A 288,358-nucleotide genomic window follows, 5' to 3' on the forward strand; every position below is an offset into this window, starting at 1 on the left:
CTAGAGGAACATTATATATTTTGTGTCGGACTTATGCAACCCCACTATTTATTCACATGTATGGCCAGACTGAGTTGGACCAGTGTGCAGTAAGGAAACCTCCCCATTCCCTTCAAGGACATTGGAGACAATGCCTGCCTCCGTCCCATGCCTATTTTTTTTTTTATTCCCTAGCAGGACTGCCCCAGTAAAGATACTTTAATTTACATGACTGCTAAAGTGTTGCTTACTTAGGAAAAGAGGACATACAATACGACAATTGTGTACCACTGTACCTGGATTGGAACAAGTAACTATTGCACCAATGAGTGATATATATTATTGAGTGAGTGTGAGTGATGATTGATGATTCATCTGGTGGCAGAGAGTAAATGAGGGTGTATTTACGTGCAATGAGGTTTGTATTGAGGTTTCAGCTTGGTCTGTAAAGTCTCTAACTGAACTACAGTTGTGACTTTGATGCAGGAATTGGCCAAATGGCAGGTTGTCTCTGAGGGGCTTTGGGTGGTGAATGTCATATCTTAACAAGCTGTTACAGTCAGTTGTGTTTTAGTATGCAGATGCGCGCAGCTTGCCATCTTTGAGAGTTATCACCAGGTCTAGAAAAGGTAGGCATATCACTGAGAAATGATTGGGGAACCTCGGATACGAGTTCAAAGTGTTGACTCATTCGTAGAACCTTTCACAGGTGTCTACTGTACCTTGCCACAGAATCAGTATATCGTCAAAGAAATGGCACCAGATCAAGATGTTAGTGGAAAAGGGGTTCATCTCCCCCAGATGTGTTGTTGTTCAAAGTCTGCCATTTAAACACAGGCCTGACTCGGGGTGAAAGTGCTGCCCATTGAGGTGCCCTGCGTCTGGTGGTATAACTGATCCTGGAACTGAGAGGAATTCTCTTTTAGTGCGATGGTGGCACACTCAATGATGAAGCTCACTGGTGTGGGCGACGACCACTCTTCTAATAGGAGGGTTTTCTCTATCACTGCCAGTGTGGCATCCTAGGGTATGTTGGTGGTGTATAGTTCCTCGACATCTAACGAGACTAGTAAATCAATCTGGCTGTTATTGTTAATGGCACCCAGTAAGTTGAGGACATCAGTGGTGTCTTTAACAAACGTAGGAGTCTTGGTTACCAGTGGCTGGATGGAGAAAGTGGTCACAAGATTATGACAGGGCCTATCCCTGACACCATAGGTCTACCTGGGGGTCTGTATACCCTTGTGGATTTTGGGGAGGGTATAGAAATAGGGAGTCCTTGCTGATCAAGAACTCTGACCCACGCTGTCATGATTCTCCTAGTCCCCAAGGGAGTTCTCAACACGTGTGGGTCTTCCAGAGCTACCAGATCATGTCAGGTCATAATAATCCCACCTGCTAATCCATTCACCCAGCACCTCTGTGTATGATGTGTTTTCATTGTTACATGTTGTTACACGTTGTTCCATGACAAGTGTTTACATGATGATCCAAATTTAGTAGCCTGACAAATGGTTGTGGCGCATGTGACTTCACACTATCCACCTGACGAGAGACACGGGGACCTCTTGTCAAGCATCTGATTACATGTGTATTACTGCACACTGGATCTCTTTTGTAGGGGTTAGGCAACAGTTTTCTGCAGGTCTCAGTGCTGAAGAAAGTTTTAAGGGCCTTTGGAGCCATGCAACAGTAGCCATGTTCACTGTGGAGAAATCCCATCAGTTGCAAACATCTTAGAAGACTTTAACAATAAGGTGCTTGAATAGATGTGACCCACAGGTCTTAGAATTGAATTTGTTGCCATGGTCAATGGCAGTAATATAACCAAGGACATGGCAGATAGTGGATATTTCAGGGTCAGAATCTGTACTCATTTCAGTCATTCTTTTAAAGCCCAGAAGCATTTGAGGATCATTCAGCATGATAATAGAGTACCAGTTAAAGCCCTCAAACAGGAGATGCCAACACGTGGGAACTCAAACGACTTCATGTTGCAACATTTGTATGAGCAGCACAAACCGATCAATGACTGCGCCCTTCAAAGAGGTGGGGATGCAACTGGGAAAAGCATGACCATACAGTTGGCCAAATGGGGGCTAATCAAATGCCTGACACAAATGCTACTTCCTTTTAGGTTTTCACACAGTCAATCAGCAAGGAGGGCAGTACGATGGGGAAAGCTATTCCGTTGTTGCATCTCATACAGGACTTGTTAAATAAGATGTCGCAGAGGTTCACTGGTGTGAACCAAGAAGCGTATCAGTTGGTTGAGAACTTAATCCCTCACTTGACGGTTATTCCAAGAGAGATTGTGTCTTCCAAAGAGTACATCTGTGCCACAATACGTGACCCATGTTACAAAAAACTATTTGCCACTTCCATTCCTTTTTTTAGATGGGGATGTGTTACTCTAAATGACGTGGACTGTTCTGCAATTGAGAGCTCTGTAAGAAGAACAGCTGGTCATTAGGGTCCTGGGCAGAAGTTCTGGTTTGCAGACTTCAAACTATGAATCCAGAAAGGGCAGTGCTGTTGTTGCACAGCAGCCAATACCAGCAACAACAACACAGCCAACAGCAACACCAGTAACAGAAGATTTGGACTCAACCTCTGCAATTGCTTGGTTTCAAGTAACAGAGCTTAAGTTAGTCGAGTGTAGAGGTGAAGGCAATAGAGGTTAAGCAAGTGGCAGCACCAATTACCATTCAGAGGATGGTCCAAGACTATCTGGATGATCCATAAGAAGTCTGAGGATTAAAACACATTGGTCTATTGGGAAGGGAATATACACCAATGGCCAGAGCTCAGCAGGCTGGCCATAAAGTATCTGGTTTGTCTGGTAGCCAGTGTACCTGTTGAGCGTGTGTTCAGTGCAGCTGGCACAGTTGGCACAGTCAGAAGGACTAGTAGCTCTCCTCAAAATGTGGAGCGAGTAACCATGATTAGAGCGATTAACCATGATTAAAATGAACCAACATTTCAGACCACCCATATACACTGCTGGAGTAAACAGGAGCCCTGCCAGGTGTGTAAAGAGGGAAGGGGATTTGGACGAGAAAGAGAGAAAAGAAAAAGACACAGCTAATCTTCTACTGTCACTGGCCAGCCGGGATCGAAACTCTGAGACTGTGAGAGTAGTGCCTTTTGTACCTTATGAATAAACAGGATTGATAATAATTAAACAGTAGTGATAGTGTAAGTAAAAATTATATGTGTATATCTATTTCTGCTCCACACCTTCAATTACCTCTATTAATATAGGTGTGAGAAACTTGTTACAGGTTCTCTCATCTCGTGGATCTGGGGACCTATTTTGCTTTAGATATAACAAATGAATTGTCTAAAAGACACAAAAAATATATTGTATTATACTAACACATACCAGTGATTCAGTATGTAGTGATATGCCTTCGTTCTGACACTCTCTCACCTGACTATTAGTAAAAACATCGTGATATCAAATGATCACAGTGATAATTGTCTCTGGCGCATGAGGAGACTTGTTAATTATGGTGCTCCAAAGTTCCAACATAATTAACCCAAAAGCGAATGTTAAAAAAGGTTAAAATATCAATGTTGTCCACAAAAAACTACTGTAGCCATAACATAATGTCAACGTTGTCCACAAAAACTACTGTATCCATAACACTGAGTGAAGAGTCTTTGTTTTTTAAAATAAATAAACAAAAAGGAAAACAGCTTCCTCCAATGGCAGCTCAAATAATAAAAACTCACTGAGCAGGCCTCTGGATAAAAATAGAAATGTTCACTTAGCTTTGAAAGTTCTGAATTGTGTCTCCGTGTAACCAGCTGGTAGGAGTCCTTGAGGGCTTCCTCCAATGACACACAAACTGGCAGCTCAAATAATAAAAACACACTAAGCAGGCCTTGGATTAAATAGAAAAGTTCACTTAGCTTTTAAAGTTCTGAATTCTGTCTCCGTGTAACCAGCTGGCAGGAATCCTTGAATATTCCAGGAACAGGAAACTCAATCTCTGGTAGCAGAAGGAAATAATTCACACCTAACTCCAGACACGGTGAAAACAAAAGCCAAGCACCGAGTGGTGAAGGAAATGTCTATTTATAGCTTCTTGACAGGGCGTTGCCGGGCATGTTTCACAACGTGCTTGACAACATTAATATTCCAAGTGTCAAGCACCTGTCATGCTCCATAGTCTTGCGTGCTTCCCAACTCCTAGAAGCATTTCCTATTTGCCTGATGTTCATGCTGCCAATGGAACAAAACAAGCATTGGCAGCATCACTAGAATAATGATAGCAACACTTAAGAAATGAAACCTAGGACCACAAGAACACACTATATAATAACAAAGGGCATTGTCCAGACAGGAATTCACTCATGATTGACTGCACATATACCACTAAATGCAATACGATTTGTATGAAGACCACTAGGATGTTGACAAATGAAGCAGGCATTGAAACCACCTGTGCCGTATGCATTCCTGACAACCAACTTATAGGTGAACCCCGCTGAGTTTAAGGGCGAAGTCTACTTCCTTGACTGAGTAGGCCACCATAGAACTTTCAGAACATCGTCAAACTGCTCTGCCAAAAACATAAAAAAGAAAATAGATCTACCTAGAGGAACATTATATATTTTGTGTCGGACTTATGCAACCCCACTATTCATTCACATGTATGGCCAGACTGAGTTGGACCAGTGTGCAGTAGGGAAACCTCCCCATTCCCTTCAAGGACATTGGAGACAATGCCTGCCTCCGTCCCATGCCTATTTTTTTTTTATTCCCTAGCAGGACTGCCCCAGTAAAGATACTTTAATTTACATGACTGCCAAAGTGTTGCTTACTTAGGAAAAGAGGACATACAATACGACAATTGTGTACCACTGTACCTGGATTGGAACAAGTAACTATTGCACCAATGAGTGATATATATTATTGAGTGGGTGTGAGTGATGATTGATGATTCATCTGGTGGCAGAGAGTAAATGAGGGTGTATTTACGTGCAATGAGGTTTGTATTGAGGTTTCAGCTTGGTCTGTAAAGTCTCTAACTGAACTACAGTTGTGACTTAGATGCAGGAATTGGCCAAATGGCAGGTTGTCTCTGAGGGGCTTTGGGTGGTGAATGTCATATCTTAACAAGCTGTTACAGTCAGTTGTGTTTTAGTATGCAGATGCGCGCAGCTTGCCATCTTTGAGAGTTATCACCAGGTCAAGAAAAGGTAGGCATATCACTGAGAAATGATTGGGGAACCTCGGATACGAGTTCAAAGTGTTGACTCATTCGTAGAACCTTTCACAGGTGTCTACTGTACCTTGCCACTGAATCAGTATATCGTCAAAGAAATGGCACCAGATCAAGATGTTAGTGGAAAAGGGGTTCATCTCCCCCAGATGTGTTGTTGCTCAAAGTCTGCCATTTAAACACAGGCCTGACTCTGGGTGAAAGTGCTGCTCATTGAGGTGCCCTGCGTCTGGTGGTATAACTGATCCTGGAACTGAGAGGAATTCTCTTTTAGTGCGATGGTGGCACACTCAATGATGAAGCTCACTGGTGTGGGCGACGACCACTCTTCTAATAGGAGGGTTTTCTCTATCACTGCCAGTGTGGCATCCTAGGGTATGTTGGTGGTGTATAGTTCCTCGACATCTAACGAGACTAGTAAATCAATCTGGCTGTTATTGTTAATGGCACACAGTAAGTTGAGGACATCAGTGGTGTCTTTAACAAATGTAGGAGTCTTGGTTACCAGTGGCTGGATGGAGAAAGTGGTCACAAGATTATGACAGGGGCTATCCCTGACACCATAGGTCTACCTGGGGGTCTGTATACCCTTGTGGATTTTGGGGAGGGTATAGAAAAAGGGAGTCCTTGCTGATCAAGAACTCTGACCCACGCTGTCATGATTCTCCTAGTCCCCAAGTGAGTTCGCAACACTTGTGGGTCTTCCAGAGCTACCAGATCATGTCAGGTCATAATAATCCCACCTGCTAATCCATTCACCCGGCACCTCTGTGTATGATGTGTTTTCATTGTTACATGTTGTTACACGTTGTTCCATGACAAGTGTTTACATGATGATCCAAATTTAGTAGCCTGACAAATGGTTGTGGCGCATGTGACTTAGGTACTCAGGCGGCCATGGCTGTTTCATTTTGTATGGACATCACTGTTTTGTTTCGTTACTTTCCTTAGGGTATGGCCATTGACAGAGGGTGACAGGAAGATACATTTAGTGGGTCTTGGGTTTTCAGATGGAAGTGCTTATTGCTTAGTTAGCTGTGGTGGGAGCTGTCCACCTGCCTTCACCGTATCCTTTGGTTTAAGCAATTTGGGTATTAAGAGTGGTTTGAAAGTGGTGCAGAACTTGAGGGGTAGGCTACCATAGTCTGATGCCTTACCCTAGTGTGGTATTCCACTGTTGCATAATGTGTTTTCTTTTCTTGCTTACTTTTAAATGCCGTGTTCTATGCCATGCTATCCAATGCTATGCTGTGGCGTGCACTCACACTCTGCTGGATATCTGTTGAGCGTGGTTCTATGTTATGTGCTCTTGCGAGGACTCCTGAGCTGTTTGTTCGGGCAGTTACAGCAGGACCACTGGACTGGAAAGACGCAGGAGGTTGGGCTCCAATGTTTGCACTTGAAATAAGAAAATATCTATACCAACCTACCTAGTTGCTTGGATTCTTTGATGTGTGTTCACCACCACATTTTGGCGACAAGATCGGATTTGTAATTCTTTAAAGCCTCTGGATCCCATCTGTTCATCGTGGATGTTCACTGCGGCCCTTGAGGAGTGGAAGGCAGCCGTCCCAGCTCATGTTTCTCCATGTTTCGGCGAATTTGCTGGTTCAGCGTGTGTTTGGCTTAAGCCAGAAAGGGCTGGAGGTACCCCACCAATCACAGACAAGCATTTGCTTATAGCCTTTAACATGTCCTATATAGCATTCAGGAAAACTCGGTTATCATTGCCAAGACTGCAGCGGTATACGTCAGACGGCGCCCAGGCAAACTTCAATAGTGTGAGCTTAGAGATGCGTGGTATGTGTCATAGGTATCCGGCGCTACAGAGAAAGTGCACAAAAAATCATCCGTTCTCTGATAGGACGGTGCTGAAAGGCGTAGAGACACCACACACTCTACAAATGTAAGCCGGAGCTTAACAAAACTTCTTGCTGAAGCCTCAGCACACGTGACAAATATAAGTGTTTAAGTAAATATACACATGAAATATGAGTACATAAAGCATATCTTCTTTTTTTGAAAAACAAAGTACAATCTCTTTCTTGTCTTCTTTAATGAGACCATTCCAGGTGAAGTGTCGAGATTACAGCCAACACGTGTTTCGTCGCATCGGGAATGTGAACCCGCGACTTCCTCAAGGCTGTACAAATAAACAGAAAAAATGCCAACTCATACCGTGAACGTACATACAGTAAATGCAATCCACAGTAGTCAACATACAGTTTGGTATCGTGATTCCAAACATAGTGAGTAGTTGCGTGCTGGAAAATCGTTTTTCCAAAAGATAGGAACCCATAAGGGGAATGATGAGCAAAAAGTCTTGGAAGCAACCAAATATATGGAGAGAGAAAAGGCCCGATCGTGAGACTACGTGGTTACTAAGTGAACTACTATTTGTGCTCATTATCAGTAACCATATCGCCGTCGTGGGATGAAAGTGCCATGTCATCGTTAGGAATAACGAGACTAAATGAATAACACCCAAAATACCGAGGTGGGTTGATTACCTTTCTTGGTATTCGTGAAATCTCTGTTTGGACACGGGGATTAAAAGATAATAAAAGACATCAGATAAAGATCAAACCGTCGTATCTTTGTGCAAGTTCACGTGCTAAATCTAGGTTGAACCTACTTTAATTGTGGTTGTAATTCCGGCCCACAAGGGGTTCTGTTTTCAGTGCGTGGAAACGAGGAATAACACGGCAACAACAAGGAGGTGTTCGTGTACAAACGCTTCTCTATGGAAAAATATAATAGAATAGAGTATCACGGTCCAGGTTTGTTATAGCCTGTCTGTGGCGATCCAAAGATACCACATTTACAATAATACAACTCCAAGTCTCTGTTAGACATCTCGTGTCGACTATTCCTAATTTCTTTTAGTACATTTATTATAAGATAAGCCAGGCTAAAGTATAAGCCATGGTCTATATATTGCTGGCACCATATTGCCCCTGGTATGTTCAGGTACCGTTATAAACATTATTTATATACCTTATATGTTCTCGATTATGACTAAAACAAACATTACAATGTCCCAAATGCGGCAGTCTCCGCGTCTCAGTAAGCGTAATTGTCCTACCTGTCGTTGTCTCACATATCGTGCCCTCGTTTCTACACGAATCTCTTTAGTGCGAGACGTAGGTCCGCCGAGTGTGGCACCCGTCCTCCGTGTATTGATGTCATGTGACAGGAAGCTAAACCAGGGATATATCCGGGTTTACGTGTTCAGCACGTTCGTCAGAACGACTGACAAGGTAAAAAGACTACAGGTAAATGAATCGTCTTGCATCCCATGGTTACTATTAATTCTAGCGTTAAATATTTAATCCAGTCCCATCAGTAATTGAAATATGGACTGCTGAGGGAATTCTATTTGTTTAAATAAAATTCCGATCCAAAGTGTCTCAGAGATCATGCTCCTTCAATCAGAGCTTCGATACGTCCGTAAATAATACGTTGCCTTTAACAATTAACGGGAATTCAAATCGTATATCTTCAGGTCAAGATGAGCGTGATTTGTGCACGAATGGGCCGATTTTGTGCCTGTTTGTGAGTTACCTTTAGTTAAGTGCCCTCCGATCTCTCCATAAATACGGTTTACAAATGGTTCAGTAAAGAGCAATCCAGGCTCTAAATAGTTCCAACAGATTCCAAATTTACATATATATGCAGTGTACGCTGTAGGTATTAACAGATACCTGCGTTAGGAAATACACACATACAGTGAACATAAACATTAGGAGTCCTAGTTAAGTAATGATTGGTATAACCTGTGCGTGAATAGGTCAATATCAACTTATTCCATTAGTATAAACAGCACATCACTCAGTTCTACGTAATATACATATATACATGGCTGTTCAACATTAGGGTAAAGAAAAGCGGTAACCTTATGTGCCACATTCATTTTGCTCTTTCAAAACTCTAGTATATGCAATAACATCGGTAGTATACTCATATATCTTATTTAAGCTATTTTGTCTAAGGCGGTAACTTTCTGTGCCACATTTATTTTTATTTTTCTCCCTCAAACTGTGGTGTACATAGAACACTGGTAGTACGTTCATGTATCATGTTTAAGCTATTCTGTTTGAGTTTTCAGTTAAGTCTATCTGCCCAGGAAGTAATGGAGCTCATGGTCAATGTTCATCCCATGCTCAGTACTTCTCAATTTCAGAATCCAGAGTGCCTCTTTGCGTCTCAGTGTTAGTTCCCGATTGCCACCACGGGGGTGTCTCGGTATATGGTCAATGCCATAGTACTCAAAGCGTTTCATTGTCGTTTGCTTAGGGCAGATAGACATATGGGCAGCTATGGGGTATCTCATGTCCCCATTCTTAACTGCTCTCATGTGTTCTCCAATTCTTTCGCGTAGTGGTCTGATGGTACTACCAATGTATTTTCGTTCACATTTACATACAATAACATACACAGTGAATTTGGTGAGGCAAGTGATGTTGGTCATGATTTTATAAGTTCTGCCACCAGGGCCTCTAAATTCAGTGATTCTATTGTGTGCCCATTTACAAGCCACGCATTTGCCACAACCGGAAAAACCACGTGAGTATGTGGTCAGCCAGTTGTCTGGGTTCCTAGGTGTGGGGTAGCTCGGGCTCAAGATGTTCCTAAGTGAGAACCCCCTTTTAAAAGTTATGTCTGGTTTGTTGCTGATATAGTCATTAAGTACTCTGTCCGCCTTAAGTAAGTGCCAATGTTTTGACAGGCTTCGTCTCAGAATCCCAGACCAGTCGTTGTAGTTGGTAATTAGTCTTATCTTGTCATCTTTTTTGTTAGGTACTGTTTTGTCTTTCAGAGTGTCTACCCTAGCGATTGAGTCAATTCTCCGTTCGGCCCTTCTTAGAACCTCCTGAGTGTACCCCCGATTTTTAAATCTCTTAAGGGTACTCCTTTTGTGTGTTTCAAAATCTATGTCGGTGCTGCAGTTGCGTCTTACCCTGACGAGTTCTCCATATGGTATTGATCTAATCTGGTGTGGTGGATGTGAACTGGATGCATGGAGTACCGAATTGCATGATGTTGCTTTCCTAAATAATCTGCTCTGCAGGCATCCGCCCTCCACATAAAATTCTACATCTAGGAATGAAATTCTGTTCATGCTCTGTTCAGAGGTGAAGTGAATATTTTGGTCGTTGGCATTAAGATGTTCTATGAATTCGGTGAGCCGTGTCTGAGACCCCGTCCAAATCATGAAACAATCGTCAATATACCTTCCCCAGTATAATATTGAGTCATTCCAGTTAGTGCCCCGTGGGCCCCAGATCATCATCGCTTCGAACCATCCCATGAAGAGATTGGCATACGAAGGTGAAAATCTGGAGCCCATAGCAACACCCTGCTTCTGTCTGTACCAGTCACCCTGAAATAGGAAAACGTTGTTGTCTAACAGTAATGTCACCATTTCCATAAGCATTTCAGTGTGTTCCCAAGTGGTAGCTGATCTGTTGTATAGCATTCTTCTCACCGCCATCATCCCTGCCTCTCTCCTAATGCTGGTGTATAGCGCAGTGACATCTAAAGTTACCATGATCATCCCATCTTCCCAGGTGAAATCAGCTAAAGTACTTAGAATATGTTTTGTATCCCTAATGTAAGAGGGGAGGTTGACCACCATGGGTTTCAGAAATGTGTCGACATATTCCGAGATTCTTTCTGTCGGGCCTCCAATGCCCGATATAATCGGTCTGCCAGGGGGAAAAGAACAAGTCTTATGGACTTTGGGTAAAGTGTATAGGCACGGGAACCTTGGTCTATCCACTTTCAAGAATATCAGTTCATCATCATCAATTAGACCTAGCCCATGCCAGCGTCTAAGTTGCGTGTTTATGTAGTCTGTAAGACTCATCTTGACCTGAAGATATACGATTTGAATTCCCGTTAATTGTTAAAGGCAACGTATTATTTACGGACGTATCGAAGCTCTGATTGAAGGAGCATGATCTCTGAGACACTTTGGATCGGAATTTTATTTAAACAAATAGAATTCCCTCAGCAGTCCATATTTCAATTACTGATGGGACTGGATTAAATATTTAACGCTAGAATTAATAGTAACCATGGGATGCAAGACGATTCATTTACCTGTAGTCTTTTTACCTTGTCAGTCGTTCTGACGAACGTGCTGAACACGTAAACCCGGATATATCCCTGGTTTAGCTTCCTGTCACATGACATCAATACACGGAGGACGGGTGCCACACTCGGCGGACCTACGTCTCGCACTAAAGAGATTCGTGTAGAAACGAGGGCACGATATGTGAGACAACGACAGGTAGGACAATTACGCTTACTGAGACGCGGAGACTGCCGCATTTGGGACATTGTAATGTTTGTTTTAGTCATAATCGAGAACATATAAGGTATATAAATAATGTTTATAACGGTACCTGAACATACCAGGGGCAATATGGTGCCAGCAATATATAGACCATGGCTTATACTTTAGCCTGGCTTATCTTATAATAAATGTACTAAAAGAAATTAGGAATAGTCGACACGAGATGTCTAACAGAGACTTGGAGTTGTATTATTGTAAATGTGGTATCTTTGGATCGCCACAGACAGGCTATAACAAACCTGGACCGTGATACTCTCTTCTATTATATTTTTCCATAGAGAAGCGTTTGTACACGAACACCTCCTTGTTGTTGCCGTGTTATTCCTCGTTTCCACGCACTGAAAACAGAACCCCTTGTGGGCCGGAATTACAACCACAATTAAAGTAGGTTCAACCTAGATTTAGCACGTGAACTTGCACAAAGATACGACGGTTTGATCTTTATCTGATGTCTTTTATTATCTTTTAATCCCCGTGTCCAAACAGAGATTTCACGAATACCAAGAAAGGTAATCAACCCACCTCGGTATTTTGGGTGTTATTCATTTAGTCTCGTTATTCCTAACGATGACATGGCACTTTCATCCCACGACGGCGATATGGTTACTGATAATGAGCACAAATAGTAGTTCACTTAGTAACCACGTAGTCTCACGATCGGGCCTTTTCTCTCTCCATATATTTGGTTGCTTCCAAGACTTTTTGCTCATCATTCCCCTTATGGGTTCCTATCTTTTGGAAAAACGATTTTCCAGCACGCAACTACTCACTATGTTTGGAATCACGATACCAAACTGTATGTTGACTACTGTGGATTGCATTTACTGTATGTACGTTCACGGTATGAGTTGGCATTTTTTCTGTTTATTTGTACAGCCTTGAGGAAGTCGCGGGTTCACATTCCCGATGCGACGAAACACGTGTTGGCTGTAATCTCGACACTTCACCTGGAATGGTCTCATTAAAGAAGACAAGAAAGAGATTGTACTTTGTTTTTCAAAAAAAGAAGATATGCTTTATGTACTCATATTTCATGTGTATATTTACTTAAACACTTATATTTGTCACGTGTGCTGAGGCTTCAGCAAGAAACTTCAATAGTGTTACCAAGAAGACTAGCAGCATTCCTTACAAAGCACATGTCCTGCGTGCCGCAATATATATATATATATATATTTTTTTTTTTTAAAGATTTTTGTCTGCATTTCTTCAACTGATTCTACCTTGCACATTTTACATCGCATCACGAGTGTGAAAACATTGCACTGTTTATCTGATGTTTTAAGATATGAATATTTCTTTAACGCTGTACTTGCTTTTTTTTATCACATATTTTATTAATTTTACATAATAAAGATGAAACCAGAAGTTATTGTGTTGTACGCATACATGTCATCATATAAACGTTCACAAGAATAACGGTGCAGTCTGATAGCAAAGCAGTGCTCATATGCAGAACTGATCAGCATTTAACATCAAAACAAGTGTAGAGAACTCCATTTCTAGAGTGCTTTGCAGATGGCAGTCTATATGACCCAACCTTTGTGGGCTGCTTGATATTATACAAGTAAGTAATATAACAATCCCTGGTGATTACGTTTCATTTTCCCAAAAAAAACTGAACTAACTACCTCTATGCCCACCACACCCCCCTGCAGCCTCAGCCAAAGTACCACAGTACACCCTCAGTGTGTCCATTGTAATATCGTATGTCCATAGAAATCCAAACCTCTCCATAGTAACAGTAAATTACTTTGCATAATAAAGACATATTACAGCCCATCCTGTTGCCAGGGGTTCATTGAAAGACTTGAGGGGGTAAATATGTAGTCCGTTAGTACCTTTGCATATCAACAGCAACACATTCCAGTCCATAGAAATTGGCTTTTTACGCAATCCCCTGTGTTGTTCTCTCTGCAGCTCAGCACCCTCCACCCTGCCCCATCTAACCATTTCATTGTGCCATTCCTGTAACTATGGTGTTTTTAGTGGTCTTCCACCGCATGGTAATGTTGCGCTTAGCTAGTAAAAGGGCAAGATTAGCAAATTTGTTAATTGGGTTTCCCTTCCTCCCTTTGGCACCCAACCCTAATAGACAGTACTCCATCAAGTCATTGTTCCGTATTGGGGCAATATCCTTCACTATCATACTTACGGACGCCCAATAGTGTAGTAGTCTCGGGCAGCTCCATAGCATATGGATCAGACCCGCATCCGGTGAATGACAGCGGGGGCAACTATCCACTACGTCTGGAAACATGGAACTCAGTCTGCGTGGAGTCAAATAAGCCCTGTGGTAGAGCATAAGCTGTATAAATTTGAATTTAGGATTTCTAGATACCTTTTTCGGGTATCCCAACATGGCGCCCCACTCTTAATCAGTAAGCGCACGCCCCACATCCCGATCCCATTTGCTGCGGAGATGTTGAAGCGGCACCGCTGCTATCGTACGAATCCCTCTATAAAACCACTTCGTCAGGTGACTACCATTCCCCATTAAATATTGCATAGTGATCAGGGTGTGTGTTTCTGGTTCTAGTCCCCCCGGGGCCCAAGTGGTGCGTATGTATCGAGAAATACTAGCATGTAAAAGGAACAATGTAGGCGGCACTCTCTGTTCTCGAACAAAGACGTCATGGGATATTAGGGTACCATCTAAAAAGAACATACCAATCGTTTTCACTCCCGCATCTCCCCAAGCCAACAATCGTCTACTAGTAACAGTACCCGACTGGGACGGAATTCCCAAAAGGGGAATTGTAGGGGCATATGGGGCCATGTTTACTTCTCCAGTACAACAATGCAATTTGCAATACGTGGGGCGCTGTCGGAGGGATCTTGCAATTGGGCAATAAGAGTGTATGTAAGTCTCCTCTTTCCCATGCCTGGCTAGTCATATTTGTCTCCTGAAGATTACGGCCTGCCACCCAGTATGCCAGCCACTGCAATTAGCTTGCATAACAATACGCCTTCAGATCCCCATTCCCCCTTGTTGTGTGCCCAATTGCATTTTCGTAATTGCAATACGCCTACGGCCAGTTCCACAGATCAGTTCAATTAATAAGAAGGTCAACAATTTAAATAGCTGTGCTGGGACCATTATGGGCAAGTTAGCAAAATAATATAACATCCTAGGGAGCATTACCATTTTGGCAATAGCCACCCTGCCAGCCACCGATATGGGCAGGGAAGTCCAGAATCTTATTTGGGGTTTGAGCGCGGTTATAGCATGGTTTAAGTTACCATCGAGCAGGTCTATTGTGTCCCTATATATTTGGATTCCTAGATACCTGAAAGTATCAGGTGCTATCTGAAATTTCCACTTTCCAAAGCATAGGGAACCGCTACGTGTGTTATCCATTAAAAAATAGTCATAGGATTTGTTTTCATTGATCGAGAGGCCTGATAATCTCTGGAACGTGTCAAAGGTAGAGGGGATAAGTTCCGAATCCTCATCCAAGTTTTTGAAATATATTAGGTCATCCGCACATGCAGAGACGATATGTGTACCGTGCCCCATTACAATTCACTTGTGACCCATCGCATTCCAGAGTTTATGTAAGAGGGGCTCCAAAGCTAAAATAAATAATAATGGCGAAAGCGGACAGCCCTGTCTGGTACCCCGAGCAACACTATACTGCTGTGAGATGTGCTATCCCGTACGTGCTCGTGCTGTGGGGTTCAAATACAGCAGTCGCACCCACTGTGTATATTTTGCTGCTATACCAAACCTGGAAAGGGTATTAAACATATAATGCCAGTGCAGGGAGTCAAAAGCTTGTCGTAAATCAAGCAAAATGCATCCCCTTGCCTTGTCTGTTGTCGGTGTACCTGTCATGATTTGGTGCAGCCTCCTAATATTAAGCGCCCTGCTTATGCCCGGCACAAATCCGCATTGATCAGTATGTATCAACTGTGGTATATACTGGCAAAGTCTGGTCGCCAACAATTTACTCAATATTTTGTAGTCCGTGGTCAGAAGCGAAAGTGGCCTATATCCCGCCATGTCCACACCTTCACGGCCTGGCTTTAAGAGCGAGACCACAGTCGCCTGCATTGCTGTAAGGGGGAGCGCAGCAGCATCCAACGATGTCTAATATAGCCGTTGTAAATGAGGTACCAGCAGATCAGAGTAGGTTGCATAAAATTCAACAGGCAGACCATCACTCTCTGGTGCTTTATTGCGAGGCAGATCTTTGATCGCCCGTCGTATTTCCACGCAAGTCATCGGCAGTTCTAATTCCTCTTTGTGATTTCTCAATAATTGTGGGAGTTGCAGATCGTCAAAGAAGGGCTCAAAATCTACATCGTTAAACTCTGCCGGTTTCTCATACAATTTCTCATAGTAGCTTTTGAAAGCAGTATTTATTTCTAATTGGGTACCGACTGTGTCCCCCTCCATATCCCAAATTTCTAGATTAGGGGAAACTGCTGGGGCGTCTTTAATAATTTTAGCAAGAAGGGGGCCAGCTCTATCCGCCGTGGCATGTTGTTTCTGAGTGTAAAGACGATAGTCTAGTATACGTAGGTCTTCTAAAAGTTCTGCGTATTTCATATGTGCTTCTTGTAATTGTGCCCGTTGTGTATCGTCATGTGCAGTTCCCTGTTCTAATCTACCCAAGCGGTTTTCGACCTCTGTAAGTTGTTCAATGAGCGTGAGCCGCGCTCCCGTTTTCGTACTAATTGCTACCCCCTTATTACAGTCTTAAAGGCATCCCATTCAATCTGACGCATGCTCGCTGTATCCGCATTATATTAAAATAATTGTCTATGGCTGTGGATAGTGTGCTACTAAAGACAGAGTCTTCTAACAATAGGGGTTGCAGCCTCCAAGTCCGAATTGGAGTAGGGATCCTGCCCCATCGTAAGGTAAATTCTACGGGATTGTGGGGCATGGCTTGCCGAGCTGCAAAAATGGGCGCTAGCTAGGCGAGCTCTGCCGGCCGAGACATCATCCTTGCATAATCCGGATAGCTGGTGGGCACATTCCGTGCTATAATACCCCTCGTTTGCAGCCCACGGTGCACGGAACACGCTGAGCCGACGATAGCTGTGGGATTTGCCCCTGACACGGCCGTGCGAGTCCTGGCCGACGTGAGCGGATTGCTGGTCTCCGGTGGAACGAGTGGGTATCGGATGGTGTAGAAATCTAGACCGCGGCGTCACGGATGCGGTAGGCCGTGGCCTCTATGCAAAGTGGCGGAGGCTTGGATGTCCCTGGGAGAGACTGATTGCCCGATAGATGCATAGCGGACCATACGTTGGATGGCAGTTAGCTCATTACCGGCCCCGGATGGTAGGGAGGCGGCACAGATGAGGCAAGACCGCGCTACCGGTGCGGCCTGCATGGTGATTTGGCACTGCGAAGCCCTGCGCCCTTACAAAAAGGAGAAGTACTGTAAATGCGCTGCAGTGCTGTAAAGTGGGACATGGCTGCACTACTCGACATGGGGCCCGTGACTTCAACCTCATAGAGGTTGGCGGAGGAAGACGATGCTGCACTACAGTTGAGGTCGCTAAGCCGCTCCGCCTCCCCTAGATACCATGGGGAGAGGTGGGAGACCACTCCTGTGAATATAAATGACCGGTGTCTCACAACCTACAGGGGACTGACGACCTGGGAGTGGTGTCCCCTCCACGCTTTCTGAACTGGCTGCTGCACGGTCGCCCCCCCACCACTAAAGACCCATTGACAACAATGTGAGGGGAGTGACACAAGGGGCTTTGGCTGCGGATTGTATGGTGGCTTTGGAGGACTCTACTACCTGCTCAAACCACGACAGAATCATACAACGCACGTATTGCGGCTGAGACTGCAGATGATTGAGCCATGGGCAAACCAGAAGCAAAGCAACCAGAGTTACACTTTGAGCAGAGGAGGAATACAAGGCTCGCAGAACAGGACTCAGAGGCAGGAGCAGAGATGCCGCAGGACCAACAAACGGAGGACGGAGTGGAAGATCTACGTGCCTTAATGCTAGAGATGAGGTCCAGTCTTCGAAATATAGACACCAAGCTGGATGCGCTGACATCCCAACTGGATGCTGTTAAGACGCAGGTGGGAGCACTCGAGACTAGGCTGGATGTGCTGTAGAACAGGGCCACTGACTATCATGACTTTCAAGTGGAGACGAAAGAGCAACTACTCCAGATGGACAAAGTGCTTGGTATAATCCGTGCTAAAAATGAAGATTTGGAGGCCAGGTCTCCCCGAAACAACCTCTGTATTACTGGCATACCGGAGACAACGGCAATCACGAAGATGGAGACATACGTAGCAGACCTATTACACAAGCTATTTGACACACACCTCTCTTCAGTCTTTACCATGGAGAGGGCACATCGTCCTCTAGGTCCTAGACCGCCAGTTGGCGCTACCCCCAGACCCATCTTGGCCAAGATCCTAAATTACCAAGATCGTGACACTGTCCTACGCCTAGCCCGGGGTACAGGGGCGATCACCTATGGGGGCAACACAATCTCCTTCTACCCAGACAGGAATTTCTCCAAGCTAAGCGTCATCTGATGCAGGCCCAGATTCCATTGCACTTCTTTATCCTGCAAAACTTAAAGTAACCGACGATGGGTCGGCCCATTTTTTCATGGATGCAAAATCTGCCCTCAAATTTGCAAAGCATATTGGGGGAAAGGCACCGAAACAACGTTCCATGGGATCGGCTACCGAAAAGAACAGTTTAAGCGACAATGATTGATATTGGGCTTGTTCTTGGAGGCCCATTGGTATACATTACGACGACTACTGTCGACCTGGTTTGGTTTCTAATTGTTGAAGATGGGTAGTAGGATTTGCCTGTATATGTCTTGACACTGGTTTTCGATATATAAAACAGTAGTGCTTGATTGTTGGTCTTGTGGGTTTCACGTTTACTTTAGCAGATTACTGGGATATCTGAGGCTTATTACATTGGTATAGGTTAGGAATTGGTGGGGGTAACACACACCTATTACACTTATTCTAGTGGATTTGGGTATTTGGGGTTTTTAATATTACGAAGAGATAGGTATGGCTCACCGAAATGTTCTTGGCCATCCTGAGTAATCAGGAGAGTATGCCAGTGATACTACGCCCCTACGGGAGAGCGCCCACCAGTAGGTGTAGCTATTATGTTACTTGGGATGGGTATTCTGCAACCTGATTGGGGGGTTGGAGTGGGTGGGGGCGGGGGGTTGAGGATGTTTTAATGTTTGCCAGATCGATGCTATTAAATTGTTGTGCTGCCTGTCATGTGGAACTGTATGTGCCATTATGATCCGCTCCTGATGATTCATTGTATTATACCGATGTAGCTTCCCGATGACCTTTGTAAACTTTCTTACTTTCTTACCTGGAACATTCGATGTTTAAATGATGGTAGGAAAGACGGGTTAGTGCATTCCTATTTACTGAGACATAAGATTGATATTTGCCTGCTGCAGGAGACACATCTAAGTATTCCCACCTCACCTAGATTGCACCATAACAGATGGGGTTCGATTTACTTGTCTATTTACTCTAACTACGCTAGAGGAGTCGCTGTATTGATAAGACGTGGCTTGGACTGGGCGAACAACACCTAGACCCAGAAGGTAGATATGTAATACTACAGGGTACCCTAGCTAGAAATCCAATGGTGATAGTAGCGGTATATGGCCCCAATGCTGACACACCTGAATTTTTTCAAACTGTATGGGCTAAAGTGAAAGCGACGAATTGCGACACTATTATATGGGGAGGGGACTTTAATGCCATTCTCGATGATGTACTGGATAGGAAAGGGGTATCTCGCACACTACATCCTTTAGCCATACTATCTGATGGAGACTTGGTAGACATCTGGAGAAATGTGCATCTGGCGGTTAGGGCGAGAACATGCATTTCAGAATACCATAAGGCGTGGTCAATGCTAGGTTATTGGTTGTTTTCCCGAAATGTAGCTACATGGACAAGGGAGGCCTAACATCTCCCCCGCTCCCTCTCGGATCATGCCCCCTATTTATTGCGCTTGGAAATACCACACTCCATACCAAGGATGTATACCTGGAGATTGCCAAAAGACAACCTCTTAGACAAAGCTTTTAAAGAAGAAATTAGAGGACTACTTTTCCCTTAACACAGGCTCTGTGGACTCAGTGGCTACGCTGTGGGAGGCCTTTAAAACTGTAGTGAGAGGGAACTGTATAGCAAGACAGTCCGGGGTACTGAAGGCTATTCGGGGGACTCTGGATTCACTTGAAAAACAGATTACAGACTTGGAACAACAATTTTATGTTTCCGGCGAGCACAGTACACTGGCCTTGCTGAAAGAAAAAATACTTGAATTCGAAGAAGAGGCGCACAGAGAAGTTAAATTTCTAGGTAAATACGCCCAGGCTAGGCCGTATGGTGAGGGAGATAGACCCGGGAGAACACTGGTGGCAATGTTACGACCCCCACGGTCCTCTACATTTGTCACCGAGTTGAAGACTGCAGACCAATATATAGTTAGAGGTCAGAAGGCCATACTTGATAGTTCTCTAGTTTTTACTCTAAGCTTTATTCTACTACACAGCGCTCCGGCCCTCAAGGCCTGCTACCCTTCCTGGACTCTCTCGGGTTGCTTTGGTTGAGTGATGGATACAGGGAGTATTTGGATTTCCCCCTTACAACAGACGATGTGGCACAGGTCATAAAAAGCTTACAGTTAAACAAACCCCCCGGTTCGGACGGTGTAACCACCGCTTTTTATAAAACCTATGTTGAGGAACTAGCGCCCCGCCTTTTCGAGCTTTTTGGGGAGGCCTGCGAAATGGGTGTCCTGCCTCCGTCAATGAGAGAGGCAATTATAATTACCCTCTTAAAACCAGGGAAGCCTGGAGACGAACTGGACTCCTGTAGGCCACTTTCGCTCATAAATGTAGACGTTAAAATATTGGCAAAACTAATCGCTAATAGGCTGCAGCCCTTGCTTCCATTGGTGGCCCTTCCGGATCAATCGGGGTTCATCCCCGGGAGATCAACATCCCAAAATCTAAGGACCTTATTCTCAGTGTTACATTATTTACACCCAGAGTTACAGGCCGCTGCTGTATTTTTAGATGCCACAAGGGCATTCGATACTTTGGAATGGCCATACCTATTTGCAATACTTAGTCGTATGGGTTTTAGTCCATTGTTTATAAATTTAATACGCCTGTTATACACGCAACCGTTGGCACGTATGAGAGTGAATGGTCTCCTCTCGGCAGCCTTTAACATTTCAAGAGGCACCAGACAAGGATGCCCACTATCCCCCTTACTCTTCGCAATCGCGATGGAACCACTAGCGGCGCGGATCCGACAACATCATACTGCCAAGGGGATTGGATTTAGTGCCCGTAGTCTTCTAATTAATTTCACTCTATGCAAATGACGTTACCCTGTATGTGTCTGACCCAGAAACAAATTTAGATCCGTTACTGAGGGAGTTCATTGAATTTGGTGGCCTCTCCGGCATATCAATCAATTGGGCTAAATCTGTGATTTTTCCTTTGACTGATACTACTGTTCGAGCTCCATCTGAGTTCCCCCTCGCGTGGACGACGGAGACCGTGAAGTATTTGGGTATATGGGTTAGCAGGGATATTCAGGTCTTGTGGAACATGAATTATGGATGTGCCATAAACTGGCTGGAGGAGAAGGTCGCTGCTTGGGCTGGACTCCCGCTATCATTGGCCGGGAGGATAGCATTGGTTAAGATGGTGGTACTTCCCAAATTCCTTTATTTATTTGTTAATATTCCGCTCCCCCTCACGCAGACCTTTTTTTAAACCCTATGGTCCCTGTAAATTTCCCTGATATGGGCGGGCAGACAAGCTAGAGTTTCCTGGGAACTTTGAACACTTCCTTTGTGACAAGGTGGACTTGGAGCTCCAGACATGCAACTATATGCGTGGAGCGCACAAGCGCAGTTCTTGCACTACTGGGCACACCCCACATGTGGCAGTGTAGGCTGCTGTGGCAGCCCCCTCCCCCTGCGGGTGGCCCTGTATAAGGAGTATAAGCGCCCTAAAGATGATATTGATACAGTAGAGACTATGCGCTGGGCCTGGAACGAGTTGCGGAGAAGAGCGGGCGCTTCCATACTATATGCCCCTGCAATGCCCATAGCAAATAACCCGATGCTGTTCCCCATGGGAGATGGTATTGGAAAAGACTTGGCACAAAATATGAAACTACTCACTTTCGCTGACCTCTACCCAGAAGGCTCCTTTAGACCACCTCCGTTGGCCACAGAAGAGAGACAGGTATCGTTCTCCGAATTGTTTGCATATCATAAACTCAAGGCTACGTGTTGGTCTCTTCATGACACTTTTCCGGACACCCCGCCCATCCTTAGCGCCTAAGAAAACGTTCTTAAGTCAGCCTCCTCTCGCCGTCTAATTACCAGAATATACAATCATATGCAGAATTCGGCCCCTTTGACGACAACACGAGCACTACGGCATGGAATGAGGACCTACAGACTCCACTCACAGACGATCAGTGGCTCTACTGTTGCAGCAAACTCACAGCACTTTCCCCAAATTACAAGCTTCGTCTAGTTCATTTTAAATTCTTACACAGGTTTTATAGAACACCTGTTAGTCTACATCATATAGGTCTCAAGGAGGATGACAGTTGCTGGAAATGTGGGAGAGCGCCTGCAGGTTTTCCACATGTGGCATGGGATTGCCCGAGGTTAGAAAAATATTGGTCCGATGTGGTTCATATCATTCACCAAATAATTGGGCTGGCTGGGGGCCCTAATCCTATACAGGGGTTGCTGGGGTATGTTAAGGACACTCCTGCTAAATTTGGGAAATTACACGCATTGCTGTTCCTTTTTGATAAACGACGAGTCGCCATACATTGGGGTAGTAGGAGGGCTCCCTCCAAAATTGATTGGATCAAAGACATAACGTTTGGGCACTCACAATTAACCACTTTCTGAGAACTGATGCCCTCCTCCTCCAGACCCAAAAACATGGGAGCCATTTGTAGTGTGGGCTCGTGAACATCAAGACACGACTGCCCCAGGGCCCCAAGAGTAGATTTGAGGGAGATCTGTGAGGGCTGGGAAATGCAGTCTGGGTATATAGCAGATATGATCATATGCCTGATTATGTTAAACCCCTTGCATATTTTATGGTTTTAAATGTGACATGCCCTGCTATGATTTACTGTGTTGAAGACATTGTTACATGCTTTATAATGGCATCACCTACCGAGCTATTGGGACTATATATTGGAGCGATTATGTATACGGTTATAATAGGTAAACGCATGACTTGGTTACGGTACGGTAACCTTGTATTGTATATGCAACTGACTGGCTGTTGTTTGAAATTGGTTGTATTGTTAGTTTTCTGCAAATGCCAATAAACAAAAAAAAAAAAAGTTCTACGGGATTGTGATCCGATAATGTTTTGCCCAAGTGTGTTGAATCGATTACTAAGCCAAGTAAAGTCAAAGGAGCAAATTATTCTGTCAATACGGGTATGTAACCTATGAGTAGAATGAGTATTCCCTGCTATTGGGATGTGCCATACGCCATGCATTCCCCATCCCCCATCCATCTGTCCACCCTTTGAGTTCTTCCGCCAATCTTGTACTTCCCGTGTTGTGTAAAGGGGGGTGCGACCTGTCTAAATCAACTACAAGCACTGCATTGAAATCGCCACCCAACACCCAGGGATACTCTTCCCATCCCGTTAAAACTGTGCTAACGGCACCCAGAAATTTGTCCTGATCGGTGTTTGGAGCATATATGCTTCCCACCACAATGTGTTCCCCATCTAGTAACCCATGTATTAAGACATACCTGCCATTTAAATCAACCTTTTGCTCCAATAACTTAAAAGGGGTGCTACTTCTATCCCAGATCTTGGCCCCACGTGCAAAGGCCAAGTAGGATGTGAATATTGTCCCCTCCATTTCTTTTGTAGTTTAATTGCTTCAGCATGACTTAAGTGGGTTTCCTGAAGGAATGCAATATTAATTTTCCTTCTGTTAAGCTGCGCCAGTAATCTATGCCTTTTATGAATTGAACCCAGCCCTCTGATATTCCATGAGCTGTATATATACCTGTTAGGGGACGCCATCAGATCTCAAATGGAGTGGTCGACCCTGAGCATATAGGATTCTCGGACTATCTGGTAACATGTAATCTGTAGCCGAGCCTGCAGAACTATCAGAACTCCCCAATACTAGGTTCCCCCGGAAAACAGCAGAGGACCAAACCATAAAAGCAAGTTCAACAGGAACTCGAAACAGAATACCATAGTGCAGTTGCCAAAAGGGGGTGGGCTGCAACTACCCCAGTTGTAACACATATTACCCTGTGTGTAGTAACCTTGTTTACATTGTTCCAACACAAGCCCCATCCTCATATAATGGTAACTGGACCTTCCATCCCCATGTTGTACAGTTAAGCACCCTGAGTAACATCACCAATTTCTGGATGGTCCATCACACCACTCTAATAATCATTCACAGTCTGAGCAGTAACTGATGGAAACAATGTCAAGCTGGTATCCGATTCAGAACGAACTGTGGCAACATCCGAGGACTGTGTAGACACCACTCTGTTCTGGGCATCGTGCTCCGCCAGGGCCGCCGCTGTCAGAAGGGCATCTCTTTGGCTATTCGAGATCTGCTCCAAGGATGGACTAGTAGCACCTGCTTTGAGCCGATGCTCATCCAGGCGGGCTGTATCTTCACGTTGCGACAAGGGCCGTGTTGGCTGACCCAATGGGAGCGAGTTCTGGGACACTGTAGGCGTAAAGGTAATTTCCAACCAGTCTGCCACCTCCTCGGGATTATCAAAAAACATAGATTTTTGGCCAAAAATGACTTTCAACCGGGCCGGAAAAAGCAGAGCATATCTCAGGTTGCATGCTCTCAATTTCTTTTTAACATCCTGAAAAGTGGCCCTCGCTTTCTGCACCGCCAGTGTGAAATCTAGATATAGGGAAATTGTTTTGTTTTCAAAGCGGATGGGAGCGTACTCTCTTGCAGCATGCAGGATCGTGTCCCGGTCCTTATAATTCAGGATGCAAAAACAACAATTGATGGACAGAATGCAGAACAATGTCATACATTCACCCCAGTACAGAGATCTGGGCCTAAATCCATCGTTTTTTTGCTCACCATGCCATTCCAGTTTGAACCCAGCCATATGCAAATCAGTCTTGACCCTGTGCCCCATGGGAACAGTCCAGCCCGAACTGCCAAGCCAGGTCCTCCCTGGACTGGAAACAAGCATCCTAGGACCGGTTTCGGGCTTTCAGCCCTCGTCAGCCAGGATAGCTTGATTCCAGTGGCATGGAGAGCAAGGGACTCACGTCTGAGCATACCCTTCCCACTCGGGGTGACAAATGCAAAAACAACAATTGATGGACAGAATGCAGAACAATGTCATACATTCACCCCAGTACAGAGATCTGTGGGACCCGTGCTCACTACGCCACTGGAGTCAAGCTATCCTGGCTGATGACGGCTGATAGCCAGAAACCGGTCCTAGGATGCTTGATTCCGGTCCAGGGAAGACATGGCTTGGTAGTTCGGGCTGGACTGTTCCCATGAGGCACAGGGTCAAGACTGATTTGCATATGGCCATGTCTGAACTGGGGTGGTGTAGTGGGCAAAAGAACGATGGATTTAACCCAGATCTCTTGACTGGGGGAGAATGTATGCATTGTCAGCATTCCGTCCATCATTTGTTTGTTGTAACGCTTTTCGCCCTAAGTGGGATGGGTATTCCCAGACGTGGGACCCGTGCTCACTACGCCACTGGAGTCAAGCTATCCTGGCTGATGACGGCTGATAGCCAGAAACCGGTCCTAGGATGCTTGATTCCGGTCCAGGGAAGACATGGCTTGGTAGTTCGGGCTGGACTGTTCCCATGAGGCACAGGGTCAAGACGGATTTGCATATGGCCATGTCTGAACTGGGGTGGTGTAGTGGGCAAAAGAACGATGGATTTAACCCAGATCTCTTGACTGGGGGAGAATGTATGCATTGTCAGCATTCCGTCCATCATTTGTTTGTTGTAACGCTTTTCGCCCTAAGTGGGATGGGTATTCCCAGACGTGGGACCCGTGCTCACTACGCCACTGGAGTCAAGCTATCCTGGCTGATGACGGCTGATAGCCAGAAACCGGTCCTAGGATGCTTGATTCCGGTCCAGGGAAGACATGGCTTGGTAGTTCGGGCTGGACTGTTCCCATGAGGCACAGGGTCAAGACTGATTTGCATATGGCCATGTCTGAACTGGGGTGGTGTAGTGGGCAAAAGAACGATGGATTTAACCCAGATCTCTTGACTGGGGGAGAATGTATGCATTGTCAGCATTCCGTCCATCATTTGTTTGTTGTAACGCTTTTCGCCCTAAGTGGGATGGGTATTCCCAGACGTGGGACCCGTGCTCACTACGCCACTGGAGTCAAGCTATCCTGGCTGATGACGGCTGATAGCCAGAAACCGGTCCTAGGATGCTTGATTCCGGTCCAGGGAAGACATGGCTTGGTAGTTCGGGCTGGACTGTTCCCATGAGGCACAGGGTCAAGACTGATTTGCATATGGCCATGTCTGAACTGGGGTGGTGTAGTGGGCAAAAGAACGATGGATTTAACCCAGATCTCTTGACTGGGGGAGAATGTATGCATTGTCAGCATTCCGTCCATCATTTGTTTGTTGTAACGCTTATAATTCAGGATGCACGCTATCAATGGTCTGGGTGGCGCCCCTGGATGGGGAGGTCTGGGCGGCAACCTGTTTGCCCGTTCCACGCTGTAAAGATCTGTAAGGCCCTTTCTCGCCACATGTTCACGCAGCCATCGTTCCACAAACTGGGTGGGGTCAGACCCCTCGCTTCTCTCCGGTAATCCGAGTATGCGAACATTATTTTCGGCGGGATCGCCCTTCTGCATCATCCACTCGATCCTACAAGCCTCGAAGCTGACGTTGCAGTTGTTCCATTTGGGAGGTGTGTATAGTTTGTTGCGGGATCAGATCATCATCTAAGGCAAGTTTATTCGACTTCACTTTGTCTGCCAGTTTTTTGTGATCCGGCTAGTAGATAGCGACCCTATTTGCGCCTCAATCGCCACTCGTGAGTCTCCTGATTTCTTTTAATATTAAGTCCAATTTGTCAGCGTGTTGTTCAGTCCCAGTTGGCGGCACCACATTAATGTCAGAACTCTACGACAGTACACTGCCCGTCGCTGAATGCGTGTCATTAACGGCAGCTAGATCAGGTTGCTTAGTCTTGACAAGACCCATGATGTACAGGAGCAGCGGTCACACACACGAACCTGCTCCGATTTCACGAGTGGGGAAGCTCACCGCACGCCCCTCACTTTAAGATATTACTGGGATATATTTCCAGTGGTCTAGTCTCTTCCTCACATGTATTGGCGCAGGCAGAGAGGACGTTATCACCGACGTGTCCTAGTCCAGGCCACCAGGGGGGCCTCAGGCGTCCGACGTCTACGTGCTCGGGGATCGTACCATGTAGACTGCACTATGAGGATAACGTTGCTGCGCATGGGTGGTGACGTGATTTGCACCCACTGTATCTTATTGCATCTAGTGCGCCTCTACCACCATTCGGTTCCTCAGACCACAGTATCCACCACTGGCGGGTTCCTCACTGTGCCTGGCAATGAATCCAAGTATGGGCTTGTGTCACAGTTATGGCACAGTACTATATGGTCCCGAAGTTGTCACCATAAGGGGCCCTTGGCGTAGTCCCTCCTTCGATCCATCGCAGCGAGACCTGGTAGTGCCAGTCGTGCCTCCTTATATCCCTCCTCTGTTATAATGCGCACATTCTGCAGCCACTCTTCATGCCAGTGCGACAGCGTCTCCTCCTCCTTGTCACAGCCACAAGCAGTGGAAATGTCAGGCACTACCTGCCGAAAGTGTCGACCTTTGTCCCAGGCATAAAGGTTAGTCGGACAGCTCCGTGTATTTCCCCACACTTGTCCCCTCGTTTAGATCTCTAGTCTATGGCGCAGCAGAAATGAGCCCTGTTAAGTGCATTCCCAGCTCGTCGGTATTGAACAATACTCCAACCGCAGTCCTCACCGTGTGCCTTTTGTGATTACTTGCGATGAGGGAGGGGGTCCATGCACCACATTGATGGCCTCACCGATTCCAGTAATGATCCGCTGCAATCAAGCGCTGCCCTCTGCCATCTTGTTTCTACCTCGCCAGGCAGACATGCATCGCTAAGCGGGAAACGGCCACAACAACTTGGCCGTTTCCACGCATGACCATAACCACGCATGCGTGGTTACAACGAAAAGCCTTTACCACGCATACCTTTACTACGAGATTCGTAGTAAAGGCATGTGTGCTAAAGTTAAAAGAAAACAAAAGGTGGGGCTTGGGGGGCCTCCCCCCCCAAAAAAAGCTGTTTACGTCATTTGAAGAAAGAGATGTGGAGGCATTCGGCGTCGTTAGGGGAAACGGAAGGACACTTCCGCTTCCTCTTAACGTCCTGCAACGCCACGAAGGAAGATAGAGGAGAGGTAAGGGGGAATGAGGGGGTGGTGTCGCACAGGGGTAAATTTAAAGGGTACGTTTTTAGTGTGATATCCTTTAACATGAAAATGCAATTAACATGCATAATTTAACAAAGAAAATCGTTGTAAAAGTATGCGTGTAAAAGGCATTTTCGTGGTAAAGGATATGCGCGGTGATAGCATTCGTGTTGTAATGCATGCGTGGTAAAGGCATGCGTTACAACGGAATGCGTTGTAAAGTCATACAACCCGCTAAGCTGGGTATTCACTGCATTCACGCCGAGACTCTCACTCTTGGTACGGGTGTTTGGTTGTTTTAAAGAATCAGCTGATTAATGTAGGCACAAGTCGAGTGTGTCCTCTCACCGTCGCATCACACCGTGCCCTCCGGTCGCATTCAGCATTCCTCTCATTTCCTCTCCGTCGGCCTCAGGAGCGGCTGCTTTCAGTGGCTCTGAACAGGAGCTGGACACTCCTTTTCAGGATTGCCGGTGCCACAGATGTTCCGCTGCCCACGGCGCTGTGTTCGAACCCAGTCGGTCCAGTTACTGACAGGATTCTTGACGCAGTATTGGGGCTTGGCACGGAGCGGTTTCAGCACACATCTGCCATGCACGGCAGTCAGCCACGCCCCCTAACGCTGTACTTGCTTGACTGAGGATCAGCTGCATGTCGTCGGCGTAGGAGATTATGTTGTGGTCGTGCTGTTGGGCCTTAATTTCTTATTTTTATTTTTATTTATTAATATTTGTTACTGTGTATGCTGCCATGTGTGGTGGGGTAAATATACAACAACTTTCACATTGATTCGACTTTCCTGGCAAGCCCAAAATAGAATGGGAGCATTTGGTGCGTGCATTTAAAAATTATTTGGTGGCTATTGACGGTAGTGGGTGGAGTCCTGCAAGGAGACTAGCCATCCTTTTCAATTGTCTAGGTACTGAAGGGCAGAAGACATTCAACAATTTACCAGAAATTCAACCTCCTGGAGAGGCTTCTGGGGATACATCAAACTGGGATGTTTATGTAGAGGCGGAAAAAAGACTAGCACGGCACAATACAATCTGCGGAGGAAAATATAGATCAGTTTGTGGTTGCTTTCAGAATCCTACCAAGTTCATGCAGCTTCAAAAGTGCTAAGGTTCACTATCTGCTGGCTCAAATTGTTACAATACCTGCTTTGCTGCCCCAATCATACATTGGAGGAAACTGTGAAAATTGCTAAAGGCATAGAGCGTTCTACCTTGTCAGTTAAAATGTTAGCTGCTGCAGCTGGTATTGGGTCACGTGCATCTGAGTGTGCCAATGTGAGTGCTGTGAAGAAAGTGCAAGATCATTTCAGGAGTGGTAAAACTGCTAAATCTAATACTTGTTATAGGTGTGGTTCTTATACACACATGGGTAACAGCTCATTTCGTCCTGCTCTAAGGAAAAATTTACTAAGTGCAGGAACATTGGGCACTTTATGAAAGTGTGTAAAAGCAATCAAGACTGTCAAAATTAGTTGTGTGCCTGATACTGATCCATCTTTTTCTCCCACTGAGGAAAATGTTGAAACTGTAACTATATTGACCCTGGATGTTGATCAAGCAGGTATGCGGGAGAAAGCTGCAGATAATGATGTAGGGCAAATTGCTAAGAAAAACAGTCGCTTTTGTAATGTGGACATCAAAATTACGGCTGATTCTGGATTATCTTTAACCATGCCATCAAATTATCTTTCAAGTTGCACTGGACACTAACATTCTTAAGACTTCTGATGTAAAGTCCATAGCATATGGTGAATCAGAGATTGAAACCATGGGATACTTTGAGGAGCTTTTGCATTATTCAGGGAGAGACATTTTTACAAAAATGTATGGGGTCATCAATGGAAGAGACATCATAGGTTGGATGGATCAGGGCAGTTTAGGTATAATATTAAGACCTGGGGGCATATCAACAACAACCGGCTATAATTATCGCTGAGCGCACTTAGCGCTCGGATAATTATCGCCGGCTAGCGCCGATTTTTATCGCTGAGATAGCGTGCTATTAGCAACGCTTATCTCATCAGCAATAAAAATCCTAGCGCTAACTGGCTAACGTGAGATTATCGCTGGAAACCCAGCCATAATCTCACGTTAGCTAGCTGATAGGGACTCACAAACTTAGCCATGATATCCACCTTCCATAGGATATCATGGCTAAATCAGTCCTGAAGCAGGCGTAAGGAAAGTAGCGATAACAGGGGTTATCGCTACTTTTCCTGACGCTATGCTTCATAGCGTTAGGCTTGCTGATAGGAGAAATGTCGCTTAGCGACATTTCTCCTGTCATGCCAGGTCAGGAACGCCCACTTTGCATCTCATTAGAGATGCAAAGTTGGCGTTAGGAATCCTGACGCTAAAGCAAGGTTTCACGCGTTAGCGTGACCTTGCTGATTAGGCGATAAAATTATCGCCGCTTTTCGGCCGAAAACGGCCGCAAAAGTGGCGATAATTTTTTATCGCCTGCTTGTTGATATGCCCCCTGGTACCTTGGTTCCTGCGATGCTACTTGATTGTGGAACCGGCAGTGTTGATCACATAATGGTTAAGTATCCCATGGTGCGTGCCAGTGAAATTGGCACTGTCTCTGGATTCGAACACAAAATAATTTTTAAGCATAAAGTTAGGGATATTCCGTGAGGGAGGAGTTTAAAAAACATCTGGATCAACTCTGTTTAGAAAAAGTTATAGAACCTGTTAATGCTGTCGAATGGGTCAGTGCAGTATTTATTGCAAAAAAAAAAAAAGAATGGCCAAATCCGTCTGTGCGGACTTTTGTGCCTGCAGTAACAATAATGTGGTCAATTGCCATCCCTTGCCTATAATTAACAAACGTTTGTCCACCCTGGAAGGAGCTACTATCTTTAGCAATATTGACCTAAAAACGGCCTGTGACCAAATGCCGCTAAAGATAGAGTCGCAGGTACTTTACTCTTTTATTACAACCTTTTGGAGCTTATAAATATTTACGCTTTGTATTCCGTCAAGCATCAGCAACAAGCGTATTTCAAAAGCTAATGTTTACCCTAGTTGAGGATATACCTGGTGTGATAGCATTCTGTTGTACTTTCTCTCCCATTTCATTTAGCATTGCAGCTTAATACTGTATTAGCCTGTCATACGTTCCATTCCAGGCTCTGTCATGTAGAACGTTCATGGTTGCCTGGATGCTCTGTTACTGGGTTCTCTGTAATTGGAAATGATCTGGAGAGCGGTTGGAGCTGGTCGTGTACCACGACTCTCCTGTCTGCTGTGTAGCTGCTTTCTAATAAACTTCAGCTGAACCCTCCCAGCGTCTACGGAGTTTGTCTCTACAATTTTGTGGCGACGATTCTTGCTACACAGCCACACGCTGGACCCTGCATGCACCTTTTCACTCGTTCGTGGGAGAGAACGGAAGGCTGAAGGCACTTAATCTTGCGGTAAGACTGTTCTATGTTCACTGTCTATCGGACTTTTCAGACTTCCACCGCAATACCGTATTATTTGCCACTAGCCTTCCATCTTCTACAAACTCTCAGCACATCTTTTAAGAAGGCACTATTGCTGTATAGTTACTCTCATGGACTTACCTTCCTTGCGTCTATTTCCTCAAGTGCGGTTTCATCTACAATTTCAAGGGTGTGTTGTTGCGGACTCACAGTCTTGCGCAGGCTTAGACGTTGGGCCTTTTCTCTCCGGCCTTCTCTAGTCATTCTCTTACTTGATCTGCCTCATGCTTGCCTCATCACGCATCACACCACGTTGTTGACGCACGTCACAGTGCTCATCATCTTAGCAACCAAACCAAGTGTTGCTTAGCGACGTGTCGAAACAAAGCATCGCTGCCTCGTCTCTGCCCATCGCTATGGTTGACTCGTTTTGGATTCATTACATCACAAGGTTTTTTCATCATCTCTACGTATACAAAAGCAGATTACATGACGGTGATCTGCACACCAGTGTTTCTTCAATAATAAACATCTTGAATAAACATCTGCAAATCCTGTGGATATTTTCTACAATTTATCACTACATTTCAAACATTATGATTATTTCCACGAATACAAAGGCGGATTGTTTGACGGTGAGCCGCACACCAGTTCTTTTTCATTAATACATATCTCCTATTTCTGTGGTTATTTTTACAATGTATTCTTTCTTTTGTGATGGATTCCTTCATGGTGATTCGCACACCTGGTTTTATATTTCCGTCTTACAAGTTTATCGCTACAGCAACACGGTAACAGGCACACCTGTTATTTGTGAGCACATCTGCTGTGATTTGTACACCAGTCCCAAAAAATTATTTATTGAGAATTTCATATTTCTGTTTTTCAGTGGATGTTTGCTTGCTCTGTAATCTCCTCATTTTTTTTTGTATTTCCCTTTGGCTTCTTTGCTTTGTTTTTTTTTCTCCGTTCTTTTTTTTGTTTCCAAGTCACTTTTTGACGTTTTCTCTTTCGTTCTGTTGGTTCTGTATCCAGTCTTTCTATCTTTACTCTGTATAGTCATGCAATCTGTAACTCCTCCACCCGCTTTTCCTGAATCTCCAGGCGAGCCTCCTGTTCGATGGGAAATTTGGTTCAATGCCTTTCAAACATACCTGGGAGCTATTGGTGCTTCTAGGTTCAGTAACAAACGAAATAAATATCTCCATTTCCATTCTTTGGGATTTGAAGGTAGATCAATTTTCAGCACCTCCCTGAAATTGTTCATCTTCCCGAGGATGATATTGATGACTACCAGGACACCATAACAAAACTTAAAACAAGGTTTGATAAACAACCCAGTTTGATGGTCCTACGACACAAATTTTTCAAGAGGCAACAAAATTAAAGCGAGGCTGTTGACTCCTATATATGTACCTTACGCAAATTGGCATCTGTATGTCAATTCGAGACATTCACGGACCAATTGGTCAGGGATCAAGTCACGTGCCACTGTAAAGACAAACAAATCCGTCAGAAGCTTCTATCTTTAGCCAATCCTACTCTTGAGGAAACAATTAAAATAGCTAAAAGCATTGAGACTTCTCAAGTGTCCTTGAAGGAACTAGAGGATAAACATGTTGATCCAGTCAATGTTGTCACTAGTAGCTCTAAGAGCAAACAAAGCGGCTCTCGGCAATCTTCAACTAGAAGTTTGACTCACAGAAACTCTGTCCTAGGGAGAAGTGTATCAGACTTCCACAGTATGAAACAAATGTGTTATTGGTGTGGAAATACTCCTCACCAAAAAGGAGCGAAGTGTCCTGGTGCCAATGTAGTTTGTAGCTATTGTAAGAAAACAGGGCATTTTGCGAAGGTTTGCTTTAAAAAAAAAATAATCAACAATCAGAAAAGGTCTGTTGCATGTGTATTGGAATCAGATCAAGAATCTGATTCTGAAATTATTTCAGTAGTTACTGAATCAAATGATCATGTCTCAAATGTTAGTGATCCAGCTGAATGTATTGACCCTATTGTCGAGATTTGTATAAGAGGGAAACCACTAAACCTGTTGGTTGATTCAGGTGCCAGAATCACTATGTTAACGCAAAATTTGTTCTTTGAGACGTGGGAAGACAGATTGCTTCAACCGCTCTCTCGTCACATATGAAGGTCAGAAAATCGATCTTCTGGGGTACTTTGAGGATGAGTTAATTTTCAAAGATAGAAAAATTAGTGGGAAGATTTACGTTGCTGTCAAAAGATTGAACATCATGGGTTGGTGCCATCAAGGATTATTTGGAATGAATCTCAAGTCCTAGTAGTCTCAGAAGATCAAGATTTGGGAAAGAGGAAAGAACGCTTTCCATCAGTTTTTGTGGGGGACTTGGAACTATACGTGGTTTCAGACATAGAACTGTTGTTAAAGACGGAGCCCTTCCAATTAAACATAAGTTAAGGGGTATACCTTTCAGTGTGTGAGACAATCTTGAGACCGAACTCAAGTCCCTGTGAGATCAAGGAATTATCGAGCCAACAGAGTCCTCCCTTTGGCTTTCGCCCTTGGTTGTTGCACGCAAGAAATGTGCTAAGTTGCGCGTTTGTTTGGTGTCAGGCCTCACAAGAGGTTTCCTCCTCATAATGCAATTCTGGCTACCATCTCCCCTCCACAAAATTATCAAGAGTCAGTTAATCCTTTCAGCTGGGGTGCATGTTGGCATCGTTGGAAATCCAAGATGGCTGCCGACATGCACATACTGCTACAACACTCCGCTGTCAGCAGTCTAGTCTTTTAGGCCTCAGGACATTAGGTGAAGTGTGCTCCAACATTCTACTGAGCACTTCACTGAAGAAGCTAGGAGAAGAGCATCTGAATTCCCTGCGTCGTGTTAGTCAGCTTGGGTAGCTTGCGGAAAATACAGGGTTAGCTTCGCCGGTACACTAAAATCCCCTTCAGATTCAGGTTAGTGTATTTGAGGACAATTAAAGTTTAAATCTCAGTATGGTTAAATTTGGTTGTCAAGGTTACAAAAATAAAAGCCTCCTTTATGGTTATTTTTAAGGCAGCAGGAAAAAATTGTAATAAAAATAACCTGACAGGAAACAGTGAGCTGAAACGGAGAGTTATTTCTTCAGCTGTCACTGTCATCGTTTTCAGTTCAGTAAGACGCGGGCGCGTTAACTCAAGCGCCACGTCTGTCAAGAACTATTTGAATAATTCCCCGAAGCCAATAAATATTAAAGTTCTGAGGATAACGCGGGCATAACTCTTTCCGTGCCGCGTGTTACAAATGAGCAGTGATTCTCTCGCAAAAGCTCATTAGCGCTTTACCGCGGTTGTGACCTTTGCTCACATCGCGCCTGGTAAAAGCTTTCCGCTTGACTTCAGTTAAAAGGAATTAGACGCGAGCGAGGTTTCCCACATTACTTAGTATCTCAGAAGTAAAAGGTTTAATTAGGCGCAACTAAACCTTTTATGAACTAATGCAAGGCATAAAAGATTCCCGATAAAACCTAAACCCAAACTAATATTTGGAGAAATATTTCCGCTTAAAAAAAGTGTGGTTAAAAATATTAGAAGCAGAAAATTCCCTTTCAACATAAAAGAATCTCCTTTATACTCCACACTCCTCCAGTGATATAAGGAGACCGAGCTATATCAAGGCAGATCCAGAACCCCCAGTATAATTTCTCACTCTCTACTCTTCTCAGTAAGTTACAGGAAGCAAGGGAGGGTAGGTACACCTTTTTAAATAATTAATGCACACAAACACTTACCTGATTTTCTTTTGTGCAAAGGGTTCAGAAAAAATCCAGTACAGAACAAACCTAAAACAAAAGAAGAGAGTAGAGTGAAGACTTCTCATTCATACGTTGCTGGTAATATGAGAAGCAAGAAGAGCAGCAAGCTTCCAAAGATCCAAAGACATTCTGGTAAGATAAGAAATTAATGTTTTAAAAAGAGAAGGAAGAACAGTAAGTTATGAGTTACAGTGAGTTCTAATAGTAATGTAATTGTTGGCAGACCTGTAAGAAGAAGGAGGAGAAGTAACGAAACAGACAGGCAGATTTTGGAGCAGTCTCTTCTCTGTCCCAGCCCCTTTCCCCCCCTTAGAACTTACCTGTGATGGAACATAGAGACCTAACAGGAAGTGTTCTGAGAAGGGCATTGGGACCTGTCGTCATACTGCTCCTGTGCAGTAAAAGTTACAAGTGTTTGATCCTGACAGAGTGAAGTGCCCACGTTGGTACAAGCACCTGAGCAGAATGGCGGAAGGTTTTGATTTAAAAAATGTAGGCGAGATTTTGAGTAACATACAGAGGAAAATAAGATTCTAAGGCAAGAAATAATTATCCTTAAAACTGGAACATCAAATTTGGGGTCCAGTCAAACAACAGTGTCCTTCGAAACTCAGAGCCAAAACCCCAGTTCCTCATCCTTTGCCCCAACACAAGTAATCCATTCACTATCCCCAGTAATCCCCTTAGCCCCTCCTGAGTGATTCAATGGAGACCCACAGAAGGCAAAAATCTTTTTAACACAATGCTCTCTACACTTTATGTGCCGGCCAACGATCTTCCCTGATGCGCAATCCCGGGTGGCATTCATCCTGTCATACCTTAGTGGTGATACCGCCTCTTGGTCCATGCCGTTAGTAACCAAGGATGATCCAATCTTATACAGTCTAAATGACTTCAAGAAGGAATTCCTCCGAATTTTTGACAGAACAGCATCTCAAGCCTCCGACAACGAATTGTTGGAATTAAAACAAGGTAACAGAGAACTTTTGGCTTATCTAGCCCAATTTAACAAGCTGGTGGTCGAGACCAATTGGCCCGAAGACAAAAGAGCTGCAGTATTTTACAGAGGGTTGCGAGAGGAACTAAAGGACGCGTTCTCTCAGATCCCTAATCGTCCCAACGACATCTCTGCTTTAGTGGATTTAACCTTAGAGATAGATTATCGACAAATCGAGCAGAAAGGAGAACGGAGGAAGGAGTTCAGACCAAGTCTTCCTCGTTTTGACCGTGTCAAGACAGAATCCACAAGATCAGTAGAGAATTCTTCAGGAATTGAACCCATGCAAATTGGAGTGGTTAGAGGTCCACTTTCTAAAGAGGAAAAAGAGAAGAGAAGACTGAACAAACTGTGCCTATACTGTGGAGGAAGCTGACACTTTGTAAAAAACTGTTTAAAGAGACCAAAGTTACCTGTTAAGGAGAAGGAAAACTAGAGGCACCACAGGTTAGTGGAGTTGGACCTGTGGATGCGAATGGAAAAATGACTCCAACAAATCACCACTTGGCAAACACGCTACAAGTCTCCTCTCCTCATTTAGTTATGACAGTGACCTCAAGGTTCAGAGGTATAATTTTGACAGGAATAACCGTCATGGTGGATTCAGGGGCAACCGGTAATTTCTGTGATCACAAATTAGCTAACCTGGTCGGTCTACAAGCCATCAAGAAGGAGAAAAGTGAGAAGGTCAGAGCAGTGAATGGTACAGATTTAACAGATGGTACAGAGAGGCCAACAACTAGTCATACAGAATTGATACACATGACCACTGTAGAAGGACACCAAGAAACCTTGCAATTTAATTTAATAGATGCCCCTCAATTCCAACTGATTTTGGGGTTACCATGGCTCACGAAACACAATCCTTTAATCGATTGGGGAGCTCGGACTATTCAATTGAATTCAGAGTATTGCACAAAAAATTGTTTCAATGGTTCCACACATTCATCAGTAACCAGTGCAGCCACCTCACTGTGTGATAGTGGAGTTTCGGTATGCGTTATTCAAACTACCATGATACCAGAGGAATATCATGACTTTGCAGATGTTTTTGACAAAGTCAAGGCAGAAACTTTACCCCCTCACAGGCCCTACGACTGCAAAATCGATTTAGAACCAGGAGCTAATTTACATTGCAGCAGAGTTTACGCCTTGACCGAGAAGGAAAATGTCCATCTGAAGGAATACCTTGCAAAACATTTGGAGAATGGATTTATCCGACCGTCACAGTCCCCTGTCTCTTCCCCACTTTTTTTCGTACCGAAAAAAGACGGAGATCTCAGGACTTGTATTGACTTTAGAGCAATTAACAGGATAACTGTTAAGAATCGTTATCCTTTGCCTCTCATTTCGGTATTAATTGATCAAGTGAAGGAAGCCAAGATATACACTCGTCTAGATCTACGAGGAGCATACCACTTGATTAGACTTCGGGAAGGCGACGAGTGGAAGAGTGCGTTCTGGACTAAATTTGGCCTGTATGAGTATCTTGTGATGCCTTACGGTCTCTGTAACGCACCGACGGCCTTCCAGTACTTTATCAATGATGTCTTAAGTGAATTCATTGACCGATGTGCTATAGTCTACATCGATGACATCCTGATCTATTCCAACACGGTAGAAGAACATCAAGACCAGGTCAGAGCCGTTTTACAATGGTTACGGGAGAACTCCTTATATGTAAAATTGGAGAAATGCCTCTTCAACACAGATACAGTGGAATTCCTAGGTTTCGTGTTATCACCTGCTGGAGTTCGAATGGATGAGCAAAAAGTAAAGGCAATAACGGACTGGAAATCCCCTACCAGTATTAAAGAAGTTCAAAGTTTTATTGGCTTCTCTAATTTTTACAGACGCTTCATTCATGGATTCTCCCACAAGATACTTCCACTGACGCGTCTTCTGAAGAAAGGAGTTCCATTCCACTGGTCTGAAGAAGCAGAAGCGGCTTTTCAATTAATGAAAGACAGTTTCACCTCGGCACCAGTGTTGCTGCATGCAGATCCCTCAGAACCTTTCTATCTTGAGACAGACGCATCTGACCTAGCCATAGGAGGAATACTCTCTCAGCGGCACAAGGACACGGGACAACTACACCCGGTGGCATATCTGTCCCGCAAACGTAATCCTGCGGAATGCAACTATACCGTTACAAAAAAGGAACTCCTTGCGATCAAAGAGGCATTCAAAGATTGGAGGCATTACTTAATGGGGGCAAAGCACACTGTGACGGTGTTTACGGACCACCGCAACTTAAAATTTCTGAGATCTGCTCGAACTCTCACACCACGTCAACTCCGTTGGTCTCTCTACTTCGCGGATTTTGATTTTGTCATCACCTTTCGTCCCGGATCTAAGAATGGAAGGCTGACGTCCTCTCTCGACTCGACACAGAAAATCAAACTTCGGTCGTGGAAAACCACCAAATCATCCCGGATGGAAAATTCATTTGCATTATTTCTTTAGAACCCTTTGAACAACACGTTCGACAATTGTTGACCGACCTTGAAATGGAGAACTGGGCCGCAGAAGATCCACGTCTTATTCACAGTGGCCTCCCTTATCTAGGCACCACCTTGTATATACCCACTAAAGAACTTCAAATTAAGGCTTTGCAGGAGTGTCACGATTACCCGCTGGCTGGACACAAGGGTATCTTAAAAACCGAAGAATTACTCAAACGACGTTTCTGGTGGCCACACATGTGTCGTGATATCCGCCAATATGTTTTAAGTTGTGAAAATTGTGCACGGGTAAAATCGGACAGGCAGTCTCCCAAAGGTCTCTTACAGCCCTTGCCAACTCCCCCATATCCTTGGCACACGGTCTTTCTAGATTTGATTTTGATCTACCTTCATCCCATGGGTATGATACCAATCTTGTGGTTGTCGACACTTTTAGTAAAATAGCACATTACATACCCTTCAAAGGCACACCTACTGCTAAACAATTGTCCCAACTTTTCAATCAGCAGGTTATCCGTCTTCATGGGATCCCTAGGGTCCTCATTTCAGACAGGGACTCCCAGTTCTTATCACGATTTTGGAAAGCTTACATCACGGGGCCTTAATATTGACCATCGGTATTCCACCAGTTTTCACCCAGAAACCGATGGTCAAACTGAACGCATTAACCAAGACTTAGAACAACACCTCAGACTTTATCTGCTAGACGAGGAGGGTGACTGGCCTGACCATTTATGGACTGCGGAGTATGCTCACAATAATGCTATAAATGTATCCACTGGTCACTCCCCTTTCTTTATAAATTCAGGCAGACATCCCAATTCTCATGCCGGTTTTCGCAGCAACCACAGCACCGAGACCGCCCTCATGACCGCCACTGACGACATCCGGACCCTGATGGACAAAGGAGAAACAGCCGCCCTCATCCTCCTGGACCTATCAGCAGCCTTTGACACGGTCTGCCACCGCTCCCTATCAGCACGCCTCCATGACGCCGGTATCCAAGAGAAGGCCCTGGCCTGGACCACATCCTTCCTCTCCGGCAGAATCCAGAGCGTCCGCCTCCCACCCTTCCGCTCCAAAACCACCGAGATCATCTACGGCGTCCCATAGGGATCCTCCCTCAGCCCGACGCTGTTCAATATCTACATGGCCCCCCTCGCCCACGTCGCACGACAACACAACCTCAACATCATCTCCTACGCCAACGACACCCAGCTGATCATATCCCTCACCGAAGATCCCCACACCACCAAAGCTAACCTCCACAGAGGAATGAAGGCCATAGCCGACTGGATGAAGGACAGCAGACTGAAGCTGAACTCAGACAAGACAGAGGTCCTCATTCACGGACCCACCCCATCAGCCTGGGACGACTCTTGGTGGCCCACGTCACTAGCCACAGCCCCGGAACCCACGGACCACGCACGCAACCTGGGGATCATCCTCGACTCCACTCTCTCCATGACCAGGCAAGTCAACGCCGTCTCCGCGTCCTGCTTCAACACCCTCCGTATGCTCCGCAGGATCTACATATGGATCCCCCTCGACACGAGAAAAACCGTTACCCAGGCCCTCATCACCAACAGACTACGGGAACGCCCTCTACTCAGGAACTACAAACAAGCTCCTGAGACGACTCCAACGCATCCAGAACGCCTCGGCCCGACTCATCCTCGACGTCCCCCACCGCAGCCACATCGCACTCCACCTGAGAGGCCTGCACTGGCTCCCCGTCAACAAAAGGATCACCTTCAAGCTCCTGATCCATTCACACAAAGCACTGCACAACACCGGACCCACGTACCTCAACAACCGACTCAGCTTCCACACCCCCACCCGAAGCCTCCGCTCAGCCAACCTCGCCCTCGCCACAGTCCCTCGCATCCGAAAAACCACAGCCGGCGGCAGATCCTTCTCCTACCTCGCCGCCAAGACCTGGAACACTCTCCCCACCATCCTACGACAGACCCAGGACCTGCTGGCCTTCAGAAGACTCCTCAAGACCTGGCTCTTCGACCAGTAGCACCCCCCCTCCCCAGCGCCTTGAGACCCTCTTGGGTATGTAGCGCGCTTTACAAATGCAGTGATTGATTGATTGATTGATGCTAATTTTGATGAAGTTAATGTTCCTGCTGTTCAAGATATCGCCCAACAATTAACTAAGATCCATCACTCAGTAACCCAGAATTTGTCGATCGTAAAGGATCGTTACAAACACTTCACTGATCGAAAACGTAAAAAGGAACCTGAGCTTCATGTAGGAGATTTAGTCTGGTTGAGTACAAAAAATCTTATACTTAAAAGGTCCCCGTAAATTTCAGCCTCGTTATTTGGGTCCTTATCCAATTGAGAAAGTCTTAAATCCAGTCACTTATCAACTTTCCCTTCCTAATACTACCAAGATTCATCCAGTTTTTCATGCTTCTCTCATCAAACCAATTCAACCGGGGTTACGCAGGACCTCCCCTCCTGACCCTCTGATTGTTAATGGTGAGACAGAGTATGAAGTGAAATTAATTTTAGATTCTAAACTCATACGTAATGAACTTTTCTACCTCATTGATTGGCAGGGTTATGGACCTGATGAACGTTCTTGGGAAAAGAGTACTAATGTCCATGCCCCCGATTAATTAAAGCTTTTCATGCAAAATTCCCTACTAAACCACGTTTGGAGGAAAACCCTTTGGGAGGGGGTACTGTCAGGACTCACAAGAGGTTTCCTCCTCGTAACGCAATTCTGGCTACCATCTCCCCTCCACAAAATTATCAAGAGTCAGCACTCCGCTGTCAGCAGTCTAGTCTTTTAGGCCTCAGGACATCAGGTGAAGTGTGCTCCAACATTCTACTGCGCAATCGTGTTAGTCAGCTAGGGCAGCTTGTGGAAAATACGGGGTTAGCTTCGCCGGTACACTAAAATCCCCTTCAGATTCAGGTTAGTGTATTTGAGGACAATTAAAGTTTAAATCTCAGTGTGGTTAAATTTGGTTGTCAAGGTTACAATAATAAAAGCCTCCTTTACCGTTATTTTTAAGGCAGCAGGAAAAAACTGTAATAAAAATAACCTGACAGGAAACAGTGAGCTGAAATGGAGAGTTATTTCTTCAGCTGTCACTGTCATCGTTTTCAGTTCAGTCAGACGCGTTCTTTAGCCCACTCTGCCATCCCAGTTCAGACATGGCCATATGCAAATCAGTCTGACCCTGTGCCTCATGGGAACAGTCCAGCCCGAACTGCCAAGCCATACCTTCCCTGGACCGGAAACAAGCTTCCTAGGACCGGTTTCTGGCATTTCAGCCGTCTTCAGCCAGGCTTGCTTGAATCCAGTGGCAGAGTGGGCTAAAGAACGGTGATGGATTAAACCCAGATCAGTTGACTGGGGGTGAGTGCTTGCAATGTTCAACACTCCGTCCATCATTTCCTTTGGTTTTGCTTTGTTCGCCATAAGTTGGCAGGGTATGCTCAGACGTGAGTCCCTTGCATGGTTGCCTGGATGCTCTGTTACTGGGTTCTCTGTAGTTTGAAATGATCTGGAGAGCGGTTGGAGCTGGTCGTGTACCACCGACTCTCCTGTCTGCTGTGTAGCTGCTTTCTAATAAACTTCACCTGAACCCTCCCAGCCTCTACGGAGTTTGTCACTACACGTTCCAAGACAATAGCCTTATGTTTGCTAAAAATGTGCTAGAACACAAATGTATTTTGAACAAGGTACTGGAGATTTTATGTAAATGCACTATGACTGTGTCTAAAGACAAGTGTTAATGTTTAACTCACAATGCGGAGTACTTAGGACATTGTATTACTTCTCAGGGTATCAAGCCTAAAGAGGATCTTATTAAGGCTCTGAGGGATGTACCCGCTCTCTGTAACAAGGAGGAGTATAAATCATTTATTGGATTAAGCGATTACTATTCTAGGTTTGTTAAGAGATGCGCTACCTTTAAGCAGCCATTAAAGAAAATGTTAAGAAAAAAATTAATGTTTTGCTGGGGCTTGGAAGAACAAAGTTTTTCTAGATATCAAAGCCATTCTTTCCAATGTTACTGCATTGAAATCTTACATTAGTGGTCTTAAGTGCATTATAATGGTGGATGCAAGTGCCGTTGGCTTTGGTACTGTTTTGTGCCAACGAGCAGATAAAAGAAAGTACAGTACTATCAAGCGGTAAGCTCTAGCATGCACATGGGCTACTGAGAAATTGAAAACTTCGGTATGGGGCACACCGTTTATTTTGTGCACTGACCACAAACCTTTAATGAACTTATTGGGAGATAAAGGCACTGTGTCAGCTTCTTCTAGACTTATCAGAATTCTTTCAAAATTGCAGTAATATAATTTTGTAGTTAGGCATGTTCCCGGAAGTACTAAAACTAGGGCTGATTACTTTTGTAGGCCTCCATGTGAGGAACTAGAAAGCAAACGTGAGGAAGCTTTTTTTGAGGATGAATGCGTGGTGGCCAATGTAAATGTGGTCAACAAATTTCACGGCACAATGTCTGAAGTTGAATGGAACAAAGTGTGTCAAGAGGACAAAATCTTAAACCACGTCAAACAGTTGGTACAGCATGGGTGGCCTCAATACAAATATTTCAAAGGTGAATTGTATTGTATTTGTCTTGTGGCGCCTTGATGCCTCTGGGCATAGTTTGAGCTCAACAAGATTAATATTCATTCATTCAATTGGCTGATCAGATCACTATTGCATCAGATATTCATTTGAGAGCAGGGACATCTGTTGTTCCCGGGGTGCTAAGGAGAAAAGTTTTGGATTTGGCCCATAGGTTGCATCTAGGGTCCAATGCTACCAAGAAATCCCTCAGGCATCATTTTTGGTGGCCGTATATGGATCAGGAGGTTGATGATTTTGTTACTGCTTGTCAAGAGTGCATCTTATACAACAAGCATTGGAAATTGCAAGACACCCCTTTAATTTCTACACCTTTACCTCAAGGGCCGTGGTGCAAAATAGCATTAGATTTTGCCGGGCCCAGTTCTGTTTTACCTGAAAAGCCTAAGTATTTAATACTTGTCACAGACTATCTTTCCGAATGGATCTGTTAAGACTTTGTACCGAAACATCTATGCAAATGGTTATTAACTTTCTTAATAACATTTTTACACTGAAAGGGTATCCAGAATAATTGATCACTGGTAATGGTGTGCATCTAGTGTCAGAGTGTATGGAGTTATTTTTGAAGGACAAAGGTATTAAACACTATAATGTTGCATTATATATGCCCTAAGCCAATGGTGCTGTGGAAAGGTTAATCACCTTCTTAAGGAGAATATTCAAATTGCTTTGACTTGTGGAGAACATGTGACGAAATATCTTCAACGCAAAGTGTGGGCTTACCACAATATCCCCCACGGTGTCGCTGTTGTGTCACCTTTTACCTTGTTAAGAGGTAGACAATCTCGCACTGGATTGGGACCTAATTAGTTGAAACAGAAATCATCAAGTGCGTTGGAAGAAGAAGCGGATTTCAAAAGTATTGAGTCCAAAGTCGTTCAGCTTCAGAATAACAGGAAGACTTACCATAATACAGGAAAAAAAGTGAATGCGTGTGTAATTTGTGTGGGAGACTGATTCATGTTGAAGGATATAAAACCTAAAAATTCCATGGTGCATTTTCACTTGAATGGTCCATTTAAAGTGCCCAAAGTGGCACGCTCCTCCGTTATGCTTGAGGATGGCCGCTGGTGGGCGATTAGAAGTTTAGTTCCCTTTTGAACAGTCATTTCCATCTCTAAATGTTGCCCGTGATGGGAAGTTGCTTCACTCAGCTGTGATTGTCTGTAGTTCTTTTTATTTTCCTACAAGTCCCACAGGCCTAGAGCCACACCTTGGGTCACAATTCTGAGACTACGATCACGGCCCTGCAACATGTGGAAATCGGGATAAAGACAAAGTCAATGAGGCACTATTGAGGTATTTTTGTTCAGTCTGGGCCTCAAATCGTACCTCTGGGAACCAGGTACAGTTTGTTCTTGGAAAAGGAGATGTGGTTTAGTAGTGTCCAATTTCAATGCCGGTGGTAAAGCTGTTTGGAGGACCTCGCCGTCGTCTTTCTCTGATCTGGCAAAGTCTAGGTGTGCATCGCTAAACAGTCCAAATCTTGGTATTCTTTCGCTTTCAGAATCGCTAATTGGGTTATGAACCCACTGACCATAAGGCAAAGGTAGGGGCACTTTCTTGCAATGTACCCCATGTACCCAGTTCTTTTTGCCGACCACCTTCACTGCAGTACGCGTCGTTAGAAGTACTTGACAAGGTTCTCTCCAGCGAGGTTCCAAGTTCTTCGACCTCTGGAAGTTTTTAATGCAGCCCCAATCTCCGGGCCGTATGGTATGACCAGGATCCGTTGAAGCCTGAGGCAAAGTATCTTGTACCTGTTGGTGAAGGACACGTAATTTAGTGGTGAGATCATGCAAATAGTCAATTAACAATGGATGCTCTATCTCGGACTATTTCTTTGGCCTTGGGACTCCCCAAACATTTGCAGGGCATCCAAACACAACCTCATAAGGACTAAGCCCCATACGGGAATGGGTGGTTGTTCTGGTGGATAAGAGAGCCAAGGGCAACGCATCAGGCCAAGCAAGACCCGTGCTGGCTTGTATTTTCGCGAGTTTAAGCTTAAGAGTGCCATTATAGCATTCCACCAAACCTGCTGACTGAGGATGGTTTGCTGCGTGGAACTTTTGTTTAATGCCAAGGCCTGTACATACTTTCTGCATGATCTGACCCACAAATTCACTTCCGTTGTCACTCCAAATAATTCTGGGTAACCCAAATCTCGGCAGAAACTCCTTCAAAAGGACTTTTGCCGTGGATAGAGCAGTATTATCTTTCAGGGGATAGGCCTCTATCCATCGGGAGAAGGCACATACCACAACAAGAACATACTTCAGATTGTTACATCGTTCCATGTGAATGTAATCTATTTGCAAAACCTCAAAAGGGTACGTTGGGGGAGCAAAGTGGCTTGCCGGTGTTGGTGTTCCCTTCCCCATGTTATGCATCAAGCATATAATACAATGCTTAACCAGATTGTCTGCACATTTAGGGATCCCCACATTCTGCCATACCGGAGCCAGAAGTTTGCATATACCTTTAGCGCTAATGTGGGCTGGACCATGTGCCATGGTAACTACTGGGAGTACATAAGCATCTGGTAACAACCAGCGTTGATGTTCCGACAAGTCTGTCTAGCACCCTGTCACATCCAACCTTCCTATACTCTCTTTCCACGTACTCAATTCTTTCTCTGTGGCCTCTGCCTGGATCATTTTCACACTGTCCACAGTATTCTCACACATCCCTCCTTGTGCAACCCATCTAGCAAAGCCCGCAACATACATGCGGCTTGTAGTGTCTCTAGCTGTCTCTTTCGCTATCTGGTCTGCGAAAGCATTTCCTTGACCTACATCATCAGTGATCTTCTTATGTGCACTACACTTCACAATTGCTATCTGAGTGGGCAAGGTAAGTGATTCAAGAAGGTCATTTACCAATTGGCCATGCTGTATCTTAGTGCCATGGGATGTGAGAAACCCTCTTTCCTTCCACAGGCGGCCAAAACTATGGGCCACTCCAAACGCATACTGACTATTAGTATACACATTCACCCTTTTTCCTTCAGCCAACACACAAGCTCTAGTCAGTGCTATCAATTCAGCTGCCTGGGCTGAATTATGTATAATACGCGCTGTTTCCACAACAGTGTACAATGTAGTGACTGCATAGGCTGAGGTCGTTTCACCATTGGGAAGCTTAAAACAAGAACCGTCCACCCATAGGATCCCATCCGGGTCCGGGAGTGGAGTATCCTTTAAATCAACTCTGCCTCTTGTCTCTTCCTCTGTGCGGAGGAAGCAATCATGCTGCTCCTGAGTACCATTTTCTACTGGAATTGGCAGCAATGTTGCCGGGTTCAGGGCATTACATCGCTTAATGTGTATGTGGCTAGCCAAGAGCGTCAATTCGTACCCCGAAAGGCGGGCACTCGTGAGGTGTTGAGTCTTTGTTCTATTTAGGAGGGTGTCTACTGCATGCGGCACCATGACAATGAGGGTATTATCTAATACCAATCCAGCAGACTGGCGAATGGAAACTGCCGCTGCTGCTGTAGCCCTCAAACAGCTAGGTAATGCCTTGGCCACTGGATTTAACGTGGCCGAAAAATAGGCACAGGGACGTTGCTTGTCCCCAAATCGTTGCGTTAAAACTGATAATGCGCAACCTTCTTTCTCATGAACATAGAGTGTGAAAGGCCTACTGTAATCAGGAGTTCCTAACACAGGAGCAGAGCACAAGGCAGTACGTAAATCAGGGAAACTTTTCTGACATTCCGCAGTCCATTAGAGAGGGTGCGGTGTATCTTTAAGAGTAAGTGCCAACAAGGTTTTCGCCAGAAGGGAAAAATTGGGGATCCATTGTCTACAATAAGAGGTAATACCTAAAAAGGCACGCACCTCTTTTTGCGTACATGGAATAGGCATTTGGGCAATTGCTTGGATACGTTCTGGGGTCAATCGCCGTCCCTCCTTTGACAAGAGATGACCTAGGTAGGTAACCTCTTGGCAGCAATATTGCAATTTTGATGGTGAAACCTTGTGGTGGTGGTTAGATAAGTGGCGTAACAGTGAAATGGTAGCCTTTTTACAAGTGTCCTCAGAATCTGCTGCAACCAACAGGTCATCCACATATTGAATGAGAGTGGCCCCTGGTGGTAAAGACATAGTATCGAGCTGTGATTTTAATGCTTGACTATAAATGGAGGGGCTTTCGCAATAACCTTGAGGAGCCCGCTTGAACCGGAAGCTTTGGCCTGCTAAGGAGAAGCCAAAAATTTCCCTACTTTCCTCAGCAATGGGAATGCTGAAGAAAGCATTTTTGAGGTCAATGACAGAAAACCAGGAAGCTGAGGCAGGTATCATTGTCAACAGGGCATTAATATCCGGGACAACAGGGAATTGAGGTACTACAATCTTGTTGACCTCTCTGAGATCAATCACAAAACGATAGACAGGTGGCTGAGAAGGGTTGGTTCATTTAAAAACAGGCAGAACAGGGCTATTGCATACATTTCCCCTAGTCTCTTCAACCACACCATTTTGTACCAAATCCTGAACTATAGTCAAAAGAGCTTTTTCGCCGTCACTGGAAATTTTATACTGTGGAATGCGAGGAAATTTAACATTAGGCTTGAGGGTTACAATGTAGGGCGGGATCCGCAGGAGGCCCACATCATTGGGGCCAGTGGCCCTGAGGGTGGCGGGAAGAGATTGTAATTCAGGGGGAAGCTGGTCTTTAGACAAGTACATCGGTGACGTCAATTTCTTACCTAATGTAAGACGTACACCAGAAGGGGAACAGTGTAATGTCGCATACAATCTCTTCAATAAATCCAAGCCCAACAAATTTTCACCACAACCAGTTGTTAAAAGGAGCGGAGCCTCCAATTTGTAAGGACCTATTGAAATGGGCAAAGGGCGTGAAACTGGGTTTTGAACTGGGGCTCCAGAAAAACCTACAGAAACATTCGTACAGCCAGACAAAGGTGCCCCAGGGAGTTTAGAGTGAATCATAGAGCTCTTCGTCGCACCAGTGTCTAATAGTAATGGCTCTGTAACACCTAGTGCTACCACATCAACATAAGGCCCGCTTTGGTCCACTGGAACTGATGCTACTCCCTTACTTTGTCCATGGCTGTCCTAGCTAGATTGGGAATTCTGGCTCTCATCCTCGGTATAATAATCATCATTGTAATAGTTGGTAGACTGAACATTTTGCTGATCAAAATAATTTGTGGAGTTTCCAGGGGGCATGGAACGTTGGTTATTAGGCGGCGTACCCCGTCCTCTACCTCTGGGTGCTGACTGATAACCACCCCGGCCTCGTGACCCGGCAATGCCGCTCGTACGCTGTAACAAAACCGGGCAATTATACTTTAAATGGCCTTCTTCTTTACAGTAGACCCATTGATTCTGGCCCAGTGGGGGTCGGGGAACAAAAGGCCCAGGCCTCTGCAACTGTCTCTGAAATTGTGGAGGCGGCTGATATTCACGTTGGGCAGGGCGAGGAGGATAAGCTTGTTGCAAAAGAACTTTTGTTTTCAGCTCTTTAGTCTTTTTATCAAGTTTCTCTCTTTCCTCTTTATCCCTATTTTCATAATACTGAGCAGTAGCCAATATCTGGGCCGAAGAGACCGCCCACGCACTTTCGGAATTCTTCAATTTATTAGATATTTCCGGAACCAAATTTGACACAAATTTGTCTACAAACAGTCGTTGGCCACCTTCCGTGCTCATATCCTGACCACTATGATCGATAAACGTCTCCTCAAAACGAGTGAAGAAATCAGAGACGTTTTCATCCGCTTTCTGCTTACAAGCTGCTAACTTATCCCAATTAACTCGCAGAGGGGGCATCATAGTTTTCAGTAAGGCAATGATCCTAGCTGGGAGTTCTGTAATTAAAGCCTCAGGTTTGGCACCACCCACTTGGAGTCTGTCCGCGGCAAGTATGGCAGCCCAATCACCCCCCAATTCCCCAGGATGGTCCTCATTTCGAATCCTAGCCCATAATGGTTGTGGGACCACATTACCCATTAGCATGTCTATATCGGCTAAATTCATAATACATGCATCAACAGTTTGGGACAACTCTTTGTAGTACCCAGCAGGATTTTTACGGGGGTCCGGTAAGGACTGTTTAAGGGCCAATACCTCAGATCGTTTCCAAGGAACGTGTACCCACACACGTTGAAAGTGAGCAGGTATAAGAGGATTACCACCCTGAGCTGCAACTTCCTCTCTCCACACTGGGGGAACCTCTCTCATAGGATAGTGTTTTAATTTTCGTCTAACAGAGGAATCGCGTTTTGGCAAAGACCGGCAAGCAAACATCATTCTAAATGTGCCAAGCGTCCTTACCGCATCCTCAACCTCTGCGCCCACAATCAGCCCTTTATCAAACTCGGCCTGAACATCTAGCAGGCCCTGAGGGGCTGGTCCCAATCCCATATCCTCCCACTCTTGACCTAAAATGTTACACATAGTATCAAAAACATATCTCTGCGTTGGTGCCTCCCACTGTTGAAAGGTGACCATAATGTCTTGCACACTATACTGGGGGCCATTTGTGATTCACCTTTGGGCAAGGAGATCTAGCACTTCCCGTTCATCTGGACCTGGGAGCTGACTACGAGTTTGTCTACGAGGAGGAACAGGGGTCATTTGAAGTGTCCCAAAGAGAGGGGACAAAAGGCCAGAAACGGTATCAACCATTCGCCTCCGAGCGGAGGGAGAATTTGTCATTAGGACAAGAGACAGAATATTAGGCGGGGCAGAAGAGGGAGTAATAGGTACAAAGGGAGACGAAGGTAGGGGAGAGCTCGGTAATACCGGAAGAGGCTGTGATGGGGGTGCAGGAACCGATTGAGGAGCGACAGGTGGAACAACAGGTGGAACAGGTGGGGCAGGGGCTAATAATAAAGGTGCATTCGCTCCCGGGGCAGGCGGTAGTGCAAAAGGTACATTAGCCCCTTGCGCATAGGGCGGAGGTAATCTCAACAGATGGGACATTAAAGGATCCTTCTCAGGGTCCACATTGTTCTCTGTAGGGGAAGTTGGCAACACTGGATAACATTTATCTACCGCCATACGATGTTCCCTATCTGAAACCTCAATCGCATGATCGGTCTCATTATTTTTAAACTGTTGGGCAGCTTGTAAAATAGACATATCCCTCCTATCTCTTTTAGCTTGTTTTATTTCTTTCTGTTTGGCCTCCTTACGCCATAAGCGAAAAGAGTCAAACATAGCCGGCCGGGCTTTTCGTTTAAACAAAGTGTCCTCCAAATTATCTAAGATATTGAGCTCAAAACTGCTATTCTGCGGCCACCGTAAAAGACCATCTTTCCTAGTATAGCGAACCCACGCCTCATTAAAGGCTATGGGGCCAATACCATGTTTAGAATATACTTCATAAGTGGGAGTCCCGGCCGTAGGAATTGGACAAGAGTCCTCCAGTCGGGAATCCCTATAGCAACAACAACAAAACCCTCTTCCAAACTTACTGAAACCAGGCATCGCTATCACACTAGTTTCTTTACAAACTTCAAGGGGTTAATTAGTGATTTTTTAGTACAAAAACTGCACTCACCCCTCGGTTTCGGCTTTTGCAAAAGTCGAACAAAGACAAAACAAAGACAAAGGAGTGGCCACTATACTTAACTTAACCAGATGTTTTCTTACGCCAACAGAGGGCCGTCTAATGTCTCGCAATACCAATCACCAAGGGAGCCAAAGCGTGGCGGCAGTCAGGGCAGCAGGCCTTCGCAGCCGTTGGAAGGGAGAAGCCACACTGTAAAAACCTTCGGTCCACTTACGACATGCAGGGGTCGATCACTTGGTGCGCGTCCTCCGGAATTTCCTTGCGGGACTCCTCGTGATCCTCGGGCTGGACCCACAAGCTCTGAAGCTGCCTCACAGAGAGCACCATTTGAAGAACCAGGCTGAATTAGGCCTGGCGGCGCAGGGTACGCCTGAAATCTTCTGAGTTCGCCTTCTAAATGTACAGAGACACGGAACACTCTGTTGGCATAGGAACTTCAATTTATTAGCTGCAGCTAGGTACAGTTGTCCTAGAAGTACATCAGTGGTAGGTTCTCAGGAGACTGCCACTTCAATCCGTGGCTCACAGTCTTTTATAGCGCTTGAATCCCCTAAAGCAACAACCCCCTCAATGTGCAATAAAAACAAACAAATCATCCACAAGAAAACACTCTTTGTACAAGATACAGGATAATGGGTAATAGAAATTCCTGCCCTAGGGTCATGTTCTCTACCTGACCCTATAGGCCAGGTGGCATGAGCATTCCTAAGTTAAATTAATTTACAACAGGACGTGTTTGCGTGTTGCAGGTGGTGATTCGTAAAACAATTGGAGAGGCAGAGAAGGATCACCAAGGGTCAATAGATGGTTATCACGGGAATTAGTTGCTTTGAGCCGGGTCTCAGAATGTACTTTGCTCAGAGAGACAGGAAAAGGTCGTTTAACATGTTACAGTACAGAGTATGAAAGAAACGCTACGAAGGTCGTCGGTGCCTGAGTGAGGGCAACATCACAATGGTGTCAATACGCAAGATGGAGCCGTAATCAAATTTTCTCACACCTTCACTCACCAAGTTCGTGAAGAGACTCAAGACCTGGCTTTTCGATGAAGCACCGTAACATCCTGGAGCTGCGCACCTCCCCCCCATCGCCTTGAGACCCTCTCGGGTGAGTAGTTGCGCTTTACAAACCCGATTGATAAATTGATTGATTGACTTTTAAATGCCATGTTCTATGCATGCTATTCAATGCTATGCTGTCGCCTGCACTCAAGCTCTGCTTGACATCTGTTAAGCGTGGTTCTATGTTCTGTGCTCTTGTGAGGACTCCTGAGCTGTTTGTTCGGGCAGTTACAGCAGGACCACAGGACTGGAAGAAGGCAGGAGGATGGGCTCCAATGTCCACAGCTGCTAGGATTCTTTGATGTGCTTTCACCACCACACCCAGGTAAGATGGGAACAAACAGCCTGGAGTATTTTCTGCCTGGAAATGGGGGCTGTGAGGCCGTCCGTAATATACAGCGGCACTTGGGGAAAGATTAAATCTTCTAAAAAATGTTTTATGCTTGTCGATTCAGGTTATCAACACTTGAATATAAAGTTCCATCGAGGTCTCTGGATATCTTATGAAGTGCTTCTTGTGTCAGTACTTCTCTTACCATTTGATCTCTGATAGCGAATACAAGATAATGTTTAACCTGTTTTGTCACTCTCTGAATGAGTTCTGTCTGCATTTGCAGCATACTTAAGGCATTTGAGACACTCTAATTATTCAGCATGTTTTCCCTTTGTTCATGCAGAAGTTCTGATCTGGAGTCGTTCTAGTTCTAACAGTGAGTCCTCTGTCTATTTCAGATCAGAAATCAATGCTCTCCGGAGGCCTGTGGCAGCACTGATACAGGCACATTTTGTGGAGTCTGAAATACGCGCGGTTCTTTTTAACTCAAGTGTGAGGCACAAACTGAGTGAAGGACATTCATGTCTGTGACCTTTAAATAACCCTCGTCCTTGACACAACATCCAGAGCCTGGAGGCGGCGGTTCTGCCATTGGCCAGCAGAGGGCGCTCCACGCCTGCTGATGAAACCCACTGAACTGCACATTGTATGAAAGGGATAAGGGTTTCCTGTTCCGGCTCAGAGTGGCAGAGACAGCACTAGTAGAGGCGGCTGACATTTCTCCCTCAGTGCCCAGCCTGCAGCAGAGGAGGAAGGACCCCCATTCTATCTGTGCTGTTATCTTCATCTTCAGACCACCCCCACCGCCTCAGATCCCAAATCTGCACCTGCCCCACCCCAGCCATAGGAGGAGGAGAGAGCCTGGAAATGTCTGCACAGATTTCTGCTCAGGTAGGAGATTGTCAGCACCTTGTGCTGTGTTTGTAGAAATAGACCGAATAACCCTGGAGGAAATCTCTGCCAGGAGTCAGGCTCTTCTATCCAGGGACCTGTGGGGAATCTGTTCACTGCACTGCATCTTACTTCACTGTGAGTAATCTGCACTGCATCTTACTGCAATATGAGGATTCAGTGCCACTGCACTGCATCTTACTGCACAATGAGGAATCCATGTACTGCATCTTACTGCACTACGATGAGAATGTGCATACTGTGTCGTACTGCACTTTGGGAAATCTGTGCATGCTGCACTGCATCTTACAGTATTGTGAGGAATCTGTGCACTGCACTATCCCTTATAGCACTATGAGAAATCTGTATGTACTGCCCTTCATCTTATTACAGTGAGAAATCTCTACGCACTGCATTGCATATTACTGCACTTTCAGAAATCTGTGCACCCTGCACTGATTTTACTCCACCATAAGAAATCTGTGACTACCACACTGCATTTTACTGCACTATGAGGAACTTGTGCACAGTACACTGCATCTTACCGCACTGTGTAAAATCTGTGCACACTGCGGTGCATCTTACTGCACAGTGAGAAATCTTTGCACACTGTACTACATCTTACTGCACTATGATAAATGTGTGCAAACTGCACCTTACTGCACTGTGAGAAATCTGTACTCTGTGCTGCTGTTACTACTACCGCAAGATCAGATTACGTTATTTCTTCAGAAATAGCTCCACACCATCTCCTATGTCACAGACAGGCCTATGAGTACCCTCAACTTTTGTCCCTCCATCACATTCCATGACTAACCAGATTCTGGCATATGAACACACTGTGCAAAAAGATGTATCCAAGGCACTCGAGGTTCACAAGCACACCAACATTAATGTAACTAGGCGTGAAAGTGAAGCCCTCATGACACTAAGGAACAACAAAGACATTGAAATCAAGTCCGCAGACAAGGGTGGTGCTATTGTGGTACAGGATACCAACAAGTACCAACTGGAGATCTGCAACCAACTGGGGGATGGAGTAAGCTATCACAAATTAAGAACGGAGCCCACCAAAGATCTGGCACTGGAGATCCTGACTCTAACGAAAGAAGGCAAAGAACAAGGATTCTTGAGTGAACATGAATTCCAGTATCTGAATCAGAAAGATCCTCGGCTACCTACCATATATACGTTGCCCAAGATTCATAAAAACATGCTTAACCCACCAGGTAGGCCCATCGTATCTGGGTGTGGCTCGATTTTGGAGCCACTCTGCAGGTATATTGATTTCTTCCTGAAACCAATTGCAGAAGCCACGGAGACATACCTAAGAGATACACTCCAGACCATCAATCCTGTGGATCAACTTACCTTTGACCCTGGCAAACAACTACTGGTGACATGTGATATTATATCACTTTACACCAGTATTCCCCAAATGGCAGCCCTTGAGGTTATCCGGCACGCTCTAGACCTACGTCCAGCACCCATGGCGGTACCAACCAATTTCATCATTGACCTACTCTCAATTGCCTCTTCTTTCAAGGTAGTTTCTACCTACAGATCAAAGGAGTCGCGATGGGGGCAGCTTTCGCGCCAGACCTTTCCATCATTTTCATGGATGATTTTGAACGTCGATATGTTCTGAATGCGACTAATCCCTACCACAACCAGGTCACGATGTGGAGAAGATACATCGACAACGTGTTGATGCTGTGGTCAGGCACCAAAGGGCAACTGGGCTCCTTCCATGACTGGCTCAACCAGCAAAGTCAGGATATCCAATTTACGATGCAGTCTGACAACAACCGGATTGATTTCCTCGACATTACTATCTTCAATGAAGAGAATAGACTATCCACTACCCTATACCGGAAACCAGCAGAGCGGAATTCACTCCTACGATATAATAGAAAGACAACTTTCCCAAACATTGTTGGCTGTGGCAGGCATTTTTCCTCCGGCGGTCCGGGCAGGGGGAGGGGGTGATGTTAATTCCGACTTGTGCCACCTTCACGCAGCGGACGCTACAGGCCGCTGCTATCTATAAACCCAACAAGCATGAAGATATGATCAATACAACTGTACATTAGAAAAATTGTCAATGTTATTGAAAGCTTTTGATATAATCACTATAGGATGGACCCCTCCCTTCCAAGGCCGTAGCTCATTTAAACCTACACAGCATTAAATAAGCCCACACAAGTTTGGCAGAAGGCCTTGACGTGCGTGCTTCTCGAGATGTTTTCTCAATCTGCTACTGTCAGCTTTGTGGCTCTTTCCATACCCCGAGAGCAGAGCCATTGAGTCTTACCGAGCTACGAGCCCATGGCCTTCAAGGCTGAAATGCAGTAGTCGCAAGCCTCATTCTCCCTTGAAATCCCAAGACGTGCTCCTTGATGAAAGCTGTGCGTTGAGGTTATATACGATTCGCCCATTATCTTAGAAAGAGGTAGAACTCATGCTTTAGGATGTGAAATGCACGAATTGGCATTAAAAATCAGGTGCACAAAAGCAAAACCTGTATTTTTAATGAACGAACGAATATGTGAATAAATGCATATTTGAATAAAACGGGGAGCACAAAAAGGGGAAAAACGCAAGGCCAATGCGAGTGTTCTGAAAATGCATTCCAGGTTTGAATGTCTGCTATTCGGCTGCTCACTGCAGGTTTGTTGCTTGGAATCTGACGAATCACCTTCTCAGATCCAGGGTCCTCGCACCGGCCATGGATGCATTGTTCAATGTAGGTGATCAGCAAATTCTCTACCCCACTGACTGTTTAAATAAACTCAGTACTATCCTCTTAGAAATTGGGTTGTTGATTGACTGGGGAGTAAACCTTAATCAAAAAGCAACCACAATACTGGTCAGGATAAGTGTCCAGCAAACCCTAAATTAACTTTTGCTCACCCTCTGGTATCTTGGCGCAGAGCAGTCAGGCTCAACTTAGAGGCAATGTGTAAAGTATTTGTTTAACACTTCAAAACAATAAAACAGTTAAAACACCTCACAAAAAGATTCCACACCTGTTTAGAAAAACAGATCTGAATTTTGAATTTGATTAATAAAACAAGACCAAAACGCCAAAAATCCAATTTGTAGACCTTGAGTTAGGAAGACAAAAATAAAAAGACTGTAAAATAACGTGAAGAAGCACAAAGTGCCGGACTGGAACAACATCAAATGTTCAGGCCGACTGTGATGGAGCGGGAGCCAACTACAGGGACCCAGTAGTCCATCGGAACTAAAGTACCTTAAAATCCTGGTTGCGAAGCATTTTGTGGGTCTGAAACACACGTGTTGCGCAGCAGAAGCAATGCTTTGGTTCGAAGATTCGCATTGAGATTGCGGTGCAAGCTCCTGTTGTGTTGTCGTCGAGAATAACATCAACTGGGCTTGCGATGCAAAGGCCAGTTCCGGGGAAGCATTGTGCAGCTGAGGCGATGCATTGCTGAGGCTGTGATGCGGAGCTGTAGCGTCATTGTCGAGGGATGCAAGGAGATGGCGCCAGGAAAAGTGTTGCACATTGGTGGTTCCGAAAGTGATGTGCTGGTCCCAAGATGCAGCAAAGCCAGTCTACTGCATTGGTTCCAACCCATGAGGTATTGGTGATGCGCTGGTTCTGTTCCATTCAACAGCGGTGATGCGTTGGTACTTCTCCCTCAGCAGAGAATGCGTCAGTTCTGCTGGTACAAACATCTTAGGTCTACTTTGAAGGGTCCAAGACTGGGGTGGCACCACTTGGCAGAGCAGACTCGCAGATGGCAGAGGTGCAGGAGCAGGGTGGTTGGAAGACTTTCGTGTCCCTGAGACTTTAGATCAGGAGGCCAGCCAGCTACCCCTTGGAGTCACTCTGGGTTCAAGTGATACAGGTCCAGTCCTTCTCACCCAGACAGGAAACAGCAGGCAGCGGGGCAGCACGGCAGGGCAGGAGTCCAGCAAAGCTCTGTGGACTCGGGTCATGGTCACCTGCAATGGACCGATCTGCTTTCCTCCCAAGGTTTTGCTTTTCTTGTAGCACACTGTGGTGCATCTAGTTAGAGGGTGTTTTATTTTTTACCTAACACTGAATGTGTTATCCGAAGTGGCACTATTTATTCAAACAAGCAATTAACAAGTGTCATAGACACATCATTCATCAAGAATAAAAACACGCAATCTACCAATTATTAAATCACGGCAATTCAAAGAGATAGTCAGAGAAATTGAATACCAAAATACAATGAGACAGGAGAACGTTATCAAATGCTAAATCAATCAGTCAATCAAACATACTTTATTTTAATTTATTTCAATGGATAAAAAAGTGCAAATGCACAGCAAGTTAAAAACACTACATCAGTAAGACAAATCTCTAGAACATACATCATATAAAATCGACTCATAGTATCATAATTTCACCAGATAAAACAATCCATTAAAAACAGCTCTAAGGATAGGCGACATTGGCTGGCCACTGCCCACATATAGGAGGCAAGGGAATAACAAACACAGGGATCTGGCAGCTGTTGTATAAAGTGCAGTGCATGCTTACATTGGTTGAAGTTACATTTCCATTGCATTGGAACTAACAAAGCTTTCCTTTTGGGGGCCATAGAAGGTGCAAAAAAAGAAAGAATGTGTAACATTGTTTGGGGAGCTCTCCCATTACATGGACAAGGGTGTAAATCCTTCACTGAATGAGTGTTAGATGGGTAACCAAATATTCATCCTAAATCTAATCAAGATGTATCTATGCTGCGGGTTCCGTACAAATGAGAGTGGTAGGAGTATACTAGTTCTGTAGCCGAGGACTGGAGACTATATGCAATTATTGTGGTTTTATGTTTTTTCCACTCCCACCTGTCATTTTCAGCTTTTTCCAAGAAAACCTTCTTTAGTTTCGCCTTTGGAAACTAGGTGCACTGCAGCGGTGAATCATATAAGGATTGGAGACTTATCACAGACAGAGCGTTTTTAGCATTATTTAACCACGGGATCCTATTGGTATGATCCAATTTTAGGCAATCCATTAGGATCGCCTGGTTTAGTTGTAGACATTGACTTGTCCAGATGGAGAGCCATAACAACAGAGGGGCTAGTCTGATGATATCCTCAAGGTAGGGTAAGTCCAGTTCTACATGTGATGAATAATTTGCACAGGAGCGAGAGCAGATTCTTACAAAAGACATCCTCCACAAGTGAGAGCGGAGCCGGGTCTGCCGTTCGCCAGATTGCTGCCCCATATGTGGCACTTGCCAACATTTTTCATGAATATATGTGCATTGTTTCTGGTAGAGGCTTGGAACCCAGTTTTGTAGAGAGAGTAGCGAGAGCCCTGATCCCATTTTCCAGGAGGGCATTTTTACTTAGCACCATCTTTTTCTAGGATAATTTATTATCCAATATTACTCCCAGATAGGAAAAAGAATCAACCATCTCCAATTTCCGCTCCTCTACATGAAAGTTAAAATGTTTCATAGGGCGTACACCTGCGATTAAAACAAAGGATTTAAAAACATTTACACTCAAATCTAAGCTAGCCATGTAACTAGAATACTCTTGTATGAGTTTCTGCAGCGCCATCGGGGTTCTGGCCAAGAGCACTGTGTCATACGCATAGAGGAGTATTGGTTAAAGGGGGTGACTCCACATAAGGGATATCCTTTGTAGTACGACCCAGGGTTGCCTCTAGCCAATTAGTGTATAAAGAGAACAGGAGTGGGGCAAGTACACAGCCCTGCCTCACCCCTCTCTCAATATTAAACGCTCTTGTTCGTTCTCCATTACTGCAGTACCAAACAGAAGCTGTTGCTCCCGTCTACAGCTGTCTAATGAATGCAATAATAGGGGGATCCACTCCCATTTCTTCCATTATTACCTACAGTGTGCTATGAGATAGGAAATCAAAGGCGGATGTTAAATCCATAAAGGGCCATGTATAACTGGCTGGGGTATATTTGGGAATAATCATGCTCAGGTTTAGGCATTGATCAACAGTGCCCTTTCCTTTTCTAAAACAATACAGGGGCGCTGATAATATATTTTTCTCTTAAACCCAATCCTTTATCCTATTTAAAATCACTCTCCCTTTTCGTTTTGCAGTGCTATCGGTTAAAGCGACTCATCTATAGTTTTTAGGTTCTGCTCTATTCCCTTTTATCAATAAAACGGAACAATAACCGATTGCTTCCAAGAGCTGGGGGGTCCTATCTTAAATGCATCATTAAAAACAGTGGTCAAAACCGGGGCCCAAGGTGCTTTAATTTCCAGAAATATATCAGCTGGGACATCATTCGGCCCCGGCGCCTTCATAGAGGTGTTCTGTGCCAGTGCTAGATCGATTTCTTGAACATTAAATATTAAATCAGATGCTTGATAAGCATCTGCACTTAGTCCAACATTTGCATTTACAGTGGGGTTTTTGAATATATTTGGAAGTGAGATACCCAGCCTTCTTCTTCGATATGTGTGTCTAAGGTTAGACCCCCCTCCTCTTTTAAATGGGGTGCCTTCAGCAGTCTCCAAACTCACAGGGGTCTTTTTTAAGGAGTGCCAATCTCAAAGTTTTTCCATGCATTGGAGTTTTGCTCTCTTAGTCTCGCCCCTCTACCTTTCTTATAAGTTGCTACTGGTTGTGCCTGAGCCCATATTACTAGGTTGTTTAATGTGGATAGCTTCTGGTGAATTCCGGCTACTAAAGATGCTACGACATCAAGAAGATCTATTTGTACCTCCATTTTATTCGATTGGTACTTTAGTGCCTCTGAGTCTCAATTTCTAGAGGCTAGTGTTCCTGGGACTTGTCTGCTTTCCATGGGGCGCTTTTTTATTATTCTCACAAAAGGGGCTTAGTTGTTCTCCCTCTTTAACTATGCATGTTGCGACCTGCTGTTTTGATCATTATTTTGGTAGGGTGTTCTTCAACACTGCAGACTGTCTGATTTCAAAATATAATCGTGCATATTATCTTGGTTTCCATTACCCTGCTTAGGACTCTCCAGTCTCCTTTTTTGTTTCATATTGTTCAAAATTATATTAGTATTTATTTGAAGAGATTGTGATAAGTTATTGGTTCCAATAGTTTTATGCGGATCAACTCCTATAATGGGGCTACATCGATATACCTGGTTTGTTTGCGTTAAGGGCATAGGTTCCACTCCAGTGTTTACAATTTTCATTTTTACTGATACTTCAATAGGAAGTGGTGCACCCGATGACAATAACTGTTGAGCAACTCCTGACAATAATTTAGATGAACTTAAGTCTACAGGTTGCAAATGTAAGGTTAAGGGGACAGTTAACATTTCCAAATCAGTTATTTGCCCCCATTGATTGGCCGATTATTCCTTTATTTTAGGTATTTGATCCCCTTCATATTGGTCAGGCGCACCTAATCCTTTATTTGTTCTTGTTATTCTTGCCTCACTCAGTGGTTTAATTGGAGTTTGTAGTTTACATGAATCTGGTTGTATGGTTAACATGGCGCCCATTGGGTCCTTCATGAATTCAAACTAATTTGGAGTATTCTTTGGTTTCCCAAATATATGTATCATTGGGGATATTAACAACTGATTGTTCCCTTCTAGTTTTACTTCCATTTTATTTAGAGATGTTGAGGGTTGGAGTTGTTTTTTGTCCCCTCTTAATGGGGGGGGAAAGGTGGCATCTCCTTGCCTGATCGCATAGTTCCCCCAACCTCTTACAGGGTACAAAACTCCTTTCAAATACCATAGGTCTGGGCACATTTTTGAAGGGGGCCTGCACCTCAAAGGGTTCAATGGGCTCTTAATTTCCCTCCCGTAATCCAGATCAATCCACAAGAGCCACTCAGGAAGTCTGCACCAAATCCACGCTGATGCATTATGCTGACCAGACAAGACGGGCTCACCAGATGAGATCACAGGCTGCACCCGAACCTAGTCGGGCCACCTACACGGTCCACACGCGTCCTCGCTCAGAAGCCACCAACTATCGGCAGCCGCTCTCTTCCTTGCTTCCTGTGATCCCCACAAATCAGATCCAAGTGCCAGATCCAGGCTCTAGACCAAAATCCAACCAAGCACAGGTGAGGGTAGTCAAAGAAATGGCAAGCTGCGAGCGTCAGCGGAAGATGGAAGGAGATTTACTCAAGAAAATGAAACAACTAAAACGAATTCCTCACTGCCTCACCGCCATTCGCTCACTCGTGTTGCTCACTCGAGTTGCTCCTGCAAGCAAGTCTGCCTCTTTCTCCTCTTCACGCGGCTCCAGAGGCCGAAGCCAGCAGGCTCTAGCTAGCACGGGTGCAACGCGAAACCGGCATCATCAATCAATGAACGGCAGCGGCGGCTGTGGAGAGCAGCAATGACGGGAATGGCTATTCTGAGAACTCAGAGAAATATCTCCTGCGGAGCTTCAACACGCCGCCGAACTACACTCTACGCTGCTTGCCGCTGCCTGCTGCTCCTCCTGCCGCTCTCTTCACTGCTTTTGCCTCTCTAGGTCGCAGCCATGCTCCCGTTGCTCTTTGCCGAGTCAAAGAACCCCTGACTCGTCGAATGGAACTAGAACTAAGTGCAAGCAGTACAAGCTTTCCTCCCTCGTCCAATGTTATATAATCAAATATTGAAAAGGGTTCACAATTTTCAGTTTTGCTTCTTCTTTCGAACATACTTTATTAATATTTACTAATTAATTTTAATATTATTTAATTTTGTAAAAACTATTGGAGACCCCCTGAGTAGCCCTCACAGACTCACTGGGGTCCTCTGACCTCAGGTTAAGAACCACTGCATCAGAGAACTAATTAGGGAGGGACAATACATATAAAAGAGAGTCAAACCACTATCCACAAAATTAAAGATAGTCGACTAAGTGTATTTAATGAAGTTAGGACTTACCATCATTGACACTGAGAACACCGGGATTTTCTTGCAAGACTGGAGACTACCATTGTGCTATTTTAAAGCAGCTTCTTTACAGAAAAATAATGAACAATTGGTTTGCAAAGGAAAGTTTTGAAAGTGGAAGCTGAAACCAATTAGCAGCTCTCGGAATGTTCTGTTGCAAACATTTAGGAAGCCACGGAATCCCTAGAGGAATGACCTAATGAAACAGGTTCTATCAATTCCAGATTGTTTCATGTGTCGTGTAGTACCTAGGAATCCCCAGGACCTGCACATTATGGATGACCTAAACTGAGGGCTTGGTGTCCCAACTGCTTTCGAACACCCCCACAGTATTTGTCAGCCATTAGACGAGCTAGCTCTTCAGTGTCACTACCATCCCCCTGTATTCCACAGTAGTGCATAGTAGTCTTTGACAACCACTGAACAGGACAACCCTGATTACTCAGGGATCGTGGTAAGCTGTACAATACGTTTTGCCCACACTCGTGCTTGCTTTCTCTCAGAAACTACACAGGATGGCGATTACAACTTTTCGATAAGAATCTATTGCTCCAGTGTCAGCTTTGTGTAAAACATATGTGCTGCAACAATCAGGGGACAGAAGCATACGTAAGAGATTGCTAGTACCAATGTAGTAAATCGTAGATACATTTCTACCATAGTGCTAATGAGCTGAACATAAGCAGTTCAGATAAACATAGTAGCACTTGCATATTCCTAAAAAGTGCGCCTCAAGTAGTTTGCCTAAGTGTGCCTAGCCTAGCCTGGATGTGTAGGTGTATATGCGTATCTCTAAATGTATCTGTAGGCAAGAAACCTCTAGGGATGAATCCGCCCCCTCAGCTGATGGTTGAGAATGAAGGAACCCATCTCTGCCTCGAGGATGACAGCCTGATGAGGGGCTGTCAGACCGATGAGGGTCGAAGATTCAGCATGCAGGATCCCATGTCAGCTTGAAAGGAATTCTCCTCTGATATGTAGGGGGAGTGAGGGTCTTTTATACTAAAGTGGTCACTCCAGGGTTTTTCTACAATCAATGTGTTTCTAAAACAATCATGGGAGTTTTGAAAACAATCATAAATGTTTTGGAAACAATCACCAATGCTTTTCTAAAAAAGTGCAAACATGCACAGCTGGCTGTTGACCAAGGATGAAAAAAAACGTGGTGACCCTTACACAGAATAAATCTGCCTTGCCTGGGGACATGTTTATGTACGTCAGGTACAAGTATTCTGATAGAAGACTAAGATCCTGGTGTTGAAGAGACAAGAACATGCTATTAGGTAAAAGATCACCTGTTTAAAATCGGTATAGTCGTGTGGATGGGATAATGTATGTAACATGGGGTATACACAAGTGGACTACCCTAAAAGACATGACACATGGAACAAGTAACCCATCTGGAAAGAGTAGCAGAGGATACAGGACAATTAAGTTTCCTAAAGTAAATAAGGATTTGAGGATCAAGCGTTCGGAGACCGATGTTCAAGCTTCCTATTCTGTAAGACATCTAGCTACACAGAGATTTGGCCGCTCAGGAAAGGGAGGATAATCCACTGGTGTTGAAAATGTTTTGTAGAGTTGGAAATTGAGAACAGAATTTCAGGAGAACACTGCCTACCCGAAACAGCCATAGGATTGCTGTCTGAAAAGCAAAAGTATGGTCAATTTTGCTGATAGACCAATCAGAGAGAGATCGGGATTCTCAGGCAGTTAACACAATAAAGACTACGTTACCATATCATAACATTTGATATTTCGGCAAAGGAGGTCTACTTATTCTTATTCCCTTTTTAATAGTCAAATTACTGGATGCTCCCCCACAGGTTTCCCATCAACGAAGTGTGGTGAATACAATGGTCAATCTACGTGTGTTCGCCATTCTGTAAGACTTACATGAAGACACTAGGTAGCTTAATATATTTGCTACAATAGTGACAGCAGCCAGCAGAAAATAGATAGGATCCCAGGTGGCTCTGCAGTCGGCAGTAAACAGATAGGATCTCAGGTAGAAGGTGGACACTATGAAACTATAGTCAGCAGCAAACAGATAGGATCCCAGGTAGAAGGTGGACATTGTGATGCCGCAGTTGGCGGAAACAGGGTTCCAGGTAGAAAGTGGACACTATGACACAGCAGTTAGCAGCAAACAGATAGGATCCCAGGTAGAAGGTGGACACTATGACGCCGCTGTCAGCAGCAAACAGATAGAATCCCAGGTAGAAGGTGTACACTATGACGCCGCTGTGAGCAGCAAACAGATAGGATCCCAGGTAGAAGGTGGACACTATGACGCCGCTGTCAGCAGCAAACAGATAGAATTCCAGGTAGAAGGTGTACACTATGACGCTGCTGTGAGCAGCAAACAGATAGTAACCCAGGTAGAAGGTGGACACTATGATGCCGCAGTCGGCAGCAAACAGATAGGATCCCACTTATTTTTTTGTTTTTGTTTATATAGTGCCAGAATCGGCTCCCGGAGGAGTATCTCTGCGCTTCAGACGGGCATCATAGATAAGTGCGAATGCAACTGCGATCAGAAACAGAAGAGGGTGGTATTAAGCAGCTTCCTAAAGTGGAGAAGGTTAGAGCACTGCCTCAGGTGCAAGGGAAGCTCATTCCAATAACAAGGGCCAAGGTAGGAAAGGGCTTTCCTAACTCGAGCGTCCTCCAAAAGATGTTTGAAGCTTGAGCGGAGAGACCTAGAGGGCCGGTAGTGTATGAATTTCTACGAAAGATAAATGGGACCAAGATTGCGCCTTATGAATGGTACAACAAATTAAAAAAAAATTAATTTTACCCGTTGGCGTATGGGAAGCCAATGAAGTTGTAGAAGAGGGCGGGACGCCATCCTAGGAGGCACGTTAAGAACTAGTCGCGCCGCCGTGTTCTGGACCACCTGTAGTCTGCTGATCGAGGTCTCATTAGCAGAGATCAGCAGACCGTTATAGTAGCCCAGACGGCATAATATAAGTGCCTGAATCAGAGTCTTCCGAGTGGAATCCGGAAGGAGAGGAAAGACTCGACAAAATAGGCCCAGAGTATGGAAACAAGTGCCCGCTGTCTGAGCGACATGCTCCTTCAAGGTAAGGGCTTGATTCAGACGGATGCCTAGGTTCTTAACAGAGACTTTAGGAGCAGGAGGGGTGCCAAGGTCAGTCGGCCACCGCTCGGGAGACCAAAGTAAGGGGGCCTCTCCAAAGAGTAAAATCTCTGTTTTCCCGACATTACACTGGAGTAGATTACTCTTCATCCAGTGTGAAATGGCTCTCATTCTCGGGAAGGTCAGCTGTACAGAAGCGGGACATTTGTCAAAAGGGAAAAGCAGCTGTGTATCGTCGGCGTATGATATTGGGGTAAACCCATATGTCCTCAGGACATTGGCCAAGGAAGCAACATAGATATTGAACAGAGTGGGGCTCAGGCATGAGCCCTGAGGTACTCCATTGGACAGTTCCATGGGTGCCAAACAATATGGGCCCAAGTTGACAGTCTGAGTTCGGCCAGATAAAAAACTTGACATCCACTGAAAAGCAGAGTTTCTTAGTCTGATCTCCTTCAGTCTCCTGAGTAATATCTGATGTGAGACCGTGTCGAACGCGGCAGATAGGCCCAACAGCACCAGAATCGTGGAGTGACCCTAGTCTAGGGTCATCCTGATGTTGTCCGTGACCGCTAGCAGAGCTGATTCGGTGCTGTGTTTGGTCCTAAAGCCTGACTGGGAGAGACCTAAACAACCAGTGAGTTCGACATGGTTTGAGGGATGTTTGTTGACATGTCTCTCCAGTAGTTTGCTCAGGAAAGGAAGAAGCGAGATGGGACGGAGGTTGGACAGATCAGTCAAAGGGGCCGTGACGTTCTTACGGATAGGCATAACCTGCGCAGCTTTCCATTCTGACGGGACATGACCCTCTCTTAATGAGCGGTTAAGGAGATATTCAATTGAAGGGGATAGTTGAGGAGCCAGGGTGGTGGCGACTCTGGCTGGAATCATATCACAGACGGACCCAGATTTTACTCTCAAAGTTACTACATCTGCTGAGGTCAGTCAGACCCTCCAGGATTTCGCGATTTAGCGATTTGCAAAAAAATCGCGAAATCGACACTTTTGTAAAAATGCCGCGATTTTTACAAAAGTGCCCGCGAAATCCTGGCATCCAGACCTGCCCTTCTATTGGCCCAGTGGCTCTTGCCATGGGGCCAATAGAAGGGGGGTCCTCACAGCAGGCAGGCGAGGTGATGTTTATCTACACCCCTCACCTGCCTGCTGTGCTGTTCTTTGACTTTGCTGCTGGCTGACCACCTGGTCTCGAGCGGCTGGAGCACTGGAGCATCATCGTTGGACCTGGACCTGGTGTGGATCGTCGTCTCCTCTCGGTGCAGGTAAGCTGCTGCTGTGGCTGAATTGTTGGGGGCCCGCCGCGTGCCCAGTGTGCGGCGGTCCCTCAGGTGGCATTTCTGCCGGGGCCCGCTGCACACAGGGCACGCGGCGGGTCCCGGCTGCCATTTGTTTGTGAAAATTTGTGTTATTGGGGGCCCGCCGCACACAGGGCACGCGGCGGGCCCTCAAGGGGGCATGTAAAAAAAAAACAAAGTTTGTTGGGGGCCCGCCGCACACAGGGCACGCGGCGGGGCCTCAAGGGGGCATTTTTTGAAAAATAAGTTTGTTGGCGGCCTGCCGCGTGCCCAGTGTGCGGCGGGCCCTCGGGTGGCATTTCAGCCAGGGCCCGCCGCACACAGGGCACGCGGCGGGCCCCGGCTGCCATGTTTAAAAAAAAAGTTAGCTGGGGGCCCGCCGCACACAGGGCATGCGGCGGGCCCCCCCGGGGGCATTTTTGGTCAAATAAACGTTTGTTGGGGGCCCGCCGCGTGCCCAGTGTGCTGCGGGCCCTCAGGTGGCATTTCTGCCGGGGCCCACTGAACACAGGGCACGCTGGGGGCAATTTTGTTATAAAAAAACTTTGTTGAGGCCAGCTGGTCATGCGCACAAGGGGGTTCTGTGGTTTTTAGAGCAGCGTAGTGGGGGAGGTGCCATGGGAAGGGCTAGCAAAGCCAGCTGGAACTCCTTTTTCTTATTTTTTCTTCTTTTGTAGAGTCCCGGAGGGAAGAAGCTGCTGGTTCAAGAGCCGGTGCAGAGAATAGGTAAGTTTTGTCCCCGCCGCGTGTGAGGTGTGCGGCAGGTCCAGGTGCCATTCTTTTGAGGCCGGCTGGTCATGCGGGCCCAGGGGCACAAGGGGGTGCTGTGGTTCTTAGAGCAGCAAAGTATGTATGTGTTTGTTTGTAAAGCGCACTGCTGCCGAGGCGTCGTGGCGCTGTAGACCGCTGGGGAACCCGTCCTGGCTATCCCTGTGAGATGGTCCCTCCTGGGTATCTCCAAGGTGAAACCAGGCATCCCCGGCGAATGTGGGGGCCGTTGTGGAGATGAGGCAAGCTAATGCCCAGAGTTGCCGAGTGTGATCCCTGGTTAGAGTAGGCACCGAGGCGAGAATTATCGAGTCCGCTGGCCCTGGTCCACGACCCTGCCACGTCGGGAATTGAACCCTGGTCCTGGGCCGTCCTATGCTTCCGGGTCTGCTGCCTCTAACCAGTAAGCCACACTACTCTAGTGGGGGAGGTGCCATGGGAAGGGCTAGCAAAGCCAGCTGTAACTCCTTTTTCTTCTTTTTTCTTCTTTTGTAGAGTTCCAAAGCGAAGAAGCTGCTGTTTCAAGAGCCGGTGCAGTGAATAGGTAAGTTTTGTCCCCGCCGCGTGCGAGGTGTGCAGCAGATCCAGATGCCATTCTTTTGAGGCCGGCTGGTCATGCGGGCCCAGGGGCACAAGGGGGTGCTGTTGTTTTTAGAGCAGCGTAGTGGGGGAGGTGCCATGGGAAGGGCTAGCAAAGCCAGCTGTAACTCCTTTTTCTTCTTTTGTAGAGTCCCGGAGGGAAGAAGCTGCTGGTTCAAGAGCCATTGGGCAGTCTGGCAACTAATGTATGCTTTCTGCTGCACAGAACTGGTAAGTTTTGGTTTCTGTATACTTCCGGGGAGATGAATACCACATATGCTAAATATTTGTGAAGTCCTACTTGCGATGGGTGGGAGCGCTGTGCATGGTTTGGTGATGGGATACTGCGGGATCATGTGTGTTTCATAATTGTAATTTTGTTTTTTGTATTTCTTGAGGCTGGTTTGGGGCTGTCTTGGGGTTTTCCCCTAGACTCCCGTTAAGCACTGTTGGTCCCCGCCTCGAGTGTAAACGCCGGGCATATGTGCTCCTACAACTTGTACACATTTGTTTCGCGCTGTTAGGTTTCACTTTCTTTGCAGGTGGCTCATCCTTCCCCTTCTTCCCGTTTTTGCCCAAATGTGATTTTTTCTTTGTAGGCACTTTGGGACACGGTTGTTTTTTGGGGGGGAAACACTTTTGCCTTATGTTTTTTATGTTTACCTCGCACCCCCACTGCCCTCCATAGACTAAAAGTTGCCTAGCGGAACCACACAAATGTGCCATTTGCCTTCGAAGGACCTCTGCCTACCTGTATGTTAACGCGCCATGTATGCAACTTTGCTTCAGAGTTACATGCATTTCTAACCACGTTTAATCTACGTTTGCTTAACTTTCCATCCAACAACTGCAATGTCCTTTTCCCCTTTGGAACACATCTAGTAACACCAAATATATTTGTAGGTGAGTAACGCAAGTGTGCCACAAGCCAGAGATCTTTTGGATTCCAAGCGGCCAGCAAGCCACCAAAACAAAAGCACGATGGAGAAGTTTATGCAGCCTTTGAAGACAGTGAAGCACCGATCACATCTACCTACCCATATAACTGCAGCAGATCGGGCCAAAGAGTACATCGCCGTGATGCATGCTGATGGTGGTGTGCTGTTTTGCAGTGTGTGCAATGTGGCGGTGGACCACATCCGGAAACACACAGTTGATATGCATGTGAGGTCCCAAAAACACTTGAAGCGCTGTTCAGATGATCCAGAACCTCACGCTTCGCCAAAACGTGCCCGTCAGATGACTGTCAACTCACTTTTCACAAAGAGTACAGCTGCCGGTGCATCAAACCAGGAAATTATAAGTGAGTGGGTCAATGTCTGCACAGCGCTGAACATTCCGCTGAGCAAAACCGACCACCCTGTGTTGCGCAAGTTTCTCCATGAGCGAGTACGAAATGGTGGAGCAATACCTAGAAGTCATCAGCTTCAAGAACGTTATCTCCCAGAGAGATATATAGTAGCAAAGAACGAGCTGAAAGAACACTTGCAAGATCAGAAGATCAGTGTTATATTTGATGAAACACCTGATGTTGAAGGGCGTTGTGTATTGAATGTGTTATTTGCAGTGGTCTCTGCGCAGGGTGGCCATAAGATCCACACCCACCTAGCAGACACAGTGTTCCTCTCACAGTGCAACCATGGGACTGTAGCGCAAGCAGTTGTGAAGGTGCTCACAGAGTACATATTGCAAAATAAGGGGGGCACCCGATATTCCAAACGCATCTGGGTGAAAAAACTAACAACAGACAAAATGATGCGACGGAACAGATCAAACAGATGTTTCTTTCATAACATGAAGGATACCGTAAATTACTCCTTCACAAAAAATTACTTATATGTTGAAATAAATCATCCATTAATTATACCATTGTTCGGACACAGTTTCGCTCGATAAATCTCTTTTTATCCATATATCAAGATGATTTCAAATATTCATCTCATACAAAATTGAATAAGCAGCAGTCCATTATTCAAAAGAACAAAAAAACATACAACACAAAGGACATTTAGTCACTTCCTTATTCCCCTACAACAAATATATATATAATGGATGCAACCATTATTATCATAGGCATTCCATATCATTAAAGTCGCCCCATGGGACAGTACTAGGGAGAGGGAAACGGTATTTGCCCCCAATCTAATTTATTGGTACTGTCTCTCTCTTGGTTTGAAAAAAGGGGTTTTAAATTCTTCCGGGGCTCTTAATACAAAACAATAGTCGACGCGTTTCAGCCCAGACGCGTTTCAGCCCAACTCGCTTGGGGGCCTCATCAGGACTAGGGTCTATAAGGATATATCTCCTGGCGCAATATCAGAATCCGCAGCAATTCCTAAATTTTCTTTGAAGAGCAGCCAATAAACTACGGCGAGAACACAAATCAATTATACAAGCAGCCACAGTCAGTACACTGTGTGCGGGGCCAATGTCTCCTTTCGTCGTATGAAAATCTATTACTGTCTTGCATCCTATGTGGAAACTCGTAGTCCCTGGAAAAGGCGTGCTTACTCTCTCTCGAATGCAGCTCTCCGTGCGGGAACCGTCGACTATTGTTTTGTATTAAGAGCCCCGGAAGAATTTAAAACCCCTTTTTTCAAACCAAGAGAGAGACAGTACCAATAAATTAGATTGGGGGCAAATACCGTTTCCCTCTCCCTAGTACTGTCCCATGGGGCGACTTTAATGATATGGAATGCCTATGATAATAATGGTTGCATCCATTATATATATATTTGTTGTAGGGGAATAAGGAAGTGACTAAATGTCCTTTGTGTTGTATGTTTTTTTGTTCTTTTGAATAATGGACTGCTGCTTATTCAATTTTGTATGAGATGAATATTTGAAATCGTCTTGATATGTGGATAAAAAGAGATTTATCGAGCGAAACTGTGTCCGAACAATGGTATAATTAATGGATGATTTATTTCAACATATAAGTAATTTTTTGTGAAGGAGTAATTTACGGTATCCTTCATGTTATGAAAGAAACATCTGTTTGATCTGTTCCGTCGCATCATTTTGTCTGTTGTTGGTGCTCACAGAGTACAGCATAGCCTTTCAGTACGTTATTTCCTTTAACACTGACAATGCGGCATACATGCTCAAGGCATACAACACTGTTTTGAGAAATCTGTACACAAACTCCATACATATCACCTGCTTGGCACACATAATGAACCTTATTGGAGAGTCATTTAGGAAGCCTTTTGTGGAGCTAAATGCTTTCCTCCTGTACTTCTTGCGCATCTTTTACATGGCCGGGAGCAGAAAGAGAAGGTACCTGCACCATCTTGCTGAGAACCATGGGATGGAACCACGGATGGCACCTGACCCTTGCAGTACCCGGTGGAATTCTTGGTTTGCTGCTGTCCAGTACCATTGCAAGCATTTTGAGACCTATGCTGGGTTTGTTGAGTCTGAGATGCAACTCAGCAAGTCTCCCCCAGATTCCCTTGAAAATCTGCAAAGGATTTTGAACAGCGACCAAAGAAACTGCATTAAAGTGCAATTGGACATTGTGGCCGAAAAATGCCAAAACATTTTGCATCTGATGGACTTATTCCAGAGTCAGACACCAGTGACAATGAAGGTGTATGATTATTTGGAGGACCTTCACATAGACCTAACAAACAATTCAGTCCTCACTCTGGAGTCACTACAACCATTTCTACAGACCACTGCAGGGGCTAAATTAAATCTGACACAGAAAAAAAAGATAACAGCCCAGCTCAATCAAGCTTTTGAAAATTCTCTGGAAAAGGCAGGCAAATACATGGGGGAGGTCTAACCGGGCATTGGGTTCTTGAAGCAAGTGCGCCTTTTCAATCCTGCACGACTCTGCATCCTGCCCAAGGACAAGAGTGCATATTCTGCCATCCCTGGTTTCAGCGAAATTCCCGATCAGGAGCTTTGCCTCTACTTTGAACATGTAGGCCCAGAAGCAGTACAGGCATCTGTTTCTGCGGTGATTGACACTGACCTCTTTTGGAGTGGGATGGCTGACCGCATTTCAGTCCTTTCACAGCTTGCAGCTGTGTACAAGGACTGTGTGACCAGTTCTGCAGATGCTGAAAGGAGCAACAGCATCTACAAAATTATTTTGTCAGCCAGACAACGGTCCCTCTCAGAGCAATCCATCCGGGCATTATTGTTCTTGCATTATAATCAGCAGCACAATATTGGGCTACATTTGGACTGCTCAGAAGAACTACAAGATTAACACGACAAGCATACAGGTTCCGTGGGCATTTATTCATTAACAGGTTTATGTCCTATATGTAGTCTTGAAGACAAACAAAGGTGCCAATTCCGATCCGGTAAAAACCGGGTACGAACCGTCGGACGGAGCCTTTTCTCCGTCCGACTCGTACCCGGTGCGAAATCCATCCGAAAATGCAAGTACGATTCATACGGAAACACCATTTCCGTACGATTCGAACAAAACACCGACCGAACAGAAACTAAACACAATTCCGATCCTGAAAGGAGCCGACGTGACGTCGGTACGCATCCAGCCTACGTTTCACGAACCAGGAAGTACGATTCGAACCGACGTCATCCCGCACGGAAAATATTTACCGGCTGCCAAAAACTGCCGGGAAATCAGGACGACACACGCAAGGAGCAGCTGGACGCGACGAACAGACATGGACCCGAACCTACGTGCCATCCCTGCCCTCCTAGCAGTCCACCTGGCGTACAGGAACCGACGCAGACGCCGCAGAAGGTCAGCACAACAACCAGGGGCAAAGGGGGGGGCAGGGGCAGGACACACAACACCAACACATGGTACCAAATCACACATGGCCTGGACATACCTGACCATCAGGGCCTGGTCACTTCCAGGGGGTGGGGGCAAGGCCAGCAACGCAAGCGTCCGCCACAACGGAAGTGGATGGTCACGCGAACCGGTACGTACCCTACCCAGGCCGCAAGAGCGTGGGTACGGAACGTACCACGCGTCCCCCTACGTCACTCCAACAATAGCGGTACGGCCCGTACCCACGTCAGAAAGGCCTTGGTACAGCTCGTACCAGCATTGCTGGGGTCATGTAGGGGTACGCGTGGTACGACCCGTAGCCACGCCCCCAAGGCCTGTGTACGGTGCGGACCCCACGGCCCGCAACAATGGTGGGACGCACCGTACCCACACACCAAAGGCATGGGTACGGCCCGTACCCAGGCACGCAGAGCGTGGGCAGGGGTATGTACGGACCGTACCCCCACCCGTGGAAGTACGGCCCGTACCCCCACCCGTGCATGTACGCCCCGAACCCCCACTCGTGTATGTACGCCCCGAACCCCCACCCGTGTATGTACGCCCCGAACCGCCACCCGTGTATGTACGCACCCAAGCGCCACCCGTGTATGTACGCCCCGAACCCCCACCCCACCCTGGTATGTACGCCCCGAACCCCCACCCGTGTATGTACGCACCCAAGCGCCACCCGTGCATGTACGCCCCGAACCCCCACCCCACCCTGGTATGTACGCCCCGAACCCCCAGCCGTGTATGTACGCACCAAACCCCCACCCGTGTATGTACGCACCAAACCACCACACCAGCCGTGTATGTACGCACCAAACCCCCACCCCAGCCGTGTATGTACGCACCGAACCACCACCCGTGTATGTACGCACCGAACCCCCCCCCAGCCGTGTATGTACGCACCGAACCACCAGCCGTGTATGTACGCACCAAACCCCCACCCGTGTATGTACGCACCTAACACCCACCCCAGCCGTGTATGTACGCACCGAACCACCACCCGTGTATGTACGGACCGAACCCCCACCCCAGCAGAGTATGTACGCCCCGAACCCCCACCCGTGTATGTACGGACCGAACCCCCACCCCAGCCGTGTATGTACGCACCAAACCCCCACCCGTGTATGTACGCACCAAACCACCACTCGTGTATGTACGCCCCGAACCCCCACCCGTGTATGTACGCCCCGAACCGCCACCCGTGTATGTACGCACCCAAGCGCCACCCGTGTATGTACGCCCCGAACCCCCACCCCACCCTGGTATGTACGCCCCGAACCCCCACCCGTGTATGTACGCACCCAAGCGCCACCCGTGCATGTACGCCCCGAACCCCCACCCCACCCTGGTATGTACGCCCCGAACCCCCAGCCGTGTATGTACGCACCAAACCCCCACCCGTGTATGTACGCACCAAACCACCACACCAGCCGTGTATGTACGCACCAAACCCCCACCCCAGCCGTGTATGTACGCACCGAACCACCACCCGTGTATGTACGCACCGAACCCCCCCCCAGCCGTGTATGTACGCACCGAACCACCAGCCGTGTATGTACGCACCAAACCCCCACCCGTGTATGTACGCACCTAACACCCACCCCAGCCGTGTATGTACGCACCGAACCACCACCCGTGTATGTACGGACCGAACCCCCACCCCAGCAGAGTATGTACGCCCCGAACCCCCACCCGTGTATGTACGGACCGAACCCCCACCCCAGCCGTGTATGTACGCACCAAACCCCCACCCGTGTATGTACGCACCAAACCACCACCCCAGCCGTGTATGTACGCACCAAACCACCACCCGTGTATGTACGCACCAAACGCCCACCCGTGTATGTACGCACCAAACCACCACACCAGCCGTGTATGTACGCACCAAACCCCCACCCCAGCCGTGTATGTACGCACCGAACCACCACCCGTGTATGTACGCACCGAACCCCCACCCCAGCAGAGTATGTACGCCCCGAACCCCCACCCGTGTATGTACGGACCGAACCCCCACCCGTGTATGTACGCACCAAACCACCACACCAGCCGTGTATGTACGCACCAAACCCCCACCCCAGCCGTGTATGTACGCACCAAACCCCCACCCGTGTATGTACGCACCAAACCACCACACCAGCCGTGTATGTACGCACCAAACCCCCACCCCAGCCGTGTATGTACGCACCGAACCACCACCCGTGTATGTACGCACCGAACCCCCCCCCAGCCGTGTATGTACGCACCGAACCACCAGCCGTGTATGTACGCACCAAACCCCCACCCGTGTATGTACGCACCTAACACCCACCCCAGCCGTGTATGTACGCACCGAACCACCACCCGTGTATGTACGGACCGAACCCCCACCCCAGCAGAGTATGTACGCCCCGAACCCCCACCCGTGTATGTACGGACCGAACCCCCACCCCAGCCGTGTATGTACGCACCAAACCCCCACCCGTGTATGTACGCACCAAACCACCACCCCAGCCGTGTATGTACGCACCAAACCGCCACCCGTGTATGTACGCACCCAAGCGCCACCCGTGTATGTACGCCCCGAACCCCCACCCCACCCTGGTATGTACGCCCCGAACCCCCACCCGTGTATGTACGCCCCGAACCGCCACCCGTGTATGTACGCACCCAAGCGCCACCCGTGTATGTACGCCCCGAACCCCCACCCCACCCTGGTATGTACGCCCCGAACCCCCACCCGTGTATGTACGCACCCAAGCGCCACCCGTGCATGTACGCCCCGAACCCCCACCCCACCCTGGTATGTACGCCCCGAACCCCCAGCCGTGTATGTACGCACCAAACCCCCACCCGTGTATGTACGCACCAAACCACCACACCAGCCGTGTATGTACGCACCAAACCCCCACCCCAGCCGTGTATGTACGCACCGAACCACCACCCGTGTATGTACGCACCGAACCACCACCCGTGTATGTACGCCCCCGAACCCCCACCCCAGCAGAGTATGTACGCCCCGAACCCCCACCCGTGTATGTACGGACCGAACCCCCACCCCAGCCGTGTATGTACGCACCAAACCACCACCCGTGTATGTACGCCCCCTAACCCCCCCCAGCCGTGTATGTACGCACCGAACCACCAGCCGTGTATGTACGCACCAAACCCCCACCCGTGTATGTACGGACCGAAACCCCACCCCAGCCGTGTATGTACGCACCAAACCACCACCCGTGTATGTACGCACCAAACCACCACCCCAGCCGTGTATGTACGCACCAAACCACCACCCGTGTATGTACGCACCAAACGCCCACCCGTGTATGTACGCACCAAACCACCACACCAGCCGTGTATGTACGCACCAAACCCCCACCCCAGCCGTGTATGTACGCACCGAACCACCACCCGTGTATGTACGCACCGAACCCCCCCCCAGCCGTGTATGTACGCACCGAACCACCACCCGTGTATGTACGGACCGAACCCCCACCCCAGCAGAGTATGTATGCCCCGAACCCCCACCCGTGTATGTACGGACCGAACCCCCACCCCAGCCGTGTATGTACGCACCAAACCACCACCCGTGTATGTACGCACCAAACCACCACCCCAGCCGTGTATGTACGCACCAAACCACCACCCGTGTATGTACGCACCAAACGCCCACCCGTGTATGTACGCACCAAACCACCACACCAGCCGTGTATGTACGCACCAAACCCCCACCCCAGCCGTGTATGTACGCACCGAACCACCACCCGTGTATGTACGCACCGAACCCCCACCCCAGCAGAGTATGTACGCCCCGAACCCCCACCCGTGTATGTACGGACCGAACCCCCACCCGTGTATGTACGCACCAAACCCCCACCCGTGCATGTACGCACCGAACCTGCTATAAGAATGGGGTGTGCAAAACACCCCCAGCAGTGCCCAGACACAGGAGGGGTGGGTGCAGGGTCCTCCCAGCAGTGCCCAGACACAGGAGGGGTGGGTGCAGGGTCCTCCCAGCAGTGCCCAGACACAGGAGGGGTGTGTACCTATCACTCCCAGCAGTGCCCAGACACAGGAGGGGTGGGTGCAGGGTCCTCCCAGCAGTGCCCAGACACAGGAGGGGTGGGTGCAGGGTCCTCCCAGCAGTGCCCAGACACAGGAGGGGTGTGTGCCTATCACTCCCAGCAGTGCCCAGACACAGGAGGGGTGTGTACCTATCACTCCCAGCAGTGCCCAGACATCGGACAATATACCCCATCAACAAGTTCAGTGACCTACAAGGGTGATACCCCAGATGCAGGCGGAGCCATCGCTGAGCCAGCATGGCTATATTGAAAGGCAACCCTCACACATCCAGGAAATGTAGACACAGCACAGCACAGCATTTGGGAGACACCCTGCAGGAAAAATGGCCTGGGCCACAGAGGACGGAACACACCTTGGGACAATGTCACCATACAGTGAGAGCAAACATGACCAAATACCATTTGCAGAGACCTTTGTGATGGCACGCAGATGGCAGGGTACACCCCATGAGCAGCACACTCCAACATTTCACAGACCCCTAACACATTATCACCACCCCAACGCAGGGAGCACCAGCACCAACAGCAAGTCCAGGAAAGCATCAGTGTGCAAAACAAAAAGAAAAGGCTTTATTCAGCAGGAAAATATATCAGAGAAAATGTCCACTATGTACAAGGGCCATGGGCCAGCCCAGCAGCAATGTCCGGGGGGGGGGTACACATCGGGACGTGTGTCCCCTAGCTTGCCTGCACAGTTCACAAGTCCATTTCATCCACAGAAGAGGGGGCATCAGGGGGGAGGGTGGAAACAGGCACCGCAGGGACAGGAGGGGAAAGGGTAGGTGTTGTGGGTGCAGGGAGGGATGAATCTGCCACAGGGGGGGTGCCAGCGCCAAAGGTGGAGGACAGAATGGCGCTGCACACGTCGGCAAGTTCCCCCAGCGACTCCCCCGTACCCAATCCAACCACAGGCCCCAAGGAGGGGGGGGGGGCAAAGGGATGGGTCGCAGCGCCACTGGGGGAGGGTGTGGACAGGGTGGGGGACTCAACTCCCCTGGCCGGGTCCCGCCTCCACCGCTTGCGGGGTGGTGTCATCCTGGGGCTGGGGGGCACACTCGCAGTGGATGATGCTGTCACTGACTGTTGGCCAGGAGAGCTAAGGGGAGTGGATTTGGAGGGAGTGGGTTGTGTGGAATGCGGACTCCCACTGTGGCTGCGTGTTCTACGTTTCCCCCCCGACCCAGTGGGTGTGCCTTCCTCACCCTGTGTGTGCGTGACAGGAGGTGTGCGCTTCGACTTCCCTGGTGGTGTGGTGCCTGTGTCTGTTGGGGTGCGTGCACGCTGACGTCTGGATGTGCGTGGGACAGGCACGGGAGTGGGAATTGTGGATGGGGCAGGGGTAGGGGGTGTTACGCAGCGCTGCAGGAGATCCAGTGCTGCAGTCAGTGTGGAGTCTATGGACCTCAGCAACTGCCGTTGGTCAGACTGCGCAGCCGACATGCCCTCCATGTATGCCTCCATCTGGGTCAGCACCTGGGTGTGGGCATGGAGGACATTTAGCATCGCAGTCTGACCAACCTGCAACTGCCTCAGGATGTCCACAGACTCCGCACTCACCGCAGCAGTGGTGACAGGGGCAGGGGGTGCGGTGCCTGGCAGGAAGGAGACATGTGGGGACCGAGCACGGAGGGAAGGGCCACGAGCATGTGGGAGGCCGGTGATGGAACCTGAGGTGGCGGGGGGATGTGGAGGGCTGCCATCAGCTGGGGGGGCAGACTCCGCCACCTCTGGGAGCTCAGCCTCGGACCCGTCTGCGTCATAGTCTGTGTTGGCAGTCAACAGGTCCTCCGCCTCACTCCCTTCGGCCTCCGTGCCACTCCATGTGCCAGACAGGACAGCACTGCTGGTACTGGTGCTCAATCTCTCCTCCCGGTCCGTGCTAGTGTCTCCTTCCGTGTCCCCCGGCGATGCTGTGGGCAAGGTGAAGAGACAGGAGAAAATCAGACACCTGTACACTTATGTCACATGAGTCAAATATACATAGGTCACATTGCATAGCCTGAAAAGCAACAGGAGTAACACCTACAAAACAATGTACACATGTAGGCCATGGAACACACAGTTTTTCTACCCACCATGCCACTGAGACACAATGGAGATCATGACACAACAGCAAATCACTGCACCTGAAATTTTAGAGAGGAGTCAGCCTCTGGGGACAAATGTGCACAGCACCTGCACCACACTGCGTCGTCAAAAAGGGATGAGCATGAATCATATCCATTTACTCTTGCCGCATGCTGCAAAGGCAATACATGAAACCAGGCCACACATGACAGGGTCACTGCACCTTGAGCGTATGTCCAGTCAAACATCACACACAGGCTAAACCCAGCAAGGAGGATGAAGCTTCTGACATGTAGGCCTTGTACGCACAAACCACCCACACCTGAGACAATCTCATTGAGACGGAGAAAGTATGTACACCTCTTACTCTGGGATGGAAACACATGGCCTCCACTAATTCATGACTGTAAACACACAGCCCCTGGTGGCCATGTCCACACATCATTGACAGGCAAACATCATCAGATTGTCTCAACAACACACACAGGTAATGCCCACTGTGAGTATGCACAAGCAAAATGGGTCCCCCTGTACAGTGGACACATGTAGCAACCTGTAGGTCCTAACAGTTGAGCCCAGGGTACAATGCCACCCTACGCAACCCATGGCAAAGACACAGTGAATGGCCATATTGTTGGATGACGCACATGATACCTAGGAAGAGGTGCCCCAGGGCACAGTAGTGCCCACACTCCTCCATGGTCCAGGATGGACATGACTGCAAATTAAGCAACCGTCCCTGCACTTAGCAGGCCTCCCACTCAGGCACATCATGTCAGAGGGCACACAATTGGACATGCATGCTGGAAGGCTGTACATTTTGGAGACACACCCCTATGTCGTGATTCACAATCAGTGCCAAGTGACATGGACACCACAATGACTGAAATTGGCCATGGCACACGCAAGGTCCCCATACCTGTGGCACATCACCCCCACACATGATGCTGATAGCATAGGGCACCTGCATGAACTGCCTGCATAAATAACCTTGTGCAAGAGTGGCGACAGACCAGGGAACACATTGCAAGGAGGGGAAGGGAGGGAGTGAGAACAGCACTGTGCTACTTTGTGGAGAAGTTGACGCACTGCACAATCAAACCCTGGCAGTGTATCCATGCAACTGCACACTTACATTGGCTGGGGACACACAACTGACACACATGTACCTACCCCCTTCCTGCTGCTGCCTCTCCTGTAGGCGCCTGTCCATATCGGGGAAGACCACCGCCAGCACACGCTTCTGGATGTGGGTCAGACGACGGCGGCCACGGTTCTTACGGCTCTCAGGTGAGTCCCCCAGCAGGAGCCGTGCAATCCTCCTCGTCCAGCACCGGATGTCCTGCCAGCGTTTCCTCACCTGAGACAGGCTCCGCCTCCGACCCTCTGTACCCCTCACGGCACTGACGGCTTCCCTCCAGATCTCCCCCTTGGCAATGGCGCCTACCTGTGAGGATGCAAAAGAGAGAATACATTAATCCACATGAGCAAAGACACAGAGACACACATATAGAACAATCCTCATTATGAACAGGCCATGGTATGCATGCAACTAATTGCACCTTTGTCATAGGGACATTATCCACTGTGGAAGGCCAAATGCACTACGTGCCAGTGGAAGCACACGGGTGGCATGAGGGGTACCACACACTCACTGACCAGGGATCACACTGTGCCTCACAGGCTACACCAGGATTATGTACAGCACCTCACAGCAGTCACCTGCCCCAGCACACTGATGCTACCTCAGCAGAGTACACAGACACACACAGGTACAGGACAATCACATGGCATTGCCAACTGCGGGTACACACCTCACTCTGCCCATGTGCCAGTAGACGTGGGTGTCACAGGTGTGGGGCTGGCTCAGCACGGCATGCACACAGCACTGCTCCCTGCTCACATCCGATGGCCAGGCCATATCCATCCCTCATGCTGCTTGTGTGCAACACTCCCCATATGCACTCACCCACATGACAGGGGACTAACACACACACCAATGTGCAGGGGACGAACACGGCCTTTGGACACTCACAGCACAGGTACACTGAACAAACACACATCCATGGGTACTGACACCTGTCACACTGGGGGGAACACAGGATCACATCAGGACTGTGGAAACAACATCCCCAGGAGGAGTATGCAGGCAGAATGTGGCATGCACCTTGCATTCATTGTCACAGTAGGCACTATGCAAGTGAGGAGTGCACACAGGAAACACAGCATGCTCTGCATGGGTGACATGAGGCCTTCCACACCCTGGGACCCACTCCAAACAACAGTGCATGTCTGTCACACATGGACACAATGCCAGAAGTCACTGTCACACAAAAGGGGCACAGTCAAAGCTAGTGGAGTCTGCACTCACCTGAACCCCTGGTCGACCATACAGGCTCTGGAACTGTGGGAGGATCACATCTATCAGGGCAAGGTTCTCCTCCTGGGTGAATGGCTGTGACCTCTCCACAGTCCTGGACATGGTGCCAGAGGAATCACTATCAGCAGCAGTGGTCAGGGATGAATGGATGTGCAGGCAAGTGCTCTCTCATGGGACCTGGCTGCCTTATATATGCCTGGCTGGCCTGTTCATGTATAGGAGTACAGATTGATTGGTCAGTCACATTAGCATCCTACGTTTCATCCAATCCCTTCAAACCTACCCCAGTGTGTGGCTTTGCATGGTTTCAGTTTTGATAATGATGTCAAGTCAACATCCACATTGCAACAATGTAGATTCTTTCAAACTGACTTCTGCTGTGCACCTGGTGCTCAAATTCAAAAATTTAACTCAGTCTCCATGGCAACCATCAGGCATTTAGGCCCTTATACTTGTCCCTCATGTGTCCCCTATGTGTTTTCATACATTTACACACAGGTACGGTGCGTTCCACGCCCTAGGGCACCCCACAAGCAGTGATACCGACCGTACATGCGCTTGTACGGTCCGGATCACAATATGGGCGCTGGCGTATGCGTACGCCACAGTAGTACGGACTGTACACGCGCTTGTACGGTCCGGATCACAATATGGGCGCTGGCGTATGCGTACGCCACAGTAGTACGGACTGTACACGCGCTTGTACGGTCCGGATCACAATATGGGCGCTGGCGTATGCGTACGCCACAGTAGTACGGACTGTACACGCGCTTGTACGGTCCGGATCACAATATGGGCGCTGGCGTATGCGTACGCCACAGTAGTACGGACTGTACACGCGCTTGTACGGTCCGGATCACAATATGGGCGCTGGCGTATGCGTACGCCACAGTAGTACGGACTGTACACGCGCTTGTACGGTCCGGATCACAATATGGGCGCTGGCGTATGCGTACGCCACAGTAGTACGGACCGTACAAGCGCGTGTACAGTCCGTACTACTGTGGCGTACGCATACGCCAGCGCCCATATTGTGATCCGGACCGTACAAGCGCGTGTACAGTCCGTACTACTGTGGCGTACGCATACGCCAGCGCCCATATTGTGATCCGGACCGTACAAGCGCGTGTACAGTCCGTACTACTGTGGCGTACGCATACGCCAGCGCCCATATTGTGATCCGGACCGTACAAGCGCGTGTACAGTCCGTACTACTGTGGCGTACGCATACGCCAGCGCCCATATTGTGATCCGGACCGTACAAGCGCGTGTACAGTCCGTACTACTGTGGCGTACGCATACGCCAGCGCCCATATTGTGATCCGGACCGTACAAGCGCGTGTACAGTCCGTACTACTGTGGCGTACGCATACGCCAGCGCCCATATTGTGATCCGGACCGTACAAGCGCGTGTACAGTCCGTACTACTGTGGCGTACGCATACGCCAGCGCACATATTGTGATCCGGACCGTACAAGCGCGTGTACAGTCCGTACTACTGTGGCGTACGCATACGCCAGCGGCAATATTGGCCCAGGGACCCTATACACGCGCTCCGAGCGTATGTACGGTGCGTATAACAACTGTCAGTGGTGACAGGCGGCACACAGACAGGAATGGAGCGGACAGGTATTGCCAAGGGTGGACACCAATGCATTGTCTGTGCAATACCACCTGTGTGTGACACAGGTGTGTCAGGATGTGATGTGGCACTTTACCCCTGAGGTGTGGGCAAAGCACATGTACGATGAGCTGTGTACACATGTCGTGTGTGATGGTGCGCATTGTACCACACATCCCCTGCACTCCTTTGACATGTGTGCATGTCGTACACACTAGTGGAGCCATGAGTCACTTGCATGTCCCAGTCACGGACACCCGCACCTGTCCCCTGATGCCAGGTACACGGAATATTACATATGACACGTGTATGGCTGCGTTGCATGCTGCAACCATGTCATGTGTGTGGCATGTCTTTCCATGATTTTGCTGTAGGTGTGTGATTCAATGTGTCAGCAGTTGCTGCTGCCAACATGTGTCTGTGTGTCGATGGGCATGGCACACTGTTCCGCACACCAGCCCACATATGTGATTTGCCATGAGGTGTGTATGTATCCAACTACACGGAGTATCAACACAAGTACATATCCACATGCTCCCTATGTATGTTCTGTCTCGACATGTACTCCTCAAAGGCAATGTGTGTGGCCTGTCCTATTCCTATGACATGTGACCAGTGCATATCGCATCCAACTACCTGTCTGTACCATACGCATACTACCTCTGCACATGTGTGGATGTCTGTGAATCCTGTGATGCGTGTGCATGTTCACTTACACTGGCCCACAGCTAGTCTCATGCCATGTCATCGTGATCTTGCCCCCCTCCGTTAGTGGCTGTCCCTTGGTAGGAGTGTAACCTGACTGGCGTTCGTGTCCAGGAACTGTGGCACAGACCTGACTCACAACGTGGCATATGTGTATTGGCTGTGTAACATGTGCTCAGTGCATTGACGATGTTGTTGTACAGTGCTCACTCTTAGGTGTTCCTTCCATTTCACTGCAGGGCTCCGCCTCTCCCTCGACGTATGCCAGACATTGCTGCCCTGCATGAACGGGACTGTATACGCCGCTACAGATTCAGCCAACGGTTGATTGATGAGTTGACTGGCCGGCTGGAAGCACAACTCCTCCCGCGCCACAGGTATCCAAGTGCACTGACACCCAAGTTGAAGGTGATGGCAGCCCTACATTTCCTTGCCACGGGTACGTTCCAACATACCATTGCTGATGTCGGGGGCATGTCCCAGACGATGTTCAGCCGTGTTCTGCATGATTTCTTAGAGGCCATGTTGGTTCACCTGGATGAGTACATTAAATTCCCAAATCGTGAGCAGTTGACAGATGTCAAGCGTGAGTTCTATGCCCTGGGAGGGATGCCCCATGTCATTGGGTCCATAGATGGGACACATGTTGCGTTGGTACCACCACAGGCACAGGAGGTGGTGTATAGGAATCGCAAACATTATCACTCCATTAATGCCCTTGTGGTGTGTCTGTCCAACATGGTGATTTCACATGTCTGTGTTCGCTTTCCAGGATCAGCACACGATGCCTTCATCATGAGGCGTAGCAGGGTGCCAGAAATGATGCTGCAGCTGCGGAACGAGCGAGCATGTATTGTTGGTGGGTAGACTCTGGCAGTTCTGTGTTTGGCGTCATCTTCCAATCTCACTGCCTGTGCTGACACACTTCTGTCCATGATGTTTCCTTGTAGGGGACGCTGGCTATCCCAACATGCCATGGCTGATGACGCCTGTCCGCAACCCCAGCACGGCTGCCGAGCACCTCTACAACAACGCACATGGGCGGACCAGGAGAGTCATTGAGAGGACGTTTGGACTTCTGAAGAGCCGATTCCGGTGCCTCCACAAGACCGGCGGAGCACTCCCATATGCCCCGGTGAAGGTGTGCAAGATCATCATCGTCTGCTGCATGCTGCACAACATGGCAGTGGAGGAAGCTGTTCCACTCATACTGGATCAAGATGACCAGGACCATCCACCCGTGGAGGATGAAGGGCTTGGTGACGGGGCAAGTGATGTGGAGGAGGAGGAGGCTGTGGAGGACATGCGGAGTCGGCTCATACGCAACTTCTTTGCTTAGTGGTGAGTTCCAGTGTCTGAGTGTGCACGCATTGGGCCGTGTGTGGCATGTGTTGCAATGTGTGTGTCCATCTGCATGTCTGCCAAGTGAGTCAGTGGTGTGTATTGAAGTGTCACTCAAGTGATGGCGCAATGGAAGGATGTTGTCTGAGGGTCATCATTGTCACCTGTCATGTTAACAACATGATACGTGTTAAGTACATGCTTGCGGATGTGCTCCTTTGTGCTGAATCCTTGTGTGTCTCTCTTCCACAGGTCCATGTGCATGCTGTCTGCTGGTGGCATTGTTGTGCTCCTGCTACTCCTCATGAACACAGCGACATGTGCTGATTCAGCGTCACATGCACGGGCAAGTGTTGAAATCTCCTCAGGGTAAGGGATGCCTCACGTCGTTTTGGGTGTGTGAATTGTTTGTAGTCTGTGTGCACTTCTCCGGTTCATGTGTGTTCCATTTGCATACATGGTGATCCTACATGGGGAACATGACATGGGGCAGGCTTCACCTGGAGCCATGCTCAGACTTGGTGACTGTCATGTGGCAGGGGATTGGGGATTGTGATGAGGCCATCATTGTGTGTAACACTGGCCTCGGAAACATACAGGTTGCACCGGGTTGACATGGTGTGTGATTGCCCCATCAGGGCCTCAATGGTGTATAGCGGCCTCTCCGTGGCAGCAGGGGGTGTTTAGCTGTTATCCGTCACTTGTGTGCCAGGTCAATGGGATGCCAGCATCTGTGTTGCAATGGGGGGTGCCAGTGTTGCTCCCACATGTACATCCACATGACCTGTGTATGTGTTGACAGAGTATCATTGTCATTCCAACACACATGACTAATAAATTTGTCCCTCTGTCTCCAAGGTGCCTCTTCCCTGTCAATGGTGCCCTGTTGCCACTGTGCGTGCCGCAGGTCTGGCATAGTTTTCATAGGTGGTGCATATGTGTCTATGTGTAGAGTGACAAGATGCTAGGGGTTTGTCAGGGAGTGGGAACTGTATTATGCACAAGATGCACAGTTCCATCCACCTCAAGGCAAGAGAGACCATCCCCCAGGGAAACTACAACATCTGTGTAGAATCCTACCCTGCAGTCTACGGACATGTGCCTCACGACTCCCATGGTACTTGTCCATACCCGGAGTGCATCTGCACAGCTCTGCTACTGCGTCGGGCAACCAGGCCACATCAACGTCCTAACGGGATGGGGGGAATGTTTCACAGCCAGCTGCAGGATGACCTTCTAGATCCACGCCCACACTCATGATGCAGCCCACAACCCCAACACAACCATGTGGCACAGTGATCCTAAACTGCATTCTGGCATCTCCATGCATCCAACCTTGGCCTAGCCACCATTCTCAACATCCGCCTGACGCAAGCATGCTGCACATTGTAGGGACACATGTCTAGACATACCTGGGAGCGGCAAGCCAGGTCACTCCACATGATCCCTGACCTCTGCGCATGACTGTTGCTCCCCTGAATGTGTCTGTAGCCACAGTTGTGCGGGAACCACTCAGCTGGTTGGGCCCAGCACAGGTGAGTTTGGTACTCCATGTCTGTATCAGATGAGACATTGGGACCCATGTGTGTCCTGTGCAAGACTGCGACCCCACGGTTTGGATGGTTGGAGTTAATTCTGAGATCAGGCATGCTTTGACTGTACGACACACACATGTATTGTAATAATGTAGAATCACGGCATCATCTTGTAAGTGTGATTAATTTATTTGTGGTGGGGTACGGGTTTGTGGGGATGACAAGAGGTGCACAGCGGGAGTGTAGAATCCAAAGTTCACTGGGGGAGTTGGTATCCTTGTCGTAGCAAAATGTCAGAGTCCATGCCACAGTCTTCGTCAACATAGGTCAGACAGTGACCAGCAAGTCCATGTGGCAGACAATGTCATGTGCTGCTATTGGGCCAGAGGGCCAGGTGCCAGGCCAGGTGACCTGGGAGATGGTGATGTTCTGCTGACTCTCACAGTCTTTTTCGTGGACGACCCACCTTCCTGCGGGGACCCTCGGAAGCAGTCCGTGACGATGTCTGTGAGGCTCCGTCGGATGAATCCTCCTCCTCCTGATCCCTCCCTGTGTCTGGTAATGGCCTTCGCCTGGTGCCACAGGGAGGGTTGCCCATGTTGTCGGCAATCCGACGGAGTACACCGGTCATTTGGGTTTGCACCGCCACGAGCTCAGCCTGTCTATCCTCCATCCTTCCTTGGTGTTGCAGTTGACAGGCATGTTGCTGGGACTGCAGGGTCTTCATCTCCTGGAGGGTCCCCTTGATGTCATTGAGGGTGGACGCAATCTGGTCCATGCCCCTGGTGTCACGCCGGTATGTATCCAGGATGTTGCTGACCTGGGACACTACCGGGTCCTGAGCTGCCTGGTCAGGTTCGCGCCTCCGCCGTCCTCCACTCCCGCCACCCCTGCCCACGTGCACCTGGCCTGCCGTTGTGGGTGCATCGGGTCTCCGGGACCCCTGAGGGATGGCATCTGCGTTGCCGCCTGCCTCCTCCTGGGTGCCCGGAGGACCGTGTCCCTCCTGGGCAGACTGGCTGGGTGGTCGTGTGCGGGCAGGGCTCCTGGACGTCTCCTGGGATGTGGCAGGAATGGGGGTGGTGGTTGGCACAGTTGTACCTGACGCAGGTGCTGCAGGTGGTTGGACACCAGAGGGGCCAGGTTGGTCTGGGTCATCCACGGAGTGGTGAGAGTCATCGCTGGCGGTGGGGTCATCATCCCGCGGAGCCTGGTCCTGTGTGACTTCCCCCCCAGTGTTGGGGGGTGTTCGTCGACGTTGACCTGTGTGTGAGAGAGACAATGTTGACAGTGTCACATGTGGCATCCATGTTGCATGCATTTCTGATTTGGCACTCTTCCTCTGGGTAGTTGGATCTGTCCTGCATTCCTCTCACAGTGCACTTGTGCATGGCTATGTCCCTTGGCCACAGCTGTCAGGGCTTTACGCATGTGTGAGACACAATCTTAGTTGATGCATCTATTTGGGTACACAGTCAGCAGTGTGGTGTGCGGGCGTAGCGAGCCATGCAGAGGCGCCTTACGTGTTGCACTGTACGTGGCCAAATGGTGTTTTGGCAAGGCAATTTGATGTTGCAGGTAGGGGACTGAAGCATTTGTGACAGGGTTCTTACCGACACGGTGGGTGGGTATACTGGGTGTGTGGTTAGGTCTGTGCCTGCAGCACGGATGGACTCGTGCACAGATTGACACATGGACCGGTCTTCATCTACGGAAGGGGGGGTTGAGGCACTGCCAGACCTGGTCTGCATGCACACAGTCCACCGGCTGACGAGTGGACATGGCCACACCACCCAAGGGTGATTTAGTCTCCCTGTGTCTCCCTTCCTCCCTCCCTCTGTCACCCTCCTCCCTCCCTCTGTCGGTCTCCCTCTGTCACCCTACTCCCTCCCTCTGTCTGTCTCCCTGTGTCCCCCCTCTGTCTCCTTCCCTCTCATTCCCCCTCTCCCTCCCTCTCTTTGTCACTCTCTGTCACCTCAGGCCAGCTTCCTGGGCACACACAGTTAGCCGGTCTTTGAATGGCCATTGGCTTGTTCATGTGAGTTAGTCCCTGTTCTCCGGGCACCCATTGGGCAGTGTGTCTGAGTGTAGGCTGCTGCTGTGGCGGTGTGTGCTGAGACTCTATCAGAGCGATGCATCTTCATTGTCTGCTGTTATGTGCAAATTGTGCCTTCAGACCCATGGCATCCTGCATGGCAGCCATCATTTGCAGGCAAGACAGTACTGTGTGGGTACACACAGTTTGTATGGCTGTGCCCTGGGCCATATGGGCTGAGGGCATTGTTGTGTGCTTGTGAGTTGCTCAATGTTAGTTTTGCTGCCCCCACTCCCAGCATCGACCACATCCTGTGTTGTGTTGGTGTATTGTGTGGCCTGTGACTTGGCATGGCCCTGATTGATGCATGGGGCATGGAGGTGCCAGTGGCATGTGTGTGTTTGTGGAGTGTTGTTGTGTCCGGTGGTGGCTTGGGGGGGGTGGCATGCATGATTGATTGTGTATGGCATCCCCCCCATGTGAGGTGAGTTGTTTGTGTACTCACCAGGGTCTGGGAGTCCTGGCAGTCCGTGTAGTCCCTCCACCGCCAGCGTGGACATCACCTTCTCCTCCCAGGGATGGTATTGTACCGGTCTGGGGGGCGGCCCTCCTCCAGTGATGTTCCCCTGGTTGTGATTGTCAGTCATCTTCCTCTTGACCGTCCTCCGCAGATCGTACCACCTGGATTGGCACTCGTGCCTGGTCCTTCTGGTTGTCCCAACAGCATTCACAGAATCGACGATCCTCTGCCACATGGCGGTTTTTTCGGATATGCTGGTCTGTCTGACCAATGTCCCAAAGAGCTGTGGCTCGACTCTGAGGATTTCGTCGACAAGGATCTCCAGCTCCTCCTTTGTGAACTTTGGATTCTTGGTGGTGGACATGGCGTGGGGTGTGGTTGTGGGGGTGTGGGTGTGGATGGCTGTGGGTGTGTGGGTGTGGTAGTGGAGGTGTGTGTGTGAATGTGATGAGGGGGTGTTTGTGTAGGTGGTTGTGTGAAGGTATGCAAGTGTGAGGTTCAAGTATGGTGGTGTGGGTCGTCTGTGGGCTCTGGCAGCAGTGGGTCTGTTGCAAAGGCTCATGGTTTGTGTGTGTGGTCCATTTTTATTGGTCCATTTGTGGGTGTGGCTGTGTTTGAAATTTGTGTGGGTGTGTTATGAGGAGTGATTGAGTTTTGGGCCTCTGTTTGGCAGTTTGGCAGTTGCAGGTGAGTGTATGTGATGTTTGTGGGGTTGTTGGGCCTGTTTGGTGGTGTGGGGAAACTCTACTTGACTCTCCTTGTGTAAATATGGTTTGTCCGGGTTCAGTACGTGTTTTTTTGGCGTCAGTACGGTCCGTACATGCACTGGTGGGGGTGCGGTCCGTACATTCCCTGGTGGGGTGGTGGTTCGGTGCGTACATACACGGCTGGGGTGGGGGTTTGGTGCGTACATACACGGCTGGTGGTTCGGTGCGTACATACACGGCTGGGGGGGGTTCGGGGGCGTACATACACGGGTGGGTGTTTGGTGCGTACATACACGGCTGGTGGTTCGGTGCGTACATACACGGCTGGGGTGGGGGTTTGGTGCGTACATACACGGCTGGTGGTTCGGTGCGTACATACACGGCTGGGGGGGGTTCGGGGGCGTACATACACGGCTGGTGGTTCGGTGCGTACATACACGGGTGGGTGTTTGGTGCGTACATACACGGCTGGTGGTTCGGTGCGTACATACACGGCTGGGGGGGGGTTCGGGGGCGTACATACACGGCTGGTGGTTCGGTGCGTACATACACGGCTGGGGGGGGGGTTCGGGGGCGTACATACATGGGTGGGTGTTTGGTGCGTACATACACGGCTGGGGGGGGGTTCGGGGGCGTACATACACGGCTGGTGGTTCGGTGCGTACATACACGGCTGGGGGGGGTTCGGGGGCGTACATACACGGGTGGGTGTTTGGTGCGTACATACACGGCTGGTGGTTCGGTGCGTACATACACGGCTGGGGTGGGGGTTTGGTGCGTACATACACGGCTGGTGGTTCGGTGCGTACATACACGGCTGGGGGGGGTTCGGGGGCGTACATACACGGCTGGTGGTTCGGTGCGTACATACACGGCTGGGGGGGGGTTCGGGGGCGTACATACACGGGTGGGTGTTTGGTGCGTACATACACGGCTGGTGGTTCGGTGCGTACATACACGGCTGGGGGGGGGTTCGGGGGCGTACATACACGGCTGGTGGTTCGGTGCGTACATACACGGCTGGGGGGGGGGTTCGGGGGCGTACATACATGGGTGGGTGTTTGGTGCGTACATACACGGCTGGTGGTTCGGTGCGTACATACACGGCTGGGGTGGGGGTTTGGTGCGTACATACACGGCTGGTGGTTCGGTGCGTACATACACGGCTGGGGGGGGTTCGGGGGCGTACATACACGGCTGGTGGTTCGGTGCGTACATACACGGCTGGTGGTTCGGTGCGTACATACACGGCTGGGGGGGGGTTCGGGGGCGTACATACACGGGTGGGTGTTTGGTGCGTACATACACGGCTGGTGGTTCGGTGCGTACATACACGGCTGGGGGGGGGTTCGGGGGCGTACATACACGGGTGGGTGTTTGGTGCGTACATACACGGCTGGTGGTTCGGTGCGTACATACACGGCTGGGGGGGGGTTCGGGGGCGTACATACACGGCTGGTGGTTCGGTGCGTACATACACGGCTGGGGGGGGGGTTCGGGGGCGTACATACATGGGTGGGTGTTTGGTGCGTACATACACGGCTGGTGGTTCGGTGCGTACATACACGGCTGGGGTGGGGGTTTGGTGCGTACATACACGGCTGGTGGTTCGGTGCGTACATACACGGCTGGGGGGGGTTCGGGGGCGTACATACACGGCTGGTGGTTCGGTGCGTACATACACGGGTGGGTGTTTGGTGCGTACATACACGGCTGGTGGTTCGGTGCGTACATACACGGCTGGGGGGGGGTTCGGGGGCGTACATACACGGCTGGTGGTTCGGTGCGTACATACACGGCTGGGGGGGGGGTTCGGGGGCGTACATACATGGGTGGGTGTTTGGTGCGTACATACACGGCTGGGGGGGGGTTCGGGGGCGTACATACACGGCTGGTGGTTCGGTGCGTACATACACGGCTGGGGGGGGTTCGGGGGCGTACATACACGGGTGGGTGTTTGGTGCGTACATACACGGCTGGTGGTTCGGTGCGTACATACACGGCTGGGGTGGGGGTTTGGTGCGTACATACACGGCTGGTGGTTCGGTGCGTACATACACGGCTGGGGGGGGTTCGGGGGCGTACATACACGGCTGGTGGTTCGGTGCGTACATACACGGCTGGGGGGGGGTTCGGGGGCGTACATACACGGGTGGGTGTTTGGTGCGTACATACACGGCTGGTGGTTCGGTGCGTACATACACGGCTGGGGGGGGGTTCGGGGGCGTACATACACGGCTGGTGGTTCGGTGCGTACATACACGGCTGGGGGGGGGGTTCGGGGGCGTACATACATGGGTGGGTGTTTGGTGCGTACATACACGGCTGGTGGTTCGGTGCGTACATACACGGCTGGGGTGGGGGTTTGGTGCGTACATACACGGCTGGTGGTTCGGTGCGTACATACACGGCTGGGGGGGGTTCGGGGGCGTACATACACGGCTGGTGGTTCGGTGCGTACATACACGGCTGGTGGTTCGGTGCGTACATACACGGCTGGGGGGGGGTTCGGGGGCGTACATACACGGGTGGGTGTTTGGTGCGTACATACACGGCTGGTGGTTCGGTGCGTACATACACGGCTGGGGGGGGGTTCGGGGGCGTACATACACGGGTGGGTGTTTGGTGCGTACATACACGGCTGGTGGTTCGGTGCGTACATACACGGCTGGGGGGGGGTTCGGGGGCGTACATACACGGCTGGTGGTTCGGTGCGTACATACACGGCTGGGGGGGGGGTTCGGGGGCGTACATACATGGGTGGGTGTTTGGTGCGTACATACACGGCTGGTGGTTCGGTGCGTACATACACGGCTGGGGTGGGGGTTTGGTGCGTACATACACGGCTGGTGGTTCGGTGCGTACATACACGGCTGGGGGGGGTTCGGGGGCGTACATACACGGCTGGTGGTTCGGTGCGTACATACACGGCTGGTGGTTCGGTGCGTACATACACGGCTGGGGGGGGGTTCGGGGGCGTACATACACGGGTGGGTGTTTGGTGCGTACATACACGGCTGGTGGTTCGGTGCGTACATACACGGCTGGGGGGGGGTTCGGGGGCGTACATACACGGGTGGGTGTTTGGTGCGTACATACACGGCTGGTGGTTCGGTGCGTACATACACGGCTGGGGGGGGGTTTGGGGGCGTACATACACGGCTGGTGGTTCGGTGCGTACATACACGGCTGGGGGGGGGTTCGGGGGCGTACATACACGGGTGGGTGTTTGGTGCGTACATACACGGCTGGTGGTTCGGTGCGTACATACACGGCTGGTGGTTCGGTGCGTACATACACGGGTGGGGGTTCGGGGCGTACATACGCGGGCGGGGGGTGGTGGGGTGTTCGGCGCGTATGCGGGCACATGTCTCCATGGTTGCTATGGGAGTTCGGTTCGGACGGTGTTTTTTGCGTACGGTTGTGAAATGGGGAGGACGGGAGGGATCGTACTTGCGCAGTCGGACTTTATTTTTCCGCACGGTGGGTTTCTCGCCCGGGGACGTGTCGGTGACTTTTCCCGACCCGAGGACGTGTGGGGAAATCTTCCCAATGCGATTCGTATGGACTTTTTTCCGTTCGAATCGTACTTGGCAGTTTGTACGCTACTTTGACGATTCGGACGGAAAAAAATCCGGATACGAGTCGGACGGGGAATTTTTTTACCGGATCGGAATTGGCACCAAAGTGTCTACATTGTAAATAAACCAAATATACATAGCTTCATGTTGTTAACCCCTTCAGTGCCCCGCCCTTTCCCCGCCCTGTGCCGGGCGTTGCATTAGCGGGCGGGGTTCATGACGAGATAGTCTCGTCATGGGCACAGCGCAACCGTGCTCCATGACGAGACTATCTCGTCATGGGCACTGAAGAGGTTAAATAACTCAAAAAACAAAGAGATCTGTGTTTGTTGTAGGAAAAACTGCCAAATAAAACGCCGCAAAATTGCCGCTAAATTTCTATATTTGTGCCGCTAAATTTCCATATATGTGCCGCTAAATTTGCTAATCCATGCCGCTATATCCTAGGGGGTCTGGTCAGTGAGGGGAAACTTTCAAGCAGTAGAAGGTGGACACTATGACGCCGCAGTTGGCAGCAAACAGATAGGATCCCAGGAGGAAGGTGGACACTATGACGCCGCCATAGTCGGCAGCAAACAGATAGGATCCCAGGTAGAAGGTGGACACTGATGCTGCAGTCAGCAGTAAACAGACAGGATCCGGTGACGCCACAGTCTGCAGCAAACAGATAGGACCCCATGTAGAAGTCGGACACAATGATACTGCAGTCGGCAGCAAACAGATAGGATCCCAGATAGAAGGCGGACCCTATGATGCCACAGTCAGCAGTAAACCGATGGGATCCTAGGTAGAAGGTGGACACTATGACGTCGCAGTCAGAAGCAAACAGATAGGATCCCTGGAAGAAGGTGCAGACTATGACACTGCAGACGACAGCAGATAGGTTCCCAGGTAGAAGGTGAACACTATGCCACCGTAGTCGGCAGCAAACCAATAGGATCTCAGGTAGGTGGGGATCACTATGACACCGCAGTCGGCAGTAAATAGACAGGATTCCAGGTGACGCCGCAGTCAGCAGCAAACAGATAGGACCCCAGACACTATGACAGTACAGTCGGCAGCAAACAGATAGGATCCCAGGAAGAAGGTGGACGCTATGACTGCGCAGTCGGCAGCAAACAGAATCTGATTCAACAGCACAGCCTCGGAGGGTGGCACACTGCTTTTATACAACCTTTGATGCAACAGTACAGCCTTGGAGAACGGCACACTGGTTTTGCACAAAACCTGACACAATGTTGCAAACTTCCAACCGAGGTTTCGAAGTTGGTGTGAAGAGTCTATCACTATTCCCCTGTGTTTGAACAGAGGTCAGAACCTCAGGAACCCTCACAACAATGACCAACATACCTGGGGCGGTTGGTGTACGTACATCAGACCATCCAACCTACTTATGGTAGGCATTCTGACCTACTTGCTTCTCTTCAGGAACATTATATAAAGACTGGCTGTCTCAAACAGAAAAGAACTAGGAAAAAATGACCCAGACTCCCTTGTAGAATGCTCTCAGTGTATCAAGTACATTATTTATTGGTTTTACAAAAAGCAAAAGCAAACTCTCACTTTAGGAGTAAAACAAGAAAGTCTGATGGGCACCCGTGTAAAACATGGCACCCACTCAGCAAACTTTAGGTGCTTTTAGAGGAGCTCCTGTTGCTCCTCAGAAGACACAGGGATAGCCAGGTTGGTGAAGATCGCTAAATATGGTGGGCGGTAGTCCAACGGGTTAGTGGAAGTTGTTATGCCTGCTCCTCTGGCAGACCGTAGACCACCTGTCAAACTCTAAAGGTAAGGGACAGTCTTCAAATGTAACCCAAAATAGAAAAATCACTAAAGAAAGACGGGCTGGATTCAGGGTGTGGTGGACAGGGCACTCTATCAAAAATGAAACAAACCAGCCAAACCACCGGTCCTCCCACCAGCCCTGCTTATAGTTGGACAGATTGTCAGCCTTTCATAGGAATTCCCACTGGGTCTGTCGATGGAGAACTTCTTCTGAAGGAGAAAGGGCTCTCGAAGAAAACCTATCAGACAGTATTAGATAAAGCAGCGCTATATAAGAACCTTAATAAAAAAATAAAAAAGTACGTTTTGTATTTGACAAATTCATGTTTCAATCCCTTGTGTGGCACACTGCTTTCAAGTACTCAACATTCTGTGTTATTTTTATGGATTATTAACATGAGTAGGGCCAGGATACAGACATATTTTTAAGTTTCCTAAACAAATCGGGTATGGATTGAGTAGTAACAACAGAATTATGTTCCGAGAACAGGAATGAAGTCCAGATCTCAGTATTACAGGTAGCACTTCTCTCTTCATTAACACAGAAGGAGAGGTAGTACCATCTGAAGCAAAATAAACAACTCTCACTCTGAAGGCATACTGGCGAGAATTGTCCCAAATGATTCCACCTGCGCCAGACTCCCTGCTGAAAGCATTCATGCTATTGAGACTAGGCCCCTCTAATGCCACCTGCGGCAGACTCCTGCTGAAAGCAGTCATGCTATCGAGATTTGAGCCCTCTATTGCCAAATAAACTAGGCTCCTTGCTGACATCACAAATTATCTTTATAGTTTAGGGAATAAATCACATTTAAGATCTCCTATACATTCAGCAGTCTAATACCATGAATTCAAATAAATTTGTTGTTTTATTACAGATCTAAAAACATACATTTTGTAATAATATGTAAAATCTAGTCATCATTGTGTACATTTCATAGCCTCATGATTCTTCTTGCTGTATCATAATTTAGTTTATGTTAATGTTAAAGTAAATTGAGTTGGATCCTGGTACACACCTCTGTGGTGTGGTTTTTAAAGGCTCTTGGATGTCCATACATGGGTGGTGTTTGGATGTTTGGTTGTGTATCATTAATACAGATTTATCAAGTATGGGGTTTCCAATTTATTATGCCACTAATTCTGTACAAACCACCTGTTCCTAAATATAATTTGTTCAGCTTAGAACTTGTTGCTGATAACGTGAAAGTAAATTGAGTTTGACCCTGGAGCAAACCCCTATAGTGTGTTATGTATAAGGAGGGGTGTGCTGAAGAGCAGTCTCGTTCCTCTTCCTGACTGGCTGTGTGGTGGTGTGGTGATGATGATGGTCGGCAGCAGGAAGAACGTCCTGGACTCAGCACTTGTTAAAATGAACTCGGTGGAAAGCATTCGTTTCTACTATCTTTGGCTACTGAAGATATAACCTTTCTTCTGATGTGTATGTTATATCGAAGAACTCCTTCCTCTAGGCAAGGCTGGGCTATGAGAACACTGTTTATTTGGCAGCTCCAGTAACACAAAAGCACCTTACAGATGATTCAGAATGCTACGATCTATCTTATTTATGGTTGGAGGACGTCCCAACAGCATCACAAAGTTTCACTGCTTGCTCACGAGGCAGCACATACTTTTAATTTCCATTCATTCATCGGCATTTTATAAAACAAGAGTTTCTTTTACTTTACTTCTGAATCCAGATTTTTTTTTTCCAGTGCCAAGGTTCAAGAAATGTAAAGCAGGGAATCGATAGTTCTGGACTTCAAGAGACAGAGTTCTTTACTCCTCAAGATTCTTTACTTAACTGTCAAGCTTTCAGAAACGTATGAAGAACCAAACTTTTCGTCAGCTCTCTCTCCGATCAATACTTTCGCCATCATGCACAGATTCTGTCCTTTCACCAGTTAGGAGTTGGTTGGTTGATTCACTGTAAATAAGAAAGGTCTAAAATATATTCATATACAATTAATATGACAGTGAATCATTTACATATTCAGTGGTGAGCCAGCAAATTTCCCAAGGTCCAGCTTGATATTGGACACCTCTGGGGAAGTGCCACTATGGTGGGTGCATTTACAGATGCATGTGAAGAGTGAAATGAGCATAATTTCTCCAGCGTCTGGGCTTCAGAGGTAAATGTTGTGCGCTGCAAGCATTAACTCTCATAGTTACAGGTCACATTTTACTACTTGTGCCTTTGGACATTGTTCTCTAGCAGCTGTCATTGAACAAGTTATTGCACAAAATGACCAAACACCAAAATCAGATAGAAATATTCTCCAGTCTGTGCATGGTAAACTTATTCAAGTGTGTTGTGTTTATAGGTTTTATCACTAATCCCTGTAGTTAGCTGAACATCCTTCCCACAACACTTCCAAATCCAATAAAATTGTATGGTTTCTCCCCTGTTTGTGTAGTGCACTTCAATGGCCTAAGTGGGTTCGCTGATTATTTCTTAATGTTGAAGGGGCACTAAAACTACTTCCTCATTCACTGCAGTGGTAAGGTTTTCACCTGTGTATGTTCGTTGATGTCTTTGTATTTCTGATAATTGACTAAAGCACTTAAAACACTCACTGCGCTTGAAAGTTTTTTCCCCTGTGTATGTTCGCTGAGGATTCCTTAATTTTGAGGAACGACTAAAACTATTTCCACATTCATTGCAATCAGATGGTTTTACCCCATTGTGTGTTTACTGATGTCTCTGCAGAATTGAGAACAGACTAATGCTCTTCATACATTCACTGCACTGTAATGGTGTTTCCCCTGTGTGTGTTCACGGATTACTTCTGAGATTTGAGTAATCACTAAAACTACTTCCACATTCATTGCAATGGTATAGTTTTCCCCCAGTGTGTCTTCGAATATATTTTTGTAGGTCTGATGACCCACTAAAGGTCTTTACACATTCACTGCACTGGAATGGCTTTTACCCTGTGTGTGTGTTCGCTGATGACTCCTGAGATTTGAGGAATCACTAAAACTACTTCCACATTCATTGCAATAGTATGGTTTTGACCCAGTCTGTGTTAGTTTATGTTTTTGTAGGACCAATTATCCACTGAAGCTCTTCACACATTCACTGCAATGCTATGGTTTTTCTCCTGTGTGTGTTCGCTGATGTTTTCGAAGATTTGATAACACACTGAATCTCTTCAAACATTTACTGCAATGGTATGGTTTTTCGCCAGTGTGTGTTCGCTGATGAGTTTGGAGTTGGGATAACCGACTGAAGCTCTTCACACATTCATGTGCCTTGATGTATGTATTGGACACAGGCTTGTGTCCCACTTTATGAAATTTTTGATAATTTTGATATTTTTGATATTAGTAAAATTCCTGACCTCTGTCCGGCTGGACAAGTCTCAAGAAATAAGCACTGATTGGGTCCTTATTTACCGATACTTCAAATCTTTTCTCTCTAGGGTCCATTGTTGTTTGAAATACATAATTCCCAGGGTCCCTGGTTGACCTTTCTGGGCGCTCTTGTTGTCATTAAATATGTTTAGCGCAATCGCTTGATTGCAAGGGCTTGGTCCATCCTTACCCCTTCTCTAAGTGGGTCCTTCCTTCGTCCCTGTTTCTCTTCCCCCTTGACACATTTTCTGCCCGCCCCAAAACCACCAACCCCCCCCCCCCCCCCCCCCCCCCTTTGTTATCCTCACACTTTGAAATCTATTGTTATGTCTGACAACACACCACTATACTCGGATGACTACATTAAAAAGATCCTAGAAGGCCCCTCGCTCTTTTCCAACATTGATGAGACTCCTGGTGCCGGTAATAATTTGATTGATCACTCAGAGGAACTAGAGAAACAAAAAAAGAAATTTATCCGTTTGGAATTAATGATACGTATGTTAACGGAGTATCTTAAATCCAATACAATCCCACAAGGCCTAATAGTGAGGAACATCCCTGGTGTCTTCACAGATAATCCCAAATACATTACTAACTTCAGTTATATTGGTACCACATGCTCCAGACATTGGCTGGTGCTTGGAATTGATATTGCCTCTGAAGAACTCAAGGAACTAACTAAAATAATTAATGACTTAGAGAAAAATATTAAAGATAACAATACAGTCCCTGATGCCAAAAAACTTCTTGAAAAGGTTGAGAAAACAGCCGAGGAATTCCACCGAATAGAACAAAATAAAAAATCCATTAAGGTCAAAAGGGACATAAAATCCTTTGCACAAGAAAGGGCATACCCTTATCTCAATAAAGATTTCTATACCAATCGCTCTTACAATAACCCTCAAATTTCTAGACCTTGGGGCCGTTTTAACAAACGCCACAATCTAGTAGGGTTCTCTGACACTTCCGCAGAGTCTTCCGATAGTTCAGACCCAGGAGAGGGTACAAGTAACACCACACGCACTCCCAACCCCCTTTTTTTAGATCGGGACCAGCAAGACCTACCAAGGAGAGGAAGGGGCAGACAACGTTCTCGTTGGTACAATCCTCCAGGAGAACGCCAAACACGACAAAAGCTTTACCGCTGGTAAATGCTAAACTGCCTTCCAATATGACTGACGAAAGCTTAACAATTCCTATTTTTAATCTTTCTGCACATGAACTTTCTAGTCATGAGATCTCACTACTTAGCAAAGGACTTTCATTTGTCCCAACGACTTATCCTAATTTCCTGGATCTCCAAACGGAACTTCTTAGGTTCTTCCGGAAAATAAGACTTCACAGCTACTTCCTAGAGAACCCCTTGATCCCGAAACCATCAAACACGCCACTGAGACCTCCCTCCACTTTCTCACCACATTCAAACATGATCCCCAGTGAGATCATTACTTTCGAGAAATTGGTACTTAAAGAGGTAACTAATATTTCTACAGCACATCACTACATTCCCTATAATATTTCCAAGGAAGAAAAGACAGCCATATCATCTCTTCGTGACAATACTAGTTTGGTAATCAAACCGGCTGACAAAGGTGGAGGAATAGTACTACAGGAGATAAATGACTATAAAGCTGAAGTAAATCGCCAATTGGCAAATACAGATCATTACTGTAAACTCTGCACTAACCCTACCAGGGAACTCCAAACCCTGATCAGACAGATTACTGATGAAGGCTTACACCAAGGTTTTCTGAGCAAATTTGAATATCAATTCCTTAACACAAAAAACCCTAGGGTACCTGTGATATATACATTGCCCAAGATCCATAAGAACCTTGAAAACCCCCCTGGACGTCCCATTGTTTCTGGGTGTGGCTCTATTTTGGAGCCCCTAGGCCACTATGTTAACTATTTTATTAAAGATTTCGTGCCCAACACTAACTGCTATATCCGTGACAGCATGTCTATGATTAATATGATTGAGAACCATCCATTTGACCCTGAAATCAATACTCTGTGCACATTGGATGTAGAATCCCTCTATACCAATATACCACAGAAAGACTCCTTGCTTGTGATTGAAAATATTCTCAATCAAAGACCTCGGCCCCACACAGTTCCGACCAATTTTATTTTGCAATTATTGGAAGTTTGTCTCACTAGGAATTTTTTTATCTTTGAAGATCAGTTTTTTCAACAAGTTAAAGGTACGTCCATGGGCGCAATTTTTGCACCTAATCTAGCAATACTATACATGGACGCAATTGAAATGGGGCACATTCTTACTCCTGACAACCCTTTTTCGTCATGTATCTATAAGTGGAAGAGATACATAGACGATATTTTCATGATATGGCAGGCCAATGTCAGCTTACTTGCCCCCTTTCTCCACTGGTTGAATAATAATTGTGGCGGCCTTAAGTTTACCCTGACACATGACAAGGAATCAATTCCTTTCCTTGATCTCCTAATCAAGCACACAGATGGCTACTTGATAACTAGTCTTTTCCGCAAGCCCACTGAAAGGAACACTTTACTAAGCTATAACAGTAGCCATCCTCGTGCATTAAGAGACTCCCTTCCTTTCTCACAATTTCTGAGAATTCGCAGAAACTGCTACTTAAAGACAGACTACTTTCATGAAGCCAAAATACTCTGCCAAAAACTGTCCAAAAGAGGTTACCCACGGAGGTTAGTACGTAATTCTATGAAACGTGCTTGGTACTGTCCCCGTGAGACTCTCCTAGAACCTAAATCCAAGCCTGATTCCACTCGCTTGGTTTGTGTCACAACATTTTCTACAGTATCTAATGCCATACGCAAAACTATTTTGAACAACTGGCAAATCTTGAATGTAGGTAATCTCTGTCTAGAACGCCCTCTATTTGCCTTCAAGAAAAATAAAAACATTAAGGACCATCTGGTCCGTGCTGCTTTACCCATTACAGCAAAAAAGAACACTGTGAATACTTTGAATGATATCTGGGAAATTCCCCCATTAACAGGGCATGCTAAATGTGGGAACTGTGTTGTATGTTCACTGACCATTGAAGGTAAAACGTTTGTTTTTGGGAACATCAGAAATGAACTAAAAATGTTTACCAATTGTAACTCTGCAAATGTCATTTATGCAATCTTTTGCCCATGTAACAAAATCTACATCGGTCAGACTACCCAAAAGATCCGGTTGCGAATCTCCCAACACCGAAGTAGGATCAGATGTAAAATCCTCACAGCCCCCTTGGTTGAACATTTTCTAGAAAAGAAACACACCGAGGATCAAATCCGTTGGACTGTGATCTCTGCCGTAAAGCTACCACCAAGAGGCGGAGATATTACGAAAATTCTAAACAAAGAAGAGCTCAAATGGATTTTGAAAACTGATAGCCTCAACACAGGACTCAACCGCCTTGAGGATTGGACTACAACTATTTGATTCCTTGATTAATCCTTTCTCGTCTTTCCGAGTCAAATGTGGTTCAATTATTCTTAATTGCTGTTTGAATCAAATGCCAATGTAATCTCAATTTTTGTCCTCTTTTGCCCTTCACTGTTATCATCTCTTTTTCCCTTTATCTATTATATTGAGCCTTATTACCTACCAAGTATATACTAATGGAATAATTCCTTAAATCTCTACCTTGTCCCTTTCACTCCTCTCCGATTTTATATTCGACTCTGCCATATGCAGAACCTTCTCTCTATATCTCCATTTACTACCCTAAGCTTAATTATATCCACCTGCAATTGGTTGACTAACGATTTTATTAATTCATAATCTATTCCTACAATGCATATTCCACTCACTTAAGATGGCCGCCATGGTTTCCATTATCTATCCCTTACTTCTCCTTGCACTCTGTCTTTCCTTCATTGCCTTCCTTATTGCTCTCTTAACCGTCGTTTCTCTGTAATTAATTAATTACTATCACTTACAATTACCTTTTCAGGAGTTTTACATGATGTACTACTTCACAAGCCACGATATATGTATGATTGATACTCCTTCAAGATGGCCTCCTTGTTCCTCCCTATTGTCCCTTCACTCTTTCGCTGATTCAGTCCGCGCATGCTCCACCAATCCGTCACTCACCTATAACACACCGTCCCATCCGGCCCTCGTTAGCTGCCGTAATCACGGAACACTGCTCGCCGTATTGCCGGAATTCTCCAACTTTGGAAATACATTGGTAAGTGCTCTTCCCTCGGTTGTCATTGCGCCTCTTCCCGCATGCTTCCCTATACTCATGTCATTTCCTCCTTCACAGATTATCCTAGGAGTCCCTTTTGACTCCCTTCGTTCCAAGTTGATACGAGGTGTCTATTCCTGCCCTCGCCTATCTGCTACGCCCCTCGGCCTTAGCAAACAGTAAGTTTCCTCCTCTGCACACGGATTCAACCGCCCACTGCCTAATCCGCTCTGGCTCTAATTTTAATCAATTATCACTTTCAGACACTGCTCTTGTTTCACTGCTGCTGCGGTAAGCCAAACGTTGGTTCGTTTTCTGCATGGCTCAATTTCACTGCTTTTCGCCCCTAGGCATTCACGAGCACGTTATAGGTAATTCTCACCCGTGTCCCAGCAACTCCGTCCATATGACCGGTAATATCACTCCATAATTACACATCCGGCATTATGGCATGCTCTTCAGCGCACCCCGGGCTGATTCCAGCCCTTGAAGCACATATTGTTTATTACCAACAGCTATATGTTCATTGCTTAGGAATTCATGTCGTGATTAATAGTTTACTATGATTCTCTCTTATACGTCTTACTTTGCACATAATTCTTAGCCCAATTGCCTTAAACGTTTTTCTATATGTCTCAGGTTGCTAGCCCTTACCTCTCCTCCCTTGGAATTACTATTGGCATTCTGTACATGAAATACAGGCTTTAAGTTGTCGCCCCTCTGAAATCTTTCTGTTTATGTCCTAACCTCATTATCTTCTCCCTCCTTCTTCCCCTTCCTCCCTAAGGTCATTCAGGTTATACCTCACAGGCATTATTGTCCTTGTCCTGATGATGATCCTTGCAATTTCCTTATAGGATCGAAACGCCGTCGACACCTACAAATACCCTATATGTTGTAAATATCAATTTTGATACATAAGGGTATTGGTTGAATTGTTTGTTTCTTCATTTTCAGTTACTTATAACAAACCTTACTTCGTGCCTGAACCTTCTGTTGTTTGTTTTGTGTGCCTTGATGTATGTATTGGACACAGGCTTGTGTCCCACTTTATGAAATTTTTGATAATTTTGATATTTTTGATATTAGTAAAATTCCTGACCTCTGTCCGGCTGGACAAGTCTCAAGAAATAAGCACTGATTGGGTCCTTATTTACCGATACTTCAAATCTTTTCTCTCTAGGGTCCATTGTTGTTTGAAATACATAATTCCCAGGGTCCCTGGTTGACCTTTCTGGGCGCTCTTGTTGTCATTAAATATATATACTTCACACATTCACGGCACTGTAATGGCTTTTCCCCTGTGTGTGTTCGCTGATGACTCCTGAGATTTGAGGAATCACTAAAACTACTTCCACAATCATTGCAATAGTATGGTTTTTCCCCAGTATGTGTTCGCTGATGTCCTTGTAGGTGTGATAACCGACTGAAGCTCTTCACACATTCAGTGCAATGGTATGGTTTTTCCCCAGTATGTGTTCGCTGATGTGTTTGGAGATGTGATAACAGACTAAAGTTCTTCACACATTCATTGCAATGGTATGGTTTTTCCCCAGTATGTGTTCGCTGATGTCTTTGGAGTTGTGATAACTGACTGAAGCTCTTCACACATTCAGTGCAATGGTGCGGTTTTTCCCCAGTGTGTGTTCGCTGATGTATTTGGAGTTGTGATAACCGACTGAAGCTCTTCACACATTCACTGCAATGGTACGGTTTTTCCCCAGTGTGTGTTCGCTGATGCATTTGGAGTTTTGATAAGTGACTGAAGCACTTCTCACATTCACTGCAATGGTATGGTTTTTCTCCTGTGTATGTTCGCTGATGTCTTTGAAGAATTGATAACTGACTGAATGCCTTCATACTTTCATTGCAATGGTACGGTTTTTCCCCAGTGTGTGTTCGCTGATGTATTTGGAGATGTGATAACCGACTGAAGCTCTTCACACATTCACTGCAATGGTACGGTTTTTCCCCAGTGTGTGTTCGCTGATGTATTTGGAGTTGTGATAAGTAACTGAAGCTCTTCACACATTCACTGCAATGGTATGGTTTTTCCCCAGTGTTTGTTCGCTGATGATCTTTTAGGAGTGCTAACTGACTAAAGTTCTTCACACATTCATTGCAATTGCACGTTGCTTCTCCTGTGTGTGTTTGCTGATGGCTCGTTGGTAGTGATAACAAACTAAAACTCTTGCTGCTTGTGTATGATTTTTCTTTCTTGGTTAGTGTCTCTGGGTCGGGTTTATATTTGTCTGCATCCCATGACTGCGTTTCTGGAGGAGCTAACATGGTTGATAAAGCACTTGTGTTATACTCGCATTCCCTGTATGTGTGTGGTATTTTTGAATGGTTGATTTCAGATTTCACAATGAAATCAACTAAATATATTATAATTGTGGCAAGTAAAGCTTCTTTGTAGGTGGTTATGTCTTTAGATTGCAGAATGGTTTTGCATGTTTATGAGTGAAGATTAGTCTTCCTTCTGGTCGAAGCAAATTGGGACAGTCTGTTGTAGATGAGAGACCCTCTCTTTCCTTTACCCTTCAGTTGTCTGGCTCCACTCCCTTGTGCTTTTCTCTTGCTCCTGTGGTTTAGCCAGAAAGAGTTTACAATACACCTAGCGTGCTGAATGGTGGTCTGCCATCATTACAGGAAGCAGAGCAATGCTGTATCCACCTCATACCGAACACATGATCAAAGCTGGTGATGGAGGCCTGTTTATACAGGAAGTGGTTTGTCAGTGTTGTTGCCTTAATTTTCTAGAGGTCATTTCTTAGTCCTGTTTCTTGGCGGCGCACAGCTCAGACTCTTACATCCACTGAATTGCTCTGGACTGCCTCTTCTAGGATCTATCAGTTTATGTTCAGGTTCCTCAGTCTCGGACTATGCAGATCTTTTCCTGAATATTGGAGCTCATTTTTTTCTAACCACTTTGTCAGATTTGCACGATTACAGTCATTATTCACCATCATTTGTGCATTCAAGGCTGGTTTCCTATTGGATGTAAAGAGATTTAAAATCACTAAATGGAAATGTAAGAGAATGTGAATACACAATATCTAACCAGTTGTAAAAGACCTCTCGTCATGACCATTTATGAAAGTTACCAACAGATATTTCACCACACACAGATATTTAACTAAATGTTCTATTGAACATGTCACATTTGACTTAATTCAGAAAAGGAGGTGATTTTCCGGTGTTCACAGAGTAACTTAGTACAGAAAGAGCACACATGGAGTGCCCACTCGCTAGAGGTACAGCTTTACGAAGACGCACATGGCTAAGATTTCATTTAAACAAGAAGGGATTGTGTAAAAAGTAATGGATCAGGATGTGCTGCTGTGACTTCAGTTTCAGGAATTGTATACCAGCAGTAACCTTTTCAAGACTACATGACAAAGAAAACTCTTCATGTAGTATATAATAAAGTTAACGCTCCAGGAAGTATATAATAAAAGGTAACGCTCCAAGAAGTATATAATAATGGTAACGCTGCGGGAAGTATATAATAATGGTAACGCTCCGGGAAGTATATAATAATGGTAACGCTCCGGGAAGTATATAATAAAAGGGAACGCTTCAGAAAGTATATAACAAATGTAGCTCCATTCACACTCTTCTTGACAGTACTTTCCAGTTTACACAGGAGCAGCTGAAGTTCCAACTCCTGTTGTTTGTTAAGTTATCTTTGCCACATTCCTAAGGATGGTTCAAGCATTTGTTGGAAGATTGTAGCATTTATTATAGAGATTGTTAAAATCCAATAAAAGATGATAACTCTTTAGTTGCTGTGTTCCAGATGTAGATTTATTGTAGGTATAAAGTCGTAGAATAAATAGATACAGCGTATAATCAAGTAAGTAGAATCCTGTAAAGGTTAAGGTAAATGTCCCACCGGGAGCAGCTGCCCTGCTGCTCAGCCTCCAAGGTAACTGACAGTACACTCAAACATACACAAATAGAACTAAGGAAGACATAGAGACAGGCTGAGCAGCAGAGTACAAGACATTAAGAAAGGACAAAGAAGAAGAAGAAGAGGAAACAGGATGCAACACACCTTCCCCCTTTAACCAAAGAGATGAAGAAGATAAAACAGAGATCAGAAGAAAGGAAGAACATAAAACGCACAAAAATAAACACCCTCTTCACAATGGTGGAGAGAAGAGGTAAGGGCAAGGGTACCAAAGCTGTACCAAAACTAGAAGATAACAATTGAATGCAAGAACACGGAAATGAACACCTCAAAAGACATTGAGCAAAAAATGGTTAAATACCACCAGCTCTTTAGCAGCAAGTATGACAAAATTGAACACCTCAATAACAACTGAGCACCAAAAACGGTGGTTCTGCACAAGTAAGCAGTATTGAGCCCCTCTATAGCTCATCATCAGCAAGCATAATAGGACTGACCCTCACACTAAGAATTGAACACCTCTATCGAAGTAGAGCACATAAGTGGTTCACAACAAATAATCACCAATAAAAGTGAGTACCTCTACGGCTCTTCACCAATAAAACTGAGCACCTCTACGGCTCTACACCAATAAAACTGAGCACCTCTACAAATGGCTCAATAGCAATAAGAAATAAAACTGAGCACACCTATCTCATTACAAACACTGAGCACCTTGTGCCCCATCACTAATGAGCATAACCAACTGAGCACCTCAACACAAGTCAAGCAAATATATGGCTCCAGCAAATATAACAGTATTCAACACTTCTACAAATCATGGTAAGAATAAATAAATATGAGCACCTCAATATGAATTGAGCACAAAAGTGGCTCCGCTTAAAATACGCCATTAATAAAATGACATGACTCAAAAACGCATCACCATAAATTCAAATATAAATGAACATCTCAAAAATCTTGAGCACAAAAGTGGTTCCAAATTCCAAGAATAAATTCCACATGCCAAAAATGCAAGTACTAAACTGTAAATTGTAGCAGAAACAGCATACTGCGTAACTTAGTTAATATGCAACAGAATAGATCACAAAAGTTTAAACATAAGTTAAAACAATAAAAGTAGTCCCTGTTGGGAGACAGTTCTTTCCCTGAATTGTTGACTGAAATGTGAACGAAAGGGAAATGAAATGATACATTTTTATTGCACCTTCATTGCCAAAAATTCTTCCGCGAGCATATACACCACATATCTTCATGTACGTGCAGGCAGTTTCCTCACGTGCGGAGCTGCAGGAATTAATTTGTAAAAGACCATACAAGTTCTTATTTCTCCTTACATAAACAGAAACTTGTTGATGAGGCAGTCCCCAGTTTAAGCTCATTCTCAAATAGTGGTAGTTTCATATGCTATAATATTCTCCCAAAATAGCAATTTTTAAAAAGGACTTCCACAAGCTGCGACCCCCAGTTCTCAGCATAACTCAGTGCTGCAGGAGTTGCATACTCGGGCACAGTGCAGACTATTTTTGCTTCCACTGGTGTCTCATTTGCCAACCGCCGCCCACATCTCCGTCTGACAACTGTTGCTCACATCTCCCTCTTACTAAATACCAAAAAGAGTACCTGTATTTGCTGTTTCCACACAACGAAATGTCCACAACTTTATCAGCAATGGAAAACGGTGCGTGGTTGGCGAGGTTGATGAAACAGGTCTGAAACGCCAATCCCAACATGGCAGCACCCACCGTACGCTGCACCGAGTGGCTCTCGGCACATTAAAGCTGAGAATGCCGTAGAAACAGCTTAGCAGCCAAAGACATCAGAAAAGCTCTGGAACTGCTCCTCGCGACCAGGTAAGCATTAATCACTTTACCCGGTACGCGCACTGTTTTAAAAAAATATATATATGAAAGTTGAACTGTCCACTGTAGCGCGGTTTCAAAAACTTGAAAAATGCCAAATTACAAGATTGAGCACACAGTCCCTACAAAATGGTGGCACACCAAATCCAGTAGAAATCACTCAAAATTGAAACACTTTCAACTTTTCATCTGCCGCAGGTTCAGAAATACCACTTTCCAAATGGCTCCGAAAAGGTGACAGTTATCCTCAGAACACAATTCGCTGCCGCCCCTTCCCAGCACACGTGGCTGCTCCCTCTGGAGAGTTGAGAAACAATTCATCAATTTCAGCATACAGTTCAAAACTCTGCCGCCGATTACCGGCACACATTGCTGGTCCTTCTGGACAGCCTCCAATTTAAAACGAGAACCAGATGTAATGCCCAACGCTTACTTCTGTAGGCTGTCTGATGTTACAGACACCGGTGAGACATTCAAGGCGTTAGGCATTAAGTTCAGTTTCTTCTCTTTAGTTTTGTTACACATGGTTTCTTTTCTCCAATCGTCACTAGTGTAAAATCCAATAAAAGATGATAACTCTTTAGCTGCTGTGTTCCAGATGTAGATTTATTGTAGGTATAAAGTCATAGGATGAATAGACACAGAGTAAAATCAAGTAAGTAGAATCCAGTAAAGGTTAAGGTAAGTGCCCCACCGGGAGCAGCTGCCCTGCTGCTCAGCCTCCAAGGTAGCCGACAGTACACTCAAAAATACACAGATAGAACTATGGATGACATCATAGAGACAGGCTGAGCAGCAGAGTACAAGACATTAAGAAAGAACAAATAAGAAGAAGAAACAGGATGCAACACAATTCCATCACAAGTAATATACCTGCGATATCTCTGCTGCCAATACCTGTCTGCTTTATGTCTATTTCTACTTTACCATGGTATCTGACTTAATGTCTTACGTTTGGTGCAGGCATGCTTCTCGTTGGTGGATGGAGCATTGGCAGAGTGGGACAAGATGTTCATTGCTTTCAGGTGAGTGCAGGATTTACACCGTTGGGAATTTCTTAAAATCAGCTTTACCTTACTCCCTGTTCATCACCTTCCATATTCCCTTACTTCTGCGTACTCGCTCAGCAGGGTTCATTGACAGCTAAAGCAGGGGAGTGACTCGAACACCACAGACATCAGGTAATTATCTGATAGACAAACGCCATGGTTGGCAGTAGAAGGATCAAAAGCGCCTTTAGAGAAGCTCGCCCGGGACATAAAAACAGAGGAAATGCACAAGTAGCTACTTATGAGGTACAAACAGAGGAGGCGAACATGTAGGTACATGCTCCAGTTTGGGTCCGTTTCAGGCTTTTAATGGGCTGGGAATTGGTGTGCACTGTATCTTAATACTGCGGCTGATAAAGGCACTTGCTGCAAGGGTGTTACCACTTTGACACTTTACAAGAGGGGAGCAGAGCCTTAGAAAGCACAACACCTGAAGGTTGCCTGCCCTGAGGGGAAGGTGAGGGTCCAGGTGTCAGACAATATCATCAAGGGACATAAAAGCATCCTAAGAAACACAGCGGCAGAGAGGCGAAATTGTCAGCCCAGATGGAGAAGAGCTGGGTCCTCCACTGTTTCCGGAACAGTAAGTGATATTGAATCTTTCTAAGGTTAGGAGGCATAGAATTCCATCGGGTCGGAGCTAAGTCATGGAAGGAGAAACATCAGGTTCTGACTCTGCGGTGACGAGGGATATGGGCCAGGTTTAGATTGGTGGAGCGTAGAGTTCTGGTGGGCATGTAAAATTGCATCCAGGCAGCAAGGCTGGGTACTCCTTGGATCTCTGTTTTTTTTTTTAGTTCATTTTTAAACAATTGTCGTGCATCCATTTGGCCAACGCAGATACACAGTTGTTAGATTCGACACAAAAGCCAGTCGACTCTGCCGACACGGAAATAATTACCTGAGTGTCATCAGCATTCGACACTAGCGAGATATCCCAAAATATTTTACTACCTCTACCAGAGGTCTGATGTGAATAATAAAAATGGTAGGACTGAGCTCCGAACCCAGAGGGATGCCAGTGATCTTTGTGGTGAGGCGAAAGGGGGGGTGGGGGGGGTATAACTTTAAAAGACCATTCCTTTTAAAAGAAGGTAAACCAGGCCAGACCTCTGCCCTGTACCCCCAGGTCAGTGAGGCGAGTTAATATTATTGCATGTGAGACAGTGTTGAAGGCTGCACTTAAATCTAGGAGTATCAGAGCCTGGGATTTGCCAGCATCTGCAGTACTGCAAAGGGATTCAGTAACTGTTAAAAGAGCAATTTCGGTGCTGTATGATCTAAATCCATTTTGGGAACAATCTAAATATTTTATATTGTTCTATTATTTTGGTTAGGAGATTGTTTACATGTTACTCCCCATCCTTGGCCAGAAACGACAGAAGAGAAATGGGTTGATGGTTTTCTGGCTGAGTGGCATTTAGCAAAGGCTTTTTTAGAAGACGGATAACCTTGGCGTGTTTCCATGATAGATACTTCTTCAGTGCTCAGCAAGAGTTTGGCTAATTCTAGAAATATAGGTGTGACGCTCTCTTGAAATTTTAAATTATAATCAGACTTAAATGGGTAATCCGGAGATCCAGATTTCACTTGACGCATTAAGGTGGAAATAGAATCTGCATCAAGTGGAGCCAATTGGTCCAAGGGAGCCCATTGCGAGTGGTAGGTCCCTGTGTCAAGAGAGACAGGTTTGACGGTTTTCTCACCCCTGTTAAAGTAAAGATAAAGATCATTGACCAAGCTTGCTGCAGTGGCTGTTAGAAGCTTCCGCTAATTCAGGAGTGGAGGTGGGTTTATTCAGGTTGTTCATAATAGAGAAGATTTCCATGCTTTGGTGAAAGTCTCCGCCCGTTCCTTATTGGAGTCTAATAGAGGCATACTCCTTTTGCTAAACCTTGAAAAGGCAGATGGGTCCAGTTTATGCCACTACTTTCTAATTGTGGGGTTACCGGTAATGTTTTTTTCAACACTAGGTGTATCAATGGTTATAGCCACCAAATAATGGTTTGACCAGGTCACTGGAATAGGGGGAGCAGTTTGAAGGGTGACAGGTTGGAAAAAACAGGGTCCAGCAGATGGCCGGCCTTATAGCTGAATGTTTTACTAACTGAGCTAATTGGAAAGCGGCCAGGTCATTAGTAAAGTCCTGGATTTCTTTATTGTTGATTAGATCAAGATGAAGATTCAAGTCTCCAATTATGCTCAAGTTGGACAATTGAAGTGAGTGCAATGTAGAGCACTCTATTAGCGATTCCCTGGGGACGCATCGGAGCAGGGCCGGGACACCGACTACAGTCCCCAGGCTCCACCGCACGCTGCATCACTCTTCCCGCGCCCGGAGGCGCTTAAAGGCAGCAGTGAGGTCCCAATGTGGGGGATGCATCGGAGCAGAGCCATGGCACGGACTACAGCCCCAAGGCTCCACCAAAGGTTCATCACTCTTCCTGCACCCGGAGGCGCTTAAAGGCAGCAACGAGGACCCGCTGTGGGGGACGCATCGGAGCAGAGCCGGTGCACGGACTACAGCCCCCAGGCTCCACTGCACAAAGCATCACTCTTCCGGCACCCGGAGATGCTTAAAGGCAGCAGCGTGGTACCTCTTCACGGGACTCGACCGGGCGAAGGGCAGGCCCATCCATGCCCGTAGGAGGCTGGTCTGAGCTGGCCCCCCCCTAACTTCTAAACTCCCCAGTTACAGGCCCACCACGAGCAAGAAAAAGCTGAGAGCAACAGAGGAGGTAACTGTTACCTCTTTAGATACCTTTCAGGCCAAGGCAACATCGGCATTAGAAAAATAAATCGCACTTACAGAAAAGAATTTCGTTGGGGTCAGGGGCAGGGCAGTCATCTAATCTAGTTGCTTCTCCAACTGAGGGGGGTGTAACAAAACTATGTGGGGTTTCTCTTCCAGATTTGCCGGCAGTCTCTGTACCAACCCCTGAACATTCACAGCCTGCCTCTACATTTAGTTGGAAACCAACTGACGCTACCTCCGTAAATGCTAAATGAAAAAGAGGGTATGCGATACTACCCTCCAAGTGTCCTGCCAAGAAGATCAGAAAGGTCGCTATGCCAGCCAGTTCCACATGCATGAATGGCCAGCAACATTCAGAGACTACATTTCCCTCATATTGCTGTGATCTTCTTGATAACTTTAAACAACTTTTGCAACCGATCTAGGCCCGTTTAGATTCTATAGATCGCACTTAAGGTCATCCCCACTAATGTCTGTAAAACTCTTAAAAACTATAATTATGGAAGTCATAATTTGTGTTTTAATTGTGAAAACATGATCCTTGGTAGTGAGTTAGCTAAATCGCCCTCTACTTCTATTGGTCATCCTTGTGTTGAAAATCAGTTGGCCCCCAGCAGGGATCCTATAGGTCCAGACCATGTAGATTTGGTCCCTAGGTGTTGCCCACCGCAGGTGATCATATAAGATTCTATGGGTAACTTATCAAGACCACAGGTTAAGGTAAATGCTCAGTCAGGTTAAGGTAATCCCCCGTCTACTCGGGTCCATAGCAGACCAAATCAGAAATACATGGACTTCCCTCCTGCAGCTTGTCACCATGTTCAAATTTTAGTCAACGTGCCTTTACTACGTTCCAATCTTAGAAAATCTTCACTTCAGCTGATGGCCAAGGCTCGACACTGGATGACTCAAAACTCTTATAAATGTAATCTTATCCAAAATCATTTGATAATGTCCAGAAGAACGCAGTGAATTGGGTCGGATGTAAAAACAACCAATAATGACTGGTTATTGTAAACTTTGATAATGAATGGCTAGTGAGAGACCTATTAGGGAGTTTACCGGTTGCCCCTTCACTCCATTCTCAGATTTATGTAGTCTTGTTGGGCTTTTTTTATAGGTCCGCACCAGTACGTAGTTCCACCGTACTCACTCAGGGCCTTTCTTTAGTGAGAACTGGTCATAAGCCTGCGCAGGTGGCTTTTGATGCCCTTGCCCAATCAAATAGGTAGTCATTGTTGGAAGATATGGAGGCATGTGATTGACTGATCTCTCCACTAAATCATTTGCCTCCTCAGTCTGTTCTTTAAAACTATTATCAAACGGTTTCTGGTTTGGTACCCGTGGAGAGGGTTCAGTTGGTCGTTTTAGGTTCACTAAGCAGTATTACATCCTTACCAATTGACCCTACATCATCCTTCTCACCAGTACCAACAGCGATTCGGTCACAGGAGTCCCCAAGTGATATAAAGTTTCTCTCTAGGAATATAGCGGGTTATGAAAACAAAAAGGATAATCAAAATTGGCATAAAGTGTTTACAAATTCTGATATCTGCTTTCAGGTACATTGGGCAGAGCAGTCGGTCTATGTAAATGGCTACAGCTCCTTTGTTACAACAGCAGTTCCATCAGCAGCAGGTAGATCTAAGGGGGGCTTACTCAGAATTATAGCAAACACGATCACCCGCCAGCTCCGGGAATCGTAGGGTGCCCAGCAGGGGAGGAATCACCTCCGCAAGATTTGACCTACGGCACGGCCTGAAGCCGGGACCCACAGTACTGGGACCGGCCGATTGTGGAGCTCCGTCTGGCCCTCTGCAGTCTGGCGGTGGCCCAGCAGCTTGGAAGCGGGCGCGGAGGTCCCTGGAGTGGCGGCCGCTTGGGCAGAGACTGCCTGTGTGCACGGCAGTGGTGGTGGCGGAGATCGCGGAGCCTACCCAGAGCTCCAGTGCGGTGGAGAGACAAGCTGCTGGGGTCGATGCAGGGCACGCCGGCCGTGAGGCGCAAGATGGCGGCAGCGCGTCCCTGACTCTGGAAGCCTCCCGTTGCCTCTGCCATTACACCAATGTGGAGGGATACACCAGGGAGAATCGTGGTCCACTTCGACTTCTCTGACCTGCACCCCCTGCTGCAAACCCCCCCCCCGGCGAGACGCTTGTGGCGGTGCCTTCCTTTTGCGGGGGTGGTGCAATGACTCCGCGCACAGCTGTGCCCTTGACTCAGTGATCGGCGGACCGTGGGGGACTGGACTGGCAAGCTTTGATCCTGACCTGCTCAGAGTGCCCACTCCCCCTGCTCTGGCCTGTCTGATCCCAGGCCGTGGGTGCAAGAGGAGCCACAAAGTTGGTGCGGCCAGGTAGAGCCTGGGGCACTGATCTATTGCCAGCAGGGTTTGTGGTGCTACCTGCATTGGAAGACCTGAGCGGAGCCAGCTCAATTGGGTGGGGGTCGGTGGGGAGTGTGGGGCTTGTGTTGGGTCCCCCCCCACCCAATTCATCCAGACGGTGCACGAAGCTGCCCGGGTCTTGTGGAGAGGCCTGCTGAATCCGCTTCTCTCCAGCCCGGGCCGGCGGCGGTACCTGGGCCCGGCGCAGAGACGGGAGAGAGCTCTCGTGACCACCACTGGAGGATACATTACAGAGCAGTGGACTACGGCGTCCGGGGGGGATCTGCGGGGCCAGAAGCAGTGAAGGGGACTGAGTCTGGCGGGGGCGCACTGGAGGAGAAGTGGGGCGCACAGCAGCTTGCTAGGAGGGTGCGCAGGCCGTGCGGTGGTTATTGGTGGCGGCACATTCCTAATGGTGATATCCATCCTCTGCTTGTCTCACCTCTGCCGCCCTTGTCTGTTCGTGTGGAGCACCTTTGCCCCATATCCGGCGATTCCTCGCCACCCCTCTGGAATTGACTGGTTAGAGTGGGCTGGTGCGGGCCACGATGGACCGCGTCAAGGCCACGGGACCCAGTGGATCCAAGAACACGCAATCAAACAAACTGGACAGCTATACTGTCCCTAAAGACGCACAACAGTCCATGAGCCCAGAGACTCAGGATCCGGGGGACCGGGTGAGGAGGAGCAAGAAATCTCGCTCAAAGATGTTATGGCCGCCATCACAGGGGTCAAGACTTCTCTGGACACTGTGGCTATAGATGTCAACCTCATTAGGGTGGATATGGGCAAACTAAAAAGGTAAAGCAAGTGGAAATTACGCCAGCAAGCCTAGTTGACGATGTCTCACAACTCCAGGGGGTGGTCAAGGACCTCCAGGACTTCCGTACCCTTACCGCCCTCAAGTTGGACGACTACAAAGGCCGCCTGCGTCGAAATAACATACGCATTCTTGGGGTTCCGGAAAACTCGGAGGGGCAAACGCCGGACCATTTTGTCGAGGATCTTATTCTCAAATATTTGCAACCCAAAGGCCTCAGTAAGTTCTTTGTTGTCGAGCATGCCCACAGGATACCGGGCGGCCGTCCCAGGCCGGGCGCTCCCCCGCGGCCCATGTTGGCGCGGGTCCTGAACTTCTGTGATAGAGACGTTATCCTTCAGAACTCCAGAGCTGGAGCCCCCCTGCGGTATGAGAACTCTGACATATCCTTCTTTCCGGACTTTACAAAAAACGGGTGCAGCGACAAAGACGATCCTTCATGTCGGTCAAGCGTGTCCTCAGAGATCGGGGAATGAAGTACTCCATGCTATTCCCTGCCCGTCTCCAGATTGAGGCGGAGGGGCGAGTGTGGTTTTTCGATCATCCCGAGGCAGCTGCTGATTGGATTGAGAGTAGGAATGCGAGGAGTCTGGCCGACCGAGGTGGGGGTGGCACGGACAATAGTCAATCGGCCTGAGAAGAGACCTGTCCGGGGGTCGGGCTTGTACCTTTGGTAGTACGTGGTGGGTGGGGGGGGGGGCTTCTGGTGCCTTTGCCATTTGGTAAGTGGACTTACATGGACCTGTGTAACTTGATTAAGATGGGTATACAGTAGGTTTGCCGGGCTGGGTAGGGGCGGACTACGTCTTCCCCCCCTCCGGGTTTTTTCTTTCTCTTTTGAACAGTTTTCTAGGGCGACAGGCATTCTACAAGTTTTTCATTGGCAGTTCTAAGCCCAGAGGGCAGGACAGTGGGGTTGGGGGTTGTTGGGTAGGAGTGTTTTATTTTTGGTTTGAAGTTTTGATTGCATCAGCAACTGCTATTGATACAATGCTTAGGGGAGTGGTAGTGACCGCAGTGAATTTCGATATATTTGGATATGGCACCAGTGGGGGACAGTGGGGTTAAACTGTTGAGTTGGAATGTCAATGGGCTGGGGGTTAAAATCAAGCGTAGTGTTGTTCTTCAAGGTATTAAGCGTCATGCCCCTGACATCGTTCTACTGCAAGAAACCCATTTAGTTGGAAATACATGCAGGGCACTGCACAGAGGGGGTTACGTCTTATTGGCTCATGCAGGTTCACCACGGGCTCCCGGGGGGTTGGCATACTGATGAAAAAGGCCTTTCCCCTTGTAGTGCAGAATACTTGGTTGGATGCTAGAGGACGATATGTTGGGATTTCGGGCATGTGGGAGGGCCACCCTGTTACCTTCCTGTCGGTCTATGTACCTCCGGGCATTCAGGCAACAACGTTCAGGGACTTGGGTACGTTGCTGTTGGAGATCCCAGAGGGCCTCTTGGTGTTGGGAGGGGACTTGAATTCGGTGGTTTCTGGGGACCTGGACCGGCACCCCCCACAGGCTCTCGCTCGCACTACTGGCTGCCGGACTTCCTGGAATCCCTGGGGCTGGTGGATGTACGGAGGGTCTTTCACCCCGATGCTTTACACTATACCTTCCATTCCGGGGCACATGGGAGTCTATCTCGAATCGATTACTTTCTGGTACCTGCCTCCCAAATTGCCCATGTCCAGGAGGTAAGGCATCTGGCTAGGGGCATTTCAGATCACTCGCCGGTCTGGCTCCAGGTGGCGCTCGGTCACCAACAACTGGGGCGAGTCGCCCCCATCAATCCATGGTATCTTCATGATCCTCATTCGCCGGGAGCTCCTTGGGGCCATTGATAACTATTTCAATGAGAATGAAGGCTCGGTGGAATCCCCGCAGATGCTTTGGGAGGCCTTTAAGGCAGTGATACGGGGCCAGGCCCTTTCCTTAATATCTGGGAAGAAGAAGAAACAGCGCAAAGAACTGATAGTGCTGGAGGTAGAGGTGGGGAAACTGGAAGCAGATCTAAACGTTGCGGTCACACCAGACAAGCTCCACAATCTCAAACTCAAACAGCAGGACTACAGGGCGCTTAAGACTGACCAAGAAAAAGCCATAGGAAGAGCGGTTCAGGGGCGTCTGTATGAGGTGGGCGACAAGGCCGGGAAACTCTTGGCCTGGTTGGACAAGAAAGAGTGGGCAGGTCGGCTAGTGCCTGAACTTCAAAGGCCGGAGGGTACTTCCCTGTCGGACCCGCAAGCAATTGCGGACTGCTTCGCGGCCCACTACCAGGCTGTCTATACTTCGACAGCCCCCTACCCTATCGAGGACTCCCGCCAGGTGCTCACCGATATAACTTTGCCCAAGCTGTCGGCGGTCGACCATGACTTCATGGAAAGTGACATATCCCACGATGAAATAGCGACAGCCATACGATCGCTCAAGCCTGGTAAAGCCACTGGCCCTAACGGGCTACCGATTGAGTTGTACAAGCTCAAACCAGACAAGTTAGCCCCGTATCTGAGGGCCATGTACGAGGACGCGAGGCAAGCAAGAATCCTGCCAATAGACCAACGTACTGCCACAATCGTTACTATTCACAAAGAAGGGAAACCCAAGACTGAATGTGGTTCCTACCGACCGATATCCCTGTTGAACGCTGAGCCCAAGATCTTGGCTAAGCTTCTTGCTACCCGGCTCTTGACGGCGATTGGGTTTCTGGTCCACCCTGATCAATCAGGTTTCATACCGCACCGTAACACGGCGCTGAACATGCGCAGGGTTCATGGGGTTCTGGGAAGGGCGACCACAATATTGGAGCCGGTGGTGATAGTCTCCCTGGACGCGGCCATGGCCTTTGACACCATCGAATGGCCCTACCTTTGGGCAGTGTTGGAGAAATTTGGATTTGGCCCCAAATACATACAATGGGTGCAGTTACTGTATTCCCAACCTATGGCCCAAGTGGTGGTTAACAACAAGAAGTCGACTGCCTTCACGCTAGGCAGAGGGACCCGTCAGGGCTGCCCCCTGTCCCCGTTGCTGTTTGCCCTAGCGTTGGAACCTCTGGCAGCGTGGATACGTCAGGACCTGAGTATAAGGGGTATGCGTTGGTCCCCAGACTGGGAGAACCGGTTTTCTCTCTATGCGGACGACATCATCTTGTACTTGTCCTCCCCAAGGAAATCACTGATAGTGGTCTTGGATATCTTCATGATCTTTGGACGGTACTCCGGCTATTCCATAAACTGGAGAAAATCCCTCCTGTTTGTGGCGGCGGGTGAGCTCCCGATTCTGCCGCATGGGTGCCCACTGCAAATTTGCACCAGAGGGTTTACCTATCTAGGTATCTTTCTCAGTTTAGATTTCTCTCTTCGTTAGTCTCGCAACCTTCAGCCCCCCCGCTTCAGCTGCGCGTAGACATTGTGTGGAAGTACCGATGACACAAAGACGTAGGTTGCGGGAGTAAGACGTTTAATCGTCAACCCTTAACAGCTTCCCCACAGCAGTAACTGTTCAGCATAGAACATCCAGAACAGGACGTTCGGACATTCTAGATCACTACATTCACCATTCCACCATGAGTAGGAAGAACATGACATCACAACACATTTCCCTCCTCTTAAACATTTTAGAGAAAAACAATAATACAATATATAAAAAACATAAAGAAAAGAAAACACAGATGTAAAGACAAAATAAATGTCATCTTGTGTCATCTTAAATTCACAAAACCCCTTTGGAAACACTCCTTTTGCTTCTGCGCAAAACAGGAAACGTTCCTTCGTCAGAATCACTTTTCTTTCCAACATCTGATGATGTGAAACTTTTACTACCAACACTCATACCCTGATCATTCTCCTCCTCTCTATTGGTAATTATTTTATGTACTCTGTTCTTATTCCACCACTCACGTCCTTTAACCCTTACAGCATTTCTTGACACTGCATCAACCTGTACGGGATCTTTAAACTTGGAATTCCCTTTTACCACATGCGTAAGAATCTTGATTCGAACCCAATCACCCACTTCTATTTTTGTTTGTTTCACGCCTACTCCATGCTTTTCATCATAATACTCTTTCATTTTTTTTTTGGTACTGTTCAACCTTAGACCTCAACGTCTCATCATCAGGGTTACTCCTGTCCATTTTAGATTGAAAAGACCTTAACCATGGGGGACATAACTTAGACGTTGAAACAAGCCCCCTCATAAGTTCAAAAGGACTTTTACCCGTAACGGCGTTGGGAGAAGTGCGGTGAGACCACAACATGCTCTCAACAGCCTCTAGAACAGGAACAGAATTTTGTATAGACCACTGTATACATTCAACCAACGTCCTATTCCTTTTTTCCACCAAACCATTTGCCTGTGGGTGATAAAGAGCAATCCGTTTATGAACCATAACATTTTTCTGCAGAAAAGGCTTCATTTCACTAGAAGTGAACTGAACACCGTTATCCGACACCAGTTCTTTAGGTAAACCTTCCCTCAGAAAAATTTTCTTAAGAGAATTTAAAACCGAACTAGTGTTGGGCTCTTCCATAAAATCAACCTCCCACCACTTGCTAAAATAGTCCACAATGACTAAAGCAAATTTGTATTGATGTGGTAACATATTAAATGGACCGATGAAATCAATGGTAATCTTGAGCCACGGCCCTTCAGGTAAACTACTGGGTTGTAAAGGAAAAGTGGAAAGCTTAATACCCTTGTCACTGTTAACACAAATGACGCATCTTTCAATTTTATTAATAATCTCGGTGTCCATGGCAGGCCACCAATAGTCTTCTCTGATTTTCCTTTTCGTAATGGTTTGTCCCAAATGCCCTTCATGTCCATTTTCAACAATTCTTTCCCTCAAACCAAAAGGAGGAACAAATCTATCACCTCTCATCAAAATTCCGTTCTTCTGAACATGAAGTTCATCAGCAATTTTTGCATAAACTTGCAAACTAACAGGCAACACTCGTTCCCTTGGCCAACCTTCAATCACACATTTCTTTACAACAGCCAGATCCGCATCAACCTCCATACTCAATAACCATTCTTCTTCACTAATAGCTTGTCCTTGGCACACATCCACAGAAGCTATCAGGCATTCATCAAAATCTTCGTCACACTCATCAGAATTGATTCCTGCTGAAATTGGAGCACGTGATAGAAAATCTGCCCTTACATTTTTACCTCCGGGTATATATTCAATTTTGAGGTCATATTGTAATAACTTCGCACTCAATCTCGAGATTCTTGGAGTATGATCTCTTATAACTACCAGATAAAATATTCACTAAAGGTTTGTGATCAGTTTGCAAAACAAACCTTCTACCCCAAATGTAACTTTTAAACCTTTCCACCGCCCAACAACATGCTAAAAGTTCTTTCTCGATGACAGAATATATTTTTTCATTGTCTCTCAGTGATCTAGACGCAAATCCTAACGTAACTTCTTTTCCATGCTTGTTTATCTGAGATAAAGTCGCACCCAAACCTTCATTACTTGCATCTACAGTAATGATACATTGTCTTGATGAGTCAAACGGTGCTAAGATACCCGGAGAACTGATCTCTTTCTTCAAATTGTCAAATTCCTTTTGACACTCGGTAGACCACGTGAAGATTTTTTTCTTTTTAAGTAGCTCCCTCAAGTTCGCAGTTTTAGTCGAAAAGTTCTCAACAAATTTAGCATATAATTAAACAAACCCCTAAAAATGATGGAACATGTTCTTTCGTTGTTGGACACGGTGCTTTGATAATGGCGTCGACGAGACCAGGTCTTGGTGTAATCCCTTTCTCCGATCTAACATGACCAAGATACTCTATACTTTCCTTACTGAATTCACATTTTTTAAGATTTGCAACAATGCCCGCCTTTTTGAGTCTAATTAGAACTTGTTCCATTAATTCATCATGTTGTTTAGAATCTCTTCCTGCCACCAGAATATCGTCCTGAAACGTAACAACTCCTTTTAAACCATTCAATACATTCTCTAGCACACGTTGGAAAACTGAAGCGGCAGAAGCTAGCCCAAAAGGCATTCTTTTGAATTGAAATGTCCCGATGGGAGAGACAAAAGCTGTGTAATGTTTAGATGAATCGTCAAGGACTATCTGGTGGTAGGCGGAGGATAAATCCATTTTGCTAAACACTTTTGCTCCAGAGAAAGTTGAGACAATGTCATCAATACGTGGAAGAGGGTGTGAGTCTATCCAAATTACCTTATTTAAACTCCTAAGGTCCACACAGACCCTAAGTTAGCCATTTTTCTTCCTTGCGATAACCAAAGGAGATAACCAAATAGACGATTCAATTGGTTCTATGACATCATCCTCACACATTTTCTTGAGAATCTGTGATAACTCATCACATACGCTGAACGGAACATTCCTCAACTTGTGTTTAACTGGAACAGCACCACTGTGCACTTTTTATCATGTGTTTGAATCCAGAAATCCTTCCCAATTTATCACGGAATACATCCTTGTATTTGTTTATCCATACCACATCGTTGGGTGCCTGAACAGAAAGGTTAGCACATGGATGGTCTGGAACCAAAGAAACTTGAATTTTCCTACCTGGCCTGAGCGTCATGCCGAATAGCCCTTGGTGGTACCACCTTAGAATATTCAGCCCCTTCTTAGCCACATATATCTTCCCAAAAATCAGTTTCTCTTTAAACTTTAAATGACTTTCAAAATAACCTGTTAGCTCTATCTTTCTCCCATCATAAGTGAAAGGATTTCTATCTGGAGGAAGTAAAGGCTTATCGTTCCACATTTCCTTAAATAATTCTTCAGTGATGATGGTCATTCTTGCTCCAGAATCAATTAACAATTTCAGACTTTTACCATCAACCAAAATGTTCTCATATGGATCAACACAATCCATTTCATCACTTTGGACTACAACAATCATGTCTTTTTCAAATTGCTCATTCATATCTTTATAGGTGATGTCACTTCCAATCACAGTATTAACCTTTATATTTTCTTTTGGTCTTTGACATACTTTTGCAAAATGGCCAGTTTTATTACACAACCTACACTTTACATTCATTGCAGGACAAGGACGCCCGTTTAAACCATGTCTTGTGTTACCACACCTAAAACAAATGTTTTTTTGACTGAAAAAACTGTCCTTTCCCTCTTTTTAAAAAAAAAAAAAAAAACTTACCAGGACCTTTCTGTGTTAACCCTGTACTCTCCTTATTAATTTCTTTGACAACTGACACACCAGACTCTTCATTTTTTTTTTTAACTCCCTTGACGATTTTTGTAATATTTCTATACTTTTTACTATATCTATTGTTTGTGAGTGAAGGATTTTTTAACGTCAATAATTTTTCCTGGACCTTCTTGTCCCAACATCCGACCACAATCTGATCCCTAATCAGTTGCGACGTGAAGTTCTCAAACTCACATTCTGCCGCTAAAGTACGCATAGCAGCTACATAAGTAATAATTGTTTCGTCCTGCTGCTGCTCCCTAGTGAAAAACTTGTGTCTGTTTACAATAAGACTGGGTGGAAAGTCGTATTGTTTTTCTAATTTCTTTACTGCTAACTGATATTCGTCAATATCATCCTCATCTTCTCCTACCTCATACGGTGGAAGATGTTCGTATACTGACTGACCTTCAAATTCCAAACTGTGTTCTAATAAGAATTTTTTCCTTTCTGGACAGTATCTATTACCCCCTATTGCACCAAGGTATTTTGTGAATGCTCTGTACCAGGATCGCCATGGAATAGGTGGGTCCCCAGGAACCTGAAGGAAAGGAGGAGGTGCATTGATGCTTTGCATACTGATAACAAGAAAAACCAAAGATTACACAGCCGACTGATAGTGCGCAAATCAGTATCAAAGTCCCATATTCGTATAGGTCCTGTGCCAAACAACTCCGAGACCTCCTGAAGGAAAGGAGGAGGTGCGTTGATGCTTTGCATACTGATAACACACCAACCAAAATGTTTATGACTAGTGAAAAATACTGCAGATGTAGGTCTCAGAAATTAAACTACCATAGATAATACCATTGAACTAACACTTTACCCTTAAAGGTTAATCTTTACTTAAAATAACACGGTTTAACCAATATAAGTAAAGTAAGGATGCGTTTTTCCTCCTTGGAACAGATAATAAAGAACACTAAAAAATGTTTACAATACACTATACAGGGACAAATTATGAGGATACTTCAACCAATACGGTCATGTTATGGCGTTTATGTCGAGATTAGACTTTGCACGCTTTTAATTCATGTGAGCGTGTCACAGTGTAGATCCACACCTTTTGATTTTCCTTCTTACATGAATTCACTTGACACACATAAAATTAATGTGAGCGTGTCACAGTGTATGTTTGCTCCATTAAGTACTTCACACACCTTTCCCCGTGTTCTGCTCGTTTTCATTTCTCGCTCGCCTTTCCCTCTGTGCGAGTCTAACACGCTTTGCTCGAAGACAGCTTTTAAACAATTCAGTGTTGCCTTGGATGTTTATGCGTAACCAAGGGAGACAGAGACAAAGATAAAATGTCCGCCGAATGCGTGCTCACGTAGGGTAGGCGCGTCACAGCGCGTTAGCCAGATGCCTGTTCTCTTAAGAATAACAATGCAAAAGATCCGCAAGTGCGAGCTGACGTGTGACGTTGTTTCGCTGCGCAGCCAATAGATTCGTGGTTGCTAAGTGGATCAGCTTACTTAGTTACCAATGCGCATGATGCCCATCCCGCCAGCTCCGGGGATCGTAGGGTGCCCAGCAGGGGAGGAATCGCCTCCGCAAGATTTGACCCACGGCACGGCCTGAAGCCGGGACCCACAGTACTGGGCCCGGCCGATCGTGGAGCTCCGTCTGGCCCTCTGCAGTCCGGCGGTGGCCCAGCGGCTTGGAAGCGGGCGCGGAGGTCCCTGGAGTGGCGGCCGCTTGGGCAGAGACTGCCTGTGTGCACGGCAGCGGTGGTGGCGGAGATCGCGGAGCCTACCCAGAGCTCCGGTGCGGTGGAGAGACAAGCTGCTGGGGTCGATGCAGGGCACGCCGGCCGTGAGGCGCAAGATGGCGGCAGCGCGTCCCTGACTCTGGAAGCCTCCCGTTGCCTCTGCCATTACACCAATGTGGAGGGATACACCAGGGAGAATCGTGGTCCACTTCGACTTCTCTGACCTGCACCCCCTGCTGCAAACCCCCCCCGGCGAGACGCTTGTGGCGGTGCCTTCCTTTTGCGGGGGTGGTGCAATGACTCCGCACACAGCTGTGCCCTTGACTCAGTGATCGGCGGACCGTGGGGGACTGGACTGGCAAGCTTTGATCCTGACCTGCTCAGAGTGCCCACTCCCCCCCGCTCTGGCCTGTCTGATCCCAGGCCGCGGGTGCAAGAGGAGCCACAAAGTTGGTGCGGCCAGGTAGAGCCTGGGGCACTGATCTATTGCCAGCAGGGTTTGTGGTGCTACCTGCATTGGAAGACCTGAGCGGAGCCAGCTCAATTGGGCGGGGGTCGGTGGGGAGTGCGGGGCTTGTGTTGGGTCCCCCCCCCCCCCCCAACTCATCCAGACGGTGCACGAAGCTGCCTGGGTCTTGTGGAGAGGCCTGCTGAATCCGCTTCTCTCCAGCCCGGGCCGGCGGCGGTACCTGGGCCCGGCCTGGCGCAGAGACGGGAGCGAGCTCTCGTGATCCCCACTGGAGGATACATTACGGAGCAGTGGACTACGGCGTCCGGGGGGGATCCGCGGGGCCAGAAGCAGTGAAGGGGACTGAGCCTGGCGGGGGCGCACTGGAGGAGAAGTGGGGCGCAGAGCAGCTTGCTAGGAGGGTGCGCAGGCCGCGCGGTGGTTATTGGTGGCGGCACATTCCTAATGGTGATATCCATCCTCCGCTTGTCTCACCTCTGCCGCCCTTGTCTGTTCATGTGGAGAACCTTTGCACCATATCCGGCGATTCCTCGCCACCCCTCTGGAATTGACTGGTTAGAGTGGGCTGGTGCGGGCCACGATGGACCGCGTCAAGGCCACGGGACCCAGTGGATCCAAGAACACGCAATCAAACAAACTGGACCGCTATACTGTCCCTAAAGACGCACAACAGGCTTGATCCAACGCTCTATTACAGGTGCTTCACCCATTTTCGGCTCGCATAAGTGTGGCGGATGCCAGGCATGTGCTTTTGTTAAAACTACTCCGACCCTTGAATGGGGTAAAAAGACTTTCTCCTTTACAGAATTGTCGAACTGCAGGACTATGAATATGATCTATTTAATCTTGTGCCCGTGTGGCAAAGGCTATGTGGGTGAGACGAGCAGAGAGATGCGTGTCCGCTTTTGCGAACATAAATCATCCATCAACAACAAACGTCCAGGAGCTCCTTTAGTCAAACATTGGATTGAAAAACAGCACTTGACTAAAGACCTTAAATGGTTAATCCTGGACGTATAAAAACACCTAAAGACCGCAATACCGAAGCACTCAGGAAGAAGAGAGAAGTCTTTTGGATATTTACTCTTCAGACTTTTGACAATGGACTCAATGAATCCCTTCCCTGGGAAAATGCCATCTATTGATATTTTGATGTGCATTATAACTTCTAGAGTCAACAAAAAAATGCCAGTACTGCACTTCAATTCAATAGTTTCTGCTAATTGAGTAACAATCCTCAATTCGGAAAGACCAATCTTTTAGTCTGGTTTCTTATGAACATTTCTTTTTATTTTGGATTTTATTCCTAAAGTTTTTTTCTATTTTTTGTTGGACCTTTTTTAAACAAAAATTATTTCACAACAAATAGAGACTTGAAAGGTATATACAAAAAACATCCAATATATACAAAGACATCAAAAAATGTCACAACTCACATATAATGTATATCACTTTACAAAATATTTAGTGGACACATTAAACATTCAAAGGACAACATTAAGTGCACTTAGAGACATGAACATACAAGACTAAACAAATTGACGACACATTAACAAATACAGCCTGTTCAGAAACAAGTGTAAACGCCCTGTGTTAAATAAAGTTTTTTGAGAACAGGTGCGGATACTAGTGATTAGTACAAAATTTGTTTGTTCATATTTTCATATAATAGACCATCAGATAATTCAATTTTTAAGTTGTAATCCTGGGGAGATTGGTCTATTTGAGAGAACGGAGGTAAAGAGAACAGGGGTCGACGCGTTTCGAATCCCTTATGTAGCAGGGATTCTCATCAGGACCGTGAAGATTCAATCTACAGAAAAAATAAAACTTACAGGGTATATGCAGATATACTCCTAGTGGCGGTACAGAAATAAGCTGTGAGTGTCCGAATTCATGTGTCAAATGCCCCAACAGTCTAGCTGTTACTCAGACCAACAGTCGGTCTATGCTCAATATAGTCTGTCAGGAGAAACAGAACAACAATGTTTAAGAAATAGGGACCATTAGTGTCTGGCATTTAAGAAAAAGAGCACAAGCTAAGATTAACTCTACATCCACAGCAAGACAAGATTACAAAAATCAATAGCTGGGCTGTTCACACAGCAAGAACTTACTTCACTGAAAAAAGAATTAGATCGCCAAAGTAGAATAAAGAAAAAAATCACCACAGCACCCCTTGTACAACATTGGATTGACGAGTCACACGGAGACCTTGACTTCAGATGGACCGTCATTTCGAAGTTAGAGCATGACCAGAGGGGCGGAGATCTAGAGACCAAACTAAAGCAACGAGAAGCAATGCTGATCCTAAAATTCAACTCGGCCACTCAGGGCTTGAACGAAATGTCGGAACTTTATAACTTATGAACATAGTGGTTTTTTCTCTCTCCCTCCATTTTACATCTACTGTGGCAAGAATTCATGGATACATTGGACAGCAATGACATATTCCACCACTAGACAATCGATCTACAATGCACTTACACGGGTTGCTAAGCAACAGCTGTCAAGTTTTTTCAAAAAACTTCCAGACCTACGGAATCGGCATATCCTGCCACCAAAAACGGACTAAACCACACTTTTACATACCCCTAAACAAATATTGCAATCAGCACAACATGTTCAAAACTTAAAACTACGATTCCCAGAAGCCTTAGCAGCAGGCTCCAATCACTTATACAACCGGGATAATCACAAACGCGCCTCAGTGATGGACGTAGACGCGTATGGAGGAGACTTGAGAAACTAATACCGGTAAGATTTCCTTAGCTCGCAGCCGAAAAGCTTCAACCCATCCGTGCACTTGGAATGCCGCCTGACGAAATCTGTCATTTAACACGAGCATAGACACACCATCGAATTACAGAACGCAGAAGTGCCTAAGTGAATTCTACATTCTTCCTAAATGAACGCTACCGAACGCCAAACCACTCCATTTATTGGCACACCCTCACCTAGAAATCAGGCTTGCTGCGTGCTAACAAACTTAAGAGCTCGATTACACCCGCCCCACTAAGCCGGTCATTTTAAATATGAGCATCTGCGTGCCCCCTTTTTTCGCCAAAGTAAATAGGACATTTCTTCTTTTCTTCATTACAGAATTGTTTGAAGAAACTGACAATAAGTAACTGACCACGCGGTCATACCGCATCTCTATGTAAGTACCCAGATTAACGAACGTCATCATTGTTTCCCTTTTACTGGCTAACCAACACTAATTATGCCCATTGAATTCTTAACATTACAGCTACACGATTAGACACTTTGTTGGGAGACCGACCACTGAATCATAAATACAGGTATGATCTGAGAGTGTGCGTGATTGATTGAAGTCGAGTGTTGTGAGTATGACTGACAGAATGTTTTTATTATTTTTTCTGTAGATTGAATCTTCACGGTCCTGATGAGAATCCCTGCTACATAAGGGATTCGAAACGCGTCGACCCCTGTTCTCTTTACCTCCGTTCTCTCAAATAGACCAATCTCCCCAGGATTACAACTTAAAAATTGAATTATCTGATGGTCTATTATATGAAAATATGAACAAACAAATTTTGTACTAATCACTAGTATCCGCACCTGTTCTCAAAAAACTTTATTTAACACAGGGCGTTTACACTTGTTTCTGAACAGGCTGTATTTGTTAATGTGTCGTCAATTTGTTTAGTCTTGTATGTTCATGTCTCTAAGTGCACTTAATGTTGTCCTTTGAATGTTTAATGTGTCCACTAAATATTTTGTAAAGTGATATACATTATATGTGAGTTGTGACATTTTTTGATGTCTTTGTATATATTGGATGTTTTTTGTATATACCTTTCAAGTCTCTATTTGTTGTGAAATAATTTTTGTTTAAAAAAGGTCCAACAAAAAATAGAAAAAAACTTTAGGAATAAAATCCAAAATAAAAAGAAATGTTCATAAGAAACCAGACTAAAAGATTGGTCTTTCCGAATTGAGGATTGTTACTCAATTAGCAGAAACTATTGAATTGAAGTGCAGTACTGGCATTTTTTTGTTGACTCTTGTATTGGCGCAGCCTTACTGCGTTGGAGCCAGAACCCTTATTGTTGCCACTCATTATAACTTCTAAGCATTAGTTTCTTGTGAATATACAGTCTTTTGTAACCTTGACTTCCCCAATACCACCACAATTTCTTACTAGTAGACTATAAGATCCCCAGTATCTATTCTTAATATATCTCTGTAAATTGATACGTGTTCTTTATTCCTGAACTCTGATCCTTTTTGTTCTCTGGGGGCTCCCAAGTAATTGCATCGTTTGCTTTCTTAGTTGCACCGTTTCAAGATGGCGACCGAGGATATATATTGCACTGGCCACAAACTCGACTTTCCCCAATTAGTTTTAATATTCCTCTAACTATACCGTAATATTTCCAGGATCTACTTTAAATAACCCGTTCAAAAGGATATTTTTGTCAGAGCACGGACAACTCTTTGGTGTGACTCATTCTCCTCCATCTGCACCCTTTCCAAGATGGCGTCCGTTACCACACGCTGCATTAGGACTCGTTCTATCATCCGTTTAACGATACTGCTATATGTTCAGTATCCACTTTAAATAATCCCGGTCAAATGGATATTTTTGTTCCAAGCCTGGATACAGACCTCTTCTGGTAGTTTTAGATTAACTACATCGATCTCTCCCCTTCATTCATGCCCCTCTTCCAAGATGGCGGCCGCTATTACACGCTGCATGAGGCTTTGAATTTGAGACCCTCGGAGTCACTTAATCGTCCTCAGGTGTGGCCTCTTTGTTTTTCCCGCCTCCACCCCCTGACCTCTACCTGCACTATTTAAACGACGACTCTATCTGTGACCCATTTACGCAGCGGTGGGGTAACGAGGAATTCTACTTTGGCGATCTAATTCTTTTTTCAGTGAAGTAAGTTCTTGCTGTGTGAACAGCCCAGCTATTGATTTTTGTAATCTTGTCTTGCTGTGGATGTAGAGTTAATCTTAGCTTGTGCTCTTTTTCTTAAATGCCAGACACTAATGGTCCCTATTTCTTAAACATTGTTGTTCTATTTCTCCTGACAGACTATATTGAGCATAGACCGACTGTTGGTCTGAGTAACAGCTAGACTGTTGGGGCATTTGACACATGAATTCGGACACTCACAGCTTATTTCTGTACTGCCACTAGGAGTATATCTGCATATACCCTGTAAGTTTTATGCAATTGTCCTTTTAAATCCATTGACTATTATTCTTAGGAGCTAGCTAGATATTAAGAATTCTCGTCTACTTACAGATAATATTACATGTAGACTTAAGTCGACAGGACTAGCGTTTTGGCATTTCCCGTATGAATCCTGACCTTGGGAGTCTATGCCCCTATCGCTATTAAGACTACTCCTGCGCACCTTGTAAGTGTTGTGTAATCATCTTAATATTAGTACTTACCTTAGCATTAAGAGACCTCTGTGACTGACCATTGAGGCTCATTATGCTTATCTTCCCTAGTTTTACCTGACTCATTACTGACCTAAGAACTAGATCTGGTGCTTCCATCCCTGGCTGCGTTCTAAGTTCTGGGAAGGCTCCTTCATTTTATCCACTTCTGGCCTTATTGGATTGCGAGTTTCCTTATCAAGATAACAAGTGTGTAGTATGTTTTTCTTATTCGTGTTATTGCAGGGGTCGCACTTTTAGGTGATTTGTCATGATTCATCACTGAATTATTATTCCTCTGTATTTTTAAAAAAAAATTCTTTCAAATATTCACTTTCTTCTCCATGGACAATGGGTTCTCAATTACCTTTTCACCCAAGGACTCTTATTATTTTCTGTTTCATTCAAATCTATATCTTTTTATTTTTATTCTTTAGCTCTCCACATATTCTAGCAACTTGGAAGCATTATGTGCTCGATAAATATATATTTTTCGCATATGTGATAATTGATAACCTCGTTATCTCTTTCTCCACAGAACTTTTTGTGACGAGGCTTAAAGCCAATTTATGTTAGTTATTTCTTCATTTTGTTGGTCTAGTGTAGTATATTATTTCAAATCTCTCCGCCCTTGTAATACCAATACCGCCCTGAAGAAGGAAGACTCCGAAATGCGCGTCGGCGTAATTGTGTATTTATTGGCGCAAATGTATGTTCATATGGTTTTTGTATTGTATTATTGATATTTGTTTATGATTATTTTGCAAATTGTACTATTGTCACCTTTTATATATGTTCTTCGTTGATTGCATTGCCTCGTCTACTTTAGTTTGAATTATAGTTAGTGATGTGTGAATATTTATTTACAAAAAATGAAACGATTTATTCAAAAAAAAGAAATTGATTTACAATTATATATATTTTTATAAATAAAACAATCACAGATAATAATTCACTGTTCTTTTTCTGTGGTTCTTGAGAGGTTATCTTGTCACAGGGGTTGTTTCTTCTTGTATTTTGAATTGTTTATTCCCTGCTACTCTACCCCACTATCTATTAGTACAGGGACCCTCTGATGTTCTTATTGTTCCGTGAGCCCAGAGACTCAGGATCCGGGGGACCGGGTGAGGAGGAGCAAGAAATCTCGCTCAAAGATGTTATGGCCGCCATCACAGGGGTCAAGACTTCTCTGGACACTGTGGCTATAGATGTCAACCTCATTAGGGCGGATATGGGCAAACTAAATGAAAAGGTAAAGCAAGTGGAAATTACGCCAGCAAGCCTAGTTGACGATGTCTCACAACTCCAGGGGGCGGTCAAGGACCTCCAGGACTTCCGTACCCTTACCACCCTCAAGTTGGACGACTACGAAGGCCGCCTGCGTCGAAATAACATACGCATTCTTGGGGTACCGGAAAACTCAAGAGGGGCAAACGCCGGACCTTTTTGTCGAGGATCTTATTCTCAAATATTTGCAACCCAAAGGCCTCAGTAAGTTCTTTGTTGTCGAGCGTGCCCACAGGATACCGGGCAGCCGTCTCAGGCCAGGCGCTCCCCCGCGGCCCATGTTGGCGCGGGTCCTGAACTTCTGTGATAGAGACGTTATCCTTCAGAACTCCAGAGCTGGAGCCCCCCTGCGGTATGAGAACTCTGACATATCCTTCTTTCCGGACTTTACAAAAAACGGGTGCAGCGACAAAGACGATCCTTCATGTCGGTCAAGCGTGTCCTGAGAGATCGGGGAATGAAGTACTCCATGCTATTCCCTGCCCGTCTCCAGATTGAGGCGGAGGGGCGAGTGTGGTTTTTCGATCATCCCGAGGCAGCTGCTGATTGGATTGAGAGTAGGAGTGCGAGTAGTCCGGCCGACCGAGGTGGGGGTGGCACGGACAATAGTCAATCGGCCTGAGAAGAGACCTGTCCGGGGGTCGGGCTTGTACCTTTGGTAGTACGTGGTGGGTGGGGGGGCTTCTGGTGCCTTTGCCATTTGGTAAGTGGACTTACATGGACCTGTGTAACTTGAATAAGATGGGTATACAGTAGGTTTGCCGGGCTGGGTAGGGGCGGACTACGTCTCCCCCCCCCCCCCCACCCCTCCGGGTTTTTTCTTTCTCTTTTGAACAGTTTTCTAGGGCGACAGGCATTCTACAAGTTTTCCATGGGCAGTTCTAAGCCCAGAGGGCAGGACAGTGGGGTTGGGGGTTGTTGGGTAGGAGTGTTTTATTTTTGGTTTGAAGTTTTGATTGCATCAGCAACTGCTATTGATACAATGCTTGGGGGAGTGGTAGTGACCGCAGTGAATTTCAATATATTTGGATATGGCACCAGTGGGGGACAGTGGGGTTAAACTGTTGAGTTGGAATGTCAATGGGCTGGGGGTTAAAATCAAGCGTAGTGTTGTTCTTCAAGGTATTAAGCGTCATGCCCCTGACATCGTTCTACTGCAAGAAACCCATTTAGTTGGAAATACATGCAGGGCACTGCACAGAGGGGGTTACGTCTTATTGGCTCATGCAGGTTCACCACGGGCTCCCGGGGGGTTGGCATACTGATGAAAAAGGCCTTTCCCCTTGTAGTGCAGAATACTTGGTCAGATGCTAGAGGACGATATGTTGGGATTTCGGGCATGTGGGAGGGCCACCCTGTTACCTTCCTGTCGGTCTATGTACCTCCGGGCATTCAGGCAACAACGTTCAGGGACTTGGGTACGTTGCTGTTGGAGATCCCAGAGGGCCTCTTGGTGTTGGGAGGGGACTTGAATTCGGTGGTTTCTGGGGACCTGGACCGGCACCCCCCACAGGCTCTCGCTCGCACTACTGGCTGCCGGACTTCCTGGAATCCCTGGGGCTGGTGGATGTACAGAGGGTCTTTCACCCCGATGCTTTACACTATACCTTCCACTCCGGGGCACATGGGAGTCTATCTCGAATCGATTACTTTCTGGTACCTGCCTCCCAAATTGCCCATGTCCGGGAGGTAAGGCATCTGGCTAGGGGCATTTCAGATCACTCGCCGGTCTGGCTCCAGGTGGCGCTCGGTCACCAACAACCGGGGCGAGTCGCCCCCATCAATCCATGGTATCTTCATGATCCTCATTCGCCGGGAGCTCCTTGGGGCCATTGATAACTATTTCAATGAGAATGAAGGCTCGGTGGAATCCCCGCAGATGCTTTGGGAGGCCTTTAAGGCAGTGATGCGGGGCCAGGCCCTTTCCTTAATATCTGGGAAGAAGAAGAAACAGCGCAAAGAACTGATAGTGCAGGAGGTAGAGGTGGGGAAACTGGAAGCAGATCTAAACGTTGCGGTCACACCAGACAAGCTCCACAATCTCAAACTCAAACAGCAGGACTACAGGGTGCTTAATACTGATCAAGAAAAAGCCATAGGAAGAGCGGTTCAGGGGTATCTGTATGAGGTGGGCGACAAGGCCGGGAAACTCTTGGCCTGGTTGGACAAGAAAGAGTGGGCAGGTCGGCTAGTGCCTAAACTTCAAAGGCCGGAGGGTACTTCCCTGTCGGACCCGCAAGCAATTGCGGACTGCTTCGCGGCCCACTACCAGGCTGTCTATACTTCGGCAGCCCCCTACCCTATCGAGGACTCCCGCCAGGTGCTCACCGATATAACTTTGCCCAAGCTGTCGGCAGTCGACCATGACTTCATGGAAAGTGACATATCCCACGATGAAATAGCAGCAGCCATACGATCGCTCAAGCCTGGTAAAGCCACTGGCCGTAACGGGCTACCGATTGAGTTGTACAAGCTCAAACCAGACAAGTTGGCCCTCAGATACGGGGCTATGTACGAGGACGCGAGGCAAGCAAGAATCCTGCCAATAGACCAACGTACTGCCACAATCGTTTCTATTCACAAAGAAGGGAAACCCAAGACTGAATGTGGTTCCTACCGACCGATATCCCTGTTGAACGCTGAGCCCAAGATCTTGGCTAAGCTTCTTGCTACCCGGCTCTTGACGGCGATTGGGTTTCTGGTCCACCCTGATCAATCAGGTTTCATACCGCACCGTAACACGGCGCTAAACCTACGCAGGGTTCATGGGGTTCTGGGAAGGGCGACCACAATATCGGAGCCGGCGGTGATAGTCTCCCTGGACGCGGCCATGGCCTTTGACACCATCGAATGGCCCTACCTTTGGGCAGTGTTGGAGAAATTTGGATTTGGCCCCAAATACATACAATGGGTGCAGTTACTGTATTCCCAACCTATGGCCCAAGTGGTGGTTAACAACAAGAAGTCGACTGCCTTCACGCTAGGCAGAGGGACCCGTCAGGGCTGCCCCCTGTCCCCGTTGCTGTTTGCCCTAGCGTTGGAACCTCTGGCAGCGTGGATACGTCAGGACCTGAGTATAAGGGGTATGCGTTGGTCCCCAGACTGGGAGAACCGGATTACTCTCTATGCGGACGACATCCTCTTGTACTTGTCCTCCCCAAGGAAATCACTGATAGTGGTCTTGGATATCTTCACGATCTTTGGACGGTACTCCGGCTATTCCATAAACTGGAGAAAATCCCTCCTGTTTGTGGTGGCGGGTGAGCCCCCGATTCCGCCACATGGGTGCCCACTGCAAATTTGCACCGAAGGGTTTACCTATCTAGGTATCTTTCTCAGTTTTCTTCGTTATTCTCGCAACCTTCAGCCCCCCCTGCTTCAGCTGCGTGTAGACATTGTGTGGAAGTACCGATGACACAAAGACGTAGGTTGCGGGAGTAAGACGTTTAATCGTCAACCCTTAACAGCTTCCCCACAGCAGTAACCGTTCAGCATAGAACATCCAGAACAGGACGTTCAGACATTCTAGATCACTACATTCACCATTCCACCATGAGTAGGAAGAACATGACATCACAACACATTACCCTCCTCTTAAACATTTTAGAGAAAAACAATAATACAATATATAAAAAAATAAAGAAAAGAAAACACAGATGTAAAGACAAAATAAATGTCATCTTGTGTCATCTTAAATTCTCAAAACCCCTTTATACATCACGAAACCTGACTGGTTTGGAAACACTCCTTTTGCTTCTGCGCAAAACAGGAAACGTTCCTTCGTCAGAATCACTTTTCTTTCCAACATCTGATGATGTGAAACTTTTACTACCAACACTCATACCCTGATCATTCTCCTCCTCTCTATTGGTAATTATGTTATGTACTCTGTTCTTATTCCACCACTCACGTCCTTTAACCCTTACAGCATTTCTTGACACTGCATCAACCTGTACGGGATCTTTAAACTTGGAATTCCCTTTTACCACATGCGTAGGAATCTGGATTCGAACCCAATCACCCACTTCTATTTTTGTTTGTTTCACGCCTACTCCATGCTTTTCATCATAATACTCTTTCATTTTTTTTTGGTACTGTTCAACCTTAGACCTCAACGTCTCATCATCAGGGTTACTCCTGTCCATTTTAGATTGAAAAGACCTTAACCATGGGGGACATAACTTAGACGTTGAAACACGCCCCCTCATAAGTTCAAAAGGACTTTTACCCGTTGGGAGAAGTGCGGTGAGACCACAACATGCTCTCAACAGCCTCTAGAACAGGAACAGAATTTTGTATAGACCACTGTATACATTCAACCAACGTCCTATTCCTTTTTTCCACCAAACCATTTGCCTGTGGGTGATAAAGAGCAATCCGTTTATGAACCATAACATTTTTCTGCAGAAAAGCCTTCATTTCACTAGAAGTGAACTGAACACCGTTATCCGACACCAGTTCTTTAGGTAAACCTTCCCTCAGAAAAAGTTTCTTAAGAGAATTTAAAACCGAACTAGTGTTGGGCTCTTCCATAAAATCACCCTCCCACCACTTGCTAAAATAGTCCACAATGACTAAAGCAAATTTGTATTGATGTGGTAACATATTAAATGGACCGATGAAATCAATGGCAATCTTGAGCCACGGCCCTTCAGGTAAACTACTGGGTTGTAAAGGAAAAGTGGAAAGCTTAATACCCTTGTCACTGTTAACACAAATGACGCATCTTTCAATTTTATTAATAATCTCGGTGTGCATGGCAGGCCACCAATAGTCTTCTCTGATTTTCCTTTTCGTAATGGTTTGTCCCAAATGCCCTTCATGTCCATTTTCAACAATTCTTTCCCTCAAACCAAAAGGAGGAACGAATCTATCACCTCTCATCAAAATTCTGTTCTTCTGAACATGAAGTTCATCAGCAATTTTTGCATAAACTTGCAAACTAACAGGCAACACTCGTTCCCTTGGCCAACCTTCAATCACACATTTCTTTACAACAGCCAGATCCGCATCAACCTCCATACTCAATAACCATTCTTCTTCACTAATAGCTTGTCCTTGGCACACATCCACAGAAGCTATCAGGCATTCATCAAAATCTTCGTCACACTCATCAGAATTGATTCCTGCTGAAATTGGAGCACGTGATAGAAAATCTGCCCTTACATTTTTACCTCCGGGTATATATTCAATTTTGAGGTCATATTGTAATAACTTCGCACTCAATCTCGAGATTCTTGGAGTATGATCTCTTATAACTACCAGATAAAATATTCACTAAAGGTTTGTGATCAGTTTGCAAAACAAACCTTCTACCCCAAATGTAACATTTAAACCTTTCCACCGCCCAACAACATGCTAAAAGTTCTTTCTCGATGACAGAATATATTTTTTCATTGTCTCTCAGTGATCTAGACGCAAATCCTAACGTAACTTCTTTTCCATGCTTGTTTATCTGAGATAAAGTCGCACCCAAACCTTCATTACTTGCATCTATAGTAATGATACATTGTCTTGATGAGTCAAACGGTGCTAAGATACCCGGAGAACTGATCTCTTTCTTCAAATTGTCAAATTCCTTTTGACACTCAGTAGACCACGTGAAGATTTTTTTCTTTTTAAGTAGCACCCTCAAGTTCGCAGTTTTAGTCGAAAAGTTCTCAACAAATTTAGCATAAAACTTACAAACCCCTAAAAATGATGGAACATGTTCTTTCGTTGTTGGACACGGTGCTTTGATAATGGCGTCGACGAGACCAGGTCTTGGTGTAATCCCTTTCTCCGATATAACATGACCAAGATACTCTATACTTTCCTTACTGAATTCACATTTTTAAAGATTTGCAACAATGCCCGCCTTTTTGAGTCTAATTAGAACTTGTTCCATTAATTCATCATGTTGTTTAGAATCTCTTCCTGCCACCAGAATATCATCCTGAAACGTAACAACTCCTTTTAAACCATTCAATACATTCTCTAGCACACGTTGGAAAACTGAAGCGGCAGAAGCTAGCCCAAAAGGCATTCTTTTGAATTGAAATGTCCCGATGGGAGAGACAAAAGCTGTGTAATGTTTAGATGAATCGTCAAGGACTATCTGGTGGTAGGCGGAGGATAAATCCATTTTGCTAAACACTTTTGCTCCAGAGAAAGTTGAGACAATGTCATCAATACGTGGAAGAGGGTGTGAGTCTATCCAAATTACCTTATTTAAACTCCTAAAATCCACACAGACCCTAAGTTCGCCATTTTTCTTCCTTGCGATAACCAAAGGAGATAACCCAAATAGACGATTCAATTGGTTCTATGACATCATCCTCACATTTTCTTGAGAATCTGTGATAACTCATCACGTACGCTGAACGGAACATTCCTCAACTTGTGTTTAACTGGAACAGCACCACTGTGCACTTTTTATCATGTGTTTGAATCCAGAAATCCTTCCCAATTTATCACGGAATACATCCTTGTATTTGTTTATCCATACCACATCGTTGGGTGCCTGAACAGAAAGGTTAGCACATGGATGGTCTGGAACCAAAGAAACTTGAATTTTCCTACCTGGCCTGAGCGTCATGCCGAATAGCCCTTGGTGGTACCACCCTAGAATATTCAGCCCCTTCTTAGCCACATATATCTTCCCAAAAATCACTTTCTCTTTAAACTTTAAATGACTTTCAAAATAACCTGTTAGCTCTATCTTTCTCCCATCATAAGTGAAAGGATTTCTATCTGGAGGAAGTAAAGGCTTATCGTTCCACATTTCCTTAAATAATTCTTCAGTGATGATGGTCATTCTTGCTCCAGAATCAATTAACAATTTCAGACTTTTACCATCAACCAAAATGTTCTCATATGGATCAACACAATCCATTTCATCACTTTGGACTACAACAATCATGTCTTTTTCAAATTGCTCATTCATATCTTTATAGGTGATGTCACTTCCAATCACAGTATTAACCTTTATATTTTCTTTTGGTCTTTGACATACTTTTGCAAAATGGCCAGTTTTATTACACAACCTACACTTTACATTCATTGCAGGACAAGGACGCCCGTTTAAACCATGTCTTGTGGTACCACACCTAAAACAAATGTTTTTTTGACTGAAAAAACTGTCCTTTCCCTCTTTTTAAAAAAAAACAAAAACTTACCAGGACCTTTCTGTGTTAACCCTGTACTCTCCTTATTAATTTCTTTGACAACTGACACACCAGACTCTTCATTTTTTTTTTTAACTCCCTTGACGATTTTTGTAATATTTCTATACTTTTTACTATATCTATTGTTTGTGAGTGAAGGATTTTTTAACGTCAATAATTTTTCCTGGACCTTCTTGTCCCAACATCCGACCACAATCTGATCCCTAATCAGTTGCGACGTGAAGTTCTCAAACTCACATTCTGCCGCTAAAGTACGCATAGCAGCTACATAAGTAATAATTGTTTCGTCCTGCTGCTGCTCCCTAGTGAAAAACTTGTGTCTGTTTACAATAAGACTGGGTGGAAAGTCGTATTGTTTTTCCAATTTCTTTACTGCTAACTGATATTCGTCAATATCATCCTCATCTTCTCCTACCTCATACGGTGGAAGATGTTCGTATACTGACTGACCTTCAAATCCCAAACTGTGTTCTAATAAGAATTTTTTCCTTTCTGGACAGTATTTATTACCCCCTATTGCACCAAGGTATTTTGTGAATGCTCTGTACCAGGATCGCCATGGAATAGGTGGGTCCCCAGGAACCTGAAGGAAAGGAGGAGGTGCATTGATGCTTTGCATACTGATAACAAGAAAAACCAAAGATTACACAGCCGACTGATAGTGCGCAAATCAGTATCAAAGTCCCATATTCGTATAGGTCCTGTGCCAAACAACTCCGAGACCTCCTGAAGGAAAGGAGGAGGTGCGTTGATGCTTTGCATACTGATAACACACCAACCAAAATGTTTATGACTAGTGAAAAATACTGCAGATGTAGGTCTCAGAAATTAAACTACCATAGATAATACCATTGAACTAACACTTTACCCTTAAAGGTTAATCTTTACTTAAAATAACACGGTTTAACCAATATAAGTAAAGTAAGGATGCGTTTTTCCTCCTTGGAACAGATAATAAAGAACACTAAAAAATGTTTACAATACACTATACAGGGACAAATTATGAGGATACTTCAACCAATACGGTCATGTTATGGCGTTTATGTCGAGATTAGACTTTGCACGCTTTTAATTCATGTGAGCGTGTCACAGTGTAGATCCACACCTTTTGATTTTCCTTCTTACATGAATTCACTTGACACACATAAAATTAATGTGAGCGTGTCACAGTGTATGTTTGCTCCATTAAGTACTTCACACACCTTTCCCCGTGTTCTGCTCGTTTTCATTTCTCGCTCGCCTTTCCCTCTGTGCGAGTCTAACACGCTTTGCTCGAAGACAGCTTTTAAACAATTCAGTGTTGCCTTGGATGTTTATGCGTAACCAAGGGAGACAGAGACAAAGATAAAATGTCCGCCGAATGCGTGCTCACGTAGGGTAGGCGCGTCACAGCGCGTTAGCCAGATGCCTGTTCTCTTAAGAATAACAATGCAAAAGATCCGCAAGTGCGAGCTGACGTGTGACGTTGTTTCGCTGCGCAGCCAATAGATTTGTGGTTGCTAAGTGGATCAGCTTACTTAGTTACCAATGCGCATGATGCCCATCCCGCCAGCTCCGGGGATCGTAGGGTGCCCAGCAGGGGAGGATTCGCCTCCGCAAGATTTGACCCACGGCACGGCCTGAAGCCGGGACCCACAGTACTGGGCCCGGCCGATCGTGGAGCTCCGTATGGCCCTCTGCAGTCCGGCGGTGGCCCAGCAGCTTGGAAGCGGGCGCGGAGGTCCCTGGAGTGGCGGCCGCTTGGGCAGAGACTGCCTGTGTGCACGGCAGCGGTGGTGGCGGAGATCGCGGAGCCTACCCAGAGCTCCGGTGCGGTGGAGAGACAAGCTGCTGGGGTTGATGCAGGGCACGCCGGCCGTGAGGCGCAAGATGGCGGCAGCGCGTCCCTGACTCTGGAAGCCTCCCGTTGCCTCTGCCATTACACCAATGTGGAGGGATACACCAGGGAGAATCGTGGTCCACTTCAACTTCTCTGACCTGCACCCCCTGCTGCAAACCCCCCCCGGCGAGACGCTTGTGGTGGTGCCTTCCTTTTGCGGGGGTGGTGCAATGACTCCGCACACAGCTGTGCCCTTGACTCAGTGATCGGCGGACCGTGGGGGACTGGACTGGCAAGCTTTGATCCTGACCTGCTCAGAGTGCCCACTCCCCCCCGCTCTGGCCTGTCTGATCCCAGGCCGCGGGTGCAAGAGGAGCCACAAAGTTGGTGCGGCCAGGTAGAGCCTGGGGCACTGATCTATTGCCAGCAGGGTTTGTGGTGCTACCTGCATTGGAAGACCTGAGCGGAGCCAGCTCAATTAGGTGGGGGTCGGTGGGGAGTGTGGGGCTTGTGTTGGGTCGTCGCCCCCCCCCCCAACTCATCCAGACGGTGCACGAAGCTGCCTGGGTCTTGTGGAGAGGCCTGCTGAATCCGCTTCTCTCCAGCCCGGGCCGGCGGCGGTACCTGGGCCCGGCCTGGCGCAGAGACGGGAGCGAGCTCTCGTGATCCCCACTGGAGGATACATTACGGAGCAGTGGACTACGGCGTCCGGGGGGGATCTGCGGGGCCAGAAGCAGTGAAGGGGACTGAGCCTGGCGGGGGCGCACTGGAGGAGAAGTGGGGCGCAGAGCAGCTTGCTAGGAGGGTGCGCAGGCCGCGCGGTGGTTATTGGTGGCGGCACATTCCTAATGGTGATATCCATCCTCCGCTTGTCTCACCTCTGCCGCCCTTGTCTGTTCATGTGGAGAACCTTTGCACCATATCCGGCGATTCCTCGCCACCCCTCTGGAATGGACTGGTTAGAGTGGGCTGGTGCGGGCCACGATGGACCGCGTCAAGGCCACGGGACCCAGTGGATCCAAGAACACGCAATCAAACAAACTGGACCGCTATACTGTCCCTAAAGACGCACAACAGGCTTGATCCAACGCTCTATTACAGGTGCTTCACCCATTTTCGGCTCGCATAAGTGTGGCGGATGCCAGGCATGTGCTTTTGTTAAAACTACTCCGACCCTTGAATGGGGTAAAAAGACTTTCTCCTTTACAGAAATGTCGAACTGCAGGACTATGAATGTGATCTATTTAATCTTGTGCCCGTGTGGCAAAGGCTATGTGGGTGAGACGAGCAGAGAGATGCGTGTCCGCTTTTGCGAACATAAATCATCCATCAACAACAAACGTCCAGGAGCTCCTTTAGTCAAACATTGGATTGAAAAACAGCACTTGACTAAAGACCTTAAATGGTTAATCCTGGACGTATAAAAACACCTAAAGACCGCAATACCGAAGCACTCAGGAAGAAGAGAGAAGTCTTTTGGATATTTACTCTTCAGACTTTTGACAATGGACTCAATGAATCCCTTCCCTGGGAAAATGCCATCTATTGATATTTTGATGTGCATTATAACTTCTAAGCATTAGTTTCTTGTGAATATACAGTCTTTTGTAACCTTGACTTCCCCAATACCACCACAATTTCTTACTAGTAGACTATAAGATCCCCAGTATCTATTCTTAATATATCTCTGTAAATTGATACGTGTTCTTTATTCCTGAACTCTGATCCTTTTTGTTCTCTGGGGGCTCCCAAGTAATTGCATCGTTTGCTTTCTTAGTTGCACCGTTTCAAGATGGCGACCGAGGATATATATTGCACTGGCCACAAACTCGACTTTCCCCAATTAGTTTTAATATTCCTCTAACTATACCGTAATATTTCCAGGATCTACTTTAAATAACCCGTTCAAAAGGATATTTTTGTCAGAGCACGGACAACTCTTTGGTGTGACTCATTCTCCTCCATCTGCACCCTTTCCAAGATGGCGTCCGTTACCACACGCTGCATTAGGACTCGTTCTATCATCCGTTTAACGATACTGCTATATGTTCAGTATCCACTTTAAATAATCCCGGTCAAATGGATATTTTTGTTCCAAGCCTGGATACAGACCTCTTCTGGTAGTTTTAGATTAACTACATCGATCTCTCCCCTTCATTCATGCCCCTCTTCCAAGATGGCGGCCGCTATTACACGCTGCATGAGGCTTTGAATTTGAGACCCTCGGAGTCACTTAATCGTCCTCAGGTGTGGCCTCTTTGTTTTTCCCGCCTCCACCCCCTGACCTCTACCTGCACTATTTAAACGACGACTCTATCTGTGACCCATTTACGCAGCGGTGGGGTAACGAGGAATTCTACTTTGGCGATCTAATTCTTTTTTCAGTGAAGTAAGTTCTTGCTGTGTGAACAGCCCAGCTATTGATTTTTGTGATCTTGTCTTGCTGTGGATGTAGAGTTAATCTTAGCTTGTGCTCTTTTTCATAAATGCCAGACACTAATGGTCCCTATTTCTTAAACATTGTTGTTCTGTTTCTCCTGACAGACTATATTGAGCATAGACCGACTGTTGGTCTGAGTCATAGCTAGACTGTTGGGGCATTTGACACATGAATTCGGACACTCACAGCTTATTTCTGTACCGCCACTAGGAGTATATCTGCATATACCCTGTAAGTTTTATGCAATTGTCCTTTTAAATCCATTGACTATTATTCTTAGGAGCTAGCTAGATATTAAGAATTCTCGTCTACTTACAGATAATATTACATGTAGACTTAAGTCGACAGGACTAGCGTTTTGGCATTTCCCGTATGAATCCTGACCTTGGGAGTCTATGCCCCTATCGCTATTAAGACTACTCCTGCGCACCTTGTAAGTGTTGTGTAATCATCTTAATATTAGTACTTACCTTAGCTTTAAGAGACCTCTGTGACTGACCATTGAGGCTCATTATGCTTATCTTCCCTAGTTTTACCAGACTCATTACTGACCTAAGAACTAGATCTGGTACTTCCATCCCTGGCTGCGTTCTAAGTTCTGGGAAGGCTCCTTCATTTTATCCACTTCTGGCCTTATTGGATTGCGAGTTTCCCTATCAAGATAACAAGTGTGTAGTATGTTTTCCTTATTCGTGTTATTGCAGGGGTCGCACTTTTAGGTGATTTGTCATGATTCACCACTGAATTATTATTCCTCTGTATTTTTTAAAAAAAATTCTTTCAAATATTCACTTTCTTCTCCATGGACAATGGGTTCTCAATTACTTTTTCACCCAAGGACTCTTATTATTTTCTGTTTCATTCAAATCTATATCTTTTTATTTTTATTCTTTAGCTCTCCACATATTCTAGCAACTTGGAAGCATTATGTGCTCGATAAATATAAATTTTTTGCATATGTGATAATTGATAACCTCGTTATCTCTTTCTCCACAGAACTTTTTGTGACGAGGCTTAAAGCCAATTTATGTTAGTTATTTCTTCATTTTGTTGGTCTAGTGTAGTATATTATTTCAAATCTCTACGCCCTTGTAATACCAATACCGCCCTGAAGAAGGAAGACTCTGAAACGCGCGTCGGCGTAATTGTGTATTTATTGGCGCAAATGTATGTTCATATGGTTTTTGTATTGTATTATTGATATTTGTTTATGATTATTTTGCAAATTGTACTATTGTCACCTTTTATATATGTTCTTCGTTGATTGCATTGCTTCGTCTACTTTAGTTTGAATTATAGTTAGTGATGTGTGAATATTTATTTACAAAAAATGAAACGATTTATTCAAAAAAAAGAAATTGATTTACAATTATATATATTTTTATAAATAAAACAAAAACAGATAATAATTCACTGTTCTTTTTCTGTGGTTCTTGAGAGGTTATCTTGTCACAGGGGTTGTTTCTTCTTGTATTTTGAATTGTTTATTCCCTGCTACTCTACCCCACTATCTATTAGTACAGGGACCCTCTGATGTTCTTATTGTTCCGTGAGCCCAGAGACTCAGGATCCGGGGGACCGGGTGAGGAGGAGCAAGAAATCTCGCTCAAAGATGTTATGGCCGCCATCACAGGGGTCAAGACTTCTCTGGACACTGTGGCTATAGATGTCAACCTCATTAGGGCGGATATGGGCAAACTAAATGAAAAGGTAAAGCAAGTGGAAATTACGCCAGCAAGCCTAGTTGACGATGTCTCACAACTCCAGGGGGCGGTCAAGGACCTCCAGGACTTCCGTACCCTTACCACCCTCAAGTTGGACGACTACGAAGGCCGCCTGCGTCAAAATAACATACGCATTCTTGGGGTACCGGAAAACTCAAGAGGGGCAAACACCGGACCTTTTTGTCGAGGATCTTATTCTCAAATATTTGCAACCCAAAGGCCTCAGTAAGTTCTGTGTTGTCGAGCGTGCCCACAGGATACCGGGCAGCCGTCTCAGGCCGGGTGCTCCCCCGCGGCCCATGTTGGCGCGGGTCCTGAACTTCTGTGATAGAGACGTTATCCTTCAGAACTCCAGAGCTGGAGCCCCCCTGCGGTATGAGAACTCTGACATATCCTTCTTTCCGGACTTTACAAAAAACGGGTGCAGCGGCAAAGACGATCCTTCATGTCGGTCAAGCGTGTCCTCAGAGATCGGGGAATGAAGTACTCCATGCTATTCCCTGCCCGTCTCCAGATTGAGGCGGAGGGGCGAGTGTGGTTTTTCGATCATCCCGAGGCAGCTGCTGATTGGATTGAGAGTAGGAGTGCGAGTAGTCCGGCCGACCGAGGTGGGGGTGGCACGGACAATAGTCAATCGGCCTGAGAAGAGACCTGTCCGGGGGTCGGGCTTGTACCTTTGGTAGTACGTGGTGGGGGGGGGGGGCTTCTGGTGCCTTTGCCATTTGGTAAGTGGACTTACATGGACCTGTGTAACTTGAATAAGATGGGTATACAGTAGGTTTGCCGGGCTGGGTAGGGGCGGACTACGTCCCCCCCCCCCCCCCCCCCCTCCGGGTTTTTTCTTTCTCTTTTGAACAGTTTTCTAGGGCGACAGGCATTCTACAAGTTTTCCATGGGCAGTTCTAAGCCCAGAGGGCAGGACAGTGGGGTTGGGGGTTGTTGGGTAGGAGTGTTTTATTTTTGGTTTGAAGTTTTGATTGCATCAGCAGCTGCTATTGATACAATGCTTGGGGGAGTGGTAGTGACCGCAGTGAATTTCGATATATTTGGATATGGCACCAGTGGGGGACAGTGGGGTTAAACTGTTGAGTTGGAATGTCAATGGGCTGGGGGTTAAAATCAAGCGTAGTGTTGTTCTTCAAGGTATTAAGCGTCATGCCCCTGACATCGTTCTACTGCAAGAAACCCATTTAGTTGGAAATACATGCAGGGCACTGCACAGAGGGGGTTACGTCTTATTGGCTCATGCAGGTTCACCACGGGCTCCCGGGGGGTTGGCATACTGATGAAAAAGGCCTTTCCCCTTGTAGTGCAGAATACTTGGTCAGATGCTAGAGGACGATATGTTGGGATTTCGGGCATGTGGGAGGGCCACCCTGTTACCTTCCTGTCGGTCTATGTACCTCCGGGCATTCAGGCAACAACGTTCAGGGACTTGGGTACGTTGCTGTTGGAGATCCCAGAGGGCCTCTTGGTGTTGGGAGGGGACTTGAATTCGGTGGTTTCTGGGGACCTGGACCGGCACCCCCCACAGGCTCTCGCTCGCACTACTGGCTGCCGGACTTCCTGGAATCCCTGGGGCTGGTGGATGTACGGAGGGTCTTTCACCCCGATGCTTTACACTATACCTTCCACTCCGGGGCACATGGGAGTCTATCTCGAATCGATTACTTTCTGGTACCTGCCTCCCAAATTGCCCATGTCCGGGAGGTAAGGCATCTGGCTAGGGGCATTTCAGATCACTCGCCGGTCTGGCTCCAGGTGGCGCTCGGTCACCAACAACCGGGGCGAGTCGCCCCCATCAATCCATGGTATCTTCATGATCCTCATTCGCCGGGAGCTCCTTGGGGCCATTGATAACTATTTCAATGAGAATGAAGGCTCGGTGGAATCCCCGCAGATGCTTTGGGAGGCCTTTAAGGCAGTGATGCGGGGCCAGGCCCTTTCCTTAATATCTGGGAAGAAGAAGAAACAGCGCAAAGAACTGATAGTGCAGGAGGTAGAGGTGGGGAAACTGGAAGCAGATCTAAATGGTACGGTCACACCAGACAAGCTCCACAATCTCAAACTCAAACAGCAGGACTACAGGGCGCTTAAGACTGACCAAGAAAAAGCCATAGGAAGAGCGGTTCAGGGGTATCTGTATGAGGTGGGCGACAAGGCCGGGAAACTCTTGGCCTGGTTGGACAAGAAAGAGTGGGCAGGTCGGCTAGTGCCTAAACTTCAAAGGCCGGAGGGTACTTCCCTGTCGGACCCGCAAGCAATTGCGGACTGCTTCGCGGCCCACTACCAGGCTGTCTATACTTCGGCAGCCCCCCACCCTATCGAGGACTCCCGCCAGGTGCTCACCGATATAACTTTGCCCAAGCTGTCGGCAGTCGACCATGACTTCATGGAAAGTGACATATCCCACGATGAAATAGCAGCAGCCATACGATCGCTCAAGCCTGGTAAAGCCACTGGCCGTAACGGGCTACCGATTGAGTTGTACAAGCTCAAACCAGACAAGTTAGCCCCGTATCTGAGGGCCATGTACGAGGACGCGAGGCAAGCAAGAATCCTGCCAATAGACCAACGTACTGCCACAATCGTTACTATTCACAAAGAAGGGAAACCGAAGACTGAATGTGGTTCCTACCGACCGATATCCCTGTTGAACGCTGAGCCCAAGATCTTGGCTAAGCTTCTTGCTACCCGGCTCTTGACGGCGATTGGGTTTCTGGTCCACCCTGATCAATCAGGTTTCATACCGCACCGTAACACGGCGCTGAACCTGCGCAGGGTTCATGGGGTTCTGGGAAGGGCGACCACAATATCGGAGCCGGCGGTGATAGTCTCCCTGGACGCGGCCATGGCCTTTGACACCATCGAATGGCCCTAACTTTGGGCAGTGTTGGAGAAATTTGGATTTGGCCCCAAATACATACAATGGGTGCAGTTACTGTATTCCCAACCTATGGCCCAAGTGGTGGTTAACAACAAGAAGTCGACTGCCTTCACGCTAGGCAGAGGGACCCGTCAGGGCTGCCCCCTGTCCCCGTTGCTGTTTGCCCTAGCGTTGGAACCTCTGGCAGCGTGGATACGTCAGGACCTGAGTATAAGGGGTATGCGTTGTTCCCCAGACTGGGAGAACCGGATTACTCTCTATGCGGACGACATCCTCTTGTACTTGTCCTCCCCAAGGAAATCACTGATAGTGGTCTTGGATATCTTCACGATCTTTGGACGGTACTCCGGCTATTCCATAAACTGGAGAAAATCCCTCCTGTTTGTGGTGGCGGGTGAGCCCCCGATTCCGCCGCATGGGTGCCCACTGCAAATTTGCACCGAAGGGTTTACCTATCTAGGTATCTTTCTCAGTTTTCTTCGTTATTCTCGCAACCTTCAGCCCCCCCTGCTTCAGCTGCGTGTAGACATTGTGTGGAAGTACCGATGACACAAAGACGTAGGTTGCGGGAGTAAGACGTTTAATCGTCAACCCTTAACAGCTTCCCCACAGCAGTAACCGTTCAGCATAGAACATCCAGAACAGGACGTTCGGACATTCTAGATCACTACATTCACCATTCCACCATGAGTAGGAAGAACATGACATCACAACACATTTCCCTCCTCTTAAACATTTTAGAGAAAAATAATACAATATATAAAAAAATAAAGAAAAGAAAACACAGATGTAAAGACAAAATAAATGTCATCTTGTGTCATCTTAAATTCTCAAAACCCCTTTATACATCACGAAACCTGACTGGTTTGGAAACACTCCTTTTGCTTCTGCGCAAAACAGGAAACGTTCCTTCGTCAGAATCACTTTTCTTTCCAACATCTGATGATGTGAAACTTTTACTACCAACACTCATACCCTGATCATTCTCCTCCTCTCTATTGGTAATTATTTTATGTACTCTGTTCTTATTCCACCACTCACGTCCTTTAACCCTGACAGCATTTCTTGACACTGCATCAACCTGTACGGGATCTTTAAACTTGGAATTCCCTTTTACCACATGCGTAGGAATCTTGATTCGAACCCAATCACCCACTTCTATTTTTGTTTGTTTCACGCCTACTCCATGCTTTTCATCATAATACTCTTTCATTTTTTTTTGGTACTGTTCAACCTTAGACCTCAACGTCTCATCATCAGGGTTACTCCTGTCCATTTTAGATTGAAAAGACCTTAACCATGGGGGACATAACTTAGACGTTGAAACACGCCCCCTCATAAGTTCAAAAGGACTTTTACCCGTTGGGAGAAGTGGGGTGAGACCACAACATGCTCTCAACAGCCTCTAGAACAGGAACAGAATTTTGTATAGACCACTGTATACATTCAACCAACGTCCTATTCCTTTTTTCCACCAAACCATTTGCCTGTGGGTGATAAAGAGCAATCCGTTTATGAACCATAACATTTTTCTGCAGAAAAGCCTTCATTTCACTAGAAGTGAACTGAACACCGTTATCCGACACCAGTTCTTTAGGTAAACCTTCCCTCAGAAAAAGTTTCTTAAGAGAATTTAAAACCGAACTAGTGTTGGGCTCTTCCATAAAATCAACCTCCCACCACTTGCTAAAATAGTCCACAATGACTAAAGCAAATTTGTATTGATGTGGTAACATATTAAATGGACCGATGAAATCAATGGCAATCTTGAGCCACGGCCCTTCAGGTAAACTACTGGGTTGTAAAGGAAAAGTGGAAAGCTTAATACCCTTGTCACTGTTAACACAAATGACGCATCTTTCAATTTTATTAATAATCTCGGTGTCCATGGCAGGCCACCAATAGTCTTCTCTGATTTTCCTTTTCGTAATGGTTTGTCCCAAATGCCCTTCATGTCCATTTTCAACAATTCTTTCCCTCAAACCAAAAGGAGGAACGAATCTATCACCTCTCATCAAAATTCCGTTCTTCTGAACATGAAGTTCATCAGCAATTTTTGCATAAACTTGCAAACTAACAGGCAACACTCGTTCCCTTGGCCAACCTTCAATCACACATTTCTTTACAACAGCCAGATCCGCATCAACCTCCATACTCAATAACCATTCTTCTTCACTAATAGCTTGTCCTTGGCACACATCCACAGAAGCTATCAGGCATTCATCAAAATCTTCGTCACACTCATCAGAATTGATTCCTGCTGAAATTGGAGCACGTGATAGAAAATCTGCCCTTAAATTTTTACCTCCGGGTATATATTCAATTTTGAGGTCATATTGTAATAACTTCGCAATCAATCTCGAGATTCTTGGAGTATGATCTCTTATAACTGTACCAGATAAAATATTCACTAAAGGTTTGTGATCAGTTTGCAAAACAAACCTTCTACCTCAAATGTAACATTTAAACCTTTCCACCGCCCAACTACATGCTAAAAGTTCTTTCTCGATGACAGAATATATTTTTTCATTGTCTCTCAGTGATCTAGACGCAAATCCTAACGTAACTTCTTTTCCATGCTTGTTTATCTGAGATAAAGTCGCACCCTAACCTTCATTACTTGCATCTACAGTAATGATACATTGTCTTGATGAGTCAAACGGTGCTAAGATACCCGGAGAACTGATCTCTTTCTTCAAATTGTCAAATTCCTTTTGACACTCAGTAGACCACATGAAGATTTTTTTTTTTTTTTAAGTAGCTCCCTCTAGTTCGCAGTTTTAGTCGAAAAGTTCAACAAATTTAGCATAAAACTCACAAACCCCTAAAAATGATGGAACATGTTCTTTCGTTGTTGGACACGGTGCTTTGATAATGGCGTCGACGAGACCAGGTCTTGGTGAAATCCCTTTCTCCGATATAACATGACCAAGATACTCTATACATTCCTTACTGAATTCACATTTTTTAAGATTTGCAACAATGCCCGCCTTTTTGAGTCTAATTAGAACTTGTTCCATTAATTCATCATGTTGTTTAGAATCTCTTCCTGCCACCAGAATATCGTCCTGAAACGTAACAACTCATTTTAAACCATTCAATACATTCTCTAGCACACGTTGGAAAACTGAAGCGGCAGAAGCTAGCCCAAAAGGCATTCTTTTGAATTGAAATGTCCCGATGGGAGAGACAAAAGCTTTGTAATGTTTAGATGAATCGTCAAGGACTATATGGTGGTAGGCGGAGGATAGATCTATTTTGCTAAACACTTTTGCTCCAGAGAAAGTTGAGACAATGTCATCAATACGTGGAAGAGAGTGCGAGTCTACCCAAATTACCTTATTTAAACTCCTAAGGTCCGCACAGACCCTAAGTTGGCCATTTTTCTTCCTTGCGATAACCAAAGGAGATAACCAAATAGACGATTCAATTGGTTCTATGACATCATCCTCACACATTTTCTTGAGAATCTGTGATAACTCATCACGTACGCTGAACGGAACATTCCTCAACTTGTGTTTAACTGGAACAGCACCACTTTGCACTTTTTATCATGTGTTTGAATCCAGAAATCCTTCCCAATTTATCACTGAATACATCCTTGTATTTGTTTATCCATACCACATGGTTGGGTGCCTGAACAGAAAGGTTAGCACATGGATGGTCTGGAACCAAAGAAACTTGAATTTTCCTACCTGGCCTGAGCGTCATGCCGAATAGCCCTTGGTGGTACCACCCTAGAATATTCAGCCCCTTCTTAGCCACTTATATCTTCCCAAAAATCACTTTCTCTTTATACTTTAAAGGACTTTCAAAATAACCTGTTAGCTCTATCTTTCTCCCATCATAAGTGAAAGGATTTCTATCTGGAGGAAGTAAAGGCTTATCGTTCCACATTTCCTTAAATAATTCTTCAGTGATGATGGTCATTCTTGCTCCAGAATCAATTAACAATTTCAGACTTTTACCATCAACCAAAATGTTCTCATACGGATCAACACAATCCATTTCATCACTTTGGACTACAACAATCATGTCTCTTTCAAATTGCTCATTCATATCTTCTTAGGTGATGTCACTTCCAATTACAGTATTAACCTTTATATTTTCTTTTGGTCTTTGACATACTTTTGCAAAATGGCCAGTTTTATTACACAACCTACACTTTACATTCATTGCAGGACTAGGACGCCCGTTTAAACCATGTCTTGTGTTACCACACCTAAAACAAATGTTTTTTTGACTGAAAAAACTGTCCTTTCCCTCTTTTAAAAAAAAACAAAAACTTACCAGGACCTTTCTGTGTTAACCCTGTACTCTCCTTATTAATTTCTTTGACAACTGACACACCAGACTCTTCATTTTTTTTTTTAACTCCCTTGACGATTTTTGTAATATTTCTATACTTTTTACTATATCTATTGTTTGTGAGTGAAGGATTTTTTAACGTCAATAATTTTTCCTGGACCTTCTTGGCCCAACATCTGACCACAATCTGATCCCTAATCAGTTGCGACGTGAAGTTCTCAAACTCACATTCTGCCGCTAAAGTGCGCATAGCAGCTACACAAGTAATAATTGTTTCGTCCTGCTGCTGCTCCCTAGTGAAAAACGTGTGTGTTTACAATAAGACTGGGAGGAAAGTCGTATTGTTTTTCTAATTTCTTTACTGCTAACGGATATTCGTCAAGATCATCCTCATCTTCTCCTACCTCATACGGTGGAAGATGTTCGTATACTGACTGACCTTCAAATCCCAAACTGTGTTCTAATAAGAATTTTTTCCTTTCTGGACAGTATCTATTACCCCCTATTGCACCAAGGTATTTTGTGAATGCTCTGTACCAGGATCGCCATGGAATAGGTGGGTCCCCAGGAACCTGAAGGAAAGGAGGAGGTGCGTTGATGCTTTGCATACTGATAACACACCAACCAAAATGTTTATGACTAGTGAAAAATACTGCAGATGTAGGTCTCAGAAATTAAACTACCATAGATAATACCATTGAACTAACACTTTACCCTTAAAGGTTAATCTTTACTTAAAATAACACGGTTTAACCAATATAAGTAAAGTAAGGATGCGTTTTTCCTCCTTGGAACAGATAATAAAGAACCCTAAAAAATGTTTACAATACACTATACAGGGACAAATTATGAGGATACTTCAACCAATACGGTCATGTTATGGCATTTATGTCGAGATTAGACTTTGCACGCTTTTAATTCATGTGAGCGTGTCACAGTGTAGATCCACACCTTTTGATTTTCCTTCTTACATGAATTCACTTGACACACTTAAAATTAATGTGAGCGTGTCACAGTGTATGTTTGCTCCATTAAGTACTTCACACACCTTTCCCCGTGTTCTACTCGTTTTAATTTCTCGCTCGCCTTTCCCTCTGTGCAAGTCTAACACGCTTTGCTCGAAGACAGCTTTTAAACAATTCAGCGTTGCCTTGGATGTTTATGCGTAACCAAGGGAGACAGAGACAAAGATAAAATGTCCGCCGAATGCGTGCTCACGTACGGGTAGGCGCGTCACAGCGCGTTAGCCAGATGCCTGTTCTCTTAAGAATAACAACTCAAAAGATCCGCAAGTGCGAGCGGACGTGTGACGTTGTTTCGCTGCGCAGCCAATAGATTCGTGGTTGCTAAGTGGATCAGCTTACTTAGTTACCAATGCGCATGATGCCCCGGTTTTTTTTTTGGGGAATATATATATATATATATATATATATATATCTATATATATATAGATATATATAAATTTTATTGTTGTTTTTTAACACGCTGCGTGACTCGTGGTAAGCTGAGTTTACTCTACGGGTTGTTCTCTTTTGACGTAGGTGAATCCGGAAAGGTAAGTAAGCCTTACTTACAGTTTCTTTTCCTTTCACTCTTCTTTTCTATTATGTGAAACTTCACTTTTCCTCCGGCACGCGTAGATCCTTCAAGGGTTGACGTTTTCTTCAAATCGTCGCCAAATTGTGGAAGTACCGATGACACAAAGACGTAGTTTGCCTTGAGTAAGACGTTTAATCGTCAACCCTTAACAGCTTCCCCACAGCAGTAACCGTTCAGCATAGACCATCCAGAACAGGACGTTCGGACATTCTAGATCACTACATTCACCATTCCACCATGAGTAGGAAGAACATGACATCACAACACATTGCCAGGTGGAAGGCGCTCCCCCTCTCTCTGCTAGGTAAGGCTGCCCTTTTTAAGATGATGTCTCTGCCCGATTCCTGTATGCCCTTCAGAATTCCATGGATCTGATACCCCCGTCCTATTTCCGAGAGGTCGAGAGCCTCCAACGGGATCTGCTGTGTGACGGTAAACCTCGCATTGCTCTCGGCAAGCTTTCCCTAAATTGGTATGACGGAGGCATCAGCCTCCCAGACATACGATTGTATTATTGGGCGTCCCATCTGTCCTCCATCAACCACTGCACATATGCTCAGCCATGTGACCCGGGATATAACATGGATAGGTGGCTCCTCTCGGGGGGGACCTTCAGTAGAGCCCTTTATTCTAGGCCCCGGCGCTATCCTCTTACAGGCCCCACTAACCATTCAGTACATGTTTGGCATGCGGCCACCTATCGCTTAGGCTGGAGATCGAAGTTGACGCTCGCAACACCGTTATGGGATTCAGAGCAACTGGGTGACCTATGGAAGAGTAAGGAATTTGACAAATGGGATCTCATAGGTATCGCATGCATAGGGGATTTGTGGGATAAATCTGATATTAAGTCTGCATCGTTACAGCAGCAATATAGCCTGGCCTAATCGGAGCGCTTCCGATACACACAGGTTCGACATGCGCTTCGCACACATTTACAGCCCGGGACCACGCTGCCGGAATCATCTCCAATGGAAGAAAGGGTGCTGGATGGCCATCTCCCTGACAGCACCATCTCTCGGATATGTAAAAAACTGGTCAATAACGTCTCTGATCCTCTCCTGGCTCTTCAAGAGAAGTGGACCAGGGATGGCATAGAAATGGATGATGAGGAATGGCAGGGTTGTAGCAATACCAGCTCGTCTCCGTCTCGTCCATTTAAAACTCCTTCACCGTGTCTATGTAACGGGGCCCCAACTGGTACGAATGGGAAGGGTGGAAGAGTGAGCCTGCAGGCGCGGCTGTGGCCAGCTGGGGACTTTTTTTCACATACACTATCCAACCCATGATATTATCAATACTGTTCTGTCAGCGCAGCTCCGAGTGGAGGCCCGTAGGTGTCTTCTGAACATTTGGGAACAGACTGACTTGAATGTCTGCTTGACGCAGTGGGTGACTTTGGGGCTAATGCTGGCCAAGAGCAATATTACCCAGCGGTGGGGGGGGATTGGATCCGCCCACGGCACAGGAATGGGAGAAAGACATGAATTGGGCAATGTTTAGAGAAAAGACTGTATATGTGTCACTTGGATGTCCCCAAAAATGGTCTCTTGTGTGGGGCTTGTGGAACTCCTATCGAGGAGATATTTGTCAGCCCCCCTCTGACCCCTGCGTGTGACGATCCCCTGTCACCCTAGACCTTCCACCATGCACGATTGTATTTTGTGTATTGCCTGCTGCATCGCTGATGCCCATTGCTCTGCTCCTCCTGTATGGTCATGCAACTGCTGAGGTTTGTTTTTGTTCATAAAAAGAAAAAATATATTAAAAAAAATAAAAGAATCCTACACTGGTTACAGATGAGCTGGCGGGAATATTGGAATCTGTTAACATACCACACACGTTCAATTTTTTTTATTTGAGCTGGGGATTTTCATGTGTACTGTAGCCCCAATTCAGACCAACGCATTCGTGAGGTAACTGACACTAATGATTCATTGCTAGTCCATTTTATGCATTATGACTACGGAAACATTTCAAAAGGTTTGTCATTAACTTGGGACCTAGTTATAACAAACCTGTGTCACCCCATGACTGGTCAACCCCTCCCCACCTTTCAACGTACATCGACATCCGATTTTACAATTATTCAGACTAATTTTAAGAGATGTATTAAGTCCTCCATAGCCAAGTTGACAGAGTTCAGTGATCATGCTTTCCTTCTTTTTTTGTTCTGTTGGGCCTCTTTCTGCTAAGTCAAGCTCTATATTTGCCCCATAATCGATTCGGTGTAGGAAAAAAGGATCTACTCTTAGATGGGAGAAAATTAACCCTATTTCCTTCCTCCCAAAGATTGTAAAGGAGGTGTTACCTGACATTGAATCCTGCTTAGACACCAACACTGATAGTCATCAAGCATTAATAGCATTTAGTAAAATTTTAATATCTATAAATTCTAATCTTTTACATCCAGCTACAAGAAACACTCCATCGAGGATAAGGGGGTTTGAGACAAATTGCTCAAAGGCCTCCAAAGATCTTCGCACTGGTCTTAAAACAAGTCCCAGAAACAAAGATTTGATAAGGAAGCTATGAGCGGACTATAAGACAGCTAGGGCGCGGAGGAAAAAGGAGTTACGGGATGAAGCATGGGTAAATTTGTGTGAGGCTTCGAAGAGTAAAGATTGCAGGGCATTTTGGAGGGTGGTAAATGCCCCTTTTCTGCAGGATCAGGGCAGCCCCTCTCTTGATATTCATATAGATCAATCGACCGGGGTGTTTCACTCCCAGAGCATTTTTAATGCAGAGATGGATAGCGCTACAAAAAACCTTAGGACTTGATGACTGCCCATCTGGGGATGGAATTCTCATTAGAGGAATTTGAGCTTAGGCAGCAGGGTCAGATGGGGTTCCTCTGGATATTTCTTTGAACATAAAAATGTATGGGCTCCACTCGACAGAAGTTTTTAATACGGTTTCCAAAGTGGGACCCCCAGTATCTTTCAAACAATCCATGATTATCCCCATATATAAGAAGGGGGATCCCTCGAATCCGGCAAATTACCGCCCAATCTCCCTGCTGGATAGCGCTACCAGACTAATGGGGAGATTGCTCCTAAATAGACTGGAGGAATGCGCATCTGTCAATAATGTTTTAGCTGAGACATAATACGGGGCCAGTTTTATATGGCTTTTGTGGATTTGTCCGTGGCCTTTTGCGTAAACCACTCAAAACTGTGGGTTCTTTTGGAGTCGATGGGCGTGGACAACTCCATAATTCTTTTTATTAGGGAGACGTATAGAAAGGCTGGGGCAGTAGTCAGGTTTGGTAAACAGGGGGAATGTTTGGAAATATTTAAAATTGAAAAGGGGGTGCGACAGGGGTGTGTCCTTGCCCTCTTTCTTTTTTCCTTATACACCAATAAATGTAATGAAGTTTTGACCGCACAGTGCAGAGATGTTCCATCAGCAGGTGGCTTATCCCTGCCTGCTCTCTTCTATGCAGATGATGCAGTTTTGATGGCCAGGACACCCCTGGACCTACAGCGCTTGATTGGCTCTTATTCAACTTTCAAGGCTGAACTGGGTCTGCTTGTTAACAAATCAAAAACCTTTGTTATAATAGCGGGACTGGGAAGGAAAAAGTCATTTTCATTCCATCTAGATGGGTGTTCTCTGGAACGGGTAGAGTCCTTTATTAGGTCGCGCCTGAGCCAGCGTGCAGGCGCTGCTTTGCGGAGATCTGTGGTAGTTCCGTATTGTTCGGAGAGCAGCTTCTCTCACTCCCCCACCCTTCTTTTTGATTGGCTTGTGTCTTTGTCCTTCGTAAATGCTGGCATCTGATTAATTATGAGGCTTATTAGTCTCTCCTTAGTATGGGCAGGTCGCCATTTGTATCCTCCCATGGCTACTAACACCTTCACTTGGTTGTTACATAGTGCGTGCTCTATTTTCTGTAATGAGTTTTTCCTACTGCAGGCACAACGACGTGCCCACCTGGGACAATGGCGCAGCCGATCTTACAAGTGCCGCACTTTAATTTTATTTGCAGCTTCAAAGCTGCATCTGCTCCCCCTCCAGCCCCACCCACATCTTCATCAGCGGCAAAAGCCTCTTCCGGCCATAGTAATCAGCCTCTGAGCTGGGCTCCGACCGGCCCGCCTCCCCTGCAACAGCTGCCCAGCAGCCCATGTGGCTGCCAGGAACCCGATGCGATGCAGGAGTACTGATTTTGTTAAATTTAAAATATTAGCTTACCTACTTGCATAGACTTGCAAATGATACACTTATGCCGTCTACACTGCGTGTACACGTTGGTTTGTCCGAAATGCATCCTACTGCTGAAGGTGTTACTATGGAACAGAGGATTAGGACATAAGATTTTTGCTTGCCATATTAGAAAGCTACCGTTTTCAATAAAGGTTGTTGAAAACAATGGGCAAGAACTCTCCTGCAACCAACCTTGTTAATCTCCCCCCACCTCTGAAACTATTTTGGCCAATCAGCAAGGAGATTGCTGTCCTGCAACCAGCAATCATGGTGCTCGTTCCACATGTGCAGGTCATGCTGGGTAGGCAAAGGTGATGGCTGCCTCCTATTGCTCCAACACATAACTGCAACATTTCTGGACCACGGGGCTCGCGGATTCTGGAAAACCGGTTGCTCTGCAATCTGGCCTCCCTCCCTCCCGTGATGTTCCGAAGAGCAGTCACCATGATCGGTAGCTGCAAAAAAACAACGGTAGCAGCAGGACTTTCAGAAAATGTTACCTGCCGAGGATTTCGAAGCAGTCATGAAAGACAAGTAATGCCTTGATCTGAACAGCCAGAAAAGTTTGAAGGAGGGTCAATGAGTCTATGGTTGGACAGGGGCGCGAGGGCAAGCCATGCAGACATGACTTCAGCCTGGGCTGAAAATCCTCTGCATTAGACGGTGTCTGTCTGCCCCTGCTGCACATTCCTGCCCGCAGTGCACACACCCCACCCCTGCCCAGACCTATGCAGATCAACCAGCCACACCCGGATCCGATGTCTGAAGCCGGGGGCGCGTAAATGTTCTGTAAAACCACACAACAAACACGCCCTTCTCAAAACATTTAACAATATAGTTGCTTCTCTGCACACACACACACATGATCAATACACAAACCCCAGGGCTGTTCAAACAACTTTTGCTTTGTGAGGTAAAAATCGATCCATACTATGAATTAAATGATTATAATCACCATCTGTTGTAAACAAAGTAGGCACCATATGACTGCCCATGCAATATAAATTGGGTAGTCGCTTTCAGAAACCCGTTGTGTTTACATATAATGCTAAAGGTGGCATAATTTGTCTTTTAGTTTTGTGATTCTGTTCTAGCAGCTGTGATTAAAAGTCTGTCCCAACCAAGCTCAGTCTAATGTGTGCGAGTCAATAAATCAGTATTATATTCTGTTTTCTTCTGGTGAATAGTTGTTTGCTAATTTGTAGTAACGGTTACTTGGTTCTTGCAGGAAGTGTTATGCTGTATCCCGGTGCCGCTGGCTCTCTGCCGACTAAGCGCTTGTAAACACAAAACAAGCATTTGCAATGCAAATTGGTCTCACATTTGTGAAAGTTAGGAGGTATTGGCATTGTAAATAATGTCTTTTTACTTACCAAAGGAATGAAAGAGGAAATAAAATGGACACAGAAAGGATGCTAGATAAACGAGGAAAACGAAATGGAGATGGAATGAATCTGAGGAAAGGGGACAATTGGAGTGAAAAGAAAATAGAGGGGAAAATGGAAATGGCACAATAAAGATAGAATGATGAAAAAGAGAAGTAAAGAAAGCAAAAATGTCCAAAGACTGAAACATACAGAGTGAGACCGCAAAAAGACCGGCAAAGAAAGAAAAGGACAATGGCACAGAAAGGGAGAAACAGGAGGAATAAAGATAAACAGATGAACAAAGAATGGAAGCGAGGGAGAGAGAGAAACTGGCACTGAGATTAAGAGAGACTGAAATGCAAGGAGAGACTGAGATACGCACAGAATCCAAAGAAGTGGAAGGAGAGACAGGGGCAGAGACAATGAGACTTTTACAGGCAGGTACAAAGAGAAATGGATACAGATCGGGAAAGCTAAAGATTACAAAGAAGTCCATGTGTGTGCGACGTGGGCTTGCAATTAAAGCAACTTGCTAAGCGCACTCTGCTCTGGTGCTGCTGGTAGGCAGCGGTGCTGACAAACGCTTTTAAACAGGATGGTGGCAAATCAAAATGTTGAAAAGAAAGTGTTCAAATAAAAACATTTGATCGTTATTTTGTAACGCACACACCATGATATTGCATGTTTACTGTGCTGTTTTACATGGTTAGATCTGTGCTACACATATACTGCAAATTATATAAGAGTGCACCTGTGCACTGTCAGTGACCTGGCCAAAGAGGGCATGAAAGAGCTGAAACTGGATCATAAATTCAAAGTTCTTCCAAACAGGGGCCTCCAAAATCCTTAAAATGTTCCTGTTAAAGAGGGGCCACTGATTCAGCATCCTCATGAACTGTCCATTTGCAATATTTCAAGTCCTGGGATAGGGTTTCTTCACTGAGCCTTTTCCAGTTCCTTTTGAAAAGTGTGTTCTGTCCACCAATGAGTATTTCCTGGGAAGAAGACCAGGAGAGAGAGAAAGAGAAAGCAAAGTGGCCAGTCCAGGTAAGTGGGAGAGGATTAGCAACTTTGAGCGAACTGAACTTCACACTCCAGGAAGGAATAGGTAGTGATAACTGTAGCTCCCCTCTTTCCTTTCTGTTCTTCGTCTCATGCTCCAAAGTAAATAGGAGGCAAATGTAGCAGTCTTAAAAAGTTTTAAATACACATATATATATATATATAATATGCAGACTAGCGAGAATTAACTGCAGATGACCTCACTACACTATGTGTTAATAAGCAGCAGGACTGACCTTCGAATATACACCTCTTAAACCGCCTCCCATATACTTTTTCTGCCCTCACCACATCGCCCAATCTGTCCACTACAATCAATGCTCCCTCCTGATATTTTGCTGCAGACCTAAAGGAAAACATTTAACAAGCATTTGCAATGCAATAGGTCTCGCTTGAGAGAGAGTTTAAGCTATTCGCATTGTAAATGACAATGCCTTTCATTTAGGTTATAAAAACCAAAACATAAATAAAAGGCATTGTCATTTACAATGCCAATAGCTCAAACTCGGGTAAATGCGAGACCTATTGCATTGCAAATGCTTGTTTTCAAATGGTCACATAACTCAGCTCGTAGCATCCTCTCATTTCATACAATCACCAGTGTTTCTAATTTCATCCTGGCTCAATTTTATTAAGCGCATTTATTCATCTAAAGGACCTATTCCATTTGTTCTTATTGTAATGCACTCACTGGGCTTCCTCAGGACTTGTAGAAGGAAGAATTGTTTTCAAAATCTATAACGTGATGTCCTTTTCCTAGTACTTGTAAAACGAGGCATCCCACATTGGGAGGCAGCAAGGTTAAGGCGCTCTGTCACTTGGCGGGGACACAAATGCTTATCAATAAAAAAGTTAAGAAAGCCCTCCTGGAGGAAGATATCTGTGGAGTGGTCCTGTAAGTGTTGGGCAATGTATTACGCCAAGATGGTGGTTATTTACCATTCTAACATGGCGACCAAACCTTTTAAAATGTTAAATTAAAAGTATAAAGTGTCCGGAGAGTTAAAGAGGGGCGAGGGAGCCAGGGAAAGAAGGAATGAGTGAGTGTATACACTGAAGTTAAGCACACTGCTCACCCCTCGCGGCGCTATACTTGTGAGCATGAAACGGGGAGGAAATTTAAGGCAACGAAAGATGGGTTGAGATAAGGAAAGAATGCGGAAGGAACAACCGAGACAATAATAGAATAATGAATAGTGTATACAGAGAGAGCGGACAAGACAAAAGAAAAAGAACAGAAGTAGAGAACGGGCAAAAGGAGTGAATACGGGTGGTGATGTAGAAATCCGTCTGTGGATGGTATTGTAGGGACTGTTGGTCTAGAGGTCTGTGGATGGCGGTGCAGAGATCCTTGCTGGGGAGGTCTGTGGATGTTGATGCAGGAGCCCCCCGCTATGGGGTGGTGCAGCTCATCTGACTCCAGCTGTGTGCACTCTCTCCGGTATCTGCCCTTGAGTCTATGCTGCAGCCTCGGCTCCTGCCTGCTCTCACCGAGGGGTGTTTAATGAGGGCTCCGGAGGCGACTCTCGCTGTGTGTTCTGCAAGAGGCACGGAGCTCATCGGAGCAGTAATTACAGCAGAGCGGGAGGGGGGGGGGTGTGAAGAGCGGGAGGGGGGGGGGTGTGAAGAGCGGGAGGGGGGGGTGTGAAGAGCGGGAGGGGCGAAGGGGGGATCCGGAGAGCTAAAGAGGAGCGAAGCAGCCAGGGAAAGAGAGAATGAGTGAGCGTATACGCTGAAGCAGAGCACACTGCTCGCCCCTCGCGGCTCTATACTTGTGAGCATGAAACGGGGAGGAACATTAAGGCAACGAAAGATGGGTTGAGATAAGGAAAGAATGCGGAAGGAACAACCGAGACAATAATAGATAGTGTATACGGAGAGAGCGGACAAGACAAAAAGAAAAAGAACAGAAGTAGAGAACCGGCAAAAGGAGCGAATACGGGTGGACAATGCAGGAAACAGTGAAACGAGAGGAGGGCGGATGAGAAGAAAAACGAATAAAAGATGGGAGAGGAAAAGGCGGGCAAAGAGAGTTCAAACAGAACAAGGAAAGAACGCACGCAAAAAAAAAAAGCGCTCACCGGTCAGCCGCTGTTTATTTTTGCATCGCGCTTTCACTTTAAAGTGAAAGCGCGATGCAAAAATAAACACGCAGCGCCATGCCTCCTTTTGAGATTGCCCATCCGGACTAGACAGCGCTGCAGCCGGAGCATGGGGATTTCTTGTCTTTATGGGACCATGTGTTTCAAACACATGGCCCCATAAAGATAAGAAATCGCTTCCGACAAGGAAAGCAGGCGAGCCAGTCCGGGTGGGCCGGCACAAAAAGACAAAGGGAGGCAACAAACATAGCTCTTTTCCAATGGCTGGCCACCGTTTAGCATAAACGGTGACGCGAGCCAATGGAAATGAGAGGCGGGGCTTAAAGCCCTTTACTAAAAGTAGTCATTTGCATTAAATCTCGCCGAGCGAGCTGCGCATGTGCGCAGCAGCGCTAGGCGAGACCTAAAAAGCACACTATAAAGGTACATTTCCAGAAGGATGTAAACCGTGAGAAAGTACATTGTACTAGTTATTTGAATGTACTTATTTTAGAAAGAACACTAATTAAATTGCAGTTTTAAAAGGAACATATTCGAATCAATGTGGCTCTGAGCCAGAGGCGTAACTAGAGCCAAATTTCGGGGATGGGGGGGTTGGGGTGTTTAGGCTAATTCTTCAAGCAATAGGCAGAGTGGAGATGCAGGGGCTCTAAGGAGGAGTGAAAAACAACAAAGCCTAGTTAACAAGTAAATGGTCTTTTAAAGACCTGTGAAGTACTCGGGTAGTTTATTAGATAGATCGGAAAAGGCAAATGCTTTATTTAACAACTGTCAGGGATGTCATGTATGTGACTTCGAGGCACCGAATGGTTTCCTTTGGTGTGCAGGATGTAATGGTATATATAGTGTGTCTAATACCATTAAGTTCGGCCCCAAAGCAAGGACCAGTGCATGTTTGGCCCGCGTCAGTTTACTGGATTGGCAACGCGTGAGCCAGTGATTCTGCATATCTGGTAAAACAGCATTGAATTTCAAATGGCTACATCATTGGGCATACGCATCAGATAAATTATTTGCTGGACGCTGTTCTGTTGTGATTAAATGGCTTGTCGTGAAAGGGTATGCAGCCCAAGTGCACATGGACAGCTTAAACACCTAATTTTTTATTCCCATGGGGTACAGCGCTTTGTTCAACAGATGTGATGCCACTTACTTTCGTTTTGTCTCGTAGAGGTCCATGTGAGGCAGCATGAGCAGGAAAGGTGCGTGTTTAAATAGCGCTTGTGAAAAGCGCTTCTAAAGCAAAAACAAAAGCAACGAGGATGGAAAGTGACTGCAGAAAAGCGAAGCGACAGGCAGGGTGGGAGAGAGGCCAGGGAGGATGTGAAACTAACGGAGCAGGAAGGTTAAATAACCTCTGCGGCAGGAAACTATTCATGCAAAGCATGCCCAGCAGGAGGAGGGGCCATCGCACGCGCAATGAAGGAGAGTTGCGGCCGACAAAAGGAAACCATTCGTCAAATCGCCACCGGGCTGAACAGACACATAAAGGAGGGACCAACACTGACAACCACCAATAGCAAGCCAGCATTTCTGAATGCCACAGATGCTAACCTATGGCAAAAGGTGGGTATGTGTAATACTCACAGAAGAGAATACGTCCGGTCGAGGCTCGACCTAAAAACGTTAAGGTGTGGTTAAGCATTAAATGGGCCATATGGTGAATTATGTTACACTAGATAATCACACCCCAACTGATTTCATCGAACAAAGAACATTCTGGAATGCCTATTGATAAAGATGCAGATTTGGTCAAAGTGAACTTTTTTTATCTTTACACTGGGTGGCCTCTTTAAATACATTTAGAGTGAAGGCTCTAAGCTGCAGAACTCGAAGCTGGGTTCGAGTCTCAGCAGGGATGCTCAACATCCTGTGATTCTGGGCAAATAACTTAATCTGCCAATACATAATGTTTTTTTGTTTTTTTTGTTTTTTTAAATCTGTCCGTCTGTAAGCCACTGGCGCTCATGTAAAGGGCTCGGATACCCATTTTAGGTGGGCTACAGACTTGCAAACTTTGTTCTTGAAATATCAGGATTTCATGGTATTACTCCAGTGTAGCAATGGTTTTGAATCAACAGGGCACAATATTTACATCCGGCAATATTATGACCACAGTATTCTGGGACCATACCCACTCTGGAATGATAAAGGAATTCACTAATAGGGATTTTTGTTCATTTAATTTTTTGAGTGTGTGTCAGCCTTCCTGCACCTTGCATTCCTGTTGAATTTTGTTTTCTGTTTTCTCAAAATGTCCAGACTATTTAAAGAATAACATTCTGTATCAAAATGCTTAGCAAACACCCATGGCTTGCCTTGTGGAATATGTCGATTTAATTTCCTGTTGATGTGTAAGTGGTTACTACCCAATGACCCTGCATTGAATGACTGTATACGTTTGGAGTTTGAATCTGATTTTTGCTTTAGAAAAATGTATAAAACAGGTAAGCAATTCAAAAACAGTTGTGTGGATGAAGACAATGAAAAATGAGTAAAGGGCTAAGCAAGTGTCAGTGTTTCTACTTTTGCCTATTGCTGGTGATACACGGACATCTTTATTATTGTCTTTGTGTCTAGTTGTTGAACCCTGTCCCAAAAGACAGATATTGCAAAAAAAAAAAAAAAAAAAAAAGGAATATGCTCCTTACCAGTATGCATCTGTTCTTGGCATGTAGAGCTGCAGATCTACACACTTGTGTATAGATCGCCATCTGGTGTTGGGCCCGGATGTTTGCAGTTTGTTTTTCCTCTTGGAAAGTCTTTGGAAGTCACAAGGTCGGTGACTCCTCCTTTGGATCGTATTGCGCATGGGCTTCGGCTCCATCCTCAGATTGTTTTTCGCCAGCAGGGAAAGATGGAGCGTAGTAATAACAGTGAAGATGCCCATGTGTGTCCTATCTAAATAAGATAAACTGGGACAGATACAGGTAGCCGGGTGGGCGTGTGTAGAGCTGCAGCTCTACATGCCAAGAACAGATGCATACTGGTAAGTAGCATATTCCTTTCGAGGCATATGAGCTGCAGATTACACACTTGTGCATAGATTATATAGCAGTACCCACCGTTAGCAGCGACCACTCGTATCTGTTGCAGTGGTTTGAAATAATGTTTTGAGTACAGCCTGGCCCACACTAGCCTGTTGCTTAGTTTGCACATCTACACAATAGTGTTTGGTGAAAGTGTGCAGTGTTGACCATGTAGCTGTTTTGCAGATATCATCTAATGGGATGTTCCCTAAGAATGCCATGGAAGCCCCTATTTTTCGTGTAGAATGGGCCTTAGGGGGAATGGATAGCGTTCGCTTTGCGGTAGCAGATTTGAATGCATTTTACAATCCACCTAGCTATCCCTGATTTTGAGATGGGGTTGCCTTTGTGTGGTGGAGAGAAAGAGACACAGTTGTTTGGTCTTACGGAAAGGTTGTGTTCTTTGAATGTGGTAGAGTAAGGGTCGTTTGACAGCCAGTGGGTGAAGAGCCCTTTCTGCAACGGTCTGTGGTTGCGAGAAAAATACTGGTAGTTCTACTGTTTGGTTTAGTTGAAAATGAGAAACTACTTTAGGCAGGAATGTTGGGTTGGTACGGAGAACAACCTTGTTGTGGTGCATTTGGAGAAAAGGTTCTTGAATGGTAAGTGCTAAGATCTCACTGACCCTTCTAAGGGAAGTGATGGCTACAAGAAAAGCGGTTTTCCATGTTAGGAATTGTAGTTCGCATTTGCGCAGAGGTTCGAAGGGAGGCCCTATTAGCCTTGTGAGAACAATATTTAAGTTCCACACAGGTGAGGGTGGCACTCTGGGGGGGAATTATTCTTTTAAGGCCTTCCATGAAGGCTTTAATGGCAGGTACTCTAAAGAGTGATCGATGTTGCCTGTTTTGTAGGTAAGCTGCAATAGCTGCGAGGTGTAGTCGAATGGACGTATAGGCTAGATTGCACCTTTGTAGGTGGAGTAAGTAGCCTATGATGTGTTGAATGGACACGTCCAGTGGATTGATGGTGTTGTTATGGCAATAAACAACAAAACGTTTCCACTTGGTGGCGTAGCACGCTCTAGTGGTCGGTCTTCTAGCTTCTCTGATGACGTTCATACATTCAGGGGGAAGATTTAGGTACCCAAATTCTAGGATTTCAGGAGCCAGATCGCAAGGTTGAGCTGTGCTGGGTCCGGGTGTTCGATCTCTCCATGGTTCTGGGTTAAGAGGTGTGGAGAGAGGTGTAGTTTTTGGTGCGGTACTACAGATAGTTCCAGCAGTGTGGTATACCACGGTTGTCTGGCCCACGTTGGAGCTACTAGGATTAGTGTGAGGGAGTGTTGTTGTAGTTTGCGCACCACTAGTGGAATGAGTGGGAGAGGCGGAAAAGCGTACGCAAATCTGCCAGACCAGTTCATCCATATCGCATTTCCTTTGGACAATGGGTGTGGGTATCTGACATCGAAGCATGGGCATTTGGCGTTTTTGTGGGTGGCGAAGAGGTCTATCTGTGGATGCCCCCACATTTGAAAGTACGGGTGAAGAACTTGCGGGTGAAGCTCCCATTCGTGGATCTGTTGTGTCTGCCTGCTGAGCAGATCTGCCACTGTGTTTTGGACTCCTGGGACATGCTGAGCTAAGAGAAAGATTTTCTGGGGTATTGCCCATCTCCATATGCTCTGTGCTAGTTGAGAGAGCTGTGAAGAGTGTGTGCCGCCTTGTTTTTGAATATAATACATGGCTGTCAAGTGGTCTGTGCGGATCAGGACTGCCTTGCCTGAAATTTGGGTTTGAAAGGATTTTAGGGCTAAGAAGATTGCTAGTAACTCCAGATGGTTGATATGGAGTAACTTTTGTTGAGGTGTCCACTTGCCCTGTGTGGTGAGATGTAGTAGATGAGCTCCCCAGCCGGAGAGCGATGCGTCTGTTGTCAGTACTATTTGAGGAATTGGGTCCAGGAACGGTCGACCTTTGGAAAGGTTTGTGGTGTTCCACCACTGCAGAGAGCGATGGGTGCGACCGTCTACCAACAGCAGATCTGTTAATTGACCCTGGGCCTCGTTCCATTGTTGCGCTAAGCACTCTTGGAGAGGACGCATCTGGAGTCTTGCATGAGGTACTATGAAGATGCAAGAGGCCATCATCCCTATTAGTTGCATAAACACTCGAGCTGGAAGGGAGTGTTGTGCTATGAATTTTGTGCGTAGAGCCTGAATGTTTGCAAACCTGGCAGGATTGGGGTAGGCTAGCGCTCTTGAGGTGTCTATGGTGGCACCGAGGTATTGTTTTATGTGGGATGGTTGTAGATGGGACTTCTGGTGGTTTACTGTGAAGCCCAGTTGGTGGAGTAGCTGAATGGTGGTGGACGTGTGTTGTACACACTGATTGTATGATCTGGCTTTTATCAGCCAGTCGTCTAAGTATGGGAAGACGTGAATGTGTTGTCTTCGTAAATGTGCTGCCACCACTGCTAGGCACTTGGTGAATACCCGTGGCGCTGTTGTGACTTCGAACGGGAGCACTTTGAATTGGTAGTGTTGTCCGTCCACTACAAATCTAAGGTACTTCCGTTGAGCTTTGTGCACTGGAATGTGGAAATAAGCGTCTTTTAGGTCTAAAGTGGTCAAAAAGTCGTTTTGGGAGAGAAGCGGAAGTACCTGCTGAAGCGTCACCATATGAAAATGGTCTGAGTGTATGTATGTGTTTAGGGGCCGGAGATCTAGGATGGGTCCAAGAGTCTTGTCCCTTTTTGGTATGAGGAACTATAGGGAGTAGACTCCCATATTTTGTTGGTTGGTAGGAACGGGTTCTATTGCCTGTTTCTGTAGGAGGGAGATTACCTCCTGCTTTAGGAGTATTAGATGTTCTTGTGACATTTGGCGCTGTCTGGGTGGAATGTTTGGGGGGGTAGATATTAGTTCCAGGCAGTAGCCTGACCGAATTATCTGTGTTACCCATTTGTCTGAGGTGATGGTAGCCCAGACAGGAAGGAAATGTTGGAGTCTGCCCCCGACCGGAGTGGAATGGTCTGGGGGGAGCGGGGGGAAGTCATTGTGTAGGCGGTGTGGCAGAGCGGACGTTGTTTGTTTTGCCTCTGCCTTTATTATTGTTACCCCTATAGCCGCCTCTTTGATAACCCCTTGTGAAGGTGGACTAAGTAGGGGATTTGTATGAAGTGGACGCGGTATCCGAGGAGTAGCCTCTAGACGTACTTCGAAAGGAAAAGCGGCGAAAGGAGCGTCTAGGAGGGTGGACTGTAAGGCTCCCATGGATTTTGCCGTATCCGTATCCTTATTCATTTTTTCTAGGGCCTCATCCACTTTTGGGCCAAATAGACGTTCCTGGTCAAAGGGATGGTTAAGGATGGAGGCTTGTACCTCCGGTTTAAACCCTGATATTCTTAGCCAAGCATGGCGACGGAGGAGGACGCTGGTATTGATGGCCCTGGAAGCGGTGTCTGCTGCATCTAGGGCACAACGTATGGAGGGGTTAGTAATAGTCTTACCCTCCTGAATTAGTTTGTTGGCCCTAGCTTTATATTTTTCAGGGAGGTGGTGCATTATGCTTTCTAACTCGTCATAATGTGCCCTGTCATATCTGGCCAATAGCGCTTGAGTATTGGCGATACGCCACATATTGGCTGCTTGTGATGCAGTACGCTTTCCTGATGCGTCCAGTAGTTTTGACTCTGTCAGGTTGTCATTCCTGCCTTTTGGTATGCAGAAAGCAGGTGGGACACTTCACTTTTGGGAAGTGGTGCGAACGTGACCTTTTGTTTGACAAAGGAAGGGGGAGGGTACTTGAGGGGGGTTTGGCGTTAGCAGTGCTGCGAGTTGCTGATGTGTATGTAATCCCCTTTTGAAGCCAAAGCAGTGGGAGTTATGGGTTGTTTCCTGACAGAAATAATACACAGGTGGTTGGTGTAGTGTATTGATATCCTACTATGAATCTTCTCAGAAGTTTGAGCACAGCGGCGAATCCCAGGTAAAATTACACAAATAAGACAGTATATAAAAATAGACAAACGTAGATCAGCTGTTGACTGCCCACCCCCAAGTTAATCCCATCTATAAAAAAAGAAGAGGAAATAACAGGAATAATAAACCAATTAAAACTTGCCTGAGGCTGGCAGCGGGGAAGGCGTTATGAAGAAGTTTTTAAACGGGTACTGTGTGAAGCTGGACAGATCACTGGTAATGCTCATGCCATGCAGGGGCTAACTCCTCCGGATATCGGGGGGACCAGCAGCTCTGCAAAGAAAACAAATAATCACTATGTTGGTTCGACGCTACTCGCTTACATGTTTCAACCTTGGTGATAATAAAGCAGCAACTAGAAGCCACCCTCCGCATCCATTCTAGAAAGGTTTAATCAACTGGGCTGCAATGCGACGCGGTAGAGAGTGCTGAAGTGTCCGTGGTAGAGCAAGACCAAGTTCGCACCATGCAGGACAGGAGGGAGCTCAGCGGTGTGATCCTGTGCTCAGACCAGATGTATACACACGGGGAGAACCTCTTCCACTGCCTGCTGGTGGCGTATATGCAATGTAATGGCGTTTTTTTTATGTGCCGTGTGTTGTTTCTATATAGATCGTTGCTATCAACAGTGCAACAGGCGCAGTGTCACCTGAGCCTTAGGGGCCTAATGAACCCCAAACATGGCCGCATTTTACTATTCACCCAGAGGGCAAAGGCCTCAATTTCCTTGCATGCTTTGCCCAAGCCTGGTCAGAGCTGAAATGGACTGCAGGGCTGTGATTGGCCCGAGATTCTCTTGCACAGCGAAAGCCAGCATGAGGAACTAGATGTACCCTTAGAAGAAAGAAGGTACCACTGATGGTGGAAAATCAGATGATCAGTGTTGGACTTGGCCCTTCGGGCAGGTTCACCCCTAAACTTTTTGCCTTAAGCTCTGACATAGTGGTAGTGATTTTTGGCCTCTGCGCACTTTAGCACTGTGGCCCAGTGTAAAGTGCCTGCACTCTCTGAGTGCGTGTGATGAGATTGTCCTGCCCTCCCATAGGAATGCATGGGGGATATGTGTGTCCATGGTAATTCCTGGTATGAGAGGAGTGCAGGGTCGAGTTTAGTATGTGCGGACTCGTGAGAATAAATGCTGTGCAATGGTGTGCGCAGATTTATGGTGACTAGTGGAGAAGTGCCACTTCTAGAAGTTGGCCTTTCTGTGTACTGTGTGTCTGCCTGCCTGATGTGGAGTGCATGTCTGGCTTGTGATTGACAGGAGCTGAGAGGGCTGGGAGATTCCAGGAGCCAGGGTGAGTCTGCCCGTTGGTGAATGGAGAGATCTGCATGTAGATGGGAGGGAGGAGTTGCGCCTGGGACCTGAATAGGACTGGGCCTTCCCTCCACAATGCTGGCTCTGCCCCCTGTGGTGCGTCTGAGCACCTAGCCTGTCCTGTGAAAGGGAGAGAGGAGCTGAGCAAAACAAAGTGCTCAACAGCTCCCCTAAACCAGTTGTATCTGGTTCTCCCATTGCCTGCATCTTAGAACAAAGGACAATGCTGTATAAAAGAAGGGGCTGTGACCCCATGAAAATCTTCTGCTCTTGGATCCTGACAGAGGGGGGCTTGCTGCTGGTGGGGCCCAGGAGGGACCGCCATGGGGGCTGCCTCCCTGCTGGAGGGCCCTGTGTGCTGGCCCCTACATTGCCCCCTTGATGCCTCCAGGACTTCTTGGACCTTTTGCTTTTCCTTTGACTTTGCCAAGGCTTGATACAGCCTTCCAGCTCCCTGGGAGCGCTTTATCTTAATTTGCCCTTTATATTGAGGGAGCCTACCCCTCACTGCCGCATTCATTATTGCAGCGCGGGTGCCCACCCCGCTTATTGCCTTATTTCTAGCGCAGGTGCCCACCCCGCTCATTTGATTTCCAATGCGGGTGCCCACCCCGCATGGCCGCCGTGCTTATTTTTATTTAAATTGCGCAGGTGCCCACCCTGCGACTTTGGCCTTGTTGATTGAGCGGGTGCCCACCCGCTTTCTATTTTCAATTTAAAGGGAGCCTACCCCTCATTGTGCCTGGAGAAAGTGCCGCTGCTGCCCAGCCGCAGTCCGACCGGAAGTCAGGCAAGTCTGCCTGTGACGTGGACGGGGCCTGCGGCTGGGCCGGATGAGGCGCGAGAGTTGCGGGGCTTCCATGAGCTGTGGGGAGCCCTGGAAGCAGAGTGCAGCCACGGTGACTGGGAGCCCCGGGTGAAGTGAGGAGAAGTCTGGGGCCTCGCGACACCTACCTCGAAGCCCCGGTCACAGGAGAGGGACCGGGTGAAGCACTGTGCACGACGCAGCGGGGCTCCAGTGTGAGAGAGAGCCCCGCGTCATCCCACCACACTCGAGAGGAAACCGAGCAGAGTGCCATGCGGAGTCCCGGTGAGTGGGGGCTCTATGTTGTTTGGTGCCCTTTGAGCGGCCCAGTCTTTCAGGGGTCAGCTCCAACGACCAGGGGGTATGTTTTAATTCACGGAGCCAGTGCACTCCGATGTCTGGGCACAGTTATTTTAGAGCCCCGTGCGCTCCACAGAGCTACCCGGAGTTTAGGGGCCCCTGAGGGCCATTGTGCTTGGGGACATGTTTGTTTTTAGAGCCTAGGTGGCTCCAACGTTTTGGCCCCCCCTCGTGGCTCCAACGTTTTGCATATTGTTTCAAGGGCCATTGAGAGCCCAAGCCGCATTTGACCATTTCGAGCTGCCCAGCAAGTAGTGGGCAGCTGCACCGTTTAGGTCTTTCTTTTAGGGACATGTTTTGAATGCAGGAGTGAGACGCACTCCTTCGCCCCCATCTTTTCCTTCACAGCTGCGCAGCACTTAGTGCCAGCTGCTACGTGTAGGCCTGCGCAAAGTGCGCACCCCTGACTCCGCTGCATTTGGCAGCAGCCCTGACTTTTGGACAGAGGCCAGTTGAGCCCCTTTGGAGATGGCCAGTTGGATTGTTAGAGTTATAGAGCACCAGGCCTTAATGTGATGTGGTGCTGGGAAATGTGATGTATGTATTATGATTAGGGCTCCCGGTTTTCCGTTTAAACGGATTTTTACATATAATTACAGACGGAAAACAAGTTTTCCTTTGTCTGTATTTAAATGTAAAAACAGGAAAATACTAGCACATTTTGCAGCGCTTCTGTGCTCCAGCAGAGTTGCCTCGCCACGCTCAGTAAGTGCCTGCACAATGGGGGGGGGGGGGGGGGTTGTGGCAGGAGATCAGCGCCCTGATCTCCTGGATGATCTGTGGCTGCTAGCGCCAGGAGGCCTGCATTGTTCTCAGCGCCCCACCTGTGCGGAGTGAATCACTCACACACAGCGCATTCAGCCCCCTCCCTTGGCTCGGGCTGAGCTCTCACTCTCGCAGACATGCCTGGGGTGGACAGGGGGTAGTAGGCAGCCTGAAGAGAAGAAACCGGATCCTGCGCTGGAAGGCAGGGCTCAGTCAGACACACACACAGGGAAGAGGGTGTAAGTGAGACTCAGAAACAGAGTCTTTGCAGCGTTTGTGACCGGACTGCATTGCCCATAGCCATGCTGTCTCTTCCTTCTTGCCTGGACAAGACAAGGACAGTGTCCAATTCTGCTGCCCCCCTCTTTTTTCCTCTACCTCCCTCTCTTTGTCGTGCTCCTCCTCACTTTTAGAAAACCGTGACTGTTCTTTCCTCTCCTTTCCGTCATTCGTTCCCCAGTGAAATGGATCCAAAAAAAAGAGGACACGTCTTACAAAAGTCTTTTCCTGACATGTTTCTATTCCAAAACGCGGCCTCAGGAGGAGAAAAAAGGTTTTAAAATACGAACAATAAACACATAACTAAATAAAACAAGACAGAGTCGTCGCAAAGTGGCCAGATTGGTTTTATTCACACCCAAACATATTAGTGCCACCTTACAGAGTTTGCCAGTCTAGCGCTACTTTTCTTTTCATGTCCTTAGCTTTCTGAATAATGAGTGTAAAAGTTTTAAGTTGTATTCCCTATGAGTGTTTGATTTTTCCAGAATGTTGTTACTTTTTTCAGGCAGCAAATTACTCTGGTCTAGTGCATAGTTTGAATAGAGTTGCTTCTAGGTGTTTATAGCAGGGCACAATTGGGTCGTAGCTGAAGGGAGTGTGAGTTTATCTCAGTGGGACAGTACTGTGTTCAGTGGGAGAGAGGATACAGCACTCTCTGCAGATGACAGAAACTGCAAGGCTCTGAGACAAATGGCTTGTGATAGCACTTTAAGCGTATTTGGGACATTCTGCGAATGGCAAAGTTTTCAGATGTATTGTGTATGTATTGTGAATACAGAATGTATTGTGTTGACCAAGAACAACCAAATGCATGTGTGCATTGTCAATTTAAATAAATGTGGAAAAATACTAGCTGCAGCGTTGCCTTCTGCTTGTGGCAAAAATAAATGTGGATAAATACAGAAAAAATGCCCAAAAAATAAATATGGATAAATACAGACGGAAATGGTAAAAAAATAAATACCATAAAACCGGGAGCCCTAATCATAATGTGCGCAAAACCTGTGTTTTATAGTGCTCGCATCAGCCGAGCATCCAGGCGCTTCATCAGCAGGAGATGTCCACTTGGGTGCCTAAATTAAGGACCGTTAAACTTTTCTGAAACGAGACTGGATTTGCACCAAATTATGCCGGGACTGGAGTGTATAAAAAGTGTACTTTTCGCTCCGCTGCTGTCTGCGTCACAGGCATTGCCTACAGCCGGTTCGAGTTCAGGTCTTATATATGTGGACGGACATCTCGGGACGTGCCCTTGGATTCAAACACAGAACCTGAGCACATGTATGTGCTATTGAACAAGGCACGGACTGTTGCTAGGAGCGCTAAAAATCTTCATCCTATCAGCTTCACACCACCACCCGGTGTGACCGAGAGTGCACCCTTGCACAAAAGGAGCGGACACCAAAACTCCAATGGTATGTAGACAATAGCAATATAAAGCCATGATTCAAACCGCTAATCTCACCGGTCAGGCGGCATGCTCGCTTAATGCCAGAGGAAAAGGCAGTGTGGTGCCGTTAATTAAAACTACTTGTGAAACCAACAGAAGCGGCAGCGGGAATGCTCAAGCGCACACATAAACAAAGTCCGAGAAGCAATGTGCTAAGTGTGCCATGCTGCAACTTACTCTTCTTGCGTTCTGTGCTAAACCAGCCGCTTCACCAGAAATGTAACTTTAAATATACTCCTCACAGACATGCATGTCGTTCCTTTGTTCGATAAATGCCGTAGCAACGTGGGGCCGTTAATCCAAATGTTTGTCAAGCTGACAAAAACGGTGGCAGGATTACATAAATGCGCAGGGAAACTGAATAAAAAAAAAAAAAAAAAAAACTTGTGGTTGCAAGGTCGGAACCCGCCGTGCTTGACTTTGTCCCGTTTCCTTTGGCTGCTTGTGCGGTCTCTGCCTTCCGCCGTTCTATGCGCATGTGTTCTGGACAGGATAGGACAGGTCAGGCAAAATATAGTGCGAACTCACCCAGCCAATCCCAGGAGAAAACGAACATTTACAAATGCAATAGGACTCGTAATTATGGGAGATTGTAAACAAACGTGCGGGCGTCCAAGAACTACGAACAGGAGTGGGGGGGTGGGGGGAGGCTGAGAAGTCACAGACTGCAGGAGGGAACAGGGGGAGGCAGGGGAACAAAAGTGTTTTTAAAGTAAAGGGGCCGAAAGCCATGGAAGGAGAACAAGCATTGGCATAGCCAATAGGTCTCGCTTTTGGGACATTATAAGTGTTTAGCCATGCAACAAGGATATTGTACTGGATAACTAAACACTTATAAAGTTCCCAAAGGGGAGACCTATTGGCTATGCCAATGCTTGTTTTTTTTCTTTTTTAAAGGATAAGCAGTGCTATCAGGCTCCGGCTGCCACTTAGTCCACCGCACTCCACGTAGACGCTGCAGCCATCTTTGAATGGTTTTAAAGCCAATTCAAAAGCGGTCGCCAGTGTATGTGAATCCCTATCTCAACTGTGAGACTGTTCTCCTGCTTCCCAATTCTATTAAATACAAATTATGTAAAAAGAACATCCCTTTCTGAGCTGCACGGCTCATCCTACCCACGTTTCACGCGCAGGTTTGAAATACTGATGGTTTGGGCTTCCCGGAATTCAACTGGTTGAGGGGTGGAGAGGTGTAGAGAGAGATAGAGAGAAAGAGGTAGCGATAGAGAGATAGAGAAAGATAGAGAGAGGGAGAGAGGGAGGGAGCAGTTCATCAAAATGCTCAGGTGCCAGGATCAAGTTGTCAAATTGTTCACAAATTCAGCTAAACACATTGATGCTAATGTGTGGCATTTCAGCAAATTGGCCAGGTGTAATGAGGGGATTAAGGCCAACATACAGATTGGCAAGAAAAAAAAAGTAACAAGAGTTGGATGTTAGATGATTTAAAAGAAATGAATGCTGGTGAGGTGAGAGAATTTGAAGCCTCCGGAAACATGAGTGGTGCTGGAAACATTAATGATTCCCGTGACCTCAGAAATGCAAGTGGCTTGAATATCTCAGGTGATTTCAGTAGCAGCGAGTGTGTACACCGACTGAGGTTTGAAGTTAGTGCCCCTAAATGATCTTCCCCAGGTTTCCATACACACTCCCTCTAGCATCACATCACCTGAAAGAATTTCCATTCACCCACAAGACGGCCACTGCGCTGCATAATACACGTAGCTGTAGCCTGCCCCTTTCTAAAATAAACCCTTCTTATTTTCAACACTTTCCGGCTAGTCGCACGGCCATCATTCAATAAGTGATTTCATTGATCTACATAAAGGCCTACCTAAATTGGTCTCTAGTATGTAAGAAAAGGGACTAAAGGTTTAGATTACTCTACAGTGTGTTTATGAACATGGAAAACTATACTTTAAATGCGAATCGTACTTTACATTGAAACGCGAAGTGTTAAGGTTTTCGTCATACAAGTGAATCTACAGTACGTTATTAGCCAGAATAAAGGGCTCTTTTAAAATGTGGATTCTCTTGTGCATCTGGATGCAAAATTATGTTGCAAAACTCTTATGGGGAAAATGGTGACTTCATCATTCAGTGACAAACCTGGGACACGTGTCCTAGACATGGGTCATGCCAGTATGTTTACTTCGGAGTGTGGTAGACGCAGCCCTGAAAAGAAAGAGAGAGAAAGAGAGAAAGAGGGAAAGAGGGAAAGAGGGAACGAGGGAAAGAGGGAAAAAGGGAAAGAGGGAAAGGAGAGGGAGAGGTGTGCGAGCACGCAGTCTGCTCATTTTCAAGCACTGCACTCGTTCTTGTGGCGCGCCCCTGCTCGCTCCCGCAAGGTGGATGCCGCCACAAGCACGAGTTGAAAATGACCAGAGCGACGGCTAAAGGTCCTCCTATGCAGCGCATGCGAGACCTAAAAATGACGACATGGCTGACAGGAGGAGGGACTAACAACCCGAAAACAAATGAGAATGTAGCAAATACAATTTAAGCCAATGAAAAAGATGCGTGGAAAGTGGGCGGAGCTTTCCCCCCACTATACAGTATACTGCATGCCTCGCAAAGCGATGCGAGACCTAAAAATACTGACTAGTTGTTGTTTTAACCTCTTCCGTGCTCATGGGGCCGTCATGAGTCACGGTGGGCGTGTGCGCACGACGGCCAGGGGACGTCCGAGCCACGCCCGTGATTGGTATGTCCAGTACTGCGGCGGAATTCGCGCCGCAGTGAAGAGGTTAAGAGTCTGAAAGGCCCGGGTATGATACTAAATAGGGCTTTAAACAAAATCGGAAAACCTCACTGTAAATAAAGCTAATTCGACCTGCTCATGAACCGCCGACCGAACTCTGACAGATAATGACTCGCGTTCTGTCGGACTCCGACTTTCTTCCCAAAAAATGTCCAACAAGAACCTCCTTTCAAAACTAAACCTAATCCCAATCCTACAAAATGGCCGCCATACGCAATGTACATATGGCGTCCTCTCCGTCTCAAAACTCCTTCAATTTCAACTCGCTTACACCACATGCACTCAACAAAGTAAACATCATCACATTATCTGCTCGAGAAATTCAATTCAGAGCCTCGCACATCTCACGAACCGATCAACCGCCACAATTGCAAACGGTAAACATTTTAATTCTAAATGCCTAACCAAATAAACACTTTACTTTTGTCAATATGAAAACAAAATCACTACCATTGTGGCCAACTGCCTGGCACAGGGGCATTTAACCATACCAGATATATCTCCATCTACACAGGTGATTCGCATGTCTTTTAACAAAATCTCCTACCTTCAGGAGTCTTCCTTCCCTCCCCTGGCAAGTGCCAAGACCCTGAGACTGGGCATGCAGTTGGCAGGCGAGTACATTGGAGAGAGCGCCTTCGGCAGGCTTGGAAACTTGACCTTCCCTGATCTGGGCAGGAACAAACATCTTATGTTCCATACCAAAGCCTTTGCAGGTCTGGGCAAACTGGAGGTCCTTTTGCTTGACCATAATGACTTGAGGGATGGCGTGCTGCAGAATGGCTACTTTCAAGAACTTCTGTCATTGAAGAAGCTGGATCTCACAGGCAATCAGATCCAAATGGTAAGACCTGATCCTAGCTTTAGTGCCTTGAAGATACTGCAGTCATTGCACCTAAAACTCAACAAAATTGACGCAATATGCGGAGAAGATCTCCAGCACCTCCAAGGCCACCATCTTTCTATGTTGGACCTCTCGTCTAACCAACTGTCATATAGACAGCCAAGAATAAGCCAACCAGAGTGTACCAACCCCTTTCACAACATCAGCATCGACACCCTGGACATCTCCTCCAACCCTTGGACTGTGCAGGGTGCTGAGCAGTTCTTCCAGACTATTGCCGGAACCCAAGTGCGTCATGTGCAGATGCAACATTTTAGCAGTTTAGGGAGCTCCTTTGGGTTTAAAAACATACAGGATGTCAATGCATCAACCTTCTCTGGGTTGAATAAAAGCAATGTCATGTCCTTGGATCTCTCAAATGGATTTATTTCAAAGTTGTCCCCCAGGGTCTTTTCATGCCTCCCTCAACTCCAGTCATTAAATGTGGCCTCTAACAAGATCAACAGCCTTGACAAGGAGGCCTTCTTTGGGCTCCATAATCTTCAGACACTGAATCTGTCCTACAATCTTTTAGGCGAACTATATATAGAAAGTTTTGAAGTTCTGAAATCCTCACCCCTTCGTTCCCTAGATTTAAAATCCAATCACATTGGTGCCATTCAGTATGATGCTTTCAGTGATGTAAGTTCATTGCAATCTCTCAATCTGGGAGAAAATCGAATAAGGGATGCGTATGGCATACGTTTGTTTGCCGGCAGTGCGACCCTCATTGACTTAGCCTATAACCGCCTGCAGGATCTGGGAGAGTTCTGGCAAATCATACGTATTCGAACACTGGAACACCTCTTTTTGTCTCACAAAATTATCTCTAGATGTTCTGCCAACCCAGAGGCTTTGATTCCTGAAGACAACAATCTCCGTATTCTGGATCTGTCCCACAACTCCCTGGGTACAGTGTGGACCTCGGGGGCTTGCCTGAACATTTTCTATAATTTGAGGAAACTGATATCATTAGACCCATCTCAAAATTATCTCTCAACCTTGCCGGAAAACCTGCTTCAGGGCCTAGTGTCTCTACAAAATCTGGATCTCTCCAGTAATTCATTGTCGTCTATTCCCAACCAGCTCCTTCAGGGTCTGACATCACTTAAAATTCTGAGGTTGAACAGTAACAGCTTCATTACCCTTTCATCAGCTGCGTGTATGCATTTGCCATCACTGAAATTCCTGGTTCTTAAAGACACCTCCTTCGTATGTCACTGTGATCTGTTGGATTTTGCAACATGGATGAAAACTACTAATATGATATTGGTTGTCCCGAAGGAAAAAGTCCCCTGCCGGGTCCCTCTGACATCATTCCAAGACACTGCCCTACTAACATACATTGTGAGAACCTGTCTGAAACAAAATTAAAGATGGAGTGGTACTGTTAAAAACTTGGTGAGAAGAGCTACACTTCTTACTATTGACATGACAGAATGAAAAAAGACTGCAGAACGAATTCAGCGGTGCTTTTTCTGCCTTCCATATTAAAGGGATTACCTCATACAAAAACAAGCATTGGCATAGCCAATAGGTCTCGCCTTTGGGACCTTATAAGTGTTTATCCATGCAACAGTTGCATAACTAAATACTTATAAGGTCCCAAAAGCGAGACCTATTGGCTATGCAAAGCGGCCGTGAAAGTGATCGCGATCAAGCATCAAAGCGCGAAAGTGAAAGTAATAGCGGTAAAAGCGGCGCGCGCGCCCGCGCACATGCACTGTAGCTCTAGGCTGGCCTGGTAGCACTTTTTGGAGCCCTCTCAATAAGTCTCGCCAGACCAGCGCATGCGCAGGGTCAGGCGAGACCTAAAAACTATCCCTTTAGACTGATAAGAGGCTCAGGAATGATGCAGAGAGGGAAGAAATGGATGTACTGTCCTCGGGATATTACCCCTTGACCTTGGAATAAGGACAATGCTTACCCATTTGCTAGTTGTGATTTTGCATGTAGATTCTTGGTCCTAAAATGGAATATTCTCAATATTATCAGGGTGTAACCTCTTTTCTAGTCATCTGCTTGTATTTCAAATGTGTCTAATAAGTGGTACAAAGATACCAGGCTACAAAAAACGCTGACTCAGGGTTGTACCCGAAAATGCTCGCTTTCAACGTCTGTGTCTGCAGTCTGCACTGCTATGGAAGGCAATTTTGACAGACATATGAATGTATTTCCTGAAGTTAGCTACTAGTTTCTGATGTTAAGCCTCCATCCATCTTCCTTTAATTACCTTATAAGACAATTAATCCAAACATTCTTTGATGTCTGTAGTCACCACCCCCTACTGTCCCTTCACATACCTACTTCGGCAGCCAATCAATTCACGCTTTCATCCACGTTAATATCCATTTCTTCACATCTCCGTCATCTATGCACACCTCATACTCCAGTAAATATACATTATGAGTACATAACATGTCTATCACCAACACAATATTTTCTCCAATTTCGCCACACTTTCATCAAGGAGCCAACATGGGCAACTTATTCCTTGACAACGGTGGCGCAGCCGAATCCCATGGACCAAATTATCTTTTTATGAAAATATTGCCTCTTAAATATTGTTTACAAAAATATTGTCTTGATGGAGTTAATAGGAGACAAAATCAACACCCAACAGACAGATATTTTGTAAGCGGTATTTAGTCCACAATATTTGTTAGACAATATTTTTGTTATTGATATTCTGACATTCAGCACTTCACAACTCCATCCAGCCTCTGGTCCATACCCCATCCCACATACCCTAATCGGCAATAAAGCCCCTGATGTTATGTTACAGAACGTATTAAGCCTAGTGTTCCCCACCCAAAAAAAGAACAAAAAAAAAAAAAGAAAATGAAAACAAAATCACCTTTCAATTATAACTGTGTACGCTCGCCTTTAAAACATTCTTTAAGCCTCAATAGACAAATTCGCCTCAAACCCCCCCCCCTTTTTTTTTTTAACATACATACAGACTTATACTCTTAAAAAGTCTATATTAAAAAGCATATAAATGAAAAAAATTAAATACAAACTAAATATAATATACAAATATAGTATGGCAAAGCCCGGAGGCCAATATTATGCATAGTACCTTAATTGCTACTGAAACACAGAATTAGAATAGAAAAACACTCTAGAACACTGAACATGCTTATAATCCCAGAACAGGCAGCCATCTTCCGCTTTTGTTGCTGCTCGAACACAAGATAAGTACATTCATATGAACTGTATTATGATAGCTTAATTAAGATATATATTTATTAGATGGTAATTGATATTTTGATAAAGGAGATTTATAAGGAGTAAAAGGTTGTAAGTTCAAATTAGTAAAGTTGTTTTGAATATATAAAGGTGTGTATTGTTTATTTAAGCAGAATGTAGGCTTAATTAGAGTGAGTGGAAAATTTGGGGCGACATTTCAGAAATATTTGTTTACAAAAAAGAAGTTAATTTAATGCGGGAGACGCGAGTAGTGGTCGCGCTAGAGGGTTTACCGTTTAAATTGTAACGGAGATCGGAATGTTTGTCTCGTAACATGCACGAGGGCAGATTGGCAGTGCGTGAGGAGAAAGACCAGGTGCGGGCTGCTTGACGCGCATTAGCGCGTGATTGTATACGGCGCTCGAGCGGTTAGAATGTCACGCTCGAGCGCGTTTGCATTGTTGATTGAATATTAACGAGGAGAATGGAATAAATGAGCCGCCGTAAACACTACGTACGGCGGCCATTTTGGAAGGTTGGGAGAGATGAGATTGAATAGTTAAAGAAAACTGACGGCCATATTTAGGGAAGAAGGTTAAGGTAAAAGGTATTGTCAGTTTCAGTCAGAAACTGATCGTTTTTTACACGGAAAGGTCAAGTTTTGGTCAGGGAGGTTGGAATTTGAGTTTAGTTGTCTTAAGTTTGGAAGAAGTTTCTTATAGAGAGGTAAGATTAGGCAGATTTAAATAAGAAAAATTATTTAGGGATTTTTGAAGAGGTGTTGTTTAGTGAATAACATTTTAAAATGGAGAATTGTGAAGGAAATCTTGAAGAAAAAATGAAATCCTATATGGATAAAATGTTTGAAGGCTTATCAGCTTCGACTGATAAAAAAAATAGAAAATACTTTTGAGAAAAGTATGAAGCGAAGAGACAATAGGCAAAAAAGTGGTGAGGAGGAAAGTTATTTGACTACAGAGGAGGTTGATGTGGTGCAGGAGTATCTGGTGTAGGTCAAAAAAGGAAAGAGAAAAAAAAAAAGAATGTTGAAAAAGGGAAAAAGATGATGGATGATGAACGTAAGGTTCAGAAAGGAATGGCTATAAAGGCCAAAATTAGCGCTATAAAGGGGCAAAAGAGAAAACAGTGCAGTATCGTGTGATTCAAGTTCATCCTCAGGTGATGTTGAACTGACATGTAGTTCTAGCCTGGAGGACACGGATGTTGAAGAGGTCCCAAAAAAGAAAAGGAAAATAGATGATAAGGAGATCAAATTGGAAATAGGGGATTTTGTATATCCTCAAGGAGAGGATATGTTCGATCCATTATTAATTCAACATCTGTTATCACCACAATGGACTCTGGCTGATCATGTAGCCAAATATATAAGATTTTGGATTAGAAGGGAGATCCCTAAAGATGTAAGAACGAGGCAACGTTCGGAGTGTCCAAGGCCTAGTCTCAATAGTAAGGTGGCATACACACCTGAACTAGATCAGAAGACGTTATGCTTCATTAATAAAAGTGTTAGGGATCCGAGAAGAGGCCTAGACAAAGGTCTAAAGGGTTGTCAAGACAGGCTTTTGGACATCTTGGGTCCGCTTACAAAAGTCTTTGATGTGTGAGGAAGCTCATAGCAGTAATACTGGTGTAGATGTGATTGAGATGCGCCAGTGGCTGCAAAGGGCAATATGTTTACTTGGGAACGCGAATGCAGCTTTGTGCAAAGAAAGAAGGAAGAGTACTCTCTTCAAAATTGACCCAAAGCTTGCAGAATTGGCTTGCAAGGAGTTGGGCGAAGAAAGCGATGATCTTCTTTTCGAAGTTGACTTCGTTAAAGACATGGCCAGATATGTAGGGACATTCAACAGTTTACAAAAAGTTCAAAAAGACATAAGAAAGGTTTTTGGTACGGCCGGGCGAACGCGGGGTCGGTTTTACCAGAAGCAATTTTGGAAGAGGTTCAAGACCCTATGGAGCAAGTTTTGGAGGAGGTTATGTGTTCTCGAGATCAGACCAGGGAAGTTTCTTCCCGCAGAGGCAAAGAGGAAGAGCAAGGGGCTCGCGTGCAGAGAGAAGGCCTAGAGGAGTTTCAGGTAAGACCTCTAGCAGACCATTCTGTTACTCGAATAAAATTGGGCAGCAGACTAGCCCAGTTTGTTTCACGTTGGGAGGAAATTACTCAAAACCCATGGGTGTTGGAAACTGTAGCTGGTTACAGGATGGAAACTGTAGCTGGTTACAGGATAGATTTTATCAGTACTCCAGTTCAGGAGAGAGTACCAAAGATTTTAAGGTTCACAAGAGAGATGGAATTGCTTGTGACAGAGGAGGTGTTAGCTTTGGAGGACAAAGGTGCAATAGAGCCTGCGAGAGAGGTTCAAGGTTGCTTCATAAGCAATTTGTTTTTGGTGGAGAAAAAAGGAGAAAGGAATGAGACCGGTAATAAATCTAAGGGAGTTAAACGATTGGGTTGGTTACAATCACTTCAAGATGGAAGGGATTCATATGTTGAGAGACCTGTTGAGGAAAGGAGATTGGATGACGAGGTTAGACTTGAAGGATGCTTATCTAACGATTCCAATGTGTCAAGAGCAAAGAGACCTTTTGCAATTCAGGTGGAAAGGGAGGAGATGGAGATTCAAGAGTCTTCCGTTCGGGCTAACATCGGCTCCTTGGTGCTTTACAAACGTGATGAGACCTGTGGTAGCCTGGTTGAGATCAAGAGGGATTCGTCTGATTGTATATCTGGACGATATCCTGATTATGACTGAGGAGAGGAATCTAGCAAAGGAACAAACAGAATTTGCAGTGGAAGTCAGAGGATCTAGGTTTTGTAGTGAACAAGGAGAAGTCTTGTATAGTTCCGAAACAGGAAATGAAATTTGGGGGTTTTCAGATATTGACATTGGAATGTGTATTGAAATTGCCGATGGAGAAGGTACGGAGAATCAGGAAAGAGGTGAGGAGAGTCAGGAATGCGGAGTGGATTACTCTGAGACAGTTGGCTCGTTTGCTAGGCCTTCTATCATCATCGATTCAGGCGATTTTCCCAGCACCTCTTCATTATCGAGCTTTACAGAGATTGAAGGCATTTTATTTAAGGAAGGACGCAAGATATTCACAGAAAGTGAGAATGAATCAGGAAACTCAGGAGGAGTTAGATTGGTGGATGAGGATTTTAGAGGAATGGAATGGAAGGGCGATTTTTGGAGAGATGCCAGAAACAGAGATAGAGTCGGATGCGAGTATACACGGAAGGGGTGCAATGTGTGGGATGGTTGCAACAGGGGGACAATGGTCAAAGAAAGAGGGAAAGATGCACATAAACTGTTTGGAAGTTCTGGCGGGGTCATTTGCGATAAAGAGTTTTGTGAAGGATCGAGTGAAGTGTTGTGTACTTTTGAAAATGGACAATTTGTCAGTGGTTCGGTATGTGAACAAGTTGGGAGGTGCTCGGTCAAGAGGGTTGACGGAGCTAGCCAAGTAGTTTTGGGAGTTTTGCTTGGCAAGGGAGATAAAGGTTCAAGCGCAGTATATACCAGGGTTGAACAACGTAGAAGCGGATTGGTATTCAAGATACCTGAGGGATGTAAGCAATTGGAGACTGAAGAGGTAAGTTTTTCTGAGTTTTGAGAGGATGTGGGGTCCATTAAAGGTGGATCTTTTTGCAGACAGACAATGCTCAGTGGAAAGATTTCTACAGTTGGAGACCGGATCCAGAGGCGAAAGGGGTAGATGCATTCCTACAGATATGGAAGGAGGGAAGGAATTATCCTTTTCCTCCGTTTTCAATGATCCAGAGAGTCCTGAACAAGGTCAGGAGGGAACAAGCGGAGTTAGTGCTGATAACCCCTTTTTGGAGAGCTCAGGTGTGGTTTCCGGACTTAATGAACCTTTTGGTGGAGGATCCGGTGGTCTTGCCGAATAGAAGGGAAATTTTAAAAGATGTTCAAGGGAACGTTCACGAAATGGTGGTGTCAGGGCAGTTAAGGTTAATAGCTTGGTTGATTTCAGGAGAGTATGGCAGATGCATGGATTATCAAAGAGAGCGGAGGATCTCGTGTCTAAATGCTGGTCAAGAGGTACTTCAAGGGCGTATGGTTCAGCATGGAGAAAATGGGATGATTGGTGTATTAAGAGGGGTTTGGATCCCATATCGGCACCTGTGGTAGAGGTTGCGAATTACTTGTCAGAACAATTTGAAGAGGGTTTGGCGTATAGTAAAGTTAATTCGAGTAGGTCAGCGATTTCGGCAGGTCATGTTTTGGTTGAAGGACTCCTAGTTGGTCAACATGCTTCGATTAGAAGATTGGTGAAAAGTGTACGTATTGAGCACCCACCAAAAGCAAAGTACTCATCCCTATGGGATGTTTCAGTGGTATTAAAAGAATTGGAAAGTTGGGGTGCGAATTCTGGTTTAGACCTGAAACTTTTATCATGGAAATTAGCTATGCTTTTGTGTCTAGTTTCTTTTAGGAGGGTTTCGGATGTTAAGGCTCTAGAGGTAAATTCAAGGTTTTTTCAGCCAGAGGGGGTTTGTTTTGAAATTAGGAGAAGGACAAAGACTATGTCTAAATCAATTTTTAACCCACTTTTTGAGGGTGTTGAAGTTTTATGTGTGGTTAGTTGTTTAAAGGAGTATGAAAAAAGAACTTTAGGTTTGAGATCAGAAAGTTGCACACAATTGTTAGTTTCTTATATGAAACCATATAAGGCAGTTTCAACTCCGACATTAGCGAGATGGATAAGAGGTGTAATGAGTAAGGCTGGTGTGGATATTAGTGTTTTTGGAGCACATTCAGTAAGAGGAGCAATGGCGAGTAAAGCTTACATGAGAGGATTTAGTTTGAATGGAATTATGAAAGCGGCAGATTGGTCTAATGATCATACCTTTAGAAGGTTTTACTTTAAACCTGCGGAAAATGTGTTGGAGTCAGTTTTAGAAAAACTTTGAACATGCATAATATTGGCCTCCGGGCCTTGCCATAAAATGCAGATTTCCCACAGTTTTAATGTATAGAAAATCATGATTTTATTAAAGGCACGGAGGCTAATATTATCCCTCCACTGTGCCCACCCATTATTATAAATAAATTTGTTTGTTTTATAGGTTAACAGAAGAAGAAGAGTATTGGAGAAAATTGAAGATGGAAGAGTATTGAAGACGGAAGGATGTTTTTATACTGGGACTTGGTTTTTGCAGCTACAAAGAGGAAGATGGCTGCCTGTTCTGGGATTATAAGCATGTTCAGTGTTCTAGAGTGTTTTTGTATTCTAATTCTGAGTGATGTTGCTGCTGTGTTTGAGTAGCAATAAAGGTACTATGCATAATATTAGCCTCCGTGCCTTTAATAAAATCCTGATTTTCTATACATTAAAACTGTGGAAAATCTGCATTATTTTCACAAATTTAACAGCTTAAAATGTGACGTATCTGTGTCTGAGCAGCAACAAAAGAGGAAGATGGCTGCCAGTTCTGAATGTATATGCATGTTCAGTGTTCTAGAAGTTATATGTATTCTAAATTCTAGTGTTTTGTTGCTGCTGTTTGTGGAGCAAAAAAAGGGATGATGCATAATATTGGCCTCCGGGCCTTGCTGTAAAATTAAAAATTTGCAAACATTCGTGACAAGAATTTTCAATTCCATTAAGGACACGGAGGCGAGGATTATGCTTCTCATTTTCTTCACTGAAAATTCTCAGCTGCCAATCAGAAAGTAAAAAAGACAAATACATACTACAATACCCATAAACCTTACTGGGTGTCACATGACAACCATAGAGTAGACCCCTATATAAGGAGCATAAGAGAATACTACATACTCTTTCTTTGTGTGAAAACAGGTAAGTCAAAACATAGTTACAGTCTGGTATCCGAGAACAACTGGAAATAATCCATTCAACCGAAGGAAATCCAAAGGCCAACGGCAGCAAAGAAAAACTTGAAGTCAGCTTCAATGTAACAGCATGCCCAGGGAGACGACGAAAAAACCTTCTTTAAAGGTGAAGTCAGCAAACTTCACTTGAGATCAGAACCTGAAATAGAAAGATAAAGCCGTAATACCACACTCCCAGGAAGAGATATAGCAATAGGGAAGAGAAAAAAAATCAGGCATAAATATACATTGCATTATAAAGCAATTCAAAGCAGACAGTACAGTACTGATTATGGGTGGGATAATCCTCGCCTCTGTGTCCTTAATAGAATTGAAAATTCTTGTCACAAAGGTTTGCAAATTTTTAATTCTATGTCAGGACCGGAGGCTCCGATTATGCTTGTTCAAAGCTGCGCCACCACAACAGATGCAACATTTACAATAGGTTTATAATAAAAAGTTTTAAATGTAAAGTCAGAGGACCAGTCAGCTGCATTTATAATGTCCAATAAACTGACTCCCATAGAAAAGGCCTTGGATGCCATAGCACCACGAGCAGAATGAGCCCAAATTTGGAGACATCAATACCAGCTTCGCTCATGAGCCAATGTAGCTGGGGTCACTGGACGAAAAGGTTTCTGTAGAGCAATCAACAATTGACCTGCCATATCTTGACGAAAACCTGCAGTACTCACCTCATAATCCCGGATAAATTGTACCACACAATTTTGGATTGTCAGGAAACGCAGGATAAGTGACAGAAGTGGTGTTACATTTAGTGCATCTGGTGACCGAAAAATTAACACCCTCAGGAGTAAATCTGCAACCCACTAGATCGAGGGCGTGGATATCAGACACGCGTTTACATGATACCAAACAAAGTAGCATAGCTAGCTTGGCAGAAAGCGGTTTACGAGACAAACCTTGATTTACAGGCCAGAAATCCGAGAAACGTAAGATAATGGAGACATCCCAGAGCTCGGAATATTTAGAACACGTGGTTTCACCAACCGGATACCCCCAAGTAATTTACACACTAATGGATGGTCACCAAGTGGTTTGCCCTCAATGGCCACGTGACCTGCCGAGATGGCTGACCGAAAATTATTGACAGTGCGATAAGCAAGACCTGAAGCGGCCAAGGACGCTAAAAAGTTCACTACCAAGGAGACATCTGCTGCAGTGGGATCCACCTCCCGTGGAGAGCACCAATCACACCATCGTTTCCATGCTGTAGCATAACGTTTGTGTGTGTTGGGCGACCAAGCCTCACTGATAAATCTGGTAGCGTCTCTCGAAAGGCCTGGGACCTTCCAACGATCCCCGAAATTCGCCAAGCGACCAGCCTGTGTTGACCTGATGTTATTAACGGATGTGGAGATTGGAGAGGGTCTAACAACAGATTCCACCGCAGGGGAAGAAGAACCGGAACCGCATATAACATTTCTAGAAGTACTGGGAACCACGCTTGAGCCCTCCAAAGAGGAGTGATCAGAATCAATTCCGAGCGATAACATTTGGTTCGGGCCAGGACCTTTGGAATCATTACAAACGGAGGGAACGCATAACAAATCACTGAAGGCCATATTTGCAGAAAAGCATCCGTGGCTAGAGCCTCCGGATCCAGACGCCAGCTGAAGAACTCCGGAATTTGAGTCTGGAGGCAAACAGATCGATCCGACAAGGGCCCCACATCTTGTTCAACAATCGGAACATTCGAGGGTGAAGCCGCCAATCACGGAAATTTCGGAGATGTCTGGAATTCCAATCTGCAACTTGGTTGCTGAACCCTGGAAGATACTCCGCCACTACAAACAGACTGTTCTGAAGGCAAAAGTGCCAAAAATCTTTGGCAATCTCTGCTAGAAGTCGGGACAGAGTCCCGCCCAACTTGTTGACATACCGAACCGCCGACACGTTGTCCATGCGGAGAAGGATGCAACAATTTGTCTGACGGGGCGAGAGGCATCGAATCGCAAAGGAGCCCGCCAGAAGCTCCAGGCAATTGATGTGAAGATTCAACTCCTCTGGAGACCAACGGCCGCCAGTGAACACTTGACCGCATCGGGCTCCCCAACCCCACTGACTGGCATCGGATTCGATCACTACCTCCGGGGTGGTGCCGAATAGGCTCGACCGTTCCACGACTCCATATGTTCCAGCCACCACAACATCTCCCACCTCGCCTCCTCTGAAAGAGGGATCTGATCGGAATACCTGAGGCCTTTCTGGAGATGGCGGATTTTGAGGCGTTGAAGCGTTCGGTAATGAAGGGGACCCGGGAAGATCGCTTGTATAGAAGAAGCTAACAACCCGAAGACCCGGGCTACAGACCTCAAGGACACAGTCTGCTTGTTCAAATTCAACCTCAACTCTCTCTTGATTGATCTGATCTTCTGCTGGGGTAAGAGGAGTTGACAAGTGAGGGAGTTGACTAAAAAGCCCAGAAACTCCACCGACTGAGAGGGAATCAACACTGATTTTTGAGGGTTGACCAAGAATCCCAGATTCTGTAAGAGATCCGTAGTCCAGGCAAGATGTTGCAAAACAAGACGAGGACACTGACCCATGATGAGAATGTCGTCCAGATAAATGAGACGAACGCCCCTGGCACGAAGAAATTTGACCACAGGCCTCAGAAGCTTCGTGAAGCACCAAGGTGCTGACGAGAGGCCGAAAGGAAGGACTTTGTACTCGTACCACATTCCCTGCCATTGGAATTGAAGAAAACAACGATGTGGTCCGTAAATGGGCACCGACAGATAAGCATCTTTTAGATCTAGGCGGACCATCCAATCCCCTTCCTGAAGAAGATCGCGAAGAAGATGGATCCCCTCCATCTTGAAGTGACGATATGCAACCCATCCATTGAACTCCTTGAGATTTAAAACAAGCCTGGATCCACCCCCCCTTCTTCTGAACTAGGAAGACGTTGCTGACAAAGCCCTGAGGATGACGAACCGTCTGCCCTATGGCCCCTTTCTGGAGTAGAGAATCTATCTCGCTGGAAATGAAAACCTGATCCAGATAGGAAAAAAACCATCGGTCGCGGGTGAAGAGTCTGAGAGGGAGAATGAAAAAACTCTATTTTGTAACCCTGCACCGAATCCAGGATCCACGCATCCTGCGAGATCTCTTGCCATTTGTGGAGAAAATACTGGAGACGGCCCCCCAATTGAACCTCTGAAAAGGGAATTAAGCTCACCTGAAGAAGTGGCGTCGCGTTGACCTCCTTAGTTGCCTCCATAGCATCCCTTTTTGTTGTAGTTATGGGATCCACGTGTGGGGTAGAAATTAGCGGAAGAAGTGGACTCCTGATACCTTCCACGTTGGGAATCATAGCCTCGCTGGGTGCCTCTTTGGTAACCTCGGCCGAACAACCGCCCCCCATGTCATCCGGCCCGTCCAAAAACCGGGCGAAAAGAAACCCTGTGCTTTATCAAGGCCACTGAAGGTTGCGACAAACTTAGTTAATTCCTTTAAAAAAGGTTGACCAAAGAGGAGATCCTGAGCCAAAGGGCCGGACTCAGAAGAAGACAACTCTGCCAACTTTGGATCGAGTTTTAAAAGAATAGAGCGGCGGCTCTCACTAGACATGGCACAGTTTGCATTGCCTAATAAACATATGGCACGTTGAGCCCAACCAATTAAATCATCCGGATTGATAATCTTCCCTGAGGCTTTGGATATGTAACTCAAATCCAAAGTTTTTGCTAGGGGGCCGGACAAATCAAGCAACTTATCCTGGCAGGACCTCCATGCACGATCTAGACCTTTCTTTGGATCCTTTGTGTATTTCTTAAGATATGTGAACATGGAAGGATCCACATCCGGAGTATCCGCCACCTTGTCCACGAGATCTGGACGTGGGCATTCAGAATGCAAACGCGCTCTAACATCCTTATCAAAAGGTTGACGTAAGTGGGAATGGACATAGGTCGCAACTTCAGTAGAGGGGAGCCATGAGGATGAATTATGATGGACAATTGTAGAAGGCTCAAAAGGTCAATAAAGTGGGATACAAGGGGGCGTCCACAAACCGCTCTTGGCGTGATTTCTTTGAGGGAGGAGGAGAAGCCTCCGACTCAGACACGTACCAGAGGAGGAATTTCCATCATCTCTGGGAGGTGAACTAGAAGGAGTGTCTTTGGACGTAAATCCATAAGAATGGTCCGACGCCAAGGTTTTTGCGAGCTTTGCAATATCTGAAGAGTGTGGGTTTTTTGAACGCTTAACACCCGATGAAGACCGGGACGTTGAGCCAGTAAGCCAGCCTTGCTGCAAGGCATAATTACATAAATGGCGCTTCAAGGGTTCAATAGCCCTGACCATAGCTTTATTAACGGAGTGCTGAACTCCCACATCTAGAGCTTCAACGAGCTCATGCTCCAATGACCCAGAGGGTTCCTCCTCAAAATAGTCTGCCTCATCATAATAATATTCAGACATGTTAGGCACTAGGAAGTGACAAAATATATACCCACAGGAGGACATAAAGGAGCTAATATGCAGAGGTGTAAAGAACTGTAAGGGAAATGACAGTGACCAATAAGGGGAGTGGCGAACCCCAGGCAAGCAGAGCAACACAGGAATGTAGAAATTCCAAAGTGCTTAAATATGTGAATATTTAAATGTGGAGGGACGGCTTGCCTATCAATGCCACTCCAGGCAGAACCTATGCCAATTATACAGCCCAAGCCCTTATAGAAGAGCTGGACGTCGCTGAGGAGGCTGGCAAGGTTGTGGGTGTAGAGCAATTGAAAGCGCTGCTCCTGCGCTCCAGAAATACCGGGTATTCACGGAGGTAAAAAGCCGGTATGCAAATATGGCCGCCGCGCATGCGCAGAACGGCCGAAACACAAGCCAGAAAGAGGACTGCGCATCTGACCACGTGCGTCCTCACTCCCCGTCTCCGATTCCCCCGAAAGGTTTGCGGGCACAATGCGCCGGTAACTGGGAGGCAGGAAGCGCTCCCAAGAAGGCAATGCTCCTGAAACGGAGCGGCACAAAACGCACAACAATGGGACAAGCGCCAATGCGGAAATGAACGATGCGCGAGTGATTGCTAAGCGGATAGGGGACACAGCGCCGGAAGCGCGCACATTGAAAAACGGCAGTGCGAGCAACGCACAAAGCAGCCGAATGAGCATACAGTAAAAATGTAAGTACAGTCCAGCAAACAAGCAAATAAGCGAAAAGCATGCACAGATAAAGTAAAAGGTGAAAAACACTTAACTGGCTGCGGAGCAGCAAAGAAAGAGAATGTAGTATTCTCTTATGCTCCTTATATAGGGGTCTACTCTATGGTTGTCATGTGGTACCCACTAAGGTTTATGGGTATTGTAGTATGTATTTGTCTTTTTTACTTTCTGATTGGCTGCTGAGAATTTTCAGTTAAGAAAATAAGAAGCATAATCGGAGCCTCCGGAATCTGGTCTATTACATTGTGGAGTGATGGAGTATTGGCTGGGGCACGAGCAGCGCCGCGCACGCTGGAGCAAGCAGGGGCTAGCACGTGCATGCATACTTTTATCTTGTTATCCCTGCCCTCCAAACCTTCCTGGGCTCTCGGCCACTTCGTCGCTGAAAAACACCACCTCTCTTACTGTACGTCTTTAATGCCTATGTCCCAAACACCTTCAGACTCCTTTCTCTCCTTCATCCCTACTTTTCTCGTCACACACCTCCATCTCACCTCACAACAGCCCCCTCCCTTGTTTCACTAGCCGCCCACACCTCGGCTAATCTTGACCTTTCTCTCAATTATATGCGCGCGCAGAGCCTGAATCAAAGAGGTTATGCCGCTAGCTGGTGATCAACTGCTGAGAACGTTATCGTTTTAACTAAGAAACATTACTATTAGTGCTGCTCTTATTTTATTTGTTCGTTACACCCATCTCACTGCTATTTTTAAAACTTGCTTTGCCTATTTTGCACACTAACCTGCTGCTTCCTTGGAGTGCTCCTTAAGCCCCGGTCCGACTCGGCTTGTGCCGTTGAGCGGAGGACTGGTCGGAGGCATCTCCTAGGCAGGTCATTTCCGGGTTAGCCAATCAGCGCTGTCGCTATCACGCTGACTCCCCATTTAAACTGATGCATTTCCAGTCGCGCAGCAGACGCGCGCCGGCGGCTCGCCGAAGGCGCGCCAAAGGCGAGCCCGTCTGCGCCCGGCTGGGACCTGGGGCCGTAATCCCTGGCGGTTTTTGCTCCCCTATCCGTTACAGCAGCCACTCTCTTAAATCCCTAAGGGGCTCCATCCCTGCGCAGTGCACACACTCCATAAATCCTATTAAAGAGTTCTCCGATTGCCCTGCCTGTCACTTCACTCTGTTACCCATTCTCAAAGTCCCCTACACACCAACCCCACCTCTATTGCTGTTCCTATTGAATTGTCGCTCCCTCCCCAGACATTCTACGGAACTCTACCTTCTATTAGAAGACCGTCAGCCCGACGTTCTGTTCCTAACAGAAACCTGCTACACAATAACTCTGAGCCAGATATCGTCCAGACCCTTCCTCCCGGTTATCTTATTTGTAAATCTGACCGTATGACCTCCAGAGGCGGAGGATTAGCCATAATTTATAAAAAGCATATTAGCTGTCGCTCATTTTCAGAGGGTCCTCCCGACTGCGAAAGTATGCAGTTTGCTCTGGAAATCTGCCCCACCTGTACCTTTTCGGGTCTTCTAATTTATCGACCTCCTGGACCCATAGGTCAATTTCTTAAGCTCCTTCCGTCATTTGTGGCCGAACGAGCTGTAAATCTCGCCAATTTTACTTTGTTAGGTGACCTTAACATCCACTTAGATGACCCCTCTAATCCCTCCGCTATAGAGCTTTCTACCTGCCTCTCTGCCCTACAAATTATACAAAAAGGTCTTTCTCCTACCCATGACAAAGGCCACCTCCTTGATCCCGTTTTCAGTAACGCACAGAAACTAGCAGTGGCCGCACCCATTAGTCTTCCTTGGACTGACCACTTCCTAGTTCCCATGACTTGGGAGACTGCGTTCCCTAACCCCGTTCGGCAACCTACAATCACAATGGAGAGAAAATGGGCAAAGCTCTCGGCCAGCACCTGGTCCACTACACTGGCCACCAACATATTCCCCACGACCCCAATCCTGATCTGGCTAACACTAACTTCAATATATGGATTTCTAACTCGCTCCTACCTAAAGTACCAGCCCTCAAGAAATGTAGGGAGAAATCGGCACCATGGTATACTCCTAGCCTAAGGAAAATCAAACAATCTTGCAGACGACTTGAGAGAAGATGGAGACAAAACTTCGAGCAGGATAGGAAATCCGAATACAAAGAAGCTCTAAGGTCCTACTGTGGAAATTTAGCTCGCAAACTGAACATTATCTGCGCCATCTTGCCTCTCCCCAGCGCTACGCACAGCGAGCACACGGTAGCCATTTTGGGCACCCCACTCTCTCCCCCGCTCATTGTCAATCGCCAGCGCGTTCCCCTGACACTGCAAGCATCCCCCGCGCGCCGGCCACCCCCGCTCTCTCATACAGGCCGTAAACCCTCTCCTTCTGCGCGACCCTGCTACGGAACCACATCCGACCGACATCCCATACATGGTCGTGCCTCTCCTTTGATAACCCCCTTCCTCTGCGCCCCATTGTCCGAACTGGTCCCAGGCCATCACCTAGCCCTGCGGATGCAGTTTATTGCCCCTACTGTAAGGGAAACACCCCACATCAAAGGGATTACAGTAGATCAAAGCCCCTACCCCCTGAGACCCGACCGGTCACACACACCCCCGGGAATTGGCGGAATACCCTGCTGCGCGATAGCCATCTCCTACTGCGGGTAAGGTGGGAACTTCTACTGTAGCTATGTGTGGGATCGGATCTGAGCCGGGGCTTCAGGGGATGTTCTCTCATGCATCAAGGGAATCTCAAGAATGTACTATGTGTAATAAAGCAATAAACCTGTGTATAAGAGACCAGGTCTCAGAGATGCAGTTAGAGCACCTCGTGACGATACCTTGCTGTCTGATCTGATGTGTTCTGCTCCGACGGAATAAAACTTTGTTTCCTGCCTTCCAGTCTCCGGCGCCTGCCTCTTTCATTGGTAAATTATCGAGTGGTATGAGAGGCGATTACCGCCGGGCAAATACTTGAAAGGTTATCGATTGAAACTGCCGCTACCATTTAACACTACAAAGCAGAGATCAAATCAACTCAACTACACTTTTACGAGGACAAGATCAATGCCGCTGCTTCTGCCCCCAAAGAAATTTTCAGAATAGCTAAATACCTCTGTGCCCTTCCCAGGAACCTCCCAAAATGGAGGATGCTTCCCACCACTGCAACAAGCTAGCCGAATACTTCCATCAGAAAATTCAACTAATTCGTCAATCATTCTCTCCTTATGTGCCTGATCCTTCTGATTCTAGCTCAAGAACCAGATTGACGAATTCTTTAGAAGATTTCCCCCTGCTAGACGCAAAAGCTTTGGACACTCTCATTACCAGGGTTACTTCTGGCTCTCCTACGGACCCGGCCCCTCCCCAACAACTTTCCATGGTCCAGCACACGATAGGCCCAGTTATCATGGAAATACTTAATCCTCCATTACCTCTGGTAGAGTCCCCCGGGCCTGGAAATGTGCCCAGGTTAGAGCTCTTCTAAAGAAACCGAATCTGGACCGCTCCAACTTGGCTAACTATCGCCCCATCTCTCTCCTCCCATGGCTAAGCAAACTGATTGAACGTCATATTAATTCTACACTAGTCAATTACTTTGAAACCAATAAGTTATTACATGTTTCCCAAACAGGCTTCCGTCCCCAGTTAGGCACCGAGACAGCCTTGCTTGCTGTCACGGAAGAAGCCAGAAGACTTTTAGATCAGGGCGGCTCTGCAGCCATTATCTTACTTGACCTTAGTGCCGCCTTCGACACTGTCAACCATAACATTCTTCTTGAACGGCTAACTAAAATGGGGATAGCAAAGACAGCACTGACCTGGATTCAGTCCTATCTAGAGGATCGCTTCTACCAGGTTTTTGAGGGGTCAGCTATGTCCAAGCAGTGGCACCCTAACTGCGGGGTCCCACAGGGATCCTCACTAAGCCGGACTCTTTTTAATTCCTACATGGCCCCACTAGCTGAAATAGTGCTTCCCTTTGGCATTAAAATAATCACCTATGCTGACGACACCCAATTGGTGGTGGCACTAAACCATCCTGAGGGCTCATCTGACGTCCTAGGCCTCTGCTTAGAGGCAGTCGCCCAATGGATGCGCCACTCTCACCTTAAATTATATGGGGAAAAATCTGAACTAATATTCCTAGGAAAGTCCCCTTCTCCATCTCCTTCCTTCACCTGGCCACCATGTATGGGACCTATGCCAACCCCCAAGCAACAAATTAAAAGTCTTGGCATATGGCTTGACTACTCCCTCTGTTTTAATCATCAGACCATGAAGCTTTCGGCCATTTGCTTCGGACTGTTGCGTATGCTCAGGAAAATCCTTCCCCTACTCCCTTTCCAAGCTAGGAGAATCATGGTCCAAGGCTTGATTCTGTCCCGTTTGGACTATGGGAATGCACTTAATTTGGGCGCTCCTCAGTCCACCCTAAATAAACTACAGGTGATTCAAAATTGCGCTGCGCGTCACCTAACACAGATTCCCCGAAGACAATCTGCTAAGCCTGCCTTAATAAACCTACATTGGCTGCCTATCCGCGCCAGGATCCAGTTCAAAGCCATGTGCTTAGCACACAAAGCCTTCTGGAAATATGGTTCCCAAATTATCCAATCCTTGGTTGTGCCCTATCAACCTTCCAGGACGCTTCGTTCTAGTGCTACTTTCCTTACCGCGCCGCCTACAGTCCAAAGAGCTAGGTGGGGCGGACGTTCCTTCTCTTTGAATGCCTCTAACCTTTGGAACACCCTACCTCTCATGCTCCGCAGTGAACCCAACATCTCACTCTTCCGTAAACTTCTCAAGACCCACCTCTTCCTGTAAGCATTTCAGTAATTCTCTCTTTTATGCTCTCCGTGTCCACAAGCGCTAGGAGGCTTCCGGGTAGCTACGCGCTATATAAATATAACTTCATTCATTCATTCATATGATCTATTCATATCCCTTACATCCTGTTCACCTCTGGCTCCAAGCTCTCCATCTTTCCTCCCTGTATCCAGACTCCACAGCCCGCCGCTCCGTTGTTTTTCCGTCCCTTCCAGACAGTTCGTGCGTTTCACGCCTCTCCCCCGCCCGGAAATCCGTTTTGCGTGCCTGTCTTCGCTGTTCTCAGTGGAGTGTGGGGCATGTTTAGGGTTAGTTTTGCGTGCCAGGCCTCGATCTCGCTCTCGCTGTCCATTGCTGTTCTTAGTGGAGTGTGCGGCATGTTTAGAGTTAGTTTTGCGTGCCAGGCCTCGCTCTCGCTGTCCATTGCTGTTCTCAGTGGAGTGTGCGGCATGTTTAGAGTTAGTTTTGCGTGCCAGGCCTCGCTCTCGCTGTCCATTGCTGTTCTAGGCGTGTGCGGCATGTTTAGGGTTAGTTTTGCGTGCCACGCCTCGCTCTCTATTGCTGTTCTAGGTGGAGTGTGTGGCATGTTTAGGGTTAGTGAACTTAATTGACAATATTTGAGGCTAACAAAGAAATTGGATCTCTCGATTGGTGCCGAAACAATAACGTAAGCGCGCAGCTCGTGTCAAACCTCACTTTAACATGTTTTTATGCTTTGTTTTTAGTTGTGCCCCGATGAACGTTGCTGTACTACGAAAAACAGCAAAACATTGTAAATGAAGTGGAAAAACCGTAATCAAACCGTGTGATGTGGTAAACACTGAGTCTTGTGTAGGAGTCCCAGCTCCAGTTGCCAATTTGAATACATTACAATCCGCTTTTGGAACAGCACTTGCTTCCGTGGATAACAGTCGCCATCCCTGCAGGGTCTGGTCTGCTCGGGTTTCAGGGACTCTGGTGTTGGCTGCTAACTCAGCCTATGTATATATGCTGTGTACATTTGCTGTTTCCTCGATATGTATGAAGTGTTTGCACAGTTATGGGTGTGGGATTGTCCTCCAAGGAGTATGCCACGAACATGCCTCCAGAGAAGATATTTTTTATGTATGCAAAAAAAAAACTATACTTATGAAAACCGTTCCCAATCTGTGGCTTTTGATATTTGCATTACGTAGGTGTTCAGAAAGTCTCCGGGTACTGCCAGTACTCTGAAAATCCAAGCCTGGGAAGTTACTTTGGGAAACCGGTTCAGGCAAAAATGTCAGAAATCATAGTTTGATGAGGATGATTTCAAGAAATATGTAAATGAGAAATGGTCTCATTGTCATGTAAATGAGACATGTATAACAGCACTTTTTAAAGGGGTCACACTTATTTCTATTCTGTCATCGAAGGGAAGGTAGGGGGTTGGGAGGGAGGCTTTGATCCGGAAGGTCGAGTCTGATTCGAAAGTTACATGGGCATTTCCTCTAAGATGAGATCACTTTCTCTCTCAACATTTTGTCACAGGCTTGCACCCAGAAAATTAGGTAACGGTGTTGCTACAGTACTGGGCCTTGGTAGAGATAAGGGTAGTAACATGTAATCCTCCAAAACGAAATGGTAAAGGTATTTTTTTCGGAGGACCCTATACAATCACCAGTATCTGAATCAGACCTTTGCTTTGCAGGCTTGGGGGACGCACTGCCATGGCAGCTGCACTACTGTACAGAGCAAAACTATTTATCATTTTCCTCAGCCAGAGAATAATACCTCATCCAAGTCTCCTTAGTTGTGTCGTCATCAGGAGTCTACATGGCACGCTCTGATTATGTAATACCAAGAACAAAGCCCCAGACGATTGGTCTTCCCTTTCATGCGTAAAGCCACCAGGGGCGAATATTCCTGTAACTTGTGTGCTTGTCAAACCAGCCTTGACGTCCAAAAGCCTACAAATTGGCCTTTCTAAAGTGTTGAGAGGGGATTATCCACAGGTAAACATCACCGACTTTACCCGAATTCTTACAAATTTGTTGAGGGCCTGGAATGTCCATGGGGGGGCTCGATTCCTAGCAGTTGAGATTAAGCCAGCGGAATGTCCCGGGTCCAATTATGCTGCGGAATGTCTAGGAAATTTGATTCATATACATGAGATTGAGGCTGCAGAACATCCAGGCATCCCAGTTCTGACTGATAATTTGAGACTCTGGAATTCTCCCTTGGAAGCTCGTTCAGAAATCCTCTGCTTCAAATCCTGTGGAGATTTTGCAAAGGATTTTGCTCAGTGCACATCTGGACGTTGCTTTCACGCCTCTATCACAGCAACCTGAAACCACTAAAAATACTGTACCATTAAATAGGCACATAGTAGAAGTGCTTTTCGGGAGATGGTTATTAAACACCAGCAAGAAGAGTAAATCTTGTTTAAACCCTGAGTGGTCTTCTTCCTTTAATGAACGAGAATGGTTTCTTCTGCAATATGTACAGTTACTGTTTGCCTCCATCTTAGACTGGGAGATGGGTCATCTTTACTTACACTGTTTAATTAAAATGTTTAAACTTTATTAATCTCTAGTTAAATTGTAATGACAGTCTTCAGCCCTTGAACACAATGTGAACGTTCTGAATATTTTTGACAGACATACTTTCCAGTCAATAGCCATCTTTTTTTTCTCAGAGGGAAAAAGTATTGTTCAACACATTTTACGAACACTTGTAAGAACGCAGCAGTTTGAGCTTTTTCTCCAATTGTACGGAAGCTGTTAGTGCAAATGAGCATTGGTTAAGAGAGCTGGCCAGAACTGAGACGCCATATTGCACAAGCATTTGCAATGCAATAGGTCTCGCATTTACGCAAGTTTAAGCTATTGGCATTGTAAATGACAATGCATTTTATTTATGTTTCAAAAACCAAAACATAAATAAAAGGCATTGTCCTTTACAATGCCAATAGCTCAAACTCGCGTAAATGTGAGACCTGTTGCATTGCAAATGCTTGTTAATCAGGGTATCGTTGAATAAGCTCCAGAAGACAGTTAAAAGTGCTTTCTATATCTATTTGCTGTTTGAAGTATGTACAGGTAATGGGTAAAAATACCGACTTTCGGTGATGTTTCTTATTTTAGTACCAGGCAGTACCATTGGTGCTGGTAGAAAACCGGCCAGGTGGCAACACTAGCTTTAGCAGTGCTCCCCCTAGAGCATTTCACTACCACCCGGTATGGGGTCTGCAAGCACTAAACCCTTCTCTTGCCCTCATGTGTAGTGACATTAGGGGTGGGCCTGCAGTGCCCTGTGTCCAATCCAGGTGAATGGAGCAACCTTTCCAAGGGCATTGAGGTGACCTAGCCGCTGTGGCTGACAACCATACCAACATCGTTACCAGACAGGTTGATTGGGTAGACAACTTACTAACTAGCAGCAGCAGTGATTAAAGCCCCTGATAGCCTTGTCTCCCGCCCTGTTATCAGGCTAAATTGATGGGAAAATACATTATTTTTTCTTATACGTTTACCTTATGAGAACTCAATTGCTTAATGCAATTACTGCGGAGTGAGTGTGTGGGTAACCAGAGAAAACAGAACTGGGCCCTGTTTGGCACCGTGAGAGTCTGACTTATGTACTCAGAGTGCTACGAGGTCACAGCCCGCAATTAAAGTACTGTGACTGTGCAACTGTCATCTTAGAAACCAATTTCAAGAGTTTTGCAGCATTTTCAAGATCCCTTTGCAGCTTCTCATTGCTCAAAAGGGTGTCATTGCTGATATTGTTGGATTTCTGTTCACTTCATTGCTTGGTTTTACACCTGCAATCTGGAAAAGTCTCGGATGATCACAATGCCTTAAATGAAACACTCACCAGGTAGAAGGCCTCCTCTTCTGAAGTTTGAAAGAACTTAGAAGTCTGGTCACAAAGCTGGTGGCACAAAAAGCTGGGTGAACAGTTTTGGCGTCTATTTGGACAATTCCCTCATCTTCAATTTGCAGACCAGTCAGGTTACGTCACTTTGTTTGTTATTCCTAAAATATCCTTTTTGCTGCCTTTTGCCTCTCACTAACGTATCTTCCAAGCCCCATTAATGTCGAGACAAGAGTACCTCAGTTGCCACTTTATTTTTTTAATTTTAATTTTTTAAACTTTTATTTATTGGTTTTAAGTACAGCCAAGCACACATAATTGGACGACAAATTCAGATAATAAACATATTAATTGAGCAGACATTGGTTTATATTGTACCTCAGGCAGTACTCTCCCGTTCCACATGCCTATGTATCTCCATTTCAACAGTAGGCGACACACATGGATCCCCTTAATATTTTTTCCATTTCAACCACTTTCTATCCCATTTCTTGGGGCACCCCCGAGCCTTAAAAACCTCGGTTTCAGCCAGCATGCATCTATCCATTTCTTTTGCCCATTGGGTAACGAGTGGAGGGTTCGCTCCCCCCCAACCCTTCGCCAGCTCTCGTTTCACCAATGTGTACCCCAATGTTGCAAATTGCTGTTCGACTTCCGTGAGGGCAGTCGCCTCCCAAATGTTCAACAGACCCAGTTGTGGCTTCAATGCTATTTCCTTTCTCAAGGCCGCCTGCATGTGTTCTGAGGCTCCCTCCCATAGAGCACTTATCTTTGGGCAGCTCCACAGCGTATGATAAAATGTGGCCTGTTGTCCGCATCTCCTCAGACACAGATCGTCAGGTCTAGCTCCTATTTTTGCCAACACTTTACCTGTTATGTATGATCGGTGGAGCGCCTCTGTAATGCCAGGCCCCGATAGGCATTGAGAATCTTGTCCCCCCCATACTTGCACTTTCAGAAAGGAGCCGGTTTCCCAAACTGTTCTGGGGGTCGTCAGCCACTCTCCGTCATCTGGCCGTCCTCCTCTGTCGGGCCATTATGCGTAGCTTTGGCAGTGTTGCCTCTATGCTGACCAGATCTGCCAGGGCGATCCCTTCTGTGACCACCCACTATGTTCCAGCCTTCCATCCAATCCCAGACAGCCTCCTGCAACCAAGTTTTACCATCAAATTCCACTCTGAGCTTTGCTGGAAAGAGCATCGCATACTTCACTTTCCGGTCTCGAAGTTCCTTCTTCACTGCCTGAAAGCTGCGACGCTGAGCCTGAACCTTGTCCGTAAAGTCACGAAAGAAAGTTACCTCATAGTTCTCTATTTTCAATGGGGGACCCGATCTTGCAGTCTGTAGGATAATGTCTCTGTCCCGATAGTTGAACACGTGGGCTAGGAGGGGCCTTGGGGGCGCTCCCGGTTTCGGCCTTTCCCCCGGCACTCTGTGGGCTCGTTCAATGGAGAAATAGCTGGATAGAGTTTTTGGCTTAAGGTGTTAAGGGATTAGGTCCTCCACATACAGGTCCGCCACCGGTCCCTCAGCCCGTTCCGGAATGCCTAGGATGCGGATATTATTGCGATGTGCCCTGCGTTCGTAGTCATCAAGTTGTTGTGCCATCCGCTCCTGTTTCTTTTGCAATTCGACCATCTGGGATTGTAGTTCAGATGTATCCATTTGTAATGCGCCGGTGACTATCTTCAACTCCTTGACTTTCTCGTCCATCTTCCGTAAGTCTGCTCTGATAAGGGAGACTTCCACCGTAACTGAGTCCAAAGAGGCGCGCACCCCACCAATCGCCGCCATAACATCGTGTAGGGTTGGTTCCATTCCCGGCTTAGAGGCTGCTGCTCCGCCATCTTTATCCATCTGCTTTGGTTCACTTTTATCACCAGCCTTGGACCAGGCAAATTTGGCTAGTAGTTTCTGAGCGTTTGCCTTAGTGCCTTTCTCCCCTGTTGCCATTTAGGCGAGTTGACATCCAACTTTCCAGAAGAAACTTCCCGGGCCGCCTCAAGTGCCAGCCACACTCCGCTCAGAAGAGTGACCCAACTTACAGGCAACCCTTATGGAGATGAAACCACTCTGACTTATCTCTGGGCATAGGGCGCACCGGTTGGAATCCTCCACCCCTCTTATGCCTGGTTCAGCGTGGCACCACTGGTGTGTCAGGTTCTCAGCAAGCGGTATCAATGCACTCTCCCTTATCCCAGGTTAGGACTTGCTTTCCCCTGCGCTCGTCGTCCCCGCTTCTTCACTGCCAGGGGCACCTCTGGTCTGATACGCCTTGTAGGTTCAATCGGTACTAACAACCATCTGGAGAGGTTATTACCAATTAAGGACCACTCTCGCCCCCGAGGCCCTACCCTGCGCCCAGCAAGCAGATTCAGGAGAGCTTGCGTCCCTGCTTATCAAGTATAGCGTTTGTCCTTCAAAGCCCCTCCAGCCTAGGATCGGTGTACTCCCTGGGCGCACCTCCCAGAACCTGAATTGCACCTCAGTCTGTACGTGCTGATCACCTAAGCACAAGGCACTGGCCCTCCCTGTGATCTTCTGCCCTTACAGGCCAAGACAACTGGCAGGCTACCCCCATGCAGTCCCCTAGTGTGCTGGGTGTCCTGCCACCACACAATCAAACGAGGGCCCACCGAACTCCCGGGCCCGGGGCACCAAAAGGGGGGGGGGGCCCTATCTCCTCCTCCTGCTGATGTTGTAGGGCGACTCACTCTGCGGGATCGTGTCTGCAGTGAGTCATGGGCGCTGCCCGCTTCGACTCGCCTCCCGGCGGTTTCCACTAATTGGTGCGATGCGCCCTCCACCAGCCGCACCAGACGCTAAAGCACCGTCTATTTCGTGACCCCCAGCGCTGTATTGCGCCTGTGTATCCTGTAGGCCTCAGAGCCGGAGCCTCGCCCAGCCCCTAAGCACCAAATTCCGTGAGCCCAGGGTCACCACTACCCCTCCTTCCAGCAGGCCTCCGGTCCGGTCGGGACGTCGTGATGGTGGCAAGCCCCGGTGGCCGGCTCCTACTTCGCCGCCACTCTCTGCCGCCAGTCCGCCAAAGCTCCGGAGTCGCAACCTCTCCAAGGTCCGTAATAACAGCCGCCGCCTGTGAAGGCCGCAAAGCCGGGGACTCAGGTAGACGGCTCGCCCACCATATTGTCCCTCCGCTGTCTGCTGTTTTGGGTGCGGGTGCCTTTGGCTGCTCCGTGCACACCGCCGATTAGTTCCCCAATCACGGGGCACCCCAAGACTCTTGCCCCAGCAACTCGGTGTTCGCAGCAGCTCCTGGTCGATACAGCAACTCCGCTCATCGGGAGTACGCCATTGCCGCTGTTACTGCCCCGACAGGGAAGCGCCAGAAAGGGTCGCCAGAGTCACCCCACCAATCACGGCTCTCACCGAGTGTCCCAAATGAGGTAGGGGATGAGACACTCCGTTCTTCTGTTCTTTATTTACGTGAATGGCTACGCATTATGCAGGATTCTGGCTGGGGAATTAGGAGCCCACTTAGGCAGCGGCCATTCCTGTTGGCTGCTAGCCATGCCCCCAGTTGCCACTTTATTGAATTAATAATTGCCTGTTGTTGTGGTCATCTCTAAAATAGAGAGACAGCGCCAACTTGTGGCGAACTGTCACCATCGCCGGCGTTGACAATTAAGTGATGGTGCCGAGCACCGGAAACCACCCGGTCAAATTTAGCACAGGTAAACTTGATGCTGCAGTTTACCATTAGTAGTCCATTGCAGCACTTTTTGAAAGTCCAGGGGTGACTTTCTCACATTGTGGATTTAAGGAAAAGGGGATTATTCCCCTGGAAATTAGCTCCTAAATATCCTCGGTTTAAGCCTTCTTGCAATCTACCCTCTTGCTTTCCCCTGGTCATCACATGCCTCTGGAGTGGATAGTTTGTATTGTAATAGGCGCTAACTAAACTCTGCGCGTGAAAGCACCTTAAGCTGCATAATGTTGCACAACTTGGAACACTATTACTTCGTACCTTCAGGCATGGAAATACTACCAAAGATATCCACAACTTAGTACCTGTTTAGCAACTAAATAAATACTGGATAAGGGAACAAAAGATTACCAGTGAACCTTTGCAAAGGGCCTTCCACTGCGTGTGAACCCATGTCGTTGCGTTTTAGTAACTGTTGAGCTGATGGAGCTATTACATCTATGATTTATTTAATTTCAATCTGCAATTCATGCTGGAGATGAAGGATTATGTGGCAGGTCCATGGTTATACGAAATAAGGCGCGGCATTGCATAGTTCCACAGACCTCACTATGATAAACTGCCTCACCAATGTTATTGACACATGCAGTGCAAGGTTCGACCGCCTCTCCATTAAAATTAACTAACAACCCAAAGTAAAGACCCTTCATGTGTACATACACAAAGCTGATAGATTGACCGTGCTGACCGTTTGAATGAGGCGCTTAATGAGTAAAGGGGAGCACATACGACCAGACTAATATACCAGCACTACAAGCCAATCGAAAGTCACTTCCGGAGTCAGTGCCTACGCCGGAAGCGCTTCCCAAACCATGGGCGAAACCAATTTAGCGAACAACGACGCCCGGACAGCTAACCAATCCAGTGAGCCCATATTGTAATGGCGAATATCCATGTATCCTGGCCCTTCTATCAACAATCGTGTAAAAGAGAAACAGTCTTCTGCACAATCTGATAAAACCTCGTTGAGGTTGCAGTGGGCTGCATATAAATGTGATACCAAATAAGCAAGTTTACCTGTCACTAACTGTTCATTGGCTTACACGAGGAATCCGTTGCCTCTAATACCCAGATTTTTGCAGCTCGCCTAATCCGTCACTTCTGCAATCTATAGGTGCTGTAAATAGGCACAGGGAGACAGGCTGTGTTTCTCACCCTCACCGGATGTTGAGCCAGCAATGAGGATTGAACCGGATTCCCAGCTCCAAAATTGGCACTTCTGGCCGTTGTGCCACATCCTCTCCCTCAGAAGTTTCACTAACCACTTAAAGGGTACCCTTTCAGAGTGCCCATCATGCCTGCTGGTCCTCTGCCATATACCTAGGGAAAGAGGCAAAACCATGTTCCTTTGACACTCAAACGCTCCCGTTAATCCAATCAGATGGAACCGTCTGTGGAAAACCCAGGCTAACTTCCACTGGGCACGTCTACATCTGCCGGTGCTGAGCAAGCATGCATGCCACCGAAAACACTGCGCTCTACGAACACGCCACCACCTGACCACTGCCCAACAACACCGCTTCGGAGCCGCAACTCCCCTGCGGAAAGTGAGCCGCTCATACACACAGCGTCAGGCACGAACTTCCCCAGACAGCCCACCAACATGGCAGCCCCCGTCTGAGGCGTGTTTCCAAAAGGCCTCCAGATCTACCCCTTGGCCGGGCTGCCCCATCCTGCCAATGCACAGCGTCCCGCCCGCCAACTGCGTGGCACCCCACAACTCTCTGTTGTTTTCAAAATGTAGGGGAAATGACAAATCCGTTACCAGTCCACTTCGCCGAAACGCTGGGTTCCTAGGCAGTGAACACACGCCTCAATTACCGACACGTCCGGGGGAGGGGGAGGCTCCAACCCGTCTATCCCCGCTGTGCCCATCGCACCCCGCAGTGCATCAGCGCCAGCCGAGGATCATGAGCAGGCCCGCAGGAGCACACAACACACCGCCCGTCAAGACCCTGCCTCAGCCTCCACCGCCACCAAAACCCGCCTCATGGGCCCGGATGCCAGAGCCTTCAGCCTCAAACCAAGGTGGTGGGAGATCCGCAAGGATACCAAAGAAGATTGCCCCAACGGGCCCCGGACTCCCTCCTGATACACCGACGCTGCCTGAACCACCAGAGTGCGGCGAGGAGCGTTGACAAAGCGGGTGGCGAAGCCCTCTGACCCGCAGCAGTGGCTATCATTTTTAACTCCTGGACCACAACCCTTGAAACCAGGATTTGACCCCATAACTTCTAGAGGAAGAGTCAGAGACCTTAACCACTGGGTCACAGTGTCTCAACACTGAAACGGCCCACCCAAAATCACCCGGAGCAAGACATGAGCAATCACGCCGGACTGGTAAAATTAAATTATGGCTGTATTTGCTACCAGGTCGGGATCCGGACCCACAACCTCACCCTTGATAGATGCTTCACCCCACTTCTGGTGCCATCGCATTCTGGTCACTGCCCCAGGATACGCGGACCAAAAGCCAACCGGAACACCGACGCTGCCTCTGCTCTTCCTCTGTTGACGGCGTGGCATCGTCGTGAAAAAGGCATAGTACCCCCAGGGGCACCCCGCTCACCCCCCTTCCCCCAAATTAGGTTACCCAAAGAAAACACAAGAAACAGTTGTAAGTGGGTAACAAATGCTGCAGGTTTATTACATAATTCCAGGATATGTAATAGGTGGGTTATCTTACGGGCGATCCAAGGGCAGGTGGCCATCTACTTCACCTGCCCGCCTGATGAGCCGGGCAGCAACGGGAACGACCCGCAAGTGCTGCCCCCCAAGTGATTCTTTTCGATCACGTGCCGTTGAAAATTACTCACGCCCCCCCTCTCGGGGCAGAGCGTCGCATAGCAAGCCCCCGGTTGTTCAGGCCCACAACCGCCCGCAGGCCTAGCGGGGCGCCGACCGGCTTCCGGGACCTCTCTGGAGGCTCCTCGATTTGGCTCAGGCACCACGTGTGCCGCGCAGAGGTACCCTTTGTACCGGCCTGCTTCCAGATCGCCCTGTAACTCCGCCTGCAACGAAAAATGAAAATATTACAACGCTCAGAAACCCCCCCCCCCACCCAAACACACCTATGCCGGGTAAGCGGTAGGGAGGGAAAAGCGAGGTGGGCGACAAAGAGGTCGCCAGTGAGGGTGGGGGAAGGCTAAATAGCCTCCCCCTCACACCTGGGCCCGGAAGTGACGCGCATTGCGCGTCCTTCCGGCCCTGAAACGGAAGGGGTGGCACCAGTCAGTGTCTCTGCCCCCACCCCCCGGAGGAAAGAGTGGGGAGGGGTGACCGGGGCCCCGGGGCCACTAAGGCGCCGACCGCCTATTGGCCCCCTGCGGGGTCCGCGGTCAGCGGCATAGTACCCCCAGGGGCACCCCGCTCACCCCCCTTCCCCCAAATTAGGTTACCCAAAGAAAACACAAGAAACAGTTGTAAGTGGGTAACAAATGCTGCAGGTTTATTACATAATTCCAGGATATGTAATAGGTGGGTTATCTTACGGGCGATCCAAGGGCAGGTGGCCATCTACTTCACCTGCCCGCCTGATGAGCCGGGCAGCAACGGGAACGACCCGCAAGTGCTGCCCCCCAAGTGATTCTTTTCGATCACGTGCCGTTGAAAATTACTCACGCCCCCCCTCTCGGGGCAGAGCGTCGCATAGCAAGCCCCCGGTTGTTCAGGCCCACAACCGCCCGCAGGCCTAGCGGGGCGCCGACCGGCTTCCGGGACCTCTCTGGAGGCTCCTCGATTTGGCTCAGGCACCACGTGTGCCGCGCAGAGGTACCCTTTGTACCGGCCTGCTTCCAGATCGCCCTGTAACTCCGCCACAGCCCTGGAGGCGGCTAACCGTCGCAGCCAGGGCCCCCCACCAACCTAGCTCTTTACCTGCACCCTCTATTCACCAATGCTTCGCTTAGATCCAATAAGAACAGGTCCATGCCTATTTGGGAGAGGTGTACTCCATCCAAGTCGAAGTACCCCTTTACATTCCCCCGAATCATCTCATGGCGAATAAAGCCCAAACCCCTTTGGGCTGTGAATTTACGCATTGCTCCATTAATGCGCCTCCTGGAGTGCTCTACCGCTTCTAAGGATTTAGCTCCCCGCCAAGACCTGCGGGGGATGATCTCTGACCACACGATCTCACACTCGCCCAGACGTTTGCAGATTTCACCTAAGTCTCTTTTCATGGCTAATAACAGCAATCGTCTCCCTAGGGTAACAAGGTCGTTCCCACCCAGATGGATCACCAGCAGGTGGGGCAAGGAAGATCCGTGTGCTCTTAGTCTCTGCTCGATCTTATTCCTGAGTTCGAACCATCTCATCCCCGGCACCCCCATCCATTCCACTTTGGTCTGAGAGAAGTGTCGCATCCAATTCCGATGCGATGCCCATTGGGCCGCCCGAGCGACAAATGAATGCCCGATCACCCACACCACTCGTCCTAATAAAGAGGAGACATGGTGTACACACAAGTTATTTAATCAGAAAGGGTGATTTCAACGATACACACCATAAATCTCAAACACAATACTAACAGCTGCCTCACGGGCGAACATATATCTTATAGCAATCAGATTCCCAACGCCCCAGTTTCTTCACCTGCGCGGCCTCTAATCCCGCCAGGTGAGCGGCGGTGGCAGCGCCAATGCGGAAGGAGTGGCTGGAATACCTTCTGTCCGGCCGGGCGAGCCCCGCCCTGGCTAAACTGGCCCTGATTACCTGCTCAAACTGGTATCTAGTTACAGGGGTACCATTTGAATGCAACAGGAGATAACCCGGGCCAGGCGGTCTGTGTTCTAAAAAAGCCTTTACCCATTGTACAGGGCAGAACCTGGGTCGCCTAGGGGCTGGAGAACCACCCTGATCCCCCGCCCCGCCTGATCAGTCTTAGACTTGCGTAAAAGAATGGTCAGTGCCCCGGAAATAGACACGTCTGAAATTGCCAGCGCATCCCCTGAACAGTCGACCTTGGACCTGGCCACTAACTCACTGACTCTGAAAGCCCCGAAGAACGCTAAGCAGAAAGTGGCTGAAAACAGTGTGGCCTCGTAATGAGAGTAGGTGACTAACTCGAGAGCCCCTAGCATGCCTTTTAGGATTTCGAAATCAATGGGCGCTCTGTTATCCGGGGCCCTGGGCTCCTCCCTAGCCCAACCCTTCAAGGCGGCCCGGATGGGATAGGAGTTAGTGGGATCCGCCCCGCCAGACAACCTAGTGTCGTGGCTTACGGCTGCCAAATGACTGCCCACCCATGAACGGCTCTTCCCTTGTCCCCTAGCCCACACCAGAAATGCTCGGACCTGGGACACCAACGCAGCCCCTGACGTACCCAGTGCCACAGAAGTTGCTCTGAATGTTGCCATGTGGGCGCTGTAACGCCTTCTGGTACCTGGGGCCAGAGCTCTTTCTCCCATCGCTTTCAGGCTCAGTCCCACTGCAGGATCCTCCAGAGATGGTCCGGGAATGGGGTCATCTGCGCTCTCGCCCGCGGCCAGGCCTCCCTGAATCGGAGCCACTGAAAACGAGAAAGAGCGTCAGCTGCCACATTTTGAATCCCCTCAATGTGCCTGGCCTTAAACTCCACATTGATGCGCAGGCAAGCCCGGACCAACTCCCTTAGTAAGCACAGCACCAGCCGGCACCTGGCGGACTGGTTGTTAATTGCCTGAACGACCGCCATGTTGTCAGACCAGAAAACCACCTTTCTGTCTGACAATGCCGCCGGCCATAGGTGTAATGCAACGACAATCGGGAAGAGCTCCAACACAGTAACATTTTTGGTGATCCTACGCCTGCGCCAAACATTGGGCCATCCCTGCGCGCACCATTCTTCGCCCAGGATAGCCCCAAAACCTTCCCTGCCTGAGGCATTTGTGAAAAGACAAAGTTCCTGACTATCAATCTAGGGCTGCTTCCAAATCACCGTCCCGTTAAAGCAGGCGAGGAATTCGTTCCATACCACCAGATCCTGCTTCAGCCCTGTCCCCAGCTTGACCCAGTGATGTTTCTTTTTTATACCAGCAGTCGCCCTAGCTAGCCTGCGTGCAAAGACCCTCCCCATGGGTATGACCTTTAGCGCAAAATTCAGGGTCCCTAGCAGGCATTGGATTTCACCTAGAGTAGCCTTGTCCCTACCCAGTAGATCGCAGATCTCCTGACGCAAGGCCTGTACCTTATCCGCAGGGAGTCGGGACACGCCCTTTACCGTGTCCAACTCGATGCCCAAGAATACCAAAACCTGCGCCGGACCCTCGGTCTTACCAGGAGCTAAAGGTACGCCCAAGTGTCCTGCCAATTCCTTGAAACATTGCAGCGCCCGTGCACAATCTTGCGAGTCAGCTCCCCCGATGAAAAGGAAATCATCCAGGTAGTGGGTCACTCCCTCAATGCCATACCTGTTTGTTAAGGCCCATTGTAGGAAGGAGCTGAACGCCTCAAAGTACGCACAAGACACCGAGCATCCCATGGGCATACACCTATCATAAAAGACCTGGTCCCCCCACTTGAAGCCCAGAAGGTGTTGGCTGTCCGGGTGTACTGGCAGGAGCCTGAAGGCCGATTCGATATCAGACTTGGCCAACCAGGCTCCCTTCCCTGCCCTCCTGATCATGTCGACTGCCAGGTCTAGGGAGCAGTAAGACACTGAGCATTTACCTTCGTCCAACCAGGAATTCACGGAGTCCCCTTCTGGGTGTGATAGGTTGTGGATAAGTCGGAAAGCCCCTGGCTCCTTTTTTGGTACCACCCCCAGGGGAGAAATCACAAAGTGGGGCATAGGGGGTGAGGAAAATGGGCCCGCCACCCTGCCCAAAGACACCTCCTTTGCTATTTTATCACGCACTACCTCCGGGTGTTCCCTAGCTGATTTCTGATTTTTCGCATCCCTGCTCACTAAGGGGCCTTGATAAGGAATGCGGAAACCATCTAAGAAACCCTCAGAAATGAGGGACCCTTCCTTGCTAGTGTAACCGCGGAGTGCGCTGAGGAGGTTCTTTACGCAGATGGGAGAGGGCCCTTTCACATGGTCGTGTGGGGCTAGGTCATGCGCGCTGGCAGCTGTGTACGCGGGGGGCCAAAGCGCAGGAGGGGGGGACCCTCCCGGGCTACTTGCTCGATGAAGGCTTGTCGGGGGTATCGCGCTTGGAGCATGCGGTAGCGGCATGGGGGGCCCCGCACACGCTGCAATTGTGTGAGAAACGGCATGACTTGTCCCAGGAACAGAACCCTGCATTGAAGAGCCTGCAAGTTCCAGAAGATCGTGCCCGAAAGCCAGGCCTGCGACCCCCCCCGCGACCGCCCCGAAAGGACTTCTTGTTCTGCCATTTCCCTTCCTGTTTCTCCTCTTTCTCTTTGTTCTTTCCGCCGCTCTCTGTACCTGACTTCGTCGCAGACTCTTCAGTATGCTTGCCCATGTGTTTTACCCATAAACGGACCTCCAACTGGTCCCACTCAAGATCTGGGCAGATTGCTCTCTGTCTGCGGAAGTCACAGTCGTAGTGGTACCATCCCATGCCCCCACCCTTAGCAGCCTCCTCTGTAATCACGCTTGCATAGTGAAAAAGACCTGGCCCTTCGTCTGGGAATTTCTCCACTATTACTGCCGCAAAGATGGCAAAGGCCTGACCCCATGTCACAATATTTTTTGCGGGATATAACTGATACCGCACCCTCTTGTCCTCTTCCTTGTTGCCCATCCTCCTGGTATCCACCCCCTCAGCCCCATGCATGAGAAGGGTGAAGATATCAATAAATTCCCTGCACCAAATCCCCTCTTTGGCCACTAGAGGGACCATCCAAGCGAGTGAGCAGCGGCCCGATACTAACGGGGCCGTAGTAACTAGAGGCTTAGGCACAACGGCTGGTGTTGGTGCCGGCATGGGTACCACCGGGGGAACCACTACTGCGGGAGTGACCGCACTTGTCGCGTTCTCAGCCACAACAGCAGCTGGAGGTGGGGGCCGTGGGAGTTCCACCGCAGCCATCTGCTGACCCCAGACATGCGTGAAGCCCCCCGGCGCTGCGGGTACACTCGGTGGAGCATGGGCAGGCGGGCCGCCCACCAGGGGGGACCTGGCAAGCAACAGACCAGATCTGACCTCAGCCATGAAGTCTTTTAAAGTATCTGAAAGCTTACCCAGCTCCTCCGCTGAAGCAAATGTCGCCTGGGGGGGGCAAGGCAGTCCGATATTCGTCCCCATCCCCGAACCAACCGCCGCCTGGGGGGTCAATGGGGCCCTGTGTGGGGGAGCCGCTCTATTTCGTGCCGGCGGTTGCTCCACCGGAAACTCTTTGCTCGTGGGGCGGCGAATTCTCTTGGACCGGGACGGGCCCGCACCCTCTCCCAAATCCTTATCTGCAGATGGAACGTCCATCGCTATCCCAGAGTCTGGGGGGGTACTGGCTTTCAATAGTTCAGTTGCCCAGGCTAAACCCTTGGCCCTTGTCAGCTCCAAGAAAGCGGCAATCCGGGCTTCCTCCGAAGTGCCCGGCACAGACTCCTCAACCTGTGTCCCTGGTGTGAAAAGGGGGGGGGATAATCCTTGGCTGTCCATCTCTTAACCGTTGCTCTCTCTTATCTGTAATTGGGAAAGAGAGAAAATTACCACCTGTTCGCCCCTTTCTGAGGCCGATTCGTTGCTCCAGAGTGCCACATGCTACTCCGAACAGGACCCCCTTCCCCCACCTGCCCGTACTTACTCCCGTCCGAGCCCCAAATACGGGGGGATGTTTTGGCTCGTGTCTCCCTGTTGCCACTTAATAAACCTCCAGACGCCGCAGCGGACGAATGTACTGAAAGAGAAAACCAGCATAAGCACCAAAGTGGCAAACATGAAACAGGGGGGGGCGCTAGTCATTACAGATCACTTCCAACCCCACACACCCGGTCGCCTCTACCCCTACCCCCACCTCGAACATAGCCAGCCACATGGCGCCAAAATTTGTTGTGTTCGCGGGGAAACTAGCGAATATTGGGAGCGCTTCAGCGCTTTACATTACGCATTCCGGCTCGGGGAGCAGGACCCTTGGACACGGATCTAGACGCGATGTCCAGATGCCAAGAGAGCTCAACAATTTATGTGCGAACCAGAGGCACCCAACCCGGGGAAGTACTTGGCGAATTACCACATTTAAACGAAAGGTACGCATTCAGGCACGGGGGGGGTGGCAGCAACTCAAGCATTACACGTAATGCTACCATACGATCCCAAGTCTTGGCGCGCATTACCGCACGCATTCGTGCACGGAGGGCAATAGCTCGAGGAAACTCGGGAAACGTAATCCCTTATGGCCGCATGTAGCATAAAAATACCCACGCGTATTTAATGAATAAATCGCGACCTCAACATTATATATTCAGGTACGAGGAGCAGGGGGGGGCCGCATATAAATCCTGCTCTAAAATCACCCGGGCTGGTGAGAGTTGGCAAGGTGATGCGATTGCGTTCACGTTCCTTGCACCGCCCCCCATGCAGCGAGCTAAAAACGCCTCCCTGGATCCCACATGCCGGAAACCGGGACTCCCACTGACCCCACGCGGGCAGACTATCGGGAAACACGCTGCTCGTCCCGCAAGGCCCCCATACCGCCAGCAGGACCCGGATTGCATTGTCCGGAGCGAAACGCACGGTCAATTAATGAAAACCAGCCTCCCGTAAAATTTGCCGCCTGACGCGGGCCTATAACCCGGTGCAACCCCGGTACGATCTCCCCTACCCGCCGCCTACAGGAATCACTAAACCAGGGAACCCAGGCGCAACATGTAGTTCAATTTGGCGCCGAGGATATAGATACGCCCCACCCCTAGGATGGAAGCCAGCTACGGGGGGAGGGATGGTCGGCGGGTGCGCCCCGACCTCGACTCCTTGCGCCCACCTTCGATAGCCTCAGTGGCGGCGAACAACACGCCGCATAGACAGCCCTCGACATAGCACGTCCCCGGGACACATTAAAATAACGAGCCAGCTCTGTGCACGGCCCCCCCCCCGCCCGTGGTACTCCGACCACAGGGCCCCGTATCCTGGTACTGCCCAGGGACAGGGCCGGGGCGAGGGGGCAAGACGGCAACTCACCGAGTATTCGCAGTTCCTGCACGATATGCGACGGCGACGACGATCCCCGCGAGACGGCTCGGCGTCCGATAAAAGCGAGGTGGGCGACAAAGAGGTCGCCAGTGAGGGTGGGGGAAGGCTAAATAGCCTCCCCCTCACACCTGGGCCCGGAAGTGACACGCATTGCGCGTCCTTCCGGCCCTGAAACGGAAGGGGTGGCACCAGTCAGTGTCTCTGCCCCCACCCCCCGGAGGAAAGAGTGGGGAGGGGTGACCGGGGCCCCGGGGCCACTAAGGCGCCGACCGCCTATTGGCCCCCTGCGGGGTCCGCGGTCAGCGGCAGACATGCCGCTCACTTGCCCCTCTCCCCCGCAGCCGGGAAAAAGACGCAGCCCCTGAACTCCTGCCACTCAAATCGGGCCCGAAAAGTCTCAACCTCCAGCCTGGGGAAAAGTCTACTGAATGAACCCCTTCTGTTGGTGCGGTCCAGGCACCCTACCTGCGTCCTCTGTAACGGACGAGAGTCCCCAGGTGTGATCACCCGCACCACAGTGACTTGAGAACCTTTAAATGCGAGTACCACTTCTCCATAACTATTTTAAAATTGCTTGCTACCAGGAGGTAGGAGCTATAGATCGACCCAGTCCTTGGCCCCTCCCTGCCCGCACCCACATCTTAGTCCCGCGCTCCAGCGGTGAACAAAGTGGGCAGCACTCTGAACCGAACTATGCCATTTGTGCCCCCCACATGACTGGGTTACATATAGGTGGGTCCATGGTAACTTGATGAGGACTCACCGCAACGAAGAGCTCCTGGACCCCCAACGGCACAACCAAATGGCGTTAAGGGTAGCGGCCAAAAGTGGATGCCAGGTGGGCGGGAGAGGTACTTATACCCATCTCCCCGCCCACCCGTGCCCGGAAATGACGCGGGGCGCACGTACTCAGAGGGGGTCCCTCAGCACTAGGCTGTATCGTGTGCCCTCAGGTTGCAATAAGGCGGCCGCCCCCTTATGAGGGTCCCCTGCGTGTAGTGTACCACGGGCAGACACACATGTTCTAAACATCTACCCTACAGGATGCTGCGCTCTGCATCCACTTCTCGGCTCATTATTCAACTCTATAAGTGCGAACAAGTTTGGGGATTTAGGGTTCTCGCAGTCAAGCAGTGCAATGTACCCCCTCCTCTCCTAAGACAAGATCCTGACCAGTTCAGGGTCAGGACGTCGCTTTAAACATATCTATTTTAATATGTGCAGGCTCTAACACTCTCCTGCTCAGAGTCCTGAACATCCATGTGGGTAGCAGAGAGCACTTTCAGTGTCATTAACATAACCTACCCTATCCTGCTCGGACCTTACTAACCAGAGACCCTACCAGCGCATCTATTCACTAGCACCCCCCCCCAGAGCCTAACCACCACACAATCCCAAAACACGACCTGGCACAGATGCACCCCTGCCCAGACCCTACCTTCACAGAGACCCTACCCACTAGTACCCACCCTGGACCATGCCTGCCAGCAACCACCCTAGGCCCTATCTACTAACATCCCAGGCCCTCCCTAACACCTATCCCAGACCCTATTACTTAACACTTAAACAGACCATACCCTCTAATGCTTACTCTTGGCCCTACCCAGCTACTCCACCAGACTGACATACTAAGATCTACCTCAAGCACTACACAGTTGCACCCACTCAAAGCACAAGCCACCTCAAACCCTACCCCATTTAGAGTGAAGTGAGAGTTTGAAACTCTTATATTTGATACCAGGAATTCGTTTTCACCTGACTTCATTTTCCTTAACGTTCTGCCTCTGGGAGCGGAATAGTGGTAATGTCAGAACCATTTTCAGAGGACCATAAGACTAGCAGAAGCAGCAGTGCCCAACGGGGGGGGGGGGAGGGGGGATTGAGGCCTCTTACTCTTGATGTCTGCCGGCCTGACCTACTATGGATCTTGAGCAACTGGGCCAAGTACCCCTTCAGTAAGTGACTCCAGTGGTTGCACGGGTCGAGCAGTCCAAGTCTTACCAGGGGCTGTAGGTGGAGGGTATGCAAGGGTTCATACCTCAAAATACCCCCAATATCCCCAATTAGATGATTTTCCAGTCCAATACTGTTCTTTAGTGTAAAAGTCACCAGTATTTTTTAAAAATGTTAAAACTAGCACACTAAATAACCCACACACTTGTCTCTCAAAAATAGCTTTTTAGCGCTTCTCAGGGCAGTACTTACCTCTCACTCTCTAGCGCATGGGTACTCACAAACTTTCTCTCGGGGGCCAAATTTACAGTGTGGTTTGTGGCCGAGGGCCGCACCTTGGGGGCGGGGTCATTGGGGGAGGGGGCTGGGCTAGAGCAACAAAAAAAAACTGTGACCATGAGGTGGAACACAGGCCCCTGCAGCGGACGCCTTCGTCCACTGAGCCACCGGACCCGGCATACACATCTCTCTCTCTCTCTCTCTCTCTCTCTCTCTCTCTCTCTCTCTCTCTCTCTCTCTCTCTCTCTCTCTCTCTCTCTCTCTCCGTCTCCCTCCCTCTGTCTGTCTCTCTTTGTCTCCCTCCCTCTGTTTGTCTCCCTCTGTCTGTCTCCCTCTTCCTCCCTCTGTCTCCCCCTGACTCCCTCCCTCTGTTTCCCTCCCTCTGTCTCCCTCTGCCTGTCGCCCTCCTCTCTCTGCCTGTCGCCCTCGTCCCTCTGTTTGTCTCCCTCTGTCTGTCTCCCTCCCATTGTCCGTCGCCCTCTGTCTCCCTCCCTCTGTCTCTCCCTCTGTCTTCTTCCTTCTCTGTCTCCCTCTCTCTGTCTCCCTCTCTCTGTCTCCCTCCCTCTGTCTCCCTCTCTCTGTCTCCCTCCCTCCCTCTCTGTTTCCCTCCCTCTGTCTCCTTCCCTCTGTCTCCCTCCCTCTGTCTCCCTCACTGTCTCCCTCTCCATCTCTGTCTCTGTCTGTCTCTGCCTCTATCTGTCTGTCCCTGTCTCTGTTTGTCCCTGTCTCTGTCTCCCTTTCCGTCTCTGTCTCTATCGGTCTGCCCCGTCCCTGTCTGTGCCTCTATGTGTCTCTGTCTGTCCCTGTCTGTCTCTGTCTGTATCTCTGTCTGTCTCTATCTCTGTCTGTTTCTGCCTCTATCTGTCTCTGTCTGTCTGTCCCTGTCTCTGCCTCTATCAAGCTCTGTCTGCCCCTGTCTCTATCTGTCTCTCTCCCTCTGTCTCCCTTTCCGTCTCTGTCTGTCTCTATCTGTCTGCCCCGTCCCTGTCTCTGCCTCTATCTGTCTCTGTCTGTCTCTATCTCTATCTCTGTCTGTTTCTGCCTCTGTCTCTGCCTCTATCTGTCTCTTCCTCTATATGTCCCTGCCTCTATCTTTGTCTCTCTCTCTCTCTGTCTCTCTCTCTCTCTGTCTCTATCGCTGTCTGTCTCTGTCTGTCTCTACCTCTATCCGTCTCTGCCTCTATCTGTCTCTGTCAGTCTGTCCTTGACTCTGCCTCTATCTAGCTCTGTCTGCCCCTGTCTCTATCTGCCCCTGTCTCTATCTGTCTCTGCCTCTATCTGTCTCTGCCTCTATCTGTCAGTCTGTCCCTCTCTCTGTCTATCTCTATCTCTATTTGTCTCTGTCTGTTTCTGTCTCTCCCAATTGCACTCTGTCACCCTCTGTCACCTCACCCGACTCTCACACCCTGCTGTCCTCTGTCATTCTTTGTCACCTCACCCCCGCTTGTGTGGCAGCTGAGGCAGCTTCCCTTCCCGGGCACACACAGCCCCACCCAAGTACTTCACAGGTCTTTAAGAGACCATTTGCATGATAACGAGGCTTTGTTGTATTTCACCTCTTCTTAGCGCCCCTGCAGCTCCACTCGGACTATCACTTGAATCGCCCGGCCCCCACAGAGCAGAGTCTGTGTTTGCTGACACTGTAAAAAAAACCAAAAAAACACCGGTACGATGTCTGCAAGGTCTGCGGGCCGCCAAGAAAGGCTTGCCGGGCCGCTGGTGGCCCGCGGGCCGTACTATGAGTACCTGTGCTCTAACGCAATACACTGTGTCCCCAGGCGTATTCTAAGAGGTGGCCCCAGGTGCTGCACATAGTAGTGATGTGCATCAAAGTCTGGATTTGACCAAGAAGGTATTTTCTCACAGTTGCAATTCAGAATAAACCGGTCCCTAATACATTTATCGGTCAACTTTACTAGTACCAATTCCTTCAGTTCTGTCAAAAACTCTTCCACAGATTCACTCTCAGCCCTGCCAGATACCACACATTTTAGAGTAGTGTCCACATCACTGCACAAAAATGCATTTGTCAAGCAGTATAGCGCAACCCAGATCACTCCATGATGAGGTGCGCTGAAGAGGAACTGCATAGTAAAAACTACTCATATTATTGGTTCTGCGCAGCCGGTGATTCAATTTAGCCAGGCCTTGCAGCCTTGGCCAATGTACTTTGTGGTCTGCCAGCATGTTTTTACGTGAACAAACACCCTGAATCAGGAGTAGGACATGGCAGTGGCCTCACGTGAATCCAGGGGGTGGGGGTCAGCGTCTTGCCTGACGTTATTTCCCGGCAAGGTGCCACCACACTATAACCACTCTGTGTATTTCTTGCCCCTGTAGACACTTGGGGCCCAATTCACAAAGGTAAACTGAGACGAAAGTCTAACTTCACGACTTTCGGTGTTCACAAAGGGCATTTACAAGTAGTAAAGTTAGAATTTTGTCTCAGTTTAACATAAGTTTTGATCTCAAGTCTAACTGAGACCAAAACGTAAGTTAAACTGAGACAGTCTAACTTTACTACTTGCCTCCTTGCTTGTAGTTGTTTGACCATGTGGCTGGTAGCCATTTTGTGTAGCTAGCCACTCTGCTTTTGCCATAGGCCTGCATGTGTTCTGTTTTGTGTCCACCATGCCTCCTTCCTTGTAGTTGTTGTTTGACCATGTGGCCAGCAGCAGTTTTGGGCAGCCAGCTATTGTGTGTTTTTTCCACTTTTCGAAGCCATTTTCTATGGAGATTGATAGAAGAGGGTTATGCCTCTCTATTTTGTTGCTCATTTTTTAAAAACTTTTTTCCCCATGAAATCACTTAGTTTAATGTGCTTGTGGATCATTATAATATATGTATTGTTTATGAACTGTGTTAAATAAAATGCATTATATGCAGTTTTAAGTCTCGCTGAGTCAGCGCACATGCGCTGCTCGGAGAGACTTTAGTAGGTGAGTTTTCAAAGTGCTACCCACATGGTTTTGCTGGCTACAAGCTTGAGTGCACGATGGCGTGCATGTGCACAGCTGCTCCCCGCATTCCCCCTGCCTTCCTGCCCAGCCCTTTGATGCTCTGCTCGCACCTCCCTCCTCCCTTTTCGTCAGTTTCATTGTGGCTCCTCGCATTCACCCCTCCCTTTTTGCCCAGCCCTTTGATGCTTTGCTCGCATCTCCCTACTCCCTTTTCGTCAGTTTCATTCTGGCTCCTCGCGTTCCCCTCTGCTCCTCGTATTCCGCCCCTCCCTTCTCGCCCAGCCCTTTGATGCTCTGCTCGCATCTCCCTCCTCCCTTTTCGTCACTTTCATTCTGGCTTCTTTTCGTCAGTTTCATTCTGGCTCCTCTGCTCCTCGCATTCCCCTCCTCCCTTCTCGGCCAGCCCTTTGATGCTTATAACATTGTGTTTCATTTAGGGCATTAAATATAAAGGAGCACTGGCAACGCTGATAAAATGGATTTCATTTTGAGTAGTGACTAAAACTTTAACCACACACACACACACACACACACACACACACACAACCACACACACACATAACCACACACAACCACACACACACAACCACACAGAATAACACACACACACAACTACACACACAACCACAAGCACGCACACAACCACAACCACTCAGAACCACACACACATCCACACACCCACAACCACACACAACCACACCCACACACAACCATACACAAGCACACACCCACAACCACACACACACCTACACCCACACAACCACACACACAACCACACCCACACATCCACACACAACCACACACAACCACACCCACACAACCACACACAACCATACACACACACAACCACACACACAATCACACCCACACACAAGTACACACACAACCACACACACACAACCACACACACACACACACACACACAACCACACACACACCCACAACCACACACACAACCACACCCACACCTACACCCACTCAACCACAAACACTCACACAACCACACACACCCACAACCACACCCACACCCACACAACAACCACACACAACAACCACACACACACAACCACACACACACAATAACACCCACTCACACACACAACCACAACTACACACAACCACACACACAACCACACACACAACCACACACACACACACAACTACACACACACAATCACACAACCACACACACATAACTACAATCACACACAACCACATACAACCAGAACCACACACACACAACCACACCCCCACACCCACACACACACAGCCACACACAACCACACACACAATCACACACACATAACTACAATCACACACAGGCACACACATAACTATAATCACACACAACCACACCCCCACAACCACACACACACACAAACCCCCCCCCAAAACACACAGAACCACACACACACATACACCCCCCCACACACAGAACCACATACAACCACAACTACACACACAACCACAACTACATACACACAACCACAAACACAACACAAAACCACACAAAAACACAACCACACACACACACAACTACGCACAAACACACACAAAACCACAAACACAACCACAACCACTCACACACAACCACACACAACCACAGCCACATACAACCACAGCCACACACACAACCACACATAACCACAAACACACAACCACACACACAAACACAACCACAACTACACTCACAACTACACACACAACCACACCTACACACAACCACAACACCACACAACCACTCACACACAGAACCACACACACAACCACACACACAGTCACAACCACACACACACACAGCCACACACACACACCCACAACCTCACACAAGCACACACACAACCACAAGCACACACACACAACCACACACACAAGCACACACACAAACACACATACACACACACAACCACAACTACACACAACCACAAACACACACACACACAACCACGCACACCCACCACACACACACACACCCACACACACACAACCACACACATACAATCACACACAACCACAATCACCCACAATCACAACTACACACACAACCACAACTACATACAACCGCAAACACACACACAACCACACACACACAACCACAAACACACACACAAAACCACAAACACAACCACAATCACTCACACACACAACCACATACAACCACACACACAACTACACACACACAACCACAAACACACAACCACACACACACACCAACACACACACACACACACAACTACACACACACAACCACAACCACACAACCACACACACACCAGCACATAACCACACACACAATAACACACACACACAACCACAACTACACACACAACCACAACCACACACACACACACAACCAAACACAATAACACACACACACAGCCACACACAACCACACACCCACCCCACACCCCCACGCACACACAACCACACACACAACCACAATCACACACACAACTACACACACAACCACACGCAAACAACCACCCTCACAACCACACACAAACAACAACTGTCAGGTTACAAGCAATCTTACCTCTTTGTTGCTTGATGGTTGATTTCGCAGAGACGTTATGGACCAACTTCCCGTTATTCTAACTAAGTCCCTGTGATGTATTTATAAACACTAAGGCTGATCAGTTAGAATTTAGGGAGGAGGGCCGGATCGGGGACTCTGGCTGTTCCTGGTTGTCGACCTGCGAGGCAACAAGGAAAGCAAATTTTAGTAAAACTCCTCCTATCTTATAGTTTTTTCATAAACCTCTCTTTAGTACAATTATTATGTATTCAATTTTCCGAATCCCTACCTGCGATCTAGGAAGAATTGGCGTCGCGTCCGTGTTGTAGTGAAGTGGAAATTGTCGTCTCTTGGTCATAGGAGAAGTTGTTGTTAGGGAAATATCGTGTTCACCTACATGAAAGTTAAAAAGATGAATAAGTTACTGATTTTTTCCTTTCAATTCCAGTGCCCTAGAAATCTATTGCGTATTAACTCTGCATTCACTTACTCCTTGACAATCGTCGTCTTTCTTATCTTCACTACCTATATGTAATAAGGAATAATAAGAATATACACCCTAAACAATGTTGACTGAGCTAAAGCCTAACCGATTATTTAAGTGAGCTGACAATAAAGTTTTGTCCCAAAAAACATCAATTACAATAATCATATGTTCACAAATAATGTCTTTTCTCTTTCAGGTTCCGAGTTCTAAAAGATTGCTTTCAAAACAATGTCAGGTAAGTATCCTCAATTCGAACTTGCTGCTTGCTTGCGATGGGCGCCGGAATTCTCAAAAGGAGAAACAAATTTCACTTAGCTTTTGTTTGTATTGCAGACTCCAGCGTTGCCGGTTCGTGCTGCGGTTGAAATCCTTTGAAAGTGAAGCGAAGTCTCGGCCTTCGGTGAGAAGCGTGTTGGAGAAATCTTCAGGTAAGCGCTGCAGGAATCTTCGAGTGAGCGCACCAAATGCGCGAAGGAAGGCAAAGCGTCTTAGCGTTGTCGGGTGTGGCTATTTATACCCTTGCCACACCCAAACACGATTACTGACGCATCGCGCACGTTTCTAAACACGCGCCTTGCGTCTGGGTGTCATTCTGCCTGTCACTATGCTAACGAAAAGAGCTCTTTGTCAAGAAGCTTAGAAATTACACCAATAACAAAATATACATTTCGTGAAAGTCAAATATGAGCAACAAAACATACTTGATTTCTGTAACAACGTTTCACAACACATTATTCAACTTGCCCCATACAGTGTTAGTTCCAACAAAACTATACATATGTATTGCACTAAGTACCTTATAATCATTAAACACACAAATACATCGGTGTGCCGGATGCACGGGTCAGGGGTGGGTTTTTTATACTAAATGACGTTCGTTTTTAGACCACAATGTCTACGCTACGTGGTGTTGTCCATGGTATCATGACAGTACTCCCCCCTTAAAAACCCTCCTAACACAGAGGGAACTGGTTTAGGTTTATCTGGATATCTGGAATGGAATTGTTTAACTAACCTAACTTAACTGCCACTGCCCCCCATGTTTCCAATATATCTGGTTCAGACACTACTCATAAGGATCCTTCTTCGGACACATTGAAAATCTCCCAGTGGCCTCTGCTTGATGACAAATCTTTTGTCAACTGTCTAACTAGGATAAACTCAGGCTCCCCTCTGGATCCTTTACCGACTAATATTCTAAAACAACTCTCTCCTGCTGTGTTAGGAATCTGCAGAGAGCTCCTTAACTCTTCTTTACGTGAGTCCTCTGTTCCACCAAACTGGAAACATGCGATGGTGGTTCCTCTACTAAAAAAGCCCAGCGCTGACCCCACGGTTTTGGCCAACTACCGTCCCATTTCACTTCTGCCTGTGTTTTCCAAAATTTTGGAAAAGCATGTTAATTTTCAATTAACTACATATATTGAAAACTCAGGATTCCTACATCCCTCTCAATCTGGTTTCAGGACACACTTCTCAACTGAAACCACTTTACTAGGAGTAACTGAAAAACTTCGCTCCTGTCTGGATCAGGGAGAGACCATGGCTCTCATCTTATTAGATTTGAGTGCAGCATTTGACACTGTGTCTCACCCTATCCTGCTGAAATCTCTTCAGTCAGCAGGTGTGGAAGGTTCAGCCCTATTGTGGTTGACCTCTTTTCTTAGTGACCGCACATTTCAGGTTTCCACTTCCGGTTTCTCATCCACTTCCCGTTCATCCGCATATGGAGTGCCTCAGGGCTCCACCTTGAGCCCACTGCTTTTTAACATCTACGTGCGTCCCCTTGCTACCATCATTGAGGACGCAGGTCTTACTTTATACTCCTATGCCGATGACACTCAGATTATTTTTTCTTTATCCTCCTCTAAAGACGCTCCTGTATCTCTGTTACGGAGCGGTCTACGGCGAGTCTCGGAATGGATGAACGCCAACTGCCTGAAATTAAACGGGGATAAAACTGAGGTTCTCATCCTGGGCAAAGATAAACATCTTTGGAATTCGTCTCACTGGCCCCAAGAAATGGGTCCATTTCCTCTGCCAGTTGCTCAAGCCCGCAACTTGGGGGATTTATTATCGACAGTCAACTTTCTATGCGGCAACAAGCAGTTAACACCGCTGGTACCTGCTTTTCCATACTCAGATGGTTACGAAAGATCATTTGGATGCTTCCTCTCTCTACACAAAGAACCGTAGTCCAGTCACTTGTCATCTCTCGTCTGGACTACGGGAACGTACTCTATCTAGGAAGCAACAAGGAACTTCTGAAAAAGCTCCATGTAGTCCAAAATTCCGCGGCGCGCCTTCTTTGTCACATCTTCAGGAAAGTTTCCATCTCTCCCTTTCTTCACAGCCTTCACTGGCTTCGTATTGGAGACTCTCTGCCATATTTTAAAAATAAAACAAGGTGCAGCACCGTTGTACCTGTAGGAACTTATCTGTCCCTATACGCCGCTTCGTGATTTGCGCTCCTCCACTCTAGCTAATCTGGTGCTTCCCAGATTTAAACTGACCAGAATGGGTGGACGCTCCTTTTCCTACCTTGGACCTAGACTCTGGAACTCTCTTCCTCTTCACATGAAACAGGAGTCTTCGTATCTGAAGTTTCGACGAGACCTAAAGACCTGGCTCTTCACCCAGTAATTGGCTTAGTTGCCTTGTCTAGATTCTGGACTCATTGCGCCGGGAACCCTGAATGGCGTAGCTGTGCGCCCTACAAATTTAACTAATAATAATAATAATAATAACCGTGGAGCATGTTGCAAATTGGCAAGAGGTTCCCAAGAGCGTTCCTCTGGGCCGTAACCCTTCCAGTGTACTAAATAAAACAGTTTTCCACAAACTTTTTTTGAATTTACAATTTTCTGTACCTCAAACTCTGGAGATCCACCAACGTTTATCGCAGAGGGAGTTTGTTTCAATTGAGTCATAGGGTTAAAAGGTTTTATCAATGAAACATGAAAAACTGGATGACATTGATATTTGGGAGGAAGAATCAATTTTACACTGACTGGATTTATCTTTCGTTCTATAACAAATGGTCCAATGAAACGGGGACAGAATTTTTTACAAGTATTAATCTTTAGGTATTTTGTTGATAACCACACCTTGTCTCCTACCGAGTATTCAGGTTGTTTAGATCGATGTGAATCAAACATATGTTTTTGAGTTTCTTTGGCTTGTGCTAGGTGATATTGCGCTTGTGTCTGAATGTCATTCAATCTTTTTAAATGCTCATCGATTGAGGGTATAATGAAAGGAGAACTAATTGGTCCAGGAATGCTTTTAGGATGAAAACCATATGTACTAAAAAATGGGGATAGAGTTGTAGAGGAGTTGTCCATGTTATTATAAGCAAACTCCAACGCCCATAACAGTTCTGACCACTCTAGTTCATCATCTTGTAAAGTACATCGTAAAAATTGTTCTATAGTTTTATTGATTCTCTCAGTAAGACCATCAGTTTGAGGGTGATAACTAGAGGAAGTATGTACATCCATATGTAAAGTTTTTCCTAAATGTTGCCAAAAATGAGAAATGAATTAGGGACCTCTATCGGAAATAACCACCGAGGGAATTCCATGTAAACGAATTACCTCTTCTGAGAATATTTGAGTTAATTATTTTGCCGTAGGTACCTTCTTTAAAGGGACAAAATGAGCCATGCGAGAAAAGTGATCAACAACAGTTAAAATAGTGGTAAATCCGTTTCTTGTTTTAGGAAGTTCGACTATAAAATCGAGTGAGACCGTGTGCCAAGGCTGGGGTGGTATTGGGAGTGGACATAGGAGACCACTAGGGGCTTGATGTTGTGATTTGTTCTGAATACAAACAACATATGTTTCAATATATTTTTGTACATCCAATAACATAGAAGGCCACGAAAACTTTCTTTTAATGGAATGATAGGTTTTGGTTACACCAGGGTGAGCTGACATGGTAGTATCATGATGCAATTGTATCACTTGTGATTGTAATGATGTAGTAGGTACAAAAATGTGTTCATTCATAAATAACATCTCATCCTTACATTGTAATAAAGGATATGTTTTTTGCCAGTCCTGTGTTTGTTTTCCTTGTAATTCTTTCTTAATATCATTAATAACATCAGAGTAAATAATCCCTATTTGAAAACAGTGTTCCGATAATATAGGATGTGTGACATCTGGTGCAAAACATGATTCTTCAGAGAGTCCGATTCGAGACAAAGCGTCTGCTTTTTGGTTTTCTTTTCCTGGGCGGTAAGTGATAACAAAATTATAGTCATTAAAAAAAAGTGTCTACCGCAGTTGTCGTGGGGTAAGAGCCTTAATAGAATGCAAACTCTGTAAATTCCGGGGGTCTGTATAAATTGTTACAGGATGTTTTGCATCTAACAAATAATGGTGCCATTCTTCAAATACAGCTTTGATAGCTAATAACTCTCTATCTGCAATGGCATAATTTTTTTCAGGTGGAGTTAGTTTTCGTGAATAATATGCGATTGGCTGCATTTGGCCAGTATCTTTATGTCGTTGAGAAAAAATCCCTCCAAAAGCAAACTGTGAAGCATCTGCTTCTACTATAAAGGGAATGGAAGGATCAGGATGCATTAGAATTGGAGCTGAAGTGAATTTTGTTTTCAAAAGCTGAAAGGCTGTTTCTGCTTCTTTTGTCCATTCAAATTTTAAATTTTTTCGTAAAAGACGAGTGATAGGCATTTCTAACCTGGGGAAAATTACTAATGAACAAGCCTATAAAAATTGGCAAAACCCAAAAAACTTTGAATTTGTTTCACAGTAGATGGACTAGGTCAATCAAGGACTGATTGAATCTTTTTTGGATCCATCTCAATTCCTTCAGGACTAAGAACGTAACCTAAAAATTCCACTTTGGTGGTGTGAAAAATACTTTTTTTCAATTTTATGAATAGAGAGTTTTTTAGAAGCTGTTGAAGAATTGCCCTTACTTGTTTTACATGTTCGGTAGTATTTTATTAATAGATTAAAATATCATCAATGTAAACTACGCAACAAACATCTGTGAAGTCTCTCAACACCTCATTGATAAAAAACTGGAATGCCGCTGGAGCATTGCACAATCCACAGGGCATGACCTGATATTCATGTAAACCAAATTTTGTACGGAATGCCGTCTTCCACTCTTCGCCCTCGCGGACTCTTACTAAATGGTATGCTCCACAGAGATCTAATTTGGTATATATGGTAGCATCCTTTAGTTGATCCAATAATGTTGGAATGAGTGGAAGAGGGTATATATTCTTTATGGTTACATTATTTAATGCGCGATAGTCTATACACAGGCGCAACTCTCCCCCTTTCTTTGGAATGAAAAATAAAGGGGAGGATACAGGTGATTTGGAATGTCGAATAAACCCATTGGCTAAGTATTCATCAAGGTATTCTCTCAAATGCGCGTTTTCTTTTTCTGTGAGAGCATATATTCTGCTACATGGTAATGTAGCTCCGGGCATTAAATCTATTCGACAATCAAAATCCCTGTGTGGGGGCAGTGTATTGGCCTTCTTTTTGTCAAATACATCGATGAGATCGGAATATTCCACTGGAACTCCTTCAAACAACAAAATACTGTTAGAGTTTTTTGGGAAATCGTATCCTTGAACTAAAAGTTCGGATACCTGATGTTGTAGACATGTAGAATGACAAAATTCAGTATTGAATAAAACCGTCTTTTGTACCCAATCAATCTTAGGGTTGTGCTTAACAAGCCAAGGGATTCCTAGAATTAGTCGAAACTGTGGAGCATCAATGATGTCAAATGTGATAGTCTCTTTATGCATAGTTGAGCATGTCATAGTCAACTTTTCGGTGTGGAAATGTATCATCCCTGAGGATAATTGTTTACCATCAACTGCTCTAACTACTTCAGGATGCTGTTTTGGTTCTTTTAGTAATCCTAAGTCCTGTAAGAAGTGTGTATCTATAAAATTGCCTGTAGCTCCAGAGTCAATTAGAGCGTCAACGGACCAGGTTTTTCCTTCTGAGGACTGAGATTGTAAGGTAATTCTTATAATGAGATGTTGGAAGGTTATTTCAGGTGCCATGGAGGCCAAACTAGTTAACTCACCCGACAAACTGACCTCTTGTTTTGTCGAGCACATCAGTTTTCCGACTGCTGAACTACGCCTGCATCATTGGTTTTCTTGCTAAATTTATTGGGACGAGTTGGACATTCTTTTACGAAATGCCCTGCTTTTCCACAATAAAGACATTGATTTAACTTCCTTCTCTTCTCTTTCTCTTCTTTCGAGAGAGGCCCTTCAATTGAGCCTATCTGCATCGGCTCTCCACAGTCTAACTTAGGTGTTGACTCTGATTTAAAACCAGTCTTTTCTTTAAAGGAAAATACTTTATGATCAGACTTTCCCTTTTCTCCCCTACGTTCTGATAACCTATGATTCAGTTTTACCACAAGATCAATGAATTCTTCAATATCATCTGGAGGATCCAGAATCTGTGTAATCATATCTTTTAGTTCTTCTCTCAAACCTTTATAAAAAAGAGAAACTCTTTTTTCCTCCTGCCATTCCGCCTCAATCACTAATCTATTGAATTGAGAAATATAATGTAGTAGGTCAGAAGATCCCTGTTTAAGATGTAAAAGTTCATGATCTGCAGATTGTACGAACACATGTTTAGCAAATAATTTTTTCATTGTATCTTTAAACCTTCTGAGATCATATAAAATAGGGTCATTTCGCTCTACTATTGGTACAGACCAAAGAGCTGCATCTCCTCCTAAATACGATAAAATAAATGCAATCTTAGAGGAGTCATCGGGAAAGGCCATAGGTTTGGCTATAAAATGTAAGTTACATTGAATAAAAAGATAGTGAATTTACAACTGTCTCCATAAAACCATACTGGTTGTGCCAATGGAACTGGAACAGGAGTCACCACTTGGATTTGAGTTGGAGTGATGGTAGAACCGCTATGCATACTCTGGAATCCTGGCTGAAACGTTGGTGGTTTTAATATGGGTTTTTGTGATGTTTGGAAACTCCAAGTGTTTGAACTTCAAACATTTGGATTCTCAATGCTAGTTTGTAAAGCAATAATATCTCTTCGAAGCGCGGCATTTTCTGTCTTAATATCAGCTAAAAGGGCTGCGATATCCTGCAAAGATACTGGGGTTGTTTGATCCATAACGCCTGGGCGAAATTGTGTACGTGGGCTTTGCCTTCTGTCAGGTTACAAGCAATCTTACCTGTTTGTTGCTTGATGGTTGATTTCACAGAGACGTTATGGACCAACTTCCCATTATTCTAACTAAGTCCCTGTGATGTATTTATAAACACTAATGCTGATCAGTTAGAATTTAGGGAGGAGGGCCGGATCGGGGACGCTAGCTGTTCCTGGTTGTTGACCTGCGAGGCAATTAAGGAAAGCTAATTTTAGTAAAACTCCTCCTATCTTATCGTTTTTTCATAAACCTCTCTTTAGTACAATTATTATGTATTCAATTTTCACGAATCCCTACCTGCGATCTAGGAAGAATTGGCGTTGCGTCCGTGTTGTCGTAGTGAAGTGGAAATTGTCGTCTCTTGGTCAAAGGAGAAGTTGTTGTTAGGGAAATATCGTGTTCACCTACATTAAAGTTAAAAAGATGAATCAGTTACTGATTTTTTCATTTCAATTTCAGTGCCCTAGATATCTTTTGCGTATTAACTCTGCATTCACGTACTCCTTGATAATAGTCGTCTTTCTTATCTTCACTACCTATATGTAATAAGGAATACACCCTAAACAATGTTGACTGAGCTAAAGCCTAACCGATTATTTAAGTGAGCTGACAATAAAGCTTTGTCCCAAAAAACATCAAATACAATAATCATATGTTCACAAATAATGTCTTTTCTCTTTCTGGTTCCGAGTTCTAAAAGATTACTTTCAAAACAATGTCAGGTAAGTATCCTCAATTCGAACTTGCTGCTTGCTTGCGATGGGCGCCGGAATTCTCAAAAGGAGAAAAAATGTTCACTTAGATTTTGTTTGTATTGAAGACTCCAGCGTTGCCGGTTCGTGCTGCGGTTGAAATCCTTTGAAAGTGAAGCGAAGTCTCGGCCTTCGGTGAGAAGCGCGTTGGAGAAATCTTCAGGTAAGCACTGCAGGAATCTTCGAGTGAGCGCACCAAATGCGCGAAGGAAGGCAAAGCGTCTTAGCGTTGTCGGGTGTGGCTATTTATACCCTTGCCACACCCGAACACGATTACTGACGCATCGCGCACGTTTCTAAACACGCGCCTTGCGTCTGGGTGTCATTCTGCCTGTCACTATGCTAACGAAAAGAGCTCTTTGTCAAGAAGCTTAGAATTTACACCAATAACAAAATATACATTTTGTGAATATGTACATATGTATATACATATGTATTGCACTAAGTACCCTTATGATCATTAAACACACAAATACATCGGTGTGCCGGATGCACGGGTCAGGGGTGGGTTTTTTATACTAAATGACGTTCGTTTTTAGACCACAATGTCTACGCTATGTGGTGTTGTCCATGGTATCATGACAACAACACACACAACCACACACGCACACAATCACACACGCACACAATCACACACACGACCACACACACCCAACCACACCCACACACCCACAACCTATGCCAATGCTTGTTTCTATTTCCCCCCGGCACCTCCTTGCCTCCCAATGGATTTCTCATAGCCCCATAGGGCCCATTACCTTACTTGCACTAGGGTCCATGTCCCACCAGCAATGCTAGTGGCCTTGTGGTAAGTGTACGTAGCCAGACGTGGCCTAGCAGTTTTACACTGGAGACAGTAATGTCATTTGTCCACGGTCCAGCGAGCAGGTGCTGCAGCGGACAGATAAAATGCGTCAGATGTGTGGAAGTGGTGCAAGTGTACAGGAGGAGGGTGTTTTGAAGGAGTATGCAGATGGCAGGAAGCTGAAGAAGGCCAGTGACCTTCAATTTCAGGGGTTTTAAAGCAGTTTCAAGATCTTTTTAGAGCTTCTTGTTGCACAAATGGGTGTTCTTTTTAGATATTTATCTCTTTCCATGCACTCCATTTCTTGGTTTTACTCACAAGAAAGTGTCCCTCCAAGTGTCACAGATTTAGTTTTTGAATGTCACTCATATGTACACTGTAACCATTGAAATGTCGCGCATAAGAGATCTGAGGACTTGGCAGCTGTGCACTCTCACCTTGTACTATCCTCCCATACTAATACTCAGATCAGACAGGTTTATCCAGAACTTCCTGGGCCTCCGTCACCAAGCAGTGTATTATCAAGGAGCATTTCCTTGCCGCACCCAAATTGGTTCCAAAAACTCTAGCATAGTTCATGAACACATTCTTCCACTTACTCCACTGAATCAGTCAGTCCCCTGGCTGCTTCATAAAGAGCAGCGGGATGAGGCACCTTGGGCCCGATTCACAAAGGTAAACTGAGAGGAAAGTCTAACTTTGCGGCTTTCGGTATTCACAAAGAGCATTTACGAGTAGTAAAGTTAGAATTTGTCTCAGTTAAACTTAAGTTTTTGTCTTAAGTTTAACTGAGACCAAAAGTTAAACTTAAGACCAAAACTTAAGTTTAACTGAGACAAAAGTCTAACTTTACTACTCGTAAATGCCCTTTGTGAATACCAAAAGTCGTAAAATGTCTTAAGTTTAAATGAGACCAAGCGCTCGAGGACTTTTAGTCTCAGTTAAACTTAAGGCCAAAGCTTAAGCTTAACTGAAACAAAAGTATAACTTTACTACTCGTCAACGCTCTTTGTAAATACTGAAAGACGTGAAGTTAGTCATGAAGTTAGTCATTCTTCTCAGTTTACCTTTGAGAATCGGGCGCTAAGTGTATGAAAGGGCCACTAAGTGTATTGCTAACATAGCAGTACTTATTAATACTACTCAAAGCTGTCTATACAAAAGAGTCCAACAGCCCGGTTAACCCCTAACACACCAAAAAGTTCAACAAATGTGAACTTCTGGTAACTGTGGGTCCCCGCAGTGCAGACAGTGGCAATGCAGGCATCTGAATAGGTGAACGCGTCAGTCTCAGGCTGGATTTTTACATTATGCACTGAAGCAGACTTGACTGACTCTGCCAGGCTGGCTGGGCTCCAGTGCAGGAAACAGAGGTATGCCTTGCACTGGTCTTACTGGATTCCGTTCTGGCTGTGTTCCTGGGTGGCCTTCTTACTTTTACCTCTTCTCTCAGCTGTATCTCACTCACAAAAAACTCTGCAACTCTCTAAGTCTGTCAATGAGGAGTTGGCCTAATGGCTAGGGCAGTGGACCTCGAATCTGGGGAACTGGGTTTGAGTCTCGGCAATGACGCTGAACATTCTGTGATTCTGGGCAAATCACTTAATCTCCCCGTGCCTAAACAAAAATGAATGTGTCCTCATGTAATGCAAATGGTGCTATGTACAGCGCGCTGATACCCATTTCGGGTCAAGTTCGCGCTACATAAAACGCAGTAAAATAAAAAATAAATAAGTAAATGCTCCTCTAGATGTGTTGGGGATTGCTCAATTCCCCAGTCGACAGTGGGGATAGGAGTAGGCTCAGGCAGAGTTATAATTTCACTCACAGAGTTTTCGAAAATCAGGAACTCTGTACTGCGCATGTAAGGTAGAGTTCCTACTAAATTCCACCTTCCAGTGCGTGGCAGAATTATAATTCCGTTTACGTGCATGAGACTTATGTTGGAGCATGGTGGTGAGCACGATGAGATTTGCCGCATGCCAGCATGGCTTCCAGTAGCCGCTGAGCCTTCCGGCACCAATTTCATGAGCTGCTTCTTGAGAAGATTCTGTTCTCAAGAAACAGATTAATGAACTCGAAAATATGTTTTCTAGTGACTGTTCTACTCCCACTCCAGTTCAAGTCTTTTTTTAGTGCGAAAATCATTTTTTAATTTTACTTTTTTTTCAACACGAACAAAGTGCCCCAAAGACAACTTCCTGTTCCAGTCAAGCATGCTCCTCTCAATGATCCGCCCATTTCCTGGCCACTTATCATTTGGATTATGAGGTGGAAGGATCATTCTCTCTTTTGATATCATAAGTAAGTCCAAAAACGTTCCTGTAAGGGTGTTGTTTTTTTGATAGAGGGTATGCACCAGTATTTATTTGTATTTTTATTCATTTTTTAAATTTGATTGTGGTTGTGGTGGGTGCCCTGGAGTTGCAGCAGGGACCTGGTTATTTGTTTGGCATTTAATTTTTTATCTTTTGTAAGGCAAAAAGGTTTCACAGTTCAGTAAATTTTCTCCATGGTGGTTAAATTTGCACTATTCATTTATTTTACTATATGGCCTAGTCTGCTCACAGGCCATCCCTCCAGTACTAGTCATTGGGTACATGAAACAAAGGTTCATGTGGCATATGTTGTTAAACATCATTTAGGCCAGAGATGGTACTGACTGAAATTAAAAATGTGGGTTTTACGTTGCTTTTTTATTGTATTTCTCATGTTTTTCAACGAAGAGTGTATTTTGGTGGGGTAATCATATTTGATGCCTTAGGAGAATTTGTGTTGTTGTGCAAATTTTTTATAGCTCACTTAATCATCGTTTTTGGCTTTACTGAATTAATGGTGGTGTTTTCTTTGATGTTTATCATGCCTCCTTTGTCTGGCCAGTGTGTGTGTGTGTGTGTTTCCTCATAGGCCGCCATTTGTGTTTGTTCTCCATACCATGTGGCCAGTGGCCATTTCTTGAAGCCAGCCAGTGTGCTTTTGCCATAGGCATGTGTTATATCTTGAATTAGGCATGATGAATTCTCTTCTTAGTCCTCAGCTACCTGCTGCTCAGCTAGTGTGTGTGTGTTTGTGTGTGTGATGTCATAGAGTTAGAATGTTTATGTGTGCTTGAGAGATCAGTTGGAGTGAGCAGGCGGAGCAGCAGGTGGCTGCTCCTGGTGTGGCCTTCATGATGTCATAGAGTTAAAATGTTTAAGTATGCTAAACAGATCAGTTGGAGTGAGCAGGATGAGCAGCAGGAGGCTGGTGGGGATTGTGTGATGTCATAAAGTTAGAATGTGTATGTATGCTTGAGAGATCAGTTGGAGTGAGCGTGATGTCATAGTATTAGAATGTTTATGTATACTTAGGAGATCAGTTGGAGTGAGCGTGATGTCATAGTGTTAGAATGTTTATGTATACTTAGGAGATCAGTTGGAGTGAGCGTGATATCATAGTGTTAGAATGTTTATGTATACTTAGGAGATCAGTTGGAGTGAGCGTGATGTCATAGTGTTAGAATGTTTATGTATACTAAAGAGATCAGTTGGCGTGAGCGTGATATCATAGTGTTAGAATGTTTATGTATACTTAGGAGATCAGTTGGAGTGAGCGTGATGTCATAGTGTTAGAATGTTTATGTATACTTAGGAGATCAGTTGGAGTGAGCGTGATGTCATAGTGTTAGAATGTTTATGTATACTTAGGAGATCAGTTGGAGTGAGCGTCATGTCATAGTGTTAGAATGTTTATGTATACTTAGGAGATCAGTTGGAGTGAGCGTGATGTCATAGTGATAGAATGTTTATGTATACTTAGGAGATCAGTTGGAGTGAGCGTGATGTCATAGTGTTAGAATGTTTATGTATACTTAGGAGATCAGTTGGAGTGAGCGTCATGTCATAGTGTTAGAATGTTTATGTATACTTAGGAGATCAGTTGGAGTGAGCGTCATGTCATAGTGTTAGAATGTTTATGTATACTTAGGAGATCAGTTGGAGTGAGCGTGATATCATAGTGTTAGAATGTTTATGTATACTTAGGAGATCAGTTGGCGTGAGCGTGATGTCATAGTGTTAGAATGTTTATGTATACTTAGGAGATCAGTTGGAGTGAGCAGTCTGAGCAGCAGGAGGCTGCTCCTGGTGGGGCAATGATGCTACATCTACATTACATCTGCAACCTGTGACAGAGACTATTTGTCTCCTTTTAAACCTCATCTTACAATCTACGCTACCTGCCTACAAAGGACCTTTCTTTGATTGCAACAATGGCGACAAGTGCAGAACTAACCTATGTGTGAACAAGTTGGAAGAGGAAGATCAAGTTTACCTGAAAGAACAGGGAAGATATGGTAGAGAAAGATAAAGTCTAGCAGAAACTAGGAGAAACAACATTAAGATAAAGTGAATTCTAAAAGAAAACGAGAAAAGGGATTGATCCCTACAAAAAATAAAAAATGCCCTTAAGCCCCACCAGTGTCATCTCCAGCTGACACCCTGCAGTTTACTTACTTGTGAGGAGTGTATTTGTGTCTCCTTATCGTGATTCTGGAGTTTGGATTATACTATATCACACAGCTTCATGACAACCAAAGTGTGTTCATTGTTTTACCAAGATATTATGGTGTGGAGTGAACGGCCGGGCGTTGACATTGAACATGATGAGGCGCGGACGATCAGGAAAAAAAGGAATACTATTATCTGGCAGCGCTGATAACAAAAGTAATGAAGTACACAGTGAGCGAAATAAGCAAAGTGGCTGTAAAGGCGTTCATCTGTTGTGTGAGCTCATATACAGTTTGATTGGCACGCGCATTGGAATAGCTTTTGCCGTGAGGGTCTGCTGTAAATTGGACAGGCAGAGAGCAACTGGCGGCATTTAAGTGAACTGGGAGGATTTTCTGTGCTACATGGATTGTGGAGAAGAGGTGCATCGAGCGGTGAGTCGCTTTGTATTTCATAATGCCTGGTGAACTGCAGCATTGTTTTGGTTGGGAGCCCGGGTGACGCGCTGCCATACTGAAGTACTAACTTGTCAGAATGTTCATATGTTACTGTTTGCTGTTGCTATGTGAGACTACCATGTGTTGCGGCATTTGAATTTTATGGCACGGCCCGGAGGCCAATATTATGCATCCAATAAAGGTATGATGCATAATATTAGCTTTCGTGCCTTTAATAAAATCATGATTTTCTATACATTAAAACTGTGGAAAATCTGCATTTGCAACGCACCAGTTATGCACGCAATCTCCACTATGTCGAGCACGCGTCAGCCTGTCTCTGAGCTTGCGGATGCTACTGTGAGATTCATTGTGACGCGCTGTGAGTGGGTGACGTGAGGCAGCCAGGCAGTGGGTGAGGTGCTGCTGCTGGTGGTGCTGGAGACTATTTTGGGGTTGGGAGGCTGAAAACATGAACGCCGACTTCAGTGGGCCTCGGGTCATGATGCACCATGCAAGGACTGATCACGGAGCATAGTGGGCCCTTCATTGTGATGCTTCGCACCAAAAGGAAACCACAACGTTAACTGCAGCAATGTTGATAGGTTTCAGGAGATAGCCTGTCTGGATTCACGCAGTGCTATGAGTCGGAGCACAGCCTGGAAGCGTACTGAATCAAGCTTTGTCGTGTTAGCAGCAGACCTTGACATTAAATTATTAACAGAGACCACAGTGACCACTTTATTTATTTTTGATTTACTGTGCTTTCAGATGGATTTTGGTGTCAATTTCTTATGAAAGGTGCATTCTTGGTGTACTTAGAGTGTTTTGGGTGAGAGATCGCTCACCGGCTAACTGAACATTGTGCTACCTGCAATGTTTTGTTTGTTAGTTTGGGTTTGAGTAAAGTTGTCAGTAATATTTACAGGGTTGCATGATATGTAATGCAGGATAGTAGTTATATGGTATTTATATGGTACATATGTGTGTGGAGTATGGGGCAAAGTTATGCTAAATGAGCAATTTTATATTTATTATTTATGGCATGTTTGGAAATCTCGAAATTGTGTTGTGCTGAAAATGTTGTTTGTAAGAGTAGCATTGAGTTTATAATGTCCTTGGTCCTGCAAGGTTTGTGGGAGAGAGAGATATTCCCTCTGCCTACTGAGTTCAAGTTTTTGTAGTATCCTCTTAGGATGATCGAGGTTGAGAGATGCCCTCTGCCTAAGGAGTTTGAGTTTATGTCGTATCCTGTTAGGATGATCGAGGGTGAGAGATGCCCTTTGCCTATGGAGTTTGAGTTTATGTGGTATCCTGTTATGATGATCGAGGGTGAGAGATGCCCTCGGCCTAAGGAGTTTGAGTTTATGTGGTATCCTGTTAGGATGATCGAGGATGAGAGATGCCCTTTGCCTATGGAGTTTGAGTTTATGTGGTATCCTGTTAGGATGATCGAGGGTGAGAGATGCCCTTTGCCTATGGAGTTTGAGTTTATGTGGTATCCTGTTAGGATGATCGAGGGTGAGAGATGCCCTTTGCCTATGGAGTTTGAGTTTATGTGGTATCCTGTTAGGATGATCGAGGGTGAGAGATGCCCTCGGCCTAAAGAGTTTGAGTTTATGTGGTATCCTGTTAGGATGATCAAGGGTGAGAGATGCCCTTTGCCTATGGAGTTTGAGTTTATGTGGTATCCTGTTAGGATGATCGAGGGTGAGAGATGCCCTCGGCCTAAGGAGTTTGAGTTTATGTGGTATCCTGTTAGGATGATAGAGGATGAGAGATGCCCTTTGCCTATGGAGTTTGAGTTTATGTGGTATCCTGTTAGGATGATCAAGGGTGAGAGATGCGCTTTGCCTATGGAGTTTGAGTTTATGTGGTATTCTGTTAGGATGAGCAAGTTAGAGTTTCCCTCTGCCTACTGCTGTAGAGAGCATTTTGTTATGAATGATTGTTGTTTGCCTACGGTTGTGATGCGTGAATGTGGGTTGAGAGATAACTTTATCTTTGTTTTTCTGTGGTCACAAGATGCCCTTGGCTGGGCTGAGTTAGGGTTGGGAGACATCTTTTTGCTTTGCTTACTGTTGCGTTCACAAGATTCATTAGGGTGGAATGGGTGTGGGTTGAAAGAGACTCGTCTTCTGAGTTTTGTAGTGTCCTGTGGCAAGGGTGAGCTGGGGTTGTGAAATACCCCTTGTGAGAAGTTGGCCTTGCATATGCTGTCCACTAGTTATAGTGGGCACCTTGTACCAGTCCAAACAATCCCTTAGAGGTGATAGGTTAAAGACAACCTTTATTGAAAGCTATCCTAGGGGTAGCTATGGAGAGCAGCCTTCAGGCTAAGTCTTGAAGGAATGTAAAGCAGTTGTTTTAACAGTCTATAATCTCTTGAATGACCAAATGAAAGGAGAACCACACCAGGTATATATATAAAATATATGTATTTATTCTAAACACACCCTACTAGTCTCTTTATGAGGCTAGAGGTCAAAACACATAAGTTACACTTAATATCACACAGTAAATTAGCACAATATACGTAGAGCCCTAGAGGCGTACCAAACCATATATTAAGAAAGTGGTATAAGAACCACGACTTGCCTAGACACCAGGCCTAGAGCCTGTAGAATCACTGGGACCACTAGGAACCACCCAAGGTAGTGACGCACGGGCGACACGTGCAGTGTGAGAACACAGCTGCGAATCACCATTAGCTTCTATGGGAAAAGTTGCGGTTGGAAATTTAAAGATTATGGACACTTAGGAGAGGACTTTGAGCAAACCCCTTTAGACTTAAGGGGTTCTAGGGCCAACACCCATGGGAGCACCGGAGTACTCGAGTTACATCACCCAGGGAAGCCGGGTGCATAGGTGTCTTTTGGTGTCGGGAATTGTTGTCGTTTTCAATGGCGATCTGCTGCAAAGTGCTGCTGCCGTCCAAGTGGAAAGTGTCTGGGGTGATCCAAGCCTGGATCGAAGCTGAGTAGAACTTGAAAGCAGAGGGGACAGGGTCTGGGTCACTTGCCAGTGACCAGGGGCACGATAGTTGAATGCCCACCGATGTCGGGTGATTTCAGGTGAAAGAGGTGAAGCTTGACTCTTCAGCCATGAGGACCAGGAGGTGTCGACGACAACCAGGATATGGAATCAAGCTGTCCCATGAAGGATGTCGAGTGCTACGGTGTCAGTGCCCGGATTGGACCCAACATGCCTTGGCAACAGCAACCCACGCAGGAATCAAAGAAATGCTTCGGTGTGAACCAGTAAGGTTTGAGCGACTCACTACGCGGTGGGGAGTCAGGGCACGTCTGGAGCAACCAGGGAAGCCCAAGGAAAATAGAGTTGCCTTCGTAGGGACCCACCAGTGGATGGAACAGGGATCGCGAAGGAGCCTCGAGCGGAAATGCAAGAAGACGGCTCATGGAACACTCGTGGACTGTAGGCCCACAATCTTCGGTGCAAGAGGTGCTCGTGGCTTGGGCTACAAGTAACCCAAAGCACAACTTCAAGAGACGTCGAGAAGTCAATGCACTTGCAAATGTTCACGGTGTCCAGGAGTTCTGGTTCCATGTCATTCGTGAGGGCTGCTGGTCTCAGCTTTGCTGGGGACTCGGTCGGCCTCTGAGAAGTCTGGTAATCCTCTTCCTGGGCTGCATATACTTCGGAGTCTGGCGGGAGCTTCGGAGATGCAGACCGGCGATTGCTTCTTTGGCGCCTGCCAAGCAGGGGAGTCACTCCTTGACCCCAAGGGAGATTCTTCCGCGCTCTAGTCCTTAGTAGAGCGTTGAAGTTCCAGGATTTAGTTTCAGAGTTTCGTCCAGGTCTTATCTAAAGTCCTGTTGCCTGGGGTTCCTTACTTATACCTAAGAAAGGGGTTGGACATACTCTGGGGACCCACCTATGGGAAGGTCTGGAAAGAGGGGTGGCTACACCCATTTCCTTTGTCCAGTTTCGCGCCAGAGCAGGGGCTGGTAGCCCCTGCAACCGGTTTGAACTGGGCTATGCACAGGGACACCAAATGCCCTCCAGTGCAGACTTCAAAGCACTTTCAGAGTGCACCCACCTAGCCCCAATCCACTAAGGCCTGTCTGAGAGGTGGTTACACCTCCCTGTGACAGGAAACCTATTGCCCAGGCCTCCCCTGCCGGAGTTTCGGTCAGCAGCAGGAGGCCAGACTCGTGTCTGTGGCTGCAGCATCCATTTTGTGATGCCAGGGCTCTTTTAAACTGGTACCGGTTATACCGGTGTGTACATGTCTCTCCCTCTAGAAGGGTGGAATTCTACCCCCGCCTCCAGGACTGGTGGGGGGGGGGGTAGGATTCCAAAGTGTTTGACACCAAACACAACATGTTTCAGTGCAGCCATTCCAAAGTTAGCATTTACCGCAAGGTTATAATGAACTTAAGAGTATATGGTCTGGCTGCATCACAGAACAGCCTCAGAGAATTGCTTCCGAAAGCTGCAGAGGGACCCAGCTCATGCATGGGCACCCTCTCACACGAAACCAAGCACCGTGCCTTCAGGACTTGATAAGGCCTGCCATAGGGGTGACTGATAGGTTTACATGAGCAGTGATTTAAGGTAGATATAGGTAACCTATATCTTAGTAAGGGGTGCATGCACCACCTTACCCAGGCTGCAGTAGCAGTCCTGTGGTGTCATTTTGGTGTCATTTTGGAAGGCTTCCCAGGAGTGGCATATTACATGCTGCAGCCCCAGGTAGGCATCTGGGGTAACTATGCCCTAGGTACCTAAGGTACCATATACTAGGGACTCATAAGGGTACACCAGCAACCAAACTGAAGTTTACCTATTGTACATGGAATCAATTTAGAGAGGAAAGCAGATAGGCTGGGGCCCTGAATAGCAGGTTCCCAGCCAAACTAAGTCAAAAACCATCAAAACACCAGGAATAAAATGGGGGCAACCATGTAGTCAGATTCCACCTTCCTACACCCCTTGTGAAATAATAAATCTTGTCAGTTATATTCTCATAAGCTTCCCTAAGTTTGGATTGAGTGGAGGTTGAAAGATACCTGTTGTTTACTTTTTGGGTTAGAGTCGTAATATTCCCTCCATTATTGTTAATTATTTCTGAGGGGTGAAATGTGTTATATCTTGAATTGGGTATGATGCATTCTCTCTTTAGTTCTCTGCTACCTGCTGCTCATCCAGTGTGTGTGTGTGTGTGTGTGCGCATGATGTGTGCGTGATGTCATAATGTTAGAATGTATATGTATGCTTGAGAGATCAGTTGGAGTGAGCTTGATGTTATAGAGTTAGAATGTTTATGTCTGCTTGAGAGATCAGTTGGAGTGAGCGTGATGTCATAGAGTTAGAATGTTTATGTATGCCTGAGAGATTAGTTGGGGTTAGCAGGATTGAGCAGCAGGAGGCTGCTCCTGGTGGGTCATTGATGTTACATCTACATTTGATCTGCAACCTGTAACAGAGACTATTCTCTCCTCTTAAACTTCATCATAAAATCTACACTACCTGCCTACAAAGTATCTTTCTTTGATTGCAACAGCATGCATGTGTTCTTTGTTGTGTTCACCATGCCTCCTTGCTTGTAGTTGTTGTTTGAGCATGTGGCAGGTGGCCATTTTTTGTAGCCAGCCAGTATGCTTTTGGCATAGGCCTGCATGATTTCTTTGTTGTTTCCACCATGTCTCCTTGCTTGTAGTTGTTGTTTAACAATGTGGCCGGTGGCCATTTTGTGTAACCAGCCAGTGTGCTTTTTCCCATAGGTCTGAATGTGTTCTTTCTTGTGTCCACCATGACTCATTGCTTGTTGTTATTGTCTGACCATGTGGCTATTTTGTGTAGCCAGCTGATGTGCTTTTACCATAGGCCGGTGTTGCATTGTGAGTCACTTTTACACATATTGCGTTCCTGTATGCACATGCCTTGTTGTCTTTTTAGTGCATTCTACATTTCACGAGAATGTTGATCGTGGATGTTTTTGGATGCACTTCATACTACTGTTGCTGCCCTGCCTCCGGTATGCTGTACTGCTACAAAGACATTTACTAAACTCTTCTAGATTGTGTCTTCTTGCAACAGATGGCGATAAGCTACTGAGGTATACTGCCATCCATGCAGCACAGGAGCGGACCTCCTATGACACACCTATGGAATTTGAAATTTGTTATTTTTATTCTGTTTGTTTCCAGTTGGCGATTCTGGATTTCTGCAATGGATTTTTTTATGGCTATCATAAGTGGTGAAGTAAGCGATTCTGTGGATCTTCACAAACAAGCAATTTAAGGAGGCTTTTGAGTCAAGAAAACTGCTTGGCAAGCACGGTGTTTATCTTCAAAAAAAGGAAAAAACCCCACTCACCGTTCGTCGTTCTTCAACTGAATCTGCGACTGCATTCTGAACTTCGACGCCGCCTGTGATAGCAGAGAGACGCTCACGCATTCCCGACATCACTGTGCAACACGGTCGCGTAACGTGATTGTGTCTTTACGTTATGTAGCGGCCATCTTAATCAAACAAGATAATCTGGAGAGGAATTGTCAGCACTCTAAAAACGCGGACCACCCACTGCTATTGTGGTTCATTATACAAGTATTTTTCCGACTACTATATATCGTCAGTAAAAAAATGATAATAATAATATTCATGGACGAGCAATATTGTGAGTATTCACATTTGGTGTTAGTATATTTAGGAGCTGCATGGGGAAATTATAAGACTTATTTAGGAAGTAATTGCCAGACATGAAGGTTTATCTATACATTATTCTCTTAATATATACTAATTTGAGCCACCATGCATTTTGACCCACCATCCAAATTTCTAGAAACTAAAAGGGAACCCCCCATTCCATGGATGAGGTGGAAAGAGGATTTATTTTTACACATATCAAAGCTATAGATGGTGAATGTATGGGGGCAGAATGAAAAAATAATATAATTTTACATTGCCTAGGATCAGAAGGGCAAGTGGCATTTAGAAATTTGCCTCAGGTTAGGCCCCCCGAAGGACAGGAACTAGATGTGTATAAGGAAGCTATTTTACAAATGGAGTTAAGGTTTAAACCTACGACCAGCATGGCTTTAAGCAGGTTCAAATTCTATACTAGAGCACAAAAAAGGATGAATCATTTGATGATTTTTTGACTGCTTTAAGGGGTTAATCTATGCATTGCAATTTTGGCAATATCACAAATGAAATGATCTGGGATCAAATTATTTCCGTGTGAAAATTAAAAAATACTCAGGAACAATTGTGGCTCATGGGTGATCCCAAATTACAAGATGCCATTTCTGAAGCTAAGGTCTAAAGCATTAGAACAATCTGAGAAATGGATGTCAGCCATTAAGGACAATAATTTGTTTACGAGTGTGACAGATGATGTATGTGTGGTCAAGAAGGCTGAACAATGCATGATGGAGGGTCCTACCAGAGTTGGTCCGCGGGGGAGTAACTTTACAGGTGGGAAGAAGTTTGTCAGAGCAGAGAAACCTACTGTATGTGACAGATGTGGGAGTAGTATACACATAGCATCATGTCATAGCTATCCTGCAGTCAACAGAGAGTGTGCCAAATGTGGGTGATAGGCCATTTTGCACCTGTATGCAAAGACCTTAGAAGGAATTTGGGCCAAACAAGAAGAAAAGTGTCATTGTTAGACTTGGGGGTCTCTAGTTGGCACAGGTATGCACTTGTGACAAATAGGGACCCTCGCCTCTAGACAGGGTAAGGGGGTAAACTCCTAAAATAACCCCTGCACACCCCCTCGGTAGCTTGGCACGAGCAGACAGGCTTATCTCACTCAGAGGCAGTGTGTAAAGCATTTGTGAACACATACAGTAACCAAGTGACAACACTACAAATGGACACCACACAGGTTTTTATATTAAAAATAAGTATTCTTTATATAGATTTACCACAAGACCATTAAACGACAAAAACACACAATACTGTTACTTTAGATAGTAGGATTTTGCTTAGTTCTCTTAAGTTCTTAAATGCAACACTTTAAGTCAATGTACCTTTTAGATGCGACACGCAGGGCAACGAAAGTGTTGCAACGATGTTGATGCGATGAGGTTTTTGGTGCAAAGAAATAAAGACGTGAAGATCTTCCAGATGCGTTACGCTTCTCCGATGTTGCGAGAAGGCTCGACTCGATGGTTCAGCTGCAGCGGCGACACCTTTTACGCGGTGCGACGACAGCGGCCTTGGCAGCGACACTCTTCTCCGACGTTTGCGAGACGCTTCCGCTCGATGCGATGTTGCAGCGGCGACACCCCTTTACGCGATGCGACGACAGCAGCTCCGACGGCGGCACGCTTCTCCGTGGTTGCGAGGCGCTTTTCTTGATGCGGTGCAATGCGACAACTACGATGGCTGCGATGGCGACACGCTTCTTCCTCGATGCAAGACTCTTCTCTTGATGCGGTGCAATGCGTCAGCTACGATGGCTGCGATGGCGACACGCTTCTTCGGTGTTGCAAGACACTTCCTGGATGATGCGAGACGCTTCCGCTCGATGCGATGCTGCAGCGGCGACACACTTTACGAGATGCGACAACAACAGCTCCGACGGCGGCACGCTTCTCCTTCTTGAGTCGCGCTTCCAGCTCCTTGCGACACGCAGTCCCTCAGAAGGCCCAACAACAGCAGCAGGCACTTCTAAAGAACTCTGGGGAGCTGGGGGGTGAAGTCTGTTGTTCCTGAGACTTCAGCAGGAGGCAAGCTCTTTTCCAAGCCCTTGGAGATCCTTCACAAGTTGAGCAAAAGTACACACAAAGTTCCTTTCTCCTCTCTTTGGCAGTAAAGCAACCACTGCAGGCCAATCCCCCAGTTTCAGGGATAGTTTCCTCCTCAGCTTCTTCTGGTTCCTCCCTCAGCAGAGGTTCTTCTTGTTTTCCCAAAGTGATCTAAGTTCTTGGGATCAGGGTCCCAATATTTATACCCATAAATCCTTTGTCCTCTGAAGGCAGAGGGGCCTTTGCCCAGTCCAAACCAGTTCCTGAGCACTCTGTTTACCAGACTTCTCCTTTCCTTTCACAGTGCAGGGCAGAAACATTAGACGCCCCACAGGAGGTGGAGCCAGCATTGTGGAAGGCAAGTACAGCTCTGGAGCACTTTGTTGACAGGATTCCTTCTCTTCATTCACTGTGCAGGGCAGAGACATCAGCTGCTCCCCAGGAGGTGGAGCCAGCATTGTGGAAGGCAGGCACAGCCCTATTCAGGTCCCAGGTGCAACTCCTCCCACCCATCTGGATGTAGATCTCTCTATTCACCACTGGGACACCTCACCCTGTCTCCTGGAATTCCCCAGCCCTGTCACTCAAACTCTAGACAAAGGAATACACACAGCCTAGCAGAGGCAGGTTTGAATGGTTAGACAAGAAAATGCCTACTTTCTAAAAGTGGCATTTTCAAACACAGAATGTTAAAACCAACTTTACTAAAAGATGTATTTTATCATCCTGAGTTCAGGCATGCTAAATTCGAATTTCTACCATGTTCTCTGAGTCAGTTAGGATTATAAAATGTAATAACCAAACTGCCCATTCTGGCCTATGGAGAACAGGTAGCCTTGCAATAGTGAAAAACGAAAATGGCTGTAATTCACTATTAGAACATGCCACACACACCAGGGCATGTCCTACCTTATCCTTACAATGCACCCTGCCCTTGGGCCTACAATAGGGGTGTCTGATATGAAGAAAAGGGAAGGTTTAGGGACTGGCAAGTGGGTGCACTTGCCCAGTCAGCATGACAGTATCAGACTGCACGCAGGCTCTGCAATGGCAGACCTTAGACACATGTTTACAGGCTGCTTCTGTGGGTGGCACAACCAGTGCTGCAAGCCCACCAGCAGTATTTGGATTTACAAGCCCTGGGCACTCCTGGTGCACTGTACTAGGGTCTGACAAGTAAAGCAAACCAACCAATCATGGAATCACAAATCATACATCAATTTACAATAGGGAGTACTTGCACTGTGGCACTGGACAGCAGTGGCACAGTGCCCTGAGCAGCTAACACCAACAAAAATACATGAGGCACAACGAAAAAATGGAAGGGAGACTCATGCCAATGTGCCAGGTCTAACAGTCATACACTACCGAGATGCAAGACACCACACCAGAGTGTGAATGTGGAAGAGGTGCAGACTGTAACAAAGGAATAGTACTGTCCATTCAAGATAGCATAGGAGATTTAAAAGAGAGTATGGTACGGAATTCCACTGAGTGTGAAGTGAGTATTTCAGAGGTGAAGCTTGATTTTATGATGGATTCAGGTTCTCCTTGGACCATTATCATAGAAAACATTTCCAAGAATAGTTCAGAGGCATATGGGAAATGGAGTGTTTACATCAGTCTGCCATAGTGGCTGAGAGTTTTGATGGTTCAACTATTGTCATGGATGGTTATATAAGCGTAATAATAGAGTTCAAAAGTAGAAGTGCAGAAATCAAAATGTATGTCACGGTTAAAGGAGTTGGGGCCAGATGTATGATGTGCAAAATTGCGCATCGCAAATTGCGAGTCTTTTGCGACTCGCAATTTGCGAGGCTCAATATGCCATGTACAACAGTGTGGGACACACTGGTTGCGATTCCCAATGGGGTCGCAAATTGCGAGGCTCATTAATATTAATGAGCCTCTCGCAATTTGCGAGCCCATTGGGAATGACAGGCCCTCCCAGGTATGATGGCCTGCTGGGCTTAGCAGACCACCATGTCTGGGACTGGTTTTAAATAAAACAGTTTTTTTTTAAATGCAGCTCGTTTTCCTTAAATAAAAACAGGATGCCCTTAAAAAATATTTTCAGAGACAGTCACAAAGTTGAAGGGGCCCCCAGGGGACCCCTTCCAAATTGCAACTGCATTACCACCCTCTTGAAGAGGGTGGTAATTTGTGAGTGTTTTGCGACCGCTATCGCGGTCACAAAACATTCATATATTGGATTGCGGATGCTATTAGGATGGGAACGCACCTTCCTAATAGCGACACTCAATTCCTAAATAGCGAGTTACAAATAAATTGTGACTCGCTATTTAGGAATTGTACATGGCACAGGGCCATTTTGCATGCGCAAAAGCGTCACAAACCCATTTGCGCATGCAATTTAGGGTCATCCGTCTGGCCCTATATGTCATAGAATGGAAAGACCAGTGGAAATTGTGCATAATTCTAAATCCGCGTGGAAAAGAACTGGTAATGCTAAATGAGTGAATGTTTGGAAAACACGTGGCATCCACTAGAGTAGACAACGGAGAGGAGTATCTCAAAAGTCGTTTTAATGGTGTGTTTTCAGAAAAATTAGGGAAATTAGAGAATTTTTCTCACAAAATTAGGTTGAAGAGTAATGCTATTCCAGTCAGGCAAAAATTGAGAGGGGTACCGATTAACGTGCGAGATGAGCTGAGAGTTATGCTGAATGAATTGTTTAAGGAAGGGATTATTGAAGAAATTGAATCCACTGAGTATGTCTCTACCATTGTTGAGTTTGTGTGTTGACTTGGAATGGAATGCAAATATATTGATCGATTGTCACCCTCATCAATCAATCGGGGTTTATAAAGCACGCTACTCACCCGTGAGGGTCTCAAGGCGCTGGGGGGGTGGGGGGGGGGCAACTCCGGCTGAGGTCTTGATGGCCTTCCTGAAGATGTGCAGGTTAGGGGAGCGTCTGATGCTGACCGGGAGCTCGTTCCAGGTTTTGGCTGCGATGTAGAAGAAGGCCCTTCCTCCTGTTTTGCTTCTGCGGATGCGGAGTGTCTCCACTAGGGCGAGGTCAGCGGATCGGAGAGTTCTTTTGGGAGCGTGGAAACAGACTCTATCGTTGAGGTATTTCGGACCGATGTTGTGGAGGGATTTGTAGGCGTGGGTGAGAAGCTTGCAGGTTATTATCTGCTGGAGCGGGTAGTACAACATTTTGTATACCCCACCCATTTTGCATGTTTAGATTAATTTGAATAATCAATTAATAGTAATATTATTAATTTGTTTGAAGTGATAACTCATCAACTATATTAACAAGAGAATTACACGTGGGAATTGCACTTTGCATGGCTATATTAATTGTGAATTAACTAGTGTACGCATATTAATAGTAGAAAATTAGAATATTATATGTTATATGTTGCTTTAAGTGATGTATTTGTGATTTGTGCTTTATTCAGTAAGTATAAACCGCTCTGAGTGTTGCTTCTGCTAGATAAATACACACACATATGGGTATTAGCAAGGGGATAGCATTTTATTAGCCATTTCTATGTTTTAATTACGTTTTTGTGTTTCTTTTGCTTAAGTTGACCATTTCGGCCTAGACAAGATGGCTAAACGAGACGTTAAACGTGACTGCCCTGACAACACGATGTTCTGGGTGAAGTGCGCATGCGTCACCGCCAGCAACAGTGGCCTGGACCTGACCCCGGGAGAACATGTACCCTCCAAGGTCATTCCGGGAACCAATCCAAAATAAAGGACAATGCTCAATTTAAAAGCCGGAATAAGCAAGTTGGACGACTTCATTATTCGACACCCTGAGAACTGTATTCGCAAGTCAAAATTGACCAATAAGAACTCTCTAAACCCTGATCTTGCTACATTTTTGTTATTATTTTCATTATAAAAGTAGGTAGGGAATTAGGGTAGTAATCCTCTGGACGCTCTCGCTCTTCTTTGACGAACTCAATTTCCTGACGTTATGCTGACGGAGAGGACGGTAACACTGCTGGACAGCTGTTATCCTGAATCTATGAGAGACTGAATTGTGGCCTAACTTTGCTGAGTAAATTCTCTTTGACTGACTGACTTAGAGGACGACTTTAGCCAGAATAGGTAAATATGATGCTCTGAAATGCTGATGATGATTTCTAACATTTCTTTCAATATTTCTTAGATAAAGAATAATTGATTAATTGACAAATGTGTTGTGTCGATTATTTGAAGAAAAAGATTAAAAGAAAAGTAATAGAGCAAAGGTAGACGAGTTAATCATCAATTACCAATTCAACTAAATGATCTATCTCCGTATGGGAGGGATATCTTAGGTTTAATGTCATTGTGTTAAGGGTAAAGTAAAGGTATTCCTCTCATATCTGCGTTGTGAAACGTAGGTTACCTAAGAAAACAGGTCAACCGATTGTAAGTGTATTGGTGTTATGGTCCCCACCAATGAATATATGTGAGTGAATTGGATGTCGAGGTAGTTGGTCTGTGCCTAAGGGGGAATTTGTCGTTCCGCGCTGCAACAGTTTTCTGGTAGCAAGACGATGGTTTTTATTGTTTTGGTTTGGTGATTATTGCTTGTAAATAGCTTAGTGATTATTGGTTATTGATATTGGTTTATGTACTAACATTCTATGTGAGTCGTGTTGAGTTATATGTTGTTTGCACGGCTTCTGGGATGTAGGAAGTCGGAAGTTTGTAACGGTTCCGTAGTAGAGCAGAGGTAAGCGCTGTTCTCGGGAAAGACGGAATTGTTGTTGCCCTGTAGGTACACAGGGAAAACGTGTGACGATTGAAGTTGCACGACGCATTGTCTGGGTTCGATTCGGTGACATCGCCGTGTGTTGCCATTAGAGACATTTTCTGTGTGAGAGAAGTGTGTATGATAGCGAAGGTTATGAAATTCTGGTCTTAGGTACAAGGGATCCTACTGGCATTCCGATAACGCTTATCACTGGAAAGGTAATAGGTACTCTCTGAGCTTGTTAGAAGGACAAAGGAGAGGTAAGCGCTGCTTTGTTAACGTATGTCATTATTCTGTAGTAGGACAGACTGTTCGCTGTTCTCGGGAAAGACAGGATTCTGTGTGAATGTACTACATTTTCTAGTGTGAAAGTGCGTGAACGAAATAGCATTCAGGTTAATTGTGAAACTCTGGGTTTATTTCTCAGGAGCATTGGGTCTCCAACTATGTGTCTTAAATACTAGAGAAAGGGTTAGCTAAATGCTTGTTAGAAGGGTGAAGTAGAGGGATGTGCTACTTTATCAACGGAAGTAACGATTCCGTAGTAGGGCAGAGGTAAGCGCTGCTCTCGGGAAAGACGGAATTCTCGTGAGAAAGATCTATTGCTATTCTTTGGTTAGCGAAGCGGACAATGGAGATGTTTTTACGTTGTTACTAACAGAATTGTAGAAATTGAAACAAAAACTTACTGAGCAGATTTGTAAAGGAGGGGTAGACAGGAGCAGGAGCTGCCGCAGCGGCTGCTGACGTCAGAGCGACCGCGCTGGGATTGGACTGTCGGTCAGAACTGCAAAACGCTCCGGATTGGTGCGTTAGTGTGCGCCGCACTAGGAGTGGAGAAATACAGGGTGACGTAAAACGCTTCCTATTGGTGCGTTAGTGTGAGTCGCGCTGGGATTTGAGAATTGTGACAGTGACGTAGACGCTCCGGATTGGTGCGCTAGTGTGAGTCGCGCTGCGATTGGACAGAATAGCGGTACAGTTGTAGGGAGAAACTAGTGAGACACGAAAAGAAAGGAAAATGTATTACGATCCACCAGAAAAAGAGAAAAAGTCATGGTTTGGTAAAATCAAGAAGTGGTTTAAGAAGGACAAACCGGTCAAAACTAGGGAGGGACAGTTACTTCCTCCACCGAAAACCCCTGCATCTTTAATGATTGCAAAATATGTATATCACACCTGTATTTGGTTAGACAACTGGGTTAAGTAAACGAAGGAGGACGGAGTGTTAGCTTTTCCAGAACATGGTTCATTTAATTTGGCTGTTTTGAGAAATTTGAGAGAGAAAATGATTAATTTAGAACCGAGACCTAGACCGACTCAATTTGAGGCTTTGACAGAGTGGGAAGACGAAATGCATGACCGAGAAAGACAGAGAAATGGTAGAGGATATAGGTACTTGTTTGGCAGATCATACGGACATGAGACGCATGATGATCGAATGAGAAGGTGGCGGAATGCGAGTATGACTGAGGGTTTGTTTCCCATAAGAAGTGCAGGAGAGAATGAAGGACAAAAGTGTGTAGAAAAGAGGCATAATATAGAATCGAGAGGGTGTGGAATGAATGAGTCCGTGGATGATGTTCTTGATGATATGTTCTATAAGAATCCACCACCATACCGACCAGAACCAGAAATATTAACTCCAAGTGCCCCAATGAGAGAAACAGTACGAATCATAAAATCGGAACCAGAGTTCCAAGATTTGGGAAGAAACAATCCTATTAGAGAGGTAGAAAAGAAGTCTGGAGGAAAATTGGATGGAGAAAATTCAGCAGAATTAGCCAAAACAACTCTAGAACTAACAGAGAAAATAAGAGAATTGACGAAGAATCTAGAAGCGGTAACTGTTTCAGTAACGATAGGTCCGGTAATGCCTATTTTGACAAACAGAAAGACAGTGAACATTGTTTGACAGTTCCTTATAAAAGTAATAAACTGGTTGAACAACCAAGAATGAGTCAGAGTGAGAATCCATGGAGACAGACTATGAGTATGATTGAACAGAAGTTTTCAAATAACCCGTTTGTAGGTCATAACTGTGCAGAAAAACGTATGACAATGATAGAGACAATGTCAGAAACTCAAAAAGATGTTGGACAAGGAAATGTAGAGAAACCTGTAGGACCATCTACCGAGGAGTTGAGTGAATGTTTGAGAAGCTTGCAAAAGAAAGACAAAGAATATCAGTCAATAGATGTAGCAAACTTACGAATGGTATTGGAAGAGTTAATAGTAGGAACTATCCCGACAGAGAAGTTAAAAATGTACCAAGATGAGGAATTGTTATTTCTGTGCAAAAGTGTAACCTGGAGAGCGAAAAACCTTCATGAAAGATTAGGAGCAGTGGCAAATGAAATGGACATTCATATGGAAAAGGTAAAAGCCTTACAGAAACCCTATCGAGTAGATTTCACTGAAAAAGACATTGAAAACATGAATACCACAGGAAGAATAGGTCAGATTAAGGATATAATTATTTTATTGAGAAAATGGGGAGATGTGGATAAATGGAAGAGCAGATGGTATCATAAGCGAGATGAAGTTTCAGACAAAACGTTTTCAGCCTATCCTATGAGAGAAAAAGAGAAGGTTGTGACAGAATACCCTATGAGAGAGATTCCAGGAGGAGGATATGTGCACGTCCCATGGACTAGACAGGATATTTTGTCATTACAAATGATTTCCCTCGACTGCGTGAAAAACCCATCGAGTGGTATAAGCAGGTGGACAGATTTGTGAAATTATCCAAAGTATTGTGGATTGATTTGAATACCCTGTTTGATATAATTTTACCAGCAGATCTATGGACAGAATGCAAAATAGTAATAGATTGGCCAACACAGGAATACCCAAGGGATCCTAAGACAGGAGATCCAGACCCTGAGGTAATGAAGAAATACGAACAGGTTATGGCATTCTTGAAGAACAAAGTACCCCCTAAAGAGACAGATTGGGTAAAAATTGACAGAACACATGAAGAAAGCAAAGAATCAGGAGGAGCCTAGCGCCAACCAAGATGGCCGCGTAGGTGCGAGGCTCCCGAGGACCTCCGCAACCTCCTACGACTATCCTGAATTTATCCTGTCTCGGATGAGGGGAATGTGTTGGTGAGCCTGAGCTGAGGTGGCACCCGTTTCCCGTTATCAAATCGGACCTCGGACACCGGAGTGAGCACCGATTGAAGTCTGCGGCCTTCTCCTCGCCAGACCCCGGATTTGCGCTGAGGGGTGACCCAGTGACAAAGTGAACAACAGCGGCGGGCCGGGCCTGGCGAGTCGCGTACCCCGCACTTTCGCTTTCGCTTTCGCACCCCCTTGCCGTCTCTGCAGGGTTGGGTCGTGGGGCTCTTTGTGTTGGTGTGGTCTCGCTGGGAGACTCGGCCTGCCCGCCGGCTGTGACCCACCCCGCCGATCTGGGGTGGCCCCCCCGGAGCTTGTGGCCCTGATTGCCTGCCCTTCACGACGTGGCTGGTACGACCGGGGGACTGGTGGCCATGGCCACGAAACAAGATGGAGACCGGGCAAAGACCAAGTCGACCCGGCGTGGCACCACCCATCAGGCCAACAGTATGGACCGCTATACCCTCCAGAAGGGATCTCCCGGCGGACCGCACAAATCCCCTGAGGGCCCTCCTGATGCCCCGGACCTGCCCACGGATCTGACTCTGCGGGATGTCATGGGCGCCATTGCCGAGATGAAGGCCTCGGTGGGCCAGCGGTTTGACACACTGGCACAGAAGATCGACTCGGTCCTCGTGGATGTTGGCCTGGTGAGGGCCGATCTTTCCAAGACCAACGACCGAGTTGATTCTTTGGCCCACACCGCATCGGGCCTTACTACTGAGGTGGCGGCACTACAAACAGAGGTGCGCCGGCTTAGTCAGGCGAGCGCGCTTATGGATCGGCGCCTGGAGGACTCCGAGAGTCGGGCCCGGAGGAACAACATCCGCATCATCGGGGTGCCCGAGGGACGGGAGGAAGCGGCGGCGGACCTATTTGTGGAGGACCTGATCGCTACCCATCTCCAGCCACGGGGGCTGAGTAAATTCTTCGCGGTGGAGCGGGCCCACAGGGTTCCCGGGGGAAGGCCGAAGGTCGGAGCCCCTCCGCGACCTCTCATTGCCCGGATTTTCAACTTTCGGGAGAGAGACGCTATCCTGCAAGCCTCCAGACTGCATGGGCCGGTTAAGCTTGACAATATGGAGGTGAACTTTTACCCTGATTTCACCCCAGCGGTCCAGAAGCAGAGACTGAGCTTCCTAGGCGTCAAGCGCCGTCTTCGGGACCTGAACCTTAAATACGCTATGCTCTTCCCAGCCAAGCTGCGAGTGGAGGTAGAGGGTCGCACGCACTTTTTTGATCGTCCCGAAGCGGCCGGAGACTGGCTGGACACTCTGTCTGGGGATCGTGATCGAGGGGGCGGGGGGGGGGGCGGGGAGAGACGGCACACTGGATCGGGACTGAGGGGGTAATATTGGGTTTCACTCTGGACAAAAATGATGCCACTCTCGATTAAGCGTCTGTCTGTATAATTTCCCCTCCTATGGAGGTTGTGTGGGGTCTACTGGGGGTTCTCCCTCCTCCTCTAGGGGGTTTAGCTAGTTTTTACTATATATATGGGGCGACAGGCACACTGCACGTTGGGGGGGCTGTTCGGGCTCATGCAGGGGTGCAGGGAGGGGGGAGTTTTGTTGGGGCGGGTGGGTAGGGATGGGGGGGTGTTGTTAGTTTTTACAACAAGGCAAAAGTATCATTGTGTTAGCTCTATAGTGCTCTCGGGGGGACAAATGGTGGCTTCTGTCTATGATGGGGGGTAGGGAACTAACTCTGTTGTCCTGGAACGTGAATGGACTGGGGGACAGGATTAAACGTGGTGTGGTCCTGCAGTTCTTGAAGCGAATCTCGCCCGATGTAGTTTTTCTGCAGGAGACACACCTTATTGGCAACTCCTTCTGCGCCATGAATCGGCGTGGCTATCGCCTAGTGGCCCATTTGGGCTTCACGTCTGGCTCAAGGGGTGTGGGCATCATGGTTAAGAACTCGCTCCCGTTGGAGATTGATGAGGTGCTCCATGACGACAGGGGACGTTACACGGTCTTGGTGGGAAGGATGGAGGGCAAAGTGGTCGTTTTTGTGTCAGTATACGTCCCGCCGGGGCTGCAGTCGACTACCTTTGCGGACCTGGGGCGCCTCCTCCTTGGCCTTCCGGGGGGGATTCTGGTGGTGGGGGGGGATTTCAATGCGGTGGTTTCCGGGACTGTGGACCGTCACCCCCCTAGGGACCTCCCCCGGGCCCAAGCGTGGCTATCTGGCCTATTGGACACTTTGGGATTGGTGGATTGCTGGCGTTTAAAACATCCCACGCAGCTACAGTATACCTTCCATTCGGGGGCCCATGGTAGTCTCTCACGACTAGATTATGTCCTGGTCCCGGCGGCCTATGTTGGGAGGGTGGGAGAGGTGCGCCATTTGGCACGGGGTATCTCGGACCATTCCCCGCTCCTGTTACACCTGGATCTTTTTCCGAGGGGTGAGGGTAGGGTGGTCCCGATCAATCCCTGGTACCTGCGCGACCCCACCATTCGCGCTGAATTGATTAAATCCCTCCAGCGCTATTTTGACGAGAATGTGGGGTCCGTGCCTTCGGCTGTCTCACTGTGGGAGGCATTCAAGACTGTACTACGAGGAGAGGCCCTGTCCCTTATTTCCCACACCCGAAGGCGCGAGCGGGAGGAGGTGACCCGGGTGGAAGCTGAGATAGCCGAGTTGGAGGGTAATCTAGAATGTGGGGTGACGGATGCCGTATTACATGTTCTCCAACTCAAGCAAGCGGCCTATAGGGCCCTCGTCACGGAGGCGGCCAGGGGCCTCAGTAGAGAGCAACAGGGGAGACTGTATGATGTGGGTGATAAGGCTGGTAAATTGATTGCGTGGCTGGACAAAAAGGAGAGAGCGAGTCGTGTAGTCCCGCTGATTGAGAAAACGGACGGTGTGTGTGTTACTGAGCCGGAAGAAATTGTCTCCTGCTTCGCGGATTATTTCCGTGGGGTGTATTCCCCGGTGTCTTCCCGCTCTGAAGAGGATTCCCGTGCCCTGCTCAGGGATATCGCGCTGCCTTCCCTTTCGGAGGAGGACAGAGTGTCGTTGGACGCCCCTCCAACCTCCGACGAAATCGCCCTCGCCATACGTTCGGTCGCTTCCGGCGAGGCCATGGGTCCTAATGGTCTCCCCATCGAGTTGTACAAGTTGCGACCGGATACGCTGGCACCACATCTCCGATCGATGTTCCTGGAGGCTCACTCGGTGGGCTCCCTCCCGCTGGACCAGCGTCTGGCTACAATCGTGGTTATCCACAAGGAGGGGAGACCTCGGGACCGGGTTACATCCTATCGGCCCATTTCGCTACTGAACGCGGAGCCCAAAATTCTCGCCAAGGTCCTGGCCAATCGGCTGGTCGGCGTGGTGGGCGACCTGGTTCACCAGGATCAGTCCGGCTTTATTCCCCATCGTAACACGGCCCTTAACTTGCGGCGTTTGCATGGGGTGCTCGCACGTGTTCAGTACATACGGGAGCCGGCCATTTTGGCGTCCTTGGACGCCACCATGGCGTTTGACACGCTTGAATGGCCATACATCTGGGCGATGCTTGCGAAGTTTGGCTTTGGCGCAGGGTTCATCAGTTGGGTCAAATTGCTGTATTCGGGCCCATTGGCGCAGGTGGTGGTGAACGGTAGAGTATCGGCTCCGTTCGAGCTGGGCCGGGGCACGCGGCAGGGCTGCCCCTTATCGCCACTCCTTTTTACGCTTGCCTTGGAGCCCCTGGCGGAGTGGCTGCGGTGGGAGCCTTCCATCCGTGGTCTCCGTTGGACCCCCGAGTATGAGGACCGCGTATCACTATACGCTGATGACATCCTCTTGTACCTAGCTTCCCCACGTAAATCACTGATAGTACTGGTTGATGTTTTGCATTCATTTGGTCGTAACTCCGGCCTTGTCATCAACTGGGCTAAATCGTGCGTGTATGTTCTCTCTGGTGAGGCTCCTATTCTCCCGCGGGGCTGTCCGATCCAGATCGCCCCGCAGGGATTTCGGTACCTGGGTGTCTTCATTACTCTGGACCCGGAGGCCCGGTATGATCGGAACTTGCTTCCCCCCCTCCAGCGCCTGAAGGAAGATGTCACGCGCTGGCGGCGCTTGCCGCTTTCGCCGCTCGGCCGGGCGGCATTGTTTAAGATGATGTCTCTGCCGCGCTTCCTGTACGCTTTGCAGAATACTATGGACCTCGTCCCAGCGCGCTACTTCCGTGAGGTGGAGAGTTTGCAGCGCCGCCTGTTCTGGGACGGGAGGCCGCGTATCGCCCTGGCGAAGCTGACGCTCCCATGGTATGACAGAGGGATTGCCCTCCCGGATATCAAACGGTACTATTGGGCCTCCCAGCTGGCTGCGATTAATCATGGCCTGTACGGGCCCGCCTTAAACCCGGCATTCGAAATGGATAAGATGCTACTCCCGGGTGGGGACTATAATCGAGCGCTCTACTCCAGCACGCCCGACACTCGGCTGACCGGCCCCACGCGTGTCATGGTGCGAGTGTGGCACGCGGCTAATGTGGCGATGGGGTGGAAGGACCGTCTGACCCGGGCATCACCACTATACGCGTCCGAGCAGTTGGGCTCCCTGTGGACCTCGAAGGGCTTCGAGAAGTGGGACATGATAGGCATCAGCAAAGTGGGGGATCTCTGGACGAGGGGAGGCTTTAAAACGTTCGAGATGCTGCAGACGGAATTCCAGTTGCATGACAGGGAGTACTTTCGGTATTTGCAGATCCGTCATGCACTGGGCTCCGTCTTCCCGGACGTTGCATCCATCCCGGAGTATTCCCCCCTGGAGGATAGAGTGCTGGATGGACACGTTCCGGACAGCACGATCTCACTGATCTACAAAAAACTGATCAATGACCGCTCGGGATTGCTGACTGCCCTTCGTGAGGCTTGGGTTGCCGATGGACTGGAGCTGGACGACGAGGACTGGACCTCTGCGGTGGCCTCCCCGAAAGAGGTGGCCATACCGGCCCGCCTTCGCTTCGTCCAGCTCAAGATACTCCACAGAGTCTACATGACGGGGCCAAGGCTCCTGCGTATGGGCTATGCTGTGGATGGGTTGTGTAAGCGTGGGTGTGGCGCTTTGGGGACCTTTCTGCATATATTGTGGGAATGCCCGGAGGTGGAGCGATTCTGGCGTGGTGTGCATGAGGTCCTGCGTGTGGTTACGCATGTGGTGCTGCTACCCGAAGCGAGGAGATGCCTGTTGAATGTGTGGGAACCTACCGACTACTCGGCGCCACAGACGTGGTGGGTGACTCTGGGATATATGGTGGCCAAGCGTGATATTGCTCAACTGTGGGGATCCCAGAGGTCCCCGACTGTCTCGGCCTGGAAGGAACATATGGATTGGTGCATGTTTCGGGAAAAGGTGGTGTATGTGGCGAGAGGTAAGCCTGGGACATGGGTGAAAGTATGGGGCCCCTGGAACGCCTACCGCGGGGGAATCTGTGCTCCGCCGTTATTGCCCGATCCGTCGCCTGCCCCATCCCCTTAGCCGACCCATCTTCCTTGTTCCGGGCATTGAGTTTACCCAGCCCTAGTCCTGATCTCTTCCCCTTCTTGATACTCCTATGGACTGGTAGGGTCCCCCTCTCAGGGGAGCACATGCTGCTATTTCTGATTGTGGATTCGCCTTGTGGGTTTGTTTTTCTGGTTGTTCTTTCAGTTCAAAATGAAGCCGTACAGTGGGGTCCGGATGGTGTGGCTATCAACGCTGCTAACTCCTGTGCATCTTCCTCAGCCGCAACACACGCTCTACAATGTGTATCATATGCTCCTTTTGTCTGCTAGCGGCCGGCCGGAAGGTTGTAGGCCCATCTTTGTATATTTTTTGAGTTTTGTAATAAACGGTTTCAAAAAAAGAAAAAAAAAAAAAAAAAAAAGAAAGCAAAGAATCAGTACATGCCTATTATGAGAGGTTAATTTTAGCCTTTAAACAATTCAGTGGAGATGAGAATTTGAGTGACAAGGATTTGAGTCATTTCGTATACAGGTTCGTATATGGTCTTCGTCCAGAAATTAGTGAAATGATAAAACAGTATACGGTAGATTGGCAAAACAAGAAAATAGACGAAGTATTGAGACATGCTAAATATTTCAGTGATGAAATTGAAGCAAAACAGCGAAAACTGAAAGAGAAGGCAATGTGGGCACAGGTAAAAGTAGCAGAGAGACAGGAAGCACAATTAGTGGAACAAGCAGTATCAAAACCAAAATTGAATCCTGGGAAAAATAAAGGGAATATTGAAGAAGCTAAAAATAAATTTCCGTGTCATAATTGCGGTAGGATAGTGCATTGGAAATCCGAGTGTAAGAATCCACCAAGTACTAATGATGAAAATTCATCCTTGAATCCACAGGTGCAGAATGAGGTGAGTGGTCAACAGCAACGAAAGCAGCAGGGTGTAACACAACAGAATCAGGTGCCAAAACCGCCTTTTCCACAGAACAAAAATTGCCAGAAGTGGAGAATGGATTCTACAACGAAGAACAGGTAAATAAGCCGCAACGCGCTAGCGCTGCTTTGCAGTATTGGCTGCAACGCGGTGAAAGCGATTCAAAAGAGGGTTACTGACGGTGCCGAAGGGAGGAAGAGGAGTGCGTACTTGCCGCAACTGTAGAAGTAGACCAGACAGGCCCATTTGTAGATGGAAAAGTTAATAATGAAAATATTACTTTCCTAGCTGATACTGGTGCTACTCGATCAACTGTTAGATCAGCTGATGTTAAGAATCTTCCTCTCTCGGATGAAACGATCCAAGTAGTTGGGGTCTCCAACAGACAGAGTAAAACTTAACTTACAGAACCAGTGAAAGTTAGTATAGGGAAATTTTCTGAAATGCACAGATTCGTAGTGTGTGACACTAGTCCTGTGAACTTGTTAGGTAGGAATTTATTGTGCAAGATGAATTGCACTATATTTTGTACTCCAGATGGAATAGCCTTTGAAACACCAGATGATGATGTGTTGTATAAAATGACATTGGCAAACAGTGAGAAAGAGGTTACAGGAACATATGCTGTATTCAACCCTGACGAACTACCAAAAGAATTGAAACAATTAGTAAAAGCAGAAGTTTGGGACTTCACAGGAGAAGATGTAGGATTGATGAGGAATGTAGATCCAGTAAAGATAACTGTAAAAGAAGGAGTAAGTTATCCAAATGTCCCACAATATAAATTGACTTCCGAAATAATAGAAGGAGTTACTCCTGTGATTGAGAAAATAATAAAACAAGGAGTTTTGAGAGAAATAATGAGTAGCCCATGTAATTCACCGATAATGGGACTGAAAAAGCCTAGTGGGTATTTCAGAATAATGCAAGATCTGAGAAAGATAAACAAAATTGTTGTACCATGTTGTCCCATTGTACCGAATCCATCTGTGATTATGTATCAGATTCCTCATGATGCAGAATGGTACACAGTGATTGATTTGTGCCATGCATTCTTTTCCATCCCATTGCACCATGACAGTCAGCAAATTTTTGCATTTCGTTTCGGCGAGCGTATTTTGGCGTGGTGCCGAATTCCACAGGGATATACAGAAAGTCCCTCAATATTTAATCAGCTATTGGTCTTTGGAGAGTCTAGAAATGCCTGAAAATTCAGTACTAGTCCAGTATATCGATGACCTACTTGTGGCATCGAAAACTCGTGAAGCTTGTGAGGTAGACAAAGTAGCTTTGCTGAATCATTTGGAAGATGGAGGACTAAAAGTGTCACCATCGAAGTTACAATTCTGTAAGAAAGAAGTCCAATATTTGGGACACAACATTGAGAAAGGACACAGGAAAATAACCATAGATAGAATCAGGATCATAAAAAGAATGAGTCCACCAATGACCCAAAGAGAAGTGAGAATGTTTCTGGGAATGGTTGGATATTGTCGTCAATGGATAGGAAATTTCTCACTGATTGCAAAACCTTTGGTACGACTGACAAGAAGTGATGTGAGAGATCCAATCGATTTGAACAAAGAGGAGTTGTCAGCATTCAAGAAATTGAGAGAAGGATCGTGTGATGCGTCTGCATCAGGGATGCCTGACTATGACAAGGAGTTTGAGTTGTATTGCAGTGAGAGAAATGGATGTGCACTCTCTGTTCTAGTACAGAAGCATGGAAAACTGAGGAAACCAATTGCATATTTTTCATCTATGTTGGACCCAGTAGCTGTAGCCCTTCCTGGGTGTCTGAAAGCAGTAGCTGCTACATTATTATGAAATCTGTTTATTGGCATTTCAAAGATATAGTCACAGTACCCATTACATTGAAGCAGCCTGACGGCTAATAATTGAAACAGGACCAATGATACATCGATGGGCATGGGCATGGTGACAAACAGGATCAGGTGCTACACGCACCCCTTAGGGAAAATGAACATTACGGGCCTCCTAACCAGCCCCACTAACTCAGTAACTCCCTCTACACTCACATCGCTGGGTAGCTACTCCTAGAGGAGCCACTCGTGATGCGCCCTTACTTCCCCATTGCATTGCAAAAAACAGTTCCCTTAAACAATAAGAAGAGAGGGCAAAACAACAAGTGCCTCTACCAAACAACAGCAGCAGCTACAGCATTCTCTGGTACATCCTCATTGTCCACCACCAACCGGACCCCCTCCCTGCAAGCCCATATCCCCACGTACCGACAGCGTGATTGGACATGTCTTGCCACACTCCGGTACCACACCCAGTCATCTAGGGCCTTTTGAGACAACTGTCATGCCCGACTCCCTGTCCAATCTTCATCTCCCCCTCCACAATAGGTGGATCCCCAGCGTGTGTCCCACTGGAACCCAAGGTGTCCCCGTCTAGTTGTGTCAGGGTCTGCAAGAGTGTATTCCATTGGGCCGCTATGGGCGTCCGCCTGAGGCCCATCGTTTCTTCTCTCAATAGGGCCACCCCTTCTGCCCACACCAGCATCGATTTCCGCCAGGCTCGCGCTCGTGGGGGGGGGGTTCCTCCACCTTCCAACGTTTGGTGAGCAACCTCTTCGCCACCACCAGGCCCAGGTCGAAAAAGCATGACGCAACCTTCGTAGGAGGGGTGCGGCGAAACAGGTGTAGCAGGCAGACCGACCACTCCAGCGGCGCAAGTCGACCCGTGCAGGTACTCAATTCCTTGTGCACCGCCCGCCAGTACGCGCCTAGCGCCGGGCAGCTCCACAATATGTGGACCAACCCAGCATCCAACAACCGGCAGCGCGGACAGCTCACGTCCGTGCGATGAAAATACCGATTGATAGAGTCGGGTGTAAGATACGCCCTGTGCAGAATAAAGTATTGGATTTGGCGGAACCGCATGGGAATCCGCGTGGGGCCTTGTAGCGCCCTACTCCATTCCTTGTCAGCCAACGGACGGGCCAGGTCCGCCTCCCATTTACCGCGCAGTGGTGACAAGTCGGTCGCCATATGCGTGCGCAAGGAAGCGGCGAACCAGCGTATCAGATGCTGCCCCCGCCCCATGACATGCAGATATTGTATCGTAAGGTGCTGCGCTGGCTCCTCTTTAAGATCTCCCCACCTACTCGCCAGCGTCGCAATAAGCGACCGGTGACACAGAAATTGGCCTGCCGGCAACCCCATCTCTTCCGCCAACGAGGTAAATGGGATAAGAGCACCATCCTGATAGAGGTCTCCCAGTGTGTGGATATCCGCCGCGTGCCAGTCCACAAGCTCGGTCCGACACAGAACCCTCCACCCACTAGGAGAGCCTTCTATCGGCATGGCAGGGGCGTAAGGGATACATTTCCTGGTTAGGTAGAGAGCACGACAATAGCATTTATAGGCCACTTCTACAAGGAGGGGCCGCGGTTGAGGCGCCCTGGCAGTCGGATGGAACGATGCAATGATGTCAGCTAAGGAAATAGGGGGTTCCGCGGATGCCGTGTCATCCCGCTCCCCGTCCGCCAGCCAACGGGCCACCCATTGTAGTTGCGCTGCCAGACAATAATGCGCGAAGCACGGCATCACAAGACCCCCCTGACCCGTGGGGAGGTATAGCTTGGGCAGTGCCACTCTGTGGCGCGCATTGCCCCACACAAAGTCCCGGAGCGAGCGTTCTAAGGGTGCAAAAAAGGATGCCGGGATATAGAACGGCAGGTTAGCAAAATAATATAAGAGCCGAGGCAGGGCCACCATTTTGACTAACGCGATGCGCCCCGTGACTGCAAGGGGAAGGGTACTCCAAAATCGCATCTGGGAACGGACCGCTGCTACAGCCTTACCCAAATTGCCTTCAACTAGATCATCTGGCTGCCTGTATATTTGGATGCCCAAGTAACGGAAGGTGTCAGATTGCCACTTAACTGGCACCCCCTCGAGGCGGAACTGCGGGTCCGGGGTGTCCGCCCGGAATGCATAAAGGCACGAGTTAGCCGCGTTTACCCGTAGTCCGGAGAGCGCAGCGAAATCAGTCAGGACACGCTCCAGGTCTCCAGGGATGGCCGCCACATCCTCACTGAAGACCAGGAGGTCGTCCGCATAAAGGGAGACCCGATGAGTCGCGTCACCCATGAGAATGCCATTCGCCAATACCCTCCGCAGGGTAGCAGCTAGAGGCTCTATTGCGAGCGCGAAGAGGAGGGGTGAGAGGGGACACCCCTGTCTGGTACCACGACCCACCGGGATGGCGTCCGAAATGTAGGGACCGGTCTTCACCCGCACCACCGGATTTTTATAGAGGAGCGCCGCCATTTGGAGGAACCCGAGGCCCAGCCCGTAATGCGACAGTGCTGCCACCAAATAGCTCCATTCAAGGCAATCGAAGGCCTTTTCGAGGTCCAGCAGCAGACAGCCCGCCCTTGGCCAGCGTTGCGCCCCCTCCGTGGCCACCCGGAAAAATCGTCTCAGGTTAAGAGAGGTGCTGCGCTTGGGCACGAACCCGTTTTGGTCCTTGTGCACCAACAGCGGCACCGTCGGGGTCAGCCGCTCCGCCAAGATCTTGGCTAGTATTTTGTAATCACTGTTGAGAAGGGCGAGGGGGCGGTAAGACCCCAAATTGGTGGGATCACGTCCCGGCTTAAGCAAGGAGATCAGGAAGGCCTCTCTCATAGAGGCCGGCAGGGTAGCCTCCTCAAGGGCCGTAAGATAGAGCGCGTGCAGTCTGGGCACTAGGGACTCCCGGTAGGCCTTATAATACTCCGCTGGAAGCCCATCTGGCCCTGGCGCCTTACCAGAGGCCAGCGAAGTGACCGCCTCCCCTATCTCTTCCAGCGTGAGGGGGGCCTCCAGCGTCTCCTGGTGGGCATCCGGGACCGCAGGTAGACAGGCAGCCTCCAGAAACTGACCCAGCTCCTGTGCCGGTCTGCGTCCTGTCGAGGCGTATAGGGCCGCATAATGCGCCGTCAGTGTTCGGTGGATCTCTCGCTGTGTGTGTACTAGCGTCCCGTCCGGCCCGCGAATAGATTCTATTGGAGCATGGGCTGCCTCCTGCCTAATCAGCCAGGCCAACAACCGTCCCGCCCTATCGGAGGTAGCATGGACCCGAGCCGAGTGAGCCGCGTAATTGTGGCATCGAAGACGCTCTATCAGCTCAGCGTGTCTCGTCCGAAGCCGCGCCAGTCGGGCCGAGTCCCGCCCTCCTCCTTCGCCATGGCGTTCACACGACAGAAGGCGCGACTCCAGGGAAGCGAGCGATAGCGTGAGTTGTTTACGGATATTTCCCGTCGCCCCCAGGCAGTGTCCCCGCATAGTGGACTTGTGCGCGTCCCATTCTGTCAGCGCATTACCTGCCGTGTCCTCATTGAGGTCGAAGAACTGCTCAATCGCCGTGCCTAGAGAGGCACGAAACTCTGCGTCTTCGAGAGCGGCCGGCTGCAGTCGCCACGTCGGAACGGGGGGCCTACCCGGGTCCCAGGAGAGTCGCAGTCGAAGCGGATTATAATCCGAGTGAGTCCGGCCCAGGTATTCTGCCTGAGTTATCAAAGGAGTCAGCGAGGGAGAGCTCACCACCCTGTCCAGGCGGACATGAAGGTCATGCAGCGCCGTATAATATGAATAGAGACGATCACTAGGGTGTAGGGAACGTCATATATCATATAATGCCCAGCGTGCCAACCAGTCTGTGAGACTCCTCGCATTCGAGACTGCCTGTGTGTTACGAAGCGGTGGGTACGACCTGTCAAGGTGCGTGTCAAGCACTGCATTAAAGTCCCCGCCCAGTAACCATGGGAGACCCACATACGGCGTTAACGCCACCGAAAGCTGGTTCAAGAACGAAGGTTGGTCGACGTTCGGGGCATAGAGTGAGCCCAGGAGTATGGGTTGCCCATTGAGTTTCCCCTGAACCAACGTGTATCGCCCAGCGGGATCAACCACCGAGTCAGTGCAGGTAAAAGGTGTACCCGCACGCACCCAAATCAGCATGCCACGTGCATGCGCGGAGTATGTGGTCCCGAAAAGCTACCCCCTCCATCGAGCACGCAGCCTATCTAGTTCCGGTTGGGTCAGATGGGTTTCTTGGAGAAGAGCGATGGCCACTCCATGGCGTTGCAGGTAGGCGAAGACTGAGTAGCGACGCGCTGGTGTATGCATACCCCTTATATTCCAGGTAACCAACCTAGTGTCCACCATTGAAAATGAGTGGGAACTACCTGAGGCGCAAGGCCAGGAGCGGGCCATCCAAGGAGAGGGGGGGGATTGCCAGTACGGGTGTCATGTCTGTCTGCTGCGAGAACATAAGAAACAAAAGAACTATAGTGCATTGCCGAGTGCACTTAACCAAAATCAAAAAAAGAGAGAACTATCGAACTATGAGGGCAAACCCCAGAACGGGTATTCGTCCAAACGTATAACTCAGTCGCCTATGAGATACTAGGCCAGGTGTGTGCTAGTGGGTGCTAAGGGCAGAAAGCCGGGCCCCAAGTAATTAGAGCCCAATGTTACCCCGGTCCACGCCTTGTGTGCCGCCTGAGCTAAGTGCCGTGCCAAACCCCCTCCAGGGGCGTCACTATGCTGCGGAAGCGTGGGCCGCGACAAACACTCACCAGAGGCGCGGACGCGCGCCCCGCCGCATGCCACCACCTATCAACGGAAGCAGGTGTAGTGCCCAACTCCCAATCCTTATGCAGAGAGCTCCCTTCTGATCCCCAGCCCCCAGGCCATCAGGTCCAGCCAACCCGCATGCATCAGCACAAAGAAGAGACCACAACCCCCCACCCAGAGGCAACTGGCCATATGCACTCCACCTCCCTACAGCGTCCATATTCATCATTGTCCCTCCGAGCCAATGATCACACAATAGTGGTATGTGAGAAGACAGTCACAGTGGAACAATTTGACTCAATTAGAACGCAAGTTTATAATGTAAACTTAAATAGAATTATGACAACACCTTATTGAGATACACAAATGACTGCATTTAATTGTTTGAACATAGAAAAAGGTCAACATATCAACCTATTCGACAGACAAACGCATGTCAAAATCATCATTTTCAATTGATAAGGGTGTAAGTAAGGTGAAAAGTGCAACATAAATCGGGGTAAGTGCAGACAATGTGAAGGGGAAGGTCGTGTGTTTAAGAACATCCAAAATCAATTTGAAGACCTAACCTGCCACTCGAATGGCAATAACACAAATGCAATAACATGAACAAGAAAAGCAGTTATAAAATCACTGTCAGTCTCATGTATTGAACAAAGGGAAAGAAAGTTGTCGACGTTTCGACCCCTAATCGAGCCAGCAATTAGGAAATCTTGGAAGCGGGGTCTTCTTCAGGACCAGTGGGGGGTAGAGAAGATGGACTTACACCTAGGGATAATGAGTAGTGTTAGTACGGTGTGTCTATGGGGTCATTAATTGTCATTAGGTAGAATTAAGATATTATTTACCAACAACAGCAGGGATGACTCATGCTGGACTATTTGTAGATTGGGCCTGGACGGCTCCTAAAACAAAAAGACGGAACAAGAGGAGAATGCACATCTGGATGGGGTCTCAATTAAGGCCTAATGATCAAACCAAGATGGTGTACTACTCACCATTCAATGTTGAAAAACCGGTGCTATTGATGAGGATATTCCTATCGGTGTCTGAAGAATCAGAGTGGGAAGTGGTTCAAACGTAACCAGAGCTGGGGGGGCAAGAACACGAATTTCAAACCTCAAAACCAGGATTGGTAGTATACCTAAAACATTCTGGTATAAACATCATGGGACCCACAAGAATAAAGGAAAAAGTTTAAAAACAGAATAACGGCAAATAGTCACCGTGAGGCAACGGGGGTACGGGAACGTTAGAGCATAAACAGCGCTGCGGGGTCTTTGGAGTTTAAACAATCTATAGTAAGCGAACACCCAGCGTGTTACAGAATTAACATGTGACCCGCCTGACGGCTCTAAGAGCCCGGAATTCAGTCAATAGATATGTGGCTGGCAAAAGCCCAGATGGCGGCTTTTACATCTAAAACCCAACAAGGGCAATGTATCTCGCAGCGTGTTACGGAATTAACATGTAACCCGCCTGGCGGCTCTAGAAGCCCGGACTACAGTCAATTAATGTGTGGCTGGCCAAAGCCCTTATTGCGGCTTTTACATCTAAAACCCAACAAGGCGAAGTGTCTCGCAACGGGAGATTCGCAAATGGAGAGGTGAGGAGGAGCAACACCCAGTCTCTTAGTGGGGCAAAGGCAGGTGAGCAGAGCGAAGAGAGACAATCTCCAGTAAGAAGAAAAAACGCGCATGCATCGCGGTCTGACATACCTCCCGGGCAGCGTCAACAACGTCTGACAGCTAACCCTGGGAGGTGTCACATGACCCTTTAAGTAGCTGACGAAAGCAGGTACGTCAAGGATTTGCGCGTGACGCGCTCATTGGACAAGGGCAGGGGGTGTGTGTGTGTCAGCACAGCTGAACACTCGGAAGAGGCAAAACTGAAAGTGTTTTCACACGAGCGGCAAACAGAGTTCAACAACGCACGAAGGGCACTCAAATGTGCCGATAAAGACTGCTGTCAACCAGCTTACAATCTAAATATCTTGCTTGTAACATTGAGGCATGATATTCACAGTAATGTACGTAAATGCAAAGATATGGATAAAAAACACTTTGTCCGATATACGTCAACGTGAAAACCAATTCATAACCGTGAAAGCCAATTCATACAACAACATAAAAATTAGAGAACAGTTTAGCTTTCAGGGTGAAGTATATACAAAGGTAATGGCCTGACTGCAAAGGCAGCTTACATTCTGATGCAGTATTAGACTGCCCTCAACGGATTAATAGTAAACATCTAAGTAGAGTTTAGCTAGGATTTTAAAAGGGGAATAAAGGCAATTATGTGCCTAAAAAGATGGAAAAAGTGTCAGTAATGTGATATGTGCCATGTAACAGAGATCCATAAACGGTATACATGGACGAGAATGCCCCAAATGTAAAGGCTAGGTGTTATTCAGCAGGGATAATTGTGCATATGTAGCGTCAAGTTCGTTAAGGCCATTACGGACAGAGTCCAACCTGTCCATCCATTTGCATTCACGGGTATTAAGAATTGCTCCCAGGTCGCCTCCCCTGATGCCCAAAGTGATGGCCTCAAGAACTAGCCATTTCATCGATTCAGGGGGATGGTTGGATGCTGAAAAATGTTCAACCATGGGGGCCCCCGTGGTGTTGCACCTTATTCTGCTGCAATGTTGTAGGATGCGGCACTTGATCCTCTGAGTAGTCTGACCTACGTATATTTTGTTGCAGGGACAGATAATCGCGTAAATGACATTCTTGGTGTTACAGTTTGTCAATGATTTTAGGGGCACCGTGCAATTACTATATTGAAACACTTTAGTTTCAATGGTGAGATTGCATGCTTTACATTGTCCACATTTGACATGGCCTACTGGTGCCGGAAGTTGCCACATTGATTCTATTGTTGGCTTAGGAGGTGTGTCCAAAAAGGACTTTACCACTTGATCACGAACATTTCTGCCCTTCTTAAAGGAGTGCATTGGTGGTTCCGGGAGATGTAGTTCCGATGATACCAGATGCCAGTGTTTGTTTATGATATGCCGGATTTCGTTGCTCCTGGTGTTGAAGGTGGTAACGCATATTAACCTGTTAAGGTCCTCATCGCGGTTCTTTGGAGTTAGGAGCATATCCCTGTGATTGAACCATGCTCTCTTACGGGCCCTCTTAACCAACCGTCTGGGGTAGCCACGCTCAATTAGTCTGGCAATCAGATCATCAGATTCATTAAAAAAGTCCTCCTTCCGTGTACAATTTCTCCTGATCCTGAGGAACTGGCCAAAAGGCAGATTATCACGAAGGCCTCTTGGATGGTGACTCCCATATCTGAGTAGCGTGTTTCTCTCAGTAGGCTTTCGGTAAAGGGTCGTGTATAAGCACTCATCCGCAGTTTTGATAGAGATATCCAAGAAGTCAATGGTGGATTTATCTTTGTGAATAGTAAACTGGATATCACCTGATCTCTCATTAAGCCATTTGAAAAAATTGTTGAGTTCCGAATCACTGCCTGTCCAAATCATGAGGACATCATCGATGTAACGCTTCCAGTACGCAACTTGCCTATTAAATGGATTTATGATGTTGTTCACAAAGGTCTGCTCAAAGTCGTCCATATACAGGATCGCCAGGTCCGGAGCAAAGCTGGCCCCCATCGCGACGCCTTTAGTCTGCATGAAGTACTCATTTTGGAAGAGAAAGAAATTTTGTGTCATCGCTATAGTGAGTAATTGTATTATGAACTCGGATGGGACATATGTAGGTTGTGTTCTTGTGTCCAAATATTTTGACATCACGTCTAGAGCATGTTGTTGTGGGATGCTGGTATATAGTGACACAATATCCAGCGTGACAAGGATCTGGGTATCAGGATTGAAAGACATACCATCAATTAAGTTGATGACCTGCATCGTGTCTCGTACATATGACCCGGTTTGTTCAGCCAAAGGTTTTAGGAAGAAATCCACGTATTTACACAAGGGTTCAAGAATTGACCCACATCCGGAGACTATAGGGCGCCCAGGTGGTCGTTGTTGATTCTTATGGACTTTAGGTAGGGTGTAAATCGTTGGAATGCGTGGATGAGTCTGGTTCAGGTAGGCAAATTCCAAATTTGAGAGGAAACCTTGAGCAAGGCCATCCTGGGTTGCTCGCATAATCATGCTACTGATTTCTTGGAGGGATTATGATTTAATCTGGTGTAACTAACACCATCATTCAGTGTCAGCTGTTTGGGGCGTCACCACTGGCATCGTATAGTCACCTGAAAGTATGGTATACGAAGAGGAGGATCCATCAGTCTCAGCATCGCTGTGGTCACGAGCCGCCACATCCCCTGGACTGCACACAGATCCCAGGGAGGCCACCGCCTCAAGGGCTTCCTGACGTTCCAGTCGTATCCTCTCCGGGCTGGGGACCGCGGGCAGGCTCGGCCCTGCCCCTGCACGACTCCTCCCCTGCCGCCGACGTCTCAGCCGCTTCCCTCTGTGACCTCCGACTCCCGCGTCTGAGGGCCGTGGACCAGTGTGTTGCCCCTTTTCTTACAGCCAGTCCCAAACATCAGACGGGGCATCGAAGAAGCGTGTCCCTTCCTTCGTGACCACTCGGAGGCGCGATGGGAACAACAGCGAGTATGGCGCTTTACCTCCAGATAGTTGCTGCGCCTCCTCTGAACCGTCGCCGTGTAGTCCGGGAACAGCATCACCGTGCCGCCCCCTACCGTCAGGGCACTCATTTTCCTCATTTCTCAGAGTATCACGTCCCTGTCACGATAGTTGAGGAGCCTGAACAAGAAGGGACGTGGGCGCGCTCTGGGCACAGGCCTCCGCGCCGGCACCCTGTGTGCCCGCTCCACGACGAACTGCGGGGAGAGCACCCCCGGGGGAGTATGTCGCGCAACCACCCTTCGATGAACTGCTCCGGGTGACGACCCTCTTCACCTTCCGATAGGCCCACCACGTGTATGTTCTGGCGCCGAGAGCGGCCCTCCGCATCCTCAGCACGATCCTCCAGAGTGTGAACTCGGTCTATCAAGTCCTGTAAAGTGGCAGAGTGGCTGCGCATTATCGGCTGGCCCTTTTGGAGCGTCTGGCACTGGCTGCAGTAGCTGCTACATGTCGAAGTTTGGAACAGAGTGAAGGAATTGTGATGGGGTATCCTGTGAAAGTGTTTGTGCCTCATGATGTGGCGATTCTTTTAACAAGGAGTCGTACTCAGTATATGACACACAGCCGATTGACTAAATATGAACAGGTCATTTTGGGCGCAACAAATGTGAGTCTTGTGAGATGCGTGAATGTGAATCCTTCAACATTGTTGCCTGATGTAGAGCAGGTGGAGGTAAGAGATAAAGCAGATCATGATTGTTTGGATGTACTTGATTTTTGTACAAAACCAAGGCCTGACATAAAAGATGACCCTTTACCAGAAAGTGATTATGTCATGTGTGTTGATGGATCTTGTTTGAGAACAGATGATGGAGTGCTAAGTGCAGCATATGCAGTATGTACAGTTGCAGCAGTGATGGAAGCATCCTATTTGAAAGGAGTAAGGTCGGCCCAAGTAGCTGAACTTATCGCCCTGACCAGAGCATGTAAGATTGGGAAAAGTGTGAGAGTGACTGTGATAACTGATAGCCAGTATGTCTACGGGGTGGTCCATGATTTTGGCCAAATTTAGCTGCAGAGAGGTTTCCTAACCTCAAGTGGGACTCCCATTAAGAATGCTGAAGTGGTTGGAAGGTTGCTTGAGGCAATACAGCTGCCCAGGCAATTGGCTGTTGTAAAATGTGCTGCCCATAGTCGCAGTGGTGATTACATTGCCAATGGAAATAAATTTGCCAATGACATGGCACAGTATTGTGCACGAAATCAGAATTCAATCAATCGCGCAAAGGAAAAATAATTGGTTTCGTGTTTCCCAATGTTTACTAACACCGTGGGAACATGGGATGAGGTAAGACAATTGCAGGAAGGAGCAGGAGAGGAAGAAGTAAAATAGTGGGTAAAAGCAGGATGTGCACCAAGAGAGAAAGATCATGTGTGGGTCTATCAAGATGGAAGACCAGTAATTCCTGATAGCATGATGTCTACCATGGCACGGATGTATCATGGACAGGGACATATAGGGAGAGACGCCATGATTAGGTCTTTTAAACAAACTTGGTATAATGCCAAGTTCAGGCTTGTGGCGGAGAGTATTTGTCAAAGATGTCTAATTTGTCAGCAATACAATCCAGGAAGAAAGACAGTGGTGAGTCTAGGAACAATAGGTTGAGAGGGAGGACCTTTCACCAGAATGCAGGTAGATTTCATTGAGATGCCTCCTTGTAACAGGTTGAGGTATGTTTTGGTAATGGTGTGCCTATTCTCCAGGTGGGTAGAGGCATTCCCAACAAGAAGAAATGATGGAATGACAGTGGCAAAATTATTGTTGAGGGAATTTATACCTAGGTTTGGGTTCCCAGTAACAATTGAATCAGACAGAGGAGGAAATTTCATAATGAGATAATAAAACTGATTCGTGAAGCATTGAATGTACGACAAAAACTGCATTGTGCCTACCGACCAGAGGCTTCTGGTGTAGTGGAACAAATGAATGGTACCATCAAAAATAGAATAGGGAAAATGTGTTTAGCCACAGGTCTGAAATGGCCCGATGTCTTGCCTCTAGTACTCATGAGTATTAGATCAATACCAGACAGAACTACTGGTTTGAGTCCTCATGAAATCCTCATGGGACGTGCAATGAGACATGTATTTATACCAGTCAACAAGCTGATGACAATAACTGATGACATGGTATTGGAATACTGTAAAAGCCTGGCTGACGCAGTTCATTCTGTGTTTCATCAGGTTGGAGCGGATGCCACCACTCTTGAAAAGAAGCCAGCTCATGATCTAAGCCCAGGGGACTGGGTAAGGATAAAAGTACACAGAAAAAGAAACTGTTTGGTTCCCAGGTGGGGAAAACCAAGGCAAGTCATCTTGACTACAACAACAGCTGTGAAGTGTGCTGGATTGAAGAACTGGATCTATGCAAGTCATACTTTGAGAATTCCAAATCCAGTTGATTGTAAAGAAAAGGAGTATTTTGATGAATCAGAATCCAGTACTGAGTCAGATGACAGAGAGCCAAAAGATAAAGAAGGAGAAAACTCTGAAAGGGGGGAGACAGATCCAAGGTTAACTTTGGTCCCCAGAAGTAACTCCCTAAGGAAAAGATTGCAGATTTCTGAATCCAGTTGAGACTCAGAGACAGAACAAAGAGCCCATTCATCCAAGAAAGAACACAAGAAGAATGAAGAAAAGGACAGTGGAAAGACAATAAAAGAAATCCATGAGAAGGAAATGCCAGATGAAAGATTGAGAGAGATTCCACCTGAAACAACACTTTTAGATGGACAGGTGCCAGATACAGAGAGAGAGGGAAAGATTATTGCGGAAAACCCCCGAGGAGGTGTAGGGAACTCCAACATCCAGTTAGAAGCAGGGACAAGTAGTCAGCAGGAAGATTGCGTGACGGAGATTCAAGGAGGGACAGAAGTAGGGAAAATAAAAGAGGTGGAAAAAGAACTCATTGAAGGTAAAAAGCAAGTTGAAACAGAATCCGAGGAGAGCGAAGATGAAATACCAGAAGGCCGAGTTCTGAGAAAGAGAGCTTGGAGAACTGAAAAGAATGATAAAGGGAGTAAATTGAAAAGACCTGCCAAAGACGAGGTGTGGCCAAACAAAATAAAGAGACTGAGATATCGGCTGACACGTGTAAATTCGCCAAGAGCTGAACAGGTGAATGAAGTAACGAGTCAGGAAAAATCGAAAGAAGAAGAACAGACAGTAGTCAAAGAAAACAAACGAACAAGAAAACCTAACCAGAAGTATAAATCACCGGAATGGACATATGTGGCCCTGCCTGAAGTGAAGGAAGAGGCGGATAGCCAAGGAAATCCAGAGGTGGTTGTACCGGAAGTGGTTGAGGAAGACGAAGAATCGGAAATCCTGAGAGTTATCTTGTCTGATATTGGAGAAGAAGCGGATGCTCAGGACAACCTGTATGTTGAAAATGAAGGGAAGGTGAAAGATGATGAGATGCCAAACTGAATGAGACAAGAAAATTACTGATGGAAAAACAATAAAATACTGAAAAAGATAAAAACTGGTAGAACCACGTAGGTGCTTAGAAGCCTAGGGTTAGAAACTAGTTGTGAAGTAGAAGAGGCTAAGTCAAAAGACACGGCTCATTTTAGAAAGATGGCAAACATAGAAAGTAGCAAAAGTAGATGTACCTTTCGTAGAAGATGGTGCAAAATGTGTTGTTGTTGTACAGGATTATTAATGCTTCTTTGGAGTATTCTTGCACTACTAATTTCATTTAAAGTTACAGTAGATACATTAGAAGGACATAATGATAACATAACTAATTTAGGGAAAGTTCAGAAGGTAGTTCCAACTAAAATAGATATAAACTATTTACATAAAGACAGGTCAATAAAAGATTTTTCTAACAATGTGTTTTCAAAATTGTTGTATGAATATGTAAAAACAATGGACGTAAGGGATTGCTACGTTTGTATGCAATTACCTGCATCTGTATCTGAAGGAGTGACTTATCATCACCTTCCTGTAACATATGGAATAACATGTAGTGTAATAGCTAGTTTATTTTATCAGACAGGTAAATTAGAGTATTATTTTTCAGATGTAGATACTGTATTTGCACAAGTACCCGCAATTAACAAACTAAACAAAGTAAAACCTGCAAAAGTATTAGGTGAATTTTTCTTAGAGACAAATGAACTAACGTTAGAATATATATTTAGAAATAACTTGACTTGCAGTTTAAAGAAAGAGGAGAAGACATTTTTGGAAATGGTTGAAGAAAGGAGATTGAAAATGCAAAGGAAGGTTTCAGAAGGGAAAGTGGAGAAAACGGTCTGGTATGTAGAAACGGAGAAACATTGAAGAGGAGAATCGAGTCCAACTATGGCTTTAGATTGGCCTCAGAAAGGGAAATTGTGTATAAGAAGGAATCAGACGGCGTATGACAATTATTTTCTAGGGAATAGTGAGTGCCATGATACATACCGGATCATGGGAGGATGGGGATTTAAAGGTGGAAGAGATCCAGTCTTTCCAGGACTGTATTTCATTTGTGGGAACAGGGCATATTATCGTTTGCCAGACCATTGGTATGGCACATGTTATGTTGGCCTGGTTTTTCCAAAGCTTTTTCACATGGATAGAGGAGAAGATGGTGTACATAGTTTAGGTAGTTATTTAGCACGTAGTAAGAGAGAATCTTGGGCTGAAATTGTAGGTGACATTTTTGGAGCACTGATACCCGCAGTGGGAATATCTCTGAATGCGAACAAAATTAGAAAACTTTCAACAGTAGTGGATCGCTTGTCAACAAGCACCGCTGGAGGATTCTTATTGGTAAATACTGAAATGGTTGCCATGCGTGCCATGGTAATGCAAAATCGACTTGCCCTTGATATTTTATTGGCAAAAGAGGGTGGAGTCTGTGGAATGCTGAAAGTTCAACATTGTTGTACTTACATTCCTGACGAAAGTAAAGATTTGAAAATTAATATTAAAAATATTACAGAATTGCATGACAAAATTGTACCACTGGAGGTTGAAGGTGTTTGGGAGAAGATTGGTAAGAAAATATCAGCTATTAAAGACTTTGTAGTAAAACTAGGTAGTACATTTATAGGTAAAATATTATTTCCATTAACCTGTGTGATTTCCTTAGTATTAATAATTAGACTAGGTTGTATTTGTTGAAGAAAGAATAAAAACCAGAAAAGAATAAAAAGAGAAAACTTAAGGAAAAATGATAAGAAACAAGAAAGAGAATTTGAAGAAATAGAATTGGAAGAGTTAAAGGATAACATGTATAAAACAGCAATAAGAGAAGAAACAGGGGAAACCTAATATGAATGAAACAAGAAATCAGTTCGAAATTTCCATAAAAGGGTTACAAAATGTTATATTAGTGTGGTGATATAATCACCAAAGGGGGGATTGCTGGAGCGGGTAGTACAAAATTTTGTATACCCTACCCATTTTGCATGTTTATATTAATTCGAATAATCAACTAATTGTAATATTAATTTGTTTGAAGTGATAACTCACCAACTATATTAACAAGAGAATTACACGTGGGAATTGCACTTTGCATGGCTACATTAATTGTGAATTAACTAGTGTACACACATTAATAGTAGAAAATTAGAATATTATATGTTATATGTTGCTTTAAGTGATGTATTTGCGATTTGTGCTTTATTCAGTAAGTATAAACCGCTGTGAGTGTTGCTTCTGCTAGATAAATACACACACATATGGGTATTAGTAAGGGGATAACATTTTATTAGCCATTACTATGTTTTAATTACGTTTTTGTGTTTCTTTTGCTTAAGTTGACCATTTCAGCCTAGACAAGATGGCTAAACGAGACGTTAAACGTGACTGCCCTGACAACACGAGGTTCTTGGTGAAGTGCGCATGCGTCACCACCAGCAACAGTGGCCTGGACCTGACCCCGGGAGAACATGTACCCTCCAAGGTCGTTCCGGGAACCAATCCAAAATAAAGGACAATGCTCAATTTAAAAGCCGGAATAAGCAAGTTGGACGACTTTATTATTCGACAACCTTAGAACTGTATTCACAAGTCAAAATTGACCAATAAGAACTCTCTAAACCCCGATCTTGATACAATTTTGTTATTATTTTCATGATAAAAGTAGGTAGGGAGTTAGGGTAGTTGCTGGACGCTCTCGCTCTTCTTTGACAAACTCAATTTCCTGACGTTATGCTGACGGAGAGGACGGTGACACTGCTGGACAGCTGTTATCCTGAATCTATGAGAGACTGAATTGCGGCCTAACTTTGCTGAATAAATTCTCTTTGACTGACTGACTTAGAGGACGACTTTAGCCAGAATAGGTAAATATGATGCTCTGAAATGCTGATGATGATTTCTAACGTTTCTTTCAATATTTCTTAGATAAAGAATAATTAATTATTTGACAAATGTGTTGTGTCGATTATTTGAAGTAAAAGATTAAAAGAAAAGTGATAGAGCAAAGGTAGACGAGTTAATCATCAATTACCAATTCAACTAAATGATCTATCTCCGTATGGGAGGGATATCTTAGGTTTAATGTCATTGTGTTTAGGGTAAAGTAAAGGTATTCCTCTCATGTCAGCGTTGTGAAACGTAGTTTCCCTCAGAAAACAGGTCAACCGAGTGTAAGTATATTGGGTCATGGGCCCCACCAATGAATGTATGTGAGTGAATTGGATGTCAAGGTAGTTGGCCTGTGCCTAAGGGGGAATTTGTCGTTCCGCGCTGCAACAGGGCGAGGTCGCCGAATCGGAGAGTTCTTTTGGGAGCGTGGAAACAGACTCTATCGTTGAGGTATTTGGGACCGATGTTGTGGAGGGATTTGTAGGCGTGGGTGAGAAGCTTGTAGATTATTATCTTCTCGACCGGGAGCCAGTGTAGGTCTCGAAGGTGTTGCATCATGCGTTTATGCTGTGGGGTCCCAAGGACGAGTCTGGCCGCTGCATTCTGGATGGTTTGGAGCTTGTGTAGAAGGGTCCTGTTGATGCCAGCATAGAGGGTGTTTCCGTAGTCCAGTCTGCTGGTTATGAGTGTGTGGGTGAAGTTTTTTCTGTGTTCGGGGGGGATCCATTTGAAGGTCTTTCGGAGGATGCGGAGGCAGTTGAAAATGGTGGAAGCGACGGCGTTGATCTGGCGTGTCATGGTAAGAGAGGAGTCAAGGATGATGCAGAGGTTCCGAGCATGGTCTGTCAGGGGGAGGACTTCCGAGGGTGGAGGGCCGCCACGTGCGTCCCAGGCGGAGGTCAAGGGGCCCTCAGTTTTCTCAGTGTTGAGCTGTCCTTCATCCATGCCACGACATCCCTCATTCCTTCCTGGAAGCTAAGCCTGGTGTCCTCGGGATCCTTCGTGAGGGAGAGGATGAGTTGGGTGTCATCGGCGTAAGATACTATGTTTAGCCCATCCTGTCTGACGATGGCGGCGAGGGGAGCCATGTAGATGTTGAAGAGCGTGGGGCTGAGCGATGATCCCTGTGGTACTCCTCAGTTGATCTCTGTGGGTTCGGAGATGAAAGGGGGGAGTCTGATCCTCTGGGTTCTGCTGGAGAGGAATGATTGGATCCAGTTGAGGGCGGTTACCTGTATCCCGGCGTCGTGTAGTCTGGCTGCGAGGGTGTGGTGTGAGACGTGTCGAAGGCCACGGAGAGGTCTAGTAGGATGAGGGCTGCGGTGTGTCCCTGGTCGAGTAGCATGCGGATGTCGGTTGCGGCAAGGAGGGCGGTCTCGGTGCTGTGGTTGTTGCGGAATCCAGACTGGGAGGCATCTAGAATGGAGTGCTCTTCGATAAATGCAGTCAGCTGGGCGTGTACGACTCTTTCGGCGATTTTGGCGGCGAACGGGAGCAGAGAGATGGGTTGGTAGTTCTTCAGGTCCGTAGGTTCGGCCGTGGGCTTCTTAAGAAGTAGCTTATTTATTTCCTTTTTATTTTATTTTATTTTTTCTTTGATTTTCTTTTGTAAATGTTTATTTATTTATTTTTTTATTTTTTTCATCTTTTACATTTTCCCTCCACACTCTGCCTGCCATAGGCGCCTGCCACACACCAGTGATCCAGCGCAAGCTAATACCTAATCAGGGATCAATACTCGATAATATCACAATACAATGGGCCATACACATTCACCCAAATCCCTGATGCGCTGGGGATCAATTGTTACTAAATATCAACTCAGTTTCTTTCACAGATTCATATTTGACATTTCTTAAAAACATAACTAAGCTTATACATCAATTTTCTTTCTTCTTGGTCGACAGACCAATTAGTTGATTAGTGAATGGTAATGATAATACTATCTATAACTAACTATCCAGTTAGCTAGAATAATCACAGACTCTCTGTAAGGTTAATAAAGCTTTATCTCAAATTAAATGCTCAATGCATATGGTCACCAATGCAAACAATGAAACTCACAAGAAGGAGAGAAAACAAACAGCAAAATACAAACAGTGTCAAACTCAAACTCAATATACGTAATGCATTTGAAGGAGTGGAAAGATTAAGAGACATCAGTTTCAGCAAAAATAATGTGAAACAAATATATATGACTGAGTGGATTGATAAAGAGACATACGTTTCAGAGACAAAAATACATTTGCAAAATAATTATGCAAAGTACGAGTCAGAATAATAATAGAACCCCGAAGGATCTGTGGAATAGCACACCCCTGTCCATGGTGATGGTGGGGGGTCCCCTGAAATAGAATCAGGGAACAAAGATTTCAGGACCCAGGAGCAGGACAGGGACAGGAACAGCTAGGCCTCTCTGCAAACCATCAAACAGCAACGCATTTACCCTTCTTCTCTTTCTCCCCGCAAGTCTAAACCACACCCCTAAAGGCCCCCTACTTATACCCTAAAACCTACATGTCTGTCCCACATCAGTTGAAACATTTCACGAAACTCGACAGTTGACTGGTGAATTTAGGAGGTGGTGTGTCACACCATCAGGTTCCCATTCAGGACTACTATAGACTATTGTTTTTTTTCTCTTCCCATTACCTCAGTTCTGACTCGTTCATACATTTAATACATTTAGCGGTTTAAATGACATTCTCATAAGTCTTTCAGCGACGTCCGCGGAAGAGGTTTTAGGTCCCACGGTCAGTCACATCCCTTTGGCAGGCACTCAATATTCTCTTTCAGCATATCGGCCTTGACCTTCTGTGTCTCATCTGCTGTGCTCAGAGCTTCTGTCTGTTCAGACAGGTCAGTTTCACTCTTTTCTCCAACCCCTCCTCTCTCCGGCCAACTTAAGGAAAAATGGAAGACCATTCGGCTCACTATAGCAAATGGAACGTAAACATTCATTAATTATATGATAATGCACTTTTCACTGTTTCCCACCCACTTTTGCACTATTCCCTGTTAATGTTTTCCTAGCATAAGCTTAAGCAAAAGATGCATTCTTTATCATTTCAAAGCAAGATACAACTTGCAAACTATTAAATGCACATGCGGCCTAGTCATGCATTATTTCTCGTTTCTTTCAAAGCGCAATGTAAATATGGTTTTAGTTCATGCATTATCTCACGTTAGTACATGCATGCGCAAAGCAGTTTCCCTTGCGTTCATGTGATGTGTACGTTAATTTTCTATTACTACTTACAGTTAGTACGTATTATGGGGGTGTTCATCCGAGCAGGTTTCTTTTTGCGAAATCCTGCTCCATCACCAGCATACCTGTTTTTTAAGGATTATCATTACTCTTTTTTCCCCTGGACCCCGTCCCTGCGATAGGCACACACCAGCAAACATTTTTTAAGTATTATTCCATTTTCCCCTGCACACCTCTCTGCCTGTTACGGGTGTCTCCCCTTAGATGCACATAAAGCAAACAGATACATCTGTACGTTGTAATCATGATTGAAATATTAGGTTATGGTGGTAGTGTGGTTTGACTTTTGAATGGATAGGCTACACCATTGTTGTTAATTATTTGTGATGAGATAACCTCACTAAATTATATTGTCTGTACTATAAATACTCAAACTGCAAAAATGTCGAGTTTCACTAAATGGTTTACTTGCTTGTTTGCTTTTATCCTGGTGCACATGAGATAACACCCACAGTACCGCCAGGCTGAAGGCCAGCACAATGTGACGTGTCCACAACACGTGAGTCCTTCTCTCTTCCGCAGCTAAGTGCCAACTGACAGAACTTAAAGATGGCTCCAAAGAAAGGTGCTGCCAAGAAAGTGCCTCAGGCATTGGAGAAGAAGAAGCACATTGCCCGTGCCACCACTGGCATACTGACCAACACCTTTTCAGGAAAGATGGTGTGGAACTTCCACCTCAATGGCACCATCCCAACCTAAGCTGAAGGCCATATCTCTCAGCGAGGCAGCCACAGCCATCATAGCGACAAGCAGTGAGTATGAATTGGATTTGTCTCAGCCGTAAACTAGTACCCAATCTTCACAAGAAACTGAGCAAAGGGAACAACAGGAGCCGCAGCCAGCCATAGATCTTCCTGAAGTAGGAGAACAGGAGGTTGGTCTTTCTGCTGAGCAAGATTTACCTCTTCTAGAACAACTGGCTTTCTGATCCCTAGCAAGAAAATGAAAGGAAGCCCCCCTTCTGAACATGGAATGGACCCCAGCTGAGTCCGAGACCCGCCATGAGAGACAAGGGACAAATAAAGTTCCTGAAAGCCTTAGAATAATGGAAGGGGATGAGGAGGAAGAGTCCGTTATTGTTATGGAAGCTGGTTCAGAGGATATCAACATTACCCCTCCAATTCAACCTGCTCCGAGGGATGAGGCACTGGTTCTACCAACAAAACCACGGCCAGCTTCCATATTTGTAAGGCCACCGTTGAGATCTGCATCCACCACTACCTTAGTCAAAGTACTCACTGCAGAGAGGCACACCCATCTACTTCCAGTTCTTCTTCAGGCATTGGCAATGGCACACTATGAAAGTTCTCCTTGCCAGTTTGGGCCTTCTGTACTATTAGCAAGCAAGAGGATAACATTGCAACATGCTCAATTTGCCACTCTAGTGTTTGTCGAGGTAAGCCTGGTTCACACTGTGGTATTGAAGGATAAACAACCTATATGAAAAAGTAACAAATTGCTGGTGGTGGTAGTAGTGATGAGAGATAGGAATCAGCTCTGATCACTGTGAAAGGAGGAGATGAAGAAGAAGTGAATGACAGCTTTATAGCACCAAGCAGCCCGGCCCCCAGCAGTGTGCCAGCATCGTATGCATCAGCAACCTCCAAATGGAAAATGACTCAGGTGCCAGCACCAACGCATCCAGTGATGATTCCCCTAAGACGCACATTGAGTCTACCACCTTCTGTCCAGAAGTCTCCTGCGTCAGTGGCAAAATAAATGAAAAAAATAATCCAGGCTACTATTACGGGCATGTATAGGCAGGATAAGCCCGATGAACGCAACCACCCAATGGCACAAGAAGCTGGCTAAAATGTTAGTGCCTGAACTCCTCTCTCTTTCTTTTGTGGAAAGAGTTAGGATTATAGAATTTGCAGCTGCCATCTGCCCAGAATGGAAGGTTCCCAGCTACATCTACTTTTCCAGAGTTGCTGTTCCAGTGCTCCATCACAATGTGCTGCAATTGGTTGGACAAGCTTTGCAGCAGAGTACTATTCACACTATCCACCTGACGAGAGACACTGGGACCTCTTGTCAAGCATCTGATTACATATGGATTACTGCACACTGGATCTCTTTTGTAGGGGTTAGGCAACAGTTGTCTGCAGGTCTCAGTGCTGAAGAAAGTTTTAAGGGCCTTTGAAGCCATGCAACAGTAGCCATGTTCATTGTGGTGAAATCCCATACAATTGCAAACATCTTAGAAGACTTTAACAATAAGGTGCTTGAATAGATGTGACCCACAGGTCTCAGAATTGAATTTGTTGCCATGGTCAATGGCAGTAATATAACCAAGGACATGGCAGATGGTGGATATTTCAGGGTCAGAATCTGTACTCATTTCAGTCACCAAATGGGGGCTAATCAAATGCCTGACACAAATGCTACTTCCTTTTAGGTTTTCACACAGTAAATCAGCAAGGAGGGCAGTACGATGGGGAAAGCTATTCTGTTGTTGCATCTCATACAGGACGTGTTAAAGAAGATGTCGCAGAGGTTCGCTGGTGTGAACCAAGAAGCGTATCAGTTGGTTGAGAACTTAATCCCTCACTTGACTGTTATTCCAAGAGAGATTGTGTCTTCCAAAGAGTACATCTGTGCCACAATATGTTACCCATGTTACAAAAAACTATTTGCCACTTTCATTCCTTTTTTTAGACGGGGATGTGTTAATCTAAATGATGTGGACTGTTCTGCAATTGAGAGCTCTGTAAGAAGAACAGCTGGCCATTAGGGTCCTGGGCAGAAGTTCTGGTTTGCAGTCTTCAAACTATGAATCCAGAAAGGGCAGTGCTGTTGTTGCACAGCAGCCAATACCAGCAACAACAACACAGCCAACAGCAACACCAGTAACAGAAGATTTGGATCCAACCTCTGCAATTGCTTGGTTTCAAGTAACAGAGCTTAAGTCAGTCGAGTGTAGAGGTGAAGGCAATAGAGGTTAAGCAAGTGGCAGCACCAATTACCATTCAGAGGATGGTCCAAGACTATCTGGATGATCCATAAGAAGTCTGGGGATTAAAACACATTGGTCTATTGGGAAGGGAATATACACCAATGGCCAGAGCTCAGCAGGCTGGCCATAAAGTATCTGGTTTGTCTGGTAGCCAGTGTTCCTGTTGAGCATGTGTTCAGTGCAGCTGGCACAGTTGGCACAGTCAGAAGGACCAGTAGCTCTCCTCAAAATGTGGAGCGAATAACCATGATTAGAGCGATTAACCATGATTAAAATGAACCAATATTTCAGACCACCCATATACACTGCTGGAGTAAACAGGAGCCCTGGCAGGTGTGCCAAGAGGGAAGGGGATTTGGACGAGAAAGAGAGAAAAGAAAAAGACACAGCTAATCTTCTACTGTCACTGGCCAGCCGGGATCGAAACTCTGAGACTGCGAGAGTAGTGCCTTTTGTACCTTATGAATAAACAGGATTGATTATAATTAAACAGTAGTGATAGTGTAAGTAAAAATTATATGTGTATATCTATTTCTGCTCCACAACATTCAATTACCTCTATTAATATAGGTGTGAGAAACTTGTTACAGGTTCTCTCATCTCGTGGATCTGGGGACCTATTTTGCTTTAGATTTAACAAATGAATTTTCTAAAAGACACAAAAAATATATTGTATTATACTAACACATACCAGTGATTCAGTATGTAGTGATATGCCTTCGTTCTGACACTCTCTCACCTGAATATTTGTAAAAAAATCGTGATATCAAATGATCACAGTGATAATTGTCTCTGGCGCATGAGGAGACTTGTTAATTATGGTGCTCCAAAGTTCCAACATACATAACCCAAAAGCGAATGTTAAAAAAGGTTAAAATGTCAGGTTCCACGGGTCTTACCCCCTCCCCGCAACGCACACACAGAAACACCGGGAGACTCACTTCCGTTTGGAGGGTGTGTCCCGGTCTAGTTGTTGCAGCGCACGAGAGGTCGTAGAAGCACTTCCGGGGGAAACGCTTACCCTGCGTGTTTCCCGCCGGCTCCGTGCTTCGGATTCAACTGGATTCCCCCATTGACGCGAGTGCTGTGATCCGAGTCGAGTCGCGACTCCTGTAACCTGTTTCCTTGGTTGTGGAAGCGTACCTGGAGGATTCCTCTCACCGCGCTGGAGCGCCCCACGAGTCTTTGACATTTCCCGCCTTGGAGGCTGCCTTAATCTCAGAGCGCAGGAGCGCTTGTGGGATACATTTGTTCGCTTGGGGGATACTTTAGTTTGCATAGCGCAGGAGCGCTTGGGGAATACTTTAGTTTGCATAGCGCAGGAGCGCTTGGGGAATACTTTAGTTTGCATAGCACAGGAGTGCTTGAGGGATACTTTCGTTTGTTTAGCGCAGGAGCGCTTGGGGGGTTAATTCGATCCTATAACGCAGGAGCGTTTGTGGGATACTCTTGTTTTGCTTTATCAGCGCTGGTGCGCTTAGGGGATACTGAAGAGTCCATAGCGCAGGAGCGCTGCTGTGGCAAAGTACCCCATTTGTTTCTTGCACCTACTTTGCTTTGAGGGATGCCATTGTTATAGCTTGCCCTCGTAGTTTGCCGCATGACCGTGCAAGAACCCCATTGCGCATGGTTTGACCTTTCCTTTTGACACACGGGCGCAGGAGCGCTTTTATTTTTGATCCACGGAAGGAGTAGTGTCCAGGAGCTCATCGCCTGGAGCAGCGCTGATTCTGGGTGCCGTGGTCCGAAGAAGCATCGGTGAGTCCCCGGAATGACTTCCTTTTCTGTGTGTGTGTTCGTGAGGGTGCTATAGAGCAGGAGTTGGGATTCCTTATTAATCTAGTCCTTCCTGTCTTCCAGAGGGCCCCAGGATACTCCCCACACCAAGCCACTACGTCCTTTCTGGCTCCCTTCCCTGCGTCCATCTCATCCCCGTTGGTTCCTACTGTTCACGAGGGTCAGGTGGGTACAGGGACGGGTGCTCTTGTCATCTCTGCGGAATCACTTCACAAGCAAAGGTGAGTCTTGTGAGGTCCCTGACATAAAATATCAATGTTGTCCACAAAAAACTACTGTAGCCATAACATAATGTCAACGTTGTCCACAAACACTACTGTATCCATAACACTGAGTGAAGAGTCTTTGCTTTTTAAAATAAATAAACAAAAAGGAAAACAGCTTCTTCCAATGGCAGCTCAAATAATAAAAACTCACTGAGCAGGCCTCTGGATAGAAATAGAAATGTTCACTTAGCTTTGAAAGTTCTGAATTGTGTCTCCGTGTAACCAGCTGGTAGGAGTCCTTGAGAGCTTCCTCCAATGCCACACAAACTGGCAGCTCAAATAATAAAAACACACTGAGCAGGCCTTGGATTAAATAGAAAAGTTCACTTAGCTTTTAAAGTTCTGAATTCTGTCTCCGTGTAACCAGCTGGCAGGAATCCTTGAATATTCCAGGAACAGGAAACTCAATCTCTGGTAGCAGAAGGAAATAATTCACACCTAACTCCAGACACGGTGAAAACAAAAGCCAAGCACCGAGTGGTGAAGGAAATGTCTATTTATAGCGTCTTGATAGGGCGTTGCCGGGCATGTTTCACAACGTGCTTGACAACATTAATATTCCAAATGTCAAGCACCTGTCATGTTCCATAGTCTTGCGTGCTTCCCAACTCCTAGAAGCATTTCCTATTTGCCTGAAGTTCATGCTGCTAATGGAATAAAACAAGCATTGGCAGCATCACTAGAATAATGATAGCAACACTTAAGCAATGAAACCTAGGACCACAAGAACACACTATATAATAACAAAGGGCATTGCCCAGACATAAATTCACTCATGATTGACTGCACATATACCACTAAATGCAATATGATTTGTATGGAGACCACTAGGATGTTGACAAATGAAGCAGGCACTGAAACCACCTGTGCCGTATGCATTCCTGACAACCAACTTATAGGTGAAGCCCGCTGAGTTTAAGGGCGAAGTCTACTTCCTTGACTGAGTAGGCCCCATAGAACTTTCAGAACATCGTCAAACTGCTCTGCCAAAAACATAAAAAAGAAAATAGTTCTACCTAGAGGAACATTATATATTTTGTGTCGGACTTATGCAACCCCACTATTTATTCACATGTATGGCCAGACTGAGTTGGACCAGTGTGCAGTAAGGAAACCTCCCCATTCCCTTCAGGGACATTGGAGACAATGCCTGCCTCCGTCCCATGGCTATTTTTTTTCCCTTGCAGTACTGCCCCAGTAAAGATACTTTAATTTACATGACTGCCAATGTGTTGCTTCCATAGGAAGAGAGGACATACAATACGATAATTGTGTACCACTGTACCTGGATTGGAACAAGTAACTATTGCACCAATGAGTGATATATATTATTGAGTGAGTGTGAGTGATGATTGATGATTCATCTGGTGGCAGAGAGTAAATGAGGGTGTTCAACTAATTTGTAAACTTGAATTTGCTGATTTGCAATGTTTGGGGACTGATGGGTGATTTTGCCTGCAGGTAATTGGACCTTTAATACTTACCTAGATTTACTTGCATGCTGTGCTTTTTTTTTTAATCAGGTTCTTCAGAGACCAGACCAGTCAGTTTAGTTAACAAATACAAATCTAAACAAAATGCTGTAACTCTTTCTCTCTTCTTGTTCATCAACAACAGTGCACTACAGGTTTATCTCTCTCAATCTCATTTGGGTCAGGAGTTGGACTGATTCATCACTCGGAGGCAGGACTCAGGGCAGGACTACCTCAAAATCCAGAAGAAGGAAGTTATCTACCTTGAAGGGAATCCAACATGATGATAACTGTAAGAGGCCTACTCAGCCCTCTGGACTGGAGAGAGGTGAGTTGATTTGGGAAATGCTGCTGAGTAGTGTGTGTTACTTCAAATGTCAAACTCTTCTATTATGTGGTTGTGGTTGGGGGGCTGTAACTGGAGATTGACATTTGATGTCACATCATCACACTCAGCTAAATGTTATGATAGTTGTGAGATTGATCAACCAGGTATCTGGAGCTATTTGTCTGGGATTAGTTGTACAATTGTTCTCACTACTCAATTTATCGCACATGAGTCATAATGAATGATTGCAGCAGCCTCTGTTCTTGCTCTGCCTATTTGTCCACTACTCAGCTTACCATTTGTCCTTCTTCTTGACTCTACAATATTGTTTCTGTTTTAAAATCCGCAGGCCTTCTCTTTTCCTGCACGAAAGGTGAAAAATCCTTAACACTCCTGCTTACCTTACCGGACTGGTCCAACCAGGTAGCCAAGACGGACATTGCAAGAAGAATGCAGATGCACCGCCCAATTTGGTATTTCTATACAGTATCATTTTTCTTTTAACAATCATACTTTTTAGAATCGACAACTGTGTTGGTTCACTCATACATAATCTTGTGTTCAAACCTAGATGACAGAACATTTAGATATAACTTGGGTCTCAGGGACTGAGGGACTGTTTGCAATGTGTTTAACTGATCCGTTTCATTCTTTCATTTCCTTCCACAACAGATTTGATGATGATGATGTGGTGTTTATTGACCGTATAGATATTGCTGGTTTGTAGTGTTTGTCTTACCTTTCCACAACACCTTCTTCCCATCCATTCATCAAGCCCCTAACCCTCATCCCTCGGGCTGCGTGATATATTTTGAGGTGTGATTTATGAATTTGCACTATAAATGGATCACACATTTACTGGGGCGGATGTGGTAGAAGCGACACAAACTCACTGCAGGATCTTCTATTACCTGAGCAATTGCCCACACTATGAGAACAAGGAATTGTGCAGTTCCTATGGGGGTATCTAGGTCCTGTAATGTGGTGAGTAAAATGGATTGCTCCTTTTGGAGCAAGGGCCCTCACACACCCCATGGGGTGTCATGCTTCATCATCAGCAGCTTCTCGTTGGGCCGGCGCTGCAATGTCCTACGGGCCCTCGAGGGGACTCTTTACCGGAGTTCTTTTCCTTTTTGCCGCTGTGAATTGTGAGGATGAGTGAGGAAATGTGAGGAGAATGGGTGAGGAAGGTGTGTATTAAAAATGACTAAGGGGATCCGAAAGAGAACTCAGTTTTAATTATTGTGCCCCTTTGTCATGGTTAAAAAATACGAGTTGAGCATATAATAGATGCAATTGTCTATTTTAGCGTTAGTAAGTGTCAATCAAAAGGTCAACATGTTTTATGCCTATTCCAGTCCCAGAGGATCATGGCATTTCGTCAAGACCAAGAAGACCTTATTCTACTCCAACAGGGATGGAAAGGTAAAGGGTGTGTAAACCATGCCCTGTTTACATGGATATTTAGTATATCTCCAGGGGGCAGATCTA

The 288,358-nt window shown here is 46.6% G+C and overlaps 2 protein-coding genes and 1 pseudogene across 6 annotated transcripts; 2 read left to right on the top strand and 1 right to left on the bottom strand.

Moving 5' to 3' along the window:
• The first annotated feature begins 53,096 nt into the window (after window positions 1–53,096).
• LOC146839525 (uncharacterized) lies at window positions 53,097–186,146 on the top strand. The gene is made up of 6 exons (XM_085651579.1): window positions 53,097–53,270; window positions 67,237–67,285; window positions 67,823–67,871; window positions 68,056–68,137; window positions 109,307–109,368; window positions 186,015–186,146. The coding sequence occupies exons 1-6, from the start codon at window positions 53,247–53,249 to the stop codon at window positions 186,064–186,066; spliced, it is 318 nt and encodes a 105-aa protein (XP_085507705.1). The 5' UTR covers window positions 53,097–53,246; the 3' UTR covers window positions 186,067–186,146.
• Window positions 95,866–197,034, bottom strand: LOC146839526 (uncharacterized). 5 transcript variants are annotated; one of them, XM_085651574.1, is made up of 5 exons: window positions 196,894–197,034; window positions 186,769–186,940; window positions 169,228–169,358; window positions 103,833–105,559; window positions 95,866–98,252 (listed from the first exon to the last, which is right to left on the bottom strand). In XM_085651574.1, the coding sequence occupies exons 4-5, from the start codon at window positions 104,852–104,854 to the stop codon at window positions 98,171–98,173; spliced, it is 1,104 nt and encodes a 367-aa protein (XP_085507700.1). In that variant the 5' UTR covers window positions 104,855–105,559; window positions 169,228–169,358; window positions 186,769–186,940; window positions 196,894–197,034; the 3' UTR covers window positions 95,866–98,170. The 5 variants fall into 5 exon arrangements, with proteins under 5 accessions (XP_085507700.1, XP_085507702.1, XP_085507703.1 ...); XM_085651576.1 differs by having other exon boundaries at window positions 196,905–197,029; XM_085651577.1 differs by having other exon boundaries at window positions 186,728–186,940; window positions 196,894–197,013.
• Window positions 167,854–179,083, top strand: LOC146839527 (toll-like receptor 5; annotated as a pseudogene).
• Window positions 197,035–288,358: the final 91,324 nt, after the last annotated feature.

This window comes from Triturus cristatus, chromosome 4_1 (assembly GCF_964204655.1).
Source record: "Triturus cristatus chromosome 4_1, aTriCri1.1, whole genome shotgun sequence".
NCBI classification, from domain to species: domain Eukaryota; kingdom Metazoa; phylum Chordata; class Amphibia; order Caudata; family Salamandridae; genus Triturus; species Triturus cristatus.

Coding starts and splice junctions, on each gene's coding strand:
- LOC146839525 (XM_085651579.1), top strand. CDS start 53,247: ATGTCTGCACAGATTTCTGCTCAG. Junction 67,872..68,055: donor AGAGCCGGTGCAGTGAATAG/GTAAGTTTTGTC, acceptor CTTCTTTTGTAG/AGTCCCGGAGGGAAGAAGCT. Junction 109,369..186,014: donor AAGATGTTCATTGCTTTCAG/GTGAGTGCAGGA, acceptor TTTGTTTTATAG/GTTAACAGAAGAAGAAGAGT.
- LOC146839526 (XM_085651578.1), bottom strand. CDS start 104,854: ATGTTAGCTCCTCCAGAAACGCAGTCATGGGATGCAGACAAATATAAA. Junction 98,253..103,832: donor CAGTGCCGTGAATGTGTGAA/GTATATATATTT, acceptor GAATGTGTGAAG/AGCTTCAGTCGGTTATCCCA.